The 280,399-nt window shown below is 45.1% G+C and overlaps 2 protein-coding genes across 4 annotated transcripts in view; one reads left to right on the top strand and one right to left on the bottom strand.

Moving 5' to 3' along the window:
* Positions 1–56,953: 56,953 nt before the first annotated feature.
* Positions 56,954–165,918, top strand: KANK4 (KN motif and ankyrin repeat domains 4). Its single transcript, XM_078156677.1, is given in 12 exon segments — positions 56,954–57,042; positions 127,929–128,015; positions 135,353–135,817; positions 135,820–136,190; positions 136,192–137,122; positions 139,579–139,690; positions 144,958–145,191; positions 147,203–147,290; positions 151,385–151,604; positions 157,722–157,864; positions 162,472–162,672; positions 163,839–165,918. Coding segments are annotated over 11 exon segments (2,886 nt in total). The 5' UTR covers positions 56,954–57,042; positions 127,929–127,999; the 3' UTR covers positions 163,944–165,918.
* Positions 165,919–204,689: 38,771 nt separating this feature from the next.
* Positions 204,690–280,399, bottom strand: part of PATJ (PATJ crumbs cell polarity complex component) — a 340,451-nt gene continuing 264,741 nt past the window's right edge. The window contains exons 30-45 of one of the 3 annotated variants that reach the window (XM_020993086.2): positions 280,182–280,254; positions 268,576–268,668; positions 260,500–260,574; positions 255,630–255,747; positions 253,056–253,189; positions 239,267–239,350; positions 228,845–229,038; positions 226,651–226,798; positions 224,799–224,885; positions 216,624–216,738; positions 215,282–215,319; positions 212,884–213,006; positions 212,049–212,153; positions 210,365–210,471; positions 209,829–209,952; positions 204,690–207,465 (exon numbers count right to left, since the gene is read on the bottom strand). In XM_020993086.2, the coding sequence (XP_020848745.1) occupies positions 207,319–207,465; positions 209,829–209,952; positions 210,365–210,471; positions 212,049–212,153; positions 212,884–213,006; positions 215,282–215,319; positions 216,624–216,738; positions 224,799–224,885; positions 226,651–226,798; positions 228,845–229,038; positions 239,267–239,350; positions 253,056–253,189; positions 255,630–255,747; positions 260,500–260,574; positions 268,576–268,668; positions 280,182–280,254 (1,765 nt within the window). In that variant the 3' untranslated portion in view covers positions 204,690–207,318. Of the gene's footprint in view, positions 207,466–209,828; positions 209,953–210,364; positions 210,472–212,048; positions 212,154–212,883; positions 213,007–215,281; positions 215,320–216,623; positions 216,739–224,798; positions 224,886–226,650; positions 226,799–227,766; positions 228,546–228,844; positions 229,039–239,266; positions 239,351–253,055; positions 253,190–255,629; positions 255,748–260,499; positions 260,575–268,575; positions 268,669–280,181; positions 280,255–280,399 lie in introns of those variants that run through there. The other 2 variants (XM_020993089.2, XM_078156676.1) reach the window with 2 other exon arrangements.

Raw genomic sequence — 280,399 nt, 5'->3', positions numbered from 1 at the left:
ACAATCGTGGCATGGGTGGGACTCAGTTTACATAGCCTTCCAATAAAGGGCATCCAACCATCATATATCAACCTCCAGAGCTGGGTCTAAGAAAGACAAACAAAAATAGTTTTATGCATGTTTATTTCCCTCAAAGCCGGCGGAAACATGCATGGGAGCTGCAGTCAGAACTGAGCTCCCTTTGGGGTTAGGCCGCACCGTTTATATACTCTTCCAACAAGGGCTGTGTCACTGCATCATTATTTCACCCCTAAACAGAAAAATTATCTCCATACCAGACCACTCCCAGCCTTGGGCTCTCTAGACAAAAGGATCTGTCTCTACCCAAGCTTGAGTAGAACACAATAGGCCTCCCCACCCTAGATTAAATTCCTAGCAAGGTTGGGTGGGGTCTGAGAGATCCGGAGGGTTAAAGCAATCTCATTATCCAATGTTCTTTTGACTGAATTTTTAAAATGAGGTTATTAATGATTATTTCTCACACTCCCATTGGTTGTTATGAGAATCAAATGAGGTAATAAGTGCAAAGTGCTTAGCACATAGTGAGTATTACTATTATTACTAGTATTATTTTAGAAAGAGGTTCTCAGGCTTGAAAAGGTTGGGAACTGGGAGAAGACAAAAGAATGCCAGAGTTGGTGCCTCTAAAGACCTGGGTTTAAATCTTACTGCTAACACTTCTGAGCAGTGAGATCATGGGCAAGTCATTTAATCTGAGCCTCAGTTTCTCATTTGTAAAATGGGGACACTAATATTTGTGCTATCAACCTCATAAAGTTGTTTTGTGGATCAAATGCAATAATGTTTCTGGTGGCCCAGAAAGGACAGTCTGGGTTTATAGAGACAAGGTTGTATGTCTTCCTCCCTGGGAACATAAAAAGTCTGTCCCATTTACCTCCCATCCAGTATTTATTCTGGAAGTATTAGAATATGACTCAGGTCTTTTGGACTCCACTATACAAGAAAAGGGACTCTTGCTCTTAGGAAAGCACTCAGGCTAACAAGACATGAATAGAGAAGCCAGCCAAAAAAGAAAGGAGGGAATCACCACTTTAGTCCTTAAATATCAAAACAGCTCCTTTCTCAGCAGAAGTCTACCTCATCTAGGGACTGCAATACTTCTGCAGACTCAGAGCACTGCCAAGGATTTGAGAGAGCCAAATCCCCTCCCTAGACCTACACAGTCCACATAACTCACAATACCAGGGAATTATAGGTTTGGCTTTACTCCTCCCCTGCTCTTTGACTCAGGTTTCTGCAAGGAAACTTTTTTTCTCTACCAGGAAATTTTTCTGTGGGTCCAGATGGCTTTGTCCAAAGATTACTCCAGTTGTCCAGGAGCTCTGCTCCTGTCTCCTGCTGCTGAGTCTGGGGCCACATGATTCTTTGCATAAGGTTTGTATATCCACGTGCTTCCCCTGGAAGGATCCCTCTGCATCTGTATGTAGCCCCCCCCCCTTTGCCTCTCAGCCCTGTTTCACTAGTTTTCTTATGTCTGTTTCTGTTTTCCCTTTACATTTTTAGTGTAAACCCCTTCATTTCCAAATTTATCCCTTCTCTTCTGCTATATGATTTTACTCATATTTTAGCATTTTCCTAAATTTTTCCTCTCCATTTTAAAGTCCAGGTCCAAGAGTTTAAACCAGGTATATGAACTAAGTATTGATTCAATCAGTAACCTAATTAAAGGGTTAAGAACAGAACTTAGGGCTAGGCACATTAATACATAAAGCAGCTCGTTTGTTTTTGTGAAGGGATTTATGATTTTCACGTTAATCTATATGGTATGTGTAATGAGTACCCTAATAATTTAGATTTCTCAGAGCTGCCTTCTCTGGCTTGGGGGTCAGAAGTTTACGATGCAGCTTGAGATGATCAATCAAACCCTTGACAACGCTGTCATAATCACTATACTCCTGTGCCCGTGAATGTGAAGTGAAGCGAGGGGCGGCTGGGTGGCGCAGTGGATGGAGCACCGGCCCTGGAGTCAGGAGGACCTGAGTTCAAATCCGGCCTCGGACACATAACACTCACTAGCTGTGTGACCCTGGGCAAGTCACTTAATCCCAATTGCCTCACCAAAAAAAAAAAAAAAAGTGAAGTGAGTCAAAGGTTGTAGAACCTGTTCCCGTCATAGAACTCCGGTCCTTTGCCCCACCGAGTAATGACACCCAAAGACTTGAAACAATATATTTCCCACAGGACTCCAGAACACCTGTATTGTGGACTCAGGGCAACTGCTCAAGCCCTAGAAATGATTGTTGGCAATCCACCTTTCCCTCTCTTTTCCCACTTGTTATTTATGTATAAGCTGTGCCTTTACTCAGGGCATGTAGAACATTCCTCACTCTAAAACTGATTAATTACAGCGATACTTGATTCTTGGCACTCCTGTTTCCACGTCTGCTTTGTGAAGCTCCAGCTATTCACAGGTTAGAGACTGGTCCTGTCCAGACTGCATTTAAAATCCTGTTAACATTTTTAAGGAATTAGCAACTCATTAGGAAGATACAAGAAGAATTTAGGAACTGGGCATATATCTATTCCTTTTATAAATCATTTAGTGATATATAAATTTCAACTATTATTATTATTATTTCGAGATCTAGAACCCTACTGTCCCCAAAGAACTCAGAAATGGCTATCTTTCAGAGAACAGTGGACAGGTACATAGTGGATGTGAGCAGTGTGTGGGACAGTGACTTTAAATCAATTAAACTCAGAGACTTCTCAAGGTGGAAGCAAAGGTTACTTTTTACTACATTCTCTCGAGAAGGGGCATCTGATCCCCAGGTACACTTCCAGGAGGGGAGAGGCAAGGCACAGAAAGGGAAATGAGATTATGTACCCCAATGCAAACAAACCTCCACCCACCGCTATCCCTTATTCCCATTGGCTGGGGAAGTGGGCTTACATTCTTAGGCATGAAAATTCAAAGACAAAGAACAAGGAAACAGGGTATAGCCAATCCAAACATACAAGTCCTTATTTAGTAAACCTAATGCTGATGTAGCAGTGGTGTGGTGATCAGGAAGGGAGTTTAGGGCTGAATTCCCATGAGTTAGGTAATTCCTAGGAAACCAAAATTTACTGCAATTTCCCCTCCCTAACCCCCTTCCCCCTTATCCCAGAGACAAGAAAAGGCGGGAAGTTTTTCAAAGGGCAAGCAGTTGAGGTTGGGGGCAGGGCTATTCTTTCTGCTAAGCCTTTAAAAAAAAGAACAACAGGGTCTGAGCAGAGGGAGGGTTTTGAAAGCCACAATCAAGAAATATTAACAAGAACTATTAATCCCCTGAGGAGGCTTCACTTTTGAGAGATCATCTCTCACAGCAGGCTGCAACATATAACCGATGAGGAACTCTGAAATGTCAAGGCAAGTCAGGGAGCCTTTATTAAGCCTTCGGTGTCCGTCAGGCACACATTATAATGCAAGTAAAAAGGGAAGATTTTCCCTGCCCCCTTGGAGCTTACTTTCCAACGGAGGAACAGCACAGTACTGAGAAGTGCTTGCTGGCAGAAAGGCCCTCCTATTTCCAGTCAGCACTTGGGAGTTTCATCATTTTGAACTCACGAGGTGGCTAGAAATGTCCTTGTCTTGGGAGGGATGTTTGGTCACATGTGATTAGGGAAATAAAGCAGAAGAAGCAGGGAGGAGTTTGAGAACCAACCTTGGGCTCCTTCAGGTGGAGGTGGGGAATTTCCAATCTCTCTGAGAAGGACGATTATTTTATAGTCTCCTTCTTTGGAATGAGAAAAGGAATGTACTAACAATGTGCAATGACCTTTTCCAGACAGGGGCTGTGAAAGCTAATTGATGTTAATTGGTTAATTGATCGTGGGGAAATGTTAATGCATCATGGTGGGGGAAGGAGAGGCAGCAGATGAACGTTTGTGAGCTGAGTGCTAGAAATCCCCTCCACATCTCTTCCTTGTTGCCCTTATATCTCTGAAGGGATGAGGACCCAATCATACTCTGGGGACCAGAACTGCCTGGCTGAGGGGTTGGGAGAGTGAGTGAAGGAGAGGTTTTAAAAGGGATGATGATATATTTGCATATAGAGGAATAAATAATGATGATCATTATTCTACAGAGCCCTGACATAATGGATAGATCTACCCTGGAGTCAACTGAGTTCAAATCTTGCTTCTTACATTCACATGACCTCTTAAGTGCCTTGGAGAATTACCTAAGCCTATACGATACAGAGGAGTGATCTCTGCATCAGTGGAGGGAACTTTCACACTAGGAATTGGACCTCACGATTAGCCTGTGAGGTTGGTTGGGCCCAATATTATTGTCTCCATTTTACATGTGAGGAAACTGAGCCTCGGAGAGCAGAAGTAGCCCACTCAGGGTGTCACAGTTAGCTTGGACTTGAACCTGCGTCCCTACAACTCTATAAATCCAATGATCTTTCCACTCAACTGTGGAGATGTAGTGGAAAGGAGGGTGTGACTGTTTTGCTTTTTAAAAAAAAGCCACAGAGTGAAAGAGTAGAAATTACCTTGGAGTTGGGGTCAGAGGTCCTGGGATTGAATTCTGCCTTTAGGATTTGCTTCCTGTTTGACCTTGGACAGCAAGCAGAGGGGACTGGGCTATGTCCAAAGTCCCTTCCACCTTTGAATCCTATTGTTTACCTGTCTGACCGCTCCTCAGTACTGGGCTCTGGTGGGTCTAGTGAGTAACCAAAGCGTTTTGGAAACGAACCTCACTATAGAAATGTCGGTTTTCATTTACAATGGGATTCCTTTTGCATGACTGGAGTTTTTCAGGAATGCCTCTTCAGCAACAGTGTTGTCCTTTGCAGATGCAGCAAATAGAGAAAAGGGAAGGGGAGAGAAGGAGAGAAGAGGGGGGGAGGGAAGGGGAAAAGAGGGGATGACTAGGGCAGGGGAGGGAAAGGAGGAGAAGCCTTCACTCGGCCTTCAGAGGTGTGTGTTCACATCTGGACTTGTCATTTCTTCAATGGACTGGCCAGTTACTCATCTCTCTGAATCTCCTAAGTTTCTTCATCTGTAAAATGGGTATTAGAGCAAAATAACACTTGCAATGCATGTCTCACAGGGTGGTTGGGAGGAAAGCCCTTTGCAGACCTTAAGGCAGGAGAGAAATAGGAGTTAGTGTTTCTCCTCCCAGTTCTCACTTGGTGAATATAGAGTGAGGGGAGAGACCTGCATGGATGCCGATTTCTAACCCTCAGTGCCTGAGTGACCACTGGCAGGTTTGCCAACCTTAAAGTGTCATATAAATGTGGGTTATTATCATTCTAGTAGCGAAATGCAGTTGGTGAGCAGGGTGGTCAGAGCTCTCTTTCTTACTACCCCCCCTCGCCTTTTTATGAGTCAGACAGCTGCTTCCCTCTCCCTAAAAGTCTTTCCAGTCACTCCCTTCATGCCTCCCCTCTGTGTAGAGTTTTCCTTTCCAACAGGCTTTGGGATAATGGGAAGAAAAATACTGAAGACCCATACCACCTCCTCCCCCATACACCTCTAATAGCAGCCCAGTTAGTTACAGCCACCCCCACCCACCTCCACCCTAAGCTAGCCCCCTAACTCATTGCCTATGAAGAGAACCCTGTATATATTATCCCACCTTTGGCTATTGTAAAAATAAATCTGAGCCCCCAGCCAGAGAACTTCTCTGGCAAAATGCCACCCCTGTAAATCTTTCTCTGTCCCATCTTGCTTCTTTATGGACCCTCAACATTGCATATGAGAAATAACGGACGTGGATTAGCAAGGCAGGAGTTAATCATGTTTGTCATGATGGCCAGCCTAAAACACAAAGTAAAACGAAAGATAAATCAGCTTTTAAGGAATGGAGATAAATTTTGGAAAAGTCACACACCTCCAGGAGAGAGGGAGGAACACAAAGGAGAGAGAAGAAACTGGAGAAATCACTGTGTCTAGTTTTAATTGGGGGTGAGGAGGCTGTCAGAGACACAGCGTCCAGCCCAGCAGCTCTTCCATATAACCCAGGCTCCAGGGTAGAGGCTGAGGAAAGGATGGCTGTCCTTGCTTCTCTGTGTGGCCTCCGCATCCCTTCCCCAACCCTCTTGCCTCTCTTAGTGAATGTTCTTCCTGCCAGTCACAGGGTTTGGGAAAACTTATAGGGGTCAATGAGGAAGGAAATGGGGGATTTCTTCCTGATCCAGCAGCAGCCTTCTGCAGTGTGCTAATATCCCTGACAACATCAAGACATTATTAATGAGGCCTATTTAATCAAATAATTACATTCTCCTGATCTGGGCCATTCTAAGTCAGCTCTTAGGCAAAGCCAAGGTGGGCCACCAGGGGCTGTCCCCAGTCACAGTCATCAGATGGCCAACACCAGGCTGATTAAAGAACTTCACGCTTTGTTTTGCTAGTTGATGTGTTGTTTTTGCATTAATAAGCACACCAATGAGAAGACAAGACTGATCTCAGAGTCAGGAAGATCTGGGTTCTAATCCTGCCTTTGACACATATTAGCTGTGGCACGTCACAGGACCTCTTGTGTCCCAGGTAACCCATTCAGGATGTTACAGAGAAGGCATAAATAGATGCTGGGAGAGAGAGTTGCGGCATGGGAGTTCCCTGTGTGAAAAGCACAGGTCCAGATGTTTAAAAGGAATGCTAATAAAAATGATGATAAATAATAATAATTAGCATCTACAGGGAACTTGAAGGTTTGCTGAGTGCTTTCTATATGTGATCTCATTTGGTCCTGGGCATAGAATCATAGATTTTAGAAGTAAGAGGAACTTTAAAGGTCCTGGAGTCCAACTTACTCCCTTTGCAGAAAAGGAAACTGAGGCCCAGCGAGCTAAAATGTCATTTCCAAAGCCAAATAGCTAGTAATTGACAGAACCAGAATCTGGATCCAGGTCCTGACTCCCAGCCCAGCACTACCCGTTATGTCTCCTATGGCCTGGAGCTGGCGACTCCCTTCCTCCCTGGAGCTAACCTGCTGGTCTTTCACCAATTACGTCGGAAAATCATTCCTTTTTCTGTTTATGTCTAAAGGAAAGTCTACTGCAAAACCTTTGGCTCAGGAAAACAGGAAGCAGCTGACGAATGAAGCGGCAATGATGCTTGCAGGTAACAGAGCCTGAAGGGGCTCTTCCGGAGGGCTGCAACAAGCTTCCTTTTGCTTCTGTGCATCGGAAAGAAGAGCCCGGATTTCCCTGAGCGACTCTCTAGAGCCAGCTGGCAAAGGTACACCAGCCACGTTCACCCTAGAAGCGTCTGCTCCCCACCTGGAGCGATGGGACTCTGGCCACAGCTGGGTTCACTGAAAGCCCAGGTCTTTCTTTGAACTCTCCCCCTGCCCCCTCTCACCCCCCACCCCGACACTGGGCACAGTAAAAATATCAGCTGGTGGGGTAGAAGCTCTCAGCTCCCTCAGAACAAAGTCAAAGACTGGGAGAGTGACAGTAGACTTAGGTTTCCATAAGGGAGTCATTTATTCTGTTCTCGGGAGAGCTTTCAAGAAGTGCTGCTGTTAGTTTGCAACCAGAAGGGGCCCAGGGTGGCAGGGATGGCAGCCTTCTACTGTGGGCCAGGAGCCACTGCCAAGGGGAATGGAAGAGATGGCTGAGGTTCTCTCGTTCAGTGGAGGGGGAAACTGAGGCCCAAGGGGGATGAGGGGCTTGCCTCGGGGCGAGATCCCATCAGTAGGATCACAGATGTAGAACTAGGAAGGCCTCAGAGGCCATCTGGTCCAATGCTCTTATTTTACAGAGGAGGAAACTGACGCCCTAGGTAAAGGCCACACAGGAAATAAATATGAGAGGTGAGATTCGAACCCAGATCCTTGGCTTGAGCACTTGTGCCTTTCCCTCTGTCACCATGCCTGCAAGGACAATGTCTGTCTTTTGTTCTCAGAGGACCAAGACATCAGGGAGATGGCGCTATGACCTACAAGTGACTTGGATTTAAGTGAGGGAGACTTTGCAAAGTCACCAGCCTCACTTTCTCTTCCCTCTGGGTCGGGAGGTCTCCCCCTCCCCCCACAAGGGACACATAACGCAAAACACCTTGGAGTTGTTGTGGTTTTCTGTTTGCTTCTAGAATGGAGAAGGTCAAACATAAAACTCAAATGAGGAAGAGGAAGAGGAAGCCCTCGGGCAGTCATTACAACTAATACTGAAGAACTTAGGTTATACATTAAGATCAGTTCAGGGAGCAAGCCCACGGGGACGGGCGAGACAAAGAAAAGGAGAATAAATTACCATAATGTTGTGGGAGGGGAGATTCAGGCCGACAGAAAAAGGAGAAAGTAAAGATTCAGAGGCGCAGACAGAGAGAGACTTCCCCCCAGGGTATACACGCCTATGTAGGGAGGGCTGAGAGGTGGGGTGGGGGTGGGGATGTTGGCAGGACAAAGTCGCGGAGTTCCCCCTCCTCCTCTGGTCTGTCCAAGGGAAGTTCCCAGAGGGTGGTTTTCGGTGTGGCCAGGGGCCCGACACTCAAACCAGTGCCTGAGCTCCTCCGTTTGGGAGCCCCGGAGGATGCAGAACGCAAGGTGGCTGCCCATCCCTGGTGACTTGGGTTTCTGGCTTCTCATAAGTCCACTCCCAGGGCCCACCCAATGGACTGGCGGCCTTAATTTCTTCTGACACCAGCGGCGCCCAATGTCCCCTGGACATGCCTTGCTCTTGCCATGTGACCAGCCCAACTTTTCTTCCTAGCCTAACATTCCTCAATGACAGAAGGTGCCCTTACTCCTGTCTTCATTCGTAGTTCCTGAGTTGTGAGGGTCACCCACCCCCCACCTTTCTCCACCCCCTGCGTGATGCTCATTTTGAGCTCTTCCAAGGTAGTGGGGTTCCTGCCTCTTTGTTTAGTAACTCGGGTAAAATGTTTGTCCTTTTTACTAAATCCAAACTGAATTGAAATCCAAAAAAACCCCCAAACTGAATCCAAATAAAAGTGAATTGGGTCAAAAGGCTGCACTTAAGAATCTAGAAGGCCACATGTGGCCTCAAGGCCACAGGTTTTCCACCCCTGGTTTGTCCTGAAAAGATGGGCCCTGGCTAGTATGGGAAGTTCAGGGTCAGGAAAGATGTTTTGACATTTCTCACAAATTAATCCAGCCCACTTTCCTCTTCCTTTTAAAAATATATTTTTTTCAATGAACAAAAACCTGTTTTTCTTGCTCCTCATTAAAAATAAATAAAGCAAAAACTCTTGCAACAAATATGTATAGTCAAGCAAAATAAATTCCCTGAATTGGCTTCATCTTCCTTTTCAAATCTAAGCCAAGCTTGTTGTCCACCTGTATTATTTTTGTCCACCCATTTTATCGTCCACCCTGATACTGATGGATAATCCCTATAGGGATAATTCAGATCCATGTTGAATTTTGGACAATAGATACTTTTTATCCATTTAGATATTCCTGTGTGGATGGACAGACTGGACCCCTTTGGGTGATTCCAGGAGGCTCTGGGCCTTGATGCACAAACAGGAGCATCTAAAGGAGAGATCCCTCTGACCCAGTCCCTGTGCTGAATCTCCTCCATCACCACAGTGGGCTCTGTGGAACATACATCTCCCTGTCTTAGCCTAGCCTGGCGTTTTTTTAATCAGAGGATCATCAAACAGGATTATTTCTGTTGTTACAGCTTTCCAGGAATCCCTAATGAGCTTGGTATATGGATAAAAGATATCATGAAACAAAGGTCAGGATAAGAATTCAAGAGAGTTGAAAAAAATGTTCTCTCTTTTATTCAAAGAGTAGACAGATTTCAAAGAACACGGAAAAGCATTTTAAAAGTGGCCTTTAATGCCTGCTGGCTGGCGTCAGGAACCTGAGGTCCAGCTTGGTTGGCTGGCTCCAGCCTCCAGCTTCAGGTGTGACGGGCTGTAGGGCTGAGAGAGTCCCTGGCATTTTGTCTTAAAAGGTCCATGCCAGCTCTGTCTTCCTGTGTGCTGAAGGGCCTTCTTGCTCTGCTGTTCTGTGGTCTAAAGTCTCTTCCACATCTGATGTGTTATATTCTAGACGCCATCCCAGTTCTAATGTTCTAGATCTTCTAGGCCCTCCCAGGTTTAACATCCTAGGCTCCCTGGGCCTAGGAGCTAAAAGACCTTGAAAGACCCCTTCTTAAGGACACATCAGTGGCGAGCTGCTGCAGACTGCACACCAGAGGGGGCTGGTGAGCTGTCAGTTTAGGAGTGGGGCCCCACAAAGAACCTCCAACTTCTTAAGGAGTTGTGGCTCTCTGTGGGTTCAGTCGCTCAGTGGGGACCCCGGCCTCCTATTGGGCCTCTTCCAAGGCTCCAATGCTTGACCATGGTCTCAATCATCACCAAATTCGGGTTCAGCTGAGATACTGACCTGGTGTATTGTGCAATTTAGGGAAGAACCAGAGCCCACTCCCCAAGATTGACTGACAGGAGCTCCTCCTGCCAGAGCACTGCCATGTTTTGAGTGGCAGATCCCGGGCCCAGGCTGCTGGCTCTCTCGCCTCTCAGCTGCTGCTCCACCTGACTCCATGTCCAGACCCTGGAGTCCTCTGCTGTGAGATGCCCCTGCAACGGAAGTGGGAGAAGAGAGAGACCCTTTCTCCTTGCGCTTGCAAACTCTGCAAACAGCCCAAGAGAACAGGCAGACACCAAACTTAGGGCCCAGGAAATCTAGAGCTGGCCAGCTCCCTATTTTGTTTAAGCCTTTTGGTGAGGCAATTGGGGTTAAGCAACTTGCCCAGGGTCACACAGCTAGTAGGTGTCCACCTAGCTGCCCCCTCAGCTCACTATTTTTAAGGCCACCCAAAGATGTGAGCTGATCCTTGGGCGGTCACCTTCATCTGACGGCAGACTTTCTAACTCTATTGATTAACTGAGGAACTTGTTCAGAACTGACTGGGTTCGTTGGTGTGGGCTTTTTCCCTATTTTTATTATTATTATTTTATTTTTATATTATTTTATTATTATACATCAGAAGTCTCTCCTCTTGCTATTTACACCACAAAATGGATAAAGACAAAGACCAGGTTTGACTTATGGACCAGAAGGTCCCTGCATTTGTATAGTCAATGGATAGGCAGCTATAGCACCAAAGAGATTTAGCATTAATGAACCACTTTATACACCCTGAGTGGAGCTCCCTGTCTAAAAGGAGGCAACCACCTTACAACGGGATTTGGAGACAATTCTTGTTGTCCTTGTCCAAGTCTCTGGACCTTAGTTTCCCATCTGCAAATTGAGGGAGTGAGATTAAATGACTTTTAGGGTCATTCTTAGCTCTGACATTCCATGCTCCATCCCAGCTCTGATATCCTCTGGTCTAAATCCCACCCAGCTCTACCTTCTTCAGTTCTAAGGGCCATCCCAGCTCTGATGTCCTATGTTCTACAGGCCCACCTAGCTTTGACATTCTGTCCTCCAAGGTCCCTCGCAACTCCAACATCCTAGGAGTCTATAAGAAGAAAGTTTATTCCACCATCTCCCATGGCATCAGGAAACTACTAAATTCAAGTGTCATGAAAGCCTCCAGGCCTAGATGAATTAGACTTAGGTCATTGAAAGAACTTGCAGTCATGATCTCAGAATCCCTAGTGACCATGGGAGAAATGCAAGAGGATGTAAAATATCCCCATTTTTCGAAAGGAGGAGAGAAGCTATAGACAGTGAGATTGATGCCAAACCTCAGCAGTATTATGACCTAGCACCCTGGTGGGGTCACTTTCCCTACTCATACTCACAGTTGGGATACCTGAAGAGTATACTGTCTATTATTCCCCTTAGAATTATAGGCATATTTACAAGGGATTTGTGGTTTCTAACGCTTTCCTTCTGAGCCCCCACCAGTGTGCTCCCCATTATTAGTCAACCAATTGAACTCCATTAGCTTTTAGAAAATTTATTTATTTAAAAGGAATAGTAAGAACATTTGGTACAAAACATTTCCCTCCCCCCCCCACCACGTGGGTAGTATGGGCCAAAACCTAAAATATTCTTATGGTGAGACATGCTTTTAGACAGAGTGTAGGTACAATGGGTACCTGCCAACTCTTGGCCCTGTAATCCCTTTTCTCACTTTATAGTGTCCTCATGGAGTTCTTGTGGAGCGTGTCATTTTTGATGTGTCTCTGTTGGACCAGCCAGGCTTCCTACAGGCTGTTTTCATCTGCTGCTGGGCATCTGAGTCTTCTGCTGGGCCAAGCAGCTCTCCCATTTCCGCAGGCCAATCAGCTTGTGAATCCGAGTGAATTTCCCTCTCAGATTACCTACCTGAGATTACCTGCTTCTTTTTACCAAGTCACATATTTCGGTTTGTTTTGTTTTGGGCACAGTAAGAATGTTTGTTGAATCACTGTCTTTTGCCCCAATAAATGTTTGTTGAAGTGAAACAAATTGAACAGAACACAATTGAATAGCAGGGCTAGAAAAGGGAGTGTTCTCCCACTATGTGTGCCCTTTTTTCTGTTCTGTGCATGCAGACTCACACCCAGGGCAGCGGTGAGGGATGTGCCTCAGGGGCAGATGTCTTCCTCCAGGTGGGGCCATGCTACATCCTCATGGAGCAAGTCCTGTGTCTGCCGTTCCCCAACCCCAATAGAGGTTAGGGGTGAGTCCCAGGAGAGGACAAGGGAACAGAACTACCCTACGTTCAATGAAGGGGAGGAGATGGACCACCCCCTTCTTCCATGCCTCTCCTGTTACCCTCAACTGTTGTTTTTTCCCAGGAGAAAAAATTCCTTGTTATGCCTCTGCCTCTGTGGAATGTGTGCTTACTAATGTGTTTTGGGACTTAGTGTACACAGGATGGTGGAGAGAGACCTGGCCTGGAAATCAGGAGACATGGGTTCAAGGAACGGCTCCACTGTGCACTGGCTGTGGGGCCTGGGCCACGTCGTTTCACTGATTGCCTGCAATGGCAGTTCTGCTGGGTATTACAAAGGAAACACATATTTAGAACTGTAATAATAGCAATAACAACAGCTGCTAGAGATTACATGGCATTTTAAGGTTTGCAAAGCATTGTATAAAAATTATCTCATTCTTTCCTCTTAACAACCCTGGGAGATAGGTGCTATTACTGTTCCCACTTCACAGATGAGGAAACTGAGGTAGAGAGGTGACTTGCCTACCCAGTCTAGGCCTAGATTTGAATTCAGGCCTTCCTGACTCCAGGTCCACTGTGCACAGATCATCCAGTCTAACTCCTCAGATTGGGGAGGGGGAGACTTGCCCAAAGTCAAGCCCTAGCCAAGCTAGGACTTGTCCCAGGGTCCTCCAATTCCTGAGCTGGCCCTCTTCCCCCGGTCCCTCATCATGCCTTCTTATTAAGAGAACACAGGACTGGGGCATCTTCCACTTGGGTACCACCCGGAACTTCTCCCTTACCAAGCACTTCCATTTGTGCGTGGCCCCCAAGTTATTTCTGTTGCTACTTTCCTACAAAACTCTGCATTTAGCTCTATGTGGAAGAGGAACTTTTGTTTAACACTGCAGCTTCCTAAACCCTGGCTCGGCAGAAATGTGTTTGAGGTAAGGACATAGTCATTTTTGAGGTCACAAAGCAGAATGGCGCTGCTGGGATGGCTGCTTGCCACGGCTGAGGCTGAAACAAAGGGCAGATTTCCATTGCAAACCACCTAAAACTGGGTATCGAAAAGCAGCTCAAATTTCCAACTTCTTAGATGTTCTAAAAATTCCAGCATCCTGTCTTGCCAAGACCCAACTTGGACCTCCGAAGAGAAGAGTTTTGTAGAAAGGAGACAGGAATTTACAGCAGATTGGTATGGTCTGGCAGCATCACGGAGTGGGTTATTTCTTCCACAGATTGCAAATGGCATCAAAGATGCAGGATGGACCACCCAGCCCTCTCCCAGCAGCAGGGGTGAGCAAAGGGCCAGTGGCTGCTGCCCTTCCCAGAGAATGTTGGGTTCTGGAGCAACTTCCAGCAGTATCAGCTTTAAGACTAATGCAGTTGTGCGACACCTCGCAGTCACTTGTGGGAAACTCGAGTCTCCATTTTGTTGACAGACAAATAGAGTTAGAGAGGCAATGTGATGTAGCCTCTGGCCTCACAGTCTCCTGACTATCTCTGGTTCAAGTCCTCCCTCTGGCCCATACTGCCTGTGTGTTGTTCAGTTGTGTCTGACTCTTCATAACCTCTTTTGGGGTTTTCTTGGTAAAGATACTGGAGTGGTTGGCCATTTCCTTCTCCAGCCCATTTTACAGATGAAGGAACTGCAGCAAACAGGGTGAAGTGACTTAGCCAAGGTCACACAGCTAGTGAATATTTGAGGCCAGATGTAAACTCAGGTCTTCTTGACTCCCAGCCCCCTGTGCTATTCACTTTGCCACTTAAAATATACAGAGATGTAGCTTGCACTCTTAATAATTGGCCTGTTGACATTATTAGTGCAAAGCCAGCACATTTGCTAAAATTGCATGGCATGAACAGTAGTAATGAAACATTCCCCCCATAAACCTGGGTCATGCTCCCCCCCCACCCCAATCCAAACAGCATCAGTGGGAAGCATGGTCACACAGTATACTGGTAACAAGACACTTGGGAAGAGAACACGTGCTCAAAGCGGCTCTCACTTCTGACACCACATGGCCCTGACTCATCTCCTTGTGTCCTTTTCTGCTCCTGGGACTTCCCCTGAGCTTGCTGCCCAACTGGGTCCCCTGGGCTGGCCCCTCTCCCCCTGGACTCCCCAGCTCCAGTCTCTGGGCCAGCTCTTCGCAGGCCACTAACGGCTGACCAATGGGACAGGCTGCTGTGCGGCAAGATGCCGTGGGTATTGGGAGATGAAACCCCCTCCTGCCCTTCACTGAAGCTACATTTTACAAAAGAGAAAAGGGGCGAGCAAAGCCCTCCTTCATCACTGGCTCCCTTTTCCACCCCAAAGGTGACTCCTTTCTCAGAACTGGTCCAGGCTTTTTAAGGCTCCCTATCACCTCTAGGATGAAATAAAAGCTTTTCTGTTTGGCATTCATTGCTTTTCACAATCTGGCTCCCACCAATTTTCCAGGCCAATTATAAATATTTCCTTGCTGTGAGTGACATTCCTGGTCCTATCCCACCCCAGGAATGCACTCCTTCCTCCTCACTGCCTTATAGAAGCTCTGCCTTCATTCAAAGCCCAGCTGAGGAACCACATTCCACAGGAGACCTTCCCTACCACAGCCAGAGAAATCACTGTATTTGACCTGAATATGCTTCAGGCTTATTTATGGCTATGTTATTCCCTGAATAAGCTACTTGAGGGAGACCCAGTGTTTCTTTTTTGTCTCTTTATCTGAGGTACCCGATACAAAGTAGCTGCTCAAAAAATCCTTGTTGAATCTAATTGAAACGAACCTTAGACTTCAAGAACGCAGATTTCAAAGAGTTGAAAAGAAAGGTGTTTTTCTATGATCACAGACTCTTAGAGAGAATTCAGCTCTGGGAAAATAGGGAAATGCTAAAAATCTTAATTCTGACCACAATTGTGAATAAATGCAAGGAGGAAGGAAGCTAAATGGGAACCATCCCAATTGTGGACTGAATTTATGTGAATACTTCTGTTCTCAGCCAAATACTTGCACACTGTTATGAAGTCTTCCAGTATAACTTGGATGACCACTTGTCGTTCAAGCAGAAGATTTCTGTTCAGATATGGGTTGGGTTAGATGACCTCTGAGTTCCCCTCTGACCTTAAGACTCAGTGATTTTGAAACAGTGTCTTTGGCTCATTCAGTTCCATGACTGGCAATTCTGGCCCATGACCTTGGCACCATTGCTGTCTGTCAATTTCTGTTGTAAGACTTATCTCCCTCAACATAGACTTTTGCTTGTTTATACTATGAGTCTTGAAGAACACCCACATTAAAGGGTTTGGAAGAGGATGAGGAATCAGAGAAAGGGAAGAAAAAGAATTGTTAGAAAGGCAGGAGGGACCAAAGCCAACGCGTCCTCAGTAGGAAGAACTGGTTAATGGTGTCCAAGTTCCAGTAGAGTGAAGGAAGTTAACTGAAGGACAGTACATTTGGTGATTAGTGAGTCCTCACCACAAAGTGTTAGAGAGATAATCTGCATTACAAAGAAGAGAAGAGAGCGCAGAGAGGGGAGTGGGAGGGAGTTAGGGAGTACAGTGGAGTAGTAAGTTTACCAGGGAAGGGAAGAGAAAGATAGGATGTGAGCTAGATGGCCTAGAAAGATTGAAGGAAAGCTTTCCAAGGACGAGCTCAGCATTTTTGTAGGAAGGTGAGACAAAGCCAATTAAAGGGAAAGAAAGATGAGGATGCACAAAAGAAAGAGGGTGATCCCGGGAGCTGGACTTGGAGGAGCTAGAAAAAGATGGAATCATGAGTGAAAGGCAGGGAAAGAACCTTAATTGATCAATTAATCAACAAACATTTATTACTTTTTATTTTTATTGTTTTTTGGTATTTTTAAATTTAATTTTATTTATTTTAATTTATTTTGATTTATCAACAATCATTTCCATATGCTTTTGAATTTAAAATTTTTCTCCCACTTCCTCCCTAGCACCCTCCCCAAGATGGTGCACAATCTGATACAGGCTATACATACACATTCTTATTAAACATATTTTCACGTTAGCGATGTTGTAAGTAAGAATTAGAACCAATAGGAGGAACCACCAGAAAGAGGAAACAAAACTCAACAGAGGAGAAAAAAAATAGCACATAGTCTGCTTCGATCTGCATTCACACTCCATAGTTCTTTCTTTGGAAGTGGATGGCATTTTCCATCATTTGATGGGCATTTATTAAGCGCCTACTAAGTGCCAGGCCCTGTGCTAGGCACTGGGGAGATAAGGACAAAAGTGAAATAATTGCTGCCCTCCAGGAGACAGCATCATACCTAGAGGTAGCTACTGTGGGGAACAGATATGTTGGACTGGTGGTCAAGAACACCTGGGTTCTCACCCTGCCTCAGCCACTTCATATGATCCTGTATGATCCTGACATAGTAAGTCACTTATGCCTTCTCAGCCTCAGTTTTGTCATCTGTGAAATGGAGATAACAATAACATATATCTCACAGGATTGATATAAGGGTCAAATGAAATAGATGCAAAACACTTTGCAAACTTTAAAGTGCTATATAAATATTATTTATATTTAATAATTAATTATTATATTAATTTAATAATTAATTATTAACAATTAATGATTAATATTCATATTATATAACATAATGTATATGTGTGTTATATATAATGTATATATAACATATAATACCTTATATGTTATATAATATATGGCATTATTATATTATATATGATAATATATAATATACACATATCTAATGGGGAGATGACTGATAATAATAATGACAATAACTAATATTTATATAGCACTTCAAGGTTTTCGAAGCACTTTACAGGTGTTATTTCAGTTGAATCTCACAACAATCCTGGGAGCAGGTGTTATGATTAATCCTGATCTTACAGGTAAGGAACCTGAGGCTGAGAGAGCTTCAGTGACTTGCCCAGGAGGGCACAGCAAGTAAGGAGGGGACATTCGAACTCTGGTCCTCCCAACTCTGAGTCCAACACTTTGCTGCATAACCTTCACGTGCACACAGATATAAATACACAGATCATACACACAATGAAAACAAAGTCACTTGGGGAGGGAGGAAACCAGCAGCTGGGGGAATCGAGGTCTGCCTGTGGAAGCTGGAGCTTGTGCTGAGCTTTGAAGGAACATGGATTCCAAGAGGCTGCTGTGAAGAGCTTCCTAGGTGGAGGAGACCACCAGTGCAAAGTGTGGAGACAGATAGTTGTGTGAAGAGACTGGCCCATGTGGGGAGACCCTGGAGTACATGGCAGGGCATAATGTGGAAGATGACCTCAGTGAGTAGTGGGATGCATCTCCCATAACCACAGGGAAGGAGAGGAGCCTGTCCAGCTAACCTCGGATAACCTTGAACTTCTTGGTGCTATAGTATGGATGGAGGTCAGGGGGTGACTGGGTAAGAGGATATAGGCTATAAAGAGAAGATGAAAATATCTGGCACAGTCATGAGGAATGGACAGAGTGCAAGGATTGCCAAGGAGCCGAGAAGCCCAAGCTAGGGTTCAGTACTGTGGATTTGCAGCGGATGAAATCATCGTCATTCCATGACTTTCTCTAGTATCACTCAGAAGCCCTGGAACAGTGGTAGAGAAATCAGAGTTAAGGGCTACCCAGGGCTGGAGATTCATGGGTCAGGGACAGTAAAAAGTCAGGCTACTAAGGGGTTAAAGGGCAGTTTTCCTGACTTTGTGAAACATCGGAGTGGCTAACCATGGATCACGGCTGCCTATGGAGATGAGGGAAATTAGAACAGGCAAGATGGTTCGGGAGGATGAGTACAGATAATGGGACTCAAAGTCATGAAAAGGGCATAGAGAAGATTTATGTTCTGGAGAGAGGGAAGAAGCAGAGGGTCTAAGAGGTTGTGGTCAGAGAGTGGATGTGACAAAATGGCAAATTTAAGCACTATGCAAGGTGAAGCTTCTAACAATGATGGAAAAGTGGGAAGGAGTAACTCAGGAAGTAATGGGTCTGCCCACACTGAAGGCTGGATGCCCACTAGCTGGGTATGTTGAAGAGAGGATTTGGGCTCAGGTTGGACTAGATCAGAGGTTCTTAGCCTGAAAATTTTTTTTTTAAAAATATTTTGATAATGGAATTTCAATATTATTGGTTTCCTTTGTCATCCTACATAATTTTATTTTTTGCATTTAAAAACATGATTCTGAGAAGGAGTCTGGAAGCTTTAGCAGACTGACTGCCAAAGGAGCCCATGCCACAAAAATAGTCCAGAACCTTTGGCCTAGGTGGGTTTTGAGTTCCCTCCCCATTCTAATATTCTGGGCATTTCAAAGGTGTGGGTCTTGGTGGGAGCATAACTCTGAGAGGTGGGGAGGCCTAAGGTGAGGTGATGATGATACGTGGGTCAATGTAGGCTTAAGAGTGAGTTGGTTGGCATTAGAGAGGTTGGGGAATTGTGTGGTCAGGTTGCCAGTTCTTGATAGGAATACTGATAGTTCCAAAGTTGATGTCAAGGAATGGGGTAAAGGGAAGACCACGACCCAGGTACTAAAGTCACTGAAAAAGGTGGGAGAAGAAAGGTCATTTAAGAACAGTGGTAGGAGAGTGGTCTGGAAGGGGATGTGTGTGGAAAAGAGTATGCCCCCCCTCTCCTCTTGGCCTGAGTCGGGGAGTGGGAAAAGGAGTGGCCCCCAGTGGAGTGGGTTGCAAGGTATGCAGTGTCTGCTGGGGAGAGAGAGCCAGGGTATCATGAGGTCAAAGTGAGGAGGTGGAAAGAATGTTGGTTGAAAAGTTCACAGATGTTCGAAGATGTACACGTGATCAGTGACGGTGAGGTTAGTTTGACCTTCCTCCAGCAGCCTGGGGGGAAAGCTCCAGCCAAGACTCGGGGAAACAAAGCAACTGAAACTGGCATCTGGTGGGCCTCCCTCCCCACCGGGCAGTGGTTATTTTAAGGACAAGGGGTCTCCTTTGGGAGGGGATGTAGGGGTAACAAATTAAACTTTAACCTTTTTCAGTGTCTGTTTCTTGGAAATCCCCCCCCCCCAACTACTTTACAAACCCAGTAACTCATTCCCAGCTGCTCTATCCTTGGCCAAAATAAACATTTCCTGGGCAGGTTAGGATTCAGGGCACCTCCAGCCAATGAACATCCTTACCTCCATGAGCTACTCACTGCTTAGCATAGCGGCTCCCTTAGAGACACTTCTCTGGTAGCAATCTCAGCTATTCCCCTAGGCTCTAGGGTGTACAACTGACTGCAAGGTGGCACAGTGGATAGAGAGCCAGCCTGGAATCAGGAAGACCTGAGTTCAAATCCAGCCTCAGGCACTTACTAGCTGTGTGACCCTGGGCAGGAGTCACTTAACCCTGTTTGCCTCAGTTTCCCCAACTGTAGCTGGAGAAGGAAATGGCAAACCAGTCCAGTATCTTTGCCAAGAAAACCCCAAACGGGATCATGAAGAGTAAGACACTACTGAGCTACTGAACAACAAAAAGGTGTACAACTGAGGTCCTGCCACCTGACACCAGCATTATGGCAATAACAGGGTGGGGGCTTAACCCGGTTTGCCTTGTGCTTCCGCTTGAGGTCTGGTGAAGACTGGAGATGCCTTCTCTGAACCAGCTTTTGTTGCCTGTGTTCATAAAGAAAGGGAAATAAAGATGTAATTTCCCCCCAACACACACTAAGTTCACAGATGCCCTGAAGTCTTTCCGTGGTTTGTAGATCCCAGATTCAAAGCCCCTGTCCAAGAGGGTGCTCCTGCCTCCCTCCCCCTTCCGTGTCCCCGAAGCTCTCGGGCTGTCCCGGTCTTCTCCCCACAAAACCAACCCCCTTTGATAAAGTCACTCCAGTGTTCAAGAACCAATCTAGCCTAAGAGATAAAGTGTCGAAAGGCTCTGAACAGGTGGAAGAAGAAAGAGAAGCTATCGATAACCTTGAAAGAAATACTCCTGATCAGGAAAGCACATGGGGACCACCGGAGATCCCCCGGCTCATTTCCCTCCTGCTTCTTGGACTTTGATGCCCCGGGAACCTCCAGCAAGGTCACTTCCGCTCTCGAACTCACACCTCATCAATAGCGGGGATCCCTGGGGCGCTCAGATTGATTGGAGGGCGGAGCAGAGAGCTTCATTAAGGAGAATGCCCACCCGCCCTTCTGTACGCATCTGGACTTTTCCATCATCTCCACCCCCTGTCCCTCCTTCAGCTTCATTTTGTGTGTCGTCTGCTCTCATTAGATTGTAAGCTTCTTGGGAGCAGCAACTACCTTTCTTTTTCATATTTGTATCCTTACCCCTTAGCTCAGTGCCTGGCACATACAAGGCACTTCATAAATGTTCATTGACTGACTGTGGAACTATGAATTAATCCTACTTGGGCAAAGTACATAATATGTTGGACTAGGGTGAATAAGTCCTGAGTTCAAATCCCACCTCAGACACTTAACTAGCTGTGTGACCCTAGATAATCATTTAACCTCTTTGTGACTCAGTTTCCTCATCTGTAAAATAGGGATAATAGCACCTATCTTTCGGGTAGTTATAAGGATAAAATGAGATATTTGTAAAGTATGTTGTAAACCTTGAAGAGCTATATAAAGGCTGACTAGTAATATTCTGTAGAGCAATTGGGACTTTTCCTAAAAGTCATTACACTGTGCACATCCTTTGACCCAACAATATGACTCCAGACATATACCCCCAAAGAGACCAAAGACCAAGGGAAAAGACACTTTTGCACAAAAATATTTATAGTATCTCTTTTTGTGACAGCAATGAACTGGACGACAAGGAGGTCGTCCATTCAGTCAACATGCATCGATTAAATGCCTACTATGTGTCAGGCATTGTCGCTCATTGCCACTTAGCCCTTCTCACACTCTCCCTTAGACCCTCTTCAGAGAAATGGAGAAAGTGCTACTTCGGGAGAAAACTCCACCCTCTCATTCTCCTCCCCAGTAGCTTTGTCTCTTCCCAAGCAGGGAAGAAAAACAACTCCCAGGGTCCTTGGAGACTAGGGCAGCCAGTCTCAGCCTGGCCAGAAGGACGCTTCACAGGCATCCGGTAAATGGAAATAGTGCAGAGGTCTGGGACCCCACCCCATCCTCGTCTGCCCAGCCTGTGGGACTCTTGTGCAAGCCTCCCCAAATGTTGAGACAGGAGGTCCGCCCAGTGCCGCCAGGACTTCCTCGCTTCCTCCTGACGTTCTGAAGATCCCGGTGGCGCCTCTGGCTATTTGCCCATCACCTCCGCCCCTCACCTGGGGAACTGCCCATCTGCTATTCCATCTCTCCCTGCTGCTCCTCCGAGTTCCTCATTAATAAACGTTTAAGCTTTTAAAGTACTAATAGAAACGTGACACAGGGTATTTATCATGGCTCTGTTCCCTGGCGGGACCACAGACCAAGACAAAACACGAGCGAAGAGATTCGGCTCCGCTCTCTCGGGAAAGCAATGGTCCAGATGCTGCCACCCCTCCTTTTTGCCACCTCCCAGCTGTACTAAGATAACTCAGGCTGGGAGGTGCCTTCCTGGGCGGGGGGAGCTCTCTCAAATTGTGTCTTCTAAAACGACGCAAGAGAAGCAAAACCACGCAGAGATGATTTTGTCCACAGACAGTAAAAAGAACTTAAAAGAGCTTTTCAAGCTAATCTTTCCAAAGTAGGTAATTTAGGTCAAAGAATGAACAATTCCCCACCACAGGGTTCTCATTTAGGGTGGAGAAAAATCTGGGAAAAGGAAGAAGACGGAGGAATGCAGTGGGAAGTGTGGGCTCAAGATGCCAGGTCTGCTGCTTACCACCTCGGTGACCTTGCGCAAATTCCCTTAAACTCTCTGGGTCTCGGCTTCCTCACCTACAAAAGGAGAGGGCTGGATCTAGAGTCTCCCAGGCCCCTTCCATCTCTATGTGGATCTGTCATTAACTCTGGAAACCTTAATTGACTTGTATAAAGTGATGATAGCTAGCACTTATATAGCACCTACTATGTGCCTGGTACTTTACAAATGTTGCCTTATTTGATCCTTACAACAAACCTGGGAGGTAGGTACAGTTTTTAATCCCCATTTTAAAGATGGGGAAATTGAGACAAAAAGAAGTTAAGTGACTTGCCCAGGATCACACAGCTAGGGAGTATCTAAAGCTGGATTTGAACTCAAGACTTCCTGATTCCAATCCCAACACTCTCCCCACTGTGCCACCTAGCTGCCTCCAAAATAAAAAAAAATATCAAAGGTTTAGAGCAATGATTCTCAAACTGTGGTCTGGAATGACTGAGACAGAGGTCAGAATTATTTTCGTAACAAAACTAAAATGTTTTAATTTCTACTACAGTAAATATTGATAGATATAACTAATATTAAAAAGCTCTTTGGGGAAGGTATCTTCAATAATTTTTAAGAATGTAAAGGAGTAAAAAAAAGAACATAAAGAAATCTTCAGACCAAAAATAATGATAATTAATAAAAATAATAGTTAGCACTTATTTTGCATGTTAAAGTTTGTCAAGTACTTTACAAATATTATTTCATTATGATCCTGACAATAATCCTGGGATTATCCCAATTTTACAGACCAGAAAGGTGAGGCAGCTAAAGAGTAAGTGATTTGCCCAGGGACTCACAGCTAGTAAATGTCTGAGGCTGGACTTGAACTCAGGTCTTCCTGACTCCAGGTCCAGTGCTCTCTTCACTGGGTCACCAGACATTGATGATTTGAATGAAAGAAATGACATAGAAAGCACCATCAGGGGCTGGAAAGGGAGATGGGTCAATCAGAACACAAAAAGGAGAAACTTTAGATTCAGGGCTGCCCTGTCTGCTACTGAATGCTGGAAGAACATTTGGGAAAGCCTCTGGGGCACCCAGTGGGTCTCCTAAGGGCACTCTCTGGATGCTGAAGGCCAAGAATCCAAGGATAGAGTTGGGGTGGGGTGGGGAGGGATAGTAACTTCTCCACTGATGAGTCCTCACTCAGTGCCTGAAATACCCAAAGGTTTTCAAAGACTCAGCATGTGGGAAAGTGGAAGGAGGAGTGCGAAGGGACACAGGTGAGCAGAGCAGTATTGGAGCTACCATGTTAAATCTGAGTTATAGAGAAAACCCCTCAAAGAGCTATATAGGGACTGGGAACACCAGGCTGTCATTAACAGAAACTCACAGTTTCATATATAACCCCTTTTTTTTGTTTTTCTTTGTATATTGTACACTTACATACTGCATATGTGTATATTGAGATGTTCAAGTTTGTTGATGTTTCAGGCTCTTAAAAGCATGGAATTAGGGCTGGAAGGGACCTCAGAGTCATTGAGTTCAACCTTATTTTACAGATGGGGAAACTGAGATCCAGAGATGTTAATGACTCCCAAGGTAACACAGTTAGTAAGTGTCTGTGATGGGAAGCAAACCTAGGTTCCCTGACTCCAAGTCTCTATCCACTAAATTCATAATAAAGAAGAAAACTTGCGAATTTAAAAAGCAAACCCAGAGCCCAGTAGGGTGGTAGGAGGCCTGACTTTGGCAGATCGGGAATTCTGACCAGCTATGCTTCCTCCTTCCTGGGGTTCTCTTGGGGGAGCATGCTTTGTCAGCCTCCACAAGCTGCAGAAGCAGGAATGCACATTTTTCTTTCTAACCCAGATCTTTAACCAGCTCAGCAATTCGTAAAACCCCAGAAGGATCCAGGAGGGACCCCCGTGGTGGGAAGGGCAGAAAGAGGCTGCCCTTTGGTTTGTCTTTCCCCTGCTGCCCCCTCTCTCTTCCCAGACATTCAGACTCTTCTCCACCTGGATAACATTCAAGACCTGGAGTCGGGAAGATCTGAGCTCAAATCTAGCTCCAAACACTAGCTGTGTGACCCTGAACAAGTCACTGAACCTCTGTTTGCCTCAGTTCCCTCATCTGTAAGATGGAGGTAACAACAGCACTGACATCCCAGGGTTGTTGTGAGGATCAGATGAGGTGATACGTGTAAAGCGCTTAGCACACCTTCAAATGCTGTATAAATGCTAGCTAATACTATCATTCCTACAGTGGCTCGGTGGGGGCAGAGCTGCGATTGGAAACCAGGCCCCTTGATTTTCCATCTTGTTCTTTCTGGGATTGGCCAGGCTCCACGCCGTGGGGCAGAGAAGCCGGAGGAATGCAGAGGGTAAAGACAGACCCACAACCAGCTGTTCAGTAACCCCGGGCTGGAGCGAGCATGGTGGTCCTGGTCCAGAAACAGCTTTTGAGGCATTTCCGAAAGAGACCCAGGGAGAACTGTTTGCCTTGGTTCTGTTTTCAGTCTGCATTCATGCATGTAGATTGTGCACATGTGTGAATGTGGGCTTGTGTTGTGTGTAGATGTAAGTACACAGCCTTATGATTCTCGCTGCTCCTCCCGGGGTTCTGGAGCAAGCCGCCTGTGACGGATGTCCTGCGGGGCCTGCTGAGGCTTTTACCAGACTAAGGACAGTGAGAAGCCAAGCCAAGGACAGAGAGAGAGGTTGGGGGAGAGCGGGGGGGGGGGAACTACCGACAACCACTGCTTCCAGGAATGCTTTGGGTCCTGAAGCCAGATTCCTTCCTGGGGCTCTTGGCCCAGAGCCAAGCAGCACCAGACACCCTGAGGGACCCGCTTTCTGGGAGGGCTTTAAGTACCCAAGATGCTGATTGTGCTTCAGACCCACAGTAACTTTGACACTGGGTAGAGCCCAGGGAGCTGGAAACAAACCAGCCACCAGGTGTTCTCCTAGATATGACCCTGTCTCCATTCACAAGGTGGTGGGTGGTGGTCAGACACCCTTCCCTGGAGCTGGGTCTGATCCAGCCCCTTGTGGGGGTTCCTTTGTCTATCCTGCTCTGGCAGGGCTCAGAACCTGAAGAAGTTAGCAATCATCTCCTCCAACCTCATCATTTAACAGAGAGGGAAACTGAGGCCCTCAAGGTCACACACCTCCTAAGTAGCTAAGTTGGGATTTAAAACCTGGGGCTCTGATTTCAATCCCTTTCCCCTCCTGTACCCTCCCGTTTGAAAAGATCTCTTGGTTGTTAAGCAAAGGGGGTTAACGAACGGCTGTTTGTTGGTTGGGCTTTTCAGTTTTCATTGTCTTATTTTGCTTTTTGCTTATTGTGATGCCCCGAGCTTGGAGCCTGGAGCGTCCTAGAAAGAACAGGATGGAGAATCAAGAGACTCAGTTTCCAGTCTTAGCTTTGCCACATTGATTCACTGTAGTGATGATGATGGTGATGGTGAAGATGATGATGATGGTGATGATGATGATGATGAAGATGATGATGGTGATGATGATGATGAAGATGAAGATGATGGTGATGATCATGGTGATGGTGATGATGAAGATGGAGATGATGATGATGGTGATGATGATGATGAACATGAAGATGATGAAGATGATGATGATGGTGGTGATGATGAAGATGATGAAGATGATGATGATGGTGATGAAGATGATGACGATGGTGATGAAGATGATGATGATGAAGATGATGATGGTGATGATGATGATGATGGTGATGATGGTGATGATGATGATGGTGATGATGATGATGATGATGGTGATGACTGGCATTTACACAACTCTTTAAGGTTTCCCAAGTGCCTCACCAATATCACCTCATTTTATCCTCATATAGCCACCCTGGGAGGGAGGTGCTATTATTATCCCCATTTTATAGCTAAGGAAACTGAGGCAAACAAATGCTAAGTGGCTTTCCCAGGGTCACCCAGCTAGTAACAACTAGAACCTAATCAACAGAGACCAAAATATAAATAAGTAACTGAATGTTATTCTTTTTTAAATTAATTAATTAATTTTTAGTTTTCAACATTCACTTCCATAAGCTTTTGAGTTTTAAATTTTCTCCCCCTCCCTCCCCAAGACGGCATGCAATCTGATATAGGCTCTACACACACATTCCTATGAAACATATTTTCACATTAGTCATGTTGTAAAGAAGAATCAGAACCAATGGGAGGAACCACGAGAAAGAAGAAATAAAACAAAACAGACAAACAAACAAAAGAGAGCAAACAGTGTGCTGGGATCTGCATGCCGGCTCCACAGCTCCTTCTCTAGATGCGGACGGCTTTTTCCACCATGAGTCTTCTAGATTTGTCTGAGATCCTTGCATTGCTGAGAAGAGCTAAGCCTATCAAAGTCAGTCATCATACAATGTCTTCCCTGCAGGCTTCGGCCAGCAGCTCTCAAAGCTTGGAAAGAGCCCCGGGGGGGGGGCGGGCTGGCTCCTCTGTGTTCACTCCTCCTGAGCCCAGCATCCTCTCTCCTCCATGGCCAACAACCTCCCGTCCCGCTTGACCCACATCTGTGCCTATTGACTCTAGTCTCTTTGTGCAACTGGTCCCCATTCATTTGGTAGGTGACAGACACTGCCAGATTGTGAGACATGGTATCACTCAGAGAAATCAGAAGGGGTGTGTGTGTGTGTGTTGGGTGAAGCATAGGAAGAAGATAACGCTTAAGGGCAGAGGCCAGTCTCTAGGGCTTAGAGTATCTATGGAGAATGTTGCTTGGGGCAGACCTTACCCACCAAGCCTTTAAGGCCCAGCAAGGTTAAGCCATGAACCCTTCATCATGTTGGTTATATTTTAATGAACTTGATGAAGGTCTTACCCATAGCAAGGTCTTAAAGGGCTGCATGCTAGGACCCAAGGGTAAACAAGAAGGCTCTACCCTCAAGGAGGCTTCATGAAATCAGGGAGGAATACAGCATGGATTCAGAGAGTAGAACACAAGTCAGGGAGTCATGCAGCAAAGGGGAGATCAGACGAAGGGCTCCACGAACATTTCTGGAGGAAAGCATGCTTTCCTGAGGCTTCACCAGGCTGCCCCAGGGATTCATGACACAGAACTTAGGAACTCCTACTTCAGACCAATGAAATTCCAGGCCCAGACCCCTCCCCACTACAGGCCCACCTCCTTCAGGAACGGTTTTTTTGACTATGCCATTCCATCAGGATTTTTCTCTCCTCTGAATGATAATATTTACTGTTGAGACCACATAGCATCCTGTATTGGAAGGACCCTTGAAGAGCATTTAGTGAAACAATACTAATTGAGATAAAGATAGGAATAAGGACTAGACTGTGATTTCATTGGTACAGGGAACTCTCAGATGAGGAATCTCTCTCTAGTGCAGGCTGGCACCTTTTCTGTTACCTATAGCCTTGGAGAGTTCCCTGGGGCACTGAGAACACCTTGCCCGATGATTTGTCCCGGGTCATGCAGTCAGTATGATAATAATGATAATAAGAGCCAACATTTATATGTCACATTGAGTTTTTATTTCATCTTATTTATTTATTTATTTATTTATTTTAAGGGCAATTGGGGTTAAGTGACTTGCCCAGGGTCACACAGCTAGTGAGTGTCAAGTGTTTGGTCTGAGGCCGGATTTGAACTCAGGTCCTCCTGACTTCAAGGCCGGTGCACTATCCACTGTGCCACCCAGCTGCCCCTTTATTTTATTTATATAGCACATTCTTGCAACAACCTATGAGGTAGGTGATATGTTTCATTTAACAGATGAGGAAACTGAGGCAGGCAGAGGGTAAGTGACTTGCTTCACACAGCTAGTGTCTGAAGCAGAATTTCTAACTCAGATCTGCTCCAAGGAAAGCGTCCCATTCACTGAACCACCTGACTGCCGCCATAGGGGTCCAACCTTCTTATTCAACGGATGAAGAAATGGGGGCCTTCAAAGAGGAAGCCCTTCAGCAGCCTGAGGTCCTCTGACTCCAAATTCAATGTCCTTCCTACTCTACCTTGTGGTTCATTGGGTACTTAATTGTATCCTGCCTCATCTTCTTACCTTGATCTGGGTTCTTATTCTGTGTTCCCAACTGGACTGTCAGCTTCGGGAGGGTAGGCACCAGGCATCATACTTTGTATCCCCTTTTAGGTACAGCAGTGGCCTGGAGACACTAGGTGTTCAGATGGCGTCGGCTGGATAAATGACTATGGTTTTTGTTCAGCCTCTCCTTGTGATGGAAATAGAAGCCTCCTGGGGTATTTAGAAATAAATGCTGTGAACTTGGTCATGTGTTTCTGGGTCTCATTCTTCTTAGGAATGTTTCCTGTCTCCTACCTAACATTTTAATTTACTTGAGCTATGAAAAATGTGTTGGCTTGAGTCTTTGATCATTCATTGCTGTCAAGTGTTTCTAGGGAAGAGTTTAGGCTAAAAGAGAAAATAGAGTGGAGGAGAGAGGCAGAGCTTCCAGTCAGGAAGACCTGGGTTCAGGTCTTACCTTTGACAGATACTGGCTGCGGAATCCTAGACAGGTCACTTAACCTCCTACTGCCCCAGGCAAACCATGAAGATGAAGACTGCTACCCGGTAGTTGCCAATTTACATTGGTGGACCATAAGTCCTCAATGGGAGCTCCCCAATCAATAAAATCACAGGTCTAGACCCACCTTCCTCCTCCCCCATCTAGGCTAGTCATCATCTAGTTGCCAACCTTAAAATGGGAAATGAGAAAAAATGAAGATATTGACTTATTCTGCTTGACTCAAGGAGGGCAGATGTAAAAAAGGAAATTTGTGTTTGATAAAAGGAAATGCTTCCTAACAATAAATCTGCCCAAAGCAAGAATGAACAGACTGCCTCTGGAGATGATTGGTTTCCCCTCAGTCAAAACTTTTATTTCTCCGGATTCTATTTCATTTCCTCCCAGGTTAATCAGAAGAGACAAGTGAAAGGGAGGAAGGATTCTGAGAGTCTGTACAAATGTTTTGGTACTTAGATGCTGAGAAGGAAAGAGATGCCTTGTTAAACTGCATTTCCTTCTCTAGCATTTCTGAGACACTGGGCTTAATTGGTAAGACAAAACCAAAGCCACTTGGCTAAGCCTAACCATGACTCAAGAGTTAGAAGGCATTTTGCCCTCCCATTCAAAAATCGTAAGGGCACTAGCCACCCTCTCTGAGGAAGTGAAAACATTATTGCAACATCTTGGGTTCATCTGTCTAGATTCCACTTTTAGTCAGATAGATGGGTAAGGCTTAAAATTCCTCGGATCATCAACGATAGTCCTGCACATTTGCCTCTGCCCAATCCCACTTGATTCACCATTTTAGGCCCTGGCACACGCAGACAATGTAGAGATGGCTTCTCGTTGAGCCCCAAGGTTACGAAGAATTGACTGCCATTGGGTCTGGCCCTGCATTGATCGTTGAAAGAATTCCAGCCCTGTGAATTTCACCTTTGGGCAAAGCTCATCTTCAAACTTCTTGCCCTGTCTAGATGTGCCACCTTTGCTGTTCCTGTTGGACCCTACGCATGAAATCTTTGATGATCTTATGACACTTGGTGCCCTCATGGTAATTATTCAAGCCAGCTCTACAAAGTCTGACAGGTCTTTGGGGCATGCTTCTAGAATGACAGCCCCTATGCTGATCTCCAGGAAGATGCTGTTGGATGTTAGGAGCCAGAGGCCATCACTGACATGCTGGAGCCCCCTTCACTCTGTCCTGTTGGAGGTATTTAGACAAGGACTGGATGCTCACTTTTCCAGAGTGAGGTGGACTAGGTCCAATGCTGAGATTCTGTGACCCTGGCTGGTCACCATCGACATCCCACTGACATGGTCCCTGCCCTCAAATGGTCGTCTCCCTAGCCTGAGCTTAAATACCTCTAGTGACAGAGAACTAACTAACAGTTTAGAGAAGTGAATTTTTGTAGTTCTTACCCAATAGTATTAGGCTCCCCGGGGCTAGTGCTAAGCCATCTGTTGGGTCTAGGATCAATCAATCAATCAACATTTGTTAAGCCTCTACTATATGCCTTGCACTGTGCTAAACACTGAGAATACAAAAAGAGGCAAAGGATAGTTCCTGCCTTCAAGGAACTTACAATCTAATGGAAGAGACAACATACAAAAGAGATAAAGGAACTGAGTTCTAGTGCCAGGGGGTGCTACCAATGCCCTGTGTGCCCTAGAGGAAATACGCGAAGCTCTCTGTGCCCAGTTTCTTCCTGTGTGAGATGATAATGATCCTTGCCACCCCCACCTTACAAGGTTTCTGTGAGAGGCAATGAGGGGAAGTGGAAAGAGGAACAGAATTGGAGCAAGAGAACCTGGGTTCAAATCCTGCCTCTACTCCCTGCTTAGCTGTATAACCTTGGGCAAATCACTTTGTCATTTGGGGCCTCAGTTTTCTTATTTACAACTGGGCTTGTGCTAGACTGTGGTGATATCAAACTCAAATATAAATGGATTGCTGCAGGTGCGTGTTAACGCTGCTATTGTTGTTCAGTCCTGTCCGGACGCTTTGTTTAGAGATATTGGAGTGGTTTGCCATTTCCTTGTCCAGCTCATTTTACAGATGAGGAAACTAAGGCAAACAGGATGAAGAGACTTGCCCAGGGTGGCACAGCTAGTAAGTGTCTGAGGACAGATTTGAACTCAGGAAGACGAGTCTTTCTGACTCCAGGCCCAGCACTCTATGCACTATGGCACCCCCTAGCTGCCCACATACTAACTTAGAAAATCACAAATTAACATTATCTATGTTGTATTGTATTTTTGTTTATCATGTTAAACATTTCCCAATTATATTTTAATCTAGTTCAGCCATGCTTGGCAATTTTACAGCCCCACAGGCCTCAAGGTTTGAGTTTTATGGACTAGATGATCTCTGATGATCCTCCTAGTTTTAAATCCTATGAGCTCAAGATGATAAAATGAAATAACACATGCAAAAATTCATTTAAAAGTGCACAGGATTTTCCAATCTGTGTATTCAGTCCTACTCTGGGTCACCAGCTCCTAGACTTCCTCCTTTATACTCCATTGCATTTCAAAGTCAATGCATCCAAATCAGAATCCATTATCAAGTTGCTGAAACTTGTTTCTCTTCCAGACTTTTCTGATTTGGGTTAGTTCATCATATCCTAGCAGTCACCCAGGCTCATAAAACTATCAGCCTTGACTACCTCAACTGCCGTTGTCTTATTGATTCCATCTGATTCAGCGGAGTAGAAAAGGAGTGGGCAGCTTTCAGAGATTGGATGCACAGCACTGCATATACTCATCTGGGCCAGAACACTCTCAAACATCAAGATTGGTCTGATGAAAATGACGGGGAAACTCAGAAGCTGCTAAATGAAAAACAAGAACTCCACAGGGTTTGCCAGCAGGGTAGTTAATCAGTCTCTAAGAAGGTAGCATTTAACACCATCAAAAGTAGAGTGCAAGCAAAGCTTGGAGAGATGCAGGATTCTTGGCTCAGTAGGAAGGCAGATGAAATTTGGTTTTGTACTCATAGTAACAATCCAAAGTGCTTTTATGCTGCCCTGAAGGCTATTTATCGGCCAGAGACCTATGGTGCATCTCAGCTACTCAGTGCTGATGGAGCCACATTGAGTAGAGATGATGGACATGATCCTGGGGAGATGGGCTGGACGCTTTCATGGTGTACTCAGAAGACTGTCATCAGTCAATGCTAAAGCCATCAACCGCTTTCCTCAGGTTGAAGTCAGTCCCTCTGTAGCCAAACTTCCCACTGAAGAAGAGGTTTGAATATCATTAGGCTCCTCTCATGTGGCAAAGTGCCTGGTGCTGATTCTGTTCCAGCTGAGATTTACAAGGCAGGGTTCCACTGCTCATACAGAATCTGGCTGAAATGTTCCAGGTTCTATGACAAGGGAGGTTCAGGGATGCCTCCATTGTCCATCTCTAAAAAGGAAAAGAGATAGATCGTCCTTGTGACAATCACAGAGGGCATTTCTGTCTTAGTCATTGGGGGCAAGATTCTTGAGAGAGCCTTCCTTAATGGGCTGATTCTTCACTTGGAACACACTCACCTACCCAAGAGCTTCAGAAAGGGCCAAGGAGTGGTAGATATGATGTGTGCTGCCCGACAACTCCAGGAGAAATGCCAGGAGCAGAACAGAAGTCTGTGCACAATATTTGTAGATCTGACCCAGACCTCCGATGCTGTCAGTCTCAAGGGCTTGTGGAAAATTATGGCAACATTTGGTTGACCAGAGAAGTTCCTCAGTAATGTATGTCAATTCCATGACAACATTCTTGCCTAGGTTCTGGATAATGGGCAATGCTCTTGCACTTTCCCAGTTCTCAGTGGAGTGCAACAAGGCTATGTGCTTATTCTCATGCTTTTTAGCATGATGTTTTCAGCAATGTTGTCAGACATCTTAAATGAAGATAAAAATCAAGGTCAGCTACTGCACCGAAGATAAATTATTTAACTTGAAAAGGCTACTAGCCAAAACTAAAGTTGGAGGGAGAGTTAGTGCATGACTTTTTGTTCACAGATGACTGTACACTCAATGCAGACTCTGAAGCTGAGATGCAACAAAATGCAGACTGATTCTCTGCCACTTGTGCTAATTTTGGCTTAACAATTAACACCAAAAAACCAAAAAACCAAAAAAAAAGGGTGTTCCATCAGCCAGTACCACACCATCCATACATGGAATCATTGGTTACAGCAAGTGGAGAAGTTCTGGATGCTGTAGATAAATTCATTTACCTTGGCAGTATACTTTCTAGGGATGTATACATTGATAATGAGGTTGATACATGCATTGCCAGGGCTAGTTCAGTGTTTGGGAGGCTCTGAAGGAAAGCGTGGATTAGACTGCCTACCAACCTGAAGGTCCACAGAGCCAACGTGCTGACCTCGTTGTTGTATGCTTGTGAAACCTGGACAGGAAACTGAATCACTCACATTTGAATTGTCTTAGGAAGATTCCAAATACTGTCTGGCAGGATAAGATACCAGACACTGAGGTCCTTTCTCAAGCTGAACTGCCAAGCATTCAAACTCTGCTTTGGAGAGCTCAACTCTGTTGGGCTGGCCATGTTGCTCAAATGCAAAATGTCCGCTTGCCTAAAAGACCATTTTATGGAGAACTCACACAGAGCAAGCACTCGAGGTCAGAAGAAGTGATACAAGGACACTCTCAAGGTCTCTGTGAAGAACTTTGGAATTGATTATGAGATGTGAGAGACACTAGCATAGGACTGCCCAGCATAGCGTGCCCTCATCAGAGAAGGTGCTATGTCCTATGAAGGAAACAGAATTGCAGTAGCTCAAAAGAAATGTGAGATGTGTAAATTTCGAGACTTCTCCACCCCAAATATTCACATGGACTATTTGTGCCCAACCTGTGGTAGAACCTTCTGAGCTCACATTGGTCTGATCAGCCACAGTCAGCCAATTTCACTGTACCTTGACTCCAACATAGTGATGGCATTTTGGTCCTTTTTGAGAATGAACGTCAATAACCATCCATTCATGTGCTAGGTGGGCACTGTGCTAAAACCCCAAAGAAAGAATGGAAAATATCAAGAACTTCTATTCTAATAGGGGAGACAACATTTATAAATGTAGATGTTTTTAGCTATTTGGACTGATTTCTCCAGGGGGCCAGGGAAAGGTCTAAAATCTAACTTTGAATTCTGGGAAATGCAACCTCAGACAAGCAGCTTTTTCTTACCATCCTATCGAGGAATAATCCCATTTGACTTGGAGTCAGGAAGACCTGTGCTTGAGTCCTGCCTGCGAGTCATGTGATCTCTTTAAGACTCAGTTAACTTTTCTATTAAGTGAGATACTATGTATAAAGTGTTTTGCAAATTTTGAAGTGTCCTGTAACTATTAGTAATTATCATCATCATCATCATCATCGTCATTGCAAGGGGTGTGTTTCTTGTTGCGGCAAGACTTTGTAACTGTGACAGTGGCAGAGTAAAGGGGAGCAGCTGTGTAAGGTAGCACAGTGGCAGTGATGCTTAGAGAGAGAAACAGACAGAGGGACAGAGATAGAGAGAAATAGAGAAACAGAGAGAAAGAGATAGAGAGACAGAAATAGAGATACAGAGACAAAGAGAGACAGAAATAGACAGACAGAGGCAGAGGCAGAATCAGAGAGACAGAAGGAAAGAAAAACAGACAGAGATAAAGTGAGGCAAAGACAGAGAGGCAGAAAGAGTGAGAGAAAGAAAGAGACAGGGATAGAAAAAGAGACAGATAGAAAAAGAGAAACAGAGAGAGAAAGAGAAAAAGATGAAAAGACAGAAAGACAGAGAAACAGAGAAAAATAGAGAAAGACAGAGACAGAAAAAAAAAGACAGAGATAGAGAAAAAAGACAGAAAGAAACAGAGATAAAGAGAGACAAAGATAGAGGGACAGAGAGACAGATATAGAGAAAAAAGACAAAGGAGAAACAGAGAGACAGAGAAAGAAAGATTAAGTCAGGCAAAGGGAAGAGAAGAGAGAGAGAGAGGGAAAGGGAAGCCTCTGCAGGTGTGCTGTGACAAGTTCCAGGACCAGACTCAGTGCTGCAGGCTTGGTTCTGCAGCTAAGTCTCCACTCTGTGGGTGGTGACTAGAACAGACTAGAAACTACAGATTGTGACTGTCCCTTGAAGATTGAACTCCTCCACCCCCTCTCCTGTCACTAACAGGTGCTTCCTAATTGTCTTTTCTCTTTTTCTTTAAATCGTTTCTATTTCCTGAGTTTGTTGTATACAAAAATTATGCTTGAACATAACTTCCTTGTGATGCACGCCTACATATTAAATATAAGCAGCAGAGAAGGCAATGGAGGGTACCAGTGAGCAGCACGAAATACATAAAACTTAGAAAAGGACAAACATCTGAACCTTGATCTAAAATAATTGCATTTCATCTTGACTTGAGGGCTCTGAACAAAAAGTGAAAAAGAATCTTATAATTTAGGTTATTAATGATTTTTGATAAACTTTCCCAAAGGCACAATTAATTGTGATCTGGATTCTTCCCTTCCTCCTATCCCCTCAGGCTAAAATCATAAACCAATTAATAGCTGATAGTAATAAAAGCAGCATTTATATTGTGCTTTAAAGTTTGTAAGGTGCTTTACAAATATCATCTCATTTGATCCTCCCAATGACTCAGGTGTTATTATCATCCACATTTTTCATTTGGGGAAACTGAGGCAGACAACGGTTAAGTGACTTGTCCAGGGTCACGAAGCTAGTAAGTGTCTGAGGCTGGATTTGAACCCAGGTATTTCTGACTCCAGGGCCAGTACTGTAATCATTGTACTACTTATCTGCCCAGTTGGCCACCAGTTAAGCAGGGTGGTGGTCAATGAGAGGGAGGGGTACCTGCTCTCACTCACTCCTTCCTTATCCTCCACCTCCATCCCCTGTTGCCCTTTACCTTTTTTCTCTTGACCTGGTGAGAAGAAAAAGGATTGGTTTGGGAGGAGTGGCCCAGATTCCAAAGGTGGGGACCACTCCCTCACCTATAAAGCCCACCTGGCATGACAGCACCACCTGGTGGTTATATATGCAAAATGAAGACTAGATCGTCTCCAGAGAGAGGGCGGCGGTGGTCGGGGTGGGATGGTGCCATGCCGAAGGTGCCACGTTAGAATGTGAGCTCCTTGAGGGCAGGGGACTGGTTTTTATTTTCTTTGTGTCCTTTGCCAGGCACACAGCAGATGCTTAATAAATGCCAGCTAACTGACTGGAAACCATGGATTCTAAGAGGCAGAGGTAAGGCACTTTCCAGGCATCGAGTTTCTTTCAAGTCCCAACTAAAATCTCTCCTTTCCATAGGAAGCCTCTTCCTGTCCCCCTTCATGCGGTGCCTTTCCTCTATTGCTCATGCCCAATTTATCATAAAGCTTGTTTATACATATTTGTTTGCCTGTTGTCTCCCCGATTAGATTGTAAGCTTCTTGAGGGCAGGGACTCTTTTGCCTTTCCTTGTAACCTCAGTGTTTAGCACGGTGCCTGGCACATAGTAGGTGCTTAATAAATTCAATTTAAAAACATTTATTAAGTGCTGCCTACTATATGCTTACTGACTGATTGACCTTTTGCTGACTTCATATTGTCCCAGGACGACATATAAACTTTTCAGCCTGCACTTAAGACTGATTCCCACCTCCTGTTTCCAATCGTATTTCATATCACTCTACCACATATTTTATGTTTGCTTCATTACTGGACTACCAGACACCCCATCTCCCATCTCCAAGCTTTTGTTCAAGTTTTCTTCCATGCCTGGAATGCCTCTCAGAAACCTCTTCATCCTTCAAGGCTTAGCTCAGGCTCACCTCTTCTGCCACACCTTTACTTATTCTCCCAGGTGGTTAGTGTGCTCTGCTCTCTCAAGTGACTTTATATTAACTTAATCTGTAAGCTCCCCTAAGTCAGGGACTTCTTTTCTTTTATTTCTTTCTCTTTCTTTCCTTCCTTCATTCTTTCCTTCCTTCCTTTCTCTTTCTTTAGCTTTCTCTTTCTTTCTTTCTTTCTTTCTTTCTTTCTTTCTTTCTTTCTTTCTTTCTTTCTTTCTTTCTTTCTCTTTCTTCCTTTCCTTCCTTCCTTCCTTCCTTCCTTCCTTCCTTCCTTCCTTCCTTCCTTCCTTCCTTCCTTCCTTCCTTCCTTCCTTCTTTCCTTCCTTCCTTCCTTCCTTCCTTCCTTCCTTCCTTCCTTCCTTCCTTCCTTCCTTCCTTCCTTCCTTCCTTTCTTTCTTTCCTGAATAAATGTTTGCTGACTTGAATTGGGGACTTAGGTGGCTCAGCCCATAGAGGGCAATTTAGATCTGGCCTCACACACTTACTAGCCCTGTGACCCAGAGCCAGGCTGGGGATACCCTGGCCAATTGACTTCAACTCTGTTTGCCTCAGTTTCCTCATCTGTAAACTACAGATAATAATAGCATCTTCCTCCCAGGGTTGTTGTGAGAATCAGATGAGATGATAATTGTAAAGTGCCTGGCTCATAGTAAGGCACTACATAAATAAATGTTAGCTATTATTGTGATTATCGGAAAGTGAAAGGGGTCACATGGGTGCAGAGATAGCTTTGCTAGTTTGGTAATCCTTTCCCTTAATGTTATCCTGGATTAACACAGCTCTCAATATCCTCAGTTTTCAATTGAGTAAGCCCTGGAAGTTCAGCCCATATTAATTATCTGCATCCAGTATCAGCCTGCAAAGTTTATTAATGTCTTTCCTCTTGCAGGCAACATAAAAAATGCAAATGTTTGCAGTTTAAATATAGCATTTTGCCTACCACTGCTGAACCTGCAAGACAGTAGGTAAACCACAGTTGGCATCCCTCCTCTGCTCCTTATCTCTCCCTGGCCCCCACCTCCCACCCGGGGGCTTGGCCCTGGGCATTTCAGCAGAAAGGACCATAGAGGGAGGGGATGGAGCTGTATGGGAAGGAGATAAGAACTGTGCATCAGCCTCCCACTTTGACAGTCAAGCCTGTAGGCTGGCCATCTTTCTGCATGGCTAATAGCACCTTCCTCCCAGGGCTGTCATGAGGCTCCAGTGAAGTAATATCTGTATAGTGCTTCGCAAACCTTCAATGGCTATGGAAATACTAGCTATTATTAATAATAATTAAATTAATTTATTCTTTGATTATTATAATATTGCATTTTCTATCATTGTATTAACAATGATATTGATAATCATAGCTAACATTTGTATGATGCTTTAATGTTTGTGAAGTGCTTTATAGATATTATCTTATTTAACCCTCATGATCTTGGGAGAAAACTGCTGTTATTTAGGGTTATCTCCATTTATAGATTAGTAAACTGAGGCACAGAGACATATCTGAGGCAGAATTCAGACTCAGCGCTTCCTGACTAGCACTCTATACTCTGAGTCACACAGATGCCTCCAAAGAAACTTAGAATATGGGGCAGCTAGGTGGTGCAACAGATAGAGCACCGGCCCTGTATTCAGGAGGACCTGAGTTCAAATCCAGCCTCAGACACGTAACACTACCTTTGTGACCCTGGAAAGGTCACTTAACCCCATTACTTAGCCCCCCCCCAAAAAAAAAGAAACTTAGAATTCCTCAGGGAGGTGAGGAGGACACCTATTCCTGAAAGACTGCTTGGGCAAAAGCACAATGACCAGGCGGACAAGCAGGAAGGCCAATTTGGCTGGACCACAGAGGACATGAAGGGGAGAAAGGTACAATAAGCCTGGAAAGGTATATTGTAATTATGTCATGAAGGGCTTTCACTGATTGCAGTTTGTGTCTGAGGCAACAGGAAACCACTGGTTTTCTGAGGAGGGGAGTGACATGTTTACATCTGTGTTTTAGGAAGATCACTATGGCGGCCATGTGGAGGGAGATGTTTTTATTTCATTCTTAAATAACCACAATTGAATACTAATGGGATATGTGGGACTGGTAAAAACAGCTTCTCAAACCTTAGAATCAGATTGGATATCATCACCCTCATTTTCTGTTTCACACGGAATTTGCTTTTATTACAGCCACCACTGAAAACCCAGAGATAGGAGTCAAAAGTCCAAGAAGTCGCTGGTATAGCCAAAAGTATGAGTAAACAAAACCCTATCTCAAGCCTCCAAGGATGTCATTGAAAGGAAAGGAATGTGGTGAACTCTCAGGCTGAAGCTGTTAACCCTTTGAGGTGGTGGTCTTTACTTGTGGTATCCTGACAGCTGTCACCAGGGGCTTCCCAGGGCACTGAGGACTTACACTATCACATCAATGTTATAAAAATGGACAATTCTGAAAGACCTAAGAACTGATGCAAAGGCCAACTGAGATTCCCGAGACTGATGATGAGGAATGTTCCTCACCTCCTGACCTCGATATGTAGAATGTGACACATGTTTCTGAACATGGCCGATATGGAAATTTGTTTTGTTTGACCATCCTTATTTGTTTTAAGGGGTTTCTTTTTCTTTCTCTAGTGGGAAAGAGATGGGAAGAAAAAAAAATAAATGTTTAATAATTGAAAATTATTTTTTAATTTAAAAAAAAGTATCCAGAATGATTTGAGAAGTCATAGGAACAGAAAAATATCCACTTGGTTCATATCTTCTCTAAGTGAAGCTGGTATTTAATTGAGATATACAGCTGACAAAGGAAGTGGGCCAGTCAGGCAGAAAGAGTGAGAGAAAACAGATGGATGGCCCATGGGCTTCCCTGGTACCCCTAGACTGGGCAGACTAGAGGAAGGCCCTGCGACTCTGTGTGGGGGGAGGGAATGGACACAGGTCAAGAGAGATGGTAAGGCATAGAAGAATAGTGAGACCTACCCACAGCTAGAAGGCAGGTGACATTGCTGGGATCCCAGATTCATCAGGGTATTGAATGGAGGTACATCAGAGACTGTCCCGTGGGCAGAGTGCTTCTGATGCCATTCCCCAAATGGAAGAGGTTGGGACAACTGTGATGACACATCAGTCACAGAAGCCTCGGAGAGACTTGGAAGCGTGTGTAGACACTGTTCCTGGCTCTAACAATATGGCAGATGGCAGCCTCTTTGACTTACCGCAGTTTTAGAACAAGAATGGGGATTGCCTTCCGGCGGTCTCAGTTATCTTACTCGTTTGGACCTCTTGCCTTGGTTGGACTCCTTTTGCTTACAACATCAAGTGAGAGATAATGCTACGAGGGAGAAACCTTAGACCTTCTCCCTCAGAGACTTACATGGTGCCCCACGATACTGACCTTGACGGGGTATTTGTTCTTTTGTTTTAGGGGAGATTAATTGGAAAGCTCCAACTTTATGACCTCGTGAGTTTTGAAAGGTCAGGCAGGAAAGGAAAGGAAACCTCCAGACGTCCAAGGAGGGCAGGTGGCCAGGAGTCTGGGATCTGTGATAGATTTCACAGCCATCCCCAAGCCGATGGTCTGGGGAGCAAAGAGAGATCATGAGTGATTTGGGGGCCAAAGATAAGTCAAGGACCCATCAGCAGTAAAGTCATATTTGATCATGAAGCTGGTGATACCAGTGCTATGCAGTATGAGAAAAGTGTACCCTTGGGACGTTTGGGGGAAATGTTTGTGCTTCTGTTCATGCGATATCCCTTTATAAAGGTTAATCGGTTAAATGGAACTAGGGCATCAGTCACTGGTGGCTAACAGTAGGGGGAAACTGTACCTGGAACGAGTTGGAGCTGATTCAGTAAAGAGTTCAGTCAGGTCAACAAGTCAAACATTTATGAAGCACCTACTATGTTCCAGGCATTGTGCTAATAAGCCCCAGAGACACAAGGGCAGTCTCTGCTCTCCAGGAGTTTACAGTCTAATGGAAGAAGACAACATACACACAAGATATGTACAGGATAAATTGGAGATAATGAACAGAGGGAAAGGGCTAGTATTGGGCAGGATCAGGAAAGGCTCCTTGGAGAAGGTGGGATTTTAGCTGGGACTTGAATGAAACCAGAGAAGCCGCTGGGAGGCAGAGATGAGGAGGGAAGGAATTCCAGGTTGGGGAAAGCCAGTGAGAATGCATGGAGTTCCCCAATCCCTCAAGGGTACCCCTAGGATCCTGAGGGGGGAGGGCTGTAGCTGGCCTGGCTCTGGTAGGCTGAGCAGAGAGTGTCTATTAGAGAGGCAAGAATGGAAAATCGAAACTAACTCTTGCTTTCTAGGGGGCTAGTTGCAGGGGTGTTTCCTTCATTGGCATGGTCTCTGAGGGTGGGAGTAGGGGGATAAGGGGGGGCAGGGAATTCCGAAGACCTGGGTCCTAGCTCTCTGGCTGTGCCATGAGCGTATGACTTCGGGCCAATCACAGCCCAGCTTTGGACCTCAGTTACCGGGGTGTTGGACTAAATGGTCCCTGAGGACCCTTCTACCTTTGGGTCTATGGTTCTACAAACCTATGGCTTGGGTAGCTGTGTGACCTTGGGCAAGTCACCTCACTCTCTAGGCCTCAGTTTCTTCATCTGCAAAACGGGCAACTAAGGTTCCCCCCAGCTCTGAATCTATCTTATGATTAGATCACTCCTGAGGCTCCCCATAGCACTAGCATCCCGTGAGTTAAGTTCAAAGAGAAGCATTCTCGTGGGGATGAGGGGGAGGTTGTCCAGTAACTGTCCAGCTTCCCCTCCCCCTCCCCAGATCTGAGGCAACCCTGAGGAATGTGAACCAAGGCTAAGGACAAACCCTTGGGCAGGACTTTATCCAAGGGGATGGAAGAAAGCATTTTGGGAAGGACTGTCGTGGGGTCTGAATTGGTGGAATCAAAAGCCCATTAACTACCACTCAGCAGACCGGGAAGTAGAGCTCAGTTTTATAGTAATTCTCCTTCCCCCAGACTTGCATGTCTCCAGAACTATTAAATCGTAAAATTAAAAAAAAACCCAGGATGTGTGTTTTGATGTGTCCTCTCCTCTGTAATGGGAGAAGCTTCCTGGCCTCGGGAAGAGTCAGATGGAAAAGCAAAATGAGGCCTAGGCTTCCTACCAACAGTGTTCAATGGCTCTGGCCTTGACTGACTCCAAGAGTCTGCCGCCGCTCCCTTACGGTAGCAGGGCCCCTTGATGTTATAAGGGACGGCTCTCTGGGAGGCATCGGGGTAGGGAAACATTGGGAAATGCGGGTCGTGGAAAAATCCAAAGGTATCAGTGTATTATTGTAACCAAAAGGAAGCAATCTCTACCCTCAGAGTTTACATCCTATTGCGGAGGGGTGGGAGAATAACATGGGTGCACATAAATATGTCCAGCGTAGCCGCAGAAGACTTTGGGGGGGGATGGGAAGGAGAGCACTGATGACTGGGGGGAATCCGGAAAGTCTTCACGCACGCAGGGGGTGCCACCTGAGAGGCGTCATGAAGGGAGCTGGGTGGAAGTGAGGAAGGAGGGCATTTCAGGCGTGGGGTACAGCTTCTGGAAAGGTGTGGAAATGGGAGGCTTTGCATGGGCCAGTTTCGCTAGAATGAAGAGTGTGCAAGGGGAGTAACATGGAATAAATCTGGAAAGGCAGGTCGGAGCCAGATTGAGCCAAATGGAGGGGTGTGTACTTGATCTTAGAGATAACAGGGACCCACTGGGGCTTCTCGGGCAGGGATGTGACGTGGTCTGGACTTCAGAGAGATCAGCTGCTCAGAAGGGGTTGGAAGGGGGAGAGACTGGAGACAGAAAAACCAATAAGGAGATTTGGCTTTTTGCTTGTGTGTGTTTTCAAGACAATCAGAATTTAGTGACTTGCCCAGGGTCACGGCTAGTAATTCTAACAACTGTCTAGAAGGGTGTAGGGGGCCTGAATTCTGTGAGTAGCAAGACTCAATACTCCAGGTCCCTTAAGGGTTGGTGAGGAGGGACAGTCTTCCAGACTGCTCGTTATGGGTCTGTCCTCTGAACTGCCCAGTGTCACAGTCAAGAGTAGATGGATGGAGTGTGTGACAGGACCCAGCCATGCTATCACACGATGTGTCACGGTGAGGTCTGTGATGTGGAAAGGGCCGAAGCCCTTATCAGGGGCTGGAGCCCAGAGATAAGCTCAGAGCATGACCTTGTTCAGAGACTGCAGCTTAATCCTTTCTGTAGAATGAGGAAATGGGAGCCCCCTCCTGTCCTGAGGCTAAGATGTCGGACAAGGTGGTCAGTCATGACGTTCAGCTTGCTTTCCCATTTCCCCTTCCCTCTATGACACAGGGGCTACTAGGATAGCATTTGGGCCCATGGAAAAGGAGGCAATCGGCAGGTGCTGACTCCAGCCTGCCCAGGTGACAGAAAACAGGAACAGTCACTGTAAGAGAAAATACCCTGTAGTATCTTTGTACCTTCCCCATATGGACACCCCAGAGCCCAGGGATGAATTAGCCTAGGGATGCCAGAGACACAGGGCCAAAGAGGGAGAGAGAGACAGAGAGGGAGAAGGAAGGGAGGCAGAAAGAGAGAGAAGAAGAAAGGGAGGGAGAGAAAGAGACAAGAAAGACAAGGGGAGGGAAGAATAGAGAAATAGAGAGAGAGAGAGAGAGAGAGAGGAGAGAGAGAGAGAGAGAGAGAGAGAGAGAGAGAGAGAGAGAGAACGAGAACATTTATTAAGTGCTTACTTTATTCCAGGCACTATGTGGAACTAAAGAAGACTGTGCCTCCCTCAGGGAGCTTACATTCCAATAAAAAACAATATCTAAAAGGGAGGTGGAGGGGGGAAGGGAAGGCCATGGTGAAGAGACTTCAGGGAGTGTCATGGGTGCTGGTTCCTAGCTGGATAAGGCAAAAGGCACCTATCAGAGCTTGGTGAGGGCATGGGGGGATAGGGAGCCAGAAGTGGAGTTCTAATTTCTGGTCCAAGGGGGAGGTCATGTTGGGGAGACTGTAGGAAGTAAGTACTTTAGCAAGTAGGAAATACTATGGAGGGAACACTGCACTGAGAATCAGAAGGCTTAGGCCCTAGCTCTGCTACTGACTGACTACATGACCTTGGATAAGTCACTTACCACTTACCCTCTCTAAGCTTCAGTTTCCTTTTTTGAAAAATGAGGGGGTTACATGAGATCATCTCCAAGGCCCCAAAGAGTACTGGGTCTGGTGTCAGAAGACCTGGGGTCACACTTCACTTCTGGTGCTTACTACCTGGGTGACCTCAGGCAAATCCCATAACTCCTCTTTGCCTCAGTTTCCTCGTCTCTAAAACGAGGGATTGGACCAGATGGCTTCGGAGGTCCCTTCAAGTTCTGGATCTGAGTCTGTGAGACATTTCTGCAGGTTCAGTGGATTTACCAAAACCGGGCCATTGCGCAGGCTTCCTGTAACCCATCCAATCCCTAGCACTAACTACTCTGAAATTAGGTTCTTATTGAATTAGCAGAACCTATCATACTTTTCTATTTCATCTCCTTTCTCCCCTCGTCTGCCATCATTTTCTCATAGGATCACAGGACTTAAAGCCAGAAAGAGACTGTCCAGCAAAGCCACTTTCTTGTTTGACAAATGAAGAAACTGAGAACAAGAAAGATGTGACTTGTCCTCAATAAGGCAGGAAGCAAGATTCAAACCCAGAACCTGGTAGGGTGACCCAGGGGAATGAGCACTGGGTTGGAATCCTAGCTTTGCTAATTAGTACCCAAGTGACCTTGGGTAAACGACCTACCCTCTCTAAATCTCAGTGTCTTCATCCACAAAATGACCAGGGAGGTCTCTTCCAGCATTTACCACAGCACATAGTAGGTGGCTAATGAATGCTTCCTGACTTGATACTAACGTTATGACCCGCTGACCTCTGCCCTGAATCGTGTTGTCCTATCCACTGCAGCATAACTATTACAGTTAGTTTCAGTATCAGATGTGCTTGCTGACCTGTCCTTCCTAATGGAGAAAGAACCAACGTGGTCATCTCAGAGACACTGTGGCCAAGAGGACGCTCTAGAGTTAGCCTTGAAGCCAAGAAGAATTGGGTTTGCATTTTGCCTCTGACACAACCTGTGTGACCCTGAGGAAGTCATTTAACTTCTTAATTCCCTAGACATCTCTAAGACTACAAGTTACGGAGAAGTTATCTACCTGCTTTGATGGAGGGCGTTTCTTCACCTGGCATTTCTTTATAGGCTATAGGCTTATACCAATGAAATCACACATCAGTCCTTGTCCCTATTAAATGAACATGACCTATTTTACCACCAGGAGGCAGAGCTAGCAACTAACCTAATCCTGCTCAACAGGAAAGCTGGAGCTCTGGACCAGTCCCCACCATGGTCCTGCTGATGGTGTTCTGTTCCACTCTGTAGAAGAACAGGGGACTTCGAGGCTCTCACCGGGTCCCAGGGAATAGATTACTTGCTGTCCTCCAGTTTTGCCTCCCTCTACGTTGCCCGCTATCCACTAGGCTCTGGGGGCTCCCTATCACCTCTAGGATATAACACAAAACCCTCTGTCTGGTTTTTCAAGCCCTTCTTAACTTTTCCATCCTTCTGACCTCTTACATCCTGATCTGCCCCCACCTACCCTGCTGTCCCTCACACAAGCCACTCCATCTCCAGACTTTGGGCATTTTCTCTGGCTGGCCCCCATCCCTCCTCATCTCCTCCTCATGACCTCTGGTTCCTTTCAAGATCCAGCCCAAATCTGACCTTCTACAAGAAGCCTGGCCCGATCCTCCCCCCTCACCCCCTAATGTTTGCACCTTTCCTCTGTTGATTATCCCTATTTATCCTGTCTACATCTTGTTTGTACATAATTGTTTGCATATTCTTTCCTCTATTACGCTGTGAGCTCTTCAAGGGTAGGGACTTGTTTTTGCCTTTCTTTGTATACCCAGTACTTAATACGATGCCTGGTATATAGTAGGCACTCAATAAATGCTTATTGACTCTAAGTAACGATACCAACTTAGCCATCTAAGATATATGGTTAGTATAGATTTGCCCAATCAAAACCTGCTTTGAGCTCCCATCCAACCTCACCTTTTCCTTCTTGTCGTTTGTCCGGGGTCTAATAGAGTAGCTCCATACAAGATCAGATGGAACACATTTAACTGTATATTGTGTTTTGTTTCTGGCATAGGATAGCAATAAATAATAGGTAATGAAAGATGGGAGAAGGAATGTGGTGCAGTGGACTAAGAGCCAGCGTTGGAGTTAGGAAGAAAGTTCCAAAGTCCAGTTCTGACACATCGGCCATGGGATTGTGGGTAAGTCCCTTAGTCTTCAGAGCCCCAGTGGCTCCCTAAGACAGCAGAGTGGGTGCTAATTAGCTTTGGGTGAGGGAGTTCTCCACTGGAAGCTCCTTACAATAATGAAATCACCGATGTAATAAAAATGAATGAATGAACTAATAAATAAATGAATAGATAGATAGATAGAGAAATGGATGAGACACCCATTAAACAGCTGGGTGCCCTCAGCTTCTTCTAGATCTGGTCATCTCCAAGACTAAGCAGGAGCACCAAAGGCAGGAATTCTAGGAAAGGCACATTTCCATTTGCTCAGCCTCAATTCCTATGCCTACACAAGGGAATGAAGACAATACAACGCTTTCAGCCGATGTTTGACTCAAGTACCCAGTAGGGTCGTCTCAAGATTCCCAAGAGAGGAGTGGCTCAGTGGATAGAGCTTCACCTTTGGATTTAGGATAGATCTGAGTTCAAATCCTGTCTCAGATGATTTGTAGCTGTACCACCCTGGACAAGTCATTTCACTTCTGTTTCCCTTAGTTTCCCCATCCGTAAAATGGGAATAATAATCTTCTGGAGTGTTTGTAAGGATAAAGAGATGATATTTTTAGAGCCCCACAGCACAAAGAGCATGAACTTGAGCTCTGCTGGAAACTACAGCTCTTAATGACTCGCTGGCCTGGTGCTTTCAGAGTACTATGGCTCCAGGAACCCCTTCTTCCCCCACAGCTAGCTTTTCACCTGTAGCAGAGGGGCTGATTCAAAAGTATGCCAGATGTGGAGAGAAAATCTGTCTGCCATGACTTCCATCTTGTGCCTAGTTCCTAGAGAGCACTCAATTGTCAACGGATGCTCATTCATTCATTCATTCATTCAATCCCCCTGCCTCTGACCTTGGCTCAAGTTCAGCCCTCTTGAGCCCAAGCTTCCAGAGACTGACAGCTAAATCCTAGCATCTACCCATCTCTTAAGTCCTTGGACTTATTGCCAGCATCTCTTCTTTCCCTTGCTACCAAGTACCCCCACCTCTAATTGCCCACTCCCACCCCCATTCCTATTAGCAGCCCAAACCATGATGCCCACCAAACAGAGGAGGGGCAGACAGAGCATGAGGGCCATGACATCCAAACCTATGGCCAGTACCGTGGAATGGACCATCACTGTGGGATCTGAGCCTCGCTTGTGATTCTCTTATCAGCCTGAGGAGATCTCTTGCGTAGTATGGTACATCAGCTTTTTCCAGTTGCAGCACACACCCTTGACCACAGCTCTCTATTTCCCAACCTTCCCACTTAAACAGACCCTTCAGGGTCACTTTCAGAGGTGGCATGTTTTAATTTCTTGAATCAAGGGCTCGGTAGGTCAGAATTCTTGGTGGAAGCATGCAGCGACCAAAAGAAAAGGGGTCATTGGAGTCCCGTAGCTATTGCCCAGAAGCCCAACAATGGGAGGGGCTGGTGGGCTTCAGCTTTCCCCTCTGTAAAATGAGGGGACTGGGTTCGATGGCTGTGAGGTCCCTGCTTTCCAGCTGCAGCTCTCTGATTCGCTGAGTAATTACAAACAGAGCTATCTTCAGTGCTGGGCTCTTGCTCCCACAGCTCTGGGAACAGTCTCTGTCTAGGTAGTCAGAAAGGAAAGGAGATTTGCCCTGGGTGATGAAACGCTGCTGGTTTCTTGGAACTGAGGGCTTATGGGGTGGCCAAGAAGGAATTCCCATCTCCAGGTTCTCCTGCAGTCCTAAGGAACTGGTGGGAAGTGGAGGGGAGGGGGAAGGGAAGGGAAGGGAACGACTTCATGTGGCTCATTCTCCTGATGCTGCTAATAATGCAGCTGACATTGATTTCTCTTCACTAAGGAAGCCCCTTTGCGTCTCTCATTTCATTAGATCCTCAGAGAAAACCTGTGAGCTGGGAGCCCAGCAGCATCCTAGCCCCAAGGAGAGAAGGAAGAGCCCTCAGAGGTCAGCTAACCCAAGAGGAAATCGAGGCCTGGAGAATTCACCCAGGTAGGGAGAGGCCTGGCTGGGCTTTGGACCCAGGTCACCTGACTGTAGCCTCAAGAGCAGTATTAGGGACAGGGGAGGAGACCTGTGATTTCATTGATATTGGAAACTCCAGCGGGTACTGTCCTATTACCAGTGCAGGCCACCTTTTCTTCGGCTTATAGTGTTAGAGTCTCCTAGAGCAGGGATGGGTTAAATGACTTGCCCAGGGTCACACAGCTAGTAAGTGTCTGGGGCTGGATTCAAACTCAGGTCTTTCTAACTCCAGGCCTATCTGCTGATCCCTCTCTTAATAATGGTAATGATAATAACTTGGGAAAATACTCCATGTTGATACTGTAGGAGCCACAAATTCAACAATTAAATTCAAAATCACAGGAGCTGACAGGGGCCTCAAAGGCCATTTAATACAAACTCTTCTCTTTACAGATGAGTAAACTGAGACCTAGAGAGGTTAAGTGACTTACAGAAAGTCAAGCCTTTCCAGGAGAACATTTATTTGTTATTTCTCAGCCCTCTAGAATGTGGGTCCCATTGTCCTCTGCACGTAGGTCTCACACGACTCCTCAACCTGCCAGACTAGCGCACACATGGTGCCAGCCACCCCCCACCCGGGCATTCCATCTCTCATCTCCTGGCAAGCTTGGAATGCCCTCCCTCCTCATCTCTGCCTCTTAGAGTCCTTCACAGAGGGGCTCAGGTAACCCCTTCTATGAAAGCTTTGTTGCTCTTCCTAATTCTTCCTCTTTGAATGACCTGGCACATGCTAATGTACGTAATGTATATCAAATGGGCTATTACAGGGTGTCCCAAAAGTCTTAGTGCGGTAATAGTGCAAAATGGTCCAAGACTTGGCACACCCTGTATGTACAAGATGCTGCTACGTAAACCGTGAAGTCTTATTACATAAATGCTAGCAATTAGTGTTATTACTATTCACATATCTGTTCGCAATAGAACCTATTTAGAATGTAAGCCCTCTGAAGGTAGGGACTTCCTCGGTTTTGCATAACCAGCGTTGTACAAAGTAGGTGCTTAATAAATGCTTGCTGAATTAAATTGAGTAGATAAATTGCCAAATTTTCCTGTGTGCTGCGTCAGGGGAAGGGCTCTGTGTTAAGTTGGCAGAGGATGATTAACGTCCAGTGAGTGGCAGGCTCAAGAGGGACCCTAGAATTCAAAGGAGGGAGGGCTCTCCTGGGCTGCAGCCCTCCTGGGATGGCTTCAGGCTGGCAAGTAGGTTCCCTTCATCATGGGCCTCAGGGGGGCAGAACGGTTTGTTCCGATGCTGCTTCTTGGATGCTAAGCTCAGATTTCTCAATTTCATCTTCCCTAGATCTCGGAGCTGGAAAGGACCCCTGGTCCATCCCATAGTTCTATAAGACACACATACGAGAAGTGGCCGTCCAGCCTTGGATGACTTAAAGATGTCCCTGGAAGGGAGCCCCATTATTGTTAGCGAGCTCTAATGGATGGGAGGGTTTTTCCTGACTTCTGTCTCTGAAAAATCAGCCCATTAGGCTAAATTCTGCCCTCTGGGGACAAGTAGTACATAGGATGAGTAATTGGAGGCATTATACCTTTAGCAGTTGGAGCGCTGGACATAGAATTGGGAAGACCTAGATCTGAAGCCTGCCTAGGATTAGATGGCGTCTGAAATTCTGAGATCCTACTAATCTGTGACTCTACATCACCTGAAGCTTTAATGGGTCAACTAGACTGGGAACCAGGTCAGTCTGGTCAAATCTAGACTAAGCACTCCTCACAAAGCCTAGAATAGACATCCAGGGGTCATCTCCAGTCGTATCTCGCCACTGGAGCCAGGTGGCTCTGGAGGAAAGAGTGAGGTTCATGACTTTGTACAGCCCTGCCTCACTTAAATCCAATTTATTTGCAAGTCATGGCATTGCCTCCCAAACATCCGGGTCCCCTTTGAGAATGAAGAACCAGCAAAGAAGGAGTATAGACTTCTGCATTCAGTAGGTGATTAATAAATGTTGAACTCCCCAAATGATGACTCACATATCTACATACATGGCCCTCATCTGCAGTCATCACCATCTACACACACACACACACACACACACACACAAAACTACATTTACAAAACACATATTTCACCCTATATCATCACCAACTACAGTCTAGATATCTTACCTGGATGTCCCATAGAAAATCCACTGTCATCTCAATGAGGAAGTGAGGTGTTGCAGTGAATAGTGCTAGCCTTGGAGTCAGGAAGACCTGAGTTCAAATCCCACTTCAGACACTTACTATAAGTGTAATCCTGGGCAAGGCACTTAATTTCTATTTACTACAGTTTTCTCCTCTGTAAAATGGGGCTGAGAATAGCACCAGCCTCTTAGCATCATTGTGTGACTCAAATGAAATATTTGTACAGTGCTTTGCAAGCCCTAAAGCACCATATAAATGTTTTCTGTTATTATGTCACCATGTCCAAAATGGAATGCAATACCTTCCTTCTTAAGCCCAACCCTCCTCCAAACTCCCCTATTTTGTTGAAGGCACCATGATCCAGGCTGGAAATCTCAGTCTGTTTGAGCTCCTGAGCTCCCACACCCCATATCTCTAATCAGTTGCCAAATCTTGTTAATTCTACCTGCTATTGTTGTGAAACACACTGATACATTGTTGGTGGAGCTGTGAAAAGGTAAAACCATTTTGGAAAGCAGTTTGGAATTATGCAAATAAAGTGACTAAATGGCCTACACTCTTTGAACCAGAGTCTCCATTACCAGGGTTGTACCCTAAGGAAGCCATCCATAAGAAAAAAGAACCCTTATACACCAAATATTTATAGCAGCACTTTTTGTGGTAACAAGGACTTGGAAACAAAGCAGCTGCTAATTGATTGGGGGATGGGGGATGTGATATGGAGATGTAATGGAATATTTCTATGCTGTAAAAAACAATGAATGTGATGAATCCAGAGAATTTTGGACAGGTCTGTACAAACTGGTGCAGAGTGAAGTGAGCAGAGCTGAGAGAACGATATATGTGATAATTACAACAATGTAAATGTAAAAAGCAGCTACATGCACCCAAAATAAAAATGAATATAGCAAATTATAACAATCAAGCGGGATTCAAACAAGGAGAAACGAGGAGATCCCCAAGCACCCCTCGGAGGAGGTGGAAGGTCCACAGGCATTACACGTTGCACGTGATTTCTAACTTTCTCAAGGTACTGCTCAGTTGTACTGATTCCCCGCCCCCCCCACCCCACTTTTTTTCTTTAAAAATATCACGTTTTGGACAGCTCAGTGGCATGGTGGACAGAGCACTGGCCCTGGACTCAGGAGGTCCTCAGTTCAAATCCAGCCTCAGACACTTACTAGCTGTGTGACTCTGGGCAAGTCACTTAATCCTGATTGCCTCAAAAACAAAAAACCCTTCAAAACTATTTCTTACATGGGATGGCTTTCTGGGAGGGAGAGGCAGAGATCTACACAGGATAAATATGATGATGTGAAAAACAATAGACATCAATAAAAAAACTCATTAAAAAAATTCTACTTCAACGCATCCCATCCTCCCCCACTCATGCAATTGCTGCCCCAGGTTAGTCTTCCATCACCGCTTACCTGGACTGGTGACACTGGGTCCTCATTGGTTTCCGCTCTCCAACCCGTCTTTCCCACAGCTGCCAAGTTGATTTTCCTAGAGTACAAGACTGACTCCCCAGCTCAGGAGGCTCCAATCCCTTTTGCTTCTGGGATAAAAAACAACTCCTCTTTTTGGCATTTCGCAGTCTGGCTCCAGCTTTTCCTTCCATGTTGATGACAGCAGTATCCCTTCTCATGTACAACCTAACTGGCCTTTTCATGTTTCCTGTCTATAACATTCTATCTCCCGTCTTTGCCTAGATGCTCCCTTCTCCCTGTGCCCCTTGGAATCTTTGGTTTCAAGATTCAGCCCAAGGGTCACCTTCAACAACAGGACCTTCCCGAACCCCTCTCCCCCCAGTTATTAGTGCCCCCTCCATGACATCACTTGGCACATGCTTCATATTTACTTATCTGAGTATCTGTTGTGCTCCCAGATAGAATGTAAGCTCCCCGAGGGCAGCTAATGTTCCCTTTCCCCCCACCCCATTCCTTGCACCTAGCACAATGCCTGGCACACAGCAGGGGCTTAATAAATGCTCATAGTTCTAGATCTGGAAGGGACCTCAGGGGTCATCTAGTCCAGCCCCCTGATTTTACAGAAGAGCCTCAATACTCAGAGTCATATGATATCTGTCAGAGGTAGGCTTGAACCTGAGTCTTCTGACTCTCATGCCAGTTGAATGAATAAATGAAGAGAACAAATGTCTCTAACCACATAATTACTCCTGCTTTGATTGAACTTGACCACTTTGCCCAGGGTTACCGGGTATTCCCCACCCAGAGCTAAGTATGCTTTGAGGAGAAATTGACCAAACCACCTCTACTTCTAAGGAAAGAGACTTAAATGCCCCCATTGTTCGCTGGAGAAGCACGTTTTTAACTGTTATGAGTAAGGAAAATCATAACTCGACTTTGCAGTCATCAGTGGGCGGAGCTCCCCAGAGAATCCTGGGTGTACTTCCTTTGAATTTATTATCGTTCAAAATAGTCTTCCTTTGGAGAACAACCACCATGACCACAATGATAATACTGGGGAATTTTTAGGAGGAACCCCCTCCCCCCGCCCCGAGGTCATGGGACCATCTTCTGTGTAGAATATGGAATATGCCTATGGCAATGATTCAGCCCCTTACAAATAAGGGAAAGAAAATCCTCTGCCTCCACATTTATTTCACCCGGCTGACCGCCCCCCTTCTCCCCTCTTCTAAGACCACAAAAAGAACAAAGTCAACATTCTTTACTGACCCCAGGCAAAGGGTTCTATCTGTAATATTTAAAGCCAACCACCAGTGCTGTGTTTGGAAAGTGCGGCAGGAAAAGGAATGCTTTTGTAGTTCTTTCTATACATTATTTCATGTGGTCCTAGGTCCCTATCTTAACAGGTGATGAAACTGAGGCTCGCTGAGAAGTGATTTGCTTGTGGTCTCACAGGTAGGAGGTATCTGAGGTTGGGCGTCAGGACTGAAGCCCCATTCTTTCCCCATCCCAAGCCCAACTTCCTTTTCCTTTTCCCTACTTTTCTGGATCTTTGATGTAGAAGGACCTAGGTTCAAATTTTAACTGTTACTTATTACTCATTTGACCTTGGACAAGTCAAGACCCCTCCCAGAGTCCCTCTTTCAGTTTCCTAATTTGGGAAATAAAAAGGTTGGGGGTTTGGTGATTCCCAAACTTTTCATGTGAAGGATGCTTTTTTTAACCTTCAAAACTTTCTTCTCTTTCTATCCCCTCCTTCAAACCCACACTGGGATTTGAACTATTAGCATCCCTTGACAGAGAAATATGTGACTAGATAGAGACCCCTTGAACCTGGAGAGTCTTTGATCAACAGACAAGAGTCTAGGGGTGTGCTGAAGCCCCCTCTTACTGGCTCCAATGATTAAATTGTGAGTGTTAGCATTTACTCCTCAGGAACTGGCAAATACTATATATACATCAGGGCTTCATTTACTGTTTTGTTGATTGTATAGGCTTAAGCAAATGATGGAGAAAATGCTAATGATACAAATTAATTTTAAAAGTGTGCCATGGGTTTCAGAGAATTGATTGGTCAACATTTTACCAGTACATCCCTGGTGGGGACCCCCAGGACAAGATGATCTCTTAGAGCCCCTTCCAGCTCGAAAGCTTATGATGCTGGCCTTGGAGTAAGAAGGCTTGGGTTCGAGACCCACCTCTGACATACAGGTTGTCCCCACAGTCTACTCTTTAAGCTTTAATAGCTAAGCTCTGTTAGTTGTATGACTCTGGCCAAGTCACTTAGCCTCTCAGTGTTCTAGAGTCCCTAAGACACACTGAGCTGCAGAGGTCAAGCTGACTTTGACAGGGAGAGAGAATTTCTTCACCCAGGAATTTCCTAGAGCAATGAAAGCACAGGTCCCGTCCTTATCCCTATCCTCAAGGTCACGCATGTGGCAGATTCAGGATTTGAACCCAGGCCCCCCGACTCCAAATCTAGCATTCTTCCCATTGGACCACCCTGCCTCTTTTTGTTTCCCTATCAGTAAATCTCTCAGGTTTCTTTCTGCTCTTCTCTCCCTGATCCTGCAACCCCTTCTCTGACACCTTGATCACACCAATACACACATGCTCTCCTCCTCCTTGAACCCCACAGATAGTCAAGTGGGACCCTGGAGGACTCCCCCACTTCACCCCGTCCTGTGTCCGAGGGAAAGCCAAAGGGTTATCTGATGGTACAGTAGCTGACTTGCATTGGCTGGGGGTGGGGGGCAGTGACCCTGTACTGGACTTCGTGCAGTATCCCACGGCAGAATGCAGTGCCCACAATCGATGTCATCACAGGGAGGTGCTGGGCTCTGAGAATGGCAACGAGGCAGCAAAGGCAGGCTTGCCCTTTCCCTGGGCTTCCACTAACCTGGAGAGAGACGGCATCTCCTTGGGCAGCTCAGGCTCCTTCCCTTTCTAGACTCTACTTCAATAGCTTTGCTGGCCAGATGAAAGAAAAAACCTTGCCAGCTCCGATCGATCCATCCCCAGCGGCTGCTTCCCTGGTCAGCAGGCTCTTCTCTGGGTCAGGTCTTGCTTGCTGCTCATTTGGGGTGCAGACCCTCCGGATGCGGCATGATTGCCTGATGAGCCTCCTGGCTTTTCCACCAAAGATGAATTCCCCTCCCTGAGTAGCCCTGGATGAGATCTTGCTTTCGAGGACTACACAGTTTTCATTGCCTAAATTCCTTGATGAAAGCGTGGTGTTTGAATGATGTTTAAAAAGGCCTGGCCTGGGGCAAACAGAGCTGGGTCTGTGGTCATAGCACCTGGCAACCCAGTGTAGCAGTCTCCGGTGCCACCTTTATGACCTTTGATCATTAACCTCTCTGGAGGTCTCCCCCGAGTATAAAGAGTTAAGACCTCGAAGGTCCTTCCCAGCTCCAGAGTTAGGATTCTATGACTGTCTCTCTGCCATGTCTGCCCTCACTGCCAGCCAGCTTGGGGAGTCCAGCTCCTTGAGAGGTCCTCGGAGCTAGAAGAGATCATCAGTGAGTTCAGAATTGAAAGGTCAACTGAACAATGCCCTCATTTTAGGAAAGTGAAGGGACTTGCCCAAGGATCCACAGCCAGGGAGAGAATTCAAACCCAGATCCCCTGACTGTGAACTGGTGCTCACACATTCTGACAATGCCTAATAACTCAAAAGTAGAGGGTAGAAAAAAAAATCTGAAACTCTGCCAGATTCTGGCCTCAAATTTATAAGTAAACTGGGCTTGAAAGGGGGCAGGAATCAGGACGATGATGTCAAAGTCTTGAAAATCCTCATCTTTAAAATAAGGGGTTGGACTAGTGATCCCTAAGGTCAAGGACAGCTCAAAGCAGCCCCTCCACCAAGGTTCCCCGCACTCTCCATCTGTTTGGATCTGTTTACTGGAAGGGGCTCCCCCACTGGAAGCTGAACTGCTGGAGGGTACGTTTTGTTTTTCCCTTTTTTTGTGTCTCCAGCGTTTAGCCCAGAGCCTTAGATGATGTTCAGCCATTTCAGTCCTATCCAACTCTCTGTGAGCCCATTTGGGGTTTTCTTGGCAAAGATACTGGAGTGGTTTGCTATTTCCTTCTTCTGCTCGTTTTACAGATGAGGAAACTGAGGCAAAATGAAATTACTTGCCCTGGGTCACACAGAGCCTTGCAAGCACTTAATAAATACTTGTTCATAGACTCCTTGCTTTAAAGTAGGAAGGAATCTTAGAGGCTGATTCTACCCCTCCTCCCACTTTACAGATGAGGAAACTGAGGCTGAGAAAAGTTAAGTGACTTCCCTTCTAAAGAAGCATGATCTGGCCTCTCTGTTCATCCAAGGCTCGGGGACACAAGTACCCCTGGGAAGGCTAACACATTCAGCCCCAGAAAGCCGAGTGGGACTTTCTCAGATCACTTCCCCCAAGTGGCCGTGGGAGGGAAGAACACTACACGTAAGGAGCCGGCAAAGAGGCTCAGTCCGGGGTGGGGGGTCGAGGGTCGGGCTGAGCCACGAAGATGGGGGAGGATGGGGGCCAGAATGGGTGCCTTGCCAGACATTGGATGAGAAGCAAACTGATCTCAATCAACTAACCAATCATGCCAGCCTGTAGTTAACCCCTTTCAAACGGGTTCTTGATCTGGAGTCCAGTGAACTTCAAAAAAAATTGATAACTGTGTTTCCATATAATTGGTATCATTTGTAATCCTATGCATTTTATTTTATACATTTAAAAATATGATTCTTCACCAGACTACTCAAGGGGGTCACGACACAAAAAAGGTTAAGAACTCTTGATACACAGGTTTTCTGCTTCTTTGGTTTTGTTTTTTAAAGATAAAACACGAACCAGGTTTGGATCCCAGGGCTGCCACTTTCTACCTGTGACCTTGGGACAAATAATGGGCCCTCCTCGGGCCTCAGTTTCCTCTTCAGTAAAAAAGGGGGTTGCCCGGGATGTTCCCTAGGCTCCCTGGTCTGCTCAAAATCCAGGATCTCTTAATTCCTGCTAGCTAATTCCATCTCCAAAGGCAGCCCCTTTCTCCTCCTCCTAAGCCTGCTCCTCTGAAGTTTTTTGCCTCGCAAACCCCATGGCAAAGGGAGCTCTCGGCCCGTCGCAGTCCCGGAGCCGACTCGCCGGGAGGTGCCAGAGGCAGTGGGAGGCGGGCGTGGAGGAGGGGTCCCGAGAGCGACCCGGGGCTGGGCGAGGTGGCCTCGAAAATCCCCCCGCCCCTCAAAGCGCGAGGCGCGTGAGTGCTCGCTCGCTGTGGTGGTGTGTCCCCTCTCCCCCTCTCTTTCTCCGCTGCTGCAAAGAGAGGCGGGGGCTGCGGGGCAGCTTTCGGAGCAGGACGCCGCCCGCTTGTCCGCCAGCTAGCCTCAGGGGACGTCGGGCCAGCTCAGCGGAGCCGAGGGACGCGCACAGCCCCTCTTGGCCACGGGCTCTCGCTCCGGCACTCCTGGCCAGCCCCAGGGCGCACAGGGAGCGAGTGAGGCTGCCGGTCCGAGCCCCCGCCATCTGCTCCGGAGCCGGAGCCTGCGGCCAGCTCGGCAGAGGTAAGGCGGCTCCCGGGAGTGCTAGGGGATAAGGGGCTTGCCTCCTGCCCTCGTAGCGTCCCCCCGCGCCCCCCGCCTTACTCGCAGCTGCAGCCCCTAGCCTTCGCAGAGCCCTCGCGGGGTCTTGGAGTGGTAGTGGGGTCGCTCAGGCCAGCCTTGTGCGGTTGCCGTCCTGCGGCGGAGGGGGAAGGGGGCGCGCGCTGGGGGGGGGCGCGTATGGGGAGGAAGGCGGGCATCGGGCCGGCGCCGCAGCCCAGCCCAGTGGCCGGAACTGCGCCTCACTCAGCCACCCCCCAGACCCGTTCTCTGTTGCTTCTCTCGCGGCCAGGCTGGGCTGGGCTGGGGACGTGGGGGCTGGACGCAGCAGGCAGGAGGGCAGTCCACCCTTTCTCCCTCCCTTCGCGCCCTGTGCCGTCCTCAGTCCTCTCCTGGGATGCAGGACCGCGAGCGCAGCATCCAGCCCGACGGGGGAAGCGGGGTGCGGGGGAAGGCGGGGAGTAGGAACGGGCTGGGGGAGGGGGGCTCCCAGCTCCCGGGAAATTCTGTCGCCAACCTTGTTCGCCTGAAACCCTTTTACTTCCGAAAAGCAAGCGTGCTGCCAGATCTTTAAGTTGGGGGGGAGGGGAGACTGCATTAGCTGAGTCCTGCCCTCCCCGCCACCGCCCCACTCCCGGACTCCCCCCTACTCGTTCCCTCCGCAGTGGCTGAAAGCTCTCCCGTCCGGTCCTCTCCAAATGGGAGAGGCGGGGTGGGGGAGGGGAGAGCAGCAATAGCTCTTGGCGAACCCACTGAGCCTCCTGGTGAGTTCCCCTTCCAGTGCCCCTGGGCTCCTGCCGGTCACCTCCTCCAAGGTCATAGCTTTGACCCGTTCCGTTTTCCTGCTGTGAAGTGGTTGCGGTCTCTGGAGGACGAGGAAAGGAGAGTGGAATCGGTGATTTCATAGGTGTTCCCTGAGGACGAAACTCCCTTTACCAATATAGGTCGGCCCCACTTCGGAAACTTAGTTGTCAGAGGCACTGAGAGGTAGTGTATGTCCGGAGCAGGTATGGAGCCCCCCACATCTTCTTGGTTCCAAAGAGAGTCCTGCTCGATTACACACACAGGCACCCCCTGCCCCTAAACAGACCACCCATCCGAGGATCCTGAGGGTGCTGGGGGGGGAATCACAAGCTGGAATGAATTCTGTGGGGGCTGGTTCTAGTTTTAAAAAGAAAAAGAGAAAAATAAAGCATATTTTCACTCAGTGAGATACACATCCTGAGTTAGAAAGAACTCGGGAAACCATGTAGCCAAGCCCTCCATTGGACAGGTGAGGAAACTGAGGCCCAGGCAAGTGAAAGCATATATCCAAGGTCAGGAGGGGAGTGAATGTGCCAGAGGTACAATTGAACCTGGGTTGTTTGATGCCAGTTAATGGCTAGTGACCTCCTTGCTCCTGAGAGGGGGTGGGGGGATGAAGGACCACCCCAAAGGTGTAAGAGTGAAGGCGCCAGATGGTGAGGGTATGGCCAAGGTCACAGACAAATCTAAGCCTAGCTGGTCCAGGGCTGGGGACTTTTTTTTTTTTAAGCGTATCCCTGCAAAATGCTTGCAAAATCTAATTGCAAATCTGGGGATGATATTTCTCACTGTATTCTGGGTAGTGTGCTATCTCAGGAGGAGGGAAGCAACTATGAGGTACTGTGAAAAGAAAGCTGGGTATGGAGTCAAAGGACCTGAGTTTGAAGCCTGGCAGAGTGACCTTGGGCAAGTCACCACTCTGGGCTTCAATCAATCATCTGTAAAATGAGGAGCTTGAAGTAGATGGCCTCTGGGGGCCCTCCAGCTCTAAATCTGAGGGTTCTGGGAGAAGCAGAGTTGGAAGAAAGATGATCAGTAGGGGGAGCTAGGTGGTGCAGTGGATAGAGCACCGGCCCTGAAGTCAGGAGGACCTGAGTTCAAATCCGTCCTCAGACCAAACACTTGACACTTACTAGCTGTGTGACCCTGGGCAAGTCACGTAACCCCAATTGCCTAAAAAAAAAAGAAAGGAAAGAAAAAGAAAGATGATCAGTGTTTGGGATGCCAGTGGGACCAGACAGCTGGAGGCTTTGTAGTGGCAAACAGCACTGGGTATGAATGGAGAAAGGGTCTGGATTCCCATCTCGGCTTTGTCCTGTGCCGTAGTGAATTGAAATTGGAGTTAGGAGGCCCAGTTTGAAGCCCTGTTCTGTCCTGTTTAGACCACCTTTGGCCTTAGTTTCCCCATCTGTAAAATGGAGGGGGAGGGTGTTGAACTAGATGACCCCTAAGTCATTGATCTAGTTAACGGAAATCATTTCTTCGTTGTAGTCTCCCTCTTCTCATCTGTAAAAGGATAGTGTTGGACTCTTTCTTTAGTATAATACGATTTCTTTTATAATCTTGTGTGCTTTATTTTATGCATTTAAAAATATTTGTTGGAAAAGGGGTCTGCAGGCCCTACCGGGCTCCCCAGGAGGTCTGTGACAATGGTAGAGAGACAATTGATAGAGTTCTTTCAGGTTTCCACATATCTCATTTGATCCTCACCACAACCCTGGGACGTTGTTCAGTAATTTCAGTCCGGCCAGAATCTTGGTGCACTAATGGTGCGTCTCTTACAGATGAGGAAACTAGGGCTCCAGAGGGGACAGGGAGTGTCCATGGCCACACAGCCAGCTTGGAACAGTCAAAAGTTGAACCCAAGTTTCGAGGCTGCCAGGCTCCCCTGCTGCCTTCTTCCTTTGGCTGAGGCTGGCCAGGTCACTCCTGGAAGCCAGCAGAAGCATGCCTTGATTTTGTTTTGGTTCAGTATCTGTCTAGACTGTGTGGAGTGGAGAGGGGGAGAATGGTGTCATTCTTGGCAGAGCTGACAATTGGGAAGACAAATGGTGATTCGTGCTGACCTGCTCTTTGCTTGAAATGTCACTGAGGCTGCTGCTGGTGGTATTGGAATGGAAGGGCAGCTGGCCTAGAGGACGTTTGTTTAGAAGGCTCAGGCTAGGGGTCATTTATGGCCTAGGGCCAGCCAGGGATTCAGATGTTGGTCTTCTGGGCTTCTTGGCCAACTGCAAATCCCAAGCCAGTGCAGGGAGAGTGGAAGGAGGGTGGTGCCAGCAGTTTCCTAATGATAAATAACAATAAATCACATTTTCAGGGTGCCTCAAGGTTTGTAGAGGCAGTGGGACAAAGTGGAAAGCGTGCTTACTTCTCATTCAAGCTTTGACGCTAGCACATCGCATAAGCTTTGCTTATCTTGTTCTTTTGCAGAGTTGAGTTTAGTTGAGTCCTACTCTTTGGGACCCCATTTGGGGTTTTCTTGGCAAAGATACTGGAGTACTTTGCCATTACAGATGAGGAAACTGAGGCAGATAAGGTCAAATGACTTGCCCAGGGTCGCATAGCTAGTGTCAGAGGCTGAGTTTGAATTCTGGTCCTTCTGATTCCAGGCTTGGCCCCTCTATCCATTGCACCACTTATCTATTAGGAAGTGAGATCTAGGGAGAATTCCCTTTGGAATATTTGCATGTTAAGATATGTAAAAGCCCTATCTCATTGCAACCCTGTGAGAAAGACACTGCAAGAATTATTCCCATTCTACAGATGAGAAAACTGAGGTTAAGTGCAGTTAAGTGATACTCATAGGTATATAACTGGAAGAACTCTTCTCTCTGCTTCAACGTTTCTACGATCCGTCAATAATAAACTAACAATTATTAAACTCTTACTTTGTGCTGGGTGCTGGTGATAAAAAAAAAAGGCAAAAATAGCTCTTGCCCTCAAGAAGCTTACATTCCAGTGGGGAAAGACAACATCAAAAATAAGTAGATTCATCTAAGATACCTGCAGACTAGATGAGGGGGGAAGGGACCTGGGGAAAGGCCAGCAAAGCACACACACCCAGGTGGAAGTGTTATTCTTGTCTGAACTGGAAGAAGAGATACTTAGAGAATGGCTTGGAGTTTGGGGGAGGGGTGTGTAGCTTTTTTTTTTTTTTAATGCCTTCAATTCAACCTGGAGTAGGGAAGATGAGGCAGGGAAGGATTCATGGCCTTCTCAGGGACTGGGTGTTTTAGAGGAAGCTTTGCTGTGTCTACCTGGGCCCTCATCTATGAGCCTCTGCAGAAGTTATTAGGTCCGGCAGAGGAAGAGAAATAGCTTTCAGTTAAGACCCAGGCCCTCCCTCCGGGAGTTTGTAGTCAAACAGCAGTGACTTTGTCTCTGCTTCTCCGTCTACCCCCTCCCTCCTCTCTCTCCTCTTTTTTCTTTCCTCTTTATCTCCCACCTCCCTCTCTCTTCTCTCTCCTCTTTGTTGTCTCATATGAATCTGTTTCCCTCGTTTTCTCTCTTCTTTGTTCCTTTTCTTTTCCCCCTCACTCCTCTTTCTCCTCTCTCTTATGTCCCTCACCCTTCCCTTCTTCTCTCCTTCTCCCTCTCTACGTTCCTTCTTATATTCTCTTTTCCTTCCCCTTTTTGTAAAATAGACATGATACCTTGGACATCAAATTTGAACGGGCATTGAGGTTCAACGGAAAGGGGCCCAGATACAGCATCAGAAGACCTGGGTTAAATCTAGGCTCTGTAACTTAGCAGCTCTGGGCAAGTCAATGACCCTCATGGAAATTGTTTTCTGATCTGTGAAATGGGAGTGATAACCCTTGTACTACCGACCTTGCAAGCTTATTGGGAGGAAAGCAGAATGTTAACCTTTAAACACCATATGAATGAATTTTTTTTATGATAACAGAGTGGAATGTTGTCATGGAGAGAGTACAAGCCTGGGAGACAGGGAACCTGGGCTTGAGGTCCAAGTCAACAACTCTCCTGCTTTGAGACCATAGATGAGTCTCTGTCAGTTTCCCTGTCTCTCTCTTCCTGTCTTTCTGCCTCTGTCTCTTTCTCTTGTCTCTGTCTTTCTGTTGACATCTCTGCCTGTATGTCTCTCTGTCCTCATCAGTTTGTTCTTATGAAATGCAGGGGGGTGGGGGGTGGGGGTGGGGTGGATAGACGCCTCCAGTCCCCTGCAGCTCTGCCACTCTATGACTATATACATAGAAATGTGTGTGTGTAGAATACACACACACATACACACACATATGTATATACACACACACAGTACTTGTGTATACAGTCTTTATCTTGTATATAAAATACTTCGAAGAATTCAGAGCAATCTTTCCCCTTACAGAGGAAGATTAAGGAAGAGGCAAGGGGTTTTCTGGTTAAAAATAGACATACCACAACATTCAGAATAAAATAAATGCAGTCTTGAGATTTGAAGTAGACTGTTAGTGTCATATATAGGCAAATATAGATTGGTTGTGTCTGAAGGTTACTTGAAAGTTCCTTCTCTAAAAGGAGGGGGTGGAGAGGCCAGGGAAAAGTCTATTTTAAAAGAAATCCTCTAGTCTGTGTTCCCAGAAATGCTGTAAGCTCTGTTTCCCAAGCCCTTCATCATACTTGAAATTAAACACATTCCCTGCCAGGAAAAACCTAAATCATTACGTATGCATTTATCAATCAATCAACCAGCATTTATGAAGCACCCACTTTGTACTAGACACTTATACAGATCTCATTTGAGCTTCACAACAATCCTGAGAGGTAGGTAGGCAATATAATCTCAGTTTCCTAATCTGAAAAATGGTAGCTTTTATAATAATATGTAGATAAAAGCTACCATTTTTCAGATTAGGAAACTGAGGTACAGAGAAATGAGCTCACCCAGCTAACGTTGTACATGGAGATCTTTCTGACCCCAAGGTTAGTATGCTGGGGACCACATACATCCCATTGTCCCTCAAATAACCGTTGCTTTGTGACTGTTTGTGACTGTGGGCAGATTAAGAAAAAAAGTCTTTGCAACTTCAGCTTTCTGGTGAAACCATACTTTCTGTCTGCAGAGTGACTTTTGGTTTCTGTGAATAATAACAAGTAATAATGATAGCTCACACATTATTTTATGGTTTACAGAGGGTTATTCCTGCCTTACACCTCTGAGCAAAGGCAACTTTGCTCCATCTTACAGATGAAGAAACTGAGGCTTACCAGCACAAGTCACTTGTCCTTTGTCCAGAAGCCAGGAAAGGAAACTTTCTGATTCTAAGCCCAGGCATATTTCTTTCTGGCCAAGTGGCCTCTCACATTATTGTGTGGGTGTTTCAAAAGCATGCCCCAAGGGCTCTGAGAGATCTGGGATGGAGTGCAAAGATCACAGAACAGCCTTTCAACACAGCATGCTGGGCCCTGGCCCCAACTGCTGACTCTGCCCAGCTGGGCCACCTAGGGCAAGTAGTTGCCCCTCTCTGGGCCTTAGTTTCCGGATCTGTTGGACTGCTTTCAGTACTGGCTGCCATTTTGAAAAGGACAGACAGGCGCGTGCTCCGAGGGCAGTCATGGGGGTGCTTCCTGAGACCTTGCTGTGTTAAGAGGGTGAGCTAACGGAACTGAGCCTGGTCAGCAGGAGGAGAGAAAAATCAGAATCCCAGAATCCCTGAATAGAAAAGGGCTTCGGGGCCATCTAGCCCTGATTGTACTTGAAGAAGAAGCTTCTCTCCAGCATCTGGGCTAAGCCTTTTGGGCGAGGACTGGTAGATGGAGGGAGATGGGTTTTTGTTTTATTTTTGATTTTTTGATGGATTCTCCTATGGAAGAGTTATCACATATGTCGTATCATATAGATCGTATATGTTTTGCTCTGTTCTCCAGGACAGGACCAGGAGCAATGAAAGTGGACAGAGACCATTTTGGGGGACATAGAAGGAAGGCTTACAAATACTTAGAGCCATCTCAAGTAAGAACGAACTGACCAAATTGATCAATTTAATCATTCATCTGACTCCCCCCCCCAATTCTAGACACTAATTTCTTCCTTTTCCCTCAGTTTTCATACGATCATGGATTTTGAGCTGGAAGAGGGCTTAGTGGTCATCTTGTCCTACGTTAGTGGTAGGGAGCTCCCTGTCACTTAGCAGTGACCATTTGTCAGGAATGTTGGCTGGGTGACCTCTGGGTCCCTTCTGACTCTGGGTTTTGTCCCTCTTGGACTAGTTCTGCTAGCTAAATAACAGAGAACATTCAGAATTTAGAACATCTTGTTTTCTAGATAGGCCTGGAGGTCAGGAAGATTTGGGTTCAAATCCTTCCTCGCTGTGGGACCCTGGGCAAATTACTTAACTTCTCTGAGCACCAGGAAACTCTCCAAGACTATATATTGCAGAGCAGGTATTTCTCTACATTGGGAGGGGGAGTTCCCTCCTAGACAGTGATTATACCAATTGACTTATTCATCTGAGCCCCCAAAAGTTCTAGATGAAAAGTTCTTTGTTCCCCCTTGGTTTTCATTAGGATCATAGATTCCGAGCTAAAAGGGCACTTAGGGATCACCTAGTCCTAACTCCTCATTTAAAAATTAAAAAAAAAATTGTAATGACATCTTGTGTTTTTTGTTTAATTTCCAAATACATTTTCTTCCTTTCCTTACTCAGTGAACCGTCTCTTGTACCAAAGAATAAAAAAGAAAGAGAAAAAAGTTACCAAAACCCAAACCAGTACGTTAGTATACTTCACAGGGTGTGCAACATTTCCAGTCCCCTCTCCTCTCCTCTTTGCAGAGGTGGGAAGTGCTCATCTCTTCTTCAGAGCCAAGCTTGTTGTTGTATGAGTGGCCTTGGGTAAGTCACTTCACTAACTTGGCTTCGCTGAATCTTGATTTCCTTCTGTGTGAAATGAGGGGTTGGAATAGCGGGCCTTGGGAGGTGCCTTCCGGCTCTACATCTTTGACATGCTGTGATTAACACCCAGAATGTTTCCTGTGAGTGTATGTCTTTTTTGGAGCAGGCCGAGATGGAATAGTTAGCAATTTTGGTAACTTGACTTTATGGTTTGGGTGAAAGGATTGGATGTTCATCGGAGCCAGATTTACAAATTGTGGATAACTCTGACCAGCTTGTTAGGTTATCTGTGTCCTAGCTTCGATGGCCTCTCAAATTATAGGTAGTTCAGGCAATTAAAAAAAAAAAGCTTTATTGATACCTTTTTTTTCATTACAGTTATTTCTAGATATAATCCCAACTCTCCCCACCACAGGAATAGTTAAGCAAAAATAACCAGTAGAGATCGTGGCTAAAAGTGGGTGTTCCATTCTGCCCCCATGGCCTTCTACTTTTCTACCACCAACAGGGAAATCAGTTTTGTCATCTCTTGGATTGGCTATTACAGTCACCTCAATTTTGGCTTCCTTTGATCGTCTTTTTTTTTTTTAATATACTATTGTAGTCAGTGTGTTCCTTGTTTTCCTGGTCCTGCTCACGTCACTCTGCATCAGTTAATGCAAGTCTTCCCATGTAAATTCCTCAGAGTCAACATTTCTTACTGATGCAATTCATGTTTCATTTCTTATAGACAAATTGTTTTCTAGCATGCCTCACCAAGTTAATGTAAGCTAGAATTGCTTGGTCGAAGGCATTCTGGCAGGGACAGGGAAGGATGAGGGACAGAGAAGCAGTGTTTGTAAATGGGGAAAATTGAAGGGAAGAAAGACTTTGGGCAGGGATGGGATATGGAGAATGGTAGAGCAAGAATGTAGCTGAGAGCCAGTGGGTAGTGAAAGAGTGGAATAACACCCCAAAGAGGATTTTGGAGAGGAAGAGAGCAACTCGTATTGATCTGAAATCTCTTTCCCTGTAACTTCTACCCATTTGTTAATGTCATAGAATCTTGGAGGAGGCAGGGACCTTGAGAAGCCATAAGATTTAACCTATGCCTGAGTAAGAATCCTTACAACAACACACCTGTTCATTCAACCCAAGGGGGCACCCTGCCTTTGCTCGAAGCCCTCCAGTCTTGGGGCAGAGGAACCTACTACTTCTTGAGAGAGCCCATTCCTTACTCCCTCTTTTACATGACAGCCTTTTTGGATACTTGGGGACAATGATAAAAGCCCTGCCAGGTCTCCCCTCGATCTTCAGTCAGGCATGATCATCAGTCCTTTCCTCATCTTGGCCAAGCTCCAGTTTGTCAGTATTCTTCCGAAAAGATGGTGCCCAGAACTGAACACAATACTGCAGGCGGGGTCTGACCAGAGCATCATCTTCCTAATCCTAGACATCTTAGTGTGGCCTAAAAGGGCATTAGCATTTTTTGGCTTCCGTTTCACACTTTTGACTTGTATAGAGCTTGTGGACAACTAATATTCCTGGATCTTTCCTCCACACTTTGAGGAAATACCCAGGTCAGCCATGGCTCGTTTCTCTTCTGGCTCTAATCCTGATTCTACAGACTCTTCTTCCACCACCCCAGTTTCCTCCTCCCCTGGAGATGCCCTGACTGCTGTGGAGATCCCCATTCTCCCACTGGAACTTCTGGCTGCACCTCTATTGAAGGAGATGCCTGAGCTAGCCATGGCTTACTTCTGAACCCCTTAGCTTTTTAATGTGTTGTCTTCCCTATCAGAATGTAAACTCCTAGAGGGAAGAAATCCTTTTTGCTCCTATTTGTTTTCCTAGTACTTAGCACAATGGCTGGCACATGATAAGGACTTCACTAAGTGCTAGTTGACTTGTCACAAACTAATGTAAACCAGAAGGGTTTCCCATCCTATATTTCTGCATTTGATGCTTGCAACCCAAGGGTAGGCTTTATGTTTATCACTAGTAAATTTCATCTTGTTAGTTTCAGCCCAGCATCCCAACCTTTTATATCTTTGTGAAACTTGATTCTTTTATCTAGCATTTTCACTATCTCTCATAGCTTTATGACCTTCATACATTCACTAGGTATATCTTCAGGTGTTGATTAAAATATTGAATAAGACAGGGTTGAAATAGAGTCCTGAGGCACGTCACTGAAGACTTTCCTCCTCAGAAATTAACCAGTCAGAAAGCATTTATTATTAAGCTCCTACTATGTGCTGGGCACTTTGTTAAGTGCTGGAGATACAAAGACAAAGAATGAAACAAACCCTGCCCACGAGGAGCTTACATGCTAATAGGGGATACAACACTATGGATATCACTGACCATCTTCGAACACATCTAACCTTCCTGTGAATCTGGCCCCCATTTCTCCATTTCAGGGTCATAGATGAAGAGTTTAAAGAGACAATCTAAACTGATCTCCTTTTCACTCAATCAATCCACATTCATTTCTTAAATGACTACCACTCACCAGGTGCAGTGCTGGGCACTAGGCATACAAAGATGGACATGAAACAATCCCTGTCCTCCAGGACCTTACCTTCTGTTGAAGGAGATAACATAGACATATAGAAGTATATGGAAAATGTATATAAAATTAATTCAAGGTAATGGGGGGGGAAGAGAGACATCAATGGCTGAGAAGAGGAGGAAATTTTATGAAAGCTTTCTTGTAGAAAATGATGCTTGAACTGAGGTATGAATAAGACTAGAAATGCTGAGAGGTTGATGTGGGGAGACAGGACATTCTAGGTATGGAGGACAGCTTTCCCCGGGTGAAAGAAGCTAGGTGGCTCGGTGGATAGAGTGCTGGAGTCAGAATGACTAGAGTTCAAATCGAGCCTCAGACACTTAGTAGCCCGTGGGACCTTGGGCAAGTCACTTACCCACTGTCTGCCTCAGTTTCCTCATCTGTAAAATGGGCATAAATAGCACCTATATGCCAGAGTTGTTGTGAGGATTTAATGAGATAATAAAGTACAATACATAGTAAGTGCTATATAAATGTTAGCTCCTGTTGTTACTATTATTATTAAAGGCAGAGATGGGAAATGGAGCTTCATGCGAGAGGAATAGCAAGATGGTTATTCTGGCAGACCCATAGAGTATATGAAGGGGAGTCATTTATAAGGCTGAAGGCAGTGGGTTGTGAAGATGCCAAATGCAGCAGTTTAAGTTTGTTTAAAGAGGTAATTGGGAACCAGTGATGGCCACTGATCAAAGGAGAAACATGGCCAGATGTGTGCTTTAGGAAAGCCACTTTGGAAGCAGTGTGGGGATGGACTGGAGACTTCCAGGACAGTTGTGTCCAGGACACTGGATGGGTTAGAGGTGGTGAGGGCCCCCTAAGATGGGGGCTGTGTGATTGGACAGAAGGGGGCTCATGGGATGGAAGTTGTCTAAGGAGAAATGACAAGCTTTGGCTACTCGCTGGCTTTTTGGGGTGTTGGAGGCTGAGGAGCTGAGGATGATTCCATAGTTTTGAATCTGGGTGACTTCAAAGATGGTGGAGCTTTGACAGAAATAGGGAAGTTTGGGGAAGGGGAGGTTTGGGGGAAAGTGCTCATCTTGTCTTCCTTATTATATGGGACCTGGCAGGCATCAAGGCCAATCTGTCCCACCCACAGTTGTAGGGACGAGGCTCTGAGCAGTTTGTACATGGCTTGTTCAGAATCATAGAGTCAATAGTAGGATTTGATCCTAGGTCTTCTGCGATCTGGAACTGGAGATAGAAGACGTGTCTGGATGCCATGTAGTTCAAAGCCCTCATTTTACCAGTGAGGAAACTGAGTCTCAGAGAGGTGGAAGGCCACAAATCCCATAGCTTATAAATACAGAGGCAGAGTTTGAACCCAGCTCTCTTGACTCCATAGGACCCTAGGAAATGTTTGCTGATTAAATGAATGAGCACACTGGACTCCTTAGGGAGGGGAGGTGAAATAGAGCAAAGGACCCCAGACAAGGAATGCAACTCCTTGGCAGCTGTCCTGTGGACCAGCCCTGCCCTGCTACTCCCAAAGCCTGAAATGTGGAGTCAGGCTGGGAGGGGAAGTGGGAGAGCTTCCCTCGGGTCTTGAAAAACTTGGGGGTGGGAAGGCTGGTGGGAGGGTGGGAGGCAGAGATCCAACATTCTGGGCTGGGAGAGAAGGCTCACATACATTGTGGAGGATAGTTGGGTAACCACATTCCTCTGAGGTCCTGAAAACTCGGAGAGATTCCCAGTGTCTGGAATGGTCTTTCATCCTGTCTAGTCTGTAGGCAAGGAGATGGACCAGATGACCCACTCCCCTTTCCCCATCCTCCATCCCCCCCTACCCTGAGGTTATTTTTAGTCAGGTGTGGATTAGCCCCCTCCACCTCCCTGGTTGAGTTGGGGGGGTGTCCTTAGTCAGACTAAATGAAACCATCACCTCCCCACGAAGGATACACCAGTATGGCTGGGCTGGCTCTGACAGCTATCAGTGCTGTTTGATGGCATCCCCGATGAAGGGCTCTCAGGGCAGGGTAGTACTACTAATAATAAGAGCTAATCTTTAATAAATAGCGTTATGCAGCTAGGGTGTATAGAGCACAGGTTCTGGAGTCTGGAAGACCCAAGTTCAAATCCTGCCTCAGACATTTACTACCTGTAGCCATGTGACCCTGGCCAAATCATTCAACCTCTTCCTGTCTGGTTTTCTTATCTGTAAAATGGGGAAAATAATGACACCTGTGTTGTAGGGTTTGGGAGGCATTCCACGTAGCTGATCTCATTCAGTCCTCACAAGAACTCTGGGAGTTAGGTGTCTTTTATTATCCCCCTTTTACAGATGAGGAAACTGAAGTGGATAGGGATTAAGTGCCACAGCACAGCTAGTGTGGGAGAATTTGAACCCTGAATCTTCCTTCACTCGATTCTGGGTCCCGGTCTTTGCCCCCCCAGCAGTTAGCACAGTGCCTGGCACGTGGGGGGAGTGCTTCATAAATGCCTTTTCATCAGTTCGGCCCCGGGATCGGGTCAGGAGGACCCACTGGACTGCCGGGGAACAGGCCTGGAGCTGCCGACTTTCAGGCGCTTCTGAAATAGGATCCAGCCCCTCCCCCGTTTCCTGACTGGTGTTTACTATGGAGCCCTTTCCCTTTCTTGGAGCTGGGAAGCCCATTGCTGACAGGGGCAGCTGCAGGGAGGCAGTGGCTGTAGGGATGGAGGGCCTTTCCTCCTGGTGTGGTCGGCCTGAGCTCTCCCACCCTCCTCTCCTGCCTAGGAACTGGGAGGAGGGAGCTGCGGGCAGCTTAGCACTGATGGGAAGCCTGGCCCCCCAAATGCCTCCACCAGGGATCCAAGTGCTTCCTCATTTAGAACCGAAAAACGAGGAAGAAAACCCTGATGTGGACAGTCCTTCCCCAGCCCCCCCGGAGGGTTAGTAAATGCCCTGGATGTGTGTCTGGGTAACCCATTAACAGGGCAGTAAAGGCTGCCTTGGACAGGGGCCAGCCTTCTCGGGCTCCCACTGCCCTGAGGTTGGGCAGGAGCCAGGGGACCTCCCTTTCCTGTTGGGCCTCCTGCTCCTGCAGGGACGGCTCATGACCCCACCTCTGGACCCCCAAGTCATCCTCCGTGCAGCTTTCTGGCCCCCATTCTCTCCCAGGCCAAGAGAGGCACTCTGGCACCTTAGAATTCCTCACTCTTTCAGCCAGCCAGCATTTCTGAAAGGGCTGCCATGTTCCAGACACTGGGGCTGAAAGGACAGAGGAAGCCCATCCTGTGCTTACATTTATATTACAAAATGAACAATGGCTTTGGAGTGAGGGGATGTGGGTTCAGATCTTGCCTTGAGACTTACTCCCTGAATAACTTTTGGCCAGTCACTTAATCTTTCTTGGCCTCAGTTTCCCCATGTGTAAAATAAGGGGGTTAGATTAGATGACCTCTCAGGGTTCCTTTCCATGCCAAATTTATGAGCTCGTGCCCTGCCGTCAGACTAATTTTCTTTGCGCTTAGATATAATCATTTTCCCCTTTCCATTAAAAACCTGTGTTATTTATATAATTTATATATTTAAGTATATTTACATAATATCATATAAAAGTAAATTTATGTAATTAATTATGTTCATATGCTTATATATAAATATATTTTAATCTCACACTGTATATAATGCTATATTTAATATTTAAATATATTCATATAATTTATGCACTTACATTTTATATATTTAAGCATATTTGTATAATTTATATTTATATATTTATATTTTAGTATGTTTACATAATATATATTTATATAACTTATATTTGTATGTTTCAATATATTTGTATATTATATTTAAGTATATTTATAAAATTTATATCTTTATTTTTTATATATGTATTTAAGTGTATTTATATAGTGCTTTAAAGTTCGCAGAACTCTTGACAAATATTATCTCTTCTTATTCTGGGAGATAGCCGATATTGTTATCCCATTATTCAGATAACAAAACTGAGTCTGGTAGAAGTTAAGTGAAGGCAGTTCTTCCCCGCTTCAGGGCCAGAGTTCTAGCCATTGCATCCACTCAGCAGCCTTTCTAGCTTTCTGTTACCTGCTTAGTAAAGTTTAGATGCCTAGCAGCCTGGCTTGTGGCTGGCCTGTTGGGAGGCCTGTGTTCAAATACTTACTAGCTCTGTGATCCTGGGTGAGTCAGACAGCATCACCCCTCTGAGCCTCAGCGTCCCCATCTCTAACGGTGGCGACAACACCTAGTGGATGTACCCCCAGGGTTGTCGTGGGGGGTCAGATGAGCTGAGGAATGGAAAGGGGATGGTCCATCCTGGGTTCTCCGGCTTAGAATGGACAGACCTCCTCTGGAGGGCTGTGTTCAGTCCTGGTGCCGTGGTTTAGGAGGGACATTGATGACCTGAGTCAGTGAATGAGCGCCCAGGGCGCTGAATCCTTGCCACAGGAGGCTGAAGGCAATGGGTGTGCTTAGCCTGGTGGAGAGGAGCCTCAGGGAATGCGTGATCATTGTGTTCCTTGAAGCATCGGAAAGGCTGTTGCCAGAAAGAAGAATTTGCCTTGTTAGATCTGAGTGTTAAATATTTATCGTGTCAGCAGGCGTTTTTTAAGTGCCTTCTGTGGGGTAGGTGGTGTGCTAAGTACTGGGAATACAAATATGAGCCAGGAAAAAAAGATGGGCTCTGCCCTCAAGAAGCTTATGTTCTAATGGGAGAAGATCGAGTGTGGAAGGAAATTGAAACACGGGGTGGGATAGAAAGTGGGGGAGGCAGAAGGCACCCAAGTCTGGAGAGTTGGGAGAGCTGTAAAGGAGAGCTGTGCCCTGCCTGGGCACAGGAGGGGCCTCGAAGGCAGAGGAAGGGGCTGCCATGCTGAGAAGGCCGCTGGGGAAGAGCCAGAAACCATGCATGGAGATTACAGGAGATTCAGTCTTGCCCTCAGGAAAGCCTCCCGATAATCAGAGTGACCACAAAGTGGGATGGCATAGGAGGGGGTAAGCTGTGGGGGGAGGTCTGGTCTACTGGCTCTGGGCTCAAAACCTTACCTGAAGCACTGATTAGTGTGTGACCCTGAGCATCTGGCTTAGTCTTTGCAGATGCAGGTTTCCTTGTGTGAAGTCAAAGGGTTGGACTGGATGACCTCGGGGGTCCCTCCAGCTTTAGACAGATGATCCCGTGATATGTAAAGCTGATGTCAATAAAAGATATCTTAATAAATTAACCCTCCTGACCTCAGCTGCGCTGACTCTCCATTTACATTCCAGCCTCTGAGATTCTCTGGCTCCTTCCAAATCCCACCTTCTCCTGGAGGCTTTTCCAGGGCCCCAGCTGCTATTAATGTCCCTCCCACATTATTATTATTATTATTATTATTGCTTTTTAAAAAACTAATTTTTTATTTTTACTTTTCAGCACTCAGTTCCATAAGATTTTGAGTTTTAACTTTTCTCCCCCTCCCTCTCCCCTCTCCCCAAGAGGTGTGGCAATCTGATATTGGCTCTACTTATACATTCTTATTAAGCATATTTTCCCATTAGTCATGATGTAAAGAACAATTAGAACTAATGGGAGGAACCATGAGAATGAAGCAATAAAACAAAGCAACAAAGGAAAAGGAGAGCAGATGGCATGCTTCCATCTGCATTCAGACGCCATAGTTCTTCCTCTGGGTGTGGATGGCATTTTCCATCATGAGACTTTTGGAGATGTCTTAGATCCTTGCGTTGCTGCAAAGAGCCAAGTCTATCAAAGTCAGTCATCGAACAGTGTTACTGTTCTTCAGTTCACGTAAGTCTTTCCAGGTTTTTCCAAAGTCCACCTGCTCATCATTTCTTATAGCACAATAGTATTCCATTACATTCTTATACTACAACTTGTTCAGCCATTCCCCAGGTTGATGGGCATCCCCTCACTTTCTGATTCTTTGCCACCACAAAAAGAGCTGCTATAAATATTTTTGTATATGTGGGTCCTTTTCCCATTTTTATGATCTTTTTGGGATACAGCCCTAGAAGTGGTACTGCTGAGTCAAAGGGTATGCACAATTTTAAAGCCCTTTGGGCATAGTTCTGAATGGCTCTCCAAAATGGTTGGATCATTTCACAACTCCACCAACAATGTATTAGTGTTCCAGTTTTCCCACATCTTCTCCAACATTTACCATTGTCCTGTTTTGTCATGTTAGCCAATTTTATAGGTGTGATGATAGGTGATGATAGGTGTGACCTCAGAGTCCTTTTGATTTGCATTTCTGCCTCCCACATAATCTTTCATTTGCACTGACCAGGGTGAGGCCTGTCATCCAGCTGTGTGTCTCCGTCTTGTTCACAAGGCTTTGATGAGTACACTCCTCAAATCCATCCCAGCTGTGTCTGTGGTGTTCCTCTGATCTACCATCCCAGCTGCCTGTCAAGCACAGAAGGGGCGGGTGGTCTCCAGACCTTGTCTCCAGCCCCTCTTCCTACGGGAAGCCCTCCCTGACTCTGCCCTTGCTGCTTTTGTCTGTGGGCAGGCTACCAGCACAGTGTCAGCTCCTGGAGGGAAGGGGCACAGCTTCAGTGTTTGTCTTTTGAGTATAGTAGGTTCTTATTCAGTAAGTGTTTTTTTAATTTCTTTTTTTTTTATTATTGACTTAATCATTAACAAACATTTCAACCCACAAAGAAAACAAAAGAGTATTAAATGTGAAACTATGAACTTCTGTTAAGTACGTTGTTCTCCAGATATTTCTAGTACTTGTTCTGTGTAAGGTAGTGGACCTATTGAGTTAGAACAGGTCCTGCCCTCAAGGAGCTTATATTCCACTGGGGGATATAGCATTTACCCAGATAAGGAAGCACAAGGTAATTTGAGGAGGTAGAAAGTACTACTGCAGCATGCGGCATTGGAAAGGATTCCCACGGAAAGTGGCGCCGGGTTGGAGCCTGAAAAGATGACCAAGTTAACGAAGAAACAGAAGCGAGGGGGTAGGCATTCTGGGACAGTGTGGGGGTGGGGGTGGGGTCCAGCCTCTGCCAAGGCACGTTTGAAGAGACGGCCAGGAGGCCAGTTTGACTGTAGTGTGCAGTGGAGGGTGTGTGCGCCATCTGGAAAGGTGACTGGACCATGAAGAGATTCCGATGCTGATCTGAGAAGGCAGTGGGGAAACGGTGTAGGGTTTTGAGTAGGGGAATGAATTACATGGTTAGACTTGGGCTTTAGGATGGTTATTTTGGGAGTTGCGTGGAGGAGAATTTGAAAAGGGGAGAAGCTGAAAGGAGGAAAGATAATGGTTCTGTTTAGGACATGTTGAATGTAGGATGCTTGCAGGATATTCGAGGGGTGGCATGTGGGGGTGGGACTGAAGCTCAGGAGAGAAACTAAGGCTGGATTATCAATCTGGGAGCCATCAGCATAGAAATGATCACTGACTCTCTGGGAGCTGAGAGAGAAGAGGAGAGCGTCCAGCAGAGGGAGAACCTTGGGGGACATCCATGGCTAGGGGATGGAGAACGGATGAGTGGTGAGGAAATGGTCCAACAGGAAGAGGACGTTGGGTCAAGGCTTGGCTATTGGGTGTCCCTTCTGTTTTTAAATCAGTACGAAATAGCCTTCTTGCTTACATGGCGCTTTAAAGTATAATTTGGAATCTAGACATCTTAGTTACACCTCGGTCCTATTTTTCATTATCTTCCTTGAAATCCTAGACTTTTGGTTTCCCCAAATGCATTCTGTTACTACTTCGTCTAGCCTATAAAGTATCCCCTTAAGGTAATGTGATTGGTGTAGCAGCAGATTTGTAAATTAGTTTAAATAGTATTATTAAAAAATTTTTAAATTCTGAACATCTACAGCTATGTAGCAGAACAGAAAAAAGATTGTACATGAATCTAAAGGTTTCTCTCCCTCTCACACAGTTTGCTTTTCTTTTAAAATATATAATAAATTAAACCTGTAGTTTTTGAAGCTAACCTTGTCTGTGATTTCTTATGGTCTACCTCTGTTCTCTTCTGTGTATTTAAACAAAATGCTTTAATGACTTTTAAAAATATCAATATATAATATCTTTTTTATTTTGTTAAATATTTCCCAATTACATGTAAATTTTTTTAAACATTTAGTTTTTAAAATTCTTGATCCAAATTCTCTTCCTGCCTCCCACTTTTCTCCTATCCCTTGAGAAGATAAGCAATATGACATCAATTATACATGTGAAACATATTTCCATGTTAGCCATGTTGCCAGAGAAAACACACAGAAAACCAAGAATAATAGAGAAAGTAAAAAAAAAAAAGGTATTCTTTTTTTTTTGCTAGGCAGTGGGGTTAAGTGACTTGCCCAGAGTCACACAGCTAGTTAAGTGTCTGAGGCTAGATTTGAACTCAGGTCCTCTGGACTCCAGGACTGGTGCTCTATCTACTGCACCATCTAGCTGCCCCACAAAAAAAAAGTATTCTTCAATCTGCACTCAGAGTTCATTGTAGAAATGGATAGCGTTTTTCATCATGGTCATTGTTTTGATCAGAGCCAGATCTTTTACAGTTGATCATCATACGATATTGCTGTTAGTGTGTGTACAGTGTTTCCTTGGTTCTGCCCACTTCACTTTGCATCAGTTCATATACCTCTTCCTAGGTTTTTCTGAAACCATCCCCTTTGTCATTTCTTATAGCATGATAATATTCCATCACAATCATATACCACAACTTGTTCAACCATTTTCCAGTTGGTGGGCATTCTCTCAATTTTTAATTCTTTGCCATCACAGAAGAGTTGCTGTAAATATCTTGTATACCTAGATCCTTTTCTCTTTTTTTTTCTTTATCTCTTTGGGATCTAGTAGTGGTATTGCAGGGCAGCTAGGTGGCAGAGTGGATAGAGTGGCAGACCTGGAGTCAGGAAGACATCTACCTGAGTAGATATCTGAATATCTAGATATTTGCATAGATATCTAGATATCATACCTGGCCTCAGACACTTCTTAAGCATGACCTGAAGTATTTTAATCTGTTTGCCTCAGTTTCCTCATCTGTAAAATGAGCTGGAGAAGGAAATGGCAAACCACTCCAGTATCTTTGCCAAGAAAACCCCAAATGGGGTCATGAAGAGTTGGACATGACTGAAAACAACTGAACAACAGTACCATTGCTGAGTCAAAGGGTATGTATGTACAGTTTTATGGCCCTTTGGGCATAGTTCCACATTGTTCTCCAGAATGGTTGGACTAATTCATAACTCCATCAACAGTACATTAGTGTCCCAATTTCTCCACGTGGCCTCCAGCATTTGTCCTTTTCCTTTCCAAATGACCCTTCCTTTTTTCTTTTTTCCTTCTTTTTCACCAAGTCTGTGCCCATGCCTTTCTTACTCCTGGAAAAATAAAATCCCCGTGACAAATACACATAACCAAGCAAAACAAACTTGGGCACGTTGGCTTTGTCCAAAATGTCTGTCTCATTCTGCATCTTGAGTCTATCAGCTCTCTTTCAGAAGGTGGGTAGCATGCTTCACTGGTTCTCTGCAGTTGTAATTGGTCCTTGAGTGAATTAGAGATCTGACACGTCTCTCAGGGTTGCTTATAACATTGTTATGTACAAATTATTCTCTGGTTCTGCTCACTTCACTCTGTACTGGTTCATATAAGTCTTCCCAAGTTTCTCTGAAATTATCCTTGTCACAACAGTATTAAATTCTATTCATATGCCATCGTCTGTTTAGCCATTCCCTATTTGATGGGCATCTCTTCAGCATTCAGCTCTTTGCTCCTATAGAAAGAGCTGAGAGAATTCTTTTTGTAGGCATAGGACCTTTTTCTCTTTCTTTGATTTCTTTGGGGATATAAGCACGGGCAGAGATTTATTATTGTGTCCGAGAGGATGGTCACTTTGGGGGCAGAGTTTCTAGAATGGCTGTGCCAAGTCACAGCGTCACCACCATTCAGTGGGGGTTGGGGGTGGGGGTGGGGGTGTCTGTTCTCCCTGGAGCTGGTCCCGCAATTGTCATTTGCCTTTTTTCTCAACTTTGCCAGTCTGATGGGGATGAGGTAGAACCTTAGCGCTGTTTGGATTTACATTTCTTTAAATACTGGTGATTTAGGACAATTTTTCATATGTTTGTTGGTAGCTTAGAATTCTTCCTTTGAAAACTGCCTGTTCATAGCTTTTGAGCATTTATCTACTGGGAATAGATTCCTGAGGTAAGATAAGCTCTCTCTATCTTTGTCTCTCTCCTCACTCTCTTTTCCTCTCCCCTCTGTCTCCTCTCTTTCTACCCCCCTTTCTCCTCTTCCTGCTCCTCTCCTCTTCTCTCTCCTCTCCTTTCTCTCTCTCAATCTCTCCCCCTTCTTTCTCTTCCTTTCTGTCCCTTCTCTGTTTCTTCTCTCTCTCTCTCTCTCTCTCTCTTTCTCTCTCCTCTGTCTACTCTCTCTCTGTACCCCCCCACCAATCTCCCCCCTCCCATCTCTTCCCCCCTTCCCTCTCTCTCTCCCTTTCCTCATCCCTTAAGTCCTAGTTTAGATGCCACACTCTCCGTAAAACCTGCTCTCCTTCTTTCCAGCAGGAAGTGAGTTTTCCCTTTTCTCCTTTTTGCTAGAACACTTTGAACTTCCCCTTGGATCTGACGTAGTCTGCTTTGTATCCTAGGAATTTGCATCTATTTCTATTCATTCTCTATTCTATTGAAAGTGCCTTGAAAGTGGGGCCTGTTTCATTTTTGTCCTTGTACCTCAAGGACCTAACACGGTCCCTTGCACACAGCAGGCACTTAATTAGTGTTTATTGGTTGATGGTCTAGTGCTTCACATATTTTTTGGATCAGATCTGTTATTTCATTGTAAGGAACTCCCAGATGAGGAAACTCCCTCGCCAAAGCTCTGCCGCTGAGAATGTTGGAGTTACCTTGGAGCACTGAGAGAGACTTGCCCAGGGTCACACAGCTGGTGTCAGAGGCATTACTTGAACCCAGGTTTCTCTGACTCTTTCCCGTTATCCCCTGCAGCCTCTTGGCTTACATGGAGTGGACTTTTTTTTTTATTGGATAATTTTGTTTGATTGGAAGAATTAAATTCAATTTCTCAACAAATCCTTATTAAAAGCCTAGAAAGGCAGGCCTCTAATCAGCTTTTAATAAGAGTTTGTGGTTAAATTGAATTTGATTCCACTAATCCACCCCACACATTTCTGCCAGATGAGTATAGAGCTTTTGAAGCTGGCCTCTCTCTCTTGCCCAGGCTGCCGATTGGCAGGGAAGCTTTGCCATTCTCTTTCCTGCCTGGGCTGCTTCCTTTCCCGTTAAGAAGCCCGGCAGCCTCCTTTCTCCTGGGTGCTGACGCCATTGCTATTGGAATTAGTGTGAACACCCAATCTGCTTTAGTTTTCCTGCAGCTCACAACGCCTAAGCTCAAGAGATCCTTCCTGCCCCTGGGGAGAGGATCACAGGCTGGGCCTCTACATACATGCCCAGAGTCAGATTTGTCTTTCTAATGCAGGAGTTCTGACTTCATTGCCCCCGTGCTACACTCCCCACCTACAGTGGCTCCCCATTGCCTCTCAGACAATGTCTGGACTAAGCCAAGGACTTCCCTCAATATGACTCTCGCTTTCCTTACGTCATGTGCTCCAGCCAGACGGGTCTGATCGTTCTTCCCTGGACGTGTCCGGAGCCCTCCCGGGTCTGGGCGGTTGTCTTCAGCATTCTCTGTTTCTTGACTGTCCCCTGTCCCGCCATCTTGACCTGATGAATTTCTGCCTGTCTTCCTTCCAAGGCCCAGATCAAGTGACTCTTCTGTGGAGTCTTTCTTGATTTCCCAGTTGGAAGTGACCTCTTCCTCCCTGGGCCTGCTGCCGCTTTGTTTCTGCCCCTCCCGTGAACTCATTGAACTGTCTTTGGGTTACATTTATTCATATGCTAGCTCCACACCTTGACTGTTGCTGTGGCCTTCACAGCGTCTGCCCTGCACATAGTAAGCCTTCAGCAAATGTTTCTGGAATGAATGGATGTTAGCGTTGGAAAGAATATTTGGGGTCATCTGGGCCAAACTTCTTACCTGACGGTAAAAGGAACTGGGGCCCGCAGAGATGGAATGTCTTGATTCTTGCTACCAAACCACCTAGGGTCAGAACCTAGATTTAAAAGCCTTGAAATTCAGACTATATGTCGAATGGTTTTTTTTTTTTAATCCAAGTATTTTATTGGAAATTTAGCTATAGAACAACTGGTCAGCATTCTTTGGATTTGATTTTATGAGATTTCCTCTCTGCCCATGCTTAAAGGAAGGAAAAGACTGTGATGTAATTCAACTAAAATATTTATTAAGCACCTACTGTGTGCTCTTGTACTTTGATGTTTGGTCACTACTTTCTAGTAAATGGGCTTAAAGTCAGGGGATCTGGGTTTGAATTCCAGCTCTGTTGCTTTGTAGCTATGTTATCTTGGTTCCATTATTCAAGATGTTTGAGTCACAGTTCCCTCGTCTCTGAAACGAGGAGGTTGGTTTTCCAGATCAAAATCCTGTAGGTGCTCTGCATCTGTGTCTCTGCTTTACTCTCTCTTTGGGAGAATATCTCCATTTTTTCCCTCTGTGTCTCTGACTCTGTACATGTTATCTCTCACTAGTTTATATTAAGTGTGTGCTGGGGATACAGAGATCCAAATGAAACCCTCCTCACCCTCAAGAAGCTTATATTCTTTTTTTTTTTGGCAGTTGGAGTTAAGTGACTTGCCCAGGGTCACACAGCTAGTTAAGTATGAAGTGTTTGGTCTGAGGCCGGATTTGAACACAGGTCCTCCTGAGTTCAGGGCCGGTGCTCTATCCACTGTGCCACATAGCTGCCCCTAGAAGCTTACATTCTCTGAGGGGAGACAAGGAGGGTGCCCCTCCCCCTTCCCCCCCCATCAGGCTTTGGTTTGCTCTCTCTGTCTCTGACTGGATGGTTTCTCTGTTCCTTTCCATCCCGTCTCCAAAGCTTCCTATGTCCAGGTGATACCCCTTCCCCTTCTCCTTCCCCCTCCCCAAGTCAGGAGAGGTGGCCATCAGCAGTCACTGGGACCCCAGGCACCACTTGTCAGGTTTCTCTGCAAACTGCATCACCACGCTGCTCAAATGTACTGCCATGACTCCTGACCGTTCTCCCTCCCCCACTATTCATGAGGCGTTCCTGAAAGAAAAAAAGAAAAATCTGGGTTGAATTATAGCCTTTAGTAAATGGACTTTACATGCCTTTTCCCCCTTCTTTTTTAACAGCAGGCTAGCATTACAATTGCAAGCAGGTCATTAGCAGAGGCATCCACCCAAGCCTTGTTTGATAACTTCCCTTGACCCGCTGTTATTTATACAGCTGCAGGGGAAGGTTGACAAAACCAGGTACGCGGCTTTTCTCACGTAGCAAGGCTCACGTGTCAGTATTTTAGATGAGTGTTGGTCTGGGTCTGCTTAGGATTGATGCAGTGTGCTGAAAGGAGCATTAGTTTGGAAGGATCTGCACTCAGACCCTGGCTCGGGTCCTGACCTCTATGTGACCTGGGGCTGTCACTGCCCCTTCGTGAGCTTTGGTTTCCGTCTTTGTGCCGTGAGAAGCTTAGAGGAGATGCTTTCCAAATTCCCTGACAGCTTTACACCCTATAGCCCTGAGGAAAGCTATACCTCAGTTTCTTTTTTTTTTTAAATTGAAATAATGAAAGTCATACCCCTTCCCTCCTAGGAATGTGAGGAAAATGCTCTGTTAAACTTTTCCGTGCTATGGAAATGTGAGTGGCAGCCCAGGAAGCCTCACTATGGCTCCTGGTAAAGCTGACATCTAGGGGCTGTCTTTTGGAGTATTTTTTTTTCTTTCAACCCCATCAAAACTTCTTAGTTTGGGGACCCATTCTCTCAGGATCTCACTAAAGCTAGCTCGTTAAATTCATCTACAGTAAGCATGAATTGGGGGGCCCAGTGACTGACTTTGAGAGAAATTATTATTTCTCTCTTAATAACTAATTATTGAATGAGGACCAGGGTTTTTCCCCTTTTCTACTTCCTCATCCAGAAATCAACTAGTGTGGGAAATCTTCTTCAAAGACTTTCCCAGCCAAGAAAGCTAACATCTAATTAAAGACAGTAAAGAAATTCCAAGTCACATACCCCAAGACCCTCGTAGTAATATAGCCCAGCCTTTCATTGTAATATTCATTCTCTCATTAATTGTTGACCAATCAGAGTTGATTGCCAGCCTCAGGAACACCCACTTTTCCAAGGGAATATAAACTGTGAGCCCACCACCATGATTGGTCTTCTGGCATTCAAGAGTGTCACTGACCCTTTTATTGGGAAAATGCCAGCATTATTAATTAAATGATTAATTACCCAGATACTGTGTCTCTCAAACTTTTTAAATGCCACCATCTTTCGCAAGAGGCTCCTCCTACTCTTTCTGGCTGACCGGCCTTTCTCACCTGCTTCCTTCCCATCTGCCTTGAATCTTGAACCCGGACCTGGGCTTGGACACTTAAGACTCATTTCCTGTTTGTGCCTTTTCCTTGAGTCCCCTTGGAACTCATATGGGGGAGGGGGCAGGCTGGGGAGGCCAAAGAACCCTTTTCACAAGAATGTTTTTAAATGCAGAGAATGACAAAGAAGCCCTTTAGCTGGTTCCATGTTGTCTCCCCCATTAGACTGTGAACTCATTGGGAGCAGGGTCTGGCTTGTAGCTTTCTTTGTATGCTCAGTGCTTAGCATAGGACCTGGCACACAGTAGGTGCTTCATCAGTGCCTGTTGACTTGACTAGCAAAATATAGTAACAAAAATATTTTAAAAACAATTTCATTGACCCCAGGTTAAGAATCCCCAATCTTGTCCAAATTCATGAAGCATCTCCACTGAAACATCTGACTTTGACCCCTTTCTACCTGTGTGGCCTTGGGTGAGTCACTGCCCTCCTTTAAGCCTCTGTAAAACGGGCTAGCTGGCCTCTGAGGTCCCTCTGCCAAGTCCACGACCCTGTGATCCTATGTGTTTATTGTTCTTCAAGGGAGAACGCCATTATCAAAAGAAACAATAGTCATTAGAACTGGCCTTCGTGTAGCGCTTAAAGGCTTGTAAAGTGCTTTCATGAATTATCGCTTTTGATTCTCACCAAGACGTCATGAGGAAGATTATTATCCCCATTTTACAGATGAGGAGCCTGAGTCCCAGAAAAGTTACGTAGCTTGAACTTCTGAAAACTGGTCAGGTGGAGCCCAGATTCAAAACCAGGTCTCTTCAAGGCCAGCTGCCTTCACAGGGTAGAACAAATCAATCGATCAATCTGCAAGCATTTATTAAGCACCTTCTTTGTTCCAAGGACTGAGGATACAAGAGAAAGAATGAAACAATCCCCTTTCTCCAGGGGAACCCAAGGAAACTCTTTAGAGGCTGTTAAGGCTGAAGACTTACAAGGGGGTCGTAGTTCACCGCTGTTCTTCCAAAAGATGGATATGCCAGAGACCCTTTGTTCTAATGGGTCCAACCAGGTGGGAGAGACTTCAGGTAAAAGCTTGGCCATGGGTATCATCTCTAAACAGCCATGCACAATTCAGGGAGACTTATTTATCTCCACAAGGTGGAGTGCACAGTGATGGGTTCTTTTGGCCACTGTGACTGACAAGGACCATATCCTGTTGTATGGAGTTGGCCGTGTTCGATGTGGGCACCATCCATGTCAATGAAGTTGTTGATCTGATAAAGAAGCTTGAAAGAAAATGCCTTTTAATATCATCTTATTTCATCCTTACAGCAACCTTGAGGAAACTGAGGCAGACAGAGGTTAAATGACTTACCCAAGGCCACACAGACTGTAAGTGTCCAAGTCTGGATTTGAACTGAGGTTCTTCTGACTCTAGGCCCAGAGTTCTATCCACTGAGCCATCTAGCTGCCTCTTAGATAATTAATCTAACATTTGTTAAGTACCGACTATGGGTCAGGCCCTGTGTTAAGTATTAGAGATGAAGAAGACAAAAAGAAAGTTGTCCCTGCCTTCAAGGAGCTTACATTCTATTGGAGAAGTAAGAAGCACGCAGGAGATAAATATAAAAAATATATACAATGTTTATACAATGTAATTTGGGAGAAACACTAGAAGCTGGGGGAGGGAGGGTTCAAGAAAGGCCTCATGTAGGGGGTGATACATGAGTCCTATTTAGAAGGAGGCTAGAGATTCAAGAGGGGAAGGTGAGAAGGCAGTACCCTCCCATTCACTGGGAACAGCCAGAGCAAAGACCCAGAGTTGGGAGATTGTGTGAGGAACAGTAAGAAGGCCAGTTACACAAAAACAGAGAATCCTAGTCATAGGCAACTAGGTAGTACAGCCCACAGAGCACTGGGCTTAGAGTCAGGAAGTCCTGAGTTCAAATCTAGGCTCAAACACTTAATAGCTCTGTGACCCTGGGCAAATCACTTCACTGCTATCTGCCTCAGTGTCCTCATCTATAAAAGGTGGATATGAGATAATATTTGTAAAATACTTCTCAAACCTTAAAGCACCATATAACTGTTAGCTATTATTATTATTATTATTATCCAATGCATTTCACCAAATTGTAGATAAGAAACTAGCAATTCAGTAAGACCCTAAATAGTCATACCATACACACAAAAAAATTGTCTCTTTCCCAAGAAACTGGTTATTGATGTGGGAATAATTTCAGAGTCAGCTGTCTGTGTGCAATCAGATTCTGTGCTACTTAGAACAAAGGTCATAATCAGCAACAAATTTAGGAAATGATTAGAACAATGAATTAGAGGAAATGAGAAAGATGAAAAGAAAATGACATCTGGAGCTGCAACAGCTCCTGCCTGGCCTCTTTGATCAAACTTGGTGGAAGAAGGGACTGAAAGGATGCCAGCCCTGATATTATGGTCAGAATGAGAGGTGGGCAAGGGTGAGGGGTCCAGATGGGCAGCCTTGGATTTGCCTTAGTGCCCAGGTTAAAAAGAAAAGCAAAAAATGTCAAGAAAACCTTTGATGAATTGAGGCCGTTTCTGGAGGAAGTGGCCAAGAGGTATAGGATGGGAACAGCTAGAGGGGAGGTTGGGGGTGGGGGAGTACTAATATTGAGAAGCTCATAGAACCATCAAAGTAGGATCAACAGTTCAGAGCTCAAAGGGGCTGTCCCTGAACTTGGATTTTTCTTCCTTTATATTTTGACAACAGTATTTCAATAGAATTGATTTCCTTTATCTTATATATTTTATTTTATGTATTTAACAACATTATTCTGAGGGCTCCATAGGCTTCACCAGGCTGCCAAAGGGGTCCTTGACCAAAAAGACATTTAAGAGCCCCTGATCTAATACAGTCCTCCCATTCTGTGGGTGAGGAGACTGAGGTCCCTCAGTGTGGTGCTCTAGCCTGCGCAGGTTCACGTCACCTCAGGGTGATCTTGATTTATATCTCTCATACTGTTAGTGACTTGGCACATTCTTTCACATAGTTGTGGATAATTTGTAAGTCTTAATTTATGAACTCTGTGTTCCTATCCTCTGACTATTTCTTGAGAAATTATTTTCAAAAACATAAATGTTCTATTGATATTTAAAAAATCCTTTTGTTCCCAATGATTTCCCCGCCTTCCCAAATTGAAGGAGATATGTTTCATCATCTGCCACATGGAGCTGCCAATGGACAAAGATTTTTTAAGTGCCTTCTATGTATCAGGCACTGTGGGAGGCTCGAGGGATAGGAAGACAATGAATGGAGTGGTCCCTGCAGGGTGGACCACAAGTACATGAATAAAAATAAGCAGAATCATAACAAGTAAATACAAGACTAATCTTTGCACTGCTCGAGTTCTGATGGCTTACAGGTCACACAACTCATCCTTCTGCTTCTGTCAACCTGGTTCAGGCAAATCTTCCCACATTTCTCTGGATTCACTTCATGCTCCACCAGTTGGAATTTTGGCAATGGGACATTGAGTCAGTTATGACTGGTGAATTTAATTCAATTGTCAATCAACCAACAGGTATTTATTAAGAGCTATGTGTGCCACGTCCTAGGAATTCAGAGACAAAATTGAAACAATCTCTTCCCTCTTGGAGTTTATATAAATACCTTATATTGGAAACACAAGCAAAAATGTTTCTAACTTTGTTACAAAAACTCTGACTGCAAATTTTTTTTTCCTGGCCCAGACCTATCTTTTCATTGAGATAGGAGAGTCTTCTTATGAAAGCTTTTGTCACTCAATGTAGACCAACCATTTAGGAATAATTTATAATTAAAGAGTTACCTTAGGGCACCACAGTGTTAAGGGGCTTGGCATAGACAGTCTGTGTAAGGGGATGTTGGCTCTCTCACCTCTGCAGCACACTGCCCCTCTTTGAGGACCCTCCGCTGCGTTACAGTTAGAGTCTGTGTAGGGATGCAGACATTCTGTTTGTTAGGGCTGTGGAAAGCCCTGATTCCTTGGCATTCCTGACTCCGCCTTGGCTGGCCCTGTTTTGTTCCTTGGGTATCCGTTCCTGTGCCCAGTGAAACCTCAGCCGCCAGGCATGTAAAGAGCGCAGAGAATTAGCTGAAAATTGATTTTTCGGGGACAACAAAGTCCAGAATTCAAAGCTGTTTGCATTCAAGGCTGCAGGTGAGCCGGAGGGGATGGAGAATGTCTGATTCCCGAAGCCGGCTCTATCTTTGGCCAATGTGGGGTGAAGCAAGACCTGGAAACTATTGTGGCTCTTTCCTCTTGAAACTGTTGGGACAGGAGCGTCTGATCTGGGAGAATCTGGGACCAAGCTTCCATGTTAAGTGTGTGTGTGTGTGTGTGTGTGTGTGTGTGTGTGTGTGTGTGTGTGTAGGCACTAACAATGAGGATGGGGGAATCCATTATGTAAGCCTGGTGGAATGTGCTGAACCTGGAGTCAGCAGGCTGAATTCGAATCCTGCCTCAGTCTCTTTTAGGTGTGTGAGCCTGGGCAAGTCACTTAACCTTTGTTTGCATCAGTTTCTGCCCCCTTTTCCCCTATCCCCTAGAGTATTAAAATGGAAGCTCACTGCCGTATTCTCCCAAATCAGAGAGTGAATGATGTTGTCAGGCATGTGCTTTAGGAAGATTATTTGCCAGACTGCTTGGAGGAAGGACTGGAGGGGAGAGAGTGGAAGCTGGGGCCCAGTCAGGAAGCTATTGCAATAGTCTAGACCAGAAGGAGGTGAGCGGGGCCTTGGCTAGGGGGATGTCTGGGTGAGTGGAGAGAGATGGGAGAGGAGGAAGGAGGCGCCGTGAACAGTTGGCAAATTCATCAATTAAGGATCAGGTCCCACTTCTGTTGTTAGGGCTGATCATTGTCTGACTGAAGAACCTCTTCTTCCTCCATTACAGCTCTGGCTGAGGCTGGGTCCCTTCTGTGAGATAGGGAATTTAAAAATCATTTGTGGAAATTGAAACACATCAGTGACTCATGGATACTGATTGTCATTAAATAAGACTTCTGAAGTAGGGTTAATAGTTCTGAGAAGGTTTGACTCTGCCTCTTGTGTGATCTTGGATAAGTCATTTCCTTCATCTGTGAGGGCCTCAGTTTCCTTCTCTGTAAAATGTCGAAGTGGGGGGGCTAGCTGACCTCTGAGGTCCCCCTCCCCCCAGCTGTAACTCTAAGATCGTATTATCCAGAACGTGTTATTAGACAAGTCATTGGGCTGAAGTAAAAATGTGCAATTAAACATAACTCCTATTTGGTTTTTTTTTGGTTTTTTGGTGGGGCAGTAGGGGTTAAGTGACTTGCCCAGGGTCACACAGCTAATAAGTGTTATGTGTCTGAGGCTGGATTTGAACTCAGGTCCTCCTGAATCCAGGGCCGGTACTCTATCCACTGCGCCACCTCGCTGCCCCCATAACTTCCATTTGTGAATCTGCTAATCGTCTTTACTGGGTCTCATCATCAGACGGTGGTTGAGCACTGTGTCACCCTTCCAAGGAAGGAAGGCCTGAGAAGGTTTTCCTGAGGGCAGGTACAGAGCTGCTCCTTTCATCCTTCTGTTTTTGGAGGGCATGTGTAGAGATGTTTAGAGAGCACCCCCGCAGTCAGTCAGACAGTTGGTTAACAAGCATTTATTAACTTTTCTGCCAGGCAGTGTGCTAGGTGCTACAGAGAGTAGTCCCTGCCCTCAAGGGGCTTACTGTTTAGCCTGCAAAGACATGTATACATTACATACAAGTCCCCCTACTTGTACTGGAAGCAAAGCCTGTCGTTGACACACACATCCTTTTTTGTTAGAAGACTTTCTCTTCCTTGCTCCCCAAGTGACCAGGGTCCTTCTGCTGACCCCCTTCCCCAGGGGCTCTGCTTGGGCCTGGACAATAATCCTCCCCACCCCTGGCCCAGGCACTCAGGGCTCTGCTCTGGGAGGGCACTGGTTGTAGCCTAAGGTGCCCTAGATGATGTCACATGGACTGAGTTGGAAGGGACCCTAGAGGTCATATGGCTCAGATCTGTACTTGACTAGAAATCCATGGGCTCAGAAAATTTGGGGTCATAGGCTTTAACGATGGAAGGAACACTAAAGATCCTGTGGTCTAGCGCCCCCTCTGCCCAGCCACCACAGAAACCCCAACATGTGGAGATCTTGCCAGTGCTTAAATACTTCCACTCACAAGGAGCTCGCTACCTGTTTGGGTGCCATTATTACACTTTTAGATGGGCTCTGCTAGGAAGTGCTTCCATATGGGACTGAGTTTTGCCTTCTCTCTGAGGCTAAAGAATTAGAACAAGTCAGCCTGGAATGTGTACTGGAAGACAGAGATCTTGTCTCTCCCAGGACTTTTTGTTTTCCTCCAGTCTAAGCATCCCCTGTTCCTACCTGTCTCCCTCCAGGCTTGCTTCACTATCCAGTAATCGATGATCTGTAAACAGATGCTTCTGTGGGATCCAGGTGAGCTTCTCTTTGAGGGATCCCCGGGGGCTGTAAACCTAAAGTTCTGGTGCCTCTGGAGGGGACTCAGGACACACCCTTCCCGCCACCTCACCAGTGAGGAAATAGAGCAACTCCAGAGGGGAGTCACGAGCAAGGGGGAAAAAAATCCAGAATGCAATTGGCGTCCTGGCATTACATTTCATGAGATGATGGGATTTAGGGCTGAAGGAACCTTACTCTTAGCTCTCTTGCACAGTGATGCTGTGAGCCTGTATTAAATTTCACAGGAGAGAATTTCATTCACCCATGGCCAGCAGATGGGGGAGATACTTTTGGTCTAGTGGGTCCTCAAATCATATCCAGTATTCAGGTGCCAGGCAGGTCCTACAGTCTGCTCAACAACCATTTACCATGTGCTCCCTGCCCTGTGTCCCCCACTTCTCTATTCCCTCCCTTTTTAGTGCTTTCCTGAAAATAGGATTGTAGATTTATTGCTGGAAGGGACTTCAGAGGCCATGTAATCTAACCCCTTTATTTTACAGATGAGATGACTGAGTCTCAAGGACATTAGGTGACGTGTCCAAGGTCACATAAGTAGTAAGAATCAGGAACGATTCAAAGCTAGGTCTTTTGACTCCAGAACCAGTGATTTCTCCACTGTACCATTCTTTCTCTTTTTCTTTCTTCCTCTTTCTTCTTTCTTTTCTTCCTTCCTTCCTTCCTTCCTTCCTTCCTTCCTTCCTTCCTTCCTTCCTTCCTTCCTTCCTTCCTTCCCTCCCTCCCTCCCTCCCTCCTCTCCTCCCTCCTTCCTTCCTTCCTTCCTTCCTTCCTTCCTTCCTTCCTTCTCCTTCCTTCCTTCCTTCCTTCCTTCCTTCTTTCCTTCCTTCCTTCCTTCCTTCCTCCCTTCTCCTCCCTTCCTTTTTCTCTTGCTTGCTTACTTGTTTTCTTGCTTTCTTTCCAACCCTTTCACTTTCCAATGACTCAGAAATCTCCCCACCCCCTTTTTGGTTGATACCAACCAGTGCTCCAGGTGTGAGGTGAGGAGAGCCTGCACCAGGGTGGGGCTGATGGCCCTGGAGAGAAGGGAACTGAAACAAGAGATGTTGTGAAGGTAGAAATGGAAAAACTTGGCAATAGCCTGGATCTGTGGGGTGATTGAGTATGGGAAGTGGAGTATGGGGTGGGACGGACTGGGAGTGTGGGGGTTCCCTAAACTGAATAGGGGGTTAGGAAGTGGTGAGGGCTTGGGGGAAAGATGTCGGGTTCACTTTTGGACGTGTTGAGTTTAAGATGTCTATGGGACATCCAGGTTAAGGTGTGCCGTAATCTGATGATACAATGATAATTATAATGATAATATTGATTAGTGATTAGTCTGTAAATGATGATTAGAGGGCAGGGTTTTGCTGCTTTTTTATCCCCACTGCTTAGCACAAGGCCTGGCACACAGGAAGCCTTTAATCAGCATTGATTGGCTGACTTACTGAGTTATTCCTGAATGGGGGCACTGAATCTGCTGGGACATTGGACGGTCCAATAAATGAGGAGAAAATGGGCCAGCCTCTGAAAGTCCTCATGAATCAGAGAGATCACAGATCAGCCTTCAGCCCCATCAGGATTCTTTTTCCTCTGCCCATCTCTCCCCTAGAGAAGGAGCCAGGGTGGGGATGCAAGGTGGCGGAATAAAAGGAGCCCGGGACCTGCACTGGTCCTGTGGTGCTCCGGGAGGCGGGACTGCTCAGTCCTCAGCTGGGGAGCGCCTTGGGGATTGGAGCTGCACATGCCAGCCTGAGTGGGTGTGAAGGAGGCATTTGTGTGAAGCTTGGCACGGGGGCGGGCTTTGTGCTCAGGGGCCATCGTCAGTCAGGCGAGCGTGTTCAGTAGCTGCCACCAGGCTGCGCGTACATGCCGAGTGGCTGCTCCCCAGGAATCCTCTCACCCCGGAAGAAGAGGAGGCATTGTGTGTGCTCGATCCTTCCCGAGGAAATACCTGAGGTGGTTATCCTACTGGGTTTCTTCCCTCTCCTCATTCCACTCTGTTTCTTAAGAGAAGAAAGTGCTTGACGTGATGGGCACCTTCCCCTCCGGGGCACTGGGATGTGTCTAATCAAAGTATAACTTTCACTTGTCCCTCCCCTGCTTATAAACCCATAGCGGGCCAGATCCAACCCGGCCAGCTCCAGTAAGCCCTTGTCACGTTCGAGGTGCTGGGACGACAGACACAACACCACAACACTGGTGTGCCCTCGGAGCTTCCGTTCCGTTGGCAGGAGGCACCAGACTCTTCTCTGTGATCTCCAGCGGTTCTCTACAAAGCAGCTCCAGCGGTCTTTGCCGGCGCTCTGTCGGGGCCCTTCCTTTACCTGAATGACTCATCTGCTTCTCTTCTCCTGTCCAGGTCCCGCCATCCACAAGGCCCAGCTGGTGGAGTGGAGGCCAGGGGGCCTGGGGAGCCCATTCTGGCTTTGTGGCCTACTCTTAGTACCATGGTTGGTGAGTTGCTTGCTTCTCTGAGCCTCAGTTTCTTTTTCTGTAACATGACAGGGTGGGACTACATGATTGACCAGATGCCCTAAATCCCATGCAAGTGTCCCTTGGATGTGAAGCTTTCCTGGAGCATTCACCCTGATCTCTGCTCTTGGCTGAATCCCTATTCTACTCTTGGAACCAAGATGGCAGAACTTAACCCTTTGGAGTCATTCGCTTCGTATTTTGCGTGCTGGCATCTTGTCTCCCCAGATTTATATTTTTTCCTTCTTAAGAACCTGGCAAACATGTAGCTATGAATGTTTCCATGCACAAAGGATGGAAAACAGAAGATTGTATAGGAAATAGTGAATCTGTATTAAGTACAGCTTGTTTTTAAATGAGTAACAGCCATTCCCTAATTGATGGAAACCCACTTTGTTCCCATAGCTGCTGTAATGTTCACAACTAGATTTTTAGCCCCTGAGGCCACTCCCCCTCTCACTTTGCAGCAATGTCATTGGCTGATTCTGCCGTCAGTCGGCGTCATTTCTGATGGTGATTACATCATCGTTGTCTGCTCTGGTTTTGGTTGACAGCCCGTCTAGTGAGTGACAAGGGGCATTAGAAGGTCAGGAGGATGCTGAATGGATTTGTCCCTCCCCCTCTTGACCCCTCATTCAAAACAAAAAGAATGTCCCAGACTTTTCCAGAAATGCTGGAACAAAGCAAGGCATTACCCAGGCCTGAGACTGAAACAACCTTTTATGTGCCTGAGAGGGAAACTGGTGGTCTAGCTGAGGCCCCACATGTGCCCCTGGATGTGTTGGTCCATGACAGAAAGCTTGTGACACACGACAACCCTGGGCTGGTAACATAAGGAGAAGGACTGCCTAATTTTTCATCCTGGTAGCTCCACCATCTAATATGGCGCCTTGCACATAGGGATAGGTATACAGAAGGTGGTTCATAAATACTTGTTCATTACAAGATCACAGATTTAGAGCAGAGACCTCAGAAGCCACCCATTTCAACCCCCTGGTATTACAGATGAGGAAACTGAGGCCCAGAGAGGTTAATTAAATTATGTCACGCAAAATAAGTAGTAGAGGTGAGATTTAAGTCCAGTCAATTCATCAGGCATTATTAAGGGCTTACAGTATTCTGGGCACTGTGCTAAGCCCTGGGCGTACAAGAAAAAGCAAACAAAAAGTGCCTGACCTCAAGGACCTTACTTCTTCTTTTTTTTAGCGCTGTACATTCTAATGAGGAAGACGGTGTTATCTAAATAGGCAATCATCAATCAGCAGGCCTTTATTTAGTGCCAGTCCCTGCCAGACCTTGTGCTGTGCATGGGGGATGAGGAGAGGCAAAAAGCAGTCGCTGCCCTCAAAGAGCTTACTGTCTAATGGCAGAGACAGTATACAAATGACTCTATAAAAATTACATATATAAAACAATAGAACATATAAGTCCTATATTTGTTGTTGAGTCGTTTTCAGCCATATCCGACTCTTCATGACCCCATTTGGAGTTGTCCTGGCAAAGATACTGGAGTGGTTTGCCATCTCCTCCAGCTCATTTGACAGATGAGGAAACTGAGGCAAACAGGGTGAAGTGACTTGGCTCGAGTTACGCAGCTAGTAAGTGTCTGAGGCCAGATTTGAACTCCAGAAGGTGCATTTTCCTAACTCCAGGCCTGACGCTGCATCCACCGCTCCACCTAGTTGCCCTGGCACATAATAGGGGCTTAATAAATGTGTGTTGACTTGAGGCAGAGACCGTAGGTGTTAAGAGGAATTGAGAAGGTAATTGAGAAACCAGTGACTTTTGCCCTAGTTAGGAGAGGTGAGCAAAGAAATACCCAAGGCAGGGTCTGGAGGATGGCCGGTCCATCCCAATCCCACTTCACTGGGTGGGGAAGTTGATAGAATGGAGCTGAGACCTTGGCATTTGTATTGATTACCTCCCAGGCAGGCAAGAGTTACTAAGTAAGATGCTGGGATCCTGAGGTGTCTGGGGTGCCCAGAGACTGGGAGGTCAAACGAATGAATCAGGTGATAGCAGAGGCAAATTGTGAGTCTGGTCTGAGCCCATTGATCTCAAACCATTGGAGCTATGGGAGCCAGCTCCTCGGTGCCAGGGAAGGGCCTTGACAGCTCTCCTCAGGCTGCTGACGGGCCACACGCTTGAGGATGACGGTTCCCCCTGAATCCAGCCTCACGGGAGGCCGAGGGCTCAGGACCGTCAGGAGGTAGGAGAGGGTGAGTGGGGAACCCTGCAGCCACAATTGGCAGGGGTATGATTTCCAGTTGGCTGTTGGGATCTGATCATGTTGAGTGGTATTCATGGCATCTCAGAATCTCAGAGTTGGAAGAAACTTCAGAAGCCATCTAGTGTAACCCTGTGACGATACAAGCTTGGTGGCTTAGTGGGTAGAGCACTGAACCTGGAGGCCGGAAGACCTGAATTCAGATCCCGCCTCAGATGCTTCCTCACTCTGTGACCCTGGACAAGTCACTTAACCGCCGTTTGCCTCAGTTTCCTTAACTGTAAAATGGGAACAATAAAGCACCTATCTCCTGTGGTTGTTGCAATGATTGACTGAGAAAATAATTGTGAAGCACTTAGCACAGTGCTTGGCACATGGTAAGCGCTATGTAAATGCTCCTTTTCTTCCCTCCTCTCCAAAATCTGTGACAAGTCTCTGTCTGGTCTTTGCTTAAAGATACCTGGTGATGGGGAGTTCACCAACATTATTCAGCAGAACTGTAGAGCCTCAGAATGGGAAAGAACCATCCCAAAACCAATAGTGATCCCCACAAGTGGGCATCCAGTCGATGCTTGAAGACGGCTGGTGAGCGGAAACCTCTGGTCCATTGCACACTTGAGCTTGTCGGGAAGTATTTCCTGCCTAAGTTTCTACCTTTATAACGGTCATCTCTTCCTGCTCCCTCTGTGACCTCTGGGGGCGGGCAGAATCTGTCTCTTCTGCACCAGAGCCCTTCAGATATTTCAGGGCAGTCCCCAGGGGCCCCTCTTCAGTCTAAACCCCCTCAATTCCTTCGGTTGATCTGGTCGTCACTGTTTGAAGTCCCCTCACCATCCTGGTTGCCATCCCCTGGACCTTCTGTTGCTTCTGTTCATTCAGTGGCCTCCCTCAAATGTGCTGGCATGAGCTGAGCGCGGCAGGCCAGGCGTGGGCTGACCTTGGCGGGGCACGGCAAGATGTCCGTCAACCTTTTCTAGAAATGGGCACTTGTGACCTTGTCTTGCACAGAGTCTGGCACAAAGCAGGCATTTGGTGTGTGACTGTTGACTGGCCGAGAATTTAGCAAGACAGCCTCTACTTGTCAGCTTTCTGGGTTGCCGCATCACCTTGTTTACACTTTGAATACTCAGACCCTCAGATCTTTATCAGGCCGACCTCTCCAGGTACAGCTCCTCCATCCTGTCCTTGTGAACTTGGTGGTCTGAGCCCAAGTGAAGAATACCACGCCGGAAGATTAAGCTGGAGAATAGGTTTGGGAGGCAGAAACAAGGGGGACGGACAGCCAGGCAGAGGCTAATAACAGACTGACAGGGATCTTTTGAATTGAATGCCTCTTGGCAGGTGGTAAGGATGGGGTGGTCCCTCTTTGAGGGGCTTGACAGTTACTCAGCCAGTCAGCAGACAGAATGATTTGATTCCGATTTAATTGTAGCCAAGAAGGACAGTTCCCAAAGATGGAAAGTTTGGGTGGGGCTTGTCGTGTGTGTGTGTGTGTGTGTGTGTGTGTGTGTGTGTGTGTGTGTGTGTGTGTGTGAGTGAGGGGGGGGCATGTACATTTTTTGCCTTTCGAAGAAAATGAAGGAACTGGGCATAACTATAAAGTCTTAAATTGTTTTATTTTTATTTTTAAAAAGTTTTTTATTAATTTATTTTTAGTTTTCAATATTCGCTTTTATAAGATTTTGAGTTCTAAATTTCCCCCCTTCCCCAGATGACATGCAGTTTGATATAGCCTATACATGTACGATCTCATCAAACATATTTCCACATTAGTCATGTTGTGAAAAAAGAATCAGAACAAAAGGGAAAAACCATGAGAAAGAAAAAAACAAAAAAAAACTAAATAAAAAGTGAAAATAGTCTGCTTCCATCAGCATTCAGACTCCATCGTTCTTTATCTGGATGTGGAGAGCATTTTCCATCATGAGTCTTTTGGAATTGTCTTAGATCCTTGCATTGCTAAGTCTATCAAAGTCAGTCATCACACAGTGTTGCTGTTACCGTGTGTGATGTTCTCCTGGTTAAATTTTTTTTTTTAAAAAGAATCTGTTTCAAGTTCAGGATGGGGGAGGCACGCTTAGAATTTATCCAAAAAAGATCTTGGGATTTTAGTGGACTGCAAAGTCAACAGGAGTCAGCCGTGGGGTGTGGCAATGGAAAAAAACAACAACAACCCTAACTCCATGATGGGCTGCATTAAGAGGAGCATAACTTCTAAGAATAAGGAGGTAATGGTGGCTACATATTGTGTTCAGTTCTGGGCATCACAGGTTAAGAATTGATAAGCTAGAGAGAATCTGGAGGGAAGTAACCAGTATGTGAAGGGCTTTGAGGCTGGGAAGACTGTGTGTGTGTGTGTGTGTGTGTGTGTGTGTGTGTGTGTGTGTGTGTGTGCACACGCGCGCATGCGCACATGTGTGCATACTGATAGATTTTATCTTCCAGTTAGAGGCAACCTAAGGTAGAAGGGGCCACCTTGGGATGTTGGTACATTTCTCTTTATTTGGAGATTCCCTAACTTCTCTTCTTGTGCAGTTGAATCTGAATGCTGGACATCACTCATGCCCTGTTGACTTTCTTCTTGTTCGTTTGCATCCCTAATCCTAACCTGATGAATTCCTTTTGAATATTGATTCTTTCAGCCAACACCTTGGCCCAACTTTGGGTCATGGTTGCATGTCAATGACATCTTCATTCAAGCCATTCATTTCCATGTTGGAAAGAATATGGCTAAAGACAAAGCCTTCTGGAATAGTGTGAAAGACCCCCTCAGTCAGTTCAGTTCACTCTGCACCTAAGGTCTCTGGAGGCAGAGCCAGAGTACCTGTCTGTGTGACCTTGAGTAGGCGTCATGACTCAGTTTCCTCAACTGTAAAATGGTTTTGGATTAGATGACTGTCATGGACTAAGTTTCTTTCTTTTAAAAAAAAGTTTAATGTTTTATTTTTTTCCAATTATATGTAAAACAATTTTTAATCTTCATTTTTCACAATTCTGAGTTCCAAATTCTCTCCCACTCTCCTTCCCTTCCCATGTCATTGAGAAGGCAGGCAATTTGATAAAGGTTATACATGTGCAGTCATGCAAAACATATTTCCATATTAGTTATGTTGTGAAAGAAAACATAGACTGAAAAAAGCCAGTATGCTTTGATCTGCATTCAGATTCTGTCAATTTTTTCTCTGGAAGGGGGTAGGTAGATAGCATTTTTCATCTTACATCCTTCAGAATTGTCTTGGATCTTTATATTGCTGAGAATAGCTAAGTTATTCACAGTTGATCGTCGTACAATATCATTGTTACTAGGTACAGTGTTCTGGTTCATCTTACTTCACTCTGTATCAGTTCATATAATTCTTTCCAGGTTTTTCTGAAAGCATCCTGCTCATCCCTTTTTTACAACACAGTAGTATTCCATCACAATCACATACCACAACTTGTTCAACCATTCCCCAATTGATGGGCATCCCCTCAGTCTCCAGTTCTTTGCCACCACAAAAAAGCTGCTATAAATATTTTTGTAAAACAGGTCCTTTCCCCTTTTTTGGATGTCTTTGGGATACAGACCGAGCAGTGGCATTGCTGAATCAAAGGGTACGCACAGTTTTACAGCCCTTTGGGCGTAGTTCCAAATTGCTCTCCAGAATGCTTGGAACAGTTCAAAACCTACCAACAGTGCATTAGTGTGCCAACGTTCCTATATCTTCTCCAACATTTGTCATTTTCCTTTCCTGTCATATTAGACAATCTGATCGGTGTGCCATGGTACCTCAGAGTTGTTTTAATCTTCATTTCTCTAATCAATAGTGATTTAGAGCATTTTTCATGTAACCATAGATAGCTTTGATCATTTTGTCTCAAAACTGCCAGTTCATATCCTTTGACCATTTATCAATTGCGGGATGACTTGTATTCTTACGAATTTGACTCAGTTGTCTATATATTTGAGAAACAAGGCCTTTGTCAGAGAAAGACGAAGTTTCTTTCTAATTCTACGCATTGGCAAGTTGTTGACAAGCTCTTCGTTAGAACATATGCTCCTTGAGAGCAGGGACTGTTTTTTCCCTTCTTTGTGCCTCCAGTCTCTAGCATGGTGCCCGGACCATTGTAAGTGCTTAATAATAATGATAATAATAATAATAACAGCTAAGATTCATATAGTGCTTACTGTGTGCCAAGGAGTGTGCCCAGCAACTTTACAATTATTATCTCATTTATGATCCTAATATGACGTGAATGCTATGTGTGCCAGGCATTAGGGATAGAAAGACAGAAAAGAAACAGTCCCTGCCCTCTGGGAGCTTACATTCTACAGGAGAATTGAACATGTGCACAGATAAGGAAATACAAAGGAATACAGTGGGCACTAACCACTGGGGATCAGGAAGGGCCACTAGTAGGAAGGGGCACCCTAGCTGGGTTTGGAAGGAAGGAAGCCAGGGATTCTTGCAAAAGGAGGAGAGAAAGGAGGGCATTCCACACTTCACGCAGTACATTAATCAACATTTTAAAGCTATGATTGCTCAACCCTCTTAAATGCCTGTACCATCCCCCCACATTTCCCCATATTGTTCAGGAGAACGTCACCAGATGCCTTGCTGAAATCCAGAACTTTCTGAATCTCCCAGTCTGGTAACCGTATCAAGCAAGGTCCCTCCTGGTCTCTGCTCACCTTTCTAAATCCTTACAAATCATCTTTTGAAAAATTTGCTCTTGAATTTTGCTGGGGATTGGTGTCAAGCGTGCCTCTCTGTAGTTTCTAAAAGTGGCCTTTCCCCCGTTTTTGAAAACGCATGTAATATTTGCCCATCTCCTGCCTTGGGCTGTCTCTTCTATTCTTCATCATTCTTTAAAGATCACTGGTGGCCTGTTCCATAATCATTTTGGCAGATGTAATATGTCTGGGGCTGGGAGTTAAGCTCCTTGAAAAGCGCTCGACTTGCTCTTCCTATCTTCTCTCTAGTCTCAGGCTTCGTTGCTGTGTTTACCCAGATCTTATCATTTTCCTTCATAGAAAAGATGAATTAAAATAGCGAGTGACTAGCCTTGCCTTCCCTCCGCTCTCTGCTCAAATTATATGGTCTGCCCCAAGCAGCAAGCCTCTTCTATTTGCACCATTATTTTGTCCTGGGGGGCCATCGGGGGGAAATTCAGGCATAATGTGTGCAGAGCAGCCTCAACTCCTTGTAAGGCTGAACACAGATTTCCAATTCTTCCAACATCATTCCTCTGAGCGGTGCTGCCATAGAGAAGGGAGGGAGTCAAGGTGGGAGCTAGAAGGTGGCAGCTGCTGCCAGCGGTCCTGACGAGGGCACCAGCTTCTTTCCCATTCTGTCTGTAGGCAGCATATAAAAGCAGAGAAAGCTCCCAGAACTGGGCTGGTCTTTTTTTAACTGGAGTTTGTGCTGTGGCTCTAAAACCAATCGTGTTGGATAAAGGAAAAGCAAGAGAAGTAGGTGAGATGTTACCGTCTCAGAGTGTGCAGCTGTGTGCATTCTGGTTGGGTGGGTGGCTTTGCCTGGGTGGCTGGGAAAAGTTACCTACTTTGGGCTGGGCTGTGAGCTGCTTGGAGTTGTAAGCGCAGGCCACACCAAAATTCTGAGTGGCAATGACTATATGGCAGCTGTTTCTTTGACATACTGCTGCTTCCTTCCTTGTTTTCTCAGATGTGCCTGGGCCAGAGGTCAAGGGACCTTGGCAGTCAGTGGTTGCGGGACCTTGACAAGTGGCCTGCATTTTGACAAGAAGGGACTTAATTTGCTGCATTACTACAAGGCAGCAGGAGTAAAGGCATAAGCTAATTCTGTCCACTCCTTCCCTGTCTTAGTGAATGATAGAGCAAAGAAATTAGCTAAATACCCCCCCCCCGCGCCCCAGTATCTTGCTTTTCCATTTGTCCTTCTAATGGAAATGCTGACAGAATGTTAGCTCTGCAATAAACATGTTTAGGAGAATTGATATCTGCGTAACATTACCCCTGCTACCAGATGAAATGGCGATTAAATACCTAGAGACTCCTTGGGAGTTTCAACGATTATTCAGAAAGTAATTGTGTTTTATTGATGAAATCATTTTCAGTTCATTAGAAAGCAGCTCAATTTTCAAAAAGTTAATTCTTTGGCAAAAAAAAATCGATCCTGATTGTATGCCTATGAAGTTATCCTCCAGTGTTGTTTTAATAATCATCTGATGTTTAATGAAATGCCTGATGATGGGATTTCATTTTTTTTTGGGTGGTGCGCTAGAGTTTAACGATCTGAAGATGAGGATTGGACGCCTTTTAGTGGTAAATCTTGGCATACGGTTCATAATCTCCCTCAAAGGCCGTCCTGATAACTCACAGCAGACATTCTGCTCACTTGAACTGGAAAAGAGCCATTGAAAAGCAAGTCACTGATGTGAATTGTAACACCTTCAAGTATGCTGTTCTTTCCAGCTGGCTCTTTAGAAACCTGTTTTCTTCCTGTAATTCAATTAATCGATCAATAAGCATTTCTTAAGGGCCTGTGGTGGTCCAGATGCTGCCCAATACATTCAAAATGAATACAGGGTTGTTCTGGGAAGCTGATGAGGGAGATCAGGGATGGCTTCAGGGAGGAGATGGCATTTGAGCAGGATTGCAGATGGGAGAAGGCAGAGCATTCCAGCCATAGGGGATTGTGCATGGAGACCCGGGATCTGTGTATGGAGAATACTGGCAGGGCCAGGATGGCTGAGCCATTGAGTCCATGGAGGGGAGAGATGTAGGAAAAGGCTGGCAAACAGAAAGAGGCTGGTCGTAAAGGGCTCTAGGTAATGGTGCGGCCTTTAGCTGCAGCTTTTTTCTTGGTTTGTTTTGTCTTTCCATTTTCACTGAGTCACTGGTTTTCTTGGCTCTGCTTTCTTCACTTTGCTCCAATCCCACAAGTCTCTGAATTCTTCCGTCCTTGTTTCTTACAGCACAGTCATGTTCCGTTACATCCGTGGGCCGCCATCTCTTCGTCTTTTCCCAAGCAATGGGCATCATTTTGTTCGTAGCTAAAAGAAACGCTTCTCTAAATGTTGTAGTGTATCTGGGCCCTTCCTTGTGACCTTTGATCTCCTTGGGGTATCTCCATGGCAGTGAGCTCTCATAGACACAGGCTATGGGCACAGGCGTGACTTCCTTCTCATCATTCCAAACTAGTTTCCAGAATGTCCTTACCAATTCCCAGCTTCAGCAACAGTCCATCCATAGGCCTGGCTTTCTACAGGGCTGGTTCATTTGCAACTTTACAGGAATTCCCAATCTGGGGTCTCTGAACTCTTTAAAAAATATTTTGATCAGGGCAGCTAGGTGGTACAGTGGGTGGAGCACTGGCCCTGGAGTGAGGAGGACCTGGGTTCAAATTCGGCCTCAGACACATTACACTCACTAGCTGTGTGATCCTGAGCAAGTCACTTAACCCCAATTGCCTCACCCAAAAAAATGTTTTTTTTGATAACTCCATATCGATATAATTGATTTCCCTTGTAATCCTATGTATTTTGTTCTATGCATTTCAAAACCTTCTCAGAAGAGGGCCATGACGCAAGAAAGGTTGAGAACCCTCGTTTTAAAGAGAGCTTTGTGTGAATCTGGACAGCTTGGACGCTGAGGTTTGTAGTCATTTGAATTCTCTGAGTGCCTGGAGACAGTGCGGGGCAGTGAGTGGGAAGAACCTCAGCCTAGAGGTCAGAGAGCCTGGCTTGAATCTTTCTCTCCTGTGTAGTAACTAGCGGGGTGACTTTAGGCAAGTCATTAGTCCCTCTGCGCCTCATTTTCCATGGTTGAATGAAGGATTGGATTAGATTAGTCCTTTTCAGCTTGGAATCCTCCTTATTCTGAGAAACTTAGCAGAGTATTTCAAACTCCGTCGTCCTCTGGGACCGTCCACAACTCGATGTCTCTCCTTGCCCCAATAACAAGAAAAAGAGAGAGCCTGTGGTTTGTCTTACTGGTAGGGATAGCCCTACGCGGGGCTGGTGGGATCTTCATGGGGCAGGGCTTACTTCATCTTTGTCTTGGTTGAATGTTTGTGTATACATGTATGCACGTATGTGTGTGCATACACACACATGTACATACATACACATATACATATTTATTCTTACATGGGAATATTTGTGGCATGATGGAAAGAAACTTGATATATATGACTAATTGTATGTATTACTAATTTATATACATATATATATACACACACACACGCACATATACACATATCTCTATCTCTACCTTTGCCTCTGGGTGTTTAGGCAGGACTAGCACCTCTGGTGTGGGCAGCAGCCCTTTTTGTGTTTTTTTTGGGGGGGTTGTGAGGTGATTGGGTTTAAGTGACTTGCCCAGGGTCACATAGCTAGTAAGTGTTAAGTGTCTGAGGTCAGATTTGAACTCAGATCCTCTTGACTCCAAGGCCAGAGCTCTATCCACTGCACCACCTAGCTGCCCCTGCTGAACCCTTTTCAAGGCTGCTCATCTACCTTTGGTGTCCACCGTCACCCGACTCTCACCTGTGCCTCCAAGAAGCTGTAAGCATAGGCAGTGGCCACACGCTGGTAAAACCATCTTGGCAGACGGGCTAAACCAGGCTGAGGGTAACCAACAGGCCTCAAACCCATTTTTGAGTTAGGCTAATGTCTCCCCCAAGTACGGGAAGACTTCTTCTGGTGGAGGGAATGGGTGAGAACAGTTTATTCCAGTGGCCACGAAGGCAGCTGAAGCAGGCGCTGGGGAGCGCTTGGAGCTTGGTCTGACGTCAAAGTACCAGGCTCAGCCGCTGCATTCCGGGCCATTGCCAACGTCTTGACTTTGGTCCGGCCGCCGGACTTTGATGACTGTGGAAGAAGGAGCGAGGCCAAGGACTTTGTGTTCACGCACGAGTCAGTACATCACCCACGATGTCGCTGGTTCTCTTAGAAAATGAAGGATGGGCCATGACAGCCTTTATCTCTATCTCTGTGTTTGTGCTGAGGACTAGCGAGAAATAAGGATCACTAGGGGACCGGTTTGTGCAGGGCTTAGTGCCTGAGCTGAGTCTGGACTTTTCTCCTCTGGGGAGCAGGGAGTCATTGATGGTTTCTGAGCAGGAGAGTAACACAACTTTCTGACTTTATGGGGATAGTGCTGCTTATCTCCTCCAGGCGCACACCTCGTTCTGTCTTCTGCCTTGTTATCTGTGCCTTCCTGTTGAACATAGGGACTTTCCTTGGTTCTAGAAGTTTAGGGAGATACGGAGGTAGGAGTTCTTAGCTGGGCCCCATGAACCCCCCATCGGGTCTGTGAGCTTGTATAGGAAAAAGAATTACATCTTAATTATTTTTTGAATAATTGTATTTTATTTTAATGTTAATTTTTTTAGATATTTGAGTTCTAAATTCTCTCGCTCCCTCCCCACCTCCCCCACCTATTGAGAAAGGAAGCAATATGACATCAATTATACGTGTGAAGTCATGCAAAACATATCAAATCTTTATTTTCACTAACTTTTTGTTTGCTTTGTACTTCTGTGTATTTATTTTATGTGTTTTAAAATGTGGCTCTGAGAAGGGGTCCATAGACTTTACCAGTCTGCCAGAAGGACCCCCTACACACAAAAAATGATAAAAAAAAAAAACCAAACCCTTGTTATAGTGGAAAGAGTTACAGATACTGTTAGAAGGACATGGGTTCAAATCTCACCTTTGATACTTACTAGCTATGTAACCCTGGGCAAGTCACTTAACTGATCCATGTCTCAGTTTCCTCATCTGTCAAATGGGGATAGTGATCACACCTGCCTCACAGGGTGGTTGAAGATCCAGGGAGATGAGGGGCATAAGAGACTTTTTACTGTGCTAGTGAACGGTAGCTATTCTTATCGTCTCCAGCTCTCAGTGTCTTAACACTGTCGAAAACAGCTTCCTCACTAATGCAGAGGACATGGGATATTAGATCCTGAAAGGTGTTTTAGAGAATCTCAAGCAGCCCGCAGTCTAACAGACGGGAAAGCTGGGACCCAGTGAGGGATGACACTCCTGATGTTGCCCAGCTGCCCTGTGAGGTTCTGAGCCTCAGCGGGAGCGTTTTCCCCCTGAAGCTCCCCTCCCCTCGGAAGCTTTGCTGGCCTCTCGGCGGGGCTCATATTTCTGCACCAGTACTTTATATTCCAACGGCTTTTGCCGCCTTTCTCTATCTGGTCTTGACTGGGTCCCACGTAGATAATAATAGCTTCAGTATTAACTCTTAGTCTCACATTAGAGTATTTGTGGCGTAATGGGAAGAACCTCGGCCCCGATGTCACAAGGCCTGGGTTTGGGGCTCAGGTACAAGGCTCACAGTCTGGGCTACCTTTGGCAAGGCGGTCCTCAACGGGGTAGCGATGTATCCCCTACCTGACTACCTGGGCTGTGAAGGTCTGGTGAGATCATTATAGACGGTTCTGTTTGGAGTACAAGGGAGAGAAGAGGCTGCTTTGGAGTCAGGAAGACCTGCGATCAAGGCCCTCCTTTGACCTATACTGGCTGTCAGGCAGTCGGTCGATAAACATTTATTAAAGACCTACTATGTGCCAATCACTGTTCTGATACAAAGAAAGGCAAAAGCATTTCCTGCCCTCCAGAAGCTTGCAGTCTAATGAGGGAGACAGTGGGCGTGCAAGCAGACTGTCGACAGCATTCATTGCATTGAGGGGGAGTCAGGAAAGGCTTTGGGTCGAAGGTGGGATTTTAGCTGGGACGTTTGGGAGTGCAGTGACCCCAGGCAAATTGCTTGACCACGCAGTGTTCCGGGCAGCTCCCAAGACTTTAAGCGGTTCTAGAACAACTGCATTGGTAGAGGGAGAGTTCTCACTGGGAGTTCCCTATCCTAATGAAATCAGCTATGTTGTCTAGGAGGGAAAGAGGCAGAGGGAGGTAGAGAGGATGTTGGCAAAGTCGTTAGAATGCTGAGTCTGAAAGCAGGAAGGCATGGGTTCAAATTCTGCCTAGCTGTTTGACTCTTAGCAAGTGACACCATTGATCTGTGCCTCAGTTTCCTTGTGTGTGCAATGGGGATAATAATAACACCTACCTCCTAGGGGTATGGTGAGGATAGAGCAAGATCATTTCCAAAGCATTTTGCAAACCTTAAAGTGGCATTTAAATGCTAGTTATTATTAAAGGCCCTTCCTGATCTAACATGCTACGTTCTAGGGCCCTTCCTGCCTTCCTCCCCCTCCTGCACAAGCTCTGAAATCTTCTGAAGTCCCTCCCTGATGTTTTAGGTCCTAAGGACTGGCCCAGCTGGGGCATTCCACATTCTGAGGTCTCTCCAGGCCTGACCTTCTCTGTCCTAGAGACCCTCCCGGCTGTGACACTCTGAGGTTCTCTGCTAGCATGCGACCAAGGTTGATCGACTGTTAATTCATGGGTTCCTTGGGGAAGAAGATGCCATTTCTGAGCTAGCACATTAAGTTCTGAGTTAATAGGCTGCTTATGCCTCCCTAGCACCCTCCTCCCCCTCAATGTGCAGGTGTTCCCTTCTGTGCCCAATAAATTAACTTTCCAGCTGCAAAATCTCTAGCTGTCATTAATTTTTAAAAGCACAAAATGCTCTCATTGCCCTGCATTTCCCAGCCTCTGTGGGCTAAAGGCTTGATTTCTTCACCTACCATATAAATGGTCAACATTATTAAATGGAATTTTCCCCAACTTGACAGGTTTTAGATAAATATTATTACAAAGCATTCAGTGTAAATGTTGGGTTGTCCATTTCTGATGGCTGTTGTGCTTTAAAAAGGGGGGGAGGGGTAGAAATGGTTTCAAAAATAGAAGCCAATTCTCCATCTGATGGGGGGGCGGGGCTGGACTGTCTGAAAGCTGCAGGGTGCCTTTAATTAGTCTGGCAAGAGACATTATACACCTACTACGTGCCAGGCATTGTGCTAAGTGTTGGGGGGGTACAGTGAAAGGCAAAAGATAATCCCTGCTCCTAGGCTAAGTGGGTGATAATCAACGGAGGAAGGGCACTCGAATTCAAGGGGAATGGGGAAAGGCTTCCTGAGCCGGGATGAGGAGGGAAAGCATTCTTGGGTTGGGGCACAGCCAGTGCCAATGCCCAGAGTTGGGAGCCACTGAGTGACTGCTCTGTGAGGCGCCAGAGGGATCCTTTCTTATAGTAGCCCGATGTGAGAATGTGATAATTTCTTAATATTCCTTTTAAGCACACTTCAGTTACTTCCTTGGGAGGAGAATGAATGAGTTGTAAAGGGTGCTTGCTGTGTTTGGAGCTGGAGGGTCTGGATTCAAATCCTGGCTTAATATCGCCAAGTTTTTGTCTCATCTGTAAAATGGAAAAGCTGGATCCAAGCCCTTCCCCCATCTCCTCCTGTGGAAGTCAGGGGACTAAAGGCCCCCGGGTAGGGGTGAGGGAAGGGGGAAGGGGGGGGGCCTTCTCACAAGTCACCTGAACTCCCCTTTACCCTTTTTTCGGGGTGTTGTTTATCCCAGACATGTGCTTGACTCCCATACAGTTTGCTCATCAGCCCTGGGGATGGTCTCCCTCCTGGAAGGTGGCACGTGACAGATTTGCGCAATGTTTTCCCCTCTTTCCACCTGCTTCAGTAGAATGTGGGCGAAAATGACCACAACGGTCAGGGATATTCCCAGAGAGTTTTGATTTGCTGCTTTGTTTCGGGCATGCTTGGACCCTGGGGAGCCCACCCAGCTTCTCAGGTAATCTCGCAGACCTCCTGGGTGGCTGACCTTCCCCTAACTCAGTGAAAGCCTATGGGAATTCAGTAACAGAAATCTGTCATTCTGTGGCTCCTTCTTCCTCTCTCTCTCCTTGTCTCTTGAGTGGACTGGAGGCTTTCTTTTTTTTTCCAGCATGATATATTGACTCACAACAAGCATTTATTAAACCCCTGTGATGGACCAGGCACTAGGGGCTAAGGGGGGGTACAAAGACTGAAAGACCTTACATTCTGTTGGGTAGAATCAGCACGTAGACAGACGTACACAGAATACACCTAAGCTAAATGCAAAGGGATATTGGCCTTGGTAGTGGGACCCCTAACGATGAGGGAAGGTGGATCAGAAAAGGCCTTGGGGGGGCAGTGCTTGAGCTGAGCCTTGAAGGAAGTGAGGTGAGGAGGGAGAGCATGTTAGGCATGGGGCACAGCCTATGCAAAGACCCTGAGGTGGGACAACAAGGAAACCAATCTGGCTGGAATATGGAGGGTGAGAAGTGTAGTCATGTCTACACATGCTTAGAAAGAGAAAGGAATTCTTCCCCATATAGGTCTGGGGTAAGTAGAGTCCAGAAGTAAAATAAAATCCAGACTCCTTAGCACAACATTCAAGGCCCTCTGTGGAGTCACACCTTCCCAGATTGGTTCTGTCCTTCTTCCCAGAGCGTGCTGGACTGGCCTACCATCCATCATCCCAGCTTTTCTGTTTCCTACCTTTGTCATCTTGGGCAAGACCTTCTCTGAGCCTCAGTTTCTTCAGCTGTAAAATGAGGGGGTTGGGCCAGAAAGCCTCTGATATCTCTTCTAGCTCAAATTCCGATCTCATGTTCCTCCATCCAACAATTCAACAAGTGCTTATGGAGTGCCCATAGCACGCCAAGGACTGTCTCAGATGCAAATACAAGAAGGAAGCCTGCCCTCAAGGGGACTGCATTCAGCTGAGGGGAACCAGCAGGGGCCAAGATGTAGAAAGGAGAGGTGATAATTGGGCCATTCTGAAAGGCCTTGGGCGGGAGGTGGCAGCTGAACCAAGCCTTGATGGCAGTGAGGAAGAGTGAGAGGGAGAGGTGAGCGGGGAGAGCATCCCAGGAGGGCAGGAGAGTGAAGTAAGGTCTGTCCTGGCTCTCATAGTCTGCGTCCTGATGAAACGCCCATCTCTGACAATCTGTGTCCTAAGCTCTCTGCCAGATGTGACATTCTGTGGTCTAAGGTCCCTCTCAACCCAGACATCCTGTGTTCTAAGGTCCCTTCAAGATCTGTCATTCTCTGTTCTAAGGTCCCTCTCAACTTAGACATCTGATGTTCTAAGGTCCCTTCAGTATCTGATATTCTTTGTTCTAAGGTCCCTCTCAACTTAGACATCCTATGTTCTAAAGTCCCTTCAAGATCTGTCATTCTCTGTTCTAGGGTCCCTCTCAACTTAGACATCTGATGTTCTAAGGCCCCTTCAGTATCTGACATTCAGTGTTCTAAGGTCCCTCTCAACTTAGACATCCTATGTTCTAAAGTCCCTTCAAGATCTGTCATTCTCTGTTCTAAGGTCCCTCTCAACTTAGACATCTGATGCTCTGCCTTCAGTATCTGACATTCTGTGTTCTAAGGTCCTTCTCCACTTAGACATCTGGTATTCTAAGGTCCCTCTCAACTTCGACATCCGATGTTCTAAGGTCCATTCAAGATCTGACATTCTTTGTTCTAAGGTCCCTCTCAACTTAGACATCCTATGTTCTAAAGTCCCTTCAAGATTTGATATTCTTTGTTCTAAGGTCCCTTCAAGATCTGACATTTTCTGTTCTAAGGAACCTTCAAGATCTGACATTCTGTGTTCTAAGGTCCTTCTCAACTTAGACATCTGATGTTCTAAGGTCCCTTCAGTATCTGATATTCTTTGTTCTAAGGTCCCTCTCAACTTAGACATCCTATGTTCTAAAGTCCCTTCAATATCTGTCATTCTCTGTTCTAAGGTCCCTCTCAACTTAGACATCTGATGTTCTAAGGCCCCTTCAGTATCTGACATTCTGTGTTCTAAGGTCCTTCTCAACTTAGACATCTGGTGTTCTAAGGTCCCTCTCAACTTTGACATTCTCTGTTCTAAGGAACCTTCAAGATCTGACATTCTGTGTTCTAAGGTCCCTCTCAACTTAGATATCTGATGTTCTAAGGACCCTTCAAGATCTGACATGCTATGTTCTAAGATCCTTTTAAGATCTAACATTCTGTCCTTCCCAGCTCTAAGATTCTATGACCTCTGTTCCTCCAGGAAGACATATTTCACAGACAAGTGTTTAGTGAAAACTGAAGTGTTTTTTCTTTTTTCCTGTTCTTAGCTCTCATGAGCCTTCCTCCTCCCCACCACGCTCTTATCTTCAGGGCCTCAACATGGTATGTCCCTGTCCCTGATGTCAGTGGGAGATCTGGAGACTCTGATTCTCTGAAGATCAAGGTAGGCCCTTGAAGAGTTGCAGTAGAAAAGATGTTGAGAGTTGAGAGTCCTGGGTCACCTCCGTCCATATGCTGGGCACAGCAGGGCATGTTGGCAGTCATCTCCCCTTTGCCTGCAGTGAGAATGAGGCAGCACGGATTAGAAGAATGAGCCCTAATCTGGGACTCAGGATGTTGGGGTTTCAGTCCTGCAACAAAATGGCCAGGAAAGTCACTTCTACTCTCTGGACCTCAGTTTCCTCATTTGTAAAAAAGGGAATTGGACTCAATGGCCTCTGAGTTCCCTTCTGGTGCTCTGATTCTGAGTATTTATTCTGAGGGAGGACAGAGGGAGCCTGGACACACACACATCAGGGTGGATAGGCTGCTTAAAGAGAGAAGACTGTGACTGAGGAAGATGAGTGTTTTCTTTCAAAGATGGACTTGTTTATTGCTGCAGACAGCTCAGTTATGAATGAAGAATTCCTCCCCTCTCCAGCTGCACAGTATTTCTGATAGTGGAGGGAATGAATGTAATCATTTCAAATACTTCTGGGAGGCAATTTCTTTCTTGGAGAAATTCAGTTAAAAGTGTGTGTGTGTGTGTGTGTGTGTGTATGAGAGGGGGGAGGGAGAGAGAGAAAGAGACAGAGAGAGCACTTTAGTAACTGAAGACTGCACTAAGACTTTTGGGATGTTCCATATTTTGGACTTTGGTTTCTTGATCTGGGAATTGAGGGGTCAGAGCAGATCATCCCTGAGATCCCATCAAGGAAGGAGTGGGAAGGAGGAGGAAGGAGAGAAAGAGAGAAAAGAGGAAAAGGCTGAAGGAGGAGAGTAAGAGGGAGGGGGCAAAGGAGAGAGCAGGCCTTTAGACTTCTCACCTAAAATTAAAAGGTGATGGCTTAGTAGAAAGAGAACCTGATTGGGAACCCAAAACCTGGATTCTCATTCTGCACCTACCGTAAGTAACTGTGCCACTACTCTGTGATTAAGGTTCCTAATTTGGAGGATGTTGGCAATCACGAAACCTGCTTTACAGAGTTTTGGGGTTTTTCTTGAGACTGTGGACGTGGAAACACTTGGAAAAGCAAGAGTCCTGCAAAGGTGTCAAGTGTGATAAATATAGGTGGCATTTTCCCAAATTGGGATTCTCCCCTCTAGGGCATGTCAGACTCACAGTTGACCATGGTTTTGATTTGGGTTGGAGGAGACTCTGCCAAGAATCCTGACCTTTGGAAAGAACTTCCTGATGGCTAATGGCTGTGAACGGCAGATACATTTTTATTTTTAGTTTGCAATTTTATTTTTATTGATGTCTTTTTGGGTTACATCACCTTCCTTTCCAACAAACATTCCTCCCTTCTCATCTACCCAGTGAGCCATATAATGTAATAAAGACTATAAAAAGGAGAGGGGGAAGGAAATCAGAAAAACCAACTAAAATGTCTTCTGTGCTGCCTGTGTATCCAGTATTCCACCTCATAGTCCCCTCCCACCAGTGAGGTTACCGTATCTTCTTACCTCTTCCCCGGGGCCATGTTTGGTTATGACAATTTCACAGTACTTCTTTGATTTCATTAGAATGTGAGCTCCCTTCAGACAGGGACCATTTTTTGGCCTTTCTTTGTAGCATTGGCACTTAAAAATAAGCATAGCTGTGTTCAGTGTGAACGTGTTCTTTTTTGTGCATAGTAGAAAAAAATTCTGGATCAGGAATAATTTATTCATTGGTTCAGTAAACAGCCAGGTAGTGGCAATAGCTAACCAAGAATGCCAGGACTGGAATCAGGAAGAGCTGAGTTCAAAATGGACCTCAGACATCTAGTAGCTGTGTAGCTAGTAGATGACCCTGGGCAAGTCATCTAACCTTTGTCTACCTCAGTTTCCTCATCTGTAAAATGGGTATAATAATAGCACTACCTTGCGAATGAGATAATATTTGTAAAAAGCATTTAGCACAGGTCCTTTTATCTATCTATCTATCTATCTATCTATCTATCTATCTATCTATATCTATATCTATATCTATATCTATATCTATATCTATATCTATATCTATATATCTATATATATATATCTATATAGATATATATATATCTATATATATCTATATAGATATATATATATAGATATATATATATATAGATATATATATATATATACACGTCTTTCCCAGCATGAAGTGAAGTAAGGTGGACTTCAAATGCCATGCCAGGTAAGAGCCAGATTATGAGGGGCTTCAGAAGAGATTATATATATATACACGTCTTTCCCAGCATGAAGTGAAGTAAGGTGGACTTCAAATGCCATGCCAGGTAGGAGCCAGATTATGAGGGGCTTCAGAAGAGATTGTGCTTTATCCTAGAGGCCACAGGGAGCCTCTGAAGCTTCTTGAGAAGAAAGGACACGTGGCTGACTCTGAGCTCTAGGAACGTTCCTTTGGCACCTGTATGAGGGCTGGATTGGGAGGCAGCAGGGTTGAGGGGCAAAGGGGTGGAGGTTGCTGACCAGGCAAAATGAGGTGGTCGCACTAATCCAGGTGAGAGGAGGTCTTGGATTATGGAGGCTACACTATGAACGGAGGGAAGGGGACCCTGGAGGAAGAAGATGTGCAGGCTGTATTGGCAGCACCTAGCACCTGGCTGGGAGGAGTCGAGACTGACCCCAGCGTTGGCAGCAGGGGTGAGTGGAAATGGGGCGCTTCCCTTTACAGGGCTCAGGGAGTTATGATGAGGGCTGAATTTGGAGAAAAGTCAACAAATGGTGGAATCCCAGACTTCCAGAATTAGAAGGGACCTCAAGCGTCCAGCTAGTCAGAAGTCCTGGATTCTAATTCCAGCTATGCAACTTACTGCCCACGTGGATGTGGGCAGTTACCTCACTTGTCTCCCCAAGACTCAGCTTTCCCATCTATAAAATGTGGGTGTTGGCAAGGTGACCTGTTTCTCTAATTCCCTTTCTCTCTGAATTGGAGCTCACGTCATGGTTCTCATTCGTGTATCGTTTCAAAGCGACTTTTAAAAGCATTTTAAAGTGTCTACAAGGCACAGTGCTAGATACTGCGGGATGTAAGGTTGACGAGCAAGCAGCAGAGAAGACATTCACCTAGACAGATTGATATAGACAGGTAGGTTACAAATAAATCAGGGGCACAGTGAGTTTGGGTGAGACCGCTTCCGAGTGGGGGAGTCCAAGAAAGCTTGTCAGTCATGGAACATTTAGGCTGGGAGGGATCTTAGAATTAGACCGCTGCCTTCCTCCTTCCATTCAATAAAAGAGGAAACTGAGACCCACAGAGCTGGCAAGGGGCTGAGACTTTAACCTAGAGTGTGATCTAAGAGGCAGAATGGTCCAGTGGCCAGAGCCTTGGCTATGTTGTCAGAAGACAGTCCCATATGTCTCATGATTCCTATCCATGTGAACTTGACGGGCCATCATCCCAGACTTTTGTTTCCTCTGCTATAAAATGAGGTTAGATTAGATGGCTTCTGAGGTCCCTGTCATCTCTAGATCTGTGTTTGGAAATGTGAGCATTATTTCACTTATTTACCGTAATTATTTCATCAAATGTAGGACACTTGAGAGCAGGAATTGTCTTGTTTTCTATCTGTGTTCTCAGCTCCTGGCACATAGGAAGTGCTTGGTAAGTGTTTGCTTGCTTGACATAGTAGGTGCTCAATAAATGCTTGCTTGATTGACATATTAGGTGCTGAATAAATGCTTTCTTGGTTATTGAATAAATGAGGGCAGGCACGGATTTATTTTTGTCTTTGTATCCCAGCACTTAACACAGCACTTGGCATATAGTAATTGTTTGATAAATTCTTGATTTAGGGTTAGGTACATAGTAGGTGCTTAATAAATGCTTGATTGTTTGACAAAGTAGGTACTTAATACATGCTTGATTTAGGATTAGGAACATAGTAGGTGTTTAATAAATGCTTGATTGATATAGTAGGTGCATAATAAATGCTTTTTTGGAATTGAATGATTGAGGGCAGGCATGGACTTATTTTTGTCTCTGTATCCCGGGTATCTAACACAGTGCCTGGCACTCAGTAATATTGATTGTTCATTGAATGGGATATTTGTGTGTATTTTTTGTATGTGTAGTCGTAGGATATGCCACTCCAGGTCACAGTTCAACATGTATTTATTAAACGCCTGCGTGCCGGGTGTTTGGTGGTGATGGTGGGGTTACTCAGGAATGTCTCCATAGCCGTTCCTCATCCATGAGGGCCAGTTGGCTGTCCCAGTTGCTGTCTATGAACACCTCCGTACAAACAGCAGACGCGCTTTTGACATCTCATGACAAAGGCCCAGAGGTGGAGGTGGAGGAGGGACGTGACAAAAGCTGGGGACCCGCATCGGCTCCACCCCTTCCCTCATTTAGCGGCTGAGTCCTGAGGGGTGGCCAAGGCAAGACATTTTAGTGTAAAGTTCAGGAGACTCCTTGCTGAGCCTGCAGAAAGGACCCTTAGCGGCTCTTCTTCCCCCTATCGATTATGCCTTGGTTTCCCCGCCCTCTCTCCCCCAAGGCTCCCTAGCAGCGGCTGCTCTGTCCCCTGGACAGCCACCGCCTGTCTCCCCAGCTGCGACTGTCATTTACTTGTAATGCTGCTGCCGCTCCTGCCAAGAAAGCTGAGACAGACAGCCCGAGATGGATGAGTAGCCACACGCACCTCCTTCCCAGGCTCCAGAAATCTCCTCTCCTCCTTGCCTGCCCCCCCCCGGCCCCACGTCCTCCAGAAGTCGCTGGGCTGAGCCGCACTTAGGAGCTGTCCCTGGAGGTGGATCGATAGGCTGAGGTGTTCCCTAACTGCAGCAGCTTCATCCTCGCTCTCTGTGTGCCCAGAAGGACTCAGCTCCTGGGGACGGCAGACCGATGGGCAGGCAGCAGGTACGGCCTCCCTGAATTCGCGATGCCATGTTTCCACTGGGCAGGGGGCTTGGAATTCTGAATCCTGCTGGTGACGTCCTGGGCTTTCTAACAAAGGCTTGCTCGTTAAGGCACTGTTGTCTTTGGGTGGGAAGAAGTTTCTTAAAAAGACCAAGTTGTATAAGTGAAACTTCTTGACTAATCGACTTCCTTGCAGAGGAAGAGCTGAATTAATGAGCCCTGTCATTTGTCCAGGGAGGAATGGAGGAAGGGGGAGCTGCCATAATGCTTAGCTTATGAGGAGACCTCAAAGGATGCCACAGCTTTTGATGAGGTAGGTAAGGGTGGGGCTCTGAGCATCTGGAGTTCACAGGACCTGGGTTTGAATACCAATAAATCATTGTACCACCTTTGAGATAGTGGGCAAATCCCTTCTTGATCCTGTGATCCTACAATAATGGCCTTTTCTGGGCCTCAGTTTCCTCTTCAGGCAGATGAGATTGGACTAGATAAACAGATAAAGAAATAGATGATGGAGAAGTAGAGCATTTATTAGGTGTTTGCTGTGTGCCAAGCACTGACCTGAGTGCTGGGGATGTGCCCTCAAATCACTCATTCTAATAGGGGAAGATAACTCATAGGGGAGCTGGAAGGTGAGGAGGGGGAGGTGACGTGAAGATTCCTCCAGCTCGAAGATTATTGGCGTGTGTCCTAGAAATGGGTCCCTTTCAGTACATGTTTTCAAGTCTCAATCTGGTTATTGAATTTTAACTTTTCCCCGCCTCCCCCAAGGGCTTTGAATCTGGTGGCAAGGGAAGGGAGCAAACATTTATTAAGCTCCTACAATGTGCCAGGCACTGTGCTAAGCACTTTGACATATATTGTCTCATTGCTGGACAGTGAATTCCTTTTTGATCTGCTTTGAATGTTTGGGGGTGGAGTACAAAGGAGTCCAGGATTTGTTGGCCCAGCAAGTGCATCAGTCACTTTGAACAGCCAGGACACACGCTGCTGTTGGCATTCAGAGCCCCGGGGTTTACAGGCAGCAGAGCAAAGCAGCCTCCCTAGAAGGAACTCGGTCCTGAGTTGGGGCCACCTGCCTTGGCTGCAGGGAGGAATGTGAGAAGGTAACCTTTGCTTCATTTCCCTGACCCCCAGCTTCCTTTTCCTCCCCAAGTGTTAAAATCTAGTTGCCGCTGCAATGCAGAAGAAAACGATAGGAGCTTGTAGAAAGTGTTGGAATGGATTTAATGAGATTTGTGCTAATGTAGCATTTATTGGAGATAAGTTATCTCCTAGCTTGCTGGCCAGAGGGGGCTTGAGATCTTGGTGGGGAATGTTTGGGGAGAGTCTACCTTCAGCACCCTGGGGATCTGGGGGAATGGTCTCTGGCCATCAGGGTTGAACATCATACAGTTCTCCACCAGTGTGTGGGGCACGTGCTTGGGTCCTTGGCACCTGAATTCTTGGGGGAGGGTGTGTGTGTGTGTGTGTGTGTGTGTGTGTGTGTGTGTGTGTGTGTGCTCAGAGGTGGGGGGGAACCTGCCAAAGGTAAATGAGAAATGAGCTTCCTCTTGGCTGGCTCTGTGCACAGGGTGGGGTGACTTGGGCTTTTTAAAAAACAAGGGTGGCAGCGGGGGGGGGGGGTCAATACTTGTTCTCTGCAGGCAGCAGGCAAAGGGAATAAAAGTGCTTTGGTGCAGTACCTGGTCTAATGTTTGACTTTGTGATGTCGGCAGCTCTGAGGATTTTTCAGGGCGATGAAGCTGCGTTCTAAGCCAGGCTTTCTTTAAGAGAAAATCAAAGACGCTGTTTGTTTTGGCATGCTGCCTGCCTCAGAACAAAATACCGCATTTTTAATAATTGCCTAATAAAGGAGAAACCATAGAGGGAAAGAGATTGCTGTGGGGGAGGGGCTGTTTTCTGTAGAAGTTTGCTCTGGGGAGAGGCGGCAGTCTTGGCATATATATATATATATGTATATATATGTACCTGCATACATGCATACGTATGTATTATACACATACACATACACACCAGGGTTTGTAGTGGGACTGTTTTGGAAAATGGGGATAATTATAGGGGACCCCTCTCACTTGAGGCAGAGCTCATAGTCCTAATAGGGCAAGTTGACACTCTCCCTTGCCGCCCTCCAGTGACCATCGAGTGGACCACAGCTGAGTAGGGGGTCCCAAGCCTCACTCCTGCACATACTATGGCAACAAGGCTAATGCCAGTGTTCATATCTCTGAAGTGTCTTGTGAGTGCGATGGAACCCAGGATGGTTCTGCTGTTGGGGGACGTGAGGAAAATGCATGGTCTGAACATGCAGGTTTACGGGTAAGTGGGTAAGAGTAATGCCAGTGGTTTCTGTGAAAGGCCAGTGAGGTGCCAGTGAGGAAGACCTCAGAGACTTACTAGCTGAGTAACCCTGGGCAAATTACTCGACCTCATCTGCCTTGGTTTCCTCAACTGTAAAATGGGGATAACCACAGCACCTACTTTCCATTGTTGTCATGAGGATCAAAGGAGATAATTGTGGGGTGCTTAGCTCAGTGCTTGGCACATAGTAAAGACTTAATAAAGATTTATTCCCTTCCTCCCCTCCCTCAGGCAGATCTGTCTCTGACACTTACTGTGTGACCCTGGGCAAGTCACTTCACCCTGTTTGCCTCAGTTTCCTCATCTGTAAAATGAGCTGAAGAAGGAAATGGCAAACCACTCCAGTATCAATTGCCAAGAAAACCCAAAATGGAGAGTCAGACATGACTGAATAACAGTAGTACAATCTAGTCTAACCCACCCCTTCATGAGGAAACAAGTCCAGAGGGACTTGTCCAAGGTTCTACGGGTGCCAAGTTATACAGTCAGAATTGGAATTTGGGTCCTCTGGCACAAAGTCCCATGCTGTGAGACATCTCGGCATAGTGGCTAGAGAGCTGACCACAAAGTGAAGAAGAGCTGGGTTCAGATTCTGCCTCAGAAATGTATTAGCCATGTGATTCTGGAGGAATCACTTAAACTCTCAGTGCCCCTGGCCATTCCCTATGACTCCCAGATACTGAGAAGGTTCTGAGCTGTACTAGTAGAGGGACTTCCCTCCCCTGGGAGTTCCTTCAGCCAGTGAAATCTCTGGTCTAGTCCTAATCATCTACTGTCCCCATCCCTGCCAGGGGTGATGGGCGGTATGGCTAATGGGAAGGGAGAGTGTTCTGAAATGGAGCAGAAGGTCAAGGTCAGCATTCAGCCTCTCCCCCAGCTCTTGGCCCTGCCCAGCCCTGTGGAAAGGGCTGTGTTACTGGCAGCTGGCTCCATGCCCTCCCTGCGAGGGGAAATGCCCTATCTTTACCTGGCACTGTAAGAAACTACGTACATCGTCCCATCTGGTCCTCTAACCTGGCCTTAGCAGTAGGGACTTCATGCTGTCTACCCATTCTGTAGATGAGGAAACTGAGGCTCAGACATTAAACCCAAGGCCATAAGGCTAGTAGCAGAGTTGAGATGAGAGCCTGGGTCTTAGCATTCTCTATTTGGTTCTCATTCTGCTGCCTCAGTCAAATGTCAGCTCCCTGAGGGCTGTTCACTGGAGCCAGCATGTTCTGTCCAGCTTGTTTGTAAGCCAGTTTGCCTGTCATCTTCCTCCTGGACTGGGAGCTCCTGCAGGGATGTGACTGGCTTTTTCCTTTCTTTGTATCCCCAGCTCTAAGTGCAGAGCTTAGCACACAGTAGGTGCTTCATAAACATATATTGGCTGAGGAGCCTTTTCAGTCTTTACCCCTTGCTGTGCACATACTAAGGGCTTAACAGATGTTTGCATCTTGAGTGGGGCTGAATGAAATGAGATTGGCATGGAGCTGAGCTTTGAGGGAAGTTCAGGATTCGAAGAGGCAGAGGTCACGAGGGAGGGCATTGTAGGCATGGAAGACAGCCTTGGAATCTCTGCCTAGTCTCCTTCAAAACCTCCTTTTTAAAAGAAAAAATGGAAAATTCGTACCTGCATGCATCGCTCCTAGTCAGATGTTAATTATTAATTATTAAAGATAATCGGTTCTGCAAAATCTCCTGTTGGTGGGTGGTTCTAGAACAAGGGCATGGTGATGTCTGTCCTTTCAGGAGTAAGAAAATAACAGCAATGGTGGGAAGTTATAGGAAGAAGCCTTAATATTCTCCTCCCAGGCTCTGCCAGAGGCACGGAAACATTGATTTGGCTTCCAGAGGCTGGGGTGAGCGGTGAGCTGTTTCTCAATCATGGGCGGCTGCCATCGGAGCCCAGCGAATGGCTGAGCCATACTGCAAAGGACAGACTTCTTTTGGGTGCTGCCCGTGGGGTCCATCCTCACCAGAGGCAGGGTGGCACAGTGGGAGGAGGCAGAGGAATGAGCTTCATGGCTACATCTGCTACTGGGTATCTGAGTAACCCTAGTAGAACGTAAGCTCCCTAAAGGCAGGGAGGGTTTCATTTTTACCTTTATATCCCCAGTGCCTGGCACATAGTAGATGTATCATAAGTTTGTTCAGTTGCTTGATTTAAGTTGATCTACTCTTTGGGCCTCAGTTTCCTTCCCTGAAAAATGAAGGGTTTAGACTAAATCCAAGGTTCTTAATCTGGGATCTATGAACTTGCCTTTCTAATTATTTTGATTACTACATTTAAATATAATTAATTTTCCTTGCAATCTTGTGCATTTTATTTCATGGATTTAAAAACTTTCTTTGAAGGGCCTGTAGGCTTCACCAGAGTCTCCCTACCTTCCATGAAGAGGTGGCCCTTCTCCTTGCCAAGGCAAACCCATCTACATGCTTGTGTGACCCCATCCTATCCTGTCTTCTCCAGCTGTTTGCTCCCGCTCTCCCACTAATATTCCGTCTCTTCCTATCTACGGGCTGCCTCCCTGCTGCCTATGCACATGCCCATTTGTCCCCCATCCCCCCAGAACCCTCACTTGGTCCTTCCATTCCTCTGAGTATTGTCCTAGATCTCTCCTCCCTTTCTTGGCTATTTGCAATGCTGTCACACTCTTCTAAACTCTCTGGCTGGAAATCGAGGAAAGTCTGGCTTCCAACCTCATCATTCAGCTGGAATTGTGCTCTCCCATCCAGGGATCTCTTAATGGCCAAATCGAATGGCTTTTTTCCCCCCCAACCCTCAACCTTCTTGACCCCCCACAGCCTTTGACCCTGTGGAACACCCTGTACTTCTAGACACTCTCTCCTTTGTGGGTTTTATGGCTGCTCTCTTCTGGCTCTGTTCCTCCTCCTCCTCCTCCTCCTTCTCCTCCTCCTGCTCCTCCTCTTCTGTCTCCCTTGTTGGATTTTCTTCCAGGTCATGCCTGTTAACTGTGGGTTTCCCCCAGTTCTGTGTAATCTTATCGGCTCCCATGGATTCAATGATGGCTTCTATGCAGATCTGCCTATTGGATATCTTGTAAACATCTTAAATTAAAGATGTCTAAAACTGAACCATTATCTACCCCCCCCCACCTCTAAGCATTTTGTTCTTACTAACTTCCCTATTACTAAATTTTATTTTTGGTGAATCTCTATTACATAGAGCTTGATTTTTCAAGCCCCATTATTCTTGAGGGCACTACAGTCCTACCCATTGCCCAGGTTGGCATCCTTGACTCACCCCACATATTCAGTACGTGACCACGTCCTGTCACTTTCCCCACCACACGTCCCCTGTTCTCCACAGCCCTCACACCAGCGTGGGCTCTCATCATCCCACACCTGAACTGTTGCAGTAGCTTTCTGGGTGGTCTCCTTGTGACGAGGCTCTCCGTACATCAGACTGTCCACCCTCCACTCAGCTGTCAGTTTGGTCTTCCTCAGAGGTACTTCTGAACATGTCCATCAATCAATCAGTAAATGTTTATTAAGCACCTACTATGGGCCTGAGCACTGGGGATACAAAAAAAAAGGCAACAAAAGACAGTCCCTGCCCTCAAGGAGCTCACAGTCTAGTGTCACCACTATTTGATAAACTCCATTGACTCCCTATTATCTCCAGGATCAAATGAGTGTTCCCTGTTTGGCTTTAAGCCTTTCACAACCTAGACCCTTTCTCCCTTCCCAGTCTTCTTACATTTTACTCCCCACCACATACTCCGTGATCAAACGATACTGGTTTTCTCAAACATGACACACCCGTCTACCAACTGCATGCCTTTTTGCTGGCTGTGTCCCAGGCCTGGAACGCTCTCTCTCTTCAACACCACTTCTCAGCTTCCCTGGCTTCCTTCAAGTTTCATCAAAGATTCTGCCTTCTGCTAGCAGGCTTTCCCAGTCCTTCCCTTGACGCCCATTGCCAGCTCCTTCCCTCAGTGTATCCTGTATGTGTCCTGCACACTCATGGTGGTTTGCGTGTCCTCTCCCCATTAGAACGTGAGCTCCTTGAGAGAAGTGACTGTCTTTTTCCTTTCTTTATCCTTACATGCCTAATTTAAAAAAAAAATTTTTTTCCAGCCAAAGACAAGGTTTATTAGAACATCCATTATATTGGGCAGATGCTTAAGGAGTCTGAACATTTTTTCTTTTTTTTTTCTTTTTCTTTTCTTAAGGCAGTTGGGGTTAAGTGACTTGCCCAGGGTCACACAGCTAGTAAGTGTCAAGTGTTTGGGCTGAGGTCTAATTTGAACTCAGGTCCTCCTGACTTCAGGACCAGTGCTTTATCCACTGCGCCACCTAGCTGCCCCCCAATAAAATTTTTAATTTATATCTTTTCTTTGTACATCACCAGAATTTCTCCTGGTATCTTTCTTCTCCCCTTCTCTTCCAGAAAGTCATCCATAAAACAAATATTTTCAAATAAAAAGAGGAAAAAAGTAGGGAAAATCAGCAAAATTGATCAAGACATCAATAAAGTCTGACACTATATACAGTATTCCACATGTGTGATCCTCCCGCCTCTGCAAAGGAGCAAGGGGAAGGGTCTCCTCATAGCTCTTCTGTGGGGCCCTGCTTCTCTGTAATTTTGCAACATTCCCTTTTTATTGTTTTGTGGTAGTTCTCTCCCTTTACTTATTTGCAGGCATCGTATAGCATGTTGTTTGCTTTCCCTGCTTCGCTTTGCGTCAGATGGTGTCAACCTTCCCATGCTTCTCTGCACTTATCACATTTGTCATTTCTTGTGGCACGGTAATATTCCATTACATTCATGTGCCACGGTTTGTTTAGCCATCCTGCAACTGATGAGCGTCTACTTTGTTTCCAGATCTTTGCTATCATAAAAGGTGCTGCTACAAATATTATCATCTGTATAGGGGCTTTCTTCTTATCCATGACTCTGTGTGTGTGTTGAGAGAGAGAGAGAGAGAGAGAGAGAGAGAGAGAGAGAGAGAGAGAGACAGAGACAGAGACAGAGACAGAGACAGAGACAGAGACAGAGACAGAGACAGAGACAGAGAGAGAAGAGGAGAGGAGAGGAGAGGAGGAGAGGAGAGGAGAGGACAGGAGAGGAGAGGAGAGGAGAGGAGAGAAGAGAAGAGAAGAGAAGAGAAGAGAAGAGAAGAGAAGAGAAGAGAAGAGAAGAGAAGAGAAGAGAAGAAGAGAGAAGAAGAGAAGAGAAGAGAGAAGAAGAGAGAGAAGAGAGAAGAAGAGAGAGAAGATAGAAGAAGAGAAGAGAGAAGAAGAGAAGAGAGGAGAAGAGAAGAGAAGAGAAGAGAAGAGAAGAGAAGAGAAGAGAAGAGAAGAGAAGAGAAGAGAAGAGAAGAGAGAAGAAGAGAGAAGAAGAGAGGGGAGCCGGAGGGAGACTTTTGATGAGATGAGGGTGCAGAAGGAAGGCAGATGTTCCTGGATTGAAATTTGAAGCTCCTGTCCACTGTAAAGAGGAGGAGTCCTAAGATCATGCCGAATGAGGACTGGTTGAAGTCAAAGACTTATGGTGAACATCATTGCTATCATCCCCCTAACTCTGGGTTTTCCCCAAATACTATTCAATCTCCTACACTCTCTTCATCACTCCATGATCCCATATGGGTTTAATTATAATCCTTTTGCAAATAACTCTCAAGTCTAGGTTTCCAGACACAGTTGGACCTATAGATTCGGTCCCACATCACCAGCTGCTTTTTGGACATCTAAAACTGGTCATCATGTAGACATTTCAAGATCAATTGATTATCTTTTTCCCAGAGCACTCCCCTATGAAGCCCAGGGGAGGCGGCTTTGGGGCTCCATGTGGGAAAGGCATTTATTGTAGGACATTTGGGGTACAAACTTGGCCATTTGGGGAGGGATAGAGCTGGACAGCTCCCAGAGAGACATTTCTGCTGGGCCCACACTCAAAGATGAGGCATTAAAAGGACTCAGTTAACACCTCTCCAAGTTTGGTAGGGTACCCTGGCCAGTTCTCACAGCTGTAGAACTTAGACAGGAGTGGGCAAAGGAGAATGGACAGATGTGGGGACCAGGTTTAAGCTCTGAGGAGCTTTGTCAGCTGAAAACTGGTTTTGTGATGAAACGAATGCTAGAGGAACTGAGTTCAAATCTGGACACTGCAAGGACTTTGGTGCCTTATTTAATAATTAGATGGCATAGTAGATAGAGTTGTTGGCCTTGGAGGAAAGACCCGAGTTCAAATTATGTCTCATACAGCAGACACTAATATTGTCATCCTGAGCAAGTAATTTAACTTGTACCAGCCTCAGTTTTGCCATCTGTAAAATGGGGGTGATAATCATATAGAGTTATTGTGAGGACAACACGTAAAGTGCTTTATAGACTTTAAAATGCCGTATAAATGCTAGCCGTTATTATTATTTGTAATATGAAGTGGTTGGACAAGATGATTTCTTAGTTTTCTTCTTTGAGCCAATGACCTTTTTCTCATTTCTCACTTTGACTCGGCAGGGAAGGCAGGTAATCAAGCATGTTGTAAACCTTAAAGTGTGATAGAAATAGGAATTATTATTATTATTATTACTATTACTGCTCTAGTGCTGATTGCAGGGCTTTATGTCCAGCAGATACTCACCGAATAGTTACGGAGTGGGTGCTTAAATCACGTAGTCATGAATTTATTCAGCCAGCACTTATGGAAAACTCTGCTGGATGCTGTAGATACAAAGACAGTGATGACCGAGGCTCTGTTTACTGATAAGCCATACCTGTCAGCTGAGTAAAGATTTATTACTTTGCTTCAGGTAACACTTAGCCTGGTGTTCATGTAAAAGGATTTTGAGCAGGCCATCTAGGCCAACCCCTTCATCTTATAGATGTGGAAACTGAGGGCTAGAGAGGGATAAGTGACCTGTCCAAGGTCACCAAGGTAGTAAGTAGTAGAGTTGGGACTTTTTAAAAAATTAATGTTTCTTCGGTTATGAAGCGTTTTTTGTCTTTCTCTTATGCTCTCTCTCCTACTAGGAAAAAAAGAGAAAGAAAACACTTGCAACAGATACATATCATCCAGGAAAACAAACTCCCACCTTGGCTGCATTCCAAAACATGCATCTTCTGCCTGTTTGCCCTTCTCTCTGTCAGGAGCGGGTTGGTATTTTTCCTCATTGATCTTCTGGAATCACCACTGCGCTTTGTGGTGATCGGAATTCTGAAGTCTTTCAGAGCTGTTCCGATGTGAGATACTTTACATTTTCTTCTACTTTTCAATCTTTGGACCTTGTTTCTCTATTTCTTCTTGTCTCTTAAGTCATTAACTTCTGTTTTGGTCCATTTTAGGGAGTTTGTCACTTGCTTTGTTTGTTTTGTTTTTGGGCTAGGCAATGGGGTTAAGTGACTTGCTCAGGGTCACACAGCTAGGAAGTGTCAAGTGTCTGGTCTGAGGCCGGATTTGAACTCAGGTCCTCCTGACTTCAGGGCCGGGAGTTTGTCACTTTGGTCAGTACCGTGCCTCCTGTGCTAAGCTGTTCACTCTTTCCAGGCACCTCCTCCACAGCTCTCATTTTTTTTTTCCAATTCTTCCTTCTAACTTGCATTTCATTTACAATATCATTTTAAATCTTTTCCTTTAAACACTTGCATCTTTTCTTCTAGGAATTGTTTTGTTTTCTTTTTGCAGGCTGTGTGTTTCTTAGGTTCTTGGCTCATAGGTATTTTGGAGTGTTCCCTCCTGTGTTTGTATCTTGGGCATCTCTGGCATCAGGACAGAACAGGCCTCATCCATTTTTGTGGACGCATTCTGCTAGGGATCTGCCCACTGTTATCGGCCTAGCTGAAAGCTCTCAGGGCTGGGTTTGTGATCCAAGCTCTTCTAGGATATGACTGCTTTTTCCCTCCTCTTTCTCCTTCCCAGCTGCCATGAGGACTGAGGCCAAGGATCAGCTCTGAGTGTCACCCCACTCTGGGTCCAGCTGGGAGCTCTGGGAGCTGTGTCCGTATTCTTGGCCCTTTGAGAGACAATCCTCCCACTGTCTGGCTGCTTGATCTGGGTCTGTGACCCCAGCCTTTTCCTTTTCTGTAGCTCCTGCTCTGGGCACTTGGTTACAGGACAAATTCATTATCTTGGGCTGGAAAGGCCCATAATTCCTCCTTTGACTTCCTAGACTACATCATTGAGCATTTGTTGGGGGAATGGAGCTGTCCTGGGTCCTTTGACTCCACCATCTTGGTTCAGTCTCCCAGAACTGGGATTTTAAACCAAGAGCTCTGATTGTGAAATGGCATGATGAAGTCAAAAGGGCACTGACCCTGGAGTCACAGAACCTGGCTTCAAATCCTGATCAGCCACACTGCCTGTGTGAACTTGGGTAAGTCATGAATCCTCTCCAGGTATCCTGTAAAATGAGGGTGTTGGACTTGAATTCTGAGTTCCCTTCTAGATCTAAATCTGTCAGTCTTTGACTCCAGATAAAATCTTCTTTTCATGCACCACATTCTAGAGGGATTTTTGACCCAGCCCACCTTCTCAATGGAACCATGCCATGAGCATTGTTTCTTCCCACCCATTCTTACATTCCAGGATCAATCAAAGTGTCCTTGCTGAGGGCTTCAGTCTGTCCTTCCTTCTTGTCAGAACCAGTATCTTTCCAGTTGTCTTTTCTGGTCTTTGGTTTCCTCTCCTCCTGTTTTCTGTGCTGTCCATCACTTTTCCTCTTCCTTTCCCACTCTCTACACCTCCTGTTTGGCCCACTTGGGTTCAGAAACCATAGATCCTAGAATTTTAGGGTTGGAAGGAACCCGAGTTCAGTAAAATTCCTAAAACAGTTGTGCTCCTTCTGCTGGGGAGCCATTGATAGTAAATGTGTCTAGTGCCTGTGTGGTTGCAATAATAAACAGCCAATTCACTGGATGACCTATGGTGAGAGGGACCTGCACTGAGTTGTTTATGATTAGGAAGAGAAAGGGAATCGATTTGAACTTTTGGGGAAATTTATAGTCAAAGCTCGAGACACATGAATTCAGCCTCAAGGACGGTGTGAATCATAACCTATATCTTCTGGCCTCCAAGGCTGGGCTTCTCTGCTTTGATCCCATCAGGTAAAAGTCGCCCCAAGCAGAACTGGCTGCTTGCTCTGCAAGACTGGCTGTCATCTGGTCTCTATCATGTAAGTGATTGAAATATCACTGCCTATTTTGCAGATGCTTGCCTTCTAGCTCTTTAAAAAAATGTCCATTTGACTTGTTATTTTCTTACCTGGGTAGACATTTTTCTCACAAAGAGAGCAGTCGTCGGGGCAGCTGTATGGCACAATGGATAGAGCACCGACCCCAGAGTCAGGAGGACCTGAGTTCAAATCCGGCCTCAGATGCTTGACACTTACTAACTGTATGACCCTGGGCAAGTCACTTAACCCCATGGCCTAGCCAAAAAAAAAAAGTGGAAAGAGAGCAGTCATCATTACTGATACTGGTAGAGTTTTCCAGTTAATAGGAATGCTGCCTTTGGGTCACTCCAGTTTGGTTATCATAAATCAGAATGTCATACACGAGAGAGACCCTATCATCTAGTCCAATTCCCCCATTTTACAGATGAGGAAAATAAGGCCCAGAAAGATGGAGGATACTCAGGATCCTGGAAAGAGAGAGTATGGGGGGAAGAGAAGAAAGGAGAGAGAGAGGAGAGAGAGAGAGAGAGAGAGAGAGAGAGAGAGAGAGAGAGAGAATGAGAGACAGAGAGAGAGACAGAATGAGAGAGAGAGAGAGAGAGAGAGAGAGAGAGAGAGAGAGAGAGAGACTTTTGATGAGATAAGAGTTCAGGTCTTGCCTGTGAGGATCACCTGGGGGGGGTGCTTAATTTCTAAGTTTTCTAAGCCCCTCTGGAAGTCTCTATATTGCAGAGAAGGTACACAGGTAAAGGGCATTTCTTCACTGGTCAGTTCCCTCTCCCATTAAAATCACAGTACTGTCCCAATTCCTACCTAACTAATAGAATTGTGATAAAATTGTGTAAACTGACATCACCTCCATCTTCGTCATCCTCATCCTCTTCTTCCTCATTAGCATCCTATAATTCAGAGTTACTGAATTATCGGCATAGAACCGTCCCAGGCACCACAGCAGAGACAAGAGAGGCCTAAGAAACTAGCCCGTCCTCACACAATCAGGAATGAGAGGAGAAGGGGGAACACCGAGCTATTAGAGAACAGTATCAGACCCATGGGTACAAGTATAAGACGGAGCATTGGGATCCTTGAGGGCACAGGGAACACCCAGCCTGGCCTGGGATGATGGGTGGTCAGGGACAGGAGCTCAGGGCTCAACCCAGAAACAAACTCAGATGTTCTGTACCCTAACCTCCTTCCTTTTTTAGAGAAGGAAAGCGATTCCCAGAGAGGTGGTGACTGATGTCACACAGGTATATCAAGGGTAGGATTTGAACCCAGATCTCCTGTGTACTGGACCAATGGTATTTTGATCCAAACCGAGCATTAAATACTTAATATATGCTGGGCAAGTGCTGAGTGCTGGGAATACAAAGACAAAAAAAGAAAAAAGAAACAGTCCCTGCCCTCAAGGAGCTTACATTCTATCAGAGAAGGCCATAAATATATACAAGTATATGCAGAATAAAATACAAAGTTATTAAATATTGGCTAGGAAGGGAGGGCACTGGCAGGTGGGAGAGGGGCATTCAACATGGACGAAGGCCCTTCCTGGTCCTGGTGGCCCCTGTGTGGCTGCTCTCCATCTCATCAATGTCCTTCATAAACTGTGGTGCCCAGAACTAAACCTGGATCTCCAGATGAGATCTGAGAGGGGCAGATCACCTCCCGGGGCAATCGCCTCCCTGTTCCCAGGGGCTCTGCCTCACTTTATGCAGCTCAATGTTGCATGTGACTTATTGATTCTCAATGGGCCTTCCCAATGCTCTCTAGATGTAATAAATACACAGTATGATATTCCACTTTTGCACCATCCCCACGTGGGAGAGAATGAAGCTGCTATTCTGTGCACATGCCTATAAATTTTTTGGGCTGGGACATAATCTCCTGAGGAAATGAAGTCTCTCAGGAGTCAGATGCAAACACCCAGGCTGTGAGCAGTCCAATGTGAATCAAGTGGATGCCAATATAAACTTTGGAGGCTTCTTATCATTCTAGGCCTCCAGTAGCATTTCCAAAGCAGTGATTGGGTAGACATTTAAATTCAGTAGCCTGTATTTTTCAGGTGCTTGCTCTTTGGTTTTTTAAAAGCCCCCTCATCATTAAATTCAACAATCAGTCAACGAGCATTTATTATCAGTTGATAAACATTTATTAAGTGCGTACTGTGTGCTAGGTACCATGCTAAATGCAAGTAGGAAGATAGCCCCTGCCCTCAAGAAGCTTACATTCTAATGGGGGAAGAAATGGGGAGTAGCATGGTGGAGACATTTCTGAGAAGAATGTGACATGGTTGTCCTGAGCGACCTTCTTAGATGGAGTCTGTAGGAGCAGCCACCCAATTAAAGATTGGAGATAACCTAAGAGAGAGTGCCCAAGAGTTAAAGGGGATCGGGAAACCTTCCTGACAATGGTGGGTCCTTAGCTGGGACTTGAAATAAGGAGAGAATTCCAGGCAGGAGGATGGGAGGCAGGGGACAGCACATGAAAATGTCTGGAGTTGGCAGATGGAGTGTCTTGTTTGAGGAATGGCCAGGAGGCCGGTGTCACTGGATCAGATTATGTGGGGATAGGGAGGGGGCATGGAAGGTTTAGTAAGAAGATGAGAAAGGAGTTCAGATGTGGGCTAGGAAAATCAGGGTGGCAGCCATGTGGAAGGTGATTTGGAATGGTGGGAGGCTTGAAGTAAGCTAGTAAGCTACTGAGGTCAGATTTGAATTCAGGTCTTCTGACTCCAGACATATTGCTCTATCCACTGAGCCACCAGCTGCTTCTTTATCATTCATTCATTTGTGTTGTGGACATAGAAATGACTAGATTTGACTACTGACTAGATGTGGGGAGGGTGGGTCAGTGTGAGGAGTCAAGGATGATGCTAAAGTGGTACATCTGGAGCTGAGTTGAGTTGAGTTGAAGGATAATAGTACCCTCAGCTGTAATAGAGAAATGTGGAAGAGTGTTGGTTTGGGGGAAAGATATTGTTTTGAACATGTTGAATTTTTAGATCTCTATGGAATTTCTCATTAATAAGAGATGAGTACAGGAATTGTTGTGCAGCAGTGAGGGTCCCACCTCCATGTCTTTGCACAAGTGGTCTCCCCTGCATGCCCTCCCTCCTCGAATACACCTCTTGGAATCCTCAGCTTCCTTGAAGACATAAGTCAAGTGCCATCTCCCATACAAGGCAATCCAGATCTCCCTACTTCTACAGATATTGCGTCTCTCTCCCTTTGAAATTACTTTGAATTTTTTTGCATGTATCCTGTATATACTTAGCTGTATACCCGTTGGGTCTCCCCAGTGGATTGCAAGCTCCTTGAGGGCAGGGACTTTCATTTTCATCTTTGTGTCCCCAGTGCCAGGCACATAGTAGGCACTTCATAAATGCTTGTCGAAGTGAACGTCTCGTTTCTTTTGCGTCCTTTCATCACTCAACATGATGCATTGTTGGTAGAAGGTTGGATGATGGATGAGCTGAGTGGAGTCTCCCAAGGGAGGACTTCAAGGTCAACGCCCGTAGGCCTTCCAAGGAGACTGGCTGCCTCTCACTTCTCTGTACTTTTGTGTCTCCCCAGTGCCAAGTAGGACCCAGATAACCGGACATTGGCCTTGTCTCTTGTTGCTTACAGAGCTTGGTGACCGCGCCCCGTTGACTCGGCTGATGAAGTGACTGAGAGGCTGCCCTTGGAAGCCCCCGGAGATGGAGAAGACAGATGGTAGGCAGGTTGTTTTCTCGTTGACCTCAAGGACAGTGTTCACACTGCCATTGGAAGCTCTCTGGCTTACCTTGAATGTGTGGGATTATCTAAGGGTAACCGGTGCTCTGCAGCTCAGTCTCCATCATCGGCTACTGGTTGTCTTCAAGGTGGGCATTTCAGGCATGACTGAGAACGCTCTAGAGAATATCAGCTTCTGTGTTTTCCAAGTGTTTTCACAGGCAGCTTCGTACGGTGGAAGGAGTGATAAATTTGGGGTCAGGAAGAGCTGGGTTCACATCCCACCTCTCCCTTGTAGTCACATAAATCTCTCTTGGCCTCAGTTTCTTCATCTGCAAAATGGGCAGAATAAATAGGCTCTGAAGTCCCTTCTAGCTTTAGATCTACGATCCTCTTTCTTCCTTCCTTCCTTCCTTCCTTCCTTCCTTCCTTTCTTTCTTTCTTTCTTTCTTTCTTTCTTTCTTTCTTTCTTTCTTTTTCTTTCTATCTTTCTTTCTTTCTGTGAGGGAGTTGGGGGTTAAGTGACTTGCCCAGGGTCACACAGCTAATAAGTGTCAAGTGTCTGAGGCCAGATTGGAACTCGGGTCCTCCTGACTCCAAGGCCAGAGCTCTAACCACTGTGCCACCTAGCTGCCCTTTAGATCTAGGATCCTGTATGTGACCTTGGGCAAGTCACATCCTGTACCTCAGTTTCCTCATTAGTAAAATAAAGGGTTTGTAGTAGATGGCCTTTGAGGTCCTTTCCAGCACTGAAGCTATAGTCCTATGTATTGACTCAGGAACTTGTGGCTATTAGAACTAGAAAGGAGCTTAGATATCATTTAGGCCAACCCCTTCATTCTTTGGGCAGCTGGGTGGTGCAGTGGATAAAGCACTAGGCATGGAATCAGGAAGACTTATCTTCCTGAGTTCAAATGTGGCCTCAGACACTTCCTAGCTGTGTGACCCTGGGCAAGTCACTTCACCCAGATTGCCTCAGTTTCCTCATTTGTAAAATGAGCTGGAGAAGGAAATGCCAAACTGTGCTAGTATCTTTGCCAAGAAAACCCCAAATGTGTGACCCTGGGCAAGTCACTTAACCCTGTTTGCCTCAGTTTTCTCATCTGTAAAAGGAGAAGGAGAAGGAAATGACAAACCACTTGAATATCTTTGCCAAGAAAGTCCCAAAATGGGGTCGCCAAGAGTTGGACATGGCTGAAAAATGACTCAATCACAAAAAACCTTCATTTTTTAGGAAAGGAAGCTGTAGCCCAGAGAGGGAAAGGCACTCCTTTGCCCAATTATTTAGTAGATGAGTGGTGTTAAAACTGGGCTGTCCTGACTGCTTGCACAGAGCCCCTTCTGCCCTAAGGTGCTGTCTGCTGAGGAAGGCCTATCCCCCTTCCAGATTAGTAAATGAGAGGAGTTCCTGTAATTTTCATTACCCCAGATGGCTTTTCACCAGTCCTAGCCACCTCCAGGCCTGCTCTTCTGCCATTTTCCAAAGGCAGTCGGTCCCCGTATCTCATGTGCCCGGCACACCCATGGCCCAGCCCTGAGACATCACCAGGTCATCCCCTTCCCGTCTGTCTGGTCATCTCAGGCTTCTTGAGCTCTGCAGCCTCTGGTTTTCCAAGGATCCCTGGGCCTGCCTGGGGAAAGGCCGCATCTCTCCTCTCCTGGAATTTCTCATCTGCCCTTTTGGACAGATGAGGAGAAGGGCTTAAAAGTTCCAGTCTTTCTCGACTTCTTCCAGAAAGAGACTTAATTCACCTTCAATTTGACTTTTTTTTTTTGCTTCCTCTCCAGTGTCTGTTTTTTAGATTAGTTTTGAACAAATCTCTCTAAATCCTTTCTCCTCTTCTCCCTCCCATTCAAGGCCTCTTGGGTCCGGTGCCTTCCACTCTTGTGGCTATTTCCTCCTAAGAATCTGTGTTACCATCATCCCCCTTCAGGTCTGCTATCCTATTCCCCATCAGGTCCGTGATTCCATCATAGTCATAGTTTGAGAGCTAAGAGACCACAGAGGCCAAGCCCTTCATTTTGCAGAAGGGTTAGGTAATCTGCCCAGTAAGTGGCAGAGTCAGGATGTGAACCCAGGCCTTTGGGCCCCATATTCACTTCCCTTTCACTGTAGGGAGGCCAGTAGGCCTGGGTTGTAGGCTGGGTGGGAGGGGCTGATGTGTAAGGAGACCAGGAGAAAGAAGGGCTGGGCTCTGAAGGTCTTTGAACACCAGGCAGAGGGTTTCCATGCACCTGCATGTAAGAGGGTGATTTGATTGGGTTCAGGCTCTAATAAAATCTCTTTGGCTGCTGTGTGGGTAACAGATTGGTAGAGGGAAGCATGCAAGCCAATGAGAAGGCCATTGCAATGGGATTAATACTTCATCAGGATTGAATATGTGCAAGGTCTCACAACATGTCTGACCAGACCCATTATTCATTTGGGGTGTGGGAATTCAGGATTCCAGCGAGGATTTAGGAAAGTATGAGCTGATAGCACAGCTGGATGGCTGCTTTTAAGAAAATAAAAACAAAATAAAAATGCCCTAGAGGCAGAGCATATATTAAACCCATATTTCTGACTTCTCATTCCAGTGAAGGCCTCTTGCTTTCCGTGTTTTTCTCATGGGTAAATTTGCCTTTGAATTGGTTCCACTTATTTTTTTTTTATATCATAGATATATTCATGTTTCTGCCCTTCTCTCCAAGGTCTTGGGGGTAAATCAGGGCCATTTCATTAAACTGAGGCCGTAAGAAGATACATAACACCATTTCCCCTTTAGTTGAGTCTCTGCCATCTGGGTCAGAAACTGGTCCTCTCTATTCTGACTCCTTATTTGGGCTCTTTTTGTCAATCCCAAGACTTCTGGGTAGAGTGAGCTCTCTAAGAGTACAGTATGGGGTGATGATGAAAGTGGGGAGCTGGCAAGAGGTAGGTCTGGCACACTGGCTAGGACGAGATTCGGAGTCAAAAGATCTGAGTTTGACTCAGGTGACCTTGGGCCAAGAATTTGACCTCTCTGGTCTTCAGTTTCACAATTTATAAAATGAGGGATTTGGAGGAGATGGTCCCTAAGGGTGGCTTATAGATCTAGATCCATGGAAAAATACTATTTAGTTTATTTTGACTCTCCCTGGGGAAGGCCATAGGGCCAGGAAGGTCATTGCGTCCAATTCCCGTTTTATGAGATCGAAAGCCAGATAGGTGAAATCACTTGGGCAAAGTCCCACAGGTGCTAATGGCAAAGCTAGGATTTGAACCGAGGCCCTCCACCCAACTGCCACCCCAGCCTTGTTTCTGCTCTTCCATACTGCCCGGGCTGGTGCTGGATGCTGCCCCCTGAGGACCAGTCTGGCTAACCTGGGAGAAGCTCCTTGAACAATTGATTGATTATTTTTTGACCACAGAAGCTCTCAAAGAGTTTAAGTTGCAGAGGGTTTGTCTCTCTCACGAACACGGTAGAAAAGACCACATTAGTCTATTGCCATGAGACTTTTGAAAGTGAAGGCAGAAATGATGGCCCCAGAGCCCATCCTCCACAGGACACGTGCTGCAGCTCGGTTCTCCTGTTCAGGTGATGGTGAGTTAGCACTGAATTCTTTGCACTTGAGGGGTCCTGCCTTTTTTCAAACAACACATGTTTTCAAGGTGGCCGCCTGGGGCTCAGGATGTACAGCCCCTGGCTGGGGACCAGAGAGAAGTCAACCGGCCCATGTCAAGCTATGTCATGGCTGGACAAGAATGTGTTTTTTGGACTCGATCTGCAATTTCTTTGGAGTGAGGTGCCGTCCTGTGGCAATGCAGATGGGCAGATGCTCTGTGGTTCAGGGTCTTAGAACGTGGCCTGACACCCTCTGAAGTTAGTGCCTTCTCCAGGGTCAAATATCCAGCATTTGTCAGAGCAGGATCCATTGTGTCACACTGTGTCTCAGCCTTCTATAGAATACCTACTATCATCGTTAATTAATGTACATGTTTATTTTAATCACTCCTTTAAAAAAACCGACTAATGCTCGCAGAGGTGTCCAAGCTACTGTTCCTTCCTGGTACCTGTACCAGCAGAGCCAATAACAGGCCTTGTCCATCTGGAGGGAATCGCTGTATGCTAGCAGAGGACAGTCATCTCAGGATCAACCCAGTGGAGTCCCAAGAGCCCCATGGCCAGAGAAGGTTGGCCACCAGGTGGAGATTTTTTTTTTAACCGTAGAAACTCACCAAGATCTCACTAAGGTTCTTCTCTCCATCAGTGGCTACTTTAATCACGTATTTAATCATGGAATGTGGCCTGTGATCGTATTAGTAAAGAGAACTTCCAGCAAGGACCCTCCCTCTACCACTGCAAAACTGCACTTTGGCCACATTTTATGGTATTGGAGGTATCTGGGCCACAAAGAGGTTGCCTTGACCAAGGTCACACAACAGTCACTGTCCCACGCTGTCTTTCATATTAAACATGTTTTATTTAATTATCCTCCATATATATTATGACTACATATCTATATGCATGCAATTTTAGCTCTGCATATATACACATAGGGGGCAGCTAAGTGGCACAGAGTGCTAGGCATGGAATTGGGAAGATCTGAGTTCAAGTCCGGCCTCAGGTACTTATTAGCTGTGTGACCTTGGTGAAGTCACTTAACCTTATTTGCCTCAGTTGTAAAATGAGTTGGGGAAGGAAATGGCAAATTACTCCAATAACTTTGCCAAGAAAACCCCAAATGGAGTCACAAAGAGTTGGGCATGATTGAGCAACAATGTATACACACAGTTACACATTTTATGACTATATATGTTGGCTTTCTGTACACAAAATTATATTTATGAATATATATAGAACTATGCATATGTACATAGTCACAATATATAATATATGCACGATTACTGGATATAACATGTACACACATGCAAATGCTTAGTGATAACTATACATGCATACATGCGTGTGTATATATGCAGGCATACACATAATATAGCGATAGAGTCCAAACTAGAGTTAGAAGGATCTCTAGTGATACTCCCACTCATTACTCCTTCCTCATTTTATAGGTTAGGAAGCTAAGGTCCAGAGAGGAGAGATACTGCGACAGCCAACAGCCTTCAGGCCAGCAGGGAGACACTGGAGTCCTCAGTGGAGGACCTTCCCTGGCACCCACCCTTAGCTCATGTGGCCCAGCCTCCCCCAGCCCACTCCAAAAAGGCACTCTTGGATTTCTCAGGGAGAGATCTGAGAATTTTCCTGGCATTCTCTTAACTGGTCTTGTGGGAAGGCTGGATAGAGGAGCTCATTGTTACCAGGTGTGTTTTGCCAAGGGCTACTTCCTCCTCTCCACCTCGTTAACAGCCAGGCAGCAAAATCTGCAGTATATAATGAATGTCTAACATGTTTAGGGTCCTGTGTTCTGTGCTAGGCTGGCCAAGATGAAGAGTGATTAATTCTTAGGAGCTGGAGGGGACTTTGGAGGCTAACCCTGCCTCAGTTTCCTCATCTGTAAAATGGGGATGGTAATAGCTCCTACCTCCCAAGGTGGTTGTGAGGGTAAAATGAGATAATATTTGCCAAGCTCTTCACAAATCTTGAAGTGCTATGTAAATCCTATCTGTTATCATTAGTACTGGTATCTCTGCTACCCTCTGGGAGCATGTAGGTGGAAGAGAGAAGACTAATATATTCAACAGAGAAAGTTAGGGGCTAACCTAGATCCTTCCAGGCTCAGCTCGGATTCCGCCTTCTGCCAAAGGACTTTTCTGACCCCACCCGAGTTGTGAGTCCACCCCGCTCCACAATCAGAATTGTGACGTGTTTTGTTTACGTGTTACATGTTAAATGTTACACATTTTGATTTGACTTATATTGTGCACGTACTGTGATTCCCTCCCCGAACACAGCTGTAGAATGTAGGTCCTGGAGGGCAGGGACTGTTGGGTTCTTGTCTTTGTATTTCTAGCGCCAGGGACACAGTAGGTGCTGAATAAATGCTTACTGGATGAATGAATATGAGTACGAATGGTTCCAACTGGAGCAGAACGTCAAAGAAAGGTCAGAGAAGGCTCTAAGGGGGAGGTGTGGCACGAGCCAGATCAGGAGGAAGGGCTGGAATTGAATGGATGAATTTGACCAGCGTGGAAGGAGAGGATGAGAAGAGGGCATTCCGCTTGGGAAGGACAGCCTAGAGAACTGGAAAAGCATGGTATCATGTGGGGTAATAAGACTGGAGCAGAATGTGTGGTTTCGGCATGATGGAATGGGAAGGCCTGGATTCCAATCCTGCCCCAGCCACTTAGAGCTTGTATTTGGACAGGTTTCTGTTTCCTCATCTGTAAAATGAAGAGCTGGGAGAGATGATCTCTAAGGCTCCTTCGAATTCTGAATCTTATGCTCCCACGAAATAAGATTGGATGAGTGGGGGTGGGGCCTGAAAAGACAACCATAAGTATTCTATCTCCGTGCCACTGTCAATTAGTCAGTCAATAAAAAAGCACTTATTAAGCAACTGCTGTGTGCTGGGCACTAGGGATACAGAAGGGAACCCCTCACTTGCTTGAGTGGGGGACCTTTCTATCTTGAGTGAATAGAAAGCAATCAGTATTTCCAGGTGGATTGAGGCCTCCCCGTCTCATGAATTTGTCCTTTTGCCTTCTCCCCCAGTCGAGGGCGGTAGTCTCACCTCCTTGTTTCCAGAGTTGCAGGAGAGCTTTTCAGGTGGAGGGGGTCCAGAGAAAAAAGAAGGGGGAAGGCGCAGGGGCTGTTCCTCGATCTGGTTAGCTCACTCTCGTGCTCATATTTTTGGAAGCTTAGCCACTGAAGAAAGCCCAAACGATGACATTATAGATCACTGGAATCTCGGGGCTCAGCAGGATTTGCTGGGCTTTATTTGACTAATGCAGGGCTTTATTTTTTTGGATGCTCAGACAAATTTGTGGCTCAACCTTTGAAACCTCCCATTTGCATAATTGCCAATTTAGTGGCCCAGGTTGGCAAATTCTGGGCTATCTTAGCACGGCAGTTACATGAGTTAAGCCCGGAAGCAAAATGAGATGGTTTTCTTGTTTCTCCATGGCTGCATCTCCAGGCAGATTCCTCTGCGGCCTTTCCAGTGACATACTGCAAATGGGAAGCTATTCCCTCTCCCCTGTCCTTGCAGATTCTGCCTAAGTATAAATTGATTTAATAAGGCAGCATCTCCAGGAAGCCAAAAAGACCATAAGCGTTTCAGCATATTTTAGATGCTGGAGAGTTTTGAAGGAGACACAAGATAGTGTCGGGAGATCAGCTTAGTCCTCTTCGGATTTTAAAATAAATAAATGTGTATGTGTGTGTGTGTGTGTGTGTGTGTGTGTTCTTTTTTTCCAGCCAGGGACCAACCATCATCCCAAGGGGGTGGAGAAAAAGAGCCTCCCAAAAGTCACCCGTACTCTGTGGAGACACCGTATGGTTTCCACTTAGATCTGGATTTCCTAAAGTATGTGGATGACATTGAGAAAGGAAACACCATGACGAGGATTCATGTCCGCAGGAAGGCCAAGCAGCCCAAATTCAGTACCCTGCCTCGGAATTTCAGTCTCCCCGACAGTGGCGCCAGGCCCCGTGCAGCCCCACCCCCTCCGACCTGGACCTCTTCGTTCTCGGGCCTGTCCGCAAAGGAGTCAGAGGAAGCCCCTAGTGATCCCACTCAGCCCGTGGAGATCAGCTACAGGAAGAGAGTGTTACTGGCCGAGACCGTTCGCCAAGTGGAGGCCGCCCCGCCTGCGGAGGCTGAGCTCGATGGCGGGAGAGGGCGGCCCCAGCTGCTGAGGGCTTCCAGCATGCCGGTGACCCTGCTCAGCACAAGATCTCGGATGAGCTGAGCCTCGGCTCCACCCTCCCAGAGCCCCCTCCCCTCCTGCAGCTCCCAGATGAGGGTGGTTTCTCTGCCTTTGGCCCTGCGGAGGGATTTTCAGATCCCCACAGCCCCAGCCCTCCAGCATCCACTCAGCCTCCAATGAAGGAGCTGGTAGGCCTGGTGCCGGTAATTCCTGACCTTGTCCAGGACAGGCCTGAGCACAGGGACCAGGGTGAGGAGCTGCAGAATCACACTTGTCTCCCGAGCCAATCTTCGTTTCCCCAGGATCTACCTGTGGTTTTGGAGAGCATGGAGGAAGAGCTGAAGCTACCAGAAGTTGAGTCGGTGGCCATACCTGGGACCCCCACCCCCGAGCCCTCCGCCTCTTCCATCACCCATCCCAGAAAATGAACTGCCCCCTGAAATAGAACTGAACATCAGTGAAATCCCACCTCCGCCTCCCGTGGAAATGGATGTCAGAAGTATTGGGATCAGGGTGACCGAGGAGAGCTTAGGTCTTGAGCCTCGGCATTCAGATGCCGCAGGAGCCGATAGTGTGTCTGCCCTCAAGCAGCAGATTGTCATCCTGGAAGGAGAATTGTCTAAGAGAACTGAGGAGCTAGAGAGGGTGAGGGCAGTCCTTCAGCAGCAAGGAGATGAGATGAGGAACAAAGATTTTAGCATTCAGGAATTAATGGACACCATAGCTCAGCTGGAAAACCAGCTCAGCCATAGAAATGCCAAAGACACCCATAGCGATGCCTCGGTGAACACTGACCCAGTCAGTGAGGCATGTGACAAGAGCGTCCTGGTCAATCTGCCTGTCGTAGCGGAAGCCAGCCCATCAGTCACCCCCGGGCGAAGGTCTCTGCTCCAGCTCCTTCCGCAGGATCTGGATGCCTCCCCACCCAAACCCGACCACAGCTATCTGTCTACTGAGCTCAAGATCGAAGAGCAGGTCCCTGATCAGGGGGGCGCCGAGGCTTCTGCCAGCCGAGGGGTGGGGGGCTCCCCATCAAGCCTGGGTACCAACGGCTCCTCCCCAGGGACAGAGCAGCAAAGCCCCCCTCCGGACATCACCATTGGCCAGTATGTGAAGAAGATTCAGGAGCTCCTTCATGAGCAGTGGACCTGCCTGGAGCATGGCTACCCCGAGCTGGCCAACGCCATCAAGCAGCCCGCGTCCAAGCTCAGCTCCATTCAGAGCCAGCTTGTCAATTCCCTGAACTTGCTGCTGTCTGCCTATTCGGCACAGTCACCACCAGAGCAGGAGAGCACCATCAGCAGACCTCCACCCCCGGGTAAATACTGGCACAAAGGGGTGGGTGGGGTGGGTATATATTGGTGAGAATTTAGGAGAGGGTACCCCCAGCAGACCCCCACCCCCGGGTAAATACTGGCATGAGGGAGGTGGGAGGTGAATATTGGTGAGAAGGGAGGAGGGGACCCCTAGCAGACCCCACCCCTAGAGAAGGGTGGAGGGCGCCATTTTCCTTTTTCACACCAAAGTAGGGGCAAGGAATTTATTCATTGCATGTGACTAGATGAAAAAGATTAAAACAGATCCAGAAATATAACATGGAATTGAATACAGCCCACCTAGTTTCTATTCTCAAATCCCCCTCTTTGTGTCCTTGCCCTGATCCCCTGGCCAGAGCCATCTTGCCATCAGAGTCAGGTGGCATGGCTTGGATAGGAGTAGAAAGAGAGTGGATTGGTCATCAGAAGACCTGGGTTTGAATCCTGACAGTGGCTTCTTGTCGGTATGACCTTGCACAAGTCATTTCCATGTCCTCCATAAATGGGGCTTGGGACTGCATGGCATCTGAAGTTGCTTCCATCCCCAGAGCTTTAGGTGAATAGCAACATCCCCCTGGGCTGTGTTAGGGTGGCAGGCTGGGCTTAGACTTTTACTGAGCTGGTCAGGGGGTTATAGACAGAGCTGGAAGGGAGAGACTTTAGGGGCCCTAAGCAATCTGCCCCAGGTCATACAAATGCTAATAGCGGTGGGATTTGAACCTAGCTCTTCTGACTCTAAACCCAGCACTCAGGTTCCTATGAGGTCCTGGGCCTCACACTGTAGATTTCCCAGTGGCTAATTTTAGGGTGTTGTTATTTTGATAACTTGTATAACGAAATAAATTGTATGTGTGAGGGAGGAAGAGAAAGGGAAAGAGGTAGAGGAGAAGAAAGAGAAAAGGAAGAAGGAGGGAGAGGAGGAAGGAGGGAGAGAGGAGGAAAGGAGGGAAGGGGAAAGAGAAGGGAAGAGAGAAAAAGAAAGAAGGGAGGAAAGAGAAAGGAGGGAAAGAGAAAGGGGGAAAGGGGAGAGAGAAGAGAGAGGGAAAGAGAAAGGAGTGACGGAGATACAGTAAGAAAGGAAAAAGAGAAAGGAGGGAGGGAGGAGAGGAAATGAAGAGGGAGAAAGAGGTGAACAGACAGAGAGAGTAGACGTGAGGTCTGGCCCACATTTGGAGAGCTGCCTGTTGGCATAAAGGCGCACTCTGTTGTGACGGATTGCACACCCTTTGCATTTTTGGATAAGCAGAACCAGACTTAGTTTGACTGAGGGGTCAGGTGGGGAGGGCTCAGACTCCGGTAGCTGCCACAGGCCCCAGTTTGCCTGGTCTCTTGTCTGAGTAGAGAAAGGAGGACTCGGGGCCCCATCTTCCCATTTGCCTGTAAGCACGGGTCTGAGGGAGGGAGAGCAGGGCAGGGTAGTGGGTAGAGCTTTGACTTAAGAGGAGGGAGGAGACCTCGTTCAGGCTGATCTGAAGTCAGGGCGCCTTCCTTTGAGTCTTGGCTCTGCTACCTAATGCCAGTGTGACCTTCGCCAAGTCACCAGGTCATCGATTTCCTCATCTACAAAATGAGAGGGTTGAACGGACCTTCGAGGTCCCTACCGGCTCTCATGCTATAATCTGGACTCACCAGTCATGTGACTTTGAGCACACTGTATCTGCCTTTACATTTATGTACCTGTGACCTTCTCCGAGACTCAGTGACCTCATCTGTAAAATGGGGTTCATGGGTTTTGAGCTGGAAAAGGGTTCTAAGGGATCTGGCTTCTCCTCCCTCACACCACTAGAGAGCCCCTAACATCCTATTCAAGGTTTAGAGAGGGCCAGTCTACAGATGAGGAAACTGAGGCCCAGGGGACGTTTACTGGTAAGGTGGTAGGATTTGAACCTGGGTCCTCAGACTCCAGAGCTCTTGGCTACCATATGTCTCTCTAATTAAAACCAACTAATCAAAAAACCCTGGGCTGCTTACCTTGTGATGTGACCTGGAAGGTCATACGAGATAATAGATGAGAGGGGGCTTTTTAAACTATAGGCACCATATTAATGGGAACTAGAACAATTACTGTTTTTTGTTGAAGTCTCAAGGCTTTAAAGGCTTTTCAAAGTAGGGTAGCTAACTTCGGGATGAGAAGCTGTGTGGCCAAGTAGATAGAGCCGACCTCGGGATCTGGAAGCCATGAGTTCGAGTCCCACTGTCATGCCTGACATACTGACTTTGTAGCCCTGGGCAGGTCGCCTCTTAGCAGCACAGACAACTTTCTAAGACCAAATTGTGGTGAACGCACTGACCTGCATTGGGACAGAGAGCTCCTTGCCTTTGGTGCTCCACGTTGGGTCCAAATGTGCCTGTGCCAATAGGCCACCCCCATTCCCGAAGTCCCAGGCCTTCCCGTGTCTGCACTTTGATTTGCCGTTCTCGATGACTGCTCCTAACCTCCGCTGTTGTGTCTGCCTAGAGATCTCCCCGTCGACCAGCCTTAAATCCATCATGAAAAAGCGAGACTATAGCTTCCGTGCTGGAGGGGATGGGACCAAGAAGAGCCTTCAGTTTGTTGGGGTTAATGGTGGGTAAGCATCATTCATAAAGGTCAGACTGCCTTCCAGTTTCTAACGCTAGCTCCATCTCTTTCCAGTGGGGGGTGAAGGGGGACACTTACTTTTTTTCCTTTCATTTTCCCGTGGTTTAATCATATAAAACACTTAATGAACCTGCCTCTTGGATGTTTATGAGTTTGACATCCTAGCAGTCTGGAGACAAAAGATCTTGGGTTATCAGTGGACTGCAAGCTCAAGATGAATAAAGTCTGTGATACAGCATCCCCAAAGAGCTAGTACCATTTTAAGCTGTGTTAAAAGGCATCTGTCTAGGGCCAGAGATGTGGTAGTCCTGCAGACCCCATCTGGAGTATGAGGTTCAGTTCTGGGCACCATGTTGTAAAGACAATGATAACCTGGAGATGAATGAGCTGGGTAACTTCTCCTGACCATACGCCTATAGACAGAAAGATTTCTGTAGCCTGAATGCATTTTTGCTGCCCCAAATTCATTGGTCCACAAGGGCATAATCTTCTGCCTTTTCCTCCTGGCCCCTTTGAAACCTAACCCTGCCCAGAAGCCTCAGGCCAGAATTGGACTTGATATTCAGGATACTTTCACAATGAGACTAGCTCTCTGGATCCCCCTAAGCATCATGGGGGATGTAATCCACAGAAAGTGTGAAATCAGTGACTCCAAGGCACCCTCCTTCTACAGATGTTCCAGACAGGGTTATATTCCATTTGTTTCAATGAATGTTTACTAAGCCCCTGTACCCAAGACCCCAAAGCAGATTGTGGGTGAACAGCAGTTCTGCCCTCAGTGTGCTTATTAGTCAACCCCTTAATCGGTGGAGGTATTTAATGAGAGCCAGCTACATGAACAGCAGCATAATGGAGAGCTGAAAATGGTGGGAGGAAAATTAAAGAGGTCTGATGTGACTGGTGCCCATGACGTGATTGCCTGAGATCTCTTTCTGTTCAAATCGTCTTGACTCTCATTGAGACCTTCATCTCCTTTCCCCTGGACTATTACAATAGCCTCTTTTTTTATATGTGTGTACATGTGTATGTGTGTACACACACATCTATTATACACACACACACACACACACTACATATATAGTTCATCTGTGAAGTAAAGTTCATATCTATGTATACACACACATATATATATCTAGTTTATTTTTAACATTCATTTTAAAAAATGTTGAGTTCTAAGTTCTCTCCCTCCCTCCAGACTCTCCCCCACTTATTGAGAAGTCAAGCTGTATAATATCGATTACACATGTGAAATCATGCAAAACGTATTTCTGTATCAGCCATGTTGAAAAAAATATAGAGCAAGAAAATTAAAGAAAGTAAAAAAGTATGCTTCAGTTTGTACTCAGAGTTCATCAGTTCTCTCTCTGGAGGTAGATGAGCCCTTTGGGATTAGCTTGGCTCATTGTATTGATCAGAGTAGCCAAGTCTTCCACAGTTGATCATCATTATAATGTTGCTGTTACTGTGTACTGTGTTCTCCTGGTTCTGCTCGCTTCACTTTACATCAGTTCATGTTAGTCTTCCCAGGTTTTTCTGAAACATCCCACTTGTCATTTCTTTTCTTTTTTTCTCTTGGTTAGGCAATGGGATTAAGTGACTTGCCCAGGGTCACTCAGCTAGTAAGTGTTATGTGTCTGAGGCCGGACCGCTTGTCATTTCTCATAGTGCAGTAGTAGTCCATCACAATTCTATGCCACAGTTACATTGATCCCCCTGCCCCCAGTCTCTGCATCCTGTCATCTGTTCTCCACTCTGCCACTCTCCTTCTGTTATTGTCATCTTTTTGGACTGAGTCCAGCTCTAGCCTGAGAAGGTTTTTGGGTACTGACCCTCTCCTCCACTGGCTTAGCTGCCCCTCCCAACTTTGTATCATCTTCTGATTTTTCGGGCTTGTTCTCTATACCGATTAAAGCTTTAAACTGCACTGGGACTTTTGAGACACCCTGCATTAGAGAGGGGACTGGCAATTGCAATTATGATTTTGTCCATGTAGAGAGCTCCCAGATAAGGAAGCCCCGTATATCAAGGCAGATCGGTCCCTTCCCTGCAATTTATGGTGTTAGAGAGTTGAGTAGAGAACTGAGGTGACTCTGTCCACTATGCCAGGCAGCTTTCTGTATAGCAGATTTAATGTGTCTGGGGCTTGCTTCCTACCATTGTGACCAAAGATTAATTTTGTAGGCCCTTCTCATAACAGTCAGTGGTCTCAGGGCCATGATGAGAACTGACAGCTGGCTCCTGCTTCATGCCCTGTTAAGGCTCTGGAGAAGCCTCTTTGGGTCTTCTCTGGTCAGGCTCTTGTGTAGTTTTCAATTCAAGAGGCTGCTCTTAGCAGTCTTTCCTCTAGAGATTCTGTCATCCTTCCCTTGCCAATGGGCTTCCAACCAAGCAAGCCGGGGCCATTTATTCCCTCCCCCTTTGTCTTTTGGTTGCCAATTTCTCTTGCCAGAGGCCATCTCACTTAGGCTTTCCTCAGTTGAATCTGCTTCTTCTTTTTCAGTCTTTTACAGAGGGCAGAGTTCTGAGAAGCATCTGTACAGAGCAGGAAATGCAAAGTTTTTGCCCTTTTGCAAGTGGGTGGGAGACAGACTGTAGGGTTATTTCTTAGTAACTTTGATTACTAAGTGAAAAGATTACTTGCTTAGGAGCAAGAGGACCTCGGTCTGAACTACCTATGTGATTTTGAATAAGATACTTAACCCCTCTGAGGCTGCCTCAGTTTCTTCAACTGTGAAATGTCAGACTCCATAATCCTATGATACAATAACCTCACTTGCCCAGCTTGGATATGTGACCATGGACAAGTCACTTGATTTCTTTGGTCCTCAGTTTCCTCTTCTGCAAGGAAAAATGAAGGGGTTGAACTAGTTGATTTTTAAGGTTCCTTCTGGCTCCAGATCAGCAATCTTCTTTCTTTTCTCATTAAACTCTGATGCCGTTCCCCATGCCATAAATGTTCAGGACTCTCCCTTTGGGAATTCTCCAGGTGTTCAATAAGTGATCCCAAAGTCCTTTTCATTATTCTGCTGTGTGGGGATTCACACTGCTTCAAGAGTACCCTTGTGATCACTGTCTGTTGACTGTGTCACATTATGGAGTATCTTCATTTTAATAACCTGGGTCTTCTTTTTGTTGTAAAAACTCAGAACAGATGGTAACTTATACAAGTAGCACCTCAAAAAATCTTTAAGTGGTCAGTAGCCTCTCCTGTTGAAAAATCCTTCTCCATAAGCCATTGAGCCAAAATCTGCCTCTCTGTAATTTCCACCCATTGCTGCTAGTCCTACCGTACGGGAGCAAGCATAGGATAATAGACTAAGAGTAGGCAGGGACATTTTCTAGTTAAATCCCCAAATCTTGAATGTTTTTCAATGGTGTAAAGGAATTAGAATTGAGAATCTCAGTCTCAGAGAGAGTTTAAGTGATTTGCCCCTGGCCACACAGATTATAAAGCAGGTCTAATATTGTGAGCCAAGGTCCTGTGGACTCTTTGTGCCACCCCAAGTGCCATAACAAGTCCAATTCCTTTTCTTCATCAGAACCAGACAGTCTGAAGACAGGTATCAGGGAATCAGGTACACCCCCCAACATATCCCTCCTTAGCCTTTTCTCCTTTGGGCTAAACCTCCCTGGTTGCTTCAGTTGATCCTCATATGGTATGATTTCAAAGCCCTAACCACATCCTAGTCACCTTCCTCTATATATGCTCCAGGTTATCAATGTCCTTCCCCAAATGTGACCAAGAATTCCATTGAAAATGTCCCTGGAAAGTAGCTATCAATACTTTTCTTGAGACTTCCAAAGATGGGGAGCCCACCACTCCCTGGAACAGTCTGCTTCATTCTGGTTCAGCTCTCACTGTTAAGGAATTTTTAAGGGATTTACAACCCTTGTTGATTGATTTAAGTCTAATCTCACTTCCGTAGGACAACTTTTTAATTATTGGAACACTGCTATCCAGCCCTCCCTTAGCCGTCTTTTCTCCAGTCTCAGCATTGGTAGTTCTTTCATTGAATGCTTACATGGCATGGTCTTTAGTCCCATCCCTCTCTTAGTCACATGCTTTAGTTTCTCTATATGTCAGTGTCTGGGGCTTTTGGGCATAGCTACTGAGAGACAAATCTAAAATTCTTTTCCCTACCCACCAGGGATTCTTCAACTTTTGGTGTGTCATGGAACCCTTTGGCTGTCAGGGGAAGCCTGTGGATACCATCTCAGAATCATGTTGTTTTAAAATAAATTTGTAATGCTAAATTTCATGCAAAAGTTACTGAGAATAAAGTATTTTTCCTATCCAAGTTTATGGACCTCAAGAAATCTATCCACAGACCTTCTGTGGAGGAAGGTCTAGGGACCCTAGGTTAAGAAGCTGTGTCCTAGAGGCTGAAAACTTTCCCTTTCTCTCTGTACAAACTCTCCTCACATTGACATAACTATTGAGAAGAGATCACTTCCTACCAGATCCATCTCCCAGAGTCTGAACACAAAGCCTCATTCTAAGTGAGATTTATGCTACACCATGACCAAATCGGGTAAGGGAAGGGCTGGGTCCAGGGAATTCAAGGAAGGATTTTGACTGATAATTCAGAGAACGTCAGTGGGGGAAAATGAATCGGTGGTTTTGACATTTCTGGAATGAGTATCTGACTTCCCAAATTGGTGGCTTTTGTCGGGATTGGATGACCTGTCCCAAGCATCCTGATTTATTGGGTTGCTGGGTGATGGGTTGCTTCTTTTGTTCCATCTGGGGAGAGCTTGCCTGATTACTCATTGTGTCCAGTGGCCTTTGAATTGAGAAGCTTTTCACATGGACTGGTCCAAACTGGAGTGCTCGCCCTCCTTGTCTTACCTCTTGGGTACCCTGGCTTTCTAGATGACTCGGCTCAAATCCCCCTTCTTCAGCCATCCTTTCCCACCCACCTCCTCCCTCTGCCCATGTCTTCCCTCTGAGATTACCCCCCATTTACGCTGTCTACATCTTGTTTTTACGTAGTGGTTGGCGTGTTGTCTTCCCCATTAGAATGGGAGCTCGTTGAGGGCAGGAGCCATATTTTTCCCTTTTTGTGCATACCCAGCACTTAACACAGTGCCTGGCATGTGCTAAATGTTTAATAAATGTTTGTGGACTGATCAGCTGAACTGATGCCAGGCTCCTGCCTAGCTAAATAATGCATGAATGCCCTACTGCAGATTTTGACCTTCTGTTTAGCCTTAGAAGGAAAGCCATAGCCAATGACATTTGGTCTCCTTCTTCAGCTATGAGACAACCTCCAGTGAGGAGACCAGCGGCGAAGACAGCGCTTCGGAGGGTTGTTCTGACAGTGAAGCAGACAAGAAGGGGGATGGCCCTGAACACAAGCTGGGCAAAGCTGCAGGGAGAAGCCAGCAGATGGCCCCGGGCACAGAGGAGGGCACTGGGAGTGTGGGCCCAGAGAGCAGCACCACTGGGGGAGGAGTTGCGGCAGCTGGTACTTATCACAAGTCTGAAAGGTACTTTATGTCCTCACCAAGGTCCGATCCCCTAAGCTTGATCTGTAAGAATGGGGATAATTATGATAAGTGAGGATAATGACAGCCCCCACCTCTAAGGGTAGTTGTGAGAATCCAGAGAGATAATATTTGTAAAGTGCTTAGCATGTGTCTAGTAAATAGAAGGTGCTATGTAAATGTTAGCTATTATTATTCTATTTTAATAACTATTTAAATATAATTATTTCCCATTGTAATCTCATACTTTCTTTTATTAATGTGAAAACAATATTCTGAGAAAGGGGTTCATCAGATTTTCCCATTTTTGTGGCCCCCTTGGGGAGTCTGGTGAAGCCTGTGGGCACTTCTCAGAATCATGTTTTAAATGCTTAAAATTACATAGGATCACAAAGGAAATCTATTCTATTGAAATACAGTTATCCAAATGCTTTTACAAACAAGTTCAGAGACCCAGGGTTAAAGAACTTTTGCATTCTACTCTTCTGCTTTTTCTCTCCATTATAAGAACTCTCATTTGTACTAGAATTAAATGTTTCCAAATCACATTCTACAAAACAACTCTATAGGCTTCTTTAGTACAAATATTATTATCCAGATATTGTTTTCCATTACCTATTATTCCAGTTGTTATTGGAATATATTATTATTCCAATATCTATTATTTTCCAGATATGCCAATTGAGGCTTGAAGAGGCTGGCTCAGTTGTCCAGGGCACCTACCTAGGTTGGGGTGAATTTGGCATTTAGGTCTGTGGACTAGGAATCATGAATATTGAGTAATGTGCAGTTGGCACATGGCTTCTGAAAAACTGGAGGCTGTCTTCTCTCAGAAGAATGATTGTGATAAGGTGTTGAGGGAGCCAAGCACTCCATCTGACTGTGTACACATGAAACTGTGTTATAAACCACACGGTGGCCTTGTAACAGTGCAGGCTTGGTACGATATCATGGCAGACTCAATGGCTTAATAGCAGATTGTCATTTTATTAAATCTGTTATCAATTTCTTCGCCCTTCAAGGAAGACTAACTTGGGGAAAATCATTTGCACAGGGTTTGGGTTCTTGGGATTGTTAAAGTCACTTAGGCAGGAAATTCTTTCTGTTGACAATCAACCAAGCGGAACTTCTTTCCACTCCATGTCCCATGTTGCTGCTCGGCCTGTGGCTGCAGCTCCAGTGGCCTTCCTCTCCACTCTGGCAGTCTTAGGTCGAGGACGATTGTGTTATTTGGCTTCTCTCCAGGAGAGCTTGGGAACTAAGCCAGACATGTCCTCTTGGTGGAAATACCAGATTTCTAGGTTCTAGGAAGTTCCCCCATGTTGGCATTCTAGCATCAGAAAGACCTGGTACTATAGTGTCAAGGAGGCATATTGACTAAACCTGGAGCCTTTTGATGTACTGGATGGAGCTAGGAGCAATTGGCTTTTCAAGAAATGTTCAGTGTGCTCCTACTAGGTACCTGGCATCTCCCTGGGAGCTTAAGGTACAACAGCAACAAAGTGGAACCAGTTCCTGCCCTCAAAGAGCTTACATTCTATCGACAACATATACACATATAGAATATAGAAAGTGGCCGCGAGGCAGGTCTTTTTGTGTGTGATGGGGAGAGGCATTAGCAGCTGGGGGACCCAGGAAGGCCTCATGGAGCAGAGGGCCCTTGAGTTCAGTTGTGAAGGAAACTCAGCGGAAGTTAGAGAGATGCAGATCTGGAGCAGTGGGGTGGAAGCTTCAGAGGGTGAGCTTTGGGCTTAATGGAAAGACCTTCGCAACAATCAGAGTGATCCCAACAGCAGGATGAGCTGATTGCAGAGGTAGCAGCTCTGTGCCAAGCTCTGTGCCAAGCCTGTGTGATTCTTGTCCAGAGCAGGCAGCCAGCGGTGGCCAGCGAGGGCCCTTCTAGCTGGTGCTTTTGGGGGATTCTGACTCTGTGAACCCCGTATTTTAGCTTCGCCTGGAGAGCTGGTTAGAACATGTGGACATCCATTGATTTTTTTCCCCCTTTTCTGTTTAGATATAAGCCCTCAGAAGAATTTCTGTCTGGATGCCGCCTGTTGAGCAAACATCTGCCTGAAGTTTGGACCACGACTGACCAGCAATTGGTATCCTTCTTGTTCTGTGGATCTAAGAAGGGTGGGGATGTTTAAGCAGTTAGCCTTGACCGAGAAGCCTGCTGGGCAGTGTGAGCCCTGCTGCGGGGCTCTCAGGAGCTCGATGGAGCTTTCTGCACCACTTTTTGTCCAAACTCTGCCCCAGGGAGCTTGTAATCATCGGAAGGAAAACTCTTATTTGAAAGGAAAGAAACAAACATTTATTAAGTTCCTTCTATTGGCCAGCCTTTGCTAAGCACTTTACAAATATTACTTCACTTGATCCTCACAACAACCCTGGGAGGTGGGTGATATCATTCCCATTTTACAAATAGGTAAACTAAGACAAACAGGTTAAGTGACTTGCCCAGGGTAACACAGCTATTAAGTGTCTGAGGCTAGATTTGAACTCAGGTCTTCCCAACTCCCAAATCCAGTAATCCATCCACTGTGGCACCCCCTAGCTGCCTAGGCCTTCTTAAGCACAGCATCAGTGACTGCTGATCAGATAATTCCTGTGAGGGTGAGCTCTGAAACGGGGGCATGGTCTGTTGTTTTCTGGTGTTCAGTGTCTGCGCTCTGCATTGTAGGTAGAACTGGACCTGGGTTTTGGAAGACCTAGGTTCAAATCCAACATCAGATGCTACTAACTGTGACCTTGGACAAATCCTTTCACTACCTAATCTGTCATATGGAGATAACAATGGTACCATAGGCTCGTTGTGAGCCTTAAATGTCTGCAAAGCATTTGGTAAATCTTAGGGGGCAGTATAAATGTGAACTGTTTGTTATTGCTAATAGCTCATGTTTATGTAGTGCTTTATGCATCTTACTGCCCAGAAAGTGGCAAAGCTGGATTAGAACCCAAGCTCTCTGGTTCCACATCCAATGTTCTTGCCACTGTACCATACTGTCCTATCTTCCTTCCTTCCTTCTTCCCTCCCTCCCTCCCTCTCTCTCTTTCTTCTTTCCTTCCTTCTTTCCTTCTTCCCTCCCTCCCTTCTCTTTTCCCCTTCCTTCTCCCTCTCTCCCTTCTTTTCTTCCTTCCTTCCTTCTTCAAGTTATTATTTTTTTTTGGTAAGGTATTTGAGGTTAAGTGACTTGCCCAGGGTCACACAGCTGGTAAGTATTGTGTCTGAGGTCGGATTTGAACTCAGGTCGTCCTGACTCCAGGACCGGTGCTGTATCCACTGCGCCACCTAGCTGCCCCCTTCTTAATGTTTTCGAGAGTAAAGCCAGGAGCAGATTGATTCTGAGAGCAGCTATGACCGGTAGACCCCCAGTGACATCAGCCTCCACACATTTCCTCAAACTCGGCCTGCCGTCCTCCATGGGCTATGCCAATGGGAAGAATGGATGCCCTGATGGATTCGGTGTTGGCGGCTCCTTGGGCGATGTGTTTTATCTGCTTGCTTCCAGTGAGTTGAGTCGGCAACTGGTTCTTCTAAGGCTGGTGCAGGCCCCTCTTGGGGCTGGGTTTCAAGCAGGCTCCCAGTGTAAATTCATAGAGATTAGCACTCACTGGAGACTCCACGATCATGTGGTCCGTTTATTCGAGTGAGACCCAAATTGGATCACGGAGGAATTTCTTCTCCTGTCATTTCTAAACCTGCCCCCCTCACCCTGGGCCTCACAAAATGCTTTCAGATGCTTTGGGGGAATTTTGTCAGTGAGAAAGGCAGGGGGATTTAGGAGAATTGTTTAAGCACAGACCAGCCCGTTGCTGCCCTCTGCAAAATCATCACTGCGATATATAATGGGGGTTCTTTCGATTGCGCATTAGGGACAGTTGATGGGGCTAACCTGCACCCTGCAGGATGCTATGGTTTTTTTCTGGCTTTTTTACTGTTAGATTTCAGGACACAAAAGCAGATCAGTCCATTTATTGAGCACTGACTATGGGATAGGCACTATGCTAGGCACTGGAATACAAATAGTGGTGTGCTGAGAAATGTTTAACAACCAGATTGCCAAGAAAAACTTGTACTCACAACACACTTTTAGGCTAAATACGCATTATTAGCATTTTCTGCATCACTTTCTTAGGTCTAGACAATCAACGAAACAAAAAAGTAAGCCCTAGTTTGTAATGTTTGCTGGTTTGCTGAATATTTAACAGTTGGATTTGGTGAACTAGTTTGAACTGGGTCTAGCACACCCCTGAATACAAAGATAAAATTGAACCGAATACTCTCAGAGAACTGCCTCTATTGGGGAAGACAGTATGCGCTTATATAAGTATAGGAAAATCAAATACAAAGTAATTTGGAAGGAGACACCGCTAGTGCCTGGGCAGACCTGGGAAGGCTTCATGTAGAAGGTGGCATCTTTGCTTCGGTTTGAAGGAAACTAGGGATTCATTAGTTTCCTCAGCTGTAAAAGGCCAGGGTTGGGTCTTATGGCCTCTGAATCTCTTCCAGCTCTGGGAGCCAATGAAAAGACCTAGATCTCTTTCAGCAGAGCTGTTGTCCAGTCACACCTCTGCCATCATGTACTTGTGAAGATCGTTTGAGGACATTAGTTTTCATCTTTAATTAGATTCAGCCCAATTTTGCAGCTTGTCAAGGCTTTTTAAATATCCTCACAGAGACTATTGTCTAGCCTGCCCAGCCTTGTGTCATCTGCAACACTGATAGGCCCGCCACATCTACCCTTATTCATGTCATTGATAAAAATGTTAAACTGCCTTGGGTCAAAGACAGACTCTGTTGAACCATTCATTAACAGCTATTCTTTGGCCATGGACATTTAACAGATCTGTATTTACCTAAATGTAACCACAAGTAGCCTACATCTTTCCTTTTCTTCACGAGAATAGCATGAGAGATGTTGCTTAAATGCTATTATCAAAATCCAGGTAAACTCTATCAACAACATTCCCTTGACTTTCCAGTTTAGTGACCATGTCAAAAAAAGAAATAAGGTTAATCTGGCCCAACTTTTTTTTTTTTTGGCAATTGGGATTAAGTGACTTGCCCAGGGTCACACAGCTAGTAAGTGTCAAGTGTTTAGTCTGAGGCCAGATTTGAACTCAGGTCCTCCTGACTTCGGGGCCAGTGCTTTATCCACTTTGGCACCTAGCTGCTCCTCCTTGAGTCTTTCTAGGCTATATTTACAAAGCTATTGTTATAGTATTAGTTTTTCTATTGATTGTGTTCATTTCACTTTGCATCAGTTCATCCAAGTCTTCCTAGGTTTCTCTGAAACCATCCTTTTCATCATTTCATACAGCACCACAGTATTCCATCACGTGGATTTGACCAGACTACCCTAATTTGTCTGGCCACTCGCTAACCATCATTTTAGTGACCAGCGCTAGAATTTTGCCATGGGATTGAAGTCAAGCCCACTTGCCAGCTGGGTGACTGTGGGAAAATTATTCAATATGATTGTTTAAATATTAAGGCTAAGATGGGAAGGGGGGAGCGTTAATGAATCAGGCAGAGGATCATATATTTAAAGCTAGCAGGGACCTCGGAAGCTGCCTCAACCTGCCTGATTTTACAGGAGTAGAAACTGAAGCCCCAAGAGTTTAAGTGTTAAGTTCAGGATCACACCAGTAGTAAGTAGCAAGGCTGGGATTTGACTCCAAATCCAGTGAGTCCAGTGCCCTCATTTTCAGATTGACATTGTCACATAAGGGTTTTGGATTTAATGATTCTGAGATACTAGCTTTAAATCCTTTGAGCCTAACAATAAGAATAGCATTTATTCAGCACCTACTATGTACATTATTATCTAATTTATCCTCGTAACAATGCTGGGAGGTAGGTGCCCTTATTTTTCCTATTTTACAGATGAGGAAACTGAGGCAGGCAGCAATTAAGTGACTTGCCTAAGATCACACAGCTAAGTGAGTGTCTGAGGCCAGATTTGAACTCAGGTCTTCCTGATTCCAGGCTCTATCCCCTATTCTACCTAGCTTCAAAGCACAAGTCAAACTTTTGAAAGTGCCTCTCAAAGTAGACAGTTAGTGAGAATGGCAGGCCCCCAGCAAAGCTAATAGGTTAGACTTGACTTCAGACCCAAAGAATCCCCCACCCAAGCCAGGACACTAGGGGTCATCGGAGCTGGGCGCCAGTAATCAGACCATCTTGGTGTTTCAGAGGCAAAGCTTAAATACCGTCAGTCAAGAGTGGTTCCGCATCTCAAGCCGGAAATCCTCCAGCCCCTCGATCGTTGCAGCCTATCTCAGTGAGTTCCAGCCCGGTGACCCCGACCTTCTGAAGCTGCTTGTCAACTTGGCGGACGACAATGGGAACACAGCTCTCCACTACAGTGTTTCCCACTCCAACTTCCCCATCATTAAACTGCTGCTCGACACAGGTCAGGACATTCCCCTGCCTTGTCCGCCATTTTCCTTTCCATGTAGAGGGCTCCCTCGTGACCTCCCTCCTGTAGCCTTATCTGTGAGAGGACCTGCCAACAATTAGCACCCAATAGCATCCAAATGGAGGGGTGGAGGTGGGTGTCTGTTTTTTTAAAAACTGACTGCTCTGGGCTGGGAATCGGGATGAGTTCAAATCCCAACTCTTACAGTGGCTCAGCTGTGGGACTGTCAATAAGTCAATTTATTTCTCTAAGCCTGGTTTCCACATCTGTTTAAAAAATAGCATTACTCCTACTTTTTACTTCACAGTGTTGTCATGAGAAAAGTGTATTGTGAACTCTGAAGTGCTTTAGAAATGTGAGCTATTCTTGAAAACTGGTCCTCCATGTACAGTTGATATACTCATTTTCCATTAACCAGAATATTCAGTTAACCAGAGTATCCCATGATGAGGACATGAATGGTTTCACAGAGCTTTTAAAAGAATATATCATGCCTTATATAAATAATAATAATAATGATCCCTTTCATTTAATAAGTTAACACTTATGATGATGCCAAGCAAAACCAAAGTGGTCCCTTCCCTAAAGGAGTTATCAAGGAATGAATAAACACAAAACACACAAAAAGTACTTTCAGAGTATTATTGTCCCCATCTGACAGAGGAGAATATTGAGGTTAACCCCAGTCCCCTGACTCCATATATGTCACTCTTTCCATAAACGCACACTGGCTGGGCTAGAACAGTACAGGTCTCATATATGCTGCTCCCAGATTTTTCTTGAAGAAGATAAAGAATCCACATTAAACAGCCATTTAAAAATTATGTGGGGATTTCTTATTTAAAAAGAAAATAAAAAAACCCAGCCAGCTCCAGGCTCCACTATTGAGCCCAGAAGCTAAAGTATGTGTCCCAGGTGATTTTGAGGCCCTTCATGCTGTTCTTTTGTGCATGGCAATTCTCACTGACTAGCAGGCCTGCAGGGGCTGTGACCTATGTGGATGGGGGCTTCAGGAGCAGTCCCTTTAATCATGTGAAACGATGGCCTGAGGAGGGAGGCTGTTGCTCAGAAGTGCCCGTCAGCAGCCGTGTTCAGTTAGGGGACTCCTTTCCCCTTCCTCCTCCCATCTTCCTTCCCTTGCTACTGGCCTAAGGCAACTGACCCAGAAGGGTCATTTAAGTCACCCAAAGTCCCTCCTGCTCTACCAAATCCTCTCCCAGGAGAAAAAAATGCATACAACTGCAAGGTGTGTTCCTAGATGTAAAAGAGACCTCAGATCTGAGGCTTTTTCTCACGTCTTAAAAACTCATGTAAATTAGCCATCCAGTTAGAAATAGTTCATTTACTGTCACAGAACAAGGGCAGCCAAGTGGTGCAGTGGAAAGAGCACTGGCCCTGAAGTCAGGAGGATCTGAGTTCAAATCCAGCCTCAGACCAAACACTTGACACTTACTAGCTGTGTGACCCTGGGCAAGTCACTTAACCCCAATTGCCTTAAAAAAAAAATCACCGTACAGCCTAGAAGGTAGGGATCCCAGAGGATTATGTTCCTCACTTCTGATTGCCTCCATGTTAACACCTGTTCTCGGAGGTGCTCATGAACCTGGAGGATGGAACTGAAGTCAGTTAAATGATAAGTTCTAATCTGGAGATTTCACATTCCCTCCCTTACTCTCCCCACCCCTAACACCATCGCTGCTGCTGCTACTACTACTACTTCTACTACATACTCAGTATTAATTCTACTCTGAGTGGGCTTGTTTTTTCTGTAATGTGTGTGGCGGAGGGGATTGGGTGGAGAAGCAAGCTCTGTTTCTCCCCTTTCTCAAACATTATAGATAGCCCCGAGTTCTGCCTTTCAGTTAGGAAGACTTGGGACAGTGACTACTCACAGACCCCAGGAAAGGCGTACAACATGAAATGGTACAAATGTCAAGAAATGTTATTTGGAAGGAAGAGCAGAATTGTGTCTCAGAGTCCAGATGAGCAATACTGCCTGCACAGTCTGGTTTTCATCACAGTGAAAGTGAGAAGAAAATTCCTTGAAAGTATGAACTATTTTGCTACGATATAGCCCTTGTAACAGAGACAGGATGCTGAGGCTCACATTGGCAGCATTTATTTATTCTTTCTCGAGGCTTTTGGCTTGTAGCCAGGAAATCTGGAATGATGGATGCATAAGCAGGTTCATAAATAGTCATTTTTGTAGCCAGGGCAAGCAGCATGAAGTATACCCTCAATTCAACTTTTTAACATTCTAGGAGACTATACCCTCTAAATTTTAGCACCCTGGATAAAGCTCTAGTTGCCTTGCCCTAGTTATCACTTAATGCAGAGTTCTACATGTTATTTACAATATTATACAACAGAAATCTTTGATTAAAAAGCAGTTAGCCCCAAAGAGGTGTGTCAGTCCCCACAGCTGCTTTAATGGTCCTGAATATGGGATCCTCTGGCATAACCCTTTTCCCCCTCATCTGGGCTTAGCTCACTGATGGTAGGAGGAAGGGTAGGGGGATGGGGTCATCATCTTTTCTCTAATTTCCTGTTCTTCATCATGCTTTTAGCAGCATCGTATGCATGATTCCCCAGCCCATAGGAAAGATGAAAACGAGGGTTATTTGTCAGTCTTTCTATAGTGGAAGAAACCATCCTTGTCACCATCACCCAAGGTCTCAATTTCCATTATTCTGCGCCCCTCACTTAGTCACCCTCTGCATCCAGGCAGTTGCCAAATCTTGTTTCTCTCTCTCAAACATCTCTCGTATACATGCCCTTCTCTTCACTCCTACAGCCACCACTGGAGTATAGCCCCTCATCCCCTCTCACCTAGACTATCCCAGTAGCCTTATAGCCTCAGCTCTCTTCCCTCTACATTTCACTCTCCACACAGCTGCCCGAGTGACTTTTCTGAGCTGCAGGTCTGACCATCTCACCTCACCTCCTCAACAAACTTCAGTCATTTCCTGTCATCTTCAGGATACCATATAACTCCTCTCTTTGGCTTTTAAAGCCTTCACAACCCATCCCTTTCCTGTCTATATATGACCTGTCTCCATGGCCTCTACAGTCAAGTTATTGGCTCACTGGCCATTCCACACACATCTTCCAACTCCATGATGCCTTTGGATTAGCTGTTCCCTGTACCCGGAATGTCAGCCTGCCCTCCATGCTCAGCTCCAGCCCCGCCTTCTGTGGAAGCCCTTCCTGAACCTCACAGATGCTAGTCCCTTCCTTTGTAAGATTACTTTCCATTTCTCTGTATGTATTTGCTATACACTATCTAGTTACATAATGTCTATTCCATGAGCATATTAGCTCCTTGAGGGCAGGGATGCATAGCACAGTGCCTGGCTCATAGTACTAACTAAATGCTGATTGATTGATTAATTGATTGTATTAATTGATTAATCAGTTGCACTTTTTAATGTAAGATAAAGGTAGATACCTCTAGATTCTTCTTCCTCTCCTGTGTTTGCTTGTGTGTTCTTCTCTAGCTCTGCCTTCTTTTCTTTCCCTTTCCCCAGACTCTGTTACTACCCGTCATCATCCCCAGGCATCTCTGTGCCAGAGCTGGAGTCAAAGGACCTGAGTTTGAATCCTCCCTGCCCCTCATTGCCTGTGTGATGGAAGCAGGGCAAATTCCTAGCCACAATGTGCCTCAGCTTCCCTATCTATAAAATGAGAAGGTTGGGCCCGGTTATCCCTAACATATTCTAGCTGTAGAGCCCTAGAGTAAGTGTGAGCATCCTGGGATCAAGCGGCAGAGGCTAGAATTTAGAGCTGGGAGGGACCTTAGAGGTTATGAAGATACTGAGGTCCAAATTGACTAGGAGATCCGATGAAGAGAGTCTCCGAGGCTGGGATGACTGGAGAAGGCCTTCACAGAGATCAGAGCATCCACGGGACTTTGGAAATTATTTAGTTCCACTCTTTCATTTTACAGATATAGAAGCTGAGGCTCAGAGAAGCAGGATAATTTGCCCAAGGTCACAAAGCTAGAATGGTAGCAGAGCCAACATGATGGCTTATCAAGATAGGAAGGTATTGCAGAAGAGAGTGCCAGGCCTGGAGTCAAGAAGACTCATCTTCCTGAGTTCAGATCTGGCTTCAGTCACTTACTAGCTGTGTGACCCTGGGCAAGTCACTTAGCTCTGTTTGCCTTAGTTTCCTCATCTGTAAAATGAGCTAGAGAAGGAAGTGCAAACCACTCCAGTGTCTTTGCCAAGAAAACCCCAAAAAGGGTCAGGAAGAGTCAAGATATGACTGAAAACAACTGAACAACAATAAACATTCCAAAAATAGGGAGGAGTGTGGACATGCATGCACGCACATATGCACACACACCCACCCATCATTAATCCCAGGTTTAGAGGGGTGTGATTTGGAAGGGTGAGCTTAATGGCAGTGGTTGGGAGTCTCTAAAGGGGGTAATTCTTGACTGCTGAGAGCTACTTCCAAGTCTAGGTTCAGGGAACACTTAAGATGATGCCCAGAATTGGCGAGTTGTGCCAAGAGATTTATCTAGCGGTTTTCCAAGTGTTTCTAAGGGGGGACGTCTGTCGATATTTTCGGCCTTGCCTCAGTCACTGAGTGTCCCCTCAAGTCATGAATGGATCCATGAGCTATTGAACCTAAAATAAAATCTACTCAGTAACTTCTCCAGGCTCCCTCCCACCACCATGTTGGCCTGAGTTTTCCTCTCCTTTCTGGAACCCATTCTCTGTAGGCAGATTTCTTTCTTTTGCTTCCAAAACCTTTCCTGCTTTCCCTTCTAACTCAAGGTTTGTACTTTCCAGGGTAAATGCTCCTTTCAGGAGTCTCTGGTCTCTGGGTTATGTTTAACGGTTCCAACATCCATTTAAATGACTCTTCCTTTTTCATCAAATTTCATATTTTCCTTTGCCTGGGGCATTGTCATTATCTCTTTCGCCTCCTTAAAATTCATTTCCACTTTATCTCTGCTGTCCCCCTCCTCCTCTCTCCCCCCAGTCACAGGACTTTGATCTCAGAGGGCCAATCCTCCGCCTTCCACTTATCTTTTCATTTTCTTCCCTGGTTGGAGGTCCAGTGTGGCCCTTCCGGCACTGTGTTGCTTTATCACTGATACGCAGATGTTTCCATCTTACTTCTGTGCCGCCCCCCACCAGCCAGTCAGGTGTATGAGGTCACTCTCCTCTGGATGAAGCTGACCTGTGACTCTGCCCCACTGCCCCACAACCTGAACCATCCACTAAGGTCAGGGGGTCAGTTCACTTACCAAGCTCCTACTCCCATCTTGGAATTAATGATGTCCTAACTCCTCTAGAGTTAGAGTGAGGAGAATGAACGAATGAATGAAAATAGTTATGTAAGTGCTTATAGTGTGCCAAGGCCTATGTTAACTGCTGGGGAGATAAATGCAGAAGGGTTATACTATCGTGGCCACTACCCTTCTGGTGGCCATTGCCCAAAGAAAGCGGGGCTTGAGCCGCCTTCCATCCATGGACCCTATGACCTGAAACTCGGGGGGATTATTTGATTCATTTGGTCTCCTTTAGGATGGGCTTCTGCTGGGGTGGGGAAAGGGATTTTGGCTGAGTAAAGAAATAATGCAAGGATCAATAGTTGATCAACATTTAGTAAATGCCTCCTATGTGGCAGAGACTGGGCTAAGCTCCAGAGCTGACGTTCTCAGCATGAGGACCACCTGGGTAAATGAGCAGAGCCTGGAGATGACAGGCTGAGTCTGGGGAACAGTTAGTAGCACTGTTAGACTAGGATGTAGGGAGTATGAAGGGGAAGAACATGGAATCAGCCTTCATTGCCAGTCTAGAGTTGAGCTTTGAAGAAATCTAGGGATTATAAGAGGTAGAGGTGAGCAGGCTTGGGGGAGGCAGGAGAAGGAAGCTTGGGAGGCTGGTTTGCCTGGAATAGGGAGAGCAGGAAGAAGAATGATCTAAACTTGGCTTGGGATGGTACGTAGGAGCCAGATGGCCAAGGGCCTTAAATGTGGGCTGAGGTTGCCCCCTTGGTAATTTCCAGTCCCGAGGGTGGGGTGGGTGCAGGTGTCTGCCCACACTGGTTCCTCTCTCTGGAATGCTTTGCCAAGGTTTGACCCTCCTCCTGCAGGTGTGTGTGACGTGGACCACCAGAACAAGGCTGGGTACACAGCCGTGATGATCACTCCCCTGGCCTCGGCAGAGACAGACGAAGACATGGATGTGGTTGGGAAACTGTTGAAACAAGGAAATGTGAATATACAGGCTGCTCAGGTAGTCCAGGCCTCACCAGGCCACTTCCTTTTACTTGAATCTACATTGGTTGAGTGCCTACTGTGTGCAAGGTGCTAAGCTCAGTCCTGAGTGTACAAAGATTAAAAAACCATGAAGTTCCTGCCTTCAGGGGGCTTGGGGGTGGGGAGGATGCCCCATATGCTGGAAGGGAAGGTATCAATCAAACAGTAAACATTTATTAAGCCCCTGCTACATGCCAGGCCCTGTGCTAAAACACTAGGTTTTTGTATACCTAGCAAAAGAGAGTCCCTGCCCTCAAGGTGCTGACAATCTAATGGTATTATGGGACAAAGGAAAACCAGACAGTGTCATATAGGAAAACTTGAAAATGAAGAGGGAACTTTCCGTTGGGAATGCAGGGGTTGTGAGGATGGGGGAAGGCAAAGCAGAATTTTAGAGCTGGAAAGGACAGCAGTGACTGAGGATCCCAGCTGTCGCATATCCCGGTCCCTGCCTGGAGACTCTTGGTGAGGAGAGCCTCCCATGTCCCAAGGCAGCCAGCCCATCCCACTTGGGAGGCCATGGAGCCCACTCTTGCCTCCTTGAAGTTTTCACCCATTCCTTGTTCTTGGTTTTAATCCCCTGAGGCCATCGGAGTAAATGCTAAAGCACTGGAGATACAAAAACCAAAAAACCTGCTTCACCTATAGAGGGTGCACAGAGAAGTAAGGTTATTATAAGGGAGTTTGTGATAGGGGAAGAGGAGGCCAGCACTCACCTCTTCACCACTCTGGTTGCCCTCCTCTGGCTAATCAATGTCCTTCTCAGTGATGGCACCCACAATGGAAAACACAGTCCTCCAGATGACATCCTAGAGAAGCCGACATCTGTGCTAGTCTTTGAAGGGAGAGATGAGGAGAAAGGGCATTCTCAGCTTGAGGACCACCTGGGCAAATGAGCAGAGTCTGGAGATGACAGGCTGAGTCTGGGGAACAGTTAGTAGCACCGCTAGACTAGGATGTAGGGAGTATGAAGGGGAGGAATGTGGAATCAGCCTTCATTGACAGTCTAGGGGCATTTGTATCCTGAAGTGAATTCCAAGGATTCATCCTGGTCCTGCCCGGGAGGAGGAATTCACTGCCGGCCCTGTCAGAGCTTGATGCCAAAGGAAACTGTGCCACTTATGGCCTCCCAAATGGCGTCCTTCCAAAATGCAACTTTTCGCTTCCCTCCGAATCCTAAACAGGCTGGGGCAGAAGTCAGGGAGCTCCTGATCTGTGCCCCAACCTGAGGCTGGGCAGGCTCCAGCTGGGTGCTGATTTTTGGAACATTCCACTGGTACCAGTCACGAGGAGGCATTCGCAGACTTGGCTGACCTTGTAAAACACCTGGAGGTTGCCCGTCATTCCTCATTACACACATACACACACACACACCACACACACACACACACACACACACACACACACAGACTTGAGCACACATACTCGGTTGTGAGTATCTCTGGGGAGCTGAGAGCCCATGTCTAGAAGGGGCAGTGAGTGTCTGCATTGGTCCTTTAAAGAGGCCGTGGTCCTTACCTTGCCAGCCCCACCCTCCCTCAACACTGCCAGGGCCAGGAGTTCCCATTACAGCTGAGCTGTGCTATGCTGGTAGGGTCCTTCACCAAGCAGTGCCAAGATTGCCCACACCCTTCAAGCCTGGCAGGTGATAGACAAGTACAGTAGTAATTAATTAATCCCCTTTTGGAGAAAAACAAAGAGTTGGGGCCAGCCAGACATGTTCCCCATATACCTGCCCCACTAGCTTTGTTTTTTAGAAAACAAAAGGGGGAAGAAAGGACAGAAAAGGATGGGCTTTGGGGGAAGGGCAGAGCCTGGGAGAGAACGGGCAGCTGTCCCAGGTGCAGAGTAGGCACAGTGCAGGCAGGGATGAGGGGTGGACCAGGTAGACCCCCATAGACCCGGCTACCACACTTCTCCCTCTTCATACCCTATCCCCCTCACCCAGAAACCCAGGATGTGGTGATGTTGGTATGAGAGCCTTCCCAGAGCTGCATCTTTATGTACTAAACAGTCCTTTTTAGCACAGCGAAAAGCCAGCTAGCTTGATTTTATCACCAAGGACCTGTGTTTGGGTCCTGGCTCCACTGTTTTACTCCTGGTATGCTCAAGGCCCTGTCTGGGCTACAGTGTCCTCAACTGTAAAATTAAGAGGTTAGGTTCAGGGGTGGGGAGCCTGCAGCCTCGAGGCCCCATGTGGCCCTCTAGATCCTCAAGTGCAGCCCTTTGACTGAATCCAAACTTCATATTTGTTCTGTGAAGTTTGGATTTAGTCAAAGGGCCACACTTGAGGACTTAGAGGGAGATGTGCAGCTGTTGCACCTTATGCCTCATTCATCTCAGGCTTACTCTGTTAGATGTTGGGATAAGAACAAAAGTGGAAAAAATCCTTGCCCTCAAGGATCTTACATTCTAGTGAGGGAAAGCAATATCTACACAGAGAAACAATTATAAAGTAAATAAAAAGCAATTGATTCTGCTGGAGAAATGTAACAGAAGCTTTAAAAATATTCTAATGGAAAAGCTATCAGAAGAGGATGCGGAAAAAATGTGATATTATTTTAAAAATAGGTTTTCCTTTATCAAGATGTAGTTAAGATTCAGTCATTTTATTAATTTATTCACTTATATTGGTTGAGGTGAGGATTCAGCTTATAATAAAAATTTATCAGTGTTACAAGGGCAGTGAAGGAATAAACATCACAGCTAGGATCACCAGGAGTGCTCTTAGACCTCAGCAGTAGCAGCAGGTGCTGCATTGTCTGATCTTGGAACAAATACTGAATCAGAAATCCGCCGATGTGGGCTGCAATCTGGGAGAGTGAGAGGCCTGCTGCCATCTGCCTGGGGCACACCTCATCTGGAGGTCACTGGGTTTGGTTCTGGACATCACAGCTTAGGTGCCCTGGGAAGGCTGGCCGAAGGAACTGGGAATGACTAGGCTGGAGAAGAGTGGACTCAGGGGACATGATAATTGTCATCAAGTATTGGAAGGGCTCTTGGCTAAGAAAGGGATTAGTCTTTTTCCCAGAGGACATTGTAACAAATGTGGATATTGTAACAACGCAGATGTAGGAATGATTTCAGGAAAAAGCTTCTAGTGATCAGAGTTATCCTTAAATGAAATAAGCTGCAGTGTGCCCGCTGTCTCTGCAGACCCTTGAGCAGAGGTTGGCTGTCCACTTGTCAGGAATGTGGCAGAAAGGATTCTTGGACTATGTGGCCTCCTATGTCCTTTCCAAGGCTGAGATTCTGTGTACATGCAGGCTTGCGTGCCTGTGTGTCTATGCGTGTGTGTGTGTTCATTGGAGTTAGGAGAAACTTTGACACTATTTCTCAAGAGGTGATGTGCATGCTATAATGGAAGTCACACAGTATCTGAGTCAGAGGAGCTGGGTTCAAATTCTGGTTTCTCCTGGGATTACTTCCCAGAAAGTAATAAAAATAATAAATAAAAATGATCCTTCCCATTATTTACTTCGTGCCAGACCTCAGATGAGCCAATTCATTTTGGTCTTCAATTTATTCATCTGTAAAATGATTCCTAAGGCTTGATTTAGCTCTAAATCCTGGAGTCCTTTAAGACCACACAGCTTTTCAGTGAAGCTGAGTCTCTCATAGTTCTGGCTTAGAGGGGAGTCCAAACTCTCCAAATACTGAGACCTCTCCAAGATCACCCTGGGGGTGAGTGTCTGAGTTAGGATTCTAAACCCCTCCTTTGAGTCCAAACCCAGGGCCAGTGTACCTTCAGGGCCCCCCCCCACCCATCTGACCTAATCAGCAAGCATTTAACAAGTAGCTGCCATGTGCCAGGCCCTCTGCTAAATAAGTGATAGCATGACAAAAGTGGAATGTTCCCTGCCCTCAGGAAGCTCGGTCTCTGCTGAGAACAATGTCAGTATTCAATATCCCTACTTTCACTTGTGGATATAGCCTTCCCCCATACTCAGAGAGCCATCCCTTGGAACAGACAAGAGGAAATACAGGAGAACGCAAAGCAAAACAGAACAATTCAGCAAAGATAATGACACGGCCAGCATTTACATACTGTATCTTTAAGGTCTGCAAAACACTTTCAATGTGTTGCCTCATTTGGTCCCCACAACAACCCTGTGAGGTCACGTGTGGTTCCTGGTGTGGGGCTGGTTGGGGATGGGAGGAAACACTCGTGTGATTTTGGGAAATTCTCCATTAGACGCACTCTTCAGTGATGCTCAGCCTGGATAGCTGCTTTTTTCTCAGGCCTTCTTTTCTCCCTGGTACCTTTCCCTGGTGCCATGTTTTACTCCTGATCTTCAGACTTCTTCACTGGTGTTGGGTTCCAGCAGGCTCATAGCTCTCATCCTGAAGCCCCAGAATAATCTAACATGCTAAAAGAATAAAGAGTTCCTGACCATCAGAACCTCCCTTCCCCGGAAGGAGGAGGGACTGCACTGGGGACGGTAGGCTCCCCCAACCGGAGGTTCTTCCATCTCTAAGATGGCCTCCATCCACTGGGAGCGCCGTTCCTATTCTCCTCCGAGTCACTCAGCTCTACTTGTATGATGGGAATGTGGCTCATTGTTGTCCTGTGACTCTCCCCAGGGAGGTCAGACTGCGCTGATGCTGGGGGTGAGCCATGATAGGGGGCACATGGTAAAGGCCCTGCTGACCTGTCGCGCCGACGTCAACCTTCAGGACAGTGATGGGACAACGGCCCTCATGGTGGCTGCTCGCCGTGGCAACACGGACATGGTGAAACTCCTCCTGACTCATCCAGGCTGTGACGCCACGTTGACCGACAAGGTGAGAGGGTGCCGGCTGTGATCTAGAGACTTTACTAAGGACATTTTCATAACTAGTCAGTCTAAGAGGTGGATGGGGAACTCCTTGGGAATCCCCCATGTGGCTGGCAGTGGCCCTTGGATTAAGCCTGGGAGGGAGATAGAACCCAAGGCAACCTGTCTAGACTCAAAGGCCCCTAAGAGGTGGCCCATGTGAGTGTGCGTTCATTGCACACTTTGACATGCCTTCCTCCCCCCCCCCCAAATCAAACCTGTTATTCTTTTCACCCAGATGTAAAGTAAGCTAGGGATTGAGAGTTGCTACTGGTGCCAGGGTCCTTCCCTGTTCGTAGCATCCTAATAAGTAACATCTGAATTTCCTCTGTGCTATTAACAATCCTAATTTCTTGTGACACCTCCCTGGGGTCCAGAGGGTTTCCTTATCCCTTCCCCCTTCCCTAGTTTGTCTGTAGATCCCAAATACATGGGCTTGGCCCCAGCACTGCTAGGGAAATAATTAGAGGGCCCAGACCATCCCAAAATAAATGTTGGGGAGGGGCGGAGAGGGGGCTGCTGCCAGGAAGAAATGGCGCCTTTCCTAAATATGAGGCTGCTCTCCCCTGGAGCCACACAAAAGGGGCTGTGTTAACACGATGCAGCCCCGCCAGCCCTGTAATCAGAAACAGCCCCTCAACTGGCTATCATCAAAGGACTATACCAGGAACCGGGGGGCCCCCATTAAAGTCAAGGGATTGTTGGGGAGGGTTGATCAGTGAGCACAGCGCCACTGAACTGGCCTCCTATTCCTGGAGGGTAAGACAGGGCTGGAAGCCTGGGAATCACAGAGTCAGAGAAAGAAGGGACCTCCCCTGCCATGTATCCCTGCCCTGGCCCCACAAGGTTCCGTGCCTTGCCCTGGGTCAAATGACTGGAAATTGTCTGAGATTTAGATCCCCGTCTTCCTGCCTCCCAGTCCCATGCCCTATTCACTGCACCACACTGCTTCTCATTCTGGAAGACTAAGTGGCTTTGCTGAAGGTGCTGTGGGGCTGCGTGGCCAGCTCAGCATACAGACCTCCTAGCCCTGGAAGAAAGAGGGACTCACGGCCCAGAACCACCCCAGCCCCAACTCCCGGGCATAACCTGTCAGCAGGGAAAGGAATGAATTGCTCATTTTTCCCCCCTTAGGCTGGCCACACGGCCTTGTCCATGGCCCTGACGTCACCCACCCACGGGGAAATTGCTGAACTCCTGTGGGCCCACGCAGAGCAGGGCAAGTACGCTGGGCCGTAGAAGAGTCCGAGAGAAGCTGGTGCCCCCGAACAAAAGGATCGTTGTTGGACTCCTCCATCCCAGCCGTGGGGGGAGATGGGGGGAACAAGCTGTAATGGAGCGACTCCTTCCCCAGCATCTGGAGGGGAAGAATTATGTCAGCTCTGCCTCCCCATTCCTGATGTATCATTCTGCTTATAGGGCGCTTCGTAGTCTTAACAAAGCCTGGCCCATGGAGGGCAGGGGCTGCAGGACACTGACAGGGCACCGGCCCTTCAGTTCGTTTATTGTTGTTGTTTTTTTAACACGTTACTATTTACTCTGTATCCCTTATTAGCACAAAGGATCTCTAAGGCAAGCCACAAGAGCACATTAGCAAAGCAATACTTTTTATATGAAATGGAAAGAAACGTGTCTTTTTTTCCTCCTTCGTTTGCTATTTTAAGCCAATTAGATAAGAACGGGAAGAATGCATTACTGCATGGAGACAGGGAGACTCGGGTTCGAGTCTTTCCTTTGACCCATGTGGATTCCATGACCTTGGGGAAGTCACTTACCTCTTGGTGTCCCAGACAACCTTCAGAGACTAGAAGTCATGGCTGAGCTGTTGGTCTGCGTTGGTGGATTGAGTGCTTCCCACTGGTTAAATTGCTGGCAGCTAGGTGGCGCAGTGGATAGAGCACCAGCCCTGGAGTCAGGAGGACCTGAGTTCAAATGCAACCTCAGACACATAATGCTTCCTAGCTGTGTGACCCTGGGCAAGTCATTTCACCCCATTGCCTAGCAAAAAACAAAAACAAACAAACAAACAAAAAAACCATAAATTGCTGGCCCAACCAAATGTGTGCACATACATGTATAGACAAGCACATAGGTTCCCATCATAAATGGAACCATAGATTTACAGCTAGAAGTTCCCTATGTGTGCATGTACAGATAAACACACATGTCCCCATTTTAGATAGGATTATAGATTTAGAGTCTGACCCCCTTTTCATTTTACAGATGAGGAAATTGAGGTAAGCAGGGTTAATTGACTTGCCCAGGGTCATATAGATAGTAAGTGTCTAAGGCTGGATTTAAACCACTTCTCCTGACTCCCAAAACTAGCAACCCATCCAAGTATGCCATATGTATGTGTGTGTGTACCTATAATATACCTCTGTGTACGTCTGTGTGTACGTGTGTGTGCGTGTATACGCAGAGAGAGTACACGCATGTTCCTGAATTGCAAGGCTCACTGTGGCACCCAGCCTGGGAGGGTAGAAGGTCTGTCTTTAAGTCTTTCCTCTGATGCACACTGGCCAGACAATCCTGGGCAGATTCTTTGCCTCTTGGTGCCCCAAAGCAACTTTCTAAGACTGTAAAAAGTTGTCAGTCTGCATCAATGGACAGAGACTCCCTAGTGAAAGTTCCCTACGCTGATAATATCATGCCCTCACCTGTACGTATATGTGAATGCACATATATGTGTGTTTCAATCAATCAACGAGCATTTATTAAGCCCTTACTGTGTGCCAGGCACTGGGCTGCGTGCCAGGGATACAAAGAAAGGCAGAAACATGATTTCTTCCCTCAAGGTTCTCACTCTGTGTGTGTGTGTGTGTGTGTGTAGCAGTAAGAGCTGGCCTAAGGGTTAGAAAGACCTTTCCTGAGGTCTTGGTTCTGACAAATCCTGGCCGTTCCAAGGTTATAAATGGCAGGGCAGCGGCTGATTTGCATGGGTAGAGAGGAGACCAAAAAGTTTTATATACACATGTACTTATATACACATAATAATAATAATATCATTTACTAGCACTTTAAGGTTTGCAGTGCACTTCACAAATATCATCTCATTGTATCCTCACAACGGTCCTGGGAGGTAGGTACTATAATCATATCCATTGTACAGATGAGGAAACTGAGGCAGAGAGCAGTTAAGTGACTTGCCCAGGGCCACACAGCAGGGATGTGTCATAAGTGAGACTTGAATAAAGGTCCTCTTGACTTAGTATACTTGGATTCGAATGTTGGGGCAGGACTGGACTTCTCAGCACCAGCCCTGGGACTGAGTCACCAAAAAGTTCTGAGTGTGGAAAAACATGCCAAGTAGGGCTATGGTTTGGGGGCCCTGGTTTATGAGACCCTACGTGGGGGTGGGGCTGAGATGGAAACATCAAATTCAGACAAGGCGGGAAGCCACAGCATAAAGGTACCCACTCCAAGCACAGGGTGTTCTGCTTTCCGAATTCACCGCTGCCATATGGCTCTTATTTTTTCCAATTAAATCGGAATTACCCAGGAAACACAATCCATCCAAAGCCATCAGGTCTTTATAGAGTGCTTGGGCATGGCTGGGAGAGACCGGCTCTCCCTGATCTGGCATAAGAAACTGATTAGTGGGAGAATAAACTTCCCTGTGGGGTTGGGTTAGTCCCATTTCAGAGGCTTCCCCCACCAGTTCCTTGGGAACCATTTCCAATGACAGTTTCTGGTTTCTCGTCCCAGGGCCCCCACAGCTGAACATCTGCTGTGAAGTTCCAGGCTTCCTCTACCCAAGGCCCTGCCCCTACCCACTCACACACAATGAACCCCGTGTTGCAGCAGGTTTGCTGGAGGGAACTACCTGGAGGAGGGGGCTTTTTGGCCTCAGTCTTACCTTCCCTCATGGCAGCTGTTTCTCTCTTCCCAAGCTGCCATAGTTGGGGTACCAGCAGACCACAGACGTGAGACCAACAGTTCAGAGTCACCTAAAACTGGAGTAAATTTTCTTTATTTACTTTTTTTCTTGATGAAAACTTGCAGTTGCCTAGCTAAGAAAGGCATCCAAGTGCCTGGGATCAGACGCGGGAGACTGGGAGCTGAGAGGCCTTGCTAGGACGGTGCCACACCGGCCGGCCTTGAATAACCACCCTGGCCTTTGATGCAGAGCATCTAGGGAACGGGGAGCAGAACAGTGAAGGGCCTGAAGGTCGTGGTGGAAGGAACTGGCGGTTTTTAACAGGGAGAAGGGAAAATCCTGGGGGAACTGGAGAGCTGCCTTCAAGTGCTGAAGAGAAGGTTCACAAAAGAGGGATTAGCTTTGTTTTGCTTGGCCCCTTGGGCAGAACCAGCGCAGTGTGAGTGGAAGCTGTAAATAGACAGATTTAGACAGTTAGGAAAAAAAAAACTAACAAAGGGAGGAGCTATCCAGAAGTGACTGTGAGTGTGTGCATGTGTGTATGTGTGTTGTGAGGTATATGTGTGTTCAGCATGTGCATATGTGTGAGTGTGTATATGTTAGGAGTGTGGATGTGTATATGTAAATGTATACGTGCGTGTGTGTGTGTGCATGAATGTTAAGTGTAAATGTGTGTGTTTTGTGAGCACATGTATGTATGAGTGTGAGAGTGTGTGTGTGTGTGTGTGTAAAGGGCAGCTGATAGAACTCTTGGGATTCAATTTGGAAACTATAAGCATTTTATCATCATGATAATGTAAATGTCAGATCACTCTCCCAGAATTAATGGCACCCAGACCTTTCTTGAATGAATAACTCTCTTTTGACCTTCACACATATTTCACATACATATTTGCTGGACTTCAGTGACTCTGGACAAGAGAGTGAGGCTGACAGCTTTGCACAACTCCGTCTCACTTCAATTCACACATTCGGTCCTCTTCGAAAATGAAGGGCAAACAACATTTCAGAAGCAAAACCCTGTTTTACTCAGCTCTAATCAGCTTGGCTCAGCCTTCTACTTCGAGCTAACATTTATCTATTGCTTTTAAGTCTGAAAAAACCTTTGCATACAGCAACCCTGGGAGGTAGGTGCTATTATTATCCACATTTAACAGATGGGGAAACTGAGGCTGAGCCGTTAAATAACTTTCCCCATTGTCACACAGTTAGAAAGTATCTAAGGTAGGTTTTGAATTCCAATCTTCTTCCTAACTCCCAAGTTCAGCAATCCCCACCTCATCTGCTTCCCCACATATCTTCTTGTTAAAATGTCTCCTCAGTATTAACTACTCCATCTTGAAAAAGGGCTGCCCTGAGCAGTGACTACTGGTGTTATTTGCTTTGGGTCTAAATGGAACCAACATCTGATGCCAATCCTGCCCAGTGATGACTCCAGGTGCTTTCTTGAATTTGGTCACTTCAGCAAGGCACTTTGCGGGCACAAACCCTTAATGAAAACCCTTGATTTTCAAGGCCAACAGGCATGGCTTTCTCATCATCAGGAGGTGTGCATTCCTTGAATGCAAAAAAAGGAATACTAACTTTTGTCTCTTTGAGACATTTAATTAGGAATGCAATTGTATGGTTCCATGTCTGGAATGTTAATAGGTCACAACAGGCCTTGAATCCCCATTGTTGCATCCCCTTAGAGCATCTCAGGTGGCAGAGAAGACAGATACAGGAGACTGAAATACATCGTCAACTAGAATTTATGAAGTGCCTACTATGTTCCAGGTACCAGTTGGTCAATCAGCATTTATTAAGCGCTTACTAGGCGCTAAGCACGGGGGAGGCAGAGAAAGGCAAATGACAGCCTGACCTCAAGGAGCTGCCAGTCTAATGAGGGAGACTAACAAATGTGTACAAACAAGACATAGGCAGGGTAAATTGGAAATAACTGAGAGGGATGACGCTGGCATTGAGAAGAAGGCTTCCGTGGAAGGTGGGATTTTAGCAGGGACTTGAAGGAAACCAGGGAAGCCAGAAGGGAGAAAATTCTATGCCGGGGGACAGCCACGGAAACCCCCTGGAGATTAGAGACAGAGTGTCTCCTGCAAAGAAGAGTATGGAGACTGGGTCCACTGGATGGGATAGAGGGGGAGAGGTGAAGGGCTAAGACTTAAGAAAACTAGAAAGGAGTCCTGGGATTTCTCCTGTAGAGGGAGCTCCCAGTGAGGACCTTCCTTCATCAGTGCAGATTTCTTCTCTGGAGAACAGGGAGCGCCAGAGGGTAAGGGACCTCAATTTCTTCTTTCATAAAGTGAGGAGGCTGGAGTAGATAGCCTAAGGATGAAAGACCTCATAACTGGGAGGGGAGGGAGAGAACAGGCATTTATATAGCACCTACTGTGTGTCAGACATTGTGCTAAGCGCTTTGCAAACAGATATCATTTGATCTTCACAACAGCCCTGCAGGTAGGTGCTGTTATTATCCTCATTTTGCGATTGAGGAAACTGAGGGAAAGTGATTTGCCCAAGGTCACCCAGCCTGTATGGTCTGGTGGTTTGGGAGATACACGAGGTTTTTGGGCTCTGGGCTGTCTCCATTAGTGTCTGGGAGAAGTAAGTGGTGGTGGTACTTTAACTTGCCTGGTGCTGTTGTGGTCTAGGGGTCTTGGGAACCCCAAAATTCAAGGGCAAAGGGTGCAAGTCTGCCTAAAAGAATTCGACCACTCAAGCCTCCTTTCAGTCTAAGTAGTTTATTAAAACACCATTGGGGTGGGTGAGATTCCTGAGTGAGTCTGCGCATTTTGTAGGGCCAAAACTGACTTTTTATATAGGGAAAAAGATTGTGGGAAGATTTGGATGAGATCAAGGAGTGGCAAATAGCCTGGAGTGATCTGGAGGTAACAGAGAAGGAGTCTAGATGGGATGGGGGGGGAAGTGTGTGGTGTGTCCTGAGGTAACAGACAATGAAGAGCCAGGCTGGGTCAGAGGTAACAAAGAAAGGACAGTTGAATGGATTATTGAGTAGGTGGGGATGTGTGGAAAAGTTCAGGATCTGGGTTGCATTTTGAGGGTCCAGGTCTCATACCCCATCAGTACCACTGCCTCCTGTCTCTCCCTCAAGATGCCTTGCTACTTCAGCTAGACTGGCTTACAATTCAACAAACATATACTAAGCACCTAGTATGTGCAGGTACAGTTAGGTGCTTGGGGTACAAATACAAAAATTTTTTAAATCCCTTCAAGGAGCTTACATACCTTTTTGGGGGGGGGTTTGCCGAATGTGAGGGGGGAGAGATGATATTTATGTAGATGTATAAACAGAAGATAAATTGGGAAGGAAAAACACGTCTGAGAGAACTAGGAAGCGTCTCTTGTACTAAATAGCATCTGAGCTAATCTTTGAAAAAAGATAAGGAATCTGAGGACTGGACCTGAGGCCATGTGTTCCAGGCAAAATGATGGTTTGTATAAAGTCACATGAAACCCCAAATCTTTGAGTTCACATGGACTGGACGTCTTGAGGATTGCTTAATCATCTATAATGGGGGCAGCTAGGTGGCGCAGTGGATAGAGCATCAGCCCTGAAGTCAGGAGGACCTGAGTTCAAATCCAGCCTCAGACTAAACACTTGGCACTTACTAGCTGTGTGACCCTGGGCAAGTCACTTAACCCCAATTGCCTAAAAAATAACAATAATAATCTATAGTTCATGCCCCTAACAAAGTTTTCTTTGGCAACATCAGAGGTTGGTTCACCTGAAGGAATTCTTTCTGCTACATGGGGAACTTCTCAGTGTAGCTCTCTTGTAGGATATTCATGTCCACTCCCCTACTAGGAACATTCTGAATGTCTTTGGAAGAACAGAGACAGATGAGCCTCAGACCTGCCTCCTAGAGCCAGAAACAACCTCACAACATCAATAGGAAAGTCTAAACCGTCTGGGTGCTTACTCTGTGATGACTGGTCCCATGGCAAGCGTAGGGTCTGTGTTCCCATTTGGGAAGTTAATAGATGTGGAATCAAGAGAGTCAGGTTCAAATTCAAGTCACTTAAGTCCTCTGAGCTTCTAGTCCTTATCTGTAAAATAGGAGTAACGGCACTTCTCTCACCCAGGGTGGTGAAGAGCCAAAGAGACCATGTTGCCAAGAGCTTTATAACCTTTCTGTTCATCCCATCTCTGGTTTAGGGCTCCTCAGCTCTCACGTTTTCCTCTTTCTCGGAAGTCTCTCTCTCTTGTCCCCTGCCCCTTGGAATCCCTAGTTCCCATCCAGGAAGCCCACCAGGCTTTTCCAGAGCCTCCCAGACTACTGTCCTTACTGCTTTTCCCACATCCCAGAAAGGAATTTGTGTCTCTGTATTTACTTATCTGCAGACTCTTTGTTTCTCCCTTATAAGGTGTTTGAAGGCCTGGCCCCTCCACCCTCCCTCCTGCTTGGGGTCTTTCTTTAACCCCTTCTAAGGGGGGTCAGGAAGGAGAAGTTACTGAAACTGACTCTGCCCTTCTGTAAAATGAAGACAGCAGGTCAAGGTTGTTGGCTCATAAGCATGGAGGACTCTTTTTCTCAGATTCTTATCATCAGCCTTGAGTCCTACCCTCATTTGGAAACACTTACTAATTGTCAGCTAGTGATTTATCAGGAGTAAAACACAACTCCAGTTTTATCTCCGACTTTTCTGTAAACCTCCAACCGTCTCCCCCTTTTTCCAGCCTTCCCCTCCCTCATCTCCTCCCTCCTGTCCTCTTCCCTGTATTTTCTCTTTTTTTCGTTTCTTAGGGTCAAAGCTGCTTTCCCAGTACAGTCCCTAAAACCTAGTTTTTCCCAGTCAGCAACTTGGGGCAATGGACAAAGCAAAGCTGACCCCCAGTTTGAGATTCAACAACAACCCTTTCATTCCTTGCATTCATGCATTGCATGTACATCCAAATCATTATAAGCATTAATTGTCCACTATGTGTCCTACAACAGGAGTACAAAGACAGAAAGACAATGGTTCCTGTCTCGGAGGAGCTGACATTCTATTAGAGGAAAACCACGCGGGTACCAATGAATGCAAAATCTTTACAAAATCAATACAAAATCATTTTTTGAGGAGCAAGGAATAACTGGGATTGTCCAGAGCAGCATAAGCTAGAGTAGGCAGGAGAGGAGAGTTCAGCACCAGTGGAGGGACGGACTTGACCTGGAGGTCACTGCTCTGTGAGCCCAGGACAGAGGAACCTAACATTGAACAAGCCGAGCTGGGGCGCAGAGGGCAAAGTAGGAGTGAGGTCAAGATTTCCCATGCGCGCAACTTCTTCATTCTGAGAAAGCCTTCTTCCCCAAGCCCAGATGGTTTTCTCCACAGTGGCCTGCTTGTTCCCCACATGGAAGAAATTCTCAATATTTCCATATTGGGGACTTTCCGCTACCCCCTGCTAAGATGCCCAGATGACCTGGAAGAGAATGGACTCAGGCCAGGCTGACTGCGTGTTCCATCCTGTGTCCTGGAAACCCCTGGCTTCGGCTCTATCTACCCTGTCTGGCCACCACATCTACAATCCCCAATTCCCAGTGCCGCCGTTGCCCAACCTTATGCTTCTTGTGTCAATCAGGCTAGAAGGGCTGTAGTCTAAGCTGAGCATAGTACAGCACTCAATTTGAAGTCATAAGACCTGGGTTCGAATCCTGACTCTGCAACTTACTAACTGTATGAACTTTTACAAATTATTTAACATCTCTGTGACTCAGTTTCTTCATCTGCAAAATACCAGGGTTCGAGTCTTCTACCGGCCCTTGATTCCATGATCCAACTTGCTACTAATTAGAGCTATCCCAAAGTGGACTTCGGTACAGGTAGGTGGCACAGTGGATAGAGCACTCTGCCTAGAATCAAGAAGACTGTGAGTTTCAAATCTGCCTTTGCTGTGACCCTAGGCAAGTCACTTAACCCTATTTGCCTCAGTTTTCTCATCTGTAAAATGAGCTGGAGAAGGAAATGATGAACCATTCTAGTATCTCTGCCAAGAGAGCCCACAATGGGGTCACCAAGAGTTGGACACGAGTAACCAACAATCAAGTGGCTGGGGCTGCTTCTGGAGGCAGTGGGCTCTCCTTCCCTAGAGGTCTCAACAAAAGGCTGGATGACTGTTTGCTGGGGCAAGGGGAGGTATTGTAGGCAACTAGCAAATATTTAACATCTGGCTCTCAAAAAAAAAAAAGCCATACCCTGCACAGTGTTATTGTGTAACTGCTAATCTGTGTTATTAACATTTTTTTTATCACTTTCTTAAGACCAGACAATCAACAAAACAATAAAACAGGCCCCAGTTGTAGCTTTTGCTGATTTGTAGGTGTAAATGCTCCCACTGAAAGTTTAACTATCGGCTTTTGAAAGCCAGTTCAAACTGGCTCCATCCAGCATCTCCCAAGTTGTAGGAAGGGTTTGATCATGGGTCAGACTAGCTGGACACGGAGGTCTCCTCCAGTTCTGAAATTCCGTCATCCATGCTGACCCTAGCTTTTATTTAGAGCATACAAGTGGACCGAGGGCATCTATTCATTCATACAGAAATGGCACACGATGTTTGTGCTTTCTACTTCCCAGATGTTCCTGGTTCCCTGCTTTGGTCTGTTACAAGAAAATGCATGTAGCTGAATCCCAGGAAACTCAATCATGTTTCACACACACACACACACACACACACACACACATTTATGCCATTAAAAACAGCTATGCTAACAAGAGCTCAAGAACTGTGTCTACTCCCTATTTTGTACTAAGGCATGTGATTTGAATTGGGTTCAGCCCTGAGAGGCCTGACTCTAATGAGAGGAAAACTCAGATTCCTGTCCTGGGCTCATTAAATAGCCACCCAAGGGCTTCAGGGATGATTTTACATATACTAATGGTTGTCATCTAGGGTTTCCCCTAAGAAAAGAGAGTAAGAAGGTCCTCAGCATATAATATTAATCAGGTATGGGATGGTAATTTATTCCTTATATGAACACATTTTATCAACAGAATTATTGCGGTTTGGAGTGCTGGGAACCCTGAAATTCAAGGTATGGGGGTCTGCCTTGAAAGCCTTCTTTCAGTTAGAGTAGCAAGGTTTTATTATAACACCAGTTAGGCAGGCAAGATTCCTAGTAAATCTGCACTATTGTATCACCAATAGGAGTGGGCAGAGTTCTTAGTGCAGTCTTCGAATTTGATTAGGACAACCAGGATACTTTTACACAGAAAAAGGGGAAAAGGGTCAGTGAAAAAAATTGATAGGATTAAGGAGTGGTAAATAGCCTGGGATGGGCCAGGTGCAGACAATGAAAGTTCCATGGTCTGGGCTGGGTCGAGGGCTGCAATGAAAGGACAGTTAAAAGGATTATTGAGTATCTGTGGATGGGCCAGATGCCTCAGTCTAAACACCAGTGACCTGTCCTGCTTGAAATGTGTGGGAAAGTTCAGGGGCTGAGTTGCATTCAAAGACATGATCTTTTCCTTTTAGAGGCTCGGTCCCATTGCCCCATCAGAATGACTTAATCAGAATCCTGTGATTTGGAATAACATTTACAATCAACTAGGAGGCTGATCCTTAAACCTCCTCAGAAAACAAACTGCCAATTTAGGCATTTCATTTTACACTAAACCTCAGCTCTGCATTGTCCAAACAACTCTTCATGGGCCTCTCATTGGTAAAAACATCATCCCTCTTGTTGATGGCCATGCTTTCTAATGCAGAAACTTCCCCATATCCAACCCAATGAAATTCAGGGACTCTATGCTTCTCAGACTCACAGGATCATCACCTAGCCTGGGCATCTTGAGAGAGGTCCTTGGTTGCCTAAAATCAGAGAAAAAATAAATGCAAAAGAGGTCATGTAAACCTGGGCTTGCCTGAGCAGGACATGCTTTAGATACCATGTGTTCATGACTACATGGAGGCTGAGGTGGAGGGTGGCAAGATAGGAATAAGAATTATAGTACAAACCACTCCCCCCCCCCCCACTTCCTTCTAGGGAAGCACAATTTTCAGCAGAGAAGGAAGAGAAGGTGAGGAGATGGACTCACTCCCTTTTGGATATCCACTGACTCATTAGCCCTTGTGCATCCTCAGCCAAAAGAGAGGTTCTTTGTCCTCTCCAAGTGTAAGCCCCTCATAGGTGAACCAAATATGTTGAGAAGTAGGTTTCCCTGCCCCTGACCCTCTATCTTCAATGGGGTCACCTAGAACCAGGAAGAGCCTCTCAGAGCATGCTCCACAGGATGGCTCTTGCTAAACCAGGTGGTGAAGGGTTTAGAATGCTAAACAAAGGAGTTTGTATTTTATGTTGGAAGCAATTGATATGAGGGTTAAAATAATAGTAACATTTCTATGGCAATTTAGGGTTTACAAAGTGCTTTCTGTCCAATATCCTGTGAAGTAGGTATTGTCATACCCATTTTATAGATGAGAAAAGTGTGTAAAAGAAAGACTAAGGACCTCACAAAGAGTTACACAGGTAGCAGGGTAAAAATTCAAGCCCATATTTCCTGAGTGCTCAGATCCTAACTCTACACCTTGAAGGGACCTCAGAGGCAATTTGATTGAATTCCTTCATTTAACAGATGAGGAAACTGAGTCCCAAGGAGGTCAAATGACTTCCCCAGGTTACACAGTATCAGAGTTGGGAATCTGAACCCAGGGCCACCATGGTATCAGCAATAAAGGTTAAATTCCAACTATGGCATCGCTAAGAAAGAATGCTTTCTCAATATATTTCTGATATCATAAGAGAGGGTACACTGTGTAATGGATAGAGGACTGGCCTCCAAACCAGGAAGACTGAGGTTTGAGTCCTGGCTCTGACACATACTGGCATGTGTCCCTAGGCAGGTCCTCCAGCTGACTGTGTGAGGTACAGAGAAGTGACTGACGTGCACTGGTAGAGGGAGTCTCCACACTTGGGAGTTCCCTAGACCTAATCCTTCCATAGGATCACAAACTTAGAAATGGGAGAGACCTTATGGGTCAGCTAATCCAGATGAGGAAATTAGGCTTGGGGAGCTTAGGTCACTTGCCTAAGGTCAGGACAGAGAGTTATTATCAGGCTAAGGTTTGTCTGGTATGATCTCACTGGTTATATCTGAAATAGTTGAGCTCTGTGTTCAAGCTCACCTGAGCCTGGTCAAAACTGTCCCCACCAACCTCAGTCCTGGGGGTTCCCAGAGAGCCTGTTTGAAACTCATTTCCCTGGCTTTCATCTCCATCCAGAAGCCCCCAAGCTGCCTTCTAGCCAAAGCACATGCGTGAGTGGGATCAGCGTGACCTTTTCAACATGAATTAGCATTCACTCCAGACAGTCAGTTCCATTTCAATGGAATCGCTAAAGCACCAAGATGAAGGTGTTGCACCAGGGGACCCTGGCCTTGTAACTGCTTGCATGTAAGGATGGAAAGGTCACCGGCCTGCTCCATGTAATTCACACTTGGGTGCACACAAGAGCACCCCCCCCCCATATTGTTCCCCTGAATGAGGCTCAGTGGCCAGCAAAGGGGGTATGAGCTGGCCTTCCTAGGCTTCTGTCTCAGGTTCCATGTGCCAGGCCTTGTGCCTAGATGGTCCAAGCTGCACAGGTAAATCCTGTCCTGCCATCATCTTGGCAAAACCAAGTTAGTGCCAAAGAAAATGAAGAAAATAGAGGAAAGCCTCATTAATCTGGCTTTTGATGATTTGGAATGCAGGTTAATTGGGGGTGTTGTGAGCTGGACTCCTCCAGTGAGAAGAGTCTTGGGGAGTCTGCTTCAGGACAGGCATGATCACATGTGATAGGAGAGTCCCAGGCCCCATCTGAAGCCGACTGATGTCCTATGGCAACTTCAAAAAGGTCAGAAGACTAAGGCACCAGAAGAGGTCCTGGAGCCCGAGGCCATGCTGGGATTTGCTAGAAGCCATATGGTAAGGACCTGCCTGGCCCAGGTGACCCATAGCAACAACTCAGACTCATCTATCTATGCAGGCCATCCTGCATCTGGGAATGAGCTTGGTGGGGCAAATGCTATGCAGAAAGTGCATTTGTTTGAGCTCAGGCTCCCCTGGGATTGAGGTCGTACAGGGGAGAGTGCTCCTAAATACTGAGAGGAAATGTTTGTACTTTATTCTGATTATGTCTTCAAAATAAACACCCCTTTGTAAAAGCTAATGGATGTTAATTGGTTAAACGAAACTGGGGCACTGATTATTGCCTGCTAACAGTAGGGGAGTGGAGGACATACCAGAAGGGGCATTAAGCTCACAGCGATAGAGAAAGGCATCCTTAGCCTCTCTAGAGTATCCACAGAGGTCATAGGATTTTAGTGGGAACTGAATTGGATTATAGGCATCTTCTCAGGAAGTGTATGCCCAAAACTCCCCAGGAAATTTGTAGGAGAGTCCTAGAGCTAGCTTGCACCAGCTCTTGAGAGCTAATTGTTAATATTTCAGTGTGAGATTTATACTTCAGAAATGGGCAAATACTACAAAGCAGGGCTTGACTTGTTAGTTTGTTCATTTCTAGATTTAGGAAAGGGACAGAGAAAATGTTAATGTAGAGTGAGCCTAAAAATGTGCTGTGGCATTTTTTTACTCCTCAGAGTGCTGGTTGTTAAACATTTACCAGCATACCTCTGATTTCCAGGGACATGGTAACTCAGTGCTTGGGTCCTTTGGAAATGACAGATTTCCTAGTTGCTTCCATCTATGTGGTGGTTCAATGTGGAAAGGACTTGATGTTTCAATAGGATGCTGAAGACCCTGAGTGGTCCCTTTGACTTTCCCTTGATCCATGACTGTGATGGAGTGGGGAGGGAAGGAGGTGCTGCATCAGTTAAAAAGAGAGACAGCTTCTTTCTGGCTCTCTCACCTTATAGTATACAGATTATTATAGTATATTGACCCTCTGGGTGGCATCCTATAACTCTAGAATCATGGCAACCCTTCCCATATGGTAGCTGGTTCAAGGGGACTCATCTAAGTAAGCATAAGCTGCCCTTTTCAGTTATGTATCTATATCTGTGTCTGTGTCTGTGTCTGTGTCTGTGTCTGTGTCTGTGTCTGTGTCTGTGTCTGTATCTGTGTCCGTGTCTGTGTCTATGTCTATGCCTGTGTCTATATCTCTGTCTTTCTATATCTATATCCATATCTATGTCTTTGTATATGTCTATATCTAGTGTGTATATATGCGTGTATGCATGTATGTGCATATGTGTGTGCACATATGTATGCATGTATAGGTAGGTCTAAGTATGCATGATGTGTGTTTACACATATACATGCATACATATAGGTGGATATGTCTATGCTTGGAAGTGATATAATAACAATAATAGCAGCTAACATTGATATAGCACATTAAGGTTTAGGAAACACTTAACAAAGATTATCTCATTTAATCCCCACAACCTTGGGAGGTAGCTTCAAGTTTAACACTCTATTCACCGTACCTGCTTAATGACTTCAAGTAGTCTGGGGGTCCCATTAGATTGTAAGCTCCTTGAGAGCAGGGACTTTTGGGGGGCCTTTCTTTGTACCCCCAGCTTCATCTCTCCTCTTGCTGGGCTGGGCCAGACCGGTCATTCATGACTTCCATCCTTATCATCTGGCTTTTGGCAAATCCTGGAATGAACTCCAGCTCTCAGACTTCTTGAGGCTCACTCTCCCGTCCTTTTGAAATCTCCAAGGTAATGCCCATCCTTTCTTTTTGCATTCATCTGAAATAGGAAAGAGCACATGCAAACGTGGAAAGACCAGAGGCTCATGTTCCCCCAGTTCCAGCCCCATAGCAAATCAAAGAGTCCTCCCAGTGGCTGGCAGCCAGTCAGCCTGCTCCTAGCTGAGGATCAGGGCTCTTCTGCTGCCATCAGGTCTGTCCTGAGGCAGGTTTCACTCCACGAGGATTTCATGAGGTGCCAGCTCACCTGGGCAAAGTGGCAAAGAACAGAGGTCCGTGTTGGCCTCAGATGGGGACAGCCCAAGGTGGCTCCTCAAAGATTTTTCAAAACTCCCAAGCTTGGAGGCGTTTCACTCAGGGAACTCTGCACGGCCTTCTGGGGAATGTAGTTTCAAAGAAAATGCAGCATGTGCCCCCTTATATCAAGAAGGAAAGACAAATTGATCTCCAGCTGAGCTGTCAGAAGGACCAGGAAAGAAAAACAGACCCTGGGATTTAGAGAATCTGTCAAGCGTTGTGAGAAGACACTAAAGACACATCATAACAGTTCATCAGTAACTCACTTTTGTGCAGCACTTCAAAGTTTGAACCTCTCTGTAGTGAGTGTAGTAGCTGATATTGATATACACGCATTACACCAGCCCTGTGACATAGGCACTACAGGTAATATTACCCTCATTTTTTTTTTTTAGGCAATTGGGCTTAAGTGACTTGCCCAGGGTCACACAAACACTGTTAAGTGTTTGGCCTGAGGCTGGATTTGAACTCAGGTCCTCCTGACTTCAGGGCCAGTGCTCTATCCACTGCAGCACCTCGCTGCCCTGTACCCTCATTTTTCAGATGAGGAAACTGAGGTACAGCGAGACAAAAGGATTTTTTTTACCCATGACCACACAATTAAACAATATCAGTCAGGATTTGAATCCAGGTTTTCCCGACCACCAAGTTTTATACTCCATTCAGTACAGCATGCTGACTCCATGTTCCCTAAAATGCCTTTTCCAGGTTGGTCTCTTCCCTACACCAGTCTAGGGGTGATATCCAGAGCTGTTTTTCCTAGTTGGCCCTAGGATCCCCAGCTCCTGATAATCTCATGCCCCCTAGATTCTGTCTGGAATGTCTAGGGAGATTTAGAAGATCTCCCATCTCATTCCAAAGTCAACACCAGTCTCTTTCCGGGGTCAGACGCTAATCCCAGACTAAAGAACATGGTGAGGTATAGTGTATTGTAGACTGGACTCCAATTCAAGGAGATCTGGAGCCAATATTCATTGGCTCTGTGACCAGGGACAAACCACCTCGGCTCTCATTTCCCTAATCTACAAAATGGACAGAGTAACCCCAGCCTCACGATGGTGTTGAAGGGCTGAAATGAGATCATACGATTGAAGTGCCCTGCAGACTTTAATTTGTTGTTTTGTTGTTTTTTTAGTCTTTTCTGACTGTTCCTGACTCCATCTGGAGTTTTCTTGGTCAAGATACTGGAGCGGTTTGCCACTTCTTTCTCCAACTCATTTTACAGATGAGGAAAATGAAGCAACTAGGGTCAAGTAACTTGCCCAAGGTCACATAGCTAATAAGTGTCTGAGGCCAGATCTGAACTCAGGAATAAGTCTTCCTGACTCCAGGGCTGGTGCTGTATTCATTTCGCCACGTAGCTGCCCCATGTAGGCCTTAGGGTGTTATATAAATGCTAGTTAGCCTTGCTTTCTAGATTTCAAGGAAGCATTTGGAAAGCTCTCTCATGCTATTCTTGAGGAAAAGGCGGGACAGATGTGGGCCACTGTCCACCAGGTGGTTAGCAGACTGGAACCACTTTCAGAATGTCTACACCTACTCCAAAGTCTCTTTGAAGTATATCTACTACAGACTGCATCACTTTCCCAGAAGCAAGACGCCCAGCTTCTTCCAAGGGCGAGGAACTGCAATCAGCACCACTCAGAACATGCTCATATGGACCGAGCTATTGGTCAGTCCTCCATTACACTATCATTATTGTTCCTGGTTACTTTATTACTGAGAGAAGATGGCTCCTAAGCCCTCTTTCCCCAGGATAGTTAAAATAACAGAATCAGAGAATGTCAGAGACTAATGAGCCCAATTCAAGCCTTGATGAGAATCTCCTGCCTCATGTATTTGACCAGGGGTCATCCAGGTCTTCTGAAGATCTCTAGTGATGGTAATCTTACCATTTTGGGGGGGGGCAGCCCACTCAACATTTACAGTTCTAGTTGTAAGAGAGGTCCTGCTATAAAGCCTCAATTTGCCTTCTTACACCTTCTATTGCTGCTGGTTCTGACCTCTGGGGCCAAGAAGATCAAGTCTAATCTCCCTTTCACATGACAGCCCTTCAGATACTTGGGGACAGCCATCGTGTCACTTCTGTGTCTTCTCTTCTCCCACTGAGCGTTCCAGTTCAACTGATCCTCACACAGGGATTCCCAATGAGCCCAGTCCTCATGAATCCATGCAGTGTGCCCAGCTTGTGCAATCCCCCAGTAGACTTCAGAGCATGAGCAGGTATTCTGTGACTGTTTCCAGTTCACTCACCACATGGACATGGATTCAAGACCCTTCGCCATCCTGATTTCCACGCTTTGGACTCTCTCCAGTTTACCCATGTCCTTTTAAACTGGGGGGCCCCAAACACAAGTGTTTATTATCCTCCTAGTAAATCCTTTGAGGAGTCCTCATAGAGCGTGAGCTCAAAGCCCTTCACTATCCTGATTGCTGTAAACAAGATATATTCCAGTTTATGGAATCTTTTCTAGAATGCGGCAGCCAGAACAGAAACAAGTAACCCAGCTATGACTTGAGTGGAGAGCACGGAGAGAAATGAGGTCCTGGAGGGAGCCTTGGGAGGGGACATCTAGTCTGAGGAGTCAGGGATGCGATTCTCAATTTACAAAGAGACTGAGAAGGAGCAATTACACAGATAGGAAGCCACCCAGGAGAAAGCATTATCACCGGGGTTTGATACATCCCTCTGCCTCTTACTACCTATCCAGGGGCATACGGGGTGTTCGGGGAGGATGGGCACCTGTGGTATGAGGGGCACCGAGCCCTTTTCAGGGCTCCTCATCCACCTTTGGTGTCCACCCAACTTCACCTGTGTCTCCAAGAAGCTTAGATATGAGCAGAGGCCACACTCTGGTAAACTGTCAAGGTGGTTGGGCTGAACCAGGTTGAGGGTAAACAATGGGCCTCAACCCATCGGTGAGTTAGGGGGCTATCTACTCCAAGCCCGTAAAGGCTTCCCCCAATGGAATGGGCAGAGGAGAACAATTTGTTCCAACGGCCATGAAGACGGTCTAAGCAGGCTTGGTCAGATGCGGAAGACTGAAAGGTCATCCACTGTTCAGCCACTGGACTTTGGTGAGTCTGGGAGAGAGAAGCTGACGATCTTGTGTAGCTCTGCATTTCTTAAATCTAATTCACCGAGCAAGTCCCGGCATCACCCTATGACCTCATTCCACCCTCTTCAAAAACAGAGGCCAAACAACACCTGATAAGACTGTTGGGCCTCCAATTGCTCATCTGCAAATAAAGGTGTTTTCACTAATTGACTTCCTTTTGTTTAAGGTCTTAAGTGGCAGATCTAAGAGTAAAAGTGAGGCCCTCACTCTCCCCTCCCACCACTTGAATTCAAATCCCTTTTCATTACTGAATGAACTAGTATAGGCAGAATGTGTTTGGTGCTTTGCTGAGGACTTTACACGAGCCATCCCATTTGATCCCCACCCCAGGGAACCGGGTGCTATAACTATCCTAGATTTTACAAATGAGGAAACTGAGATTGAGAGAGGTTTAAGTAATTGACTCAGGCTCCCGCAGCTGGTAAGTGTCCAAAATTGGATTCAAATCCAGTCGTTCGGACTCGAAATCCAGCACTATATCCACTTTGCCATCCAACGATCTCCAGATATATGCTAGAATTAAATGCCTCATAGTAATGATAGTAATATCAGCTGGAATTTTTGTTAGTGCTTTTAACATTTACCAAGGTTATCTCATTTGAGTTTCACAACCACCCTGGACAGAAGGTGATATACCTATCCCCATTTTATAGATGAGGAAACGGAGACTGAAAGCTGTTGAATGACTCGCCTCCAGTCACAAATGCAGGGTCAGATGAAGGACTGGAGTGCAGGTTTTCTTTACTCCAAGGCCAGTGCCACCCAGTGGTCTTCTGAGCATTCTGGTGTAGACCCTGAAATCAAATAATAGGATTTGGAGCTGGAAGAAACTTTAAGAACATCCTCCTGATGAGCCCAGGCCCAGAGAGAAGAGGCGACTTGTCCAGAGCCACACAGCTAACTAGTAAGGAAGTGTGTCAATGACCACCACAAAACCAACGAAGACAGCTCTGATTGGACTCCTTGCCCACCCCAGTAACCCTCAATCAAAATGGTGGCAACCAGACCTCATCTTGTATCTTTTAAAAACATTTAAATAAGACAGCAACAGCAACAACTCTCAGAAATAAGTTTATTGCCCCAAACCAAGCATCTGCCACACTTTGTACTGGAGCAACCAGTCCTTCCAAGTAGTCATTCCAAAGGCTTAGCTTGGGTGGATGTGGCCACGGAATACTGGTTACTGTCTGCCACCCAGTGGCGAATGTGGAGAAAGCACCTTCTCTCATTCCTTGGCCAAACACTTGGTTCAGCTCTGCCCTGCCCAGTCCTTTTCTGACCTGTCCCATCCTGCCCTGTGTGCCTTGCCCTGCCCTGCTCTTCTCCACTTAGCGTTGAGGGCTAGGAATATGGGCCAAGAAGCTGAGTGCAGTGGAACCCTCTGAATCTGCCATATCTAATAGGATGGCTTTCCACAGAAGGTGCTAACAATCTGGTACTTGAATCAATTGAGCGAAAACATTCATTAAGCATTTACTATGTGCCAGGCATGAAACTTTACTTACATTAACACACTTGCTTCTTATTACAACTGTATGAGGAAGGTGCTATTATGATCCCCAATTTTATAGATGTGGTAATAATAAAAATCACTAGCATTTATATCATGCTTTAAAGTTTGAAAACACTTTTACATCCTCACAACAATCCTGTGAGGTAAGCACTCTTCTTTCCCCTGCTTTACAGATGGGGAAACTGAGGCTGAGAGAGGGTTAGGGGACTTGTTCAGGGTCACCCAACTAGTAAGGGTCAGAGTCAGGGTCAAAGAATCATAGATTTAGAACCAGAACAGCCATTAGAGGTCACAAAGTCTCATCCCCTCATTTTACAGGTGAGGCTCTGAAACCCAGGAAGAGGAATGCACTTGCCCATTTCCAGCTAAAAGGGACAGAGAAGAGATCTGAAGTCAGGTGTTCCAGATTTCAAGTCCAGCCCTCTACCTGCCTCTTCGTAAATGGGCACAACTCACAATCTCTCACGTAGGATTTATTTATAAGAGAAACACGGTCATCTAGCCCAGCCCCCCTCACTTTACAAAGAAGGAGATCGAGGACCATGGAGGGACCTGCCCAGAAACACACAGGTAAGATGTCACAGAGCTGGGCTGCTGACTCCCATGCCAGCACTCTGCCTATGGCATCCAGTGGGCAGAGGGGGACAGGGCCTTGGGAGAGGCTCTGCAGTGGTGCCTGAATCCTCTTTCAATGATTCCCGGAGATCCTTCTCTTGTCCTTGTCCTAACCTGTGTCCTGGACCCTGGGCCAGGTGGCTTGTGGGGATCAATGCAATCCAGTGGGAAGGTAGCTCTGATCATTATAGGACCTTGAGGTTGGCAGCCTGAGCAATGGAAGATGAAGTGAGTGTGGCATTCTCCTGAGGAGGAGGGGAGGGGGAAGAAGGGTACCCCCCATATCACCCATCTGGGGAAAAGCCTTAGCTTTTGTCTGCTAGTTCTGGCTCTGGATGCCAGAAACAGTAGTTTAAAAGCATAACTAAATGCAGAGGAACTTTTTGTCATCATGTACTTTCTTAACTGGTGGATAGAAATCTCCCACCCACTATCACAGGGTGTTCTACAGACTCTTTTTGATGATAAAAAGAGGTCCCTATACTAGAAAAGGCAGCGAGGTCGTGCAGTGGATAGAGCGCTGGGCTTGGAATCAAGGAAGTAAGAGTTCAGGTCCAGCCTCAGACACTTCCTGGTTGTGTGACCTTGTGCAAGTCACTCAATTCCTACTTGTCTCAGTTACTCATTCGTAAAATGGGGACACGCTGGAGAAGGAAATGGAGAACTGCTCCAGCATCTTTGCCAAGGAAGCCTCGTGGACAAAAGTCCATGGGGTCACATAGAGTTGGACTCTGACCGAATGACTGAACGGCACAGTACTCAAAAGGCTCAGAACCACTGAAGAGGAGGAAATTAAGGCCTGGCGGTGCAGGGAATGACGTGGCCAGGAACTTCCAGCAGAAGATTCAGGGTTTGAAACCAGCCGCTCTAACCCTATACCCAGGCTCTTCCCCTGATGCCACTCAGTTTTGCTGGGAGATTGTAAGCTCCCTGAGGGTAGGGACTGTCTTTTGCCTCTTTTTGCATCCCCAGCGCTTAGCACAGTGCCCGGCACATAGTAGGTGCTTAATAAATGTTTATTGAATTGAATTGAACACAGGATGGGAGCTCCCTAGTTATTTTGTTGGAACCAGGAACTCTTGGGCTAGCAGCAAACACTTTCTAACCACAGGGGAACCCTCTTCATTGGAGGCCTCTTCAGGCCAGAAGCAACATCCTTAAATATTATCATTATGTAATGAGACAATGTGTGTGAATGAAAGCCCAGGGTTCCCGTGTCATTATTAATAGTGCCAATAACACCGGCCCCAAGGGCGAGTTGAAATCCTCCTTGCTCCCCATGACTATTTCCAGACCTTTCTTCTACAACCACCTCTCAGCAAACTCTCCCTTTTTAAGTATGTAACGCATGAAACTAGGAGCAGTGGAAAGAAGCTGAAAAAGAGGCCAGTGTAGACTCAGTGACAAGGAACTGGACAGGAGTTGTACAGGAGAAGAAGGGGCTTCCTGTGGAGGTGGGGCTGTCCCTCTGCCATTAGTGGCAGATGCTAGACAACCATTTGTTGTGTATGTTAATAGTGGAGATTGTTTCATGTCTATGAGTTGGATTGGATGGTCATAGAGGTTCCTTCCACTTCTCAAATTCCATGGGAGTGTAATTTTGTGAATGACTCATTAGCCCAGCTGATGACCGTTGAGGCAGGAAGTAGACTTGCTTATGCCCCATTATCCAGGCGATGATCCCTTGTAAAGAAGATTAAAAAAGAAAGAGGGAAAAAGAAGCTCAGCAAAACCTACTAGATCCATCAACTGTATATGAGAGCATATCAGTGCAAGTTTCTAGTCCACATCTAGTGTCTCCTTCCACAGCCAGTGCTGGGTCTGGAGTTAGGAAGGCCCAAGTTCAAATCCAGCCGCAGACTTTACTAGTTATTGTGACACTGAAAAAGTCATTTAACCTCTGTTTGCCTCAGTTTCCTCAACTGTAAAACAGGGATGACAACTGCGGCCCCCTCCTAGGGTTGTGGTGAGGATTGAACGACATGATATTTGTAAAGCATCTAGCCCCGTACTTGGAACAAAGTAGAAGCTTGATATGTGTTCATTTCCTTTCTTCCTTTCTCTGTGAGGGAAAGGAGGTGTATTTCTCATCTCACAGAGGGAGGGAAACATGGCCATCCTAAGCACACAGCATTCACTTTTCTTTCTATTTATATTACCAGAGTCATCATGTGTGTCGTGCCATGGTTCAACTGGCCTCATTTTATGATCTTCTCATCCTGCCTTGAAAAGCCTCATCTTCATTTTTTTTTTTATGTAAAGTAACATTCCCTTACAATCACTGGCCACAATTTGTGCACACACTGGATGACACAGTGCCTATCCATTCTTCAACCAATGAGCATCTAGTTAGCCACACAAAGTTTTAAAAGAGGAAAAATTCGAATCTGAGTGGTCCTCTGGTCATGGCCCCAGGGCCAGGGGCCTGTATTTAATCTAAGGCCCATGGCAAAGGAAGAATATTTCCTTTCTCATTAGCATCCAGGCCTGCCCAAATAAAACTGCCAGGCATGTTTTCCTCAGGTCTGCCAGGATAGAAGCCTCTTGTAGCATCAGAATAGAAAAACAATGATTTGAAATTGTTTTAAAAGAGAGAATAAATGTATCTCAATCATGGATATAAAATCAGGAAACCATGGGGAAAACAATTTACAATAGAATTATAGCTTGGCGATGCCCACAGCTGCGGGAACCTATGCTTGGTGTCTGCTCGGTGCTAAGTTAATTTGTCTTAATCTTCGCCAGAGAAGGTGTGTTAGCTACTCTGTGCAGTCCAGTCACACTGCCTTGGTGGGTTCTCAGTGTCGAAGTTTCTAGTTAGATAATCATCATTTGGTTAATTGGGAAGAATTCAGAGGCACTAGAGAATTTCTTCTGGAGAAATACCATGGAACACTTGCACGTTATTATCTTGTTTATGGGGATAAACTGTATCATGGCTTTTGCAAGCTTCTCAAACACAGACTGGCAATGATCCCTTGTAAAGAACACAACATTTGGGCTCATTACTGTTAACATTCTTTCACATTTAGCACCTGGGTGGCCGACTTGTTTGATGGTGACCTAGACATGTCAGACCGACGGGGCTCTGGAAATACAAATCTTCAGTAGCTGCTGGAAAGATTAGACAGGAGTGTTTAATTCAGAGGAAAGAATACTTGATTAAGAGTCAAAGGATCTGAGTTCAAATCTCACCTCTGATGCTTGCTACCTGTATAATCCTGACCAAACCAGTTCACTCCTTTTGGCCTCAGTTTCCTCATCTGTAAAATGAAAGCATTGCAGTCGATGGCTGATGAGATCTCTTCCAGCTCTAGATCCTATGACCTGGGACTGAAATCCAGGCTCTGCCAACTGATTTGGATTTATCCTACAGGATACTCCAAATCCCCCAGTATCTTCTCCAATGAGTCTGTCTGAAGATGGGGGAGGGGGAAGACAGGAAGAAAGAATTGGAATTAAAAAAACAGGAGAAGATGAAGATGAAGAAGAAAGAGGAAAAGGACAAAGATGTCCCTATGAAAAATGCAGGATTGTGTTCAAGTGCTGGCAAAAATTATGAGGAATAGTTAACACAGTGGAAGAATGTGATGACAGTCACAAGGCCTCGAACGAATGCCTGAACTAGGGGACCAGCGCTTCTGACTGGAAACTTCTCAGTTTCACCAGAGATGGCAGATTGTCTGCAGGAAAAAAGTCAAACTCCAATTGATTTCAATTTCAGTGAATGTTAATAAATAAAATTTACAAGGATGATTTGGGGGGAAAAGCTGGCCAGGTTACACATTGCAGCTCTGGGTTTCAGTTTACTCATCTGCAAAATGATTTTTTTATTAATTTATTTTGATTTATCAACAATCACTTCCGTAAGCTTTTGAGTTTTAAATTTTTCTCCCCCTCCCTCCCCAAGATGGCTCGCAATCTAATATAGGCTACACATATACTTTCCTATTAAACATAGTTTTACATTAGTGATGCTGTAAGGAAGGATTAAAACCAATAGGAGGAACCATCAGAAAGAGGAAACAAAACAAAACAGAAGAAAAAAAAAAGCAAATAGTCTGCTTAGATCTGCATTCAAACTCCACAGTTCTTTCTTTGGATGTGGATAATATTTTCCACCATCAGTCTTTTGGAGATGTCTTAGATTCTTGCATTGCTGAGTAGGGCTAAGTCTATCAATGTTAGTCATTGCACAACATGGCTGTTACTGTGTACAATGTTCTTCTGGTTCTGCTTATTTCACTCCGTATCAGACCATACAAGTCTTTCCAGGTTTTTCTGAAGTCTGCTTGCTCATCATTTCTTATAGCACAGTAGTATTCCATTACATTCATATACCACAACTTGGTCAGCCATTTCTCAATTGATGGCATTCCCTCAATTTCCAATTCTTTGCCACTACAAAAAGAGCTGCTATAAATATTTTTGAACATGTAAGTCCTTTTCCCATTTGTATGATTTCTTTGGTATACAGCCCTAGAAGTGCTATTGCTGGGTCAAAGGGTATGCACATTTTTATAGCCCTTTGGGCATAGTTCCAAATTGCTCTCCAAAATGGTTGGATCATTTCACAACTCTACCAACAATGCATTAGTGTTCCAATTTTCCCACATCTTCTCTAACATTTATCATTTTCCTATTTTGTCATGTTGGCCAATCTGATAGGTGTGATGTGGTACCTCAGAGTTGTTTTGATTTGCATTTCTCTAATCAATAGTGATTTAGAGCATTTTTTCATATGACTATAGATGGCTTTAATTTCTTCATCTGAGAACTGCCTGTTCATATCCTTTGACCATTTATCAATTGGGGAATGACTTGTATTCTTATAAATTTGACTTAATTCTCTATATATTTTAGAAATGAGGCCTTATCAGAGAGACTGGTTGTAAAAATTCCCAATTTTCTACTTTTCTTCTAATCTTAGTTGCATTGGCTTTGTTTGTGCAAAAACTTTTCAATTTAATGTAATCAAAATTATCCATTTTGCTTTTCATAATGTTCTCTATCTCCTGTTTGGTCATGAATTCTTCTGTTCTCCATAGATCTGATAGGTAAACTATTCCTTGCTCTCCCAGTTTGCTTATAGTATCAGCCTTTATATCTAAATCATGAACCCATTTTGACTTTATTTTGGTATATGGTGTGAGATTTGTCTATGCCTAGTTTCTGCCATACTCTTTTCCAGTTTTCCCAGCAGTTTTTTTCAAAAGTGTTCTTATCCCAGAAGCTGGGGTCTTTGGGTTTATCAAATAATAGATTACTATAGTCATTGACTACTGTGTCTTGCATATTTAACCTATTCCACTGATCCACCTCTCTATTTCTTAGCCAGTACCAAGCAGTTTTGATGATTGCTGCTTTATAATACAATTTAAGATCTGGAATGCTAGGCCACCTTCCCCTGCATTTCTTTTCATTAGTTCCTTTGATATTCTGGACCTTTTGTTTTCCAAATGAATCTTGTTATTATTTTTTCTAACTCTATAAATAATTTTTGGTAGTTTGATTGGTATGGCACTGAATAAGTAAATTAGCTTAGGTAGAATTGTCATTTTTATTATATTAGCTGGGCCTACCCATGAGCAACTGATGTTTTTCCAATTATTTAGATCTGACTTTATTTGTGTGAAAAGTGTTTTGTAATTGTGTTCATATAGTTCCTGGGTTTGTTTCGGTAGGTAGACTCCTAAATATTTTATAATGTCTACAGTAATTTAAATGGAATTTCTCTTTCTATCTCTTGCTGTTGGGCTTTGTTGGTAATATATAGAAATGCTGATGATTTATGTGGGTTTATTTTATAGCCTGCAACTTTGCTAAAGTTGTTTATTATTTCAAGTAGTTTTTTACTTGTTCTTAGATCTCTAGATATCATCATGTCATCTGCAAAGAGTGATAGCTTTGTTTCTTCTTTGCCTATTCTAATACCTTCAATTTCTTTTTCTTCTCTTATTGCTAAAGCTAAATTTCCAGTACAATATTGAATAACAGTGGTGATAATGGACATCCTTGTTTCACCCTGATCTTATTGGAAATGCTTCTAGCTGTCCCATTACATATAATGCTTGCTGAAGGTTTTAGATAGATGCTACTTATTATTTTAAGGAAGACTCCATTTATACCTATGCTTTCTAGTGTTTTTAATAGGAATGGGTGTTGTATTTTGTCAAAAGCTTTTTCTGCATCTATTGAGATGATCATGTGGTTTCTGCTGTTTTTTGTGTTGATATGCTCAATTATGCTGATAGTTTTCCTAATATTGAACCAACCCTGCATTCCTGGTATAAATCCTACCTGGTCATTCTTGTGATAAGTTGCTGTAATCTATTTGCTAATATTTTGTTTAAAATTTTTGCATCTATATTTATTAGAGAAATTGGTCTATAATTTCCTTTCTCTGTTTTGACTCTTCCTGGTTTAGGTACCATATTTGTATCATAAAAAGAATTTGGTAAGACTCCTTCTTCATTTTTCCCAAATAGTCTATATAGTATTGGAATTAATTGTTCTTTAAATGTTTGATAGAATTCGCATGTAAATCCATCTGGCCCTGGAGATTTTTTCCTAGGGAGTTCATCAATGGCTTGTTCAATTTCTTTTTCTGAGATGGGGTTATTTAAGTATTTTACTTCCTCTTCTGTTAATCTGGGCAATTTATATTTTTGTAAATATGTATCCATTTCACTAAGATTGTCAAATTTGTTGGCATATAGTTGGGCAAAATAATTCCTAATTATTGTTTTAATTTCCTCTTCCTTTGGTGGATTCACCTTTTCATTTTGATACTAGTAATTTGGTTTTCTTCTTTCTTTTTTTAATTAAATTAACCAAAAGTTTATCTATTTTATTGTTTTTTTCATAAAACCAGCTCTTAGTTTTATTTATTAGTTCAATAGTTTTCTTAATTTCAATTTATTAATTTTCCTTTGGTTTTCATATTTCTAATTTGGTGTTTAATTGAGGATTTTTAATTTGTTCTTTTTCTAGTTTTTTTAGTTGTATGCCCAATTCATTGATCTCCTCTTTTTCTATTTTATTTATGTAAGCATTTAGAGATATAAAACTTCCCCTAAGAACTGCTTTCGCTGCATCCCATAAGTTTTGGTATGTTGCCTTCATTATTGTCATTCTCTTGAATGAAGTTATTGATTTTTTTGTGATTTGTTGTTTGACCCATTCATTTTTAGGATTATTTAGTTTCTAATTATTTTTTAGTCTGTCTTTCCATGGCCCTTTATTACATATAATTTTTATTGCATCATGATCTGAAAAGGATGCATTTAATATTTCTGCCTTTCTGCATTGGATTGTGAGGTTTTTATGCCCTAGTACATGGTCAATTTTTGTGTATGTGCCATGTACTGCTGAGAAAAAAGTATATTCCTTTCTATCCCTATTCAATTTTCTCCAGAGATCTACCATACCTAACTTTTCTAAAACTCTAATCACCTCCTTAACTTCTTTCTTGTTTATTTTGTGGTTAGATTTATCTACTCAAAGAAGGTTCCCCACTAGTATAGTTTTGGTGACTTTTTCTCCATTAACTTCTCCTCTAAGAATCTGGATGCTATACCATTTGGTGCATATATGTTTAGTAATGATGTTACCTCATTGTCTATGGTGCCTTTTAGCAGGATGTAGTTTCCTTCCTTATCTCTTTTGATTAGATCTATTTTTGCTTTTGCTTTGTCTGAGATCAGGATTGCTACCCCTGCTTTTTTACTTCAGCTGAAGCATGATACATTCTGCTCCTTTTACTTTTACTCATTTGCAAAATGAGTTTTAAAAAAATAGCCAAACAGGTTGGGCTATGTGACCTCTAAGATTGCTTCCAGCTCTAGGTCTACGACCTGGATTCAAGTTTCAGCTCTGCTCCTGGCTGTGAATTTACATAAGTGATTTCACCTTTCTGGGCCACAAGAGGGAGCTAGACTAAGTGCTCTCCCATGTTTTTCCTTCTCTCAAGCTACAATTGAACGCTGTTGTTCCTCCTTCATTTTCCAAGAGGACCAATGACATCACAGGGTGCTGCTTTGACTCATGCATGAATTGGACTTAAGTGAGGCAGAGTTGCACAGAGTTAGCCTCACTCTCTTTCCAGAGTCATCAGAGTCCAGTGGCAAGACGAAAGTCAGGATGACTGGCAATGGCCCAGGATGCAGTGGATGATCTTGGCATCGTCAATGTCTGACCAAGCTCTAAATACTCCATAGCGCCTGCTTCAGTTGCCTTCATGGCCTTGCTTCATGGTAGCAAGCATCAGAGGTGGAATTTGAACTCAGATTCTCTCACTTGTAATCAAGTGTTCTTTCCTCTAAATTAAACAATCCTGTCTAATCTTCCCAGTAGTTACAGAAGATTTGTATTTCCAGAGCCCCATTGGTCTGGTATGTTTTGGTCGTGTTATTCACCCATTCCACTGGGGGAAGTCTTCATATGCTGGGGTAAACATCCTCCTAACTCACCGACAGGTCTGAAGCTTGTCAGTTACCCTCAACCTGGTTTAGTCCATCTGCTGAGATGGTTTTACTGGGGTGTGGCCACTGTGCATACCATAGCCACAGGTGAGAGTTGGGTGAAGATGGACACCAAAGGTGAATGAGTAGCCCTGAAAAACTTTTAGCAAGCTCTCACACCAGAGGTACTAGTCCTCCCTGAACTCCCAGTTACTGTGGGGAATGTCTGCCTCTTAGGAAACGTAAGGGGAGACATGAAATTGAGTGACCTAAATTATACCTCCCCACAAAGTCAGCTGCTGTTCATTGGGAGAGGCTCTCTGATAAAAGGAACTCAGGCTTTGGGTTCATGCAGACTGGAGTTGAGTACTAGGGCACCTGACTCTCCCCCCCTAACCAAAGAGGAAGTTAGGCTTTTTCTCTCGTGCTTTCTAAGAAAGGTGTTCATTCCAGTTCAACAACCTAGGCTCAGGAAAAAAAACATAAAACCAATAGGACAGTCAGGAAATTGAGGTCCAGTTCCCTGCTTGCCTAAAAAAAATATGCTCTTGTTGCCATATGCATGCTTTTTCTCATTCTCATTGTCTCTATCCCAGAATTCTGAAGAAAATTGTATGTATAGGGTCTTCCCAAAAGTGAATTAACAGTGCTTTCTAGAAAAGCTACTCAGTATACAAAGCTGATATCAGATATAGGAGAGCTATTTATTTCCTCTACTTCAATGAAATGCTTAAGATGCAAAAGACTCATAAGCACACATTTACAAATATTGGAAACATGAAACAGCAAACCACCACCTATTCAACTCTCTTGCTGGATAAGATATCTGCTCAATAGATATTTATTGCACCGTCACCTCCTATATGTACTATCTGAGCAACTTGCAAGTCCATATCTTCTGGCCATGGCATGGCTCAGTCTGTGCAGCTGCAAGTGGACAAGTCCTCCTCCAAGAAGTTGTGGAAATCACTTCTTGCAGGCAACTAACTGCTGACCTCTCAGACTCATGAGTTTACGAAGAGACACTTATTTCTCAGAATTGCCGTTCAGTCAATCCATCAATCAAATGTATTAAGCACCTACTATGTGCCAGGCACTGCGATAGGTTCTGAGAATTTAAAGACAAAACTAAGAGTCCCTGCCCTCAAAGAGCTTATACTCTATCTAGGGAGATGATATGTACATATCTAAACGTATACAAAGAAATACAAAGAAAAAAAAATTTTGGAGTGGAGGGAGGAGAGACACCAGCAGCTGGGAGAACTAGGAAAGGCTTAATGTAGAAGGTGATGCTTGAACTGAACTTTAAAGGAAACTAAAAATTCAAGAGACAGTTAAGAAAGGAGTTCATTCTAGTTCAATAACCTAGGCTCCGGAAAAGAAACAGAAAACCAATACGATAGTTGGGAAATTGAGGTCCAGTCTCCTAAACAAATATATGCTCCTGTTGCCATATGCATGTAGTAGCCACTGATGTGGTGGTTGGAGGGGTAAGGGAAATCCCCTCCCCTGTCGTTGGCTGTGTCCCAACAAGAAAAAGCCGGGAAACCAGCTCCCCTTCGTCCCTAAAGTCCAGGGTAGGTGGATTATTACCAGATCATCTTTGACAGAGCTCCTGGAAGCAGTGACATGCAGCTACCACCCCAGAAGTGACAGCAAGGCACTCTCTAATTTTAGTATATCCAACTTGTTTTATTCTCTCCAGTTTTCCATTCATCCTGACCAAGCCCTTGGAGTGGTTTCTCTCAGAAGGAGCATCCTTTTCAAAGTGTTACCTTTTCACTGGTAGGCTGACAGAGTACAGCAGTGCAGCACTTCTTATACTGTGGGTCGTGATTCCCCTTGGGGTCGTGAAAAATTTGGCAACAGTAAGATTTCTGAACATGTAATGACCAATAGTTAACTCAAAATCAAACGCAGAATGAATCCGAGGTGTTTCTGGCAGCGCTTGTCCGTGTTGCATCTTCACTGCGACTTCACTGCAGCCTGGGTTCTGAACACACAACATGTGCACTTTGCACTGCACGTGCCATCGTGACACGCAATGCCAACAAACGCTGCCAGAAACACCTCGACTCAGATTCGAGACTACTGTATATTATGAATTGCAGGGTTTTTACATACAAAGTTTTCTGCTCTTACAGAAACATAATAGCTTAATACAGAAAATAAAGACTTTTAATATTTTTCTACTGTCATTCCCCAGCATGTAAGTATCAAATTAGTATATCTTTGATTTTTTAAATTGCTGTTATCTCCTTCTTTTACAGAAACATAAGTGTTTAATTGCAGCAAGTAAAGACAAAAGCCCTTTAATAATATCTCTCTACCATCACCACTGTATGTGTATATAAGTGTGAACATCAGTTTTGTAAATTAAGCACAAACAAATGTCATTTCATAAACTAAAGCTAGTATTTATTTAAGAAATTATTAGCAATATTTACTTTTGTTTTAGGACAAAAATATTTTTCAGTTATGGATAAATGGCTAAATTTAGACAGAGGAGGTAAAAATACTGATGACAATGAGGCGGTCTTTGCTACCAGACTGTAGTACACCTAAATGGAGAAGAAAAAGAAAATATGTCGAGTCATTTTTGCAACATGGATTTACTTCTAATAATGATGATGGCATGGAAAAACCTCTTTGCTTAACTTGCAATGAAGTTTTGGCTGTGGGGAGCATGAAACCAGCCAAACTAAAACAAAATGTTAATACCAAGCATGCAACATACTGCAATAAACCAAAGGAATATTTTGAACGACTTTTAAAATCTTCAAATAAAGAAAAAATGGGGGCAGCTAGGTGGCAAAGTGGATAGAACACCGGCCCTGGATTCAGGAGGACCGGAGTTCAAATCCGGGCTCAGACACTTAACACTTACTAGCTGTGTGACTCCGGGCAAGTCACTTAACCCCCATTGCCTAACCAAAAAAAAAAAGAAAAACAATGTTCTGAGAAATTTGTTACTATCAACAAAAAGTATTTACTTGCATCTAATGAAAATTCTTATTGAATCGCAAAAACTAAAAAGCCTTACAGTGATAGATCTTATATTACCTGCTGCTATTGAAATGTCAGAAAAGTATAGAGATGAAATTCATAAAATTTCTTTATTGAATGACACTGTTACCAAAAGAATTTCTGCAAGTAGTAATGACCAATTCCAGAAGGTTATTACCAGCCAGCCCAAAGTTTGCAATTCAGTGAGATGAAACAAGTGATATTTCTAATGTGGCACAGTTGTTACTTTATGTAAGATATGTTTATGAAGGAAACACACATGGGTGGTTATTGTTTTGTCGCCCTTTGTAAGGGCACACAAGAGGGAAAGATATAGATCTTAAAATCAAATAATTTTTTTCACAAGTGAAAGTTAAAATGGAAAGATAGCATTGGGGTCTGTACAGATGACTGGAGCAATGACTGGCAATAATGTTGGATTTGTAGCAAAAGTTAAAGCTGGGGGCACTAAACACATCACTTTTACTCACTGCAAGATCCATTGGGATGCACTCATAGCCAAAAAAAAAAATATCACCAGAATTAGATGTTGTGCTTTGTGACGCTATCAAAATCACTAACTTCATTAATAGCTGTGCCTTTAATAGTCATTTGTTTTCAAACCTTTGGAAAGACAGGGACTCCCATTACAAAAGCTTGTTATTACATGCAGAGGTAAGGTGGCTCTCAAGAGGGTGAAGGTCAAACAGATTATTGAAACTGAAAGATAAAGTTATATTTTTGACTGAGTAGAAATCTGATTTCATTAATTTTTTTCATAACAACTTATGGCTTTCAAAACTGTTATTTGTTGAATATTTTTCAAAAACTCAGCGATTTAAACATGTCACTTCAAGGAAAAAATTATAATGTATTTATGTTAAAAGATAAAATTGAAAGTTTTACTAAAAAAGTCATCATATAGAAGAATAGAGTGGAAAATGGTTCTTTAGAAATGTTTACAACTACAGATAATTTTATAGTTGAAAATAACCTTCCCAAAGATTGAATTGTAAGACTTATAATTGATCATCTGAAGTGCCTGGAGACACAGTTTCAGAAATACTTCCCTTCAAATTTTGATTCTAAAAAGCTAAGTTGGGTTCATAAACCATACTCAATTGAAATTTAAAAAAACAGTCATCTTTCATTAAAAGTTCAAGAAGAATTTGCAGAGTTATTAAGCAACACAGCTTTAAAACTTGAGTTTACTAAAAAAAAGCATTGAATGAATTTTGGCTTGGGATTAGGACAAAGTTTCCAACAATTTCTGAAATGGCTCTAAACATACTTCTGCCTTTTTGTACTATGTATTTAGGTGAAACAGTGTTCTCAGCATTGATGATTATAAAATCAAAATATTGATCAACCCTGAAAAATGTTGAAAATGCTCTATGTCCTGCAGTATAAAATATTCCAAGATTTAATTCTTTATGTAAAAATAAACAAGCACATCCATCTCACTAGTATGTAAATTTGCTTGTTTCTAATAAATGGTAAAATTATGTGTATACCAATGAATTGTTTTAAAATAAATTGGTTTATGATTATCAGTAAATTTTTGATTTGTATACCTATACCTATTTTATATACCTATATACCTAGGGTTGTGTCAAAATTTCTTGGGTGAAAAGGAGTTGCAAGTGGACAAAGTTTAAGAAGCCCTTCAGTAGAGGAGAGGGATGGAGGGAGGGGAGAGAGAGAGAGAGAGAGAGAGAGAGAGAGAGAGAAGAGAGAGAGAGAGAGAGAGAGAGAGAGAGGGGGGGAGAAAGAGAAAGAAGACAGTTGAAGACAATTAAAGAGAATGGCTGAGCTCTGGTAGGCTGGTGCCTCTGAAGGCACCCCAGTTCTGACTGTGCAGCCAAAAGCTCCTCCTAACCATGTGGTTGAGTAAACCAAGACCAGTTAAGGAAACCAGTTACAGAATGTCCATGCATGCCCTGAAGTCTCTCCAAGTCACTTCCATCGCACCCCATCACAAACTCTTCCTGAAACAGGCTCCCCAGTATCTTCCACATGGGGAGAAGCATCATACATGCTCTATGCATGATGATCCAGTTTGTTAAAGGGACTATCACCTCATATGCCAGAGAGCTAGCTGACGGCACGCCATAGGCAGCTTTAGGGAAGGTTGAGAACACAGCTTCACTCTCATTCTATCCCTCTGTCCTGGTGGCTGTGGTGTCTGGGCTGAGAAAGCCCTGGACAAGCCCTAGACAAACAACAGGCAGCTGGAATACCCCTTGCTCCTTCACCTCCATGGAAACAAAAAGTGCTCCCTGCCGTGAGCGCTGCTGCTGACCATCTTTACAATCTGCTTGAATTCTGTGCTCACTGCTATTTATCAGCTGGTCTGACCAATGATCGACACCTCTGTCCCCTCGGCCCCACCACCCTAGATACTCCAGCAGACAATGAGACCTTGGTGTTGGTGCCATTGAACTTAACCTTTAACTCCACCAGCTATTCCTGCCCTCCCAGTGGAGCACGAACATCTCAGGGCACCCTCCTGAACTGGGAGCATAGCAGCACCCGTGCTGTTGGCCGCCATGCTCCCTAAAGCCACTCCTTCCTTCTCCTGACTATCCTGGTACCTCCCTCAGGATGCTGGACTCTCCATGGTGGAAGGAAACTCAGCCGTTATTTAGTACAAAAGGAATCTGAGAATCCTTAACAACAGTAATAGGGGCAGTGATGATGATGACAACATTTGTAGAACTCTAAGGTTTGGTTTTGTTACCTCATTTGATTCTCACAATAACTCTGTTAGGGAGGTGCTGTTATTATCCCCATTTTACAGATGAGGAAACTGAGGCTCAGAGAGACTTAGGTAACTTGCCCAGGGTCATGTAGATAATAAGTGTCTGAGGCAGATTTGAACTCAGGTTTTCCTGACATAAAGTGGAGTACTCTCCCATTACACTACAACACACCCGGCCAATGGTCATCCATTTGCTGCCTAAAGCCTTCTAGCCAGGCCCTGTCTTGGTTGCCCTCTTGTGGACACTCTGGCCACTGTCTCTTACTAACACTGACTATACAGTAGCTTATGCTTTATGCTGCCGTTTTTCCAGTATACGTTACATGCTTTGTCATTCGAATTCACTGAAGTCACCTAGATGCTCACTTCTCACTTCCTCACTTACCTTGGGTTTCAATTTCCTGCTGGCTATTTCTGTGTGGTGCTTGATGTCTGGAGATGATTATCCCTGGTAGACAGAACAAAAGCGGACGTGGAATAGTTTTGCCTTTCTCCAGTATCCATGATCTAAGTCACATCTACCCTCAGTAACCCCACTGGGATTTTTTGTCTGCTGCAGAGCCAAGAGAAAGGCAAGGGGAGGGTGGAGCTTTTTGGTTTTGTCGCCTTGGGGGCCAGTCCCAGATCCCTGGGGGATTTAGTGCTCCTGATACTATCACGATGGGACCAGGTCACTTTTATTTTCATGCTTACTTCACAGGATCAGAGATCAAGAATTGGAAGGACCTTAGAGATTATGGAGTGCAAAACCCTTATTTTACAGATGAGGAAAGTTATGGATCTCTACTTTCGCTGTTTAATCATGCTTTACCGATAACCTTGAGTTTTGACATCACACATATTTGCGAATATGATCAATCCACACACATCATGATCCCTGCCTTGTAAGAAAGAAAAATTGTGAACTAAATTGTGACCTGATGACACTGTATGCAACATTTCTCACTCAGAATTCCTTACTTTTCTGCCAAAAGATGGAAGCCATTTCTTCTCAGGCGCCAAAATTGGTTGTTGCAATTTCTTGGCATTTGAGCATTCTTTTCATCTAAGCTCCTTACAGACAGGACTGGTTTCATTTCTGCCTTTGTGCCCTCAGTGGCTAGCACAGTGCCTGGCACACAGTAGGCACTTAACAAATGCTTGTTGGTTGATTGCAGCCATTGTGTATACTGTTGACTTGGTCTTCCCTACTTCATTCTTCACCAGATTGTAACAGGTCTTTCTACAAGTCTCTGAATTTCCCCTATGCTGTTGTTTGTTAGAGCCCAGTGATATCTCATTATGTTCTTATGTCATGATTTGGTCAACCTTTCACCAATTGATAGGCAACTTGTTTTCAGTGTTTGCTCTTTACCTTCGTCTTGCTTCATCTTCCTGTAACCCGTTCATCAGAGACTTCCATGATGTGAAGGGCTTGGTCTCTCTTTGAAGGTTTTCTCATTTCTCTTGGTTCCATTACTGCCACTTATGAAACATGGGAAAATCTCCACACAACATCTACAGGACCCTGAGACCATCTCCCTAGTTCAGTATTTCACAGCATTGCAGAGGGAAAAAAAATGTATTAAAAAGAGGAGAAACCCCACAGAAACCTTTAGGCAGCTATCAATAAAGACACTGATGATAGTAGAGTTTCTGAAGAGCGATGGAAATTCCCAGGGTCGCCTTATAGTCACAATGTGAGAGTTCCTCTTCCTAAGCCCCAAACCCCACTCCCAATCTTGTACTTCCATTATGTTCTTTGTCATTTACAAGGACAAGAGATATTCCTACCTCTCCCTGTTGACCTTTCTTTCTCTTCCTGATTCATTGATTTATCAGTTCATTTGTTTATTCATTCATGCATTCATTTGTAGCCTTTGTGGACTTTTGAGGTCCTTATTCTCACTCCCACTGAGATGGGTCTTCCAAGGGGCTGAGCATCAGCCCTTCAGGGTTCTAGGGTTACCCTTGAAAGTCAGTGGGTTCTTCTCTACTGCGATTGACTCAAGCCTCCATTCTGGAGCGTTCTCCCCAGTATCAGTCACCAATCACAGTTAGTATCTCCCTTATATAACTGACCTCTCAATTAGTATCTTAATATAATTTAATTAACATCAATTAATTTTGCAGTATTTATTCATTGTTTTGATATTTTTCTTTCCATTTATATCACTTTAGTCATTGTGTCTATTGTTTTCTTGGTTCCACTTACTTCACTGCATCAGTTCATAGAAGCCTTCTTATGCTTCTCTGAATTCATCATACTCATTATTATAGCAATCATCTTCCTATTAAATTTACTCTTGCTAGATTGTGTCCCATGGAGGTATTTTTGCATCACGACTGTTATCTAGTGTACTTACTATCTTTCTTTACTTTCTGCCCCATGCAAAGCTACATCTTACTGTAAGGCATTAATAAAAACATTAAATGGCCCAGGGTCCCTAGGGCACTCTACTAGAGTATTCCTTCTAAGTCACTTTCAACCCATTAATAAGACTTTGTGTCTAATCATTTAGCCAATTGAGAACAGACCTAACTATCGAATCATTGAGAACACATCTCTCTATCTTGTTCACAAGGAATATTTTAGGGACCTTTGGCAAGACCTTTGCTTAAACTTAGGTGCTCACAAGTGATTGAATTTATTACTGATAACTGGAATGTAGGCAATGTTTAAAGGTATTGGAGCCCCACAGCAATATCATGAAAAAATGCCTGTCAGTGTTGTTCAGAACCATAGTCAGTCAGTTGAGAATCTTGGTGATACTCTCTCCAAAATGTTTCATCTTAGTCTCTCTTGACTCACAGATTCAAGTCTGGGACAGGCCCTCGTGATCTTTCTCCTGGACTATTGCTATTGGTGTCGCTGGCTTCAGTTTTGTCGTTCTCCAATCCCCCCTCTGATGTGGTGCTTGGGTACTTGTACTTGGACCCCAATTTCTCCCTAACCTCAGAAACACTGTCCCTGACAGTTTCTCCCCAGCCCAAGGACCCTGTGCTTAGCAATTACTCATGAGTGGGCCCCAGCAAGACCCTTATCTCTCTCCCTGGTGCCGTTCCAAACAGCACCTGAAGGATGTATTAGTTTAAACTGGCTTTGCACTGGGTCATAAAGACATTCTTACCCACTACTATACTATCCTACCCCCCTACCCCATTATCTACATCCTGGGCTCCTCATTAACTGTATTCTAGACTTAAGACATATGTATACTTCCTACATCTATCTTGTCAAACAAGACATTGATTGGTGGCAGACTGGACAACTCTCAGTTACCCCTGAACTCCAGTTAACTTAGTGACATAGCAGGCCTAAAATCACACTTCCATGTGGCCCCCCTTGTGGGCTTTTCCCAGTGAGCTCTGGGTAAAACGCCTGTGCAGTAGGTACAAGAAGTGCATGTTCTTTTAAGAACTGACCACTCCTTAACCACTCCCTAATCCCACCCTGAATCCCCTAGTTAGCATATTTGGCACATGTTTTATTGTATTTTATCCTATATAAACTTTAACTGTACCTCTCTAAGGTTGCAGGATCCTTTAAGAATCCTTGCCCGCTGAAAAGTGTAACAATAAACTTTGCCACCTTGGCTTAAAGAATGCTTGAATCTGTGAATTCATTCCAGACGACCCATCCTGTAATTCAGTCTTTGAGGGGTTGTGACCTCTCAACCTCTCAGCCAGCAACACCTCCACACAGCTGCTGAACCCAGATTCCTAAAACACAGATGTGATCAAGAGACTTCACCTCTCACCCCATACAAATGTTTTCTTTTTTTTTTAATCTTTTTTTAAATTTTCAATTTTTAGGCAATTGGGGTTAAGGGACATGCCCAGGGTCACACAGCTAGGAAGGGTTAAGTGTTTGGTCTGAGGGCGGATTTGAACTCAGGTCTTCCTGACTTCAGGGCTGGTGTTCTATCCACTGTGCCACCTAGCTGCCCCTCATACAAATATTTTCAATAGCTCTCTGTCGCCTCTAGGACAAAAATACCAAATCAGCAGGGTGGCATTTTAAGCCCTCCACCATCTGGCTCCCACTAACCTTTCAGCTTTGCTTCCTGTTACTCCCCTATATCACTGTTCATTCTAGGCAAATTATCTTTTCCCCCTACACAAGATCTATTTCTGATCTCTGTGCTTTTGCACCAATATTCCCTAGTGCTAGAATGAACTCTTTCTTCACCTCCACTTTGTAGTCTCCCTACCTTCCTGCAAAGCATTGATCAGGTGTATGTCTTGCAAGAGGCCTCTCCAGATTCCTCCACTTATTTTGTGTTAATAAAAAAAAAAAAGGAATGCTGTGATTATAATTTCTCCAGAGAAGAGATGAGAAAATATTCTTTCACCTTGGTTTGCAGAGGTGGGGAACATTACATATACAACAGGGCTTAGCATGGTGCCTGGCATATAGTAGGCTCTTAAGAAATGCTTGTTGACTTGATTTGACTCAGTTGATGTAAAAGGTTAGTTTTTACAGAACTGTTTTTTCCACCTCATTCTTTTTTATTCTTTGTTACCCGTTTGTCTCAGTTTCCCCATCTGTAAAGTGAGCCAGAGAAGAAAATGGTAAACCACTCCAGCATCTTTGCAAAGGAAACCCCAAATGGGGTCATGAAGTGTTGGATATAACTGAACAACAACAACAAAGAGGATGGCTTTCTGGTTAGGGGAAGGGAAAGGACATATCTGTAAACAAAGGTAGTAATATTGTATCCCTTCCCCCATCTAGTAGAATGGGAACTTCCTGAGGGCAAAGATTGCTTCATTCTTATATTCCTAGTGCCTAGAACAGTTCCTGGCACATAGTAGGTGCTTACTAAATCTTTGTTGAATTGAATTAGCCATGATTCACTTGAATTATCAGCATGGGAGCTCCTTGAGGGTAGGGACAGTGTTTTTTGCCTTTTTTTGGGGGGGGATCTTCTATGCTTAGCACAAAGCCTGGCACAGAGTCAGTGCTTGACAAATGTTTGTTGACTTGATTTAATCCTTATTTTGCAGATGAGGAAACTGAAGTTCAGAGAAATTAAGTGACTCAGGTTGTGAGTGTCAGAAGCAGGATTTGAACCCTAGGCTTCCTGACTCCAGGTTAGATTGCATTGCCTCTTTAATGTACATTCTTTACTTTTGCCATGATTAAAAGTCAAATGCACTAGCTTATGTTTGGCAAAATTCATCTTTATCTCTTTTTTTTGAAAATTATGACATCTACCACTCTCCAGCCTTTTCACAGAGCCTGTCCCTCCCTACAAAGGTATAGCCTAGCAAAAAGCTTCCAAAGCCCATCAGTGCCTTTTGGAATTTCACTCCCTTGCCTCCCTCAGCAGTAAACTCGGGTAAGCCAGGGGAATGGTGCCACCTACAAATGGGCTTACCTGGGGGTTTGCTGGCAAATGATTTTGAATAACTGGATCTCCAAAGACTCCCGACACACTGAATCTGTACCAATAACATTTTCTTCATCACTTTCTTGTCTGGACAATCAACAAAACAATAAACCAGACCTCAATTTGTGAGATGTATATGCTCACAATGAAAGTCCAATAACAGAATCTCTCAAGCCAAGCTGACTCTAGCATATCCCTGGCTGGTTTGGAGTAGGGGAAGGTCGTTCTATCAATCTTATCACTACCAGAAGTGGATGGTTCCTAGAAGGGCAAAGAGGATGTGAAGGGCCTTGAGTTCATGTCACATAAAGATCAGCCAGGGAACTGGGAATGTTTGACCTGGAGAAGAGAAGGTCCAGGGGAGACCTAAGAGCTGTCTTCATTAATTCTAAAGGCTTTCATATGGAAAAGGAATTAGACCCATTTTGTTGGGACCCAGGGGCAGAACCAGGAGCAACTGGGGGACTTTGCCAAGAGCAAATTGTATGTTATTGCAACATAAGGAAACAATTCCTAATAAAGAGAATTGTCCCAAAATAATGCAAGCTGCTTGGGCAGGTGATGGGTTCTCCCTTACTGGGGGTCTTCACACAGAGGCTGGATAGCCACAGCATGCTCTGGTGGGAATTCCCTTCACATATGGGTTGGATCAGTTGGCCCCCAACGTTCTTCCAAATCTCAAATTCTGTGATTAAAATAGGAATAGGCAATTTCACTGACATACTGTCCATGCAAATGCTATGTGCTTTAAAAACAAAAAAAACACTACCATCCAATTTATTTAACTTCTTGGGCTCAACAAACCTTAATCTTCTAATGTGAGCATCTATTTGCAAATTTGCCACTCCAAGTGAGGAGCTCAAAGCCTTGTAGAAATCGTTCTCTCCCCATTAGCAAACACAATAGAGGAGCACCATGGCCAGCGCCCATGGCACTGGAATGCAGTCAGTAAGACCAAGTTTATATTTCACCTCACACCCTCTGAGGCTCAGTTTCCTCATCTGTAAAAGGTGTCTAGTAGGAGCACCTACTCTCAGGATTGTTGTGCGTGGAAGGAATGAACTTTGGAAACCTTAAAATACATGTGCGTTGTTATTAAGTTAAATGACTTATCCCTGGTCATGCAGGTAGGAAACAAATAAAAATGAAGATTATCACTGTTAGCTCATTCTTCTCACGTTCTGTTCTAAGGACAAGTCCCCAGCTCCCACTTCCCCTCTTCTCTTCCTCCATCTCTCCATCCCTCCCTCCTACTTCTCTTCATCTTATAAATGAGATTCACACACAACGGACACTCTTGCAGTTCCTTACTCAACCAAATCTTTATTTAGAATCTTTGGAAGCCATAAAACATTAGATCCAATAATATACATACACATTCAGCAGCTGCATTTCACGGCTTGCTTCCCATGACCCTCCTCTCCCAAATTATTATTATTCTTTAAACAAAAGCCCAAATGGTTCGGCTAAAACCCAAAGTGTGGCTTCTTTCCAGAACTGGTCCTTCCTAGGTGAGAAGGATATTCATTCACTTCCCCACACACCATGACTGGTTTATTGGAAAGTTGCAATGTAACTTTTTTTTTTTGGCAGGTACATATTTAACATAGAGAGAAAGTGCAAGTTACAAGGAGCAGACGTCCTACCCATTCTGGGCAGTGATGAAGGTGAAGGGTCTCCATTCCTCTTCTCTCCTTTTACAGGTGGAGGATGTGGGTGGAAAGGAACAGAACCCAAGACCCTGCAGTGTCCCCAAGATGCCTCTGGCAGTCATTCCATCCTGACCAGGAGGAAGACTGCTGAGGTCACATTTGCCAGTGCGATTTCTTCAAGGTGCAGATTTACATTTCAGGCCTGCTCAGATGTTGGAGGGTCTCTTGCGAACACACATAGATACTGGAGATTCCTGAATCTGTTGTTTCTTATGCACTGAGCAGCTGGCTCCCACTAATACTGTGCAGGCAGAAATCCATTAGAAGTTTGCTTGAAAAGCAATCAACACCAGCCACCAAAGACATTTCGGACGTAAAATTCAGGCACTCTATGCTTTGGAATAGCCATGTAATATTCCAACATGTTAATGCACTTTGTGATTACATAGATTCAAAGAGAATTTTCCATTAAAATCTACCCTTATTAAATAACATTTTAAACTAGAGCCCATAAAAGTTGCTTTTTATGACTTTCTGACCATTTACAAAATCGTGCTATGGTTAAATAATGCTAATCACTGATCTTGGTACTTATTTTTCCTAATACACTTATTACAGAGTTTGACAAGCAGCCAAGAGCATCTACAGACAAGCAGCCTCCCACCTCCCCCCACCCCTTTGGTAATAACGTATGAGACCAGTTTGAAAGATTTTCCTGTTTTTCTTTCTTTCTTTCTTTCTTTCTTTCTTTCTTTCTTTCTTTCTTTCTTTCTTTCTTTCTTTCTTTCTTTCTTTCTTTCTTTCTTTCTTTCTTTCTTTCTTTCTTTCTTTCTTTCTTTCTTTCTTTCTTTCTTTCTTTCTTTCTTTCTTTCTTTCTTTCTTTCTTTCTTTCTTTTTTTAAATTTGCATTCCATGGCGTGCAACTCTCTTGCAATGGAGTAGCCCCTCTGGAGCTAGGAAGACATGAGCAAAGCACGATTGTCCTTCCCCCCCACTCCCAGTTCATTTGTTAAATCGACTGCTGGCATCATGCGCCCCTTGACCATGGTCCCCACAATCTGCCCAGACAGAATGACTGATGTGGAGAGAACAGGAAGAGTAAGAATTCTGGCCCTGTCCTTCCTATAAAGGGAAGGTAACTGGTTCCAGCAGCTGACATGCTACAAACCTGATACAACTCACAAAGCTGTCCAGAGGCTGGGGGCTGGGAAATCCTCACTTCCAGGATAGGTTATAGTGGGAGCATACTGGCACAGGAATGTAAGCTGAGATGAACTCTGGGGGAATTCTGGAAACCCCAATATAATTTTGCCTTGTTGACATTCAGAACATGAATCTTAACTGCTCCAGTTGAACAAACCAAGGTATTTGGGCAAATGGTCTCTTCTGAAGGCGCATTTCACACGGCTCAGAAAACAATTTGGGTATGGTTTTCAGAAGACTGTCCATATTTTCATCTTGAGGCCTGCAAACTGACTCATTATAACCATCAAAGACTAATCCACAAAGACCAAATTGGAGGCATGTTTCAATGGTAAAGACTTAATGAGAAGAACACAGATAAAGTCCCATAGGAGAATTCGCTATTTTATCATTTAGAATGCTGGTAATTTAATTATACCACTAATGTTTTCTACCCCTCTTGGAAAAATTATTAGCATTAGTAAATCAGGACAGAGATGACAAGTCACTCAGTATTTGTTTCTGCTCATCAGCTGAGTTCTGACGATGCCATTCATCCTGTGGGTGATGCTGTATTTGTTAATTCCGGGTACAGTTGTTAGAAGAGGGGATCAAGGAAGAGATGTTGACCATCCAATGGTAGGTAGGAAGGCCAAGGCTTATTTCAACTGGAGAAGGTCACCACACCATAAGGGGAGAAAGAGGAGCAGAGACAGGGAGAGAGAGAGAGGGAGAGAGGGAAAGAGAGAAGAGAAAAGAAGAGAAGAGAAGAGAAGAGAAGAGAAGAGAAGAGAAGAGAAGAGAAGAGAAGAGAAGAGAAGAGAAGAGAAGAGAAGAGAAGAGAAGAGAAGAGAAGAGAAGAGAAGAGAAGAGGAGGAGATGATGATGATGGTGATGAAAATAATGATGTTCAGAGATGATTTATTTCTACAGGTAGGTGAAACCACAAGTCTCTTCTGAGCATAGAGGAGATGATGATCGACTGAGGACTACTGTTAATTGGTGCTTGGTTTTCATCCCAGCCAGGACCGTGCCTTAATACAGAGCTTTGGCCACAGCAGCAGTTGCCTCATTGACTTTGAAACAATGAGCTGCAGCTCAGGACAGCACTGTGAGTGTGACAGTTCCCCTTTGTCGCTTTAGAATGGCCACAGCTTGCTCATGAGTGACGCCTTCCAGGGCTTCGCCATTAACAGCCAATATCTGGTCCCCACGCTTCAGTCTCCCATCTTCTGCTGCTGCTCCCTACAAACAAGAGGGCACCGTCACCAAGCTGGCCAATTTAAGAAGCCTCTAACTAGATCTAGTTGGGCTCCATGTGAATGAATCATTTCAAAAGCCACCTATGAAATTCTTTCCATTTCACCTTCTTTCCTTTGGAAAAATATGCATTGTGGTCACAGAATCATAGGACGGTTAGAGCCGTCACATGGAGATGATAATAGGATCTACCTCCCAAGGTTTGGGGAGGTAATGAGATTCTTTAAAGACTGTATCAGAAGCTCCTGAAGAGACCTCAAAGGTCATCCACTCCAATCTCCTCATTTTACAGCTGAGGAAACTGAGGCAGACAGTGATTAAAGTGACTGGGTCAGGTCACACAGCTAGTAAGTGTCTGAGACAGGATCTGAATGTAGGTCTTCCTGATTTGAAGTTCAACACCCTACCCACAATCCCACATTGCTCTCAGAGAAAGGAAAGCATGCTGTGGCCTGGAGTATATGTGGGCTGGCTCTGTCGATGTGTGACTTTGGGTAAGTCAGGTCAACAAGCATTTATTAAGCACTTACTATATACCAGGCACTGTGCTAAGTGCTGGGAATACAAATAGATGGAAAAAAAAAAGGAGAATCCCTGTCTTCAAGAAACTTCCATTCTAACAAGGGAAGACAATGCAGAAAAGAAAGCTGAAAAGGAGCATGTGGAGGAATAAGGAGAAAGAAATTCGGAGTCAGGAGGGAGGCCTGGAGCAGAGTGAAGGCATGAGCAGGACTGACCTGGCCTTTCCTTAAAACAGAGCTTCTAGGAGAAACCAACCACTTAGAGGAAGGGGCTCCAAGGGCAGAGGAATCTTCCAGCGCGAGAAAGCTGCATGAGGAGCAAAGCCCAGAGCGGAATGAGAAAGGTCCCTTCTCAGTAAAATAGGGCAATCGGACCAGATGATCTAAGGCCCTTCTTTCCCTCCCCTTTCTGTGCATAATAAGGTAGTCCTATGAGCTCTGGGTCAAAGCAGGGGTTGGGCTGCAGGTTTTAGAAACCTGTGAAGGCATTCCAGGATGAGGTCTGTGGACATGGTTTAAAAAACATTTTAGTAAATCCAATACGCTTTATTTTGTGCATTTAAACACCATATTCTGAGAGGGGTCTCTAGGACCCACCAGACTACCAAGAGGGAGCATGTTCCCAGAAAGGACACTCAGTTTATGTGTTCCTGTCAGGCAAGGACTTTGCCAACCTTCAGGAGCTATAAACAAGTACAGTATTATCAGTGTCTGCAACACGAGGAGGACTGAGGGGACCAGGGAGAGAAGCGTTCGTTTCTAGGCACCGCATTTTAGGGAGGACGTTGACTGGCTGAAGAACACCCTGGGGCCAATAGAGGGGGTGGTCTAGGGCTTTGGTATATAATATATGAAGACTGGGTGAAGAAAGGCTGAGGAAGGGAAGACAGATGGGGACATGACAGCTGCCTCTGTCACTACTAAAGAGGGATCAGAAGAGCTCAACTCCTCGGGGCAGAAGTAGGGATGATGGATAGAAACTGTAGTGATAGGGGGGCAGCTAGGTGGCACGGTGGATAGAGCACTGGCCCTGCAGTCAGAAGGACCTGAGTTCAAATCCAGCCTCAGACACACTAGCTGTGTGAACATGGGCAAGTCACTTTACCCCACTGCCTAGACAAAGAAAGAAATCATAGTGATAGAAAGAAATCAGGGGATCATAACTCTCAAGCTGGAAAAGGTCCACATTCCCACCTTCATTTTACAGATGAGGGGACTGAGGCCGAGGGAAATGAAGAGACTTGCCTTAGGTCACACGGGAGTTGGGAGCAGAGCAGTGATTTGGGGTCAGGGCTGCCCCAAAGTGAACTGGGCTGCCTTAAAAAGATGGCGGCCTCCCCCTCCCTGGAGGGCTCCAAGACAAGGCAGGTGCCACTTGTTAGGGGTGCTGCAGAGGGGCTTCTTGTGGAGGTATCAGTTGGACTAAATGGCCAGTGAGCATCCCTTCCACTTCTGAACCATCTGATTTCTGTAAAACCTTTTCCCCTCGCTGACGGTGAGGTTTCTTCAGATGTGGTGGTGCGGTGGAAAGAACATTGGATATGGAGCCAAGGACTTAGGTTCAAATGCTGCCTTTGATGCTTATTAGTTGTGTGACCTTGGGCAAGTCTCTTCCCCCCAGGCCTCAGTTTCCCTAACTGTACAATGAGGAGTTTGCATTAGATGGCCTCTGAGGTCCCTTCCACCTCTAAGTCTGTGATCCATGATTAGGAGACAATCAGGATAAGTACTTTGCTTCAAGGTAAAGCATAATATCATTCACCATCTTACCAAGGCTTCTTTAACTTTTCGAAAACCCACACATGACATAAAAACAAAGAAAAATACCTTCGCAAAGATGGTCTTGACGTAGATGGGCAGATCACCATGGGGACTTCCGTAGCCCCCCACGATACTGAAGCCCAGCCCATCAGAGCCCTTCTCCAAAGTGATCATCTTCGGCTGAGGAGTTCTGGAAGCACAGGAAAAGGAATAAACGAAAAAGTTTTCTAATTAATTTAATTAAAAAAGGTTTACTTTGTTCAAAGAATGCACGCCATGAAAAAGAAGAAGGGATATTGGGAGGGAATTTCACTTTAATGGAAGGGACAAGGACTGGAGAGAGCCTTTGTTCACTTACTTGAATGCATTTCCTACCTAAAATTGGCCTAAGGCCATGAGTTGCATGTACCCCAAGGTTTTCCCTTTCCCTGGTCGCGGGGTATTTAGGATGGATTAAACTGGGCAAAAGTAGAGTGAAGTTCTTTCTACGTCACCCACGCCAGGCCGGTCAATTTTCCAAGTCCAGAAGGTAAACTGAGGTAAAAGCACCCATTCTGGATTTTGCCAGTGGAGATAATCACACATGTGAATTGATCACTTACTCTGGGTCTTCAGGATGGTGGTCGCTGGAGGGGGAGCCAAGGTGGTAGCTGGCAGACATGTTTTCCAGCTGAGTTGCAATAGCACTGATATTAGTATCAGCTACTACCTATAGGGAAAAAGGTAGACGTGTGTGAGTAGAGCCTCAAGCCTAAGCTTCACTAAAGGATTAAGGGCAAAAATCATGGACCAGTGATGCTCATGACAACAACCTCTTGGAAACAAGCATTTCTTAAGCACCCACTATGTGCTGGGTAGTGTGTAACTCCCATCCAATCACTGCTAGCTCTGCCCTCTGAGACCGAGCACACAAGCCGCTCCGATCCTTGAAGACAGTTGTCGCGTCCTCACAGGCTACACATCTAAGTTCCTGCAGGCCCGTGCCCGTCCCCTGACTGGCCCCCACCCTTGGAATGCTCTCCCATCTCACCTCTGCCTCTCAGATCTCAGCTTCCCTTCAGACTTACCATCTTCAGGAGGTTTTCTCCCTGGCTCCCCCCACCCCCAAGCTGTTCGTGCCTTGCCCTCTAAGGTTCTCTTCATCTACTCTGGATACGTTTTGTATGCCTTTGCTCTCTCCCCATTAGAATGTAAGCTCTTTGAGCTGTTTTGCTTCGGTCCAAGGCTTATTAGCACAGAGGAGGCATCATAGTCGGTGCTTAACAGATATCTTTTTGATCAGTTGCTTGACTGACTCCTGTACGGCAAGGTCTCCAGGCCCTTTACCGCGTCCTCCACCCTTCTTATACCCACTCAAGTTGTTCCACGTCCTTTCTAAAATGCAGGACCTAGAACACAATCTGACAAACACAGTCCCTTTAAGGAAAGAACATTTCCAATCATTTAAGGAAATCTCATCTGGAAATATTCTATAGCTGGGTCCCACACAAAAGACTTTTGAAATCTTAGTTTTAAAGACTATTTCGGCAGGAGCCACAGCCACCCATTTCTTTAACATTAAAGTTACAAAATACTAAGTTTGGCTCTTTCTTAACCTATCAACCTATTGTGCTGCTTCTGCTGAAGTGTGGCAATTCCAACTGGACTTTGCGGGGTGCCTCGTTGGAATCGGCTGCTGCCCCTCAGTTCCTGCATGGGCTCCGTCTTGTAGAAATTGGAAATGTTGAAATAAAAGGAGAGGTCATTAACAGCAGAGACGACTTCTACTTCCCAGCACATTTCCCCCTCTGACAACACCCTGGGGCTACTGAGGCTGATAAATAATTGTCTTCTTTGCTTGATCACGCCTCTCTACTGGGAAGTTAAAGTGCGGGCAACTATTCAGGCTACAGAAAATGAATAGTACGCTTCCTCCTTTCTTTTAAAGGCAGAGGAAATTAATACACGGGGCAGCTCAGTCACAGTGTCTGGGCGCATAAGGAAAGAACTCATTTCATTCCCAGCCAACCTGGGTTAACAAAAGAACACTGGAAGCCAAAAGCCTTGTTGATTTATCGCGCGTAACAGAGAGTAATTTTTCTCTCCTCGTTAGGCTTTCGTAAAATCGTGCTCACTGCCTGGATGGGTGGCATTAAGGAATTTCTGAATAAAAATAATAATTTCTTGCTTTTCAGCTGGCATAATTCACACTGGCTGGGCCATGCGGGTTCCTGCCAGTGACGCTCAATCTTTTCTGAAGGCCACTTATCTACCTATTGCAGCTGCCTGGTCCATTTCTCACTGTACCTGCAGAATAATGCGCCCGTAAGCATTCTTGAGTAGATTAACAACGTCAGCATGAGACAGTCCATCCAGAGGTTGCCCATTAATGCTGACAATCCGGTCTCCAACCTAGAAGGACAAAAGTGGAAAGAAAAGACTATCATTTGAGAAAAATTAAATTTGAGGAGAACGCTGGAAATTCTTTGGGAGCTGTGTTTCCTATATGTGGCTTTTGTGTAGTTTCTATATCCCCCCCCTGAGAGTATGTGCTCAAGGAAGTAAGAGGAATTTTTATGATTCCAAAGAAGAATTTTTTTTTTTGCGGACCCATCAGAGAAATAAGATGGGGGTTAGTTTCATTATTAAGTCTGTGACATGGAAAAATGACCTGGTAGACTGCTTTTGTAATCTACTAATGATGAGGCTGCAGGTGAACGCCTGCTGATAAGAGTGGGGGGTTCCAACTGGCTGGTCAATGAAACCCTAATGTTGAAGCTGAATATTCATGGTCTTATTTTTCTAACTAAGTAAAGATTAAGTGGTAATAGGCACAATTTCATACAAATCTTGATTCTTGTGGTTGAGGAAAACCTTCCAGGGAGAGCCCTTTTCATTTAAAAATCAATTTTGAGCCGAATGGGGTATAAAAAAAAGTTAGAGAAGGTAGTACAAATGTATGGCCACTTAGGCCTTTCATAGAGGAAACTCCGATACAAGCAATCCCCTAAGACCCACAGGATCGCCGTGACTGATTTCACCCTCAGCGTAGGATGGTTGGGATTGGCCTCTCTCCATCCTGGCGCCATTTTGCATTTCGCACTTCATACTATTCATTCTCCATGCCTTTTTCTTTCCTTACCTTGAGTTTGTGCGTACGTGCTGCAACTCCACTAGCTTGAATCATGGCAATAAAGATGGGAATATCTCCAAGAGGGCTGCCCTTTCCCCCTGCTATGCTGATTCCCAGGGCGTCATTCAGCTCCTGACAAGGAGGGAAAAAGTACCAGGTCTGCATCCTATTGCTGCTACTTCATGACAAGTTACACGGGTGTACACAGATGCATGTAAACGTCTTTGTTAAAATACGCTAGAAATAACAAAAGTTCAGTTTCTCACCCAGTGTCACTTCTTTCTTTTCTCCTCTGTTAATGATTATGTTCCAAATTTTAAAAAGACAGATAACAAAATAAAGAAGTTTATCTATAGACAGAGCAGACAGTTGTGCAACTGGCCAATTCATGACCTGGGGATCAAGCCAGGAACGCCAAGACCTTGGCTATGTCTGAGAACCAGTGTGGATGTCGATGGGCAGCGTGGTATGGAGGAGAGACCCCTAGCTGAGGAGCCTGAAGACATCAGGTCAATTGCTGGTGCCCTCATTTACCAGCTGTGCAGCCCTGGGCAAGCCTCTTTCCTTCTCTGGGCCTCAGTGTCCTCATTCAGTAGAATATAAGCTTCCTGTGGGCAGAGATTATCTTACTTCTGTATTCGTGTTTCTAGTACCTAGGGTTAGAACTATACCTGGCTCATCAGAGAAACTTAATAACTACTCATCAGTTGAGAGAAGCAGAGCAAGGTTGTGGGTAGAGCATGGGACCTGGAAGGAGAAAGGCTTGGGCTCAAATCCTGCCTTAGACAGCTCCTAAATGAGTGACCCACAGAAAGTCATTTAACCTCTCTGGGTCTCAGTTTTCCCATTTGTAAAAGGAGAGAGCTGAACTCAGGGACCTTTAACATCCCTTCCAGCTCTTTTACTTATTTTTTTAAAAATTATTTATTTAATATTTTAATTCCTTTCCAGCTCTAAGTCTACGACCCTGGGAATAAACAGACAGAGTGGGAATAGAACATCTCCAAGATCATTCTTGCTTTTTACTCCCATGAAGAGAGAAATTTACTTATGCTCTCATCACTTCCTGGACTTCGGGAAATACTCTGGTGAATTAAGAGGGTGGGAGGGCACAGGGAGACAGATGCTGGCTTTCTAAGCAGAGACCCAAGGTTCCAAACCTAGCTATCCTCTTTGTTAGTTATATGAGCCAGGGTAAAGTCACTGGACCTTTATAGACTTCAGTGTCCTCTGTCAAAGGAGAGGGGGTCTGTTGTGGGGCAGGGTTCTTAATCTGAGCTTCTTAAATTTATTAAAATATATATATCAAAGAGACAGAGGAGTAGATTTCAATATAATTGGTTTCCTTAGTAATGCCACATATCTTTTCATACGCATTTAAAACCAGGATTTTGGAAAGGGGTGGCCAGGCTTCACCAGACTCCCCCAGGGGTACCCGACACACAAAAGGTGCATAATCCTTGTACTACAAAATCTCTGCTCATGAGAAGCTGTGGAAGCAGGCTTGAAGTCTATCCTTAAGTAGTTTGTTAAGTAAGGCTCTGCATATATATCATGCTGCTCTGGTACAATACAAAGCAAATGAAATATATTGGTGCAGAAAATAGTGTTAGATCTCGAGTAAGAAAGACTTGAATAGAAATCCAACCTCAGATACTTACTAGATGTATGATGTTGGGAAAGTCGCTGAGTGGCTGTGTGCCTCAGTCTCCTTAACCATAAAATAAGGATAATAATGGCACCTACCTCCCTGGGTTGTAAACTTGCAAGCTGACCCACCCAACCCTTGATGCTCCCAGCTCTGCCTTACAAAAGGACCACCTATCAAACGGAGCTTGAAATCATAATTCATCTAATTTTCAATAAAAAAGAATTCAACAGATATTTGTTAAGTGTGTATTTGGTGCCAGGAAGGTACAAGCTGAAAGAAGCCACGATCCCTGCCCTCAAGGAGCTTGCCCACTAGTTGGGGGGTAAGATGCCAATCAAGATAACAATAATCTGGAACCCAGAGGAGAAAGGGCTCCTTCGGTAGGCCGTGAGTCTCCCCGCACTGGACACCTGCAGGCAGAGGCTGGCTGACCACTTGTTGGGGATCCTTATTCAGGCACAGGCCACACTAGATGACCAATGAGGTCCTGACAGCTCTGAGATTCAACCAACAAGTATTTCTCAGCGCTAAGCGCTGGGAATACACAGAGGCTGTGCCTGTCCTCAAGGACCTTAAACAAAACCCATGGGATAACAACAGTACTTTGATACTGAAAGTCTGTAAGGGAGGGGCAACGCGAAGTGTTATGTGAGGTCTGAGGAGGAAGAGGCCATTTCTGATTTGGGGGAAGGGGATCCAGAAGGGTTTGATGGCCGAATTGTGGAAATGCTTCTGGGACACAGCTGATGGACTTACCCGTATGATCTCTACAGTCCTTGGGCCCATGTCAGTTCCTATTAAATGAAGAAGCACAGGCTTAACGTTCTGAGTTAAGACAGTTCAATGAAGAGATAATAACATTAGGGGACTGGCGCCTTCCAAAAGCAAGTCCTTAAGTAGTCAGCTTTTTCTCGACAGCCAGATGTTGTTGCTCAGTCACAGCCAACTCTTTGTCGGATGACCCACCCCATTTGGGGTCTTCTTGGCAAAGATACTGGACCGGTTTGCCATTTTCTCCTCCAGCTCATTTTACACATGAGGAAACTGAGGCAGACAGGGTTAAGCGACTTGCCCAGGGTCACCCAGCTAGGAAGTGTCTGAGGCCAGATTTGAACTCAGGAAGATGAGGCTTCCTGACTCCAGGCCCAGCACGACATCCACTTTGCCACCTAACTCACGAGGAGCATTGACCACGGACCGTGTCTGCAGTTACAAGGAGGGTCGCTGGGCCAGAGATGGACAGATCCATAATCATGCACCTGGGCCTGCCAGATGCTGATGGAGAGTGTCATGGAAATAGAGGGAGAGAGAAAACACACCCAACCGGCCTTGAGGCTGGACCCTTTCTGTCTATAGGAAAGAACCTGCTTCCTTGTTTGTTTTTTTCCTGTCCTGAATTAAAGGCTGGCCTACCCCGGTAAGACAAAGCTTTCTTTTTCTTCTATTTAGAAAGATTTCAAGCGTGAACTTCTGACCTGCCTCTGATGAATGACAATTGATTTCATTTTGTCTGTGGCTGGCAAGGCAGAGTTTGGAGGGGACAGAGGGTCAGCCTTGGAGACTGGGTTCAAGTCTTACCTCTGACCCGTTCTAGTTTTGGTGGAAAATAGCATTTCTAGAATTTATTTTATGAGGTAGGAGAAGGGGGGCCTGAAGTGTGATAATGTGAAAAAAGGGCTTTGGAGCCACTAAAATGTCAGCTGCTATTCCATTTTTACTGAACTCTCTCTCTCTCTCTCTCCCTCCCTCCCTTCCCCACCTCCTCAAGCATGGACTGCTGACCTGCTTCTAATGACCTACAATTTCTTCATTTTCTCTGTGTGAACTGCTTTAATATATTGGTTTTATTTTACAAGACCCCTGGGGATTTTTTTCCTTCTGTTCCAAATGCTTCTCTGCTTTAATAAAGTGGAAGAAATATTTCACATTGAAACTCTCTGGCCTTGTTTACTGTTGGTAGGCCTGTGAGAACCTTGAGGAATAGGTCTCAACCTCCAAAGGCTTACGGAGATTTGGACCGAAGCGAAAAACTTGCCCCAGTGAGGAGGCGACCTGAATACTTCCCGCTTCATTGTTCTGTGGCAGAGGCAAACCGTACCTGAGTTTCTCTGGGCAGAGTCCGAGGGCCTCTTGGTACTAACCAGGTTTTGCAAGCTGGTGATAACGGGAGCCAAGGAAGGAGGAAAGCTGCTGCGGACACTGTGTTGACTCATCTACAATGGGAAAAGCAGTCAGATTTGAAAGTCTGGTCCTCCCGATGACCTGTGAAATGTGTTGTTAACTAATTTTTTTTAAGCGAGGTAACTGGGGTTAAGTGACTTGCCCAGAGTCACACAGCTAGCGAGTGTTATGTGTCTGAGGCCAGATCTGAACTCAGATCCTCCTGACTCCAGGGCTGGTGCTCTATCCACTGCAGCCATATATTTTTAAAAGCAAGAATATTATACTTCAATTTATACTCAGAGTTCAGCAGTTCTTTCTCTGGAGACAGCATGTTTTCATCATAAGTCCTTCGGAATTGTCTTAGATCATGGTATTGATCAGAGTAGCCATGTCTTTCACAGTTGATAACCATTACAGCATTGCTGTTACTGTGCACAGCGATCTCCTGGTTCTTTTTCCTTCACTTTATATCAGTTCATATAGGTCTTGCAACGTTTTTCTAAAACCACCCCAGTTTGTCATTTCTCATAGGACAACAATATTCCATCACAATCATATGCTACAACTTGCTCAGCCATTCCCCAGTGGATGGGCATCCTCTCAATTTCCAGTTCTTTGCCACCACAAACAGAGCTGCTGTGAATATTTTGGTACACGTGGGTCCTTTTCCTTTGACTCTTTGGAATACAGACCTAGAAGTGGTACTGCTGGGTCCGAGGGTATGCACAGTCTTACAGCCATCTAGGCAGAGTTCCAAATTGCTCTCCAGAATGGTTGGGCATTCCACTACTACACCAGCAGTTCATTAGCATACTCCCTTTCCTCTCATCCCCTCCAGCTTTGTTCCATGAGACTTCAAGAAATAATAAGAGTTGTTTTAATTTGCCTTTCTTTAATCAATAAGGATTTAGAATTTTTTTTCATATGACTATAGATAACTGTGATTTCTTCTTCTGAAAATTGACCATTTACCAACTAGGGATGACTCTTATTTTTATAAATTTGTCTCAGTTCTATACCTGGTATGCATTTGAAAAACGAGGCTCTTATCAGAGAAAATTTGCTGTAAAGTTTTTTGACGTTCCTTCATTATCTATGGTACCTTTTAGCAAAATGTAGTTTCCCTGATTATCACCTTTAATTAGGTATATTCTGGCTTTTGTTTTGTCTGAGATCATGATTGCCACCCCCCCTTTTTTTTTAAACTTCAGCTGAAGCATATTAGATTCTGCTCCAGCTCTTTATTTTAACTCTCTGTGTATCTTTCTGTTTCAAGTGTCTCTTATAAACAACATATTGTTGGATTCTGGTTTATCCACTCTGCCATCCACTTTCATTTTATGAGCAAGCTCATCCCATTCACATTCACAGTTATGATTAATAACTGTGTATTTCATTCCATCCTATTTTCTTATTTCTTCTCTTTTTCTGCTGTCTTTTCTCAGAAGCCTATTTTGTTTCTAACCACTTGCCTTCCTTACTCTGCCCTCCCTTTTATTATCTCTACCCCTACCCCCTTATCTCTATCACCTTCCCCTCCTATTTCCCTATTGGATAAGTTAGATTTCAATACAAAATTGAGTGTATATATATTTATATATGTACTTCCCTCTTTGAACTAATTCCAGTGAGAGTGGGGTTCAACTATTGCCCATCCCCCCATTATAAAAGCTCTTCCTTGTACTCTTTTATGTGAGAAAATTTACCCCATTCTACCTCTCCCTTCCCCCTTCTCCCAGGGCATTCCTCTTTCGCACTCCTATGTTCTTTTTTATTTTGGAAATCATCCCAACATAATCAATTCATACTCATATACTATGTCTATGGAGAATATTTTTAACTGTCCTAATAATGATAAAGTTCTTAGAAGTTACAAGTATTATCTTCCCATATAGGAATGTAAACAGTTTAACTCCATTGAATCCGTTATGATTATTCTTTCAAGTTTACCTTTTTATGCTTCTCTTAAGTCTTCTGTTTGAATGTCAAATTTTCTATCCAGTTCTGGTCTTTTCATCAGGAGTGCTTGGAAGTTCTCTATTTCATTAAATATCCATTTTTCCCCAGAAGGAATTTATATTCAGTTTTGGGGGGTAGGTTATTGTTGGTTGTAATTCTAGCTCCTTTGCTTTCTGGAATATCATATTTCAAGTCTTCTGTTCCTTTAATGTGGCTGCTGATAAATCTTGTATGATCCTGACTGTGGCTCCAAGATATGGGAATTGTTTCTTTCTGGTGCTTGCAATATTTTTTCTTTGACATGGGAGTTCTGGAATTTGGCTCTAATATCCTCGGGAGTTTTCATTTTTGAGATCTCTTTCAGGAGGTGATAGGTGGATTTTTTTATTTTTATTTTTATTCTCTGGATCTAAGATAATACCAGTTGGTGAAGGATCAAGAAAAGCCTCATGGTGGAATCATCGGGGCAGAGCCAAGATGGCAGAGTGCAGGCTGGGCCCTGGCTGAGCTCTCCCAACATTCCCCACCAAACAACTTTAAAGTAACACCTCAAGTCAAATTTTGGAGCAGCAGAGCCAAAAAAATGTTCAAGGCGAGGCATTTTCCCATTTTCCAAGACAACTTGGAAGGTCTGAAGGAGAGGTCTGTACCAGCAGGGTAGAATCCTGTTTGGGGCCCACCAATGCAGTGGCAGTAGGGGCAGCTCCAGGAGCTCTCAGCCTTGAAATGGTCAGAAAGGGATACGAGGGGCCTTTTCCTGGCTGGTGCTGATTGATGACTCTATTGCCCATACACAGTTCTGGGTCACAGTTCCAGGATGAAGAGGAGTGTTTGTAGTTATTCACAAGGAAGCAGGGGCCCTGGTCTCAGTTCCAAAGCAAAGAGGAGTGGTAGTTCTTATGGGTGCAGGGCACCAAGGGGACTTCCTGGGTAAAGAACAAAATGCAGGCCAGGAGAGCAGTGACCACGCCTCTTCCCAGATCACACAACCTTGGAAGCACCAAAAACCTGTAGCCCCCCAGAACTAGCTCTGAAAACAACAACATAAAAAAAGCCTGATGCTCGGGACAGTGCCTCCTCAGAGCAGAGGCCATAACATTAAGCTCAAAGTCATGAAATAGCCTGGGAAAATGAGTGAACAACAACCACCAATAAAAAGAACTTGACTATAAAAAGCTGCTATGGTAGCAGGGAAGACCGAGATATAAACTCAGAAAAAGACGACAATGTGAAAACAGCTACAGCCAAAGCCTCAAAGAAAAATGGTCATTGAATCCAAGCCAAACAAGAATTCCTGGAAGCATTGAAGAAAACAATGAGTGGTAGAGGAAAAATTGGGAAAAGAAATTAGAGTGGTAAGCTCCTTGACCATAGCAGTTTTTGTAGGAACTTGGCAGTGCTGGCCTATCGCTACTGTTGAGTCATTTCCGTTGTATCTGACTCTCTGTGACTCTATTGGGGATTTTCTTGGCAGAGATACTAGAGTGGCTTGTTATTTCATTCTCCAGCTCATTTGATAGATGAGGAAACTGAGGCAAACAGGGTTAGGTGACTTGCCCAGGGTCACACAGCTGAGGAAGTGTCTGAGGTCAGATTTGAACTCAGGAAGATGCTTGGCATACAGTAGCCATTTAATAAATGTTTGCTGGGTTACTGATTTGGTCCCAGAGGGCAGAACTGAGAGAAGCAAATGTAAGTTAAATGTCAGGAAAAATAATTCAGGGCCATTCCAAAGGGGGATGGGCCACCCCAAAGGTGGTGAGATCTCTGCCCCGGGAAGTCTCCAAGCAGATGCTAGACAACCGTGGACATGTATTGAGAGTGGGCCCTCCTTTAGGCATGGTTTGGTTTAGATGGGAGGAGGGGTGCCTTCTAATGCTACAAATTCTCTAAAATGCCCCCAAAGTGGAGCAGGACAGCCACTTTGGCTTTTGTAGCTTGCACTGAAGCAAAAGGCATTTTAAAACTATTTACTACTGCAAGGCATGCAAAAAATAAAACCATCCTCACTCTCAAGGAGTTTATATTCTGTTGGGAGACATCGTGTAATATGTGAATAGATACAGAATAAATAAAAAATAAAGCATCTGGTAATTGGGAGGGACAGTGGCAGTTGGGGGTGGGTCATAAGAGGCTTTGTGTGGAAGGTTATGCTTGAGTTCTGGCTTGAGAAAAAACAGGGATGTGTAAGGTAGAAGAGAGGAGGACAGAGCGCATTGCGGAACACTGGGACAAAGGCCCAGAGAGGAGCTGCAGTGTTTCTCTCTCTCTCTCTCTCTCTCTCTCTCTCTCTCTCTCTCTCTCTCTCTTCTTCCTTTGTCTCTGTCCCTTCCCTACCTCCTCTCCCCTCCTCTTTCTCTTCTTTCCCCCTTTCTCTGTCTCTGTCTCTGTCTCTCTCTGTAATGGACAGAAGGTCAGCTTGGCTCGATCGTAGAGTGTGAGAAGAGGAGTGATGAAGAGGGAGGCTGGGGCAAGGTGTAAAGGGCTTGAAAGGCCAGATGGAGGGAGGAGTTTCTGTTTGATCTTAGAGGCAACAGGAGCCTCTGGAGTTTATAGAGTAGGGGAGTGGGAATGATCAACTTGACTTTCTTTGATGCTATTTATTCTGGGAACTGAGCATTTAAAATGCCTCAAAGGGCATGTCTTTAGACCGTGGCCACGTCCTGGGCACATCTTCTTGCTGACAGGAGTAAGTCCGAGGAACACCATCACCAAGAAATGATACTTCTTTTTTTTTTCTTCCTCATTACTTCTAATGGTTCCCCGTAAAGGCAGCTGGGTGGGGCCACAGTGCACAAAGCGCTGGGCCTGAAGTCAGGAAGACCTGAATTCAAATCCTGCCTCAGACACTTACTAGCTGTGAGACCTTGGGTAGGTCACTTAACTTTTGTCTGCCCCAATTTCCTCAACTATAAAATGGGGATAATAATAATACCTAGCTCATTTCACTCTGAGGTAGTTGTGATTATTAGTATGTTTATCCTCTTATCAGCCCTAAACAGGCTTCTTTCAAACTTCTGCCCTCTGAGACAAAAGAACAATTCTGATCTCCCTTCTGAAGGCATGATAACCTTTAAATACTTGAAGACAGTTATCAAGCCTCCTCCCCACTCTCTGCCCCAAGTTAGAAAGGCAAAATGTTGCTAATCTCCTCCTCTTCTCTTCCCTTCTTTTTCCTTCCTTTCCCTTCCCTTCCTGGGCTGCTGGATCCCAAGGTCATCTGTACCTAAAGCTGAAGCAACATCTATTCCAGCCTCTTCACTTTACAAATGAGGAAGCCAGGATGGAGAGGGGCTACGTGCCTTGTCCCAAGTGACACGATATTAAACATCACAGTCAGGATTTGAATGTCAAGTAGAATGTAGGGCTTCCAAAGCCTGAGATTCCAACGTTAGTATGGCTTAACAGTACTGGTTGCCTCCTCCCCATTCCTGTAGAAGTATACACTTCCTTGTGAAAAGCCCACAATGCCATCAGCAGCTCCTGGTTCTGTTTGGCTAACCCATGAAATCACAAACATTTCTCAGGTCATTCTCTGCCTGGCCTGGTCAGTCACAATGCCTACTTTGCCTCATTCCCTCTGAAAAGCCAGTGGAAGAGAGCAGGCAGCCCCATTGAATCTCTTTTATACAAGAGTCACTGTGGTTTCAGAATATGCATCCCGTTCTCTGGGAAACTCACTTCAGTAGGCTTGGGCCATAAAGGGGGTCCTCGAGACAGTCATCTAGAAACAGCTGCAGGCTGATAACCATGGAAATGGGGTGACCCCTCTCACTGAAAATAGCTTCTGCAGCCTTAAGACAAAAGGCCGTCTATGCCCAAGCACAGCGTGAGTGGATTAGCGGGCTAAGTACAGCGAGGACTCTTCAGCGAGGCGGTACAGTTTAACTGTCTACCGCCAGCATTCAGAGCCAACCATGGGGAAGAAGGTACTGCAAAAGGGCTTTTGTTTTTTTAAAGATGACGCTTATTTTAATCTTGCAAAAAAGCCCCAAATATCTGCCAGCACGGCGGGTAATGCCAGTCCACAAAACCAGGGAGAACCTGGCATTCCCCTCTCCCCCAAGAATGACTCATTAAATGTCCTCGCTATTCACAAGTTAGCTTGATGGCAAAATTTCATTGAAGGACCAGAACAATGCTGAGCTAACGAGGGTCAAATTGCCACCAGATGTTACCTTTTTAATAAACACAGCTGTGTCCAAATGCAGTCAGGCAGCTCAGCCCCAACTGGGGAGCAGAGGAGAGTGTTTCGAGGAAAATGTTTGCCGGCAATAAAGGGACTAGAAAAATTGGTGAATTAATAAGCCCCTCGCTTTTATGTTCCATCCCTTTGCATTTAAACCTCATTGAAATAATATGGAACTAGGGGACCTGAAACCCACTTTATAGAAGACAACAATCCAAACAGCCAGAGGTTTGAAAAGCCACCGTTATTAAAGTGGGAAGGCTCTGTCAGTTAGGAAGAAAGGAAAAGGGAGGCAGAATGGTTCTATGGGAAGACAGAGGGCCTGCCCTGATGTTTACTACCCTTGGGACCCTGGCACTCTAAGAACCATCCTCTGGAAGTGAGTGGCTTCTTCTAGAGGGAGTCTGAGGTCCTTTCCAGATCTAGACCTATGATCTTCTAAGTGAATAATAATAATTATCATATCTTACATGCACGTCATGCTTCATAGTTATGTATAGATATCACAGAATTTCAGAGTGGGAATTCCAGTCTACATCTGACCTAGAATCCTTGCTGCAAAATGCCCAACAAAAGACAATTCGGTCAGAAGGCCTCTAGCAAAGAAAAATTCACTAGCTCCCGAGGCCACGGAAACATCGCATTTAAGTTTTTTCCTGACATCAAGCCTGATTTGGCTCCTTGCAACCCCCACCCATTGCTGCTCATTGTGTGCTCTGGGGCCAAGTAGAATGAGTGGGAACCCTCTCCCATGTAAGAAATCTTGGCAGATGACTTATCATGTCACTCCTTGTGTCTTCTACAGGCCAAACACAGCCTGGATTCCTACAACCTACTGTTATATGACAAGACGTCAAAGCCTTCACCATCTTGGTTGGCCTTTTAAAAAACACTTATTTATTTTTAAATTTATGGTATAAAACAAGCATTTCTATAACACAGTATAATAAAAAAGATACTGCACATGAAGCTACAAATCTATTATGTGTTATGTATTATGCTATTCCTTTTAAATATCTAATAAAGTTATCGTGTAAATTTCTTTTTCTCCCCTTTTTTCCTTCCCTCTTTTCCTTCCCTCTCTCTCTCCTACCCCATCCTAGAGATGACCACCATTAGACAAATAGGAATAGATCTATATAAAATTATTCTCTACATATTTCTATTTATCAGTTCTTTCACTGGATGCAAACAGTGACTTTCTTCACTGTCCTTTATGGTTAATTTCAATATTTATGCGAGTCCAAATGACTTATTCACTCAGTGTTGTTCTTAAAATGATATTGCTTTTACTGTATACAATGTTCTTTTGGTTCTGCTTATTTTGCTCTTCATTATTTCTTGCAAGTCTTTCCGTGTTTTTCTAAAATCAGATCAAAGCATACGTCCTTTGTCCCTGGACGCTACAACCATCCTAATGGCAGCCCGAGTTTCATGAGCCTCTTGGTTTGAATGCCATGTCCTATTATTAACTTCCATTGAGTTTCCGGTTCATTAAAACTTCCACATCTTTCTCAGGAATAGCTGTTAAACCATTTTAGGAACAATGGTTTGCTCTTGAGAAGCTGACTATGTGAACCCAAATGGCAGCATTTCATTGAGTCTCCATAGGAAGCTCAATGACGTTGGTACTGCAGGAATTATTATCCTCTCTCCTATTGCAGAAGAAAGCCAACCTGAAAGATGGTGTCAGTACTTGAACCCAGGTTTCTGATTCCAAGTCTGGGGTCTTTCTTTTCATCAGAGCCATTCATTGGGATTTCCATTGGGAATTCCCTCTCACCATGCATTGGCTCAATAACTTCGAGTCTTAAAGATGTGCCCAGGGGTCACGAAGTCACAGAGCCAAGTACGTGCTGGGGATTCCCGGAGTCTTTTCCATAACATCCCCTCCCTCCCTGTGAATTAGAGAAGTCCACTCGCTCATTGTTACTACCAGTCTCCTTCAAGGTCACTACTCACCTGGCTGTTCTGAGAGGTCTTCCTTGAAGAGAGCCACGAACCAGCTCTTAATCTTCCGATCTCCAGCTGCACAAGGCCTTGAGCACACTTGGGATGAAAAACAAAAGAAGCCCAGACAAAAACCATCAGTGGAAGGCTCCAGCCTGGCCCTGTGCATCTATGAGCCAATGCTCTGTAACTGGTGGCAGGCTGAGAGGCTGATGAGAATCATTCCCATGGAAAGTCACTTCCTTTAGGGCAGCAACTGTTCATTATTGTCTTGGTATACCCATTGTACAGAACCTGGAACACAGTTGGTGATTAATAAGTGCTTACTGAGTGACTGAATATGCTGCTACTAGTCACTTTTCAACCAACAGATTTTACCTCTGTGTCTGTCTGTTTTTTTTTTTTTACTTTTTAGGCAATTGGGGTTAAGTGACTTGCCCAGGGTCACACAGCTAGTAAGTGTCAAGTGTTTGGTCTGAGGCCAGATTTGAACTCAGGTCCTCCTGACTTCAGGTCTGGTGCTCTATCTACTGTGCCACCCAGCTGCCCCTGTTTGTTTTTTTTCAATGAAGTTGATTCAACAAATGACTAGTTTGGGATTTTCCCTCTTAATTTGCCTACTTTGGAAGAAATGCATTTAAGTAAGTGACACAGTTAAAAAAATGCACATAGGCAGGGAGATGGTGTCTATGAGGGGGAGGAGGAGATCCATCTGAAAACTGAATGAGCATTCCCAGAATGTTCTCTCTGTCACTGTCTCTCAGTTTTAATGCTGCATTATAGGGCAAATCCCGATGAATGAAGACGGGCTACTTTGCAGTTTGGAGTAACAATGCTTCAAGTTTACTGACCAATGGCTTTCATGTATAATGTAGAGCCTAAGCAGCAAAGATATTGAGAACTGGACTTTAAGAGGCTTCATGAATACTTTACAAATATTATCACCTTCTGAATATTTTACAAATTTACACATATTATTTAACCCTCACATCAACCCTGGGACATAGTGCTATTATTACTACCATTTTACAGATAAGGTACCCAAAGTCAAGGAATGTTGAGTAACTTGGCCAGGCTAACACAGCCAGTAAGTACCAGAGAGGATTTGAACCTATGTCTTCCTCACTGCAGGTTCAGTTCTTTATTCAGTTCAGGACCTAGCCATTAGTCAAAGATCTCCTAAAAGCCAGTCCCAGTGAGAGCCAGCGGCCTGGATCTCTTATCAAACAGTAGGAGCAGGATGAAAATGATTTTGTGAGCTCCCTTCCAAGCCTTGTCATTCTCAGATGAAATGAATTCATATTAAGACTATGTTTGTCTGTCTATGGTACCTGGTAGCTTGAGATACTAATTTAGAAAAATCCTCTTCACATTCACATCCAACACAGTTATAGCTGACCACAGAATTTCCCTTCTTCCTAGAATTTTTCCTCTCCTGTGAAATCAGGGGACTTATTTTTGGTTTTGTCTATGACTATGAAAGGAACTCCAATTAGGGAGACTGAATTCCCCTGAAGCACACAGACGATTCCCGCAATCTACAGTCTGGAGAGTTGCTGGGGAAGATGGAGAGGCCAAGGTAGGGGAGGTGGGGAGCAGCATGGCTTAGCTCAGGTCCCCTAAGCAAGTCTGCATCTTGGATTCAGGGGTTAAATTCCAAGATGAATACATGATAATTTTCCTCCTGCATCATCACATACATCATTGTAGCTTTACAGCCAAACAGATTTTGGCTCCACGTAACTATGTTTTATAATTCACTATATAACATTTCTCCTACGTTTTAGGAATGATATTGAGTAGAGCGGATGCCTGCTAGCTACATAGCACTGTGAGATAACACAATCAGATGCCATAGACTCACCTTGAGGATGGTGGCCACCGTCTCCTGGGAAGCGTTTCTCATGTCTTCTCCATTCACAGACAAGATCTGGTCTCCCTGAATCAATCTGCCATCCAGGTCAGCAGCCCCTCCTTTCACAATGTCAGAGATAAAGACTCCACTTCCATTTCTGGCAAGATCACAAAGCAGGTGCCCAGTGACTCAGCCTGTTATCTTCTTTCACAAACACACCATTCCTAGAAGTTGAGACACACTAACTCCAAGCCACACGGCAGACTTCCACGTTCTTTCTGAAAGAATGATAACTCCTATACATACAAACGCTTTTAACTTGAGGTATATTTTGCATCTACTTACGTGTGTGTATGCTGCTTTATCCAGTAGAATGGAAACTCCTTAAGGCATTATTTAGTTTTCATCTTTGTATCCCTGGCACCCAGCACAGCGACTGGCATAACCGAGACACATAAAGTTGTTGAAGAATATAGATTTGTGTGTATGAGGTTTCCTTCAGTAGGATGGAAGCTCCCTGAGGGCAGGTACTATTTAGTTTGCATCTTTGTCAGGATTAAGGCTATAGAGTAGGATGTTATCTGCCAATGGCTTTGTACTCATCCGGCTTTTGAATTTGCTTACCAGGAAAAGCAAGCTTCATAGATTCTCCAACGACATTAAATGTCTGCCTCTTCTGGGGGGCCTTCTGGGCTGCAGGAAAGAGGGACTGATCGCTGACTTGGTAACTTTGGGCAAGTCACTTAACTGGTTTATGCCTTAATTTCTCCTTCTGGAAAAGGTAAATCCCATACATTTCTAAGGCTTCAGGAATATGGAAATAAACTCCTCAGAGGGCTTAAGATGTGAGCAAGAACTGCCTAGCATGAGACGGCGTGGATGGGCTGTAATCTGCACTTCTAGAGGGAGGGAAGGTATACTACATGGATGAGATCCTAAATCCAGTTAGGGATTAAACAAAATGGTGGCTCCTCCCCCAAGTGGGCAAACAAGGAATTAGCCAGCCAGCAAGCAAGCACCTACTCTGTGCTGAGCATTAAGCTGGAGACAGAAAGGCAAAAATGAAACACCGCCTGCCCTCCTGAGGGCAGGGGAGACATTTTGTGCATATATAAGCATATACAAAAGATATACAGGATAACGGGGGGAGGAGGAGTGGAGACTAATGGTGGGGAGGGATCAGAAAGGCCTCACATAGGAGATGGCTTTGATGGAAACCAGAGAGCCTAAGAAATGCAGGTGACAAAGCATGCATTCCAGGGATGAGGGACAGACAACCTGTACAAAGGAGTAGAGGTGGGAGAGGAGCTTTGCCAGTGTGGTAGAGTGCACATAGGGGGGTAATTCATAAAGCTAGAAAGACAGACCTTGAAAGTCAGGTTGTAAAGGGATTCATTTTTTAATTCAATTTTATTGTCAGCTCCAAATTCTCTCCCTCCCATATCCCCTCTCCCGCCATTGAGAAAGCGAGAAAAACAAAACCCATTACAGACATGCATGCACAATCAAACACAACAAATCCCCACATTAGCCATGTTCCAAAAAAAAAAAAAGCGCCTCAGTTTGCCCTCTGAGTCCATCAGCTCTCTATCTGGAGGTGAGTGGCCAGTTTCGTCATGAGTCCTCTGGAATAGCGGCTGGTCCTTGTGTTGATCAGAGTTCCTAAGTCTTTCAAGGTTGTTTGTCTTTACAATGTTGCTGATATTGGATACATTGTCTCCTGGTTCTGCTCAGTTCACTTCACATCAGTTCACACAAGTCTTCCCGGTTTTCCCTGAAACCATGCTGTGAAGGGCTTTAAATACCAACAGAAGACGGGTTTGTATTTTACTGTAGAGTAATAGGGAGATACTGGAGCTTCTCGACATGGTCAAACCTATGCTTTAGGAATATCCCTTTGGCAGCTGTGTGGAAGATGGATTAGAGAGAGGAGAAACTTCATATAAGACATAAATATATTTTGAAATTATTCTAAGAACGTGGACTGAAGTCATAACCACACAAGTCGGCTGCATTCGAATTAAGGATGAACATGGCTCTGAAGTGATTGTACTTTAGTACGTAATGCGGTCATTGGTTTGGGAAGCATACATGTATCAATATACACTATGAAGAATGTGAAGAGGCACATGGTAGTTTTATTTTCTTGAGAGTCACACTCAGAGGCTGAGGACCTCTGAGAACAGCTGTTTTAGCACCTTACCGTTTTCCAACGATGCTTAGGCCCAGTCCTCGGCCCGTTTTCTTCTGAAGGTCGACAGGGAAAATCTCCAAGTTTTCTTCATCTTTATAATGTGCTTCATCCCTGTAAACAACCAGTCGCACTTTCTGGGGTGTTTTCCTTAAGGCTGTTATAGCTTCCTCATGGCTGGCATTCCTCAGATCAATACCATTAACCTAGAAGAATAAAATGATCAGAGCAATTGTAATGAGCTCTTATATTTGGATAGAAATGATACTTTGACAAAGCATTTTCACATCAATTATTTCAAGCTCAGAACTGAACTCGAGAAGAACCCAGGGCAATAATTATGTCCATTTTACAGATGAGGAAAATAGAGGCTCAGAAAAGTTAACTGACTTGCCTCAAATCACAGAAGTAGTAAATGAGGGAGTTGGGCATAGAGCCATTCTCCTGAGCCACCCTCCTCTTTCCATCTCTTCTTGCTGACCCTCTGAAATGACCATCCCCATATTTCCCTGCATGAGACAATCTACTGCACCTTTAATTACCAGGCTCTTTTAAAAGACTAGCTCAAAACAATTTAGTGAGTATTCTAATGAACAACAAGTGATAGAAATTGCACAGGCAGATGAAGGCTTGATGTCAGGAAAACTTTGCTAACAATTAGAGCTATTCCACAGGATTTGCCATTAGGTAGTGCCTGGCACATAGCAGGCACTTAATCAATGGTTTATTCTCCTCATGAGGGCTCTGCAGTCAAAAGCTAGAGGACACTCATTGGCTATGTTTCAGCAGGGATTTTCATGCAAAGATGAGCTGGATGAAGTAGACGTGGAGGGCACCTCCAACACTGAGATTCTGCGATTCCAGGGCTGGTGAAGGCATGGCCTTTTTCCTTTTTACTACCTTGGAGGCTTATCTGCACTTACTCGATTCCCTCTCAGATTTCTTGTGTGTTTCAAAGGGCTATTCTGATGAGCTGAAGTAAGAGGGGACAGGAAGACTTCTGTCTGTTGGAAAGAGGCAACTGGCTGCTATATTTCAAGGAGTGCATTCAGTATTTGCATGTGGGCCCGTGGAACAAAAGGGGAAAAACACTAGCTTCAAAGAACCTCAGGTGCTTGGTGATTATTTTGCTTTTTCCCAATAGATGGCACACGAGACCATGATTTTACTCTATGTAAAGCAAGGGAGGAAAAAGCTCAAAGTACTGGAGCTGAACTTTCTAGGCTGCCAAATAGATCACACACACCACACACACACACAAACACACAGGGTATTTATTTAACTATAATAGTTTCAATTTTAATGAAAAGCATTACCCTCATAGCCCAGCAATCTAACACCACAAGAGCCGTGCTTATTTAATGCATTAGTATTTACAAAGGCCACATCCCAATGTTCCATTCTTAGTTCAAAGTTTCTATTTATACCTCAGTTTACCATATAATACTCGGGCATGCAGTAACAGCAGCTAAAAATATTAACTGATACACAGAAGTAATATCACGAAGAGTTTTATTATAATCAACAAAGTCACACAAAGATTTTATGCATTTTTAGAAGTACAATAGGGTCCCCAAAATTAACAGCTACTCATTTGGTTAGACAAAAGGGTCTTACTTTTTTTCCTGTCCACAGGAAAGGAAGAGAGAAGCAGCAGGGGTTAACAGATGGAGGGTTAAGCAGGCAGGAAGTCTCTATGCTTTGGAATAGCCTATTTAGAGAAGCTAGTCTGGATAGATTTCACAGAATCACAAAGCAGTGTACCCTAGTAGAGGGAGTACAGTCATGTCTGAATCAGTGCTATGGGTCAATGTTTCCTCATTTTTAAATAAGGGTAGGGCTGGACTAGATGACATCTAAGGCCCCTTCTAGCTCTGAAGCTACAATCCTATGACCCAGACGGCTTTCTAAAGCTATAAATTCTTGACAAGTTGCCAATTTACACTGGTGGATAGAATTTCCAGACTGGGACTTCATACTAATGGAATCACAGGTCTAGATCCCAAAAGGTACAAGAAGAAGGGGAGACAGACAAGGAGATCAAAGTATTCCATGAACCTACTACACTTAAGTAGCAAAAATTCCTCACTACTATGAATGACTCAAGATATATAAACAAATGTTGAGTTTTTACCTGCTACCAAAGTATAGACATTATCATGTCAGTTGATTAAGTGCCTCCTCTGTGCCAGGTGGGCAGCCAGGTGGTGCAGAGGATAGAGCACTGAGCCTGGAGTCAGGAAGACTCATCTTCCTGAGTTCAAGTCTGGGCTCAGACATTGACTAGCTGTGTGACCTTGGGCAAGTCATCTAACCCTATTTGACTCAGTTTTATCATCCTATAATGAGCTGGAGAAGGAAGCAGCAAACTACTACAGTATCTCTGCCAAGAAAACCCTAAATGGGGTCACAAAAAGTCAGATACAGCTAACAACAACAACAGAAACAATAACAAATGTGCTGTGTTAAGTGTTGGGGATTTAAAAAGAGGCAAAAGTCAGTCTCTGCCCTTACGGAACTCACAATCTAATGGGAGAGACAACAAGCAAACAGTTATGTACAAACAAGCTACACACAGGATAAATGGGAAATGATTAAGAGAGGGAAGGCTCTGGAATTAAGAGGTTCTGGAAAAGGCTTTTGGTAGAAGATGGGGCTTTAGTTGGGAAAGGAAGCCAGGGAAGTCAGTACAGAGAGATGAAGAGGGAGAGAATTCCAGTTATGGGGAACAACTAGAAAAATGTCTGGGGACGACAGATGGAGTATCTTGTTTGTGTGATAGCCAAAAAGCTAGTGCCGCTGGATCAAAAAGCATGTGGGTGAGTAAGGTATAAAAAGACTAGAAAGGTGTAGGGTTTTGTGTGTGTGTGTGTGGTGTGTGTGTGTGTGTGTGTGTGTGTGTGTGTGTGTGATGAGGGGCTCTGAATACCAAATAGAGGATTTTATATCTGGAGATGATAGGAAGCCCTTGGAGTTTATTGACTAGGAAGAGCTGACAGAACTTTAAGAAGACCACTTTGACAAATGAGTGAAGGATGGGTTAGAATGGGGAGAGACTGGATGAAGGCAGACCCGCCTAATAGCTACTGCAATAATCTAAGCATGAGGCCTCGGTCTATACCAGGGTAGGGACAGTGTCAGAGGAAGAAAGACGGCTACTAGAGAGACACTGTAGAGGTGAAATCTACAAGAGAAGCTGCAGAGGTGAAATCTACAAGAGAGGTTGCAGAGGTGAAATCTACAAAAGAGGCTACAGAGATGAAATCTACAAGAGAGGCTGCAGAGGTGAAATCTACAAAAGAGGCTACAGAGGTGAAATCTACAAGAGAGGCTGCAGAGGTGAAATCTACAAAAGACGCTGCAGAGATGAAATCTACAAGAGAGGTTGCAGAGGTGAAATCTACAATATGGAGCCGTGTAACTGACTGGCCTCCAAAACAGCTTGGATGTGGATAAGAGGTAGTGAGGAATCCAGGATGATGCCTAGGTTGTGAGCCTATGGGTTTGAGATGATAGTGTTGTCCACTACAATAATAGGAAAGGTCCCGGCTAGAGGAAAGAGTTAGAGGGAGAGAGAATGAATTCAGTTTTGGACACTGAGTTTAAGATGTCTACTTGGACAGCCAGCTTGAGATGTCTGAAAGGTAAATGGAGATGTGAGACTGGAGGTCACACACAGTCATTAATTTAGGATGATTAAGGGCCAGGCTATGGAGTATCCAAAAGGCTCTAGCATAGTCCTTCCGTCTTGTTATTCATGGCACCAGACTCTCCTGACTCCAGCTATTTTCATTGACTGTTCCCAAAGCCTGAAATCCTCTCCCTCCTCACCTCTGCATTCCTGGTCTCCCTGGCTTCCTTCTAGACTCAGCTAAAATCCTAGCTTCTGCAAGAAACCTTTTTTATGCCATTATTTCCATCTCTATCTTAATTGTACACAATTATTTGAGTGATGGCTCTTCCATTAGATTAAGAGCTCCTTAAGGGCAAGGACTATATTCTTACGAAGTAGGTGATTTAGAAATGCTCATTCCTTTTTTCCCATTTCCCCTTAGGGTAATTTATCAAAGTCAAAACAGTTGATTCTGGGTAGGAAAGAGGGTAAAAATTGAAAGTTAGCAGTATAGGCACCTGAACAGGAGAAGGTTTGGGACCATAACTTGGGAATTACAGGCCTGGAGGACAGGATGCCTTAGTCAAATCTGAGGTGAAAGACCAGTACTGGAGTTGTCCTGCAGCAAAGGACATTTTTGTTCAGATAGAGAACGGGCTAGATGCTTTCTGAGGCTGGGAGTCAGGAAGGCCTGAGTCTGAATCTAGTCTCACACACACTTACTGTGTGATCCTGGTCTGTGCCTTGTAAACGGAGGAGGTTGGATTCAATGCCCTCTAAGAATGCTACCAGCTCTAAGTATAGGATCCCTTTTAAATACTAAAAAATGTTTATTTTTAAATTTTCACCTTCATTTCTAAATATATCTCTCCCTCTTCCATTACTCGGTAAAGTATCCCTTCAAGAGTAAATAGAAGAGCTCACATGCACGTGCCCACACCCCAGTAGAGAAGACTGGTCAAAAGTCTGATGGTTTGTGCATCGAATGATGCACTACCTCTGAAAAGAAGGGTCATTTTCTCCCTCCCTTCCTTCCTTCCTTTTTTCCTTCCCTCCCTCCTTTCTCCTTCCCTTTTTCCTTCTTTTTTTTCTCCCCCTCTTTCTCCTTCCCTTCTTCTCTTCTCTTCTTTCTCTCCCTCCTTCCTGTTGTGGACATTCCGTACATTTTCTTCTCCTGCTCCTCTCTCTGTTTGATCCCCTTCAGCTCAGAGTTTCCATGTGTCTTTTACGCACCTAATTAAGTTGCCTAGTTTTGTGTCCATGACTTGTCCCAACTAAGGTTGGTCAAGTATCCTGTAAATGCTTGCAATGGGCCATAATGGGAGGATAATGGGGGCCAGAGCATAGGGTGATGCCATATGTACACTGAGCAGGGTAAATCCAGGATGACTGGAGAAACCACTCAGAATGGGTCCGCCACGTCAACACCTTCAGAGTCCTGTTAAGTTATTATATAACCAAATGAGATCTTTGTTTTCCAAACTACGCATGGCCTGGTCTGTCTGGCACTGAAGTCATGCTAGGATGGATTCCTGATGGAGATGACAGACTAGCTTTTCCTGGATGGTCTGAAAAGGAAGATACAGACCCATCTGTTCAATAGAATGAGGCCAGGCACTAGACAGGCAGGGAGACAGATCAGTGGGCATTTCCAATTCTGTTTCCTGCTCTGCCATGTTTGTGCTACACATGCTCATTGGCAGTGAATGTTCCTCTGCATGGGCAGGGGAGTGTCACTGGAATCACAGAATCTCAGACAGCAGGGACCTCTGGGACCATCTGGGACCGTACTTGACCTAGAATCCTCTCTACCGTGTATTGAACGTGAGGTCACTCAGTCTCTGCTTGAAGACTGCCCATGAGGAAGAATAAACACTGTGCCTTATATTTTCCTTTCTGCTTCTGCCTTGTGACTAAAGCTAGTCCAAAATGGCATGGGCTGCCTCAGGAGGTGATGGATTCCCCGTCCTTGGAGATCCTCCACATGAGGCTGGATGGCCGTGTATGTGACAGGGAAGATTTTCAGTCAGGTTTAATGTTCCCCGATTGCCTCTAGGCTCCAACATGAATTCCTCTCTTCTGCATGGGAAGCTCTTCACAACTTTCTTCCCAGACTTATGTCTTATTTCCCTTCACGTACTCAGTAATTCAACCAAACTGGCGCCCCTTCCCCAATAACAACTACAACAATGACAATAACATAGCTAGCATTTCTACAGCACTTTAAGGCTGGCTCAATGCTTTACAAATGTTATCTCATTTGATCCTCATGACAATCCTGAAGGTAGGTGCTATTGTTATTCCCAGAATCTCCCAGCTAGCAAGTAAATGTCTGAGGCTGGATTTGAACTTGGGTCTTCCCGATTTCAGGTCCAGCATGCTCTCCATTGGACCACCTATTTCTGTTCCTTTGCACAGGCTTTTCCTCATACCTGGAAAGCATTTCCTCTTCGTAGCCACTGCCGAGACCCTCAGATTTCCTTCACCCAGCTCAAATGCTACATGCTAGAAGAGGCTACACTACCCAATATTAGTGGCCCCCTTCAAGGCTGAAATGACCTCATATTCATTTTGAATTTTCCATTTGCCTATTTAACAGTTCCACAGACCATGCACAGGGTCTCTGACTTCTGGCTGACCACACAGACGTGATTCAGCACTGTGAAGACTGAATGCCTTGAGGGCATGAGGCAATCCCCATATTGGCCACTGAGGAGGATCCGATGACTCAGGGTATCTCTAAAAGGGAGTGACCACAAATTCAGCACTCTCTCCTCTTTCTGGTTTGGGTACTGTCCACACTGCTATGATCTGCTCCGAGTGCAGGGCAGGGGGAAGGCAGCTCACTCTGAGCCTGACACCAGCGGCCCCATGGCCACGAGCACTTGGCAGCTAAAGCTCGTGACCTGCTTAGGGAAGCCTGCCTAGTCTTCAGCATCCTCTTTTGGGGTTTGACCTTTCCTGAGCAGATGACTGAACAGTGATCTCAGGGTGGATGTATCCAGGTGTGAAAGTGTCCTTCGGAGTTCATATGGTTCTGAGGTCTTGTTTACGATGGATGGAGCTGACTGGTGGCAGCAGAAGTTTCTGCATGGATGAGGATACCACTGACGGGAGGCTGAATTTTATTGCTGGTCTGGCTAGTTAGATACCACAGACTTTGAGGGATACGGAACAGGACTGAGGTGAAACTGCTTCACGTTTAGATGGATTTAAGTGCCAACCTCCCCACCAAGTGTGACAGTGCCACTTGTTTGTCTTTCTATCAATGAGTGCTTTTATGTATTTCAGGCTATGCATTGCTTTTGTGTGTGTGAAATAAATAGCTGTCCCATACCTGATTCACATGATACATTGAGTACCTCTCTACTCCTCCCTTATAGACAAACCCTCTATATAAACTAAAACCTAAGCTATGATTAACTCTTCCTGAAGGTGCCTAGAGAGAGGTAGAATGAAGCAAAGAGTGTGAGAAAAGGGAGGGTAGGCCTGGTGCAGTGGTATGTACCTACATTTGCTACCAGTGGGGCTAAGGGTGGTGAATTGTGTGAGTTCAGGGTTTCTGAGCTGCAGTTGGGCTAACACTGAAGAGGTGTCTACACTCAGTCCAGTGTCAAAATGGTAAGCCCCCAGGTTGGGGGAAGGGGGGAACACCAGACTATCTAGGGAAGGGCAACAGGGCCAGATCAGAAATGGAACAGGTTAAAGCTTTGTGCTGCTCAACAGTGAGATGGATAGTGATAACCAGCAGCTATATGGTACTTTATGGTTTGCAAAATACTTCAAAAATACAATTTCATTTGATTCTCATAACAACCTTGAGAGAGAGGTGCTATTATTATGCTTATTTTATAGATGAGGAAACTGAGGCAGACAGGTTAACTGATTTGCGCAGGGCCATAAAGCTAGTATTTGCTTAAGGCTGTATTTGAACTCACGTCTTCCTGACTTCAAGTCTAGCTCTCTATGATTGAGCTTGGGAGTGGCAGCTATACTTCTGTCTTAGAGAGAACTAGTCTAAAAAAAAAAGAGGAAAGAAGGGAGGGAGGAAGGAAGGAAGGAAAGAAAGGAAGAAATGAAAGAAGGAAAAGAGGAAGAGAAGGAGGCAGGAAGGAGAAGAAAAGAGCTTAAGCATTAGATCATAGGAAACAGATCATGCTCATGGATGGATCCAGAGAATATGGCACCTTGGTGGAAATAGAGTGGGTACAATGCACTAGAGTCTTGGAACCACCAATGAGTTGGTTTATGTTAGGCATATATATAGATATTGTCTTATCCCAAAGAATTTAAGCTCCTTGAGGGCAGGAAGTTTCATTTCTGTCTTCATATTCCTGGAACTGAGGATAGCACCAGGCATACAAGAGGTGTTAAATAAATGCTTACGGTTTGGCTGAGATATGGGTTGAATTAGATGGCCTTTGTGGCTCTTTCTAAACCCACTATTCTGCGATTTCTTCGTCACAGGAAACCCTCTCTATTAATGCTAGATAGTCCTCAAGAGCTGCTTAGGGCACCGGGAAGGTGAATGACTTTCCTAGAGTGACATAGGAGGTATATGTCCAGACATTTGAACCAGAACTTCCCAACTCCAAAACTGACCCTCCCCCTAGTCTGCCTTCTGCCTGTTAGACAGGCGGATAATACCATGTGGGTGATTATGGGCAGATCAAACAATTGTCTGGTTCACGATCCCTCCTCCTTTCATTGGAGAAGTGAGGGATGAGGGAGATGGAATGGGGCACATATTGCCAGAAGTCACTGTGCTGGCTGGTTTCACCAGATTATTTTTACATGAGAAGGGCTACTTGGAAAAGCATACTCAGAAATGACCAGGCAGGAGGTACTAACTATAGGCATGAATACAACTTTTTAAAAAGTCTCTTTCACTTTAAATGAATTTAACAATACTGACCCTTGGCGTCATCATCATCACTTGGAGGGGCTGACTTTGCTTCACAGCATGCAAGGAGTCAACCTTTTCCAAATATTCAATTAAGGAGTCGCTGCCCTCTCTGCCTTTTACCTCATCATGCTAATTACCAGCTTTGGGTAAATCCTAGCTGATTATAAAACGAGAAAAGCCTAATCATTAAAACCATGTTCTGTGTTAAAACTATTAAGCCCCTCCCCAAAGAGGCCCCCCTCTGTTTTGCTAACCCTATACACATATAGTCTAATGAACCCACTGGGAATATCACTTGCTCCAGCATGGAAACACAGTCAAGGCCTGCCTTGAAATAGCTTGTTTGAGCCAGGCCTTCTTTCACCTTGTACTCAGCATGGTTACACCTTTAACCCCTTCCTTTCTGTATCTTCTAACCCACGGTTGGCTCTCTAGTTTCCTGCCCAGGGACACAACTCACTGCAGGCTGAGAACCAATGATGTCAGCCTTCCTGGGTTATAGGAAAGTCACTAAGCAAAACGCACACATGCTCACCATAAAATGTTAACTAGTCAATTAAATTCCTCCCATAAAGGAAATAAATGTTGCCTAAAGGCTTCAAGACACAAAGTAAGCTTAGTCCAGCCTCCACAAATTGCTGGCTGTGGCTTCTCCTTCACCCAGTTACTGGCACCGAGCTGCCAATTTCGTGCCCACGCAAAGTGATGACAAATCAGAAAAGCCCGGTGAGACGGCGCCATTGGTACAGTATGGTGGGCCAACAAGAGGGCCTCGAGCTTCATTTCAGCTGACCAGGAAGACCAAGGGGAAAAGGAGTGAGCTGCCCATTTGGACATAGTTTAATTGGTATAATTTAATTATCTGCCTTGAGAAAATGATATTCAATGCTGGGAGCAAATGTAGACATAAAAGAGGGAGCATGGTAGATGGTGAACCAAGTTCAGAGTCAGGGGGACCTTGGTTCAATTCCACCTCTGACACATGCTCTGTGACTTGGGGAGAGACAATCTATCAATGCCCCAGGCAGTGCTCCAAGAGCATGGGTTACTGGTCTGCCTTGGTGGAGGGAATTTCCTTTGTTGTTATTCAGTCATTTCAGTCATGTCTGACTCCCCATGACCCCATCGGGGGTTTTCTTTGGCAAAGATACTGGAGTGGTTTGCCGTTTCCTTCACTTCATTTTACAGATGAGGAAACTGAGGCAAACAAGGTTAAATGACTTGCCCAGGGTCACAAAGCTAGTAAGTGCCTGATGCTGGATGGGTCTTCCTGATGCCAGGCCAAGTACTCTATTCACTGTGCCACCTAGCTGCCCTGGGAAATTCCTGGTACCAAGGAAATCCCTGATCTGTCCCTCAAAGCTCCCACAAATATGACATCAGCAAAGAAAGAAGAAGTTACTAAGTAACTAAGCGCCTTAGGTGGGACTGAATTTGTGTTCTCTGATTGCAAAGCTAGTACTCTTCTCACCAGATCATTGCAGGAGAGATAGAGAGAATATCAGGGAACAAGGAATCTGCCCCCCCCCTCATTTAACAAAGGAGGAAACTGAGGCCTAGAGAGGCTCAGCAGCTTGGGCAAGGTCACACAGGTCATAAGTAGCTGAGCCAGGATTCCAACCCAATTACTCTGACTCTAAAACCATTTTTCTGGATTTTGCTGCCATGGGAGGAAATGAGGGAGGGAGGGAAAGAGAAAGAGAGAGAGAGGGAAAGGGGTGGGGGAGAACATAGGGCTTGGTGAGGAAAAGAGTGAATCAACAGAAGGTGGGAGACCCTGGAAGCCTGTGAAGAGCAACGTGGGACTTCAGAGTCAGAAGGGGTGTCCAACCCACCCCCTACCTGCAGGATAGCTTGTGGACAAAGGGGAGTCATCCGTGGGATTACATTTCTCAGCAAAATTCAAACCACTGACCTCTAAAATCTGGTCACCAGCCCAAAGTCTTCCATCTCTGGCTGCTGCTCCTTCTTCATATACTTCATGAATAACTATAGCATCCTGTCAAAAACATGACCCGAAATAAATTCTCATTACTCTTTATCCAATTCAACAAAGAGTTACTTATAAACATCTACTATGTGCCCTGCACTGGGGATACAAAGGCAAAAGTCCCTGCCCTCAGGGAGCTTGCATTCTAGCCAGGAGAGACAACGGAATTTGTTGACCCCTTACTACGTTCCATGCTGGGCAACATGATGAGCATGTAAAGACAACTATGAAAGAGGCCATGACTCCACGCCAGCTGCCATGCATTCTCGCACCCCAGAACCAAACTTAGGAAGCCAAATGACTCAGGGGCCCTCTGGCTGCCATGAAGACAGATCAAGAAGGCATGTTTAGCATCACAATGAATTTCTCAAGGTCTGTTTATTAGCTTACTTGCCTCTGTGTTGTCTGATAGAGTATTGTTGTGTGGAACATCTTCGGTGGTACTTTTGTCTGTGGCTGCTGGCCACCGATGACCTGTAGGTGAACTGTGATCCATTTTATGGTAAAATCTGAAACCAGGCTACGCATCTCTATGGACATTTAAGAATTTGGCAGAGGCAGGCTATTAAACATGAATGTGGAGCTTAATGGGGAGCAGAGCTAGGTAGCCTGTGAGGTCTAATTTATGTGGAGTAATGAGAGAAGGGGCTGAGATTAAACATACAGTCTAATAATTAGTGAGAAAGAACCGAGTCAATCGGAGGCTGGCTGTACAAACTGCGGCATCCTGCAGTAACTGAAAATCCTATCAGTCAGAACGGACAATGATGAATTCTGAGACAACGGCAAACTTTGCATGATCTGTGCCAAGGGAAGCTATAAAACCAGGAAAACATCCGACAGCAGTGGAATAACATAATTGAAAAGATCAATAAAACAATGGTGAAGTGTACTATAACAATCATACCTGGCCCAGGGGAAGAGATAAGCAATTTACAGCCCTCTTTTCTTTGGAGAGGTGGGGGGACACTGGGGCAGAATGCTGCATAAGCTTGTAGACAAGGGCGTTCTGCTGCTTGGTTTTGCTTAACTGTTTTTCCTTGTCACAAGGGAAGGCTCATAGTGTATGCTGGGCTGGGTGGAGGAGGAAAGAGGAGAAATGATTGTGATGTAAAAATAAAAGGCCTTCTATATCAATTTACATGCCATCTTGTGGGTGTGGGGAGAGATGGGGAGAAAATTTGGAACTCAAAATCTTATGGAAGTGAATGTCGAAAACTAAAAATAAATAAATTTATTAATAAAAAATAAAATGTCTTAATAAAGCTTCAAATAATGTTGGCTAGGACATCTACTCGCCTTCCAATCACTAGTTGGTTCACTAATTATATCTCTTTTACTGTCCCAGGTACAGTGAACTACATGGAAAAAATAAACAGTAGCCAGTCTATGCCTGTAAGGAACTAACAGTCAGTGTATCATGTGTGATTGTAAAACAATGTAATTTATTCCTTTATACATCAAAGCCATCCCTTTGGGAGGCCATGCACTTATTACAAAGATGCTACCATTGATCAGACTACATCTGCAATCCTCTTTGGAAGCTGCCTTCAGAACTTGTGGTGCATTCTTTCGCATAGCTACAAATACACAAAGAGACTGAATTCTTTTCAGTTCAACCAGTCTTTATGATGAATCTACTAAAGGCTAGGGACTCACTGTGGGGTATAAAGAAAGAAAAAAAAACACTTCCTGCTCTCAAGGAGCTTACATTCTATTGGGGGAAATGTGTACATAATGTATGCAGCAAATACAAAGTAACTGGGAGAGGGGGGTTGAGTTAGAGAACAAAACAACTGTGTCTCCAAGGGGGCACCTGAGTTGTGGGGAGTCTAAGAGATGAAGATGAAGAGGGACAACATGGAAGAAAATCTGGTCCAAGATATTCCAGACAGGGAGAGAAGCCTGGGCAAAGACAGAAGAGGGAGATGATACCCAAGGGGAAAGGAGGGCCAATTTGTCTAGAATATACAGAGCACTACGGGAGGAGGAATGTGAAGTCATATGGAAAAGACAGCTGGGTGACAGAGCAGGAAAAGCTTTATCGAAATGTTAGCAAATAATAAATATGAAGAGGAGACAAAACCACCCCTGTCTGTTGATGACATGAGGGTTCGCTTAGATATATACAAGAGAATCAGCTTAATTGAGATTACAGTATCAGCAAAAATATAGGCAACAAAAGAAATCCACAAAAATCAACATTACTATATCATAACACACACTGAACGATGAAAACAGAAAGGGAAGATGTCCTGTTTGAAATAACTATAAAACGTATAAAATACTTGGGACTCACTCTCCCAAAGCACACTCAATATTGGAATAGATTTAATAACAAAACGCTTCTTTTAAAAAAATAAAAAACAGCATAAACTGCTGGAAGATTCTTCAGTGCTCATGGCTGGGCCATGCCAATCAAAAATGACAATGCCACCAAAATTAACTTATAAATTTAACGCTTTACCAAATAAACTACCAAAAAGGTTACTTTATAGAGTGAGATAAAATAATAAGAAAATTCATTTGGAGGAACAAAAGATCCTGAACATCAAGAGAAATAATAAAAATACAGGAACAAAAGGGGAATTAGCACGTTGGGACCTCAAATACATTTTCAAGAACAGTCATCAAGACCATTTGATACTAGTTAAAAAAAAAAGTAGATCAAAAGAACAGACTAAGAAGAATCAGAAATAAATTCAATGAGCCAGTCTTTGGTAAAACTGAAAACATATATTATGCAGGAAACACCTTATTTGATGAGAATTGGTGGGGAAATTGGAAAGCAGTCTGATAAAAATTAGACTAAAACTAGCATCTTGCAACAGATTATAAAATAAAATTTAAAATGGATATATGACTTGAATACTAAAGATAACAGCATAAAACAATTAGATGAGAATAGATCATACACTTTTTATAACAATAGGTAGAATATTAATTCTAATCAAACAAGAGCTAAAAGCAATTACAAATTTTGATTAAGAAAAAATTAAAGAATTTTGAACAAATAAAAATTGGATAATAAGGGAAGTAGTTGACTAGGAAAAATTTTTGTACCAAATATGTCTGATAAATATTTGATATTTAACATATATGGACAACTAACAGAAATCTATGATGAAAATTTACTTCTCAGTAGAAAAGTGGTCAAGGGATATAGACAATTTTTAAATAAAGAAACTTAATAACCACATGAAAGAATACTCTGAATCACTAATAATGAGAAATACAGATCAAAACAACTCTGAGACAAAGATTATAAAAGATGAGAATAGTTAACATGAGAAGGAGTGTGGTGAGACCAGCCCACTAATGCATTGTGGAGTTGTGAATTTGTAGAAACCAATTTGCCAAAGCAATTTAGAATTATGCAAATGAAGTATCAAAAACATCTATAACCTCCATTTCCTTGAGGAACACTGTTAGGAATATACCCCAAGGAGGTAATTGTCAAAAAGAATCCCTAATATGCACAAAAATACTTATAGCAGCTCTTTTCATGGTAGTTGAGAACTGGAAAAAAAGAGATGCTCATCACTTAGGGAATGGCCGACCAAACTGAATATTACTGAATATTTTCACATGGATTTGGGAGCTGGTTGGATGGCTGGATCCAAAGAATAGTCATTAATGGTCTAATGTCAACTAAAAGGAGGTTTTCTGTGGAGAGGCATGGAGATCTGTGCTTGGCCCCAATGGGGTTTATCCATGACTTGGCCAAAGGCATAGAGGGTATGCTTATCACACTTACAAATAGTGAGGAGGGATACTATAGATGACTGTCAGGAAGCAAAGATCTTGACAGGCCAGAACATTTTGTCAAATCTAACCCAGTGTACTATAATAGGGATGAGGGCAAATTCTGACACTGGAGTCCAAGAAATCAATTTCACAAGTATAACAGGGGAGATAAGGTAAGTCAGTGCTTTATCTGAACAAGTTCTGAGGGTTTTAGTGGATGCCACGTTTCACAAGAGGAACTTGAATGACCTGGCAGCCCCAGGAACTGATGTGTTCCCAGGCCAAATTAGGAGGTCACAGCATAGACTAAGGGGGAGATAGTTCCTCTGTCCTGTTCCCCAGTCAGACCACACCTGGAACAGTGTTCAATTCTTGTTACCTGCCACATTGTAGGAAGAACACTGATAAAGTGAAGAGTGTGGTAAAAGTCCTTATACCACATGGATATCAATCAAGGGAACTGAGTAGAATTAGCTTAGAGAAGATGCACTAGGCTTGTTCATCTTGTCCACAAAAGAAATTGCAGCAATGATTAGAAGTTGGGAAAAGACAGATTTGGACTTGATGGAAGGGAAAACTACCTAACAGTGAAAGCTGTTCCAAGATAGAATACAGTCCTCTTACATCATTCCCCTGGGAAGGAGATAGAATGCAGGGAGTGTTACTCTCATCTGTCAGATGGTGAAACTGAGGCTTGGGATGGTAAAGTCATTTGCCTAAAGTCATCCAGGTTATCACAGAATTAGAGTTTCAGGATTGGAAAGGACCTCTAATCACCAAAAGAGTCCCCACAGCGACACCACAGAGATATGTCCTGCCTTTGATGGAAGACCTCCAAGGAGGAGCTCATCACCCCTCCAGGCAGCCCAGTCTACACTGGGACAGCTCTCAGGGTTGGGAAGGAAGTCTGGGCATTGCTCCTAAATTTGCTCCTATGTAGCTTCCACCTACAATTCCCAACTCTGCTTTCTGAGGACTAGCAGGACAAGGCGAAGGTGACAGCCTCAGAAATACCTGAGGCCGACACCAGTTATCTTGTCTGACCCGGAGTTTTCTGTTCTATTGGTCATTCATGAGGCTGGTGCTCTCCTCTGGATGCTCTGCATATCAAGGTCCTTCCTAAACCCTGGTGGCCAGAATTGAACCCAGTACTCTGGGGAGGGCTGACAAAGGCAGAGTAAAGAAAAGGAACGAGAAACTGGGAGATGGCAGAGCTGGGATTTGAACCCAGATCTTCTGAGTCCAAATGAAGGGCTTTTCTCCCCAGGAGAACTAAAACAAGAATCAGGTCAAAAGCCATGAGTTCCAGGACTAAAATTTCTAACCCTGGCATTTATTTCATCCCTCTGGTCACCATGCTCACCAGGCTTGGGCATCTGGGGAGCAAATTCCCATCAGGTCGATTTTGGCTCAGCTGCGTGAAGAGATAGGACCGAGCATTTCTGAGAGTGAGGAACCTTTGGCTCCATGGTGGGCAGTAACTGGGACCAGTTAGGACAAGACATCGTACCATAGATTCCACTCCAGTCGACCTCTCTGTTTGCCAATCTCCCAACAGTTTAAGTGAAACAGTGAGGAAGTAAAAACTCTAGGCAGAATCCCGCTGGGTTCTACGTATGGGTACTTCCAAAGCTCAGAGAACAGACGGGTAGGATATTAAATTGTTTGGTGGTGCCTGGCTGACATAAGGTCATTTGTCTAGATGGGGGCATGCATTGACTGGAGACCCTTCTCTTTAACTGCTGGAATAAATAATGTCTTTCTGGACTGACATTGTGGTAAATAGAAGTATTTAAGGATTTTAAGGCACTCAGTAATGGAGTTATAACATGCCAGAGATGGAAAGAAAAGGTGGCATGGTGAATGTGGCAGTGGAGTCAGGAAGACTTGAGTTCAAATCCAGTCTCAAAACACTTATTAGCTGTGCGACCTTGGGCAAATCACTTAATCTGTCTGCCTCAGTTTCCTCATCCGTAAAATGGGCTTAACAGTACCTAATTCACAGGGCAGTAGTGAGGACCAAATGAGGTAACATTTGTAAAGTAATTTTCAAACCTTAAAGCCCCATATAAATGCTATGGATCATCATCATCAAGAGTAATAATGGGAAAAGCACACTGAACTTGGAGTCTGAAGACCTATTTGGGGCATCGATTTATTTCAATAAACTCATCTGCATAACACCTCAGGTACCCTGCCAACTGCCCCGGCTCTGCATTCTCCCCATCTGGATCAGTACTACTTGGCCAGAATTAACACCCACTTCACTGCGATGGGGGTGGGTGAGTAGAGTTAATCCATTGCATTTTGGAGCTCCTTCTGAGAAGTCAGGGGAAGTAAAGGGGGAACAGAAGGAGAAGGGAGTATTTATTTATTAAGCACCTACTATGTGCCAGGCGTTGTGCTAATAGATTCAGGTATTATTCAGCTGATCTTTGCAACGACCTATGAGGTAGGTGCTATTATGATCTCCTTTCTAAAGGGGAAGAAACTGAGGCAGACAGAGGTGAAAGTGACTTGTCTAGGGTCACACAGCTCTGAAGTGTCTCAGGTTGGACTTGAACCCAGGTCTTCCTGACTCCAGGCCCTGTGCTCTATCCACTGAGGTACCTGGCTGCCTCCAGCTGAGCTAATTGTTTGGGGCCAGCTTCAGATCAGGGTTCTTCTCTACGCATCCCGGACATCTTGCCATCTGCTTTGTTCTGTGTGCATACCACAATCTGTCCCCACTTCCTTCTCTTGCTGTGGTTGAAACTGAACACAGCAATCAGACCCTTGCTTCTGGTCAGATTGTGACAGCAGACTTCCCTTTGGCCCCATCTCCCAGTTCTTTGACTTTCTGGACCAAGCTTCTTTCTCTGGCCATGACTGCCTTATGTGAATTGTCTACCCATTAGAATGTAAGATCCTTGAGGGCAGGGACCGAGTCATCTTTGTCTGGCACACAGTAGCTGCTTGTTGGACTCTGCATGTTTGATTTTCTTTTTGCTTTTCAATGGCTTGGTGGCAGGAGAGAACCTAGATTTTTGTTGATTAAAAAAAAACACTAAGTTTTCAAAAACCTCACACACTCAAAACAAATGATCAGCCATCCTTTGCTGGGAGTCTTTCACTGAGGGGGAACACTCTAGCTCCTAAGATGGTCCACACCCCTTGGGACAGCTCTCACTGGGGGCCAGCCTCGATGTCACTCCCTCCCACTTTCCTGCCTCCCTCGGCATCATGAGTTAGAAAAAGTAAGAAGTCCGACAGCCGAACCAGAGTGTGTGGAGGGGAGAGATGCATGAAGCTGAACAGATAGGAAGGATCTGGTTGTGAGAAGCCTGAGGTGCAAAACTGGGTCAGCTCTCATGGAGAGGCACACACTGGCTGACACGCACACCCAACTGTTCAGCATTATGAACGCAGTGCCTTGATCCTTGAGAGCCAGCTTTGGCAATGAAAGAATATCTACAGTGGGGTAAAGAAGGGAAGTAGGGGCTGAAAGGAAAAAAAGTATAAAATTACAGAAAAAGAAAAAAACCAAACCCCCAGCAACCTTATGAGAAGCCTTTATTAAGGAGTTTCTAGATCACTGAAACAAAAGCTTGGAGGCCAACCACCTGAATTCCTTCATTTACAGATGGGGAAACTGAGGCCCAGAGAGATGAACTACCACCTCCAAGGTCACACAGGCAGTGAGCATCAGAAGCAGGATTTGAACCCAGGTTTTCTGACTCCACAGCCAGTAATTACACTGATTTATACGTCAATCTGAGGGACTCAAGTTACTGTAATAGACTTATCGGGGAACCCCACAAATGGTCCCAGGTTCTCGGGGGGAATTTAAACCTTGAAGCCCCAGCTAGGGGAAATTCCTGTGTTTTGCTGTGGACTGACGCAAAGAAAACAGTCATCATTTTCCTCCTGGGTAAAGCTGCCAACATGTAGATAACAGTATCACTAATAAACACGGCAACCACACCACAAAGAGGCGAGTGGACTGTGATCACAAACGTGAAAAGCCCAGAGGCCTTCAGTAAGCCTTGCACTTGGGGAATTAGCAAAGAAGGGCTCCCGTGAATGGCAGAGTACCCATAATCATCCTCTCACGGCAGAATGTTTTGTTTTTTGGTGGGGGAGGAGGGGTTGTTACAAGTGGATCTTTCCAGGCCTGCAGGGAATTGATTTAACTGGGATTCTAGCTGCCTCCACGCTGCTGGAGGCTAAACCCTTTCCTGCAAACACAATGGATGCCATAACACAAGCACCATCATGGTATGTATGGTATTGAGTTACTGTCTGCAGCATATTTGATTTATATCACTAAAGAACCAGACACAGTATTGGCCGTGCTGATAATATGTAATCAATACTGACAGCATCTTTCCTATTTGAACAGAGATTTCATTAGCACAGAGAACCTAGGTCTCAGAGAGTTGTAGGGAAGGTTTCTTCACTGATGTCAATCTAAGGATGCAGGAGAATTAGACAACAATTTATAGTGAGGAAGGAAAAATGTGGTAGAAGGGATCCCTGGTCAGGTTTGAGTTGGGTGCAACAGACTCTCCATCCCCTTTTATCTCTGACAATGTCCGTCGGTCAGTCAAAAAACACTTAAATCCCTCCCATGGGCCAGGCCCTGTGCTGAGCACAAAGTTTTCCAACCAACTGACAAACATTTAATAAACGCTTACCAATCGGCAGGCACTGGGCTAGGTGTTAGGGATACAGAAGAAGGCAAAAATGTTTGCTCTGTTGGCCAAATGGAAATCATCCCTCTCAGATGATTTGAAGATTTTCATGATTAAGGAATCCTGGAATCTCAAAGTAGGAAGGGGAACTTCAATGGCCAATTAGCCTATTGCTACATTAACAAGATCCAGCCCTCAAAGCTTATATTCTAATTGGGGAAATAACATTAAAAAAAAAATAGTACATACAAGACAATCCCAGAGGAAAGGCACTAGCAGTGGGGAATGGGGAGGGTAGAGGAGACCAAGAAAGATCTGTGGGAGCTATTCCCCAAAGACAGCCTGACATAACACCATGGGTACAATGGCTCTCCTTCCCACTGGCCCCAACCTTAAGACTCTCACACCCCGCCTGCTGACATTCATCCAATATTAACAGCAATCTGAAACGTTCAACTAAATATCTCAGCAATAAAACAGCCAATATAATGCAAAGAATGAATCGGTGGTCTCATGTAAGACCATTTTATGGGTTGCGATACTGAAATGTTTCTCTTTAGGAGGTCAAAGGGGAGCCTGTTTGCCATTGAATTGCAAAATCTTATTACGGACAGGGGTCACTTGCCAAGTTTCATAAGAAAAGTTTGCCCACATCATCAATATAAATATAATTTTTCATACTGAAATATAGATTTATTTGAGGGAAATGGATAATATTTGCATTACATTTTATAGGTCCCTATGGTTCCATCTGGTCCTTATTTATTTAAATTTCACTCGGCTTGCCTCCTATTTTTGCTTACAGTTATGTTCTGTAAGGTCAGAACTGCCCCAACGTAGATTTTTCAATGGCACCATTCATTAACATTCCTTTGCTCTGCAGTCATGGACATTTGCAAACTCTGCTTTGATTTTAAAATAATAAAGCCGAGGTAATAAGATGTTTGGTGTAAAAATATATGACTTAAGCAATAATGGCAGAGAAAGCTCAGTTTTTAGGGGTGGTCTGCCAAAGCAAACCAAACTTAAAAAAAAATACTGCACAGAGTTCATCTTGCGGGAAATAATCAAATAAAACACTCGGCCACATGGAAAACAATGGGCACTCCTTCCCCTCACTTGGGCTCACTTAAATATATAGAAATTCATATACATCGATTTTTTCAGAGGTTTAAATCAGTGCTAACAGCTGAAGGGTTAAATTCAACAAAAGCAAAAGGCAGCCACGGAAACGAAGTTTAAGCTTCTTGGGGTGAGGCTCAAGCCAGGAGACAAGGGGTCTGGCCTTTATCTCTGTGAAAAAAGGTGAGTCCCTACAAAGCAAAGGAAAAGGGGCAGCTATGGTTTCTATGCTGATCATCGCCGTAACTAACTCATTCTCACTGTGATCAGGAAGGCTGCAGAAGGGCCTTCCTTTCCCAGGGGTCTGGCCTGTGAGTTCAACTCTCCCGTACCAGCTCGGTGATCCATAAGCAGTGACTGTAACCATGATGGAACAGGTTGAGGGAACGATTGGGCCTTTAGAGATGGGAGAAAAATGGAGCCTGGTCTGGACTAGAGGCCCCAGGTTTGAGGGAATTTGAAATTCCCTTGGTCCAATCAAGGTGTGCACAGAGTATGGTGGGATTATCACATCTTTCATTCTAGACAGTTGGCTCTCTCAATGTGTCCTAAGATCACAATAGCTTTCTTGGTGGCCAAGTCGCACCACTGACTCACACTGAGTTTGTAAGCCATGCAGCCTCTCTGCTACCCAATAGCTATGTGGAGACATCATCACTACCAACATCACCACTGCCACCAGCACCATCATCAACCTCATGATCACCACTGCCACTGGCACCGCCACACCACCACCATCAAAGTCAACTTTAACTCATAGGCCTACAAGAATGCCTTTGAGAAGAAAACCTTCTTCCTTCCCTTCTTAACAGTTGGGTGACTATGGGTGAAGAGCATGGACTGCACAGCCAGACTTGGTTAATGTGCTGGTTAACAGGAGGTAGATCAATGGCATAGGGGATGGAATTCTGGATTTAGAGTCAGGAAGACTCGAGTTCAAATCCCATTTAAGCCAACAGCAGATATGTGACCTGGAGTAAGTCACTCGACTTGCCTGTGTGTTAGGTTTCTCCTCTAAAAAAGGAGGATTACACTAGCACCATCCTCACAGGATTGTTCCAAGGATCAAATGGGATGATCTATGTAAAGGCTGCTGGCCGAATGCTATCGTTTTAGGGGTGGTCTGCCAAAGCTAACCAAACTTAAGAAAAAAAAATACTCCACAGAGCTCATCTGGCAGGAAATAATCAAATAAGACACTCGGCCACATGGAAAACAACGGGCACTCCGTCTCCTCACAGGGGCTCACTTACACAGAGATTCATATGTATATATATGCAGCTGTTATCATTAGCTGTCATTGGTTTCACTGAACGGCTTTTCCCCCTCTTTTTTTTTTTTTATTCTATGGGAGGCCCTGCTACACAGAGGAGGGGGGGACGTATTTAGAAATGAAAGTGATGCGAAATCAAAAGAATAAAATTCATTTTTAAAGCCAGGTTACAGAGAGGGCAATGGGATGCTAAGTGGCGCTTCTGCAGGTGACCTCTCACTATCTTTCTCTCCTCCGAGCTCCAGGTATAGCACTCAACAAATGCTTGTTGACTGGCTACATACAAGCACAACGATGGAATGCTGCCTCACACAGAATGCTCCCTCCCAGGAACACCCACCAGGTGGGGCAGATTACAGCCTGTTCTCCTCCCCTTGCTTTGGGGGGTACAGCAGTGACCCCGATTCCCAAGCTGAGGGAAAGACCAGGTTCCAGAATCCACATGCTCCTGAGGAGGAGAAGCCTGCTCACTTTCGGGGATGATCAAGGTCAGACGTGGAAATATTGATAAGATTAGAGCCTTGAAAATGCCCCCACTGTTCCCATTGGCTGCCTTCCTCCTAACTGGATGCGGTCCAAGGAAAGGACTGGATAACATAGCCCAGAGCAGCAATCATGGTGCCTGTGCAGCACCAATATTAGAAAAAAGGAAAATTGTTTCTCCTTTATCGGTTATTTTACCCATTAAACCACTCCCTACCTCTTTCTCCCCTACGTCATTTAACCTCAGGGTAAGATAAGATCACCTAGATGTATGACTTCGGCAGAGATCCCTGAGGTCAGAAAAGAAAAGGTGCATATCATGCCTCCTTTCAAGCGCACTTAACCTACAGAAGGACTCCAGGATTGACACCAGAACTAGATATTATGAACTTCAAACAGCTCTTAAGGAAGGAATTCTCCCCCCAGATTCTTGGCTTCAGTAAAGGAATAAGTTGGTAATATTTATTATGTACCCATAAACACTCTGTTTGTGATGCATCATCATGCTAGGGGAGAGAGAGGGTTTGTGAAGCATTGGCCATGGGGGGCCCAGGGGAGTTGGGTGGTAAGAGTGACTAAGCATTCATTCATGAAAGCAAAGGAGGAAACTGTCTGGAGGACACTCTGCCTCTACACTCTGGGACCTGCTCCATATCTTACACCTAGAGCTAAGAGCACATCTAACCCAACCCTTTCATTTTACAAATGAGGAAACTGAGGCCCAGGGGTATGAAGTGATTTAGCATCATAGGCGCAGAGCTGGAAGGGACCCCAGAGGCCATCTAATCTACTCATTTTACAAATGAGGAAACTGAGGCCCAGGGGTATGAAGTGATTTAGCATCATAGGCGCAGAGCTGGAAGGGACCCCAGAGGCCATCTAATCTACTCATTTTACAGCTGGGGAGACTGAGGCCCAGAGTCGCTAACTGACTTAGAATCATGGATCTGGAACTGGAGGAGCCCTGAGTCTGGCCGGCCCCCTCATTTCACTGCTGAGGCCCTGCGGGGAGTCAATGTCCAAGGGGAGGGGGCTTCACGTGAGTGTCTCTGACCAGCACTGTTTCACCACGCCAAAGAGCCTGTCCTTAGGCACTGGGGGAGATGACAAGTTTAGAGAAGAAATAGCCTCTGCCTTCCGCCCTCGTCAACCAGACAGAGACCTCGCGAGCAGACACCTGCTGAGCGTTACAGGAAGAGACAAGGGAGTGCTCGGAGGTGAGAAGGCTGTTTATCCACAGACGGCTCAGGGACGGCATCATTCTACTTACAAGCTGATTATCTACTGAAAAAGCAACTCCCTGACCAGACAACACCTGTCCCACCAAGAAGACAGGTGAAAAAAAAAGCTATCTGAAAAAGAGAATGCATTAAGGCTGCGAAGCGCTTTACACAGATTCCCTCACTGGATCCACACGACAACCTTGCGTGATGCAGGGGCTATTATAATTCACTGAGGCAGGATTCAAACTCGGGTCTTCCTGAATTAAAATCCAGCACAGCTTGGAAGCCAGGAAAAGAGGCTGGAGGCCCACCCCCAGCATTAGCACTCAGCTAACTGAGAGGGCATTTTAAATCCCTGTCGTGGGGGGGGTGGGTCTCTTGGGTGCTCGACCTCCAGAGCTATGACTTCATGATTCCATTTCACCTTGAATCACAGCATCACCGACAGAGCTGGGAGGGACCTTAGAGGACATCAAGTCCAATGCTTCATTTTACAAAATGGGAAACTGAGCCCTGGGAATTCCCCAAAGTCAGACATTCATGATCCTGGGATTCCAAATCCAGCCATCTTTCCCCCGAACCACAGTGGATTTCGTGACTTCTGTGAGCTTCTGTGCTTGGGGCCTGAGGCTTGGTCATGAGTTCTAGACAGACCAATCTTCACAAGAACCAGAGGAATTTAGAATTAGTCAGACCATGGGGAAAAATTAGCCCAGACCCCTGATTTTAAAATGAATTTTAAGGCTGAGACCCAGACTCAGTAAGAGACTGGCTTTAGCTGGCTGTGTCCTTGGGAAGATGTGGCATTATTCTGGACTTCAGGAGGAAGTGCTTTGCTTGGCCATGCAATAAGCTAGCCTTGGACAATTCATGGTGGGTCCTATTAGAATAGGCAGAAGGTAGGACACTTGCAGTCCAGGCTGGTGTTGGGGATGGGGGTGGGGGGCTTAATGCTCCCTGGCCCCTCCCTGAGAAGGAGAGCAGAACAGGGGATTTCAGGCAGTCTTCCTTACATTCTGTTAGAGAGCATCTCAGACAACACCTAAGAGAAAAGCATCGTTCAATATTGGCCAAAGTGTGAAAGCAGTTATTGGATGTTAGAGGTTTTGCACAACACAAAAGGACATTTTCTGCAGGGAAGGTAAGCCATGATCAAATTAAGTTCATGGGCTATTTCCCTTCTAGAAACCTACCAGAGGAGTATCTTTTCCTCCCACAATGCTGAGACCAAGGCCAGAATGTCCCTTGGAGATTTCTATGATCATTTCTTGGCCAGGGACTATAGGGCATGTAGCTGGGTCCACAGACAACGGCACCTGTAAACCACCTGAAAAAGGAAGGAAAGAAGGACGAGTTACCTTTAGATTCCAGAGACCAGACAACAAAGCACACATTTCTCTGTCTGGTAGAGAAGGGGGGACCATGGGTGCTAAACGTGGCCAACACTCTCAAACTAAGGTTGTCTGCCGGATGATTTTACTAAACTGTTTCTTTCTTTCTTTTTGTTCTCAGTGGGAAGGGAATAACAGAAGGTAACATTGTTGTAAAGGCGAAAAAGGCATCAATAAAAGTTTTTTTAAAAAATGGAGGAATATATATAGCCCCCTCCCCAACCAAACAAAACCCCAAAAGGAATGATCTAGCAGTTTGTTTGTTTGTTTGTTTGTTTGTTTTTGTCAAAAAGCATCCATCAGTCGGAGAATGGCTAAACAAATGGTGGTACCTGACTGAAATGGCATCCTGCTGAAATGTAAGAAAGGATGAATAGTAAGAATTCAGCCAAGCCTGGAAGACGCATTTATACAGAGCCTGGCACTCCACCAGGAACACAGTAAGAGCCTGATAAATGCTCGTTGACTGAATGATTGCTAGCTGCTGAGTGAAGTAAGAAGAAACAAGAAAATGTGGAACAAATGGCTAGAGCCCGCGTGAAGGGAAAGCATGCATGCAAAAGGAAGGAGCCCAGTGTGGCTCCAGAGAGGGTGGGAGAGAATGCCTCGCGCCCTCCTTCCTGCTGATGTGGGTACTGTGTGGGGCAGCACGTTGCACTGTATTCGGGGACTTACTGAATTGCTTTATTCTTTTCTTTTAAAAACTTTTTGTAACAGGGGGGAGTTTTGCCAGATGGGAGGAGAATGGATGCAATGTAAAAACCAAAAGACTGCCCTTTTCTTAAAAGCCCATCTTGCACGATTCTTCTTCTTTTTTTTTTTTTGGCTAGGCAATGGGGTTAAGTGACTAGCCCAGGGTCACACAGCTAGTAAGTGTGATGTGTCTGAGGCCGGATTTGAACTCAGGTCCTCCTGAATGCAGGGCCGGTGCTTTATCCACTGTGCCACCTAGCTGCCCCCCTGCATGATTCTTTACCATGTGGAATTTGCAGGCAGCATCTTTACAAAAAAGGTTACCCTGCCCAGGTACCACAGAAGACAAGGAAATTCCCTCATTAAAAAGCCTGCGTCTTATCTGGAGAGATTATTCTGGAGAGACCATTCCACCAAAAGTGAACATTTCCAGGATCAGGGAGCAGCCCACCGTCCGAGGCAGGATTCAAACCTGTCTTTCTGACTATAAACCCAGCCCTCTGTCCACTAAGCCACACTCTAGATTCTACTTTCCAGTGCCCTGAGAGCCTAATGAAATAGACCTTGTAAATCGTGAGCAGTTCTCTACTCTCTTCCCACCCCAAATTAAACTTTTGGACTGGCCTTCAAGGCCCTACGGAATTTGTTGCCGTCATTCCTTTCTAATCTCAGACATTACTCCCCTCCATGTAGGTGAGGTAAACTGAGCCAATCTCTGCTGCCGTAACAAATCTCATTTCTATTCCTTTGCTGTTGCCTCTGAATGAGATGCCCACCCCTTCTTCTCTAAGGCCGCGTAATCCCACCACCCTTTCGAGCCAAACGTGCCAGCAGCTGTGCGCATTCACAGATCTAGATGCTCCTGGTCATAATGCAGAATGCCCCTGGTCCCTATCTTCCCATAATGACATCATCTCTGTGGAGCCTTGCCTGAACTCCCTGGTCCACTAATGACCTCCCTTGGACCTCAGGTAGAGCTCTGCTCAGTAACTTGTTTAGAGTAAGATATTGCACGGTACAGCCACGTGCTACTGTCTCATTCCCCCTTCCTAGATTGTAACATCTACCAGGGCAAGGGCCTTGTCTAAGCTCAACACTGTAGTTCCTTTACTGCTAACCACACGGCTCTGTATCAAGTAGGCATTTAATAAATCTTCATAAATGAATGGCAATGCACTTTTGTTATTTGGAGGCAATTTTTACTTAATTTCTAGTTGTCAGCTGGGCTCTCGTCCATAGAGGTTGTATAAGTGGTATGCTCACACGTGATGTAAGCGCTCAAATGAAGCACGTTCAGGAGAGTGAAGAGTTAATGGCATAGTTGAGTCTGAGAAATCACCACTTGCTGGCTGAGCTGCTCAGGAGACAAGAATTATGATAAAATATGCAAAAGGCCCTCAGAGGCAACTGCCTTAAACCCGGTCTGTGTCACTGGTGAATTCCTTCATGCTTTAAATATTCCATCACTCAGCTGCCTCTTACACAGTCAAAGCAAAGGGGGGTGGGGTGGGGTGGAATCCATTATTCACTCTGACTGTCTATTTGCCAGACCTCAAGGAATGCAGCATCAGCCAGAAAGAGATGAAGAAAAAAACAAATATTAGCTTCTCAAGCTGCAACCAAACCCCACTGGCGACATGGGCTTGAAAGGGATTTGTCAGGGATCTCAGAATAGTCTCCTACCATAGCCTGTGAGCTCTGTGTCCGTGGAACGGTACGAGGAGGAGGGGGCCAGAGAGGTCTCCTCAGAACCAATGGCTTTTTTGGTAGAATATTTGGGTTGTTTCACCTGGCTGACAGTCTGGAAAAGAAAGAAAACAAATGATTCATTAGGCCCAAGGTGGAAAAAGGGAATAAGGAATGAAAATGGTTCTAATCATGATTATAGCAAAAATGACAATAGCCACCAATTATATGGAGCTTTAGGGCTTGAAAAGGCCTGGCTCTTCTGTGGTGGTGCAAAGGACAGACCAGAGTTCAAATCCCACTGAAGACACTGGGTCCAGTGGTAAGACAAAAGTCAAGATGACCACAATGGCCTGGGATGCTGTGGATGACCTTGGCATATTATCTGATGTCTGACCAAGCTCTAAGCACTAATAATGAAAGCACTAATAGAACACAAGCCCCTTAAGGAGAACCCTATATCATCAGTGCTTGGCAGTAAGTAAGTACTTAATACATGCTTGTTAATGGACTGTGAAACAAACCAAACCCTCCCCCACTACCCCATGCCCCAAAAGGCTATTCTGTAAAGCAATTTAGTATTATGACCTCAGAAAGGAACAGACCCAGGTGCTAAAACACTAAAAATCCATGAAAGGGATATTGTTTGCATGTAACTATTTTCCTCGGGAGAATGGGGAATATCACAAAAAGTGCTTGCCCACCAGAAGTTGGAAGAGTTCCCCATGGGGCTCCCTCTGCATCTTCAATGAGAACCCATCACCTTTGCCTGTGACACCAGGCTTCAGATCTTCCAGAAACTCCAGGGTTTTACTGTGTCTGAAATATCCTTTCTTGGGCTTTTTCTTCACTTATATAATTAACCATATTAAGGCAAGAACAAGAATGATATTAAGACAAGAATAATGATTTTCTTCCCTGAGTTTTGATTTTGCTCCAAGATATTACAAGCGTTGACCCTCTAGGGCACTGAGGAGGTGGTGAAGTTCCTAAATTTATATTTTTAAGGTCACTGCTGATCAGGCATTCAATCATGTCAGACTCTCCATGTCCTCGTGGACAATACTGTCCATGGGGTTTTCTTGGCAAAGATACTGGAATGGTTTGCTGTTGCCATCTCCAGTGGACTAAGGCAAACAGAGGTTAAGTGACCTGTCCAGGGTCACACAGCTAGTAAATGTCTGTGGCTGTCCCTGAACTGAGGTCGTCCTGACTCCAGGCCCGGCACTCTATTCCCTGTGCCACCTAGCTGCCCCTTTTAAGGCCATTAGGGAAGGGGGAACAAAAACCCTAAGGATGAGATCTGAAATGCAGCAGAAGAAAATTTTAATAAATGGATCTCTGAAATTGCCACTACCACTAACTCCAATTAGGGAAAATTTAAAAAGTAAAACCAATACCTAAATGGAATAAAATTCAATTGGCTTCCAAAAACACCCTTATAGGATTACAGATTTAGAGCTGGCAGGAGCCTCAGAGGGCACCAGGCATCTAGTCTGTATAATTACAGTGAAAGACATGGAGGTCGGAAGAGGCTATATAACTTGTGCGAAGCCACACAGGTTGTAAGTGTGCAGGTTCTCTGACTCCAAAATGGGGATTATTCCCACTTCACTTGGTTGCTTCTCAATCCCTTTATTTAACAGAAGAAGAAACTGAGGCCCAGAGAAAATAAGCGAACTGAACAAAGTCATGAAGGCTGTAAGTGGGAGCCAGGATGTGAGCTCACACCCTCTCTGCACTGGCTGGGTTAAATGAGAGATTGATGCCGTCCCAGAATGTGAACACACGGGTCACTTGGTCCATGATACCAGAACACGTTATCTACCAGAATCTTCATGGCCTTAAGCATGTCCCTTAATTTTCTTGGGCCCTTGGCTTCCCCAACAGTAATGCTAGGGGGCTGGGTAATATGCCCCCTAAGATCTCCTGCAGCTTTGTCTAAATAGAGCACCCCAGTCAAAGCCACAACTCAAAGCAAATGGCAAAAAGGAATTTGAAAGCTCCCTTCTCCCTTGCTGAAAAAATAAAGATGTACATATACTTATAGACTTTATATATATTTATATATATAGTATAAAAATATATATTATACATATATTAATGTATATGTAATATATTTTATAGACTTTATATACATATAAGGCTAACATCTGTCTATCTATCCATCCATCTGTCCATCCATCCATCCATCCATCCATCCATCCATCCATCCATCCATCATCCATCCATCTGTCACTGTCTGCCTTAAGAATAGCCCCTTACCAATTCATTTCTGTCACTAGTTGCTGTGTGACCTTGGACAAAACCTCTACAGATCTCAGCTTCCTCCCATATAAAAGGAAAGGTGAGGCATGATGGTTTCTGAGAGACGCTCATTGCTCTGGAATGACCTCCAGGCACACGTTCAGTCTGGGCAGAATTCCTCCAAGCCCCTTGAGATGACCAGAACACGCCAAGGCCAAGGCCAAGGCCAAGGCTGGGAAGTAGATGGAAAAGGCCTAAGTGACCCTTTTAGATGAGAGAAGGGCAGGGGTCCAACAGGGGCTACATGAGGCCCAGACTTTCCAGACTTTCCACTTGCTGTGATCACTTTTTTCATTAAAATAAAGCCACTGTACTATATGTGGCCAGTAGTAATGAGGTAAGTGTGGGAGACGGGGCAGAGGAAAGGAAAGCTGGCGGTGGAGAAGTCATTTAACAGCTACCAGGAGGCCTGACAGGCACCTGGGCCTTGTTACATCAGCTTCCTCAGGCTGGGTTCAAATGCACCACCACCCCCTCCCCCCGGCACTAATTAGCTGTGTGATTTTGGACAAGTCATTTACAGCTTTTCCTGATTTGTAAAGGAGACAAAAATACCAGCTCTGTGTGAGTCAGGAGGCGGTGCTGAGGCACAGATGAAACACCATTTGGGAAAGTCTCTGGGTAGGCAGTAGGGGGGATGCAGAGGCCTCCATCTGGAGTTGCCAGATCTGTGTTTGAATCCAGGCTCCAGAACACAGAGCAAACAGGGGTTCCTCACCTGGGGTGGGGGAACTTTTAAAATGGTTTTTAATACTTTGAAAACTGTATTTCAGTAATCGGTGCTCTTTGTAATCGTCTGTCTTTTGAAAATGTATGCGAGCACATGACTCTAAGAAGGAGTCCATGGGCTTCCCAAGACTGCCCAAGGAAGGGGTCCATGACCCAGAAAGGGTTAAACAGGCCCTGATGTAGAGCAGTGGATCTGGAGGGTGTCCGAGTGAATTAAGCAAGCAGCGGCTTCTCCTTTCTTACTTACATAAAAGGTCAAATGCTTTAACTCAGATTCAACGTTGCTTTTATCCCAGTCATCTCCATTTATTTTGTCTACCCCAATATAAGCTCCTGGGGCAAGGATAGCTCTATTTTTGTCCCTGAATCCCCAGAACCTAGCACAGTAGCTGGTATACAGTAAGCACTTAATAAGTGTTTACCAAATTTAATTCAATTGGCTCTGCTAATATTATGTCATAACTTTGGGCAGCTTTTAAGGTCTCAGTTTCCTCATCTGTGAAATGGTGACATCTGCCAGGCGAGGAACCGTGGGTGCCTGTGTAGTGGATAGATTAGAACCCTGAGGGGACTACATTTTGTTCAGGAGTGGGGATGCTGGGATATACTATGGAGAGAAAAGAGGCAGAGTGCTGGGGGATTGAGGGAGCCTCGGGAGTGATAGCATCGAGCCTCGTGGTTGGCAACTGTTGGGAAGCTGGGCTCGGACCATTTTCCACCCTTCTAGTTGACTGCACAAGCCTGCAAGAGGCCCTGGACTGCACATTCAAGGTCAATGATTTGGTCCAACCCATGCCCCCCAAACGACCCCCAGCAAGGCTCACCTGATACATGGTCACCCAGCCTCCCTTGCAGACCTCCAAGGAAGGGGAACTCACCATGTCTCAGGGTCTCCCTGATCTCACTGTTGGGAAGTGTCCCCCCAACATCAAGCCGAACTGGCTTCTTTGTAACTTACGCTCATTGTTCAGCCTTTTGCGGCCAAAGAGAAAAAATTGAACCCCTCAACATAACTGTCAGGGCCCCCCGCCCTAATGATGCCCAGTTACTTCTGCAGCTCTTCAGAGACTGAAAACTAGGGGTTCTCTGGACTATGCTCATTGCCCTTCTATGGAAACCATCCTGCTTATCAATGTCCTTTAATTGTGACTCTCTGAACAGACCACCCCAGGTATAGCCTGACTAGGGGAGGGGCAGCAAGAAGTCAGGAAGATCTGGGTTAAAATCCTGCCTCAGATGCTTGCTCTGTGTCCCAGGGCAGGCGGCCCAAGGTCTCTGAGCTTCATGCTCCTCACCCGTAAGATGAGCAGCTTGGGCTCCTCGGCCTCTGAGGGCCCCGTGAGCTTTATGGTAATGCTGGTACAGGAGGGGGACAATCACTACCTGCCCCGATTCCTGGAGGAGGGCTAGGACAATGGGAATCTAGGAGGCAGACAGAGGACTAGAGGGGGTATTCTGCTGCCCTAAAATGCTCCAACTGCCACAGTCACCAGAGGAAGTGAATAGAAGCAAACCACTGGCAAAATTCTGTATGATTTGCAGAATGGCACATGTGGGGACTGGTCTACACTTAAAGCTATGTTTCCTGGATGGGTAATGCCAGTATTGTATCCACAAGGGAGACCGTGGGTCCAAGGTGTGAGGCTTTGGGTCTTCTCCCTTTGGGGCCACACAATGAAGAAGGTGAGTGGCCACAGGTCTTGGTACAGCTAAAGATGGTCAACGTGGCCCTGACTCCAAGGCAGTCAGCCGATGATGGCGGCAGCCGTGGGCAGCCATAACAAACCCTCCATCACCCCCTGAACCAAAGGAGGGCAGGGCAGGCACTTACGTTGTCAGGAAGGGGCTCTCCACCCTTGGCTTCATCTGCTGCCAGGATGTGGCCGACGATCTGGGGTGCCTCGTCCTAAAACACAAAGGAGGACAAAACTTGGTTTTGGTACATAACTACACTGTGGCTTGTTGCTATCAGCAGAGAAAGAGCATTTCCATTTAGTCATTGAACGACTCAGATTTCCAGTTTCAAAAATGTTTAAAAAGGTGGCTCAAATCCCACTGTCCCAGGGAACTCAGAGCAAGCCTCTGGCCTCCTCAGTGGCACGGTGGGAAGGGTTAGAAGGACCTGAATCCAAATCCTTCCTCAAACACTTCATAGCTTTGTGACCTTGAGCCAGTCACTTAAAACTATGGCAGCCTGTTTCCTCAACTGTAAAAATGGAGATAATAATAGCACATATCTACCAAAGAAAATGAGATAATATCTGTAAAGTAGTTTGCAAACCTTAAATGGCTGTAAAGTGGCTAGCTAGTTAAAAAAAAAATCAGGGCAGCTAGGTAGTGCAGTGGATAGAGCACCTGCCCTGAAGTCAGGAGGACCTGAGTTCAAATCCTGCCTTGGACCAAACACTTGACACTTCCTAGCTGTGTGACCCTGCGCAAGTCACTGAACCCCAATTGCCTAAAAACAAAAAGAAACAAAACAAATCAGACTATGAGGTTAATTATAGAACTGGCATTATCCCCATTCTACAGATGGGTAAAATGAGGTTGTCAGATGAAAAGATATAGCCAATTGTCATTGCTGGCATTTGACGCTGATAAAACTTGACATTTAAAAAAACAAACCCTAATCAACATTTCTTGAATGCCTACTGAGTGCCAGGCACTGTGCCCACTTGGTAAGGGCAGGGAGTGTTTCGATTGTCTTTGTAGTCCCAGTACCTCACCCAGTTTTTGGCACACTGTGGGCACTTAATAATTGCTGGTTAAATTAACTAGAATTGCTAGGTGCTAGAGATATAAGGATAAAAACAAAATGGCTCTTGCCTTCCAGGAGCTTACAGTCTAATAGGAGGGCCATGGTAGGAAAAAGAAAACAGTAAAACTAGAGAGAATCTGGATCTTTCCTCCAAACCTCTCATATACAGGAAACACTGGAGGGTGGAGAGGACACTTTGATCTGGGGAAGGAGGGTGGAGGATGAGGAGGGGAGGACAGGAAAGCGACTGGAAGCATGAACCAAGCCTTGAAGGAAAAGAAGTCTGTCCACAGGAGGAGATGAGGCCACGCTCCTCTAGAGGCTTGACCCTTTTAACCAAAATTTCCTCCTTTTCCCTAACAGAAACCTTGCCCTTCCCTTGATGGACCTAGGTACATTTAGAAGGCTTGGGGGGAAGTGGGAGGTGGTGGGACAGGACAGCTGTACCCAAGTATTTACGGGACTTTCACGTAGAGGAAGAATCAGCCTTGATACACCTGGGCCCAGCAGTGGGAACAATGAGTAGACGGTGAATAAAGGAAATTTTAAGCTTCATATGGGGGGGGGGAACAAATAATTAGAAACCCCTGAAAGTGGAATGGATTGTGTCAGGAGGGAGTGGGATCTCCATTACAGGAGGCATCCAAGTGAAGCCTGGATGCCCACACGCTGGGGGCAGAGAGGATCCTTGTCCAAGGAAAGCTTGGATGAGCTGACAGCTTGGATCTTTTCCTGCCCTGAGAACCCCTTGTAAATCTCCCTACCCGAAGGCCATACTCCCCTAACTTGCTTCATAAGATTCTGTGAAAGACTCCAATCAGCGAGATCTCTACACAAGAGGACTTTCAATCTCAGTTCAGAGTTCAATCTCAATAGAGACCGATGCAAAGTCTCTCATTTCGGCACATGTGCACATGCATGCGCGTGCGTGAGTGCACACATGCACGTGTGCACACACACACACACACACACACACACACACTTCACAATATAAGCTTGAGAAGACATGGTTAGGCAATAGTTGTTCTGAAAACCATCTAGGGTTTATCAAGGACAGCAATCCTGAGATCATCATCATTTTGCTGGGGCAGCCAAAAAACCTAGGGTGATCCCACCATACTAGGAAGAGCCTAGCTTCCAGGAGTAGAGAAACAACAGTCCCACTGTGCGCTGTACTCCTTGGACCTCCTTTGGAATACTGGGTTCACTTCTAAGTGCCATAATTTAAGAAGGACACTGATGGGCCGAACAGTGTCCAGAGCAGAGGAACCAAGATGGTAGATGACCTGAGGACTGCTTGAAGAAATGGATGTTTATCTTAGAGAAGACCTGAAAGTTGTTTTCAAGTATATTAAAGACAGTTGTGTGAAGGCCAGAACCAGAAGCAATAGATGGAAGTGGGAAATATGCTAATTTGGGCTTGTTGGCAGGAACCACTTCCTAATGATGACTGCTGTCCCAAAGTACAATGGGCTGCAGCAGGAAAGAGTGGGCTGCCCCTCCTTGGAGATGTTCAAGTAGATGCTTCAGGACCACCCGTCAGGGGTGTCATAGTGGTGTTTGGTTGGGGGTTAGACTGGATGGCCAATGAGGTCCCTTGTAACTCTCAAAGTTTCTGATTTGTGAAAGGTTTGTTGTTTGCCCTTCAATCTCGACAGGGACCATGACATCAGGAAGGTGATGTCATGACATGCAAGTGAACTGGATTTAAGTGAGGGAGGGCTGTGCAAAGTCACCAGCCTCACTTTCTCCTCTGGAGCCATCTGGGTCCAGTGGTGAGATATAGATGAGGACCAGTGGTGATGGCCATTTGTGAATGGTACCCATGGCTTTAAAGAGCTCTCAAAGTAGCTAATGCGATTACACACACACACACACACACACACGTATATACATATACACACATACATATATATGTATACACACACGCACACACACGAGTTCTGTGCTTTGTGCCTAATTTTGCTTTACTTGGCTGCTTTTCTCCCTCACTTCCATAAGAAACACTTTTGTTCCTTACCAGAAAGAAAGCTGAGGTTTCACTGGGGCTAAGTTCATGCTCCTGAGAGACAGATGGAATTTAACAGTTGGAAGGAACCACAATGGCTATTAAGGGCAGCCCACACACTAACAGAATCCTTCCAATCATATGCCCAATAAATGGTCATCCAGTATTTGTTTGAAGATTTCTGGTGGGGGGGAGGGGGCGGTGGCAATCCATCACCTTTCAGGGCAGCTCTTCAGGACAGAAAGTGAGGAGGAAAAAAGTCTCTTTGGGGCAAGAACACAGAGATTCAGCTACACAAGCTGTTCCCAACTTCCCATGGAAATTTCCTTGCAAATATCCCGTGGAGATTTAATAAAAGCTAACATATCTCTAGTGCCTAATAGGTGCCAGGCCCTGTGCTGAGCACTTTACAATTACTATCTTGTTTGATCTTCACAACAACCTTGGGAGGTGGGTGCTATTGTTATCCCTATTTTACAGATGAGAAAATTGAGGCAGACAGAAGTGAAGTGATTTGACCAGGGTCTAGAGCTAGGCAGCGTCCGAGAACAGAGGTGAGCTCAGGTCATTCTGACTACAGGCCTGGCACTTTATCCACTGCACCACCCAGCTACCTTGACTTCTAGATTTAAAGGAGTCTGTGACTGCCTTGATGAGGCTAGTTTCTCCATTCCCTTCACTTTCAATAAGGAGCAGTAAACATTTGGAAAAAGACACCACAAGTTTTTCTTTAAAATTTCCCACATGCAATATGGACCCATCTTTATCATCTTTTCTTTTTTTATGCCTAGGATAAACTGAAATTTATTATGTGTGTAAACCTCAAGTGATTTTCTGAAGTACAAGATATAAAGAAAATCGAACTGTGAAACATGTTCCGTGTCTCCACACTAGAATTCAGGCTATCAACAACGTTCATGCTCCAAAGAAAGAAGTCACGCAGGAGAAATACACTGGTTTGTTCCTGCTTGTTCCCAATGCCAGAGGGGAATGTTCAGAATCCTGATTTGGGGTGTGTGTGTGTGTGTGTGTGTGTGTGTGTGTGTGTGTGTGTGTGTGTGTGTGTATAAATTTTTTAGCTTAGCTCTTCAGGAGGAAATGAGCTTCCCAGGCTAGTGTGGGTTCCCACACGGCACCAGTGCTCCCCTGGCAGCTTGCTGGTGGAGTGTAAATTAGCAAAGAAGACTGGTTTCAGGAGCACAGCTCAAGATCTTGCAGGAAAAAAAGAACAAGATCTTCCTCCTGAGAGTTTAGGTCTAAGAAAAGAGAAAATCAATTGAGGCTTTAATGGCAGACATAATTATTCATGCACTATATTTAAAACATAAGGGGAACACTCCATATGCTCTTAGGGACAATTTCTAATCAAGTGCGGCAGGCAGAGAGATGGGAAATTAAGCCAGTGTCAGAAATGATTGGGCTTAACTTCCGAAAAACCTTTGTTCAAATTCAGATACTTCCACTGCCGCAATATTATTGAGGCAAAGACAACCAGCAAAAAATAAACCGAAGAAATGATCAAATTTTCTCAGTCTTGAAGAGGAGGAAACAAGTCTGATTCTGATCTTAGAAACTCTCATCTATTCTTCATGACCAATAACACACACACACACACACACACACACACACACACACACACACACACACACACACACACAGAGCAACAAGAATAATTTTCCTTCATCTAAGAAAAGATCATTGACTCACATATTCAGCCAACTCTAGGGGTTACCTGTTGCTTCTAGAATAAAATACGTTGTCGTTGTTCAGTCATGTCCAATTTTTTTGCGATCTCTTTTGGGGTTTCCTTGGCAGACATACCGGAGTAGTTTGCCATTTCCTTCTCTAGCTTATTTTACAGATGAGGAAACTGAAGTAAATGGGATTAAGTGACTTGCCCAGGGTCACTCAGCTAAGAAGTGTCTGAGGCTGGATTAGAACTCACAAAGAGGAGTCTTTCTGTATTCACCGAGCCACCTAGCCACCTTTACTGTGTGGTGCACAGGGTTAAATATCTATTTTCCTGGTAGTTGAGAACCAGTTCAGCTCAGAATTAGCAGAGGCTAGAGTCTCCCTGATTCCAGCCCCAGCACCACTAGCTGCCCCAGGGTAAAATCTAATTTAGGTTTTAAAGCCTCATTCGATCTGGCTTCAATCTATCTTTCTCAGCTCACTGGGCATTCCTCCCCCCTCCTTTCCCCAGCTCTGTGATCCCGCTTCTCTGTTTCTCACACAGGATGCTGAATCGCTTGTCTCCCTGCAGTGCTACTGGCCATCCTGGAATCTACTCCCTTGTTACCCCTGCCTCACAGAAAACCTCTCTTTTAAGATGCAGCCCAAACACTGTTTTCTGTCTAAAGCCTTCTCTGATACCTCTGCTAGGGCCTTTGCTGCCAAGAGTATGGGCATGTGTATGTATTTAAAACCTTTTCATTTATGCTGGATGTATTTTTAAATGTACTTCTTATCTCTTCCATTGAAATGTAAACACTTGTCAGAATAGGGGCCTCCAACACTTAGCACACTGCTTGGCACAGAGTAATTATTTGGTCAATTCTTGCTGGCTGGTTGACTGACTAGATGGGTAGTACAGGGTAATAGCCTTTCTAGGTCCTGGGGAAAAGAGAAAAGAGAGTCATCAATCTAGAACCAGAGGACATACAGACCAAGCCCATCATTACCAAGAAGAGGAAACTGGAGATGAAGCTCCTGGCCTGAGGTGACGTGGGTAAGCATCAGGGCCAGGATCTTCTGGGCAACTCTTAAGAGAATTCATTCAGGGGCAGCTAGGTGGTGCAATAGATAGAGGACCGGCCCTGAAGTCAAGAGGACCTGAGTTCAAATCTGGCCTCAGACCAAACACTTGACACTTACTAGCTGTGTGACCTTGGGCAAGTCACTTAATCCCAACTGCCTTAAAAAAAGAGAGAGAGAATTCATTCAGACCATGGACAGTATGGCTAGAATTCCATTTCATTGGGCTTTAAGACACGACGAATTTTGTTAAAAACATGGGGTGCAGGAGGGAACAGCTTTAGAAAAAGAGGTGATTTCCCACGAGTAGAATCCAAGGGACTCTTGTTACAGAGGAAATTCTTGAGGGCAGGGACTGTTTTGTTTTTCTTTCTGTATCCCAAAAGGCTTCATGGAGACCGGCACATACCATTTAGAAAATACTGGATGAAGGTTAGAACTGAACCACATATGGACACAAGAAGGCAGTTGCTGGTGACCTCGGGCATTTTCTGTACATGTGGCAGTGGTAGCGCGGGGGGATCTGAGTCCTTAGGGAGGCTTTGTGGGGTACAGTGGATGGGGTGGTAAAGACTGCCTCGGGGCTCTGCAGGGGTGGGGGTGGGGCTCAAGATAACCAGGGTTTTTAAAGAATGGCTGAAGAGGGGGCCTGGTGTGGAAACTTTCTTCACAGCAAGCCAAACTCTTTTTCTCTAGATTTGATACCTGTCCCAGCTACTTCTGATCACTCTGGATAAGCAGAATACAGTGAATCCTTTTTTTTGTGGCCGTGTTTCATAGACTTGGACACAGTTATTCTATCCTATTCTAAGTTTTTTATTCCAAAGGCTAAAGATAAATCTCCAATTTCCTCAACCATCCTATTTTGGCCCTTCACTATCTTGATTGCCACCCACCTCTGGATGCCATTTTGCTTCATGGTGCCATTCCTGGAACACTGTATTCTTCCCAGTAGAATGCAAGCTTCTTGAGGACAAGAACTGTCTTGTCGCTATCTTTGTTGCACAACACAAGACACACGGTGCATCCTTAAGTGGGGGCACCTCGGTAATGCAGTGGATAGAGTACTGGGCTTGCAATCAGGAAGACTCATGTTCCTGAGTTCAAATCCAGCCTCAGACACTTATGAGCTGTGTGACCTTTTGTTTCAGTTTCCACCTCTGTAAAATGAGCTGCAGGAGAAACTGGCAAAGTCCCCTATTATCTTTGCCAAGAAAACCCCAAATGGGGTCACAAAGAGTTGGACGTAGCTGAAACAACTCAATAATACCAATGTCAAGCTGTTGACTGACACCGAGTTTGTATTCCACCCAAACCCCTACGTCTATGTCTGATTACCGAGAGAAATCTTCCACTTTGTATTTGTGGCATTAATTTTTTTAACCCAATTGTACAACTTTACAATTATTGCTACTGAATTTCTTTTCCTCTTTGTTCCATTGTTCTTTGAATTGTCAAGATCTTTTTGAATATACACACACACACTTGAAGATAAAATTGTAAGAGAAAATGGGGCTAAATTATCAATGCAGAGGGGCAATTAGATTGCATAGTGGATAGAGCACTGGCCCTGGATTCAGGAAGACCTGAGTTCAAATCTGACCTCAGACACGTGACACTTACTAGCTCCTCATTGCCTTGCCCCTCCAAAAAAATCATCAGCGAAGAAAGTGGAATCATCTGCTGTGATGCTGTCTGAAAAACCGATTTATGATGCAGGAGGAAGGGAGAGGAAAGGGACAGAGGAAGCCTGTCAAGGACTTCAGTTCCTCATCCCAACCCTGACCAACCATCTCGGGCAATAGATTAGAACAAAGATTTCAAGTCAACCTACTTTATGCTGTTTTGCAGCCCCCAATCCCTACCACCAATCACAATAGATATTCCTTTACCCCCTTCAGAGAAATATGTAATAAGGCTAAAAAGTCTTCATTGAGAGAAACAAACATTTCAATATTAGAAATGCAAATAGGTTTGTAGATTTAAACCTAAGGCAAATATGCACATCACAGAGGCTTGCACACACTTATTGAATTCAATAATCCTGGATTAGAGAAAACAGAAATGGAGGACTATGGGTATGAAATGGGGTAATGGTCAGACTTTTTCAAAACATTGATTAGTTTTGCCGAATTGTTTTGCCCTTTGTTTGCATTCTTTATAATCACTGGGAAGGAAGGGATGCCCTGGAAAATGGAAGCTATATAAAAACAAGATACACCAATGAAATGATTAAAAACAAATCATGGAAAAAAGAAAAAAAGTGAGATACTGGAATAACAGTAAGCTAATTTTTAAGTAACTCTTTAACAACTGATTTTGTTTACATGAGTATAAGATATGAATAATTCATTTCCAACAGAGAGACAGATTCCAGGAATACCTACCAGTTGGGTACGGTCACTCTCTGGTAATTGCTTTAGATCGGCTTCAGTATTGGCTCCTTCTTCATTACTTGTGGCTTCGGGACCACTCTGATCCTGAGAGAGATTTTAAAAGTAAAAGTTAAAAAGATCAGACTTAAAAACAAAAGAGTTCTACTAAAAAAAAAAAGCACGCTTCACAATTAGGGGTTAAGTCCACTGCATTACAGAGTCCAACAGGACTGTGAGAAGCTTTCTAGCAGCTAGGTGGCACAGTAGATACAGCACCGGCCCTGAAGTCAGGAGGACTTGAGTTCAAATCTGGCCTCAGACACTTGACACTTAGTAGCTGTGTGAACACGGCACGTCACTTAACCCCATCGCCTAACCAAAAAAAAAAAATTGTATCAAACCAACAATCCCCTTGGCAACACTCCTGATGAGTGTTTCACCGGATTTTGGTTAAAGAGAGGCGAATCCACATCACATAGAAGTTCCGTGGTCCTGGTCTATTCTAGAGGAGGCCATGACGGTGCTTAGGTGTTACAGCTTTCCTTTTGAGAAGTTCTAGACCATCATTTTAAAGCAGCAGTGATAGTAACAGTGATCCTAATAACAAAAACAACAATATGGATGATAACAGCTAGAATTTATAGAGTGCTTTAATTTTGCAAACCTTAAAATATCATCTCATTATATACTCGCAACAACCCTAGCAGCTTGGTGCTCTTATCCCCATTTTACAGTTTAAGAAACTGAGGCAGGAAGCAGTTAAATTACTCGTCCAGGGTCACACAGCTATGAAGTGTCTGAGGCTGGATTTGAACTCAGGACTTCCTGACTCTAGGACCATTGCTCCACCCAACAAGGTCAGGTATAGAATTCTATCTCACAGAATTTCTCTTCATTTTTCCTTCTTTGGAAAATAAGTGTTATTCTTCACCAAGTTCTAAACAGAATTTCAGAGATGGAAAGGCCATGAGAGCCCATCGAGTCAAATACATTTTTAAAAAAGAATAATCCTTGGGGCAGCTAGGTGGCTCAGTGGATAGAGCACTGGCCCTGAAGTCAGGAGGACCTGAGTTCAAATCTCACCTCAGACCAAACACTTGACACTTACTAGCTGTGTGACTCTGGGCAAGTCACTTAACCCCAATTGCCTTAAAAAAAAGGAATAATCCTTGCTACAATACACAAGCCACATGGTCACCCACCTCTGGGGAGAGAGGTCCCCCTTCTTTCATCCGACCTGGCAATAGCTCTAGTGGTTAGAATGTTTTCCTGCTATCAAGCCTAAACCTGCCCTTCTGAAACCTTCACTCATTGTTTCTATTTCTGCCTACTGGGATCAGAAAGAACAGATGTAATGAAGCAGCAAGGTGGCATAATGGTTGGAGCACCGGGCGTGGAGATGGTTAGACCTGAGTTCAAATCTAGCTGTGTGACTCTGCCTTCACCTCTGCCTGCCTCAGTTTCTTCAATTGTAAAATGGGAATCATAACAGCACCTGTGTCACAAGGACATTGGCAAACATAATGAGACACATTTGTGAAATATTTTATAAATCCTAAAGTGGTATATAAATGACATCGACCATTAATAATAACAATAATAATGATGACAATGACGACCCTTCAGATATCTGAGGACTGCTATCATGTTCATCCTGAACCCTCCATTTTCCAGGATAGGGATCTCCACTTCCTTTAACTGATAACACTGACGACAATACTTGTAGAGCACCTTAAGATTCTCAGGTGATTAAAGTGAGGCTGAGCGGCTATACTGCTTGCCTAGCACCCCACTGCTGGGAGCCTCTAGCGGCCATTTGTAAGCAGTGCGTTTGCGCAATAACTTCAGGTTTAAGGGGGACATTATGACACAGGTCACCGCCCTTCCCCCAAGCAGTCCTGATAGTACTTTATGATGACAGCTGAGCTCTCTCTAATCATCTGCCATCTACCTACACCAAGTGCACCTGGATAGAATCAGACATGAATGTGTATTCATATACAAGAATATCCATTCATATATATGCATAAACATAGGTGAATATGTGTACATATGTGTATACATACGGTGCATTAAAGTTTGCAACGTGTTCTACACATATTAGATTTGATCCTCCCAACAGCCCTGAGAGGTAGGTGCTATTATTATCCCCATGTGGCAGATGAGAAGACTGAGGCCGACAGAGGTAGGAGAATTCCCTAGGGTCAAAGAGCCAGGAAGCGCCTCAGGCCAACTCCAAGACCAGCAGCATCTCATCCTAGGTTATGAACTGTCACAGTCGCTTCCCTGTCCAGGTTAACTTCCTTGGGATGCTCCCCACCTTTCAATATGTTTCCTATACAATGAATCCTTCCTAAAACACCTTCAGGAGGGAACATCTGCCATTAAACATGCCTTCTACAAAGACTCGGACACAGCAGATGTCAGTCAGTGAGATCTCTGGGTTTGCACTGCATTAATAATAATGACAATGATAATAACTGCTTCACATTCACCATCTTGTTTGAAGTTAATGACCACCTAGTGAGTCAGCTACTTTGGTATTATTATCTCTAATTTACAGATTAAAAAAAGCAGAAGTTCAGAGAAATTAGGGATTTTCCCATGTTCAGAAGAGTTGGGATTGAGCCCACATCTTCTGCCCCCAAAAATCTTCTGTCTGGTGCCATTGCACATGCATGGAATGGTCTTCCTCCTAACTACCTCTGGGCTTCCTTCAAATCCAGCTAAAATCTCATCTTTACAAGAAGCCTTTCCCTATCCTCCTTGAGGATTCCCTCTACTGATTATTTCCAATTCATGCTGTATAGATTCTTGTTTGTACTTAGCTGTCTATGAGCCCCTCAAGGGCAGGGACTGTCTTGTGCTTGGCATACAGCAGGTGTTTAATCAATGTGTATTGCCTGCCTCCTGACTCTTAAAAGCTTCTCTTTCATCTCCACCCACCTTCTCCATAAGGCTCCTGCTAGTAGCTTCACTGCCCAAATCAGAGACCACGGATGAAGGAACTCCTCTGGACCTGGTTCTCCTGTTTGGTGACTGCTTCTCCAAGACACTACCTCAGGAGAAGTCTTCACCATGTTTTGCTCCACTCACTCTTCTCCAGACATCTCTCCTATTGCCTCCAGGCTGACCACTCTACCACCCACACCAGAGACATACTCCTTCTCAAGTCTCTTTTGCCCAGTTCTCTAATTCTGGAACCATGAGCCATAATTAAATTAACTCTGCCACTGTTTCTGAATGGTGGATATCAGTCTACTGCTCTACATCCCCACTCCCTACCCTTATGCCATTCTGGACTAGAGTACCCCACCCCTAGCTAATGCTCCCCCATGTAAGGCATTTCCCCTATTAGGAAGGAAACTCTTTGAGGGTAGCTACTGCCTTCACTTTTGCACTTGTCATCCCAGCTCTTAGCATGGCACTAGGCACAGAGTAAGTGCCTACTAAAGGCTTTTTTACTCATTCAGAAGAGAATTAGCCCCTTTAATGCCAGGCTACGAGACCCTTCCTCACTATCTTTGGCAGTGAAGGAGTTTCCCTCACAGGGAAAACAAGGTGATTTTGAGATGGAGCGATTGGTCCCCTGCAATAGGTGTGGATGAGAAAGGAAAGACTCAGGCATGCATCAGTTACGGTATTGTCTGATCCTAGACCTGGATTTTAGAGGGCTGGCTGGTGCAGTAAAAAGAGACTGAGAAACAGGAGAGTCCAAAGTCTACTTCAGACCCTTAACAGCTTCATCTCTCTCAGCCTCAGTTTCCTTATCTGTCAAATGGGAATAATAATGGCTGCTATCTCAGAGAATTGTTCTAAGGATCAAATAAGATAACATCTATAAAGCAGCTTTGTGAAACCTAAAGAACTATATAGATGTCAGCTATTATTCTTCTTCTTACACTTGAACCCAGGTAGAAAAACACAGAAAAACAGCATCACAGATTTAGAGTTAGAAAGGACCTCAGGGCCCACCTAGTCCAACCCTCTGATTTATCAGATAAAGAAGGTTCAGTAAAGTTGGGAGACTTATAGTCCCCAGTCCCACAGTTAGTAAGTGTCAAACGTAGGATTTGAACCCAGGTCTCCCTGACTTAAATCCAGATCTTTAGCCATCTCCAAATGTAGCTATCTCTTTCCTAAACATCCTCTATCTCAGGAACAAAATATGGGGATATTTCAAAAATATATACTAAGGTACTTGCAAAAATATCTTTGTGCATTTCAAAATTATGGAAAAGAATTTTTTCCAAAGTCAGAACACTGTCACGGAAGGTAAAAATAAAAATAGGAGGCAGGTTAATTATTTAAGATTCCAGAGTCAAGCTTCAGGAGTAACCTGATACTTCCTATAAAGCTGACTTTTGTGGGTGTGTTGGTCTGTTTTTGACACATTCACTAGTTACACGAGCAAACCAGCGGTGAAAAGTGTAGCAGTCTTAGGACACAGAAGCTGGAGCCGGGTGAGGCCAGATGAGTGCTGCCCGAGTTATGGAGGATGCTGATTTTCAGGACTGTTCTATCTCCTTATGGGAGGGGCTGTGTATGGGTGTTAAGGTCACTGATCAGCTTGTACCAGTCAGCAGTGGTGGAACAGAGCTCCAGAGGGGCTCAGAGGAACCATCCACCTCTGAGCCTTGAGAATTCTCAGCCCAATATCTTGTAGGATCTTAATAAACTGACGATGGGCTGGTCACTCCTTTGGGTACCACAGGTGCCTGACTGCAGAGTGGGGATAATAACACGTGCACAGCCTAACTCACAGTGCTGTCCAGGAATGTTCTCACAGGGTTACAGAAATAAAAGCCGCTCTTTGGGGAGGGAAGAATCAACCAGAGACGACCATATTGGCGGTCTGGCCAATTTCATCCATTTCCTTCCTTTTCAAATAGCAGGAAGAGCCTGGAAAACGACCCAGCTGTTTCATTTTCTAATTACCCTGAGAGTTTATTACATAAGCCAAGTGAAGACCGCCCAGCCCCACACCATTTACATTCGGGAGTTGTCCCCTTTCCCTTAGCCGGGGCTCTTCACTGCATCCTCTTCCCTATGCCCTCCACCCGATGTCCTGCCTCTCTTCAAGTAGCCCCCATGATTTATTATTCCCAGCATCAGCCTAAATTCCCAGACATTTCTCTTGGCAGAACCATGTTTACAATACGTGACAAATCTCATTACCTTCCCCCCTCTCCCTCCCTTCATTTATTTATTTATAAGGCCATGGAACATTCTGGAAAGGCTCTGTACAATGGAAAGTAAAATGGAAATTATGCAAATAGCCCCCTCTCTCCCTCTACCAGACCCGCTCCATCTCATTAAATATTCACGAAAATCCAACTTCTGCACAGAGGAAGAATCAGAAAACAAAAAGTGCTCATATTGAGACTGGGTTTTAGAGGGATAAGATCAGTCAGTCAATAAAGATTTATTAAGCCCCTACTATGTGCCAGGCACATAGGTGGAGGTAGCTAGATGACTCAGTGGATGGAGCACTGAGTCTGGAGTCAGGAAGACCTGAGGTTCAAATCTTGCCTCAGACACTCACTAGCTGTGTGACTCTGGGCAAGTCACTTAACCTCTGTTCGCCTTAATCCACCAGAAAAGGAAGTGGCAAACCACTCCAGTATCTTGGACAAGAAGACCTCATGCAGGATCACAAAGAGTCAAACGTGACGAAACAAAAACATGTGAGGTGTGGTGCTAAGCACTGGGGACAGATACAAAGAAAGACAAAAAGATAGCCCCTGCCCTCGAGGAGCTTACAGTCTAATGGGGGAGACATGGAAATGGCCACGTACAAACAAGCCCCAGGCAGGACAAACTGGAGAGATTCGATGGGGAGCAGGCGTCAGCATCTAGGCTTCTTGCAGGAGATGGGCTTTTCTGGGGAAGCCCCCTGCAAGGCGGGATCCCGGCGGGTGTTCTACAGCAGGCTGGGGGCTCTGTGCTCGGGGTCACCCAGCTGCCGCGCGGTCCTGTGATCGAAATTAGCTTTATGATGGGTCACAACAAATCGCCCATAAATTAATCTCCTAAGCCAGCCCACAGTCCCCAACTTCCTTTACGTCCCAGCGAAAAGACTGCCTTCTATGGGAAGGTGTTCTTAATCCCTCCACTGCGTCCTCTGACACTGATCTACCCGTACACATGTGGGGAGCTTGCTTGTCCACAGTTACTTGCACATCGCCTCCCACTGCCTTGTTAGCTGTTCGTGGGCTGGCGCTTTCTTTCACCAATTTTTGCATCCCTAGGGCTCAGCACAATCATAGGTACTTCATATATGTTTACTGGCTGACTAAATTAGCTTCTTTGTCCATGACGGCCCCCGGGTTCTGTTCTCGCTCCAAACCTGGGACTAGAAGATTTTATGGTATCTGATGCTTGTGTTCCTGAAGGCCCTTATCTACTTGGGCCTCAGTTTCCTCATCTGCAAAATAGCTTCCGAGGTCCTTTAAAGAGCTTCCGAGCTCTTTATCTAGATGCCTATGACTCTGACTCTGATGCTTTCCCCAGTGTATAACCCCTGTGCCTCCAAGTGTCATGGTTCCTTCGACAGTAGCCATGGGGCACCATGTCTGAATTCCCAGGGTTGGCAGCTGGTGAAAAATGACCGGTTAGTAGGATACAGGGCAACACGACTGAAGAGATAGAATTCTAAGACGCCAAACTTTAATACACCCACAAATTCACTGGTGGGTACTCCCTGCAACTGTGATAAGGAAAATAATACTTTTAAAAAATAACAAAAACAAAAATAGTAAGTGACAATGTCTACGCCATTTTAACGTTTGTCTAGTACTTTGCCTACATCACCTCTTACTACAACCCTTTGAGGTGTATGTTAGCGAGTCTACCTCTATTTCACAAACTAGGAAGCTAATGTTCAGAAAAGCTAAGGGATGAAATACAATATTTAATTTCCTCAGAGTAACTTCACCTACTCTGCTCCTCCTCCTCCTCCATTCCAGGCCCAGCTCTTTGTCTACTTGGAGTGAATGTTCGAGATGGACATCCTACTGGACCAACTCTATGGTGTGTGCATCCAAAGCGTAGCACAGTCTGTAAAATAGGCTTTTGTCATCCACTTGGTTTTTCTCACATGGATGGTTAGGCTGAAGACAGTTGAGTGATTGTGGATCTACTTGAGGAGGCTATGCCAACTTCCAGGGTTTGGTGACATGCGCACAATGTCATTGCCAAATGGTACCTGGAAGCACTCAGCATATTTAGGGAATCCCTGTGCTGAACTTGCTCCAACTAATGCCTTTAGTGACCATATATCACCCTGTTTAATGCCTCATTTCTTATTAATAATTAGTTGTAGGGGAAGCTAGGTGGCGCAGTGGATAGAGCACCGGCCCTGAAGTCAGGAGGACCTGAGTTCAAATCCGGCCTCAGACCAAACACTTGACACTTACTAGCTGTGTGACCCTGGGCAAGTCACTTAACCCCAATTGCCTAAAAGCAAAAAAAAAAAATTAGTTGTATAAAAAATTTATCTTGGTTATCATCTTTTAAGGAATCTCATAGGAATGAATTGGTTAAATATAAAAAACATTTCAAAAACCTCAAAGTATTATAAATATTTGCTATTATAATTATAGATGTAATAATAATCACTCTGTGACAGAAAATCCAATATTTGCTTAAAGTTTAGAAAGTACTTTTCTAACAACAGTCCTGCACGGCAGGTAATATCCCTATTTATAGAAGGGTAAACCCAGGTAGAGGGAGGTAAAATAATTTGCCCAGTTTCACACAGTCATTAACTGCCAGGAAGGAGGAGGAGGAGGAGGAGGAGGAGGAGGAGGAGGAAGGACACAGGATTCAATCCCAGGTTTCTTAGTTCCAAAGCCTCCCTTTGTTGTCTCTACAGCACAAGGCATGGCTGTTAACTTTACCAACCTTTCTGAAGAGACAAGACAGATAACATTCTTTCTTGTGGTTCCTCCCATTGGTTCTAATTCTTCTTTACAACATGACTAATGGGAAAATGTTTCATATGAATGCATATGTAGAGCCTACATCAGATTGCATGCTAACTTGGGGAGGGGGAGAAAATTTAGAACTCAAAATCTTCTGGAAGTGAATGTTAAAAACTAAAAATTAACTAATTAATTAACAACAACAAAAAAAAGAAGACAGATAACAAAGCCCAGGGTCTGACCAGGTAGGGCAGACTGTTTCCCAGTCTCAACAATTCAATAAACAGTTTAATTCAATTCAACAAGCACTGTATGTACCAGCACCATGCTGGGGAATAATGAGAAATGAAGTTAGGTAAGGGCCCTGGGGGTTGTGGGGAGCTCCAGGAGAATGTTAATGTGGAGCTGAGGATTTAGATTTAATCTGAAATCCATTAGGGAACCACTGGAAGTTTGATTGGGGTGGAGGGGGCGGGAGAGAAGGAGGAGAGGAGACCCGGAGCTAATGAGAGCTGGAAGGAAGGGGAGAGCCAGCCAGGCCCCAGGGGCAGCAATGCTGGGTCTGGGAAATGCAGGGAGGGGTTTCCATTTCCAGCTCCAGGACAAAGCACCTCACATCTCAGTTTCCTAAACATCGTTGTAGTCAAGTCACCAAGCATTTATTAAGCACCTACTAGGTGCCAGGCACCGTGCTGAGCACTGGGGATACAAAGAGAGGCTAAAGACAGTCCCTGCCCTCAAGGAGCCTCCAGTCTAATGGGGGGAGACAAGTGTTAAAAGTTACATGACAACAAGGTAAGTGAGAGGTAACCTATGGGAACAAGGCGTTAGATTTAAGGTGGGCAGGGAAAGGCTTCCTGCACAAGGTGGGATTTTAACTGGGACAAGAAGGAAAAGAGGGTTTGTGCCCACCGAGATATCGACACGTTGTCTCTTCCACTCGAATATGAGCTCCTTGAGGGCAGGGATCTATTTTGGCCTTTCTTGGTCTGCCTGGCATTGAGCATCATGCCTGGCACCAAGAAAGGCCCCCCCATGAGTAAACAGCACAGCTGAGTTTAGAAGAGGGTTTATTGCTATTATTATTATTATTTTTGAGGCAGTTGGGGTTAAGTGACTTGCCCAGGGTCACACAGCTAGTAAGTGTCTGAGGCTGGATCTGAACTCGGGTGCTCCTGACTCCACAGGCACTGAGCTGAGCCCAAATGCCATCTCCACTAAAGCCCCATCTCCTGTTCTTTTAGCTCCTCATCCTCACATCCATGACCTTCCATTCTTTTATCTTATATTCATATATTCATGTATTAATGACCTCTCCCCTAACCAGGGTTCCTAACCTGGGGTCTATGAACTTAAAAAAAACCCAAAAACATTTTAGGGGCAGCTAGGTGGCACAGTGGATAGAACACCGTCCCTGAAATCAGGAGGACCTGAGTTCAAATCCGGCCTCACTCCAAACACTTGACACTTACTACCTGTGTGACCCCGGGCAAGTCACTTAACTCCAACTGCCTAAAAAACAATACTACTAAAAAAAAATAAAAAGAATAAAAATGATTTTGGTAGCTCTCCTGCATCAGAAAATGAAAAGTGTGTAATACTGTTTCCCTTTTGGCTTCGGGGGCCAAGAAAGTCAGCAACTACTTTGTGGACCAACAGTCATCGGTACCTGGTAATATCTATTCCCTTTGCTTCCTCTAGATGGACTATGTTCTAATCTTTCCCCAAATGTCCATGAGAAGGGAAAACTGAATTAGGAAATCTCTAAGGTTTATTTCAAACTCATTTCTAAGGCTGGAGTCAGGAAGACCTGGGTTCAAATCTAGCCTCAGATACTTACAAGCTGTGTGTCCCTGGGCAAATCACTTAACCAATGTTTGCCACAGTTTCCTCATCTGCAAAATGGGGATAATAATAGCACCTCCCTCCCAAGATTGTTGAGGATCAAGTGAGATAATCATTATAAAGTGCTTAGCACAGAGCCTGGCACATAGTAAGTACTTTATAAATGTTAGCAGCTGCTGCTGTTGCCACCACCACTACTACTACTACTACTACTACTACTACTACTATTATTTCTACTTCTACTACTACTACTACTACTATTTCTACTTCTACTACTACTACTACTACTACTACTACTATTTCTACTTCTTCTTCTACTACTACTACTACTACTACTACTATTTCTACTTCTTCTTCTACTACTACTACTACTACTATTTCTACTTCTTCTTCTACTACTACTACTACTACTATTTCTACTTCTACTACTACTACTACTACTACTACTACTATTTCTACTTCTTCTTCTACTACTACTACTACTACTACTACTACTACTACTACTACTACTACTACTACTACTGCTACCACCACTCAAAGAAAGGCACAGTGTGGCAAAGAGAAATCAAGGTCTGGAGAAAAAATAGAGTGAGGTCAATTAATACAAGCTGAGGGCACAGAGGAGCAGTGAATTCAGGACAAGAAATATAAGGGGCCCCAAAAGTTCTTTGGTCATGCAACAGAGAGGAATGACTGAATGAATGACTGAAGGAATGAATGAATGTCTCTCCCTGGGGAGAACAAAGCTAGCATTGTACAAGTGAAGATAACCAAAGACAGCTGGCTTGGTGGTGAGTATTTGGTGGGGAGCAGACACAGCTTTGTTTTGGAATGCATGCATGTGTAAATAAAAGGAAATGCTTGTCAGGTAAAAAGCTTTAAAAAAAAACCCACAAGCCACCTAACAGCAAAGGTGTGATTTCACTTAGCTGTGGGTGTCATTTACCAAAAAATGTAGGAGTGGGCAGCTTTAAGAACCTGCCCAAATGTTCCTGCTTTTCGGGGGTCTCTCTTTGACGCACTCTCTGCTTCTGCGTCCAACCCACAATTCCTTTATTGGCCAAAAAGCTGTCTTTGCTAAAACACCAGACTTAGAAAATTCCAGAAAGTCAAAAGCCCCACCCCAATGGCATGGATGAAGTTTCTGTTCTCTCAGAGAATCAATGGAGAAGCTAATTGACTTTCCCAGGGTCACACATGTAGTCGGGGTCAGAGGCAGGATTCAGACCCACCTTGCTGAATTTCTCAAGGCTTCTGCAAAGACTGCAGGCAATTCCCAAAGAAGAGATCAAGAAACATTGGAGAAGGATCAGCAGCACTACTGGACTAAGGACAGAACCCCAAGGCTCCCTTCTTCTCCCCCATCCCACAAAAGGGAATGGTGGCGGCACAGGACACAAGACTCTTTTAAATACCTGAGTCCTGTTGTGTTTTAATAAACTAACAAAGACAGCCCACTTTCTTTCAGACCCAACCTTGTGGCTATGCTAGAAGTCCCTTAATATTGCAACCCGGAATCATGACAGTCCATGGAAGAGCACTGGATTTGGAGTCAAGGGCGATGAGTTAGAATCCTGGTTTTGTTGCTTGCTGTCTGTGGGACCCTGGGCTAGTCATTCTGCCTCTCTGGGCCTCGGTTTCTCTATCTGTAAAATGAGAAGGCCCGACTAGGGGCAATCTAAGGTCTCCTCCAGTTATAAATCTCTGACCTTGCTGCTTATCAGGGGGAAAAAAATGGAGCCACTCCAAGGCTGGATTGAAATTTTCAGATCGTTCTTTAATTTCTATTTTAAAATGGAATGATGATCGAGGCACTTCGTTCTAAAAGTGGATAAAGAATGACCTTACCTCCACAGAAGACTGGGAGCTGACTGGTAATGGAAAAGGTGTGACGGCCAGCTGGTGGACGGCATCCTCGTTTCTGGGAAGTGTTAAAAAAGGCAAAATCAGAACATTATGTATGAAATGAGAACTTGCCAGCATGAATCACAGTCACAGGCCTCTCTCTCAGTCTGGGTTGCACCGAGCCATAGGCATAGATTTCCAAGCATGCAAATCGGTTAGAA

The sequence above is a fragment of the Phascolarctos cinereus genome, unplaced genomic scaffold (assembly GCF_003287225.1).
Source record: "Phascolarctos cinereus isolate Bilbo 61053 unplaced genomic scaffold, phaCin_HiC Scaffold_5;HRSCAF=322, whole genome shotgun sequence".
In the NCBI taxonomy this organism is placed as follows: domain Eukaryota; kingdom Metazoa; phylum Chordata; class Mammalia; order Diprotodontia; family Phascolarctidae; genus Phascolarctos; species Phascolarctos cinereus.
The sequence above is the reverse complement of the archived record's forward strand: the minus strand, read 5'-3'. Positions and strand labels throughout refer to the sequence as shown.